Genomic DNA, 271,794 nt, shown 5'->3' on the forward strand with positions numbered 1-271,794 from the left:
AGGGTTCATCCTCTCTCCCAGAGCCTGATGAGGTTTGTGGGTCGCTGCAATCAATGCCAAATCTTGGGGTCATCCCACCAGCAACTTTATCTGGACAAAGAGTAATTAAGGGGTCTGGTATCTGGTGGGTTATCGACGGCCGCAGCAACTGCTTGAGCTGGCCGGGAGCTGCACCCCATCTGGGGGGCCATGCGGGAGCCCCCCCCCCCCCAGAACATGGTCCCGAGCTGCTTGCGGTCCGCTGGGCGAGGTGACCTGCTCGCTGTCCCACCGCAGCTCTGCCTGCCCCAAGTTCACCCCGTTCCAGCAGAACCACCACGAGACACGCTGTGCCAGGGTCGCCTTATTCCTGCCCCTCGCGGGGTCGCAGCCCCCCGTTTGCAATACGCTGTCCCTGTGCCGTCCCCTGCCCGGGGATGCTGGCTGGGGGGGGTCAGGGATGTACTTGGGGGGTGAAGGGGTGCTGCCAGGCTCTGTCTCGGGATGGGTGCAGGCAGCACCCCAGCCTGGCACGGGCCGCCTCCGGGAGCGGAGCTGGATCCCGCAGAGCCGTATATCCCCACGCACCCCCTGTAAATCCCGGCAGGCAGAACCCAGGGAGCCGCAACGGCGTCCCCCCATACTGCTGGGGACTGGGGCCCCCCCGATGCCATCCTGTCCCCCCGCTTGTCACCCCCACGGGCAGGCGGTGGGTTCTGGCGAGCGGTGCCGGAGGGTGAGCGTGCGGCCGCCCCGGCTGGGCTGGCTGGTACAATGAACCATTGCTGGGAGCGCGGGGAGGAAGGGGGGGCGAGGGGAGGGGAAGCTCTTGCTCAGCTGCGAGAGCTGCCGAAGAGACAGGGGAAACACACGCACAGGCATTCCCGCTCTCCCCCGCGGCATCCGCCTCACCCTGCCCTGCCCTGCCACCCGCCTCGACACCCCGGCCCCCAGCGCCGGGCGGTTTGGGGTGCTGCGGTGGCACCCCGGCCTGCGGTCCCGCTGGGAGCTGGGGGGGCAGCGTGCGAGCGAGGGTCCATGCGAACCGGAGCAGGAGGGCTGACGGTAGGAGGGATGCACGGGGCTGCGTGGGGCAGGGGGTACGGGGAGGGGGGCTCTGCCCCCTGCAATGGGGGGGGGGGGGTGTGTGTCTCAATCCCCTTGCTGTGTGCTGGGGGGTGCTGAGTGCTGCCCCCCCCATGTGTGGGGTGGCTCTGGGTCTGGGGTGGGACAGGGCACTGAGCCGTGGGGACAGAGGGCCCCGTGCCCCTGGTGGGGGCTGCCAGGGGGCTGCCCCCGGGCTCTGCCCTCACCGCTCCCCCTCGGGCAACACCAGCCTCTGCAATGAGCCTGGGGGGGGGGGAAGGCAGGAGCCCCCCATCCTCCCCATCCTGGGGGGCAGCAGGTCAGTGGGGGGGGGGGCAGCACGCCTGGGGCCGTGGTGCGGGGAGGGCTGGGGGCAGCCACCATCCCCAGCTCGCCCTCCCGGCACTAATCGGCGGTGACGCCGTGGCAGGGGGGCTGCGGAGCCAAATGGTGCCTTCGCCCACACCGGGCCTGAGCGCTGGGGAGGGGGCAGGTGAGGGCACCCTGGGGGACAGCGGGATGGGGGGGACACACACACACCTGCTCCCCCCGGCCCCACAGGTGCCCATGGCGTGCCAGCCCGGCCGGCGCTCACACGACGATGCTGGGGACTGAGCTCTCCCCAGCCGGGGCGAGGGGCCGGGGGCAGCTGTGGGGGGCTCAGGCCCTGGCCGGAGCGGGTGCTCCCCCCGCTCCCTGCAGCTCTGCCTCGTCCCCGGTCCTTGGTGTGTCCCAAGGAGGGACAGGAACTGGCGGCTTCCTGCCCTGCACAATTCCCTCCCCGCCCCGCTCCTCCCGGGACATTGTATTTGGAGCCCTGGCCGGCTCCCTCCCTCCGCCCCTGCAGCCCCTCGGATCCGGGAATTGCTCTTCTTCCAGCGGAAATCCTGCTTTCCCAGCCAGCGATGGGGCTGGGAGGCCGGGGGGGGGGGTGGTAGGGGGGTGGGGAGCTCCCTCCGCCGTGGGCATCTCCTCCCAGGGTGGGGGGCGAGGGGACACCCCCTGCCGTGGGCTTGGCCGCTGGCGGGTGGGCTTGTGGGGACAGATCGCTTTTGGGGGGGTGCGAGTCCTTCCTCTTCTGCCCCCCGGGGTATTGTTGGGGGGCAGCACCCTGCCACCTCGTGGGGCTGGCACAGGGACGATGCCGGCCAAGCGCTGGCCATGCCCAGCTAGAGCATGGCTGGTTTTGGGGGCCAGCAGCCCCCTCTGAACCCTGTCCTGCTCACGGGCAGGCAGGGGAAGGGGTGTCCCTGCAGGCATCACTGCTGGCGAGTGCCCGGGAATAGCACCATGCCAGCACCGTGTTCCCGACGGTGCTTCCAGCCCCCTGCGCGCCCCAACCAGGGTGGGACACCCCGCCGGGAAACCCACACTCCGGGGATCCTCTTGCGGCTGTCACCCCATCTGCGTGTTCCCGGTGGACCGTTGCATCCCGTCCCACCGCTGCTGTCCTCATGTCTTGCAGTGGTCCAGAGCGGTTTGCTCGTGGTGTGGGTCTCTCCGGCCGCAGCAGGACCCTCCCGTCCCTCCTTGCACCCCCTGTTTCTGTCGGGGAACCTGCTCCCTGGAGCCGAGCCGGGCCAGGGGATGCTGTGCTCCGCTGGGAGCTGTGGCACACTTGCCAGGCACTGGGTGAACTGGGAAGACTGGAGCAGGGACAGGGTTCTACCCCATGGCCCCAGCTCCAGGTGTCTGAGCTGGACGTGGGGCTGGGTGCGGCAGGAAAGGAGCAGGGACACCGTCTGCCACCGTGCTGGGCCGAGGAGTGGGTGGTGGAGGGGCAGGACATGTCCTCTCGTCCCCTCCCCAGGTCTGTGGGGGTCCTGGGCATGGGACAGGGACATGCCTCGGGATCATGTGTCCTAACAAGCCACCTAAATGAGGCACCTTCTCCTCCCACGCCGCAGCTGCTTTGTGCCTCAGTTTCCCCCCTGGGATCAGGGAGCTCTGGAGCTGCGGGGTAATGGAGGAGCCAGGCGGGCTCGGTGCTGCGCTGTGCAGCGGGCTCGGTGCTGAGCTGTGCAGCAGTCTCGGTTCCTCTTCCCCTGGGGAGGCTGCGGCAGGGCGGCAGGAGCCACTGGGGTGCAGGGCCACAAGGAAAGGACACGGGGCTGCAGGGCGAGGGCAGTGGGACACAGCGCGGGAAGGGCACAGGGTGCCCAAGGGACTGCAGCCGCTGCTCAGCCCCACTGTGGTCCCTGCCCGGCCCCCCCCCGGCCGCCCAAGGCCTCAGATCCCGCCAGCCCCTAGGTTCTCCTTGGCTGATGGAGAACCATCCTCTTCCTCCCCCACGCTGTGCTCCTACTGCTTCCTCCTCCCGCTGCATAGGTGCTGGCCGAGTTCCTCCAGCAGCTGCCCCTCTGCCGCCCGCGCTCTCCCCGGGGAGCCGTGGCACACCTGGGTGCCAGGGACCCGCTCTCAGCCTGGCAAATGCCACCCTGGCTCGTCCCCATGGCGCTGGGTGCGTGACATTTCCGGCACCCCCCATATCTCTCCGTGCGGCTGCATTCCCCTCCCCCAGGATCCTGACCCCTCCATCGCCGTTATTCCCCAGAGGGCAATGGAGGCAGGGGATGGGGGCGATCCCCATGGGGTGTCTTGGCACCGCGGGTGACACACAGGGTGACACCGGTGTGGACCGGGACATCGCCCTCCGGCTCAGAGCCGGGGATGGGGCTGAACTGCCCCCATGTCCCAGAGGGGGGGCCGGGGAGCAGATGGACGCGTGGCCAAGGACGCGGCTGCATCGTGCCCAGCCATGCCCGGCGGGGCGGGGGCAGCGGCGGGGGTGACGAGTTGGCTGGGTCTCAGCGCGGGGCGGGAGCTGGCAGCTCGGCCGGGGCCGGTGCCGGTGGAGCCAGTGCGGGAAGGGCTCGGTTGCCATCTGCTCCCAGGCTCCAAGCGGCTCCTTTTTGGGAGAGCCGGGGCCAGACGCCAGCGCACAGCCATCGGACACGGGGCCGGCTGCGTCCCCTCCCCAAGGACGATGCAAGGGGATGTTTTTTGTGTCACCCTGCCCGGTTGGGAGGTGGCAGGGACCAGCTCGGGAGTTTTGTGGGTGCCCAGAGAAGGGGAAGCGTGGGCGCAACGCTGCTGTGCAGCGGCTGGACACGGCGTGGGCAGCGGCTAAATCCCGTAGTGCTGCAATATTTTGGGCTTGTGCTTGCCTAGAAGATGCTCCTTGCCTGCCCGATCTCTGCCGGCAGCCGTGGCAGCGCCGCCGCCGCGCTCGGCACAGAAATTTAGCAAAATGGGAAGTTTCTGAGCGCGATGCCGGCGAGGAGGCGGGTGATTCCCACCAAGAGGGGACAGCGTTTATGAGAGCCGGGAATGTTCGTCAGCTAAAATAGCCACTTATTGTCAGCAAAAATAAAAGCCCCAACCAGGCAAACCCTCTTGGATTTGGCAACACTGCCCGGTCTGCAACGGCCGCGGCCTTGCCACACTGCCGATGTCGAAAGCAAAGGTGGAGGGGGGAGAGCCGGGCTCTGCCCACCCCCCGCCAAGAGAGAGGAAAGTGAATCAAAGACCATGACGGGGGAAACCCTCCCGAAACGTCTCCTCTGCCCCAAAACCTCCATCTCCTCCTGCTCTCTGGAGCTCAGGGGACAGGACACGGCTGCCAGGCGAAGCCCGGCTTCACGGCACCTTCCCTCCGTTCCTGGGCTGGAGACGGGGTGAGCTCTGCAACATCGCTGCAGAGCCCTCGACCGGAAAGCTCTGCCCGGTCCAAACTGGGCAGACTGGTGCAGGTGGGTGGCCAGCACCCAGGGGAGATGTCAGGGCTGGGGACAGAAATGTCTCCTTGCAGCCACTGCGGGAGAGGTCCGATTTCCTCCTCCTCCTCTGCAACACCTTTGCAGCCGAGCGCGGCCCCGGCCGGAAGAGTGTGGCTCCGACCGCAGCGAGGCGAGCAGGGCCCTTCCTGCCCCGAGAAACCAGTTTCCCTGCAGCATGGAGGGGACGAGAATGGGGACGGGGACGAGGACACTTTGAGGTTACCTTTCCACCCAGCCTGGCTCCCTCCAGCCTTGGGGCAGCCGGAAGACACCTCCGCCTTGGAGGGAGGTGATGGGTTTGTTGAGGAGAAAAACCCACTCAAGGATGTGGTTTCAGCCCGTGCAGGGGTGTTGCAGCCCATGCAGGGGTGTTGCAGCCCATGCAGGGGTGTTGCAGCCCACGTAGGAGTGTTGCAGCCTGTGCAGGGGTGTTGCAGCACATGCAGGGGTGTTGCAGCCCGTGCAGGAATGTTGCAGTGCATGCAGGGGTGTTGCAACTCATGCAGGAATGTTGCAGCGCATGCAGGGGTGTTGCAACTCATGCAGGAATGTTGCAGCACATGCAGGGGTGTTGCATCCCGTGCAGGAGTGTTGCATCCCGTGCAGGGGTGTTGCAGCCCATGCAGGGGTGTTGCAGCCCACGCAGGGGTGTTGCAGCGCATGCAGGGGTGTTGCATCCCGTGCAGGAGTGTTGCATCCCGTGCAGGGGTGTTGCAGCGCATGCAGGGGTGTTGCAGCCCACACAGGAGTGTTGCAGCGCATGCAGGGGTGTTGCAGCCCACACAGGAGTGTTGCAGCCCACACAGGAGTGTTGCAGCGCATGCAGGGGTGTTGCAGCACATGCAGGGGTGTTGCAGCGCATGCAGGGGTGTTGCATCCCGTGCAGGAGTGTTGCATCCCGTGCAGGGGTGTTGCAGCCCATGCAGGGGTGTTGCAGTGCATGCAGGAGTGTTGCAGTGCATGCAGGGGTGTTGCAGCACATGCAGGGGTGTTGCAGCCCACGCAGGAGTGTTGCAGCACATGCAGGGGTGTTGCAGTGCATGCAGGAGTGTTGCAGTGCATGCAGGGGTGTTGCATCCCGTGCAGGGGTGTTGCAGCCCACGCAGGGGTGTTGCAGCCCGTGCAGGGGTGTTGCAGCCCATGCAGGGGTGTTGCAGCACATGCAGGGGTGTTGCAGCCCACGCAGGAGTGTTGCAGCCTGTGCAGGGATGTTGCAGCCCATGCAGGGGTGTTACAGCGCATGCAGGAGTGTTGCAGTGCATGCAGGGGTGTTGCATCCCGTGCAGGGGTGTTGCATCCCGTGCAGGGGTGTTGCAGTGCATGCAGGGGTGTTGCAGCGCATGCAGGGGTGTTGCAGCCCACATAGGAGTGTTGCAGCCCGTGCAGGGGTGTTGCATCCCGTGCAGGGGTGTTGCAGCCCACGCAGGGGTGTTGCAGCGCATGCAGGAGTGTTGCAGCGCATGCAGGGGTGTTGCAGTGCATGCAGGGGTGTTGCATCCCGTGCAGGGGTGTTGCATCCCGTGCAGGGGTGTTGCAGTGCATGCAGGGGTGTTGCAGCGCATGCAGGGGTGTTGCAGCCCACATAGGAGTGTTGCAGCCCGTGCAGGGGTGTTGCATCCCGTGCAGGGGTGTTGCAGCCCACGCAGGGGTGTTGCATCCCGTGCAGGGGTGTTGCAGTGCATGCAGGGGTGTTGCAGCGCATGCAGGGGTGTTGCAGCCCACATAGGAGTGTTGCAGCCTGTGCAGGGGTGTTGCATCCCGTGCAGGGGTGTTGCATTGCATGCAGGGGTGTTGCAGCGCATGCAGGGGTGTTGCAGTCCATGCAGGGGTGTTGCAGCCCACATAGGAGTGTTGCATCCCGTGCAGGGGTGTTGCAGCGCATGCAGGGGTGTTGCAGCGCATGCAGGGGTGTTGCAGCCCACATAGGAGTGTTGCAGCCTGTGCAGGGGTGTTGCATCCCGTGCAGGGGTGTTGCAGCCCACGCAGGGGTGTTGCAGCGCATGCAGGAGTGTTGCAGTGCATGCAGGGGTGTTGCAGCACATGCAGGAGCGTTGCAGCCCGTGCGGGGCTCTTGCCCGCTGCCTGATGCCCTCCCTGGTGTCCACAGGTGCCTCTTCTCCTCCCCGAGGTGACATGGAGCAGCTGAAGTGACCCGAGGAGCCGTCGCAGTGAGTGGGGTCGCCGTGAACGGGAGCACTCACGGGTGCCAGGGGGGCACAGGGTGCCCCGGGCGGCACAGCCCTCCTCACGGGCTGGTCCCTGCCGGTGGCGGTGCCCGTGGGGACCCCGGTGTCCCCATGTCACAGCACAGACCCCCAGCCGGGGGGTGGCAGGACCCCACTCCTGCTGGGGCTGGGGTGGGGCGGGCAGGGGCTCACGCGTGCACCCCAGTGCCTCTAATGGGGACCGTGTGTGCACATCCATGTGCACATGCGTGTGCCCTGCCGGGGCGGCACGGGGGTCACGGTCCCTCTTGTCCCACAGGCTGTGCCCAGGATGGGCTGTGTGCACTGCAAAGAGAAGGGGTCCGGCAAAGGGCAGGTGGGGGGCGAGTTGGGTGCCTCCCCACCCCCCGCCTCCCAGTACGACCCCGACCCCACGCAGCCGGGCTCCGTCTTCACCCGCATCCCCGACTTCAACAACTTCCACGGCGCGGCGGTGCCCTCGGCTCCCTCCTTCACGGGGCCGGGGGGCTTCACCTCCAACACGCTGCAAATGCGGAGCGGGGGCATCACAGGTCAGTGGGGGGGCTGGGAGCCGGGGGGGGGGGGTGTTCAGCTGCACCCCTGCAGCACCCAGGGGCTCACCACGGTCCCCTCCACGTGCCGCAGGCGGGGGCGTGACGCTCTTCATCGCCCTGTATGACTACGAGGCCAGGACGGAGGATGACCTGAGCTTCCAGAAAGGGGAGAAATTCCACATCATCAACAACACGTGAGCCCCCGCCACCCCGGACCCCCTGCCACCCCCAGTCCCCCCATGCCACCCTGGGGAGGTGCCTCCATGCCGTGGGTACCCCCCGCAGGACCCAGGCTCTGCCTCGGCTCCATTGCCGGATACCAAGAGAACCAGGGCCACAACCAGGGCCACGTGTGTCATGAGTTGGGCATTCTCAGCAGCGACGCAGGCATGGGTGTCCCCTGTGGTGGGGAAGAGCAGGGTCTGGGGGTGCTGCATGCGGGGAGGGAAGGTGCAGGGTGGCCAGGTCCATCCGTCTGTCCCTCCTCCTCACTCTCGGTTCCTCTTTCCCCAGGGAGGGTGACTGGTGGGAGGCCAGGTCACTGAGCTCGGGCTCCACGGGCTACATCCCCAGCAACTACGTGGCCCCCGTGGACTCTATCCAGGCAGAAGAGTGAGTACGGGGCGGGGGGACAGGGATGGAGGGGGTCCCCGACTCCATCTGCCTCGAGCCCAGGTGTCTCGGCACCCATGGCGAGCTCTGGCAGCGCCGCGGTGCTGGCAGGGGGCCGTGGCGTGGGGGTCCCCGTGGGTGCCCCTCAGCGGTGCCCTCCCGGTGCTGAGCCCGGCCCCGCGGCAGGTGGTACTTCGGGAAGATCGGGCGCAAGGACGCGGAGCGGCAGCTCCTGTGCCACGGCAACTGCAGGGGCACCTTCCTCATCCGGGAGAGCGAGACGACGAAAGGTACGGGGACAGGGATGGGGACACCGGGGGCTGCGTGCCGTGTCCCGCCCTGACCCGTCCTGACCCGTGCCCCCATGTAGGTGCCTACTCCCTCTCCATCCGGGACTGGGACGAGGCCAAGGGAGACCACGTGAAGCACTATAAAATTCGGAAACTGGACAACGGGGGCTACTACATCACCACCCGCGCCCAGTTCGACACCATCCAGCAGCTGGTCCAGAACTATATAGGTAGGGTGGGCTGGGGGGCAGAGGGTGGGGTGATGGGGGGCGTAGGGAAAGCCCAGGAGACCCGTTTGGCGAGAGGCAGCTGGCTGGGCTAACTGGGTTTAACTGGAGGAGGAGGGGGCTGTTCTGGTGGTGGCATTTGGGGGCACCCCCAAGGGGTGCAGGGAACACCCGGCCTCTCCAGAGAAGGTAAATAGCCCCTGGGTCTGGGTGGGCACCAGCTGCTCCCCAGGCACAGCCGGGGGGGGGGGGATTGGGGGTCCGGTCCAGCCCGAGGGGGCGCGGGGCCATCCCTGGGGGAGGCGGCGAGGGGCGCACCCCATTTATGTGCGTGCATGTTGGGGGGGTGACCAGACCATGCAGGAGCCTGGGCAATGTCCCGGGGTAGCGGGTGGGGGCAAAGGGCCGGTGGGGGGTCCATGCCCCGGGCTGACGCCTGTCCCCACCGCCTGGCGCGGCAGAGCGGGCGGCCGGGCTGTGCTGCCGCCTGGCCGTGCCGTGCCACAAGGGAACGCCCAAGCTGGCCGACCTCTCGGTCAAAACCAAAGACGTGTGGGAGATCCCCCGCGAGTCCCTCCAGCTCCTCAAGAAGCTGGGCAACGGGCAGTTCGGGGAAGTGTGGATGGGTAGGGCCTGGCGGGCAAGCCGGGGCGAGTTGGGGCGGGGGGGACGGTGGGGGCACCCCCAGGCCTGGCAGCCCCCCAGGGAAGGGTTCCTGCCTGCCGGGACAGGCTGAGCTACACCAGTTTGCCGGCGTGGGGAAATATGCTGTGTCCCACTCTGGGGTCACACCGGGTACCCCGGGATGCCCCGTGAGGTCCCTGCGTGGGCAAGCAGCCCCCCCATTTCAGATGGGACCACAAACAGGAGACAAAACCAGGCCGGGGGGTCCCCTCCTCGTCATCCTCTTCCCCCAGCGCCCCGTGCTCCCTCCGCTCGGCGTGCATGCTGCATTCATCCCATCGCACCCCCTCCCTCCTCCCCTGCCTGCCCCCCCCACAGAGCATAACGACGGGTTGTGCCATCTGCTAACCCGCCCGTGCCCCACTATGAAGCCCCAGACCCTGGGATTAGCTAAGGACGCCTGGGAGATAGTGCGGGAATCCATCAGCCTCGACAAGAAACTCGGCATGGGATGTTTCGGAGACGTGTGGATGGGTAAGGCTGGCCCAGCCGGCCGGGGCGGGGGGCTTGGCGGGGGGCAGGAGCAGTCCGGTCCTGCCCTGGCAGGCAGCATCGCGGGGTGGTACCCACTGCTGCGGGGGAGATGGCAGCTTGGCACGGGCTCCCTCGTGGAGGGATGGGGAATGGGGTAAGGCTGGCATTAGGAGATGAGCTCACGGGTGCCTTGTCCCCACGCCACGGGGTGAGGGGGACTCCTTGTCCTGGGTGGGGTATGGTGGTATCGTGCCCCTTCCTTGCCCTGCCCTGATTACCTTGCTCCTCCCTGCATGCCTCCGTGCATGCCTCCATCCATCCATCCATCCATCCATCCATCCATCCATGCACCCCTCCATCCACGCACCCCTCCATCGCAGCCCTGCCAGGGCCAGACGTCCCCTGGTCTCGCGGTGACCCCGTGTCCCCGGCCCAGGCACGTGGAACGGCACCACGAAGGTGGCGGTGAAGACGCTGAAGCCGGGCACCATGTCACCCGAAGCCTTCCTGGAGGAGGCTCAGATCATGAAGCGGCTGCGGCACGACAAGCTGGTGCAGCTCTACGCCGTGGTGTCGGAGGAGCCCATCTACATCGTCACTGAGTTCATGAGCCAGGGTGAGCGGGGGGTGCTGCCCAGGGGACCCCCCAGCTCTTCTGCAAGTCTAACCCTGCCTGGGCACAGCTGGGGTGGGCAGGGAGCTGGTCCCAGGGCTGGGGGCTTGCAGGGGAGGGCACCCTTGGGTGGGCACGGCTGGCTCTCGGGTGCTTTGACTGGCACCCTCTGCCCGCAGGCAGCTTGCTGGATTTCCTCAAGGACGGGGACGGTCGCTACCTGAAGCTGCCCCAGCTGGTGGACATGGCTGCCCAGGTACCGGGGAGGCTGGCACGGGGCGGGGGTGCCCCCCAGGGAGCGCATCTGGGGGGTCCTCACTGCTTCCCCCCACCCAGATCGCGGCGGGCATGGCCTACATCGAGCGGATGAACTACATCCACCGGGACCTCCGCGCTGCCAACATCCTGGTGGGAGACAACCTGGTGTGCAAGATCGCTGACTTTGGCCTCGCTCGCCTCATCGAGGACAACGAGTACACGGCACGCCAGGGTGAGCCTGCTTGGTGTCCCGCTGCTGTGGGGACTGCTGCCCTGTCCCCTCCGTGCTACGTCCCACCCTGGTGGACCTGGAGCTGGTCACCCCCAGTGCTGGGTGTCCCGGGCAATGGGTGCCCCAGGTGATGGGTATCCTGGGGGGTGGATACCCCGGATGATGGGCACCCCAGGTGCAGGGTGCCTTGGGTGCTGGATCCTCCCAGTGCAGGATACCCTGGGTGCAGAATGCCCTCAGTACAGGGTGCTCCAGGTGCAGGGTGCCTCTAGTGCAAGGTGCCCCAGGCGCAGGGTACTCCCAGTGCTGGGTGCCCCTGGTGCTGGGTGCCCCGGGTGTGGGGTACCGCGTTGCTGGGTGCCCCGAGTGTGGGGTACCTCGGGTGCAGGTGCAGCAGGGTGCCCTGGCCATGCCTCACCTGCCTCCCCTTGCAGGTGCCAAGTTCCCCATCAAGTGGACGGCCCCGGAGGCCGCGCTGTTTGGGAGGTTCACCATCAAGTCAGACGTCTGGTCCTTCGGCATCCTCCTGACTGAGCTGGTGACCAAAGGCCGGGTGCCCTACCCAGGTACGGCCCCGCTCGGGCAGCGGGCACCCTTGGGGTGGGCTGGGTAGCGGGGTGCAGGCAGGGCAGGGGCTGACCCTCCCCAGCTGCCACCAGCAAGGCTTGTCCCGTGCCTCAGTTTCCCCATCAGAGAGACCAGCACAAAGCTGGGCTCCCTATCCAAACCACGGGGCAATGCCACCGCATCCCTCGGCGTGCCTCGGTTTCCCTATTGGCTTGTCCTATGGGGGTGCTGGTTGCTGAAGGGGTGTGTGTGTGTGTGTGTGTGTGTGTGTCTTTGTCACGCAGGGATGAACAACCGGGAGGTGCTGGAGCAGGTGGAGCGGGGCTACCGCATGCAGTGCCCGGGCAACTGCCCCCCCTCCCTGCACGATGTGATGGTGCAGTGCTGGAAGCGGGAGCCCGAGGAGCGCCCCACCTTTGAGTACCTCCAGTCCTTCCTCGAGGACTACTTCACCGCCACCGAGCCCCAGTACCAGCCGGGGGACAACCAGTAAACCCAGCGCCGGCATCCCCCAGCCAGGCTCTGGGGTGGCTTTTGGGCAAATCTCCTCCTTTCTGCAGGGCGGTTGTTGTTCCCTTTGCCTGTGCGCCCCCCCCGCCCCAAAAAAACGCCTGTTGAGGGGTGCTTGGGATGCCCCGGGGAGGACAGGGGGTTTTGCACAAGGATTTTGGACTCAGAGAGGGGGGAAAACTGTGCCCCCCCCACCCCAGCCCCCTTTCACCCCCCGGCCCCTCTCTCGTTGCCTTCACACCCAGCTTTGAACCTGAGAAGTGCTTTGGCTGGGGGGGAGGAAAGTGGGGTACCCCACTGTGCCCCCCCAGACACCCCTAGCTCTGTAGCAGCAGAGGTCTCACGGGAGGGGGGGGGGTATCTCCCCACCCCAATCTCCTCTCCCCTAGCTCAGCTCTGCGCACCTGGGGGGTTTCAGCCCCCCAAATCCTGGCACTGACCTGGGGAAGGTCACCTCAACGCCCCCCCCCCCCCATTTATATCGTCTTTAATTTATAAGATTTTATACCCCTCACCCTGGCAGCCATCTCACCCCCACAGATCGATGCATTTGGGGGATCCCCTTGACCCCCCCTTTTATCTCCTCTCCTTATGGTAGAGCCAAATCCTGAAAGCCATAAACCTCTGCTTGCACTGGGGGGGGGGACGACAAGGGGCCGAGGCCAGGAGGGGGCAGCTCTGCCCTGGGGGCTGTTTCCTGCTGCCTCGGGCAGGGCGGGAGGGGGGTACGGGATGGGGTCACCCCCGCGGCGCTGGGGGGGGTCCCGGCTGCAGCTTGGCTCAAACCCCTGTGGCAAGCATTAATGGGGGCTGGGGGGGGGACTCAGGGCACAATGTGAATGTGAACTGGGGGGGGGGGGGGATGCCACCCTGCTGGCTGGCTCCTGGGGGCCGGCTGCCCCCCTGGGCACCCCCTTTCCTTTGGGACGGGGGGGGTGTCTGTATTCCCAGGCTTGGCCCCAGCTCTGCTCCCCATGGCACCCGTGGGGCAGGGCCGTGGGTAGGCAGTGCCACTTTGGGGGGGGGGGGGGTGAGGAAGGGGAAGGGAAGGGTTTTGTTGTTCATTTTGGTTTTTTAAAATCCAATCTGTAAATAGAAATAAAACCTTTCTAACAAGCGGGGGTGCCTGGGTCCCTCTAACCCCCATCCCTCAGGGAGAGGGGCTGCCCCGGTTGGGGATAGGCACCGGTCAGGGAGGGGTGGGGGGGCTAGAGCTGGGGGAACAACCCTGGATTACAAGATTTGGGGTGCAGGCACCCATCCCCACACAGGGGGGGTTCCCAGGTTGAGCCAAGCCAGGACTGAGGGCCGTATCCTCACCCCCTCCAGCACGGACATACCCTGGGCTGGGGGGGGCCACGTCTGTAGGGGGGAGCAGAGAAGGGTCCCCCTGCCCCCCCCCCGGCCATGTGGGGGTGCAGCACCAGCTCCCCTCGCAAATAGAAACCTGGAAAAATGGGGTGGGGAAGCATTTGGGTTTGCAGAGCTGCTCCCACCCAGGGCACCCCACAGCTCCCCCCCTGCACCCAGCCCCCCCTGCACCCACATCCCCTCCTGCTACCTCCCAGGCATGTGCATTAACGAAGCAGCAGCCTGGGTTTAATTAGTGTGTGTGTGTGTGTGTGGGGGTCCCTGGACAGTGTCTGGCCCCCTCCTCTGTGGGAGGGCAGAGGTGCCCGTGGGGGGGTCCTGTGCTCGGAGCCTGGGAGGGAAGGGGTTAATTTTCCTTGCAGCTTGGCCTCCCCAGCAGGGCCCAGCTGTGGCCGGTAATGAATTCCCCAGCACTGGTGGGAAGGGGGGACTGGCCCCGGCCCCAGCCAGGGGGGGCTCAGGCTTGGGGGGGGAGGCCCCGGGCAGGTGGGGAGGGGGGCACAGGGCCAGTGCCAACGGGTCTGGGGACATGCCAGGGGGTCTGGGGACGTGCCACCGTCCCTGGGCACCGCCAGGCACCTCCCTGGCTCCTGCTTCACCCCGGTTCCTACAAGGGCCGCAAATCGCCGGGGCGCAGGGGTGTGCAGTGGAGCAGGGCTGGATGTGTCCCCCCCCATCGCCCCCGCTTCCCCATCCCAGGGAAAAATCCTTGCGGGAAGGGCCAGGCCCCCGGCCAGGCTTGGCTGGGCAGCGTGGCACGATGCCCGGTGCCGGGGGGGCCAGGCGAGGAGAGCAGATTGCGTGGCACCGCCAGCCGAGGCGAGGAGGCGGTTGGCACCGGCCCGCGGCGGGCAGAGCCCCGGTGCCAGATTGCAGCCACCGGCTCCGGCCGCCCCACGCCTGGGGCTGGGCACCCAGGGGCACCCCACAGGCACGGCAGCGTCTCTGTCACACACACACACACACCCCCCCCCCCCGCCCGGCTGCCCCCCACCTCGTATCACCCCCGTGATCAGCATGCACACCCGTGCACACCCGTGTGTTCAGTGCACATGCGTGCGCGCTGCCTGTCCTGGGTGTGCACACGCTTGCGCTCCCTTGGTGCAACCTTGCCCGCAGCTCCGTGCACGCGTGTGCACACACCCCCCCCAATATTCCGTGCACACAGGCTCTGACACACACCCAGCACCCCAAAATCACGCTCCTTGGTGTGAGGGGCACACACCTCACCCGTGCAATGTGTCCCTTGTCCCCAGGCCCGCGGGGACACACGTGCTGCCCGCTCCAGCCCCGTGTGGGGGACAGGGCTGGCTCGGGGGGCCATGGGGACCCCAGCCCCACACACCCCAGCTGTGGCCGGGGCGGGGGGTGGGGGGCAGGCAGCAGCCTCTGGCCAGGGCTGCTCGGTGCCGGCTCGGGGAGGAGATGGACGCGGCCGCGCGACCACGGTGGGCACCTGCGGAGAGAAGAGGGCTGGAGAGCGGAGGTGAGTGGGAGGAGGGAGCAGGTGGGCAGCGGTGGGGAGGAAGGCTCACCATCGCCTTCGCTGCGCCCACAGGCAGCCCCTCCGTCCCGGGCGCGATGGACTGACGGATGCTGACGGACGGACCCCGGTGTGCTGGGCCCCGGCTGTGCCAGCCCCCCAGCCCCAACTGGATCCCTCTTCCTGCCCGTTCCTGCCCGGTTCCTGCCCGTTCCTGCCTGCTCAGGCATTCAGAGGGGCTGACCCCACCGCGCTCCAGCTCCCCGGCACCAGGGCAGCAGCGAGCAGGATCAGCCCCTCGCTCTGCCGGGCTGCCAACGTGGCAATTCCCTCTAGCACAAAATTCACTTAAAAAGAAATAAAAATATAAATCTGGGGCTTGGCCTGGCGCGGAGGGGCAGGCTGGCGATGCAGGCTCCCTGCTGCCGCCCTCCTAATGCTCAGCTTTCGCCCCCCCCCACCCCACTGCAGCCTGGGCCAGATCCTGCCCTCCTGATGGGAAGCAATGCCACCCCTCATGTCCCCAGCCTAGGACCCCCGTCCCCAGCAGGTGGGCGCTCCCTGCTCCGCTCCAGGGCCAAGTCAGGGGGTTTGTGCTGGCCATGCCGTGCCCCGGGGACCCACGTGGATTTGGCCACGTGCTTTTAAACGCAGTTGTGACACAGCAGTCCCTGTGGGACCACGGTCACGTCACTGTGGTCTGTCCCGAGTTTTCCTCTTCGGTGTCATGAGCTCTTGGGGACAGTGAGTGCGGCCCAAGATTGCCGGGACCTGGGTGAAGGGGCTGAAGAGAGGGACCCCCGTCCTGACCTCCGTCCTTCTGTCCTTCCCTCCTCTCCCCCCATGGGTGCCCCAAGGCAAGAACGAAGGGGTTAAAGGGTTTCACCCTGGGGCGACCACAGGCTGGGCAGGGGAGGGGGCATCGATTTTATGTTAATGGTGGGCTGCATCAACCAGGGATGGAGGCACCAATGGCTGCTGCAGGGCATGGCCACCCACCTGCTCCCAGGGCCACCCTCTGCAGAGCCCCTGCGGCTCCCGGCTGCCCAGGTCAGGGTCCACCCTGGACCAGGGTCCAGCCAGAAGTGATGGGGAGGTGGGGAAGGAGGCTGGGACCCCCCAGAGGTGCTGCAGGGCTTATCTTCGCTGCAAAGCCTGGGTTGGGTGCTCAAGGGGAACACGGCTGTGAGTGCTCAGCACCCAGACCCAGGGGCTCAGGGTTGGCCCCGTCCCCCTCCAGCTGACCGGTCCCTGCAGCATTGCAGGCAGCGCTGCAGAGCTGAGCCCTGGCTGCAGCGTCTTCCAGAGAGGAAGCAAAAGCAGCTGAGCATCACCTCCCCTGCCCGCAGCCAAGGGCCGAATCCAGCATGGGGCTGTAGGATCAGGACCCCCCAGTGCTCCCCAGGATCCTCCATCCTTGTCAGACCCAGACCTATCTTCCCTGCTCCTGCCCGCAAACCCTGCCTGTGCCTGCCCAGCCCAAGCGGTCCCGCTCCGGCTGGCTGCTCTGCCTGCACCGTGCCAGCCTCGGTCCATGCGAGCGTGGCAGGAGTTTGCGGGCGGGGGGTTCTGGAGCGAGCATGCCCACCCGGTGCCAAGCGCGCGGTGGGCGCAGGTGTGAGACCGCTGCAGATGGCCGGCGCTGCAGACCCTGGCACAAGGGAGCCATGGCACTGCCACCCTACCCGGGGGGGGGTCCTCTTGCCCAAAGCTGCTGCTGGGAGCTGTGTCTCCCTTGTGAGCAGGAAAGAGCCATCCCCACCCAAAACAGGCCTGGCAACCGGATCTGTCCCTGTTCCCTTCAGCCCAAGCTCCCCAGGGACTGGCAGAGCCCGCAGAGCTCCTGGGTCATGGATCAGACCTGCATGCCCACGGCAGCAATGGCCAGACAACAGTGGAACATGGCCAAAAATATGGCTTTAGGCTTGACCAAGCTCAGGACTGCTGGTCCAGGCCTGCAGGGACACGGAGGTACTTATCCACAGTCACCCAGCAGCTCAGCACCAGTCACTGGGAGGGGACACTTTTTTCCATGGAAAAAAACAACTGATATTTGGGAAGAGCCATGCACTGGCTACAGCAGCAGCCGTGACAGCAACCAGGGAGCAGCAGGATTTGGGAATGGAGGTTTCTTGGGCAAAACGAGGCGTAGGGACGGTCGGGGCGCAGCGCAGATGTACGTGGATGGGGAGGAGGTGCAGCAGGAGCCTTGCTCTGCCCGGGGCGCGGTGCTGCTCGAGGCTGCTCAGAACTGGTTGTATTGGGGAGAAATCTGGGACGGTTTTGCTGCTCTGGGGCAGCACGGGGCTGGAATTCAGGGTTGAATGTGTCTCTTCTGCTGCAGTTACATTTATCGGGGTAAAATCTAGCTGGCTTCATCCTCTGCAGATGCCAGAGGGGCAGAAAACCCCCAACCCCAGTTGGGGTCTGTGACCCACGCTCTCCACAAAGGCAGCTCCTGCATCCCAGCAATGCATCAAACACCTTTTGCTGTCCCCTTTCCTCCCCGTGCCCGTGCACCCCAGCTCTCCTCCGCAGCACCCCGCTGCACCTCACTGCACCCCGCTGCCTCCAAACCCCTGCTCTCACCCCGGGGAGCTGGTGACTGCCACCACCACCCAGCCAAGCCAGTCCGAGCTCTCGGGGGACAAACCCAGGCGGGTCACCCGCCGGCCTGATCCTGGCGAGGGTGATGGCGAGCGGGACCTGTGCCCCCCGGCTTTGGGAAGGGGGGGGGGTTGGACTCCCGGGACAGCCACCCGCAGGGCGCAGGGACACGGGCTGAGAGCCGGGGACAGCGGTGGCCCCGGCTCGGTAAAGCAGCCACTAGATGGTAGCGTAAGTCCACGCCAACGCTGCTGACACAGCACTTGGCTGGGAGAGGGACAGAGTGCCCGGGTGACCCGGGTGGCCCTGGGGACCCGCCTCCGCCACCCCCCTCCTCCGGTAAAAAGAGATGCCGGCGAGGCTGAGCACCCGCGCAGTTGTGACACGGGTGGCGTGGGCACGGCTCCCACGCCCCAGTGCCGCCTGTCACAGCCGGGAGCTGCCCGTGCCTGCCGGCGGCTCTCTGAACCGGGGGCGAGGGGAGGACCCCGCTCCCAAACCCATGGCATCCACCTCCCAAACCCAAACCACCCCACGCAGCCGAGCTGGGGACAACCGCGGGGCACAAGCCTGACTTGAGGGGGGACAAACCCAGGCCTGGGGACAAGCAGGGTGACCCATTAGGCACCCTGCTCAGCATGGGGGTGCTGGGCACCCATGGGAGCCTGGCAGAGCCGGAACGTGGGTGGCCCTCCACTGGGACCCTGCCGGAAAGTGCCTTGCTTTGCTCCTCATCCCCGCTCCCAGCCCTGCTGAGGGCTCCATGCCAGACTGATATATATATTTTATGATAACTATAGAGATGCACTTCAAACCTGACAAAGGACTTTGACAGTTTTAAGCATCTCTTTGATTAATACATGACCTTTTAATGCTTCGGATTAAATTAATAAATCTTTTACATTCTAACCCATTCTGCTTGCAATGTAATGTTTTTTGCACGACCTCCTTCTCTCCCTGCCCGTGCAAGGCAGCTGACCCATCCCTCCCTCCCGCTCCCCCGGTGCGCACGCAGGTACAGCAATACACGGGCTTGCAATATTCATAGGGTGCAAAGCCCTGCAAGGCGAGAAGGGAGGGATCCTCCTCGTTTTTTGAACTGTCCCTAAAAATAGCAAGAAAATTCAAAGCTGACATTCAGGGCAAGGGGACGAGGAAGCCTGCAAAGTTGCTCACTCAGCCACCAGCGATTGCAGCGATCCTGTCTGCGTGTGCAGATTCCTTTGCTGACCGGGCTGGAGCCCAGGCCTCCTCTCCGCACCGCTTCCAGGAGCAATGCAGATGGGTCCCCATCCTTATCCGGGGTGTGCAGAGCCCAGCCGGTCCCCGATCCATCCCCGTCGATCCCACTAGAGTGCACAGAGCCTAGGGACAGAGCTGCCAGCTTTTCGGGTGCAATAGGTCCCTGCCGGAAGACAACTCTCAGCTTGACCCCGGCTCACCAGTTCATCCCAGTCAGGCAGCGAAGCTGGGGTGCCCAGCATGTATCCTGAGAGCAGATTCACTCCTCGCTGCCTGTTGATCCAGAAACACACATCAAACCCCAACCTGCACCACGCAGGCGAGGCGGAGGGCTGCTGTAAAGCCAGGTGCTGTGTCTCTCCCTGCACCCATGTGTTATTTCATCGATGACTCACGTGTTATTAGCAGCCAAGCAATATTCCCAATTCCCTGGAGTTAACCCTTCACTCGTCACTCACAAAAACACAATGTCATAACAAACATCAGTGGTATTATCTACTTTAATTATATTGTATCTACCTGGCTCCGGGAACATTAACATTGGCGGAGACTTGGAGGGAAGGAGCTGGAGAGATGCTCGACGGAGCCACAGGGAGGGAGGTCACGGCGTGCTCAGGGAGCTGGGGGGGCAGCACCCCGCTGTGCCACCACTGTCCCAGGGGATCTTGGTCACCATCTGCCCTCCTGGCATCCCCTCTGGGACCTGGCCAAGAGGGGACACAGCACCGTACCCCAAAGAACGTGGAGGAGCAGGGTGTTACCAAACAGCAGGGAAGTTTCCAGGCCCTAAACAGAGCTTCTGCTTTAAAAAAAATAATTAAAAGTGGGGGGGGGGGGGGGAAGAGGGGGGTGATTGTGCAGCTCTGTGGGCAGCACATGGGTGCTGAGACGGAAAGGGTGATGAAGTGCAGATGTGCACCCCGGATTGTGGCGGGGGGCTGCAGGGGCTATCCGTCCTCTCCTCTTTCAACCCTGTATCCTCGGGGAGGGGGTACGCAGTGCGGGTGCATCCCGGGAGAGGGCAGCAATGCCCCGCGCATCCCATTGGGACCTTCGGGGGGGGGGCACCCCGGGGGGGGGGGGGCAAACCACCGAAGGTGGTTTGCCCCCCCCCCCCCGGGGTGCCCCCCCTCCCTCAAGTATCCCCCTCCCTAAGCAGCGCGCAACGGAGGCGCGCCCGTTTGCGCCCCTCCCTGCGCGCTTCGCAGCGGCGGGGAGGAGAAAGAGGGGCGGAGGGGGGGGGGGGAGGAAAGGAAGGAGGGAAAAAAAAAGAAGGGGGGGGGAAAGGAAGGACTACAAGGCCCGGCATGCCCCGGCGGTGCTGCACGGCTCCCCGGGGTGCCGGATGCTGGCCGTGCCGCTGACAGCGGAGCGAAGCGGAGCCGCGGTCCCCGCCGCGCACGGAGAGGAGAGAGGGGCAGGGCGCGCCTCGCCACCGGCTCCGCTCCCCCCCTTTTATCCCAGCCCCCACAAAGCCGGGAGCGGCAGAAGGCAAGAGCGAGGGAGGAGGTGGAGGAGGAGGAGGAGGAGGAGGAGGAGGAGGAGGAGGAGGGAAGAGGAGGAGGAGGAGGAGGAGGAAGGGGGGAGGCAGCGGCAAGCCAGGGCTCTGCTGCGCTGTGTCTTTCTTTGCTTTCCGCAGGCGGCGAGCGGCGGAGGCGCAGAGGGGAGGTCGGTTCCCCTCCGCCTCCCGCTCCGCTGCCTTTTGTGTGTGTGAGAGGCGAAGGGGGGGGAAAAAGAGGAGAAAAAAAAATTAGAGAAAAAAAAAAAAAAAGCTAAGCGGCAGAGGGGAGAGAAAAGCCCGGAAAAAAATAAAATAGAGGGGTGGAGGGGGGGGAGAGGGAAGGAGGAAAGCGGCGAGGAAAGAGCAGGCAGGGGACGGAGGAGGGGGCGGGCTGGCAGGAGCGGAGTTGCCTGGGGAGAATGTGAGCAGGAGGCGCTGGAAATGCTCTCGTTGAAGGTGGCGAGCGGTGCCGAGGGCTCCGGGACTCCCGCGGCCGGTCAGGAGGCAGCCCCGCCGGACGGCAGGAGCCTCCCCAAGCGGGCGGGCTCCGAGGGGCTCGGAGCGCAGCAGCCGGCGGGTGAGTACCGGGGACCCCCCGCCTTTGTGTGGGGCTGGGAGGCTCGGGAGGGTGGGGGGGGGAAAGGAGGGAGGGCACACGGGACACCCCCTTCGGGCAGAGCGGGGGGGGGGGGGAAGGAGGCGGCGTGTCGTGTGTGTGTGTCCCCCCCCCCGCCGTCCCCTCCGCTGAAGTTGCGCGGCGAGTTGCTGCCAAATTGCAGGAGTTTAATGGCACTTGGGGCGGGGAGGGGCCTGCGGGGGGGGGGGGGCCCGGGGCGAGCCCCCATCGGGGGGGCTGCGATCTCCACGAGTTCGGCCGCCTCCCCCTGGCCGGCCCCCGTCCTCCCCCCCGCCGTTTCCCCCCCCCCTCCCCGGGCTGCGAGCGCTGAGTGACAGCTGTCAGAGCCGGCTCCGTCCGCTAGAAGGCAGGCCGCCGCCGGAGCCGAGCGTGTCAACAACGTTTGGGGTTAGCCGGGCTTCCCGGGGGACGTGGGGGGCCCCCCCGGGCAGAGCATCCCACCCCCCTTCCCCTGGCAGCCGGCCCCGGGGAGCGGCGGGCTGGCCCGCGGGAGGCAGCCCCAGGGGGTGGGGGGATGTCGGGGGGGGTGTAGATGGCGGGGGGGGGTCTCACCCCAGCCCCGCCGGTGAAGTTGCGTGGTCCGCGGCGCGGGGCTCGGCGAGCGGTTGTCGCTTCGGTGCCTGTCATCCCCCCTCTGATTTGTTTTTATTGATCAGCTGATTTAAATCCATCCCCCCCACCCCCTCCCCAGCGCGGCCCCTCGGTGCTTGCACGGCAACGGAGACCGTGGGGGGACCGGTGGCTTTGGCGGTGGCTGGTGTCGCCCCACGGGGTCACGCTAACGCCAGACCCTCTGCCCGCCCTGGGGACGTGTTTGGTGTCCCCAAGGCCGGGGCAGGTGGAGACACCTGGGTCCCTGCTTGTTTACGTGCTGGGGGAGGACGCGGTCTCGGCTGCGACCAGGTGGCCTCGTGCATCCAGCCCCTCGGCCCGTGGCTGCCAGAACCGCCACCGAAAGCCACGGGCTGAGCTCATTGTGTGCCGCCGTGAGCCCCGGCGCGCGGTGGAGTCGCTCCAGATTTATCCTGGCGTGACAGAGAGCAGAAGCAAACCCCCGGGGCGACGGGCACGGATCCTGCCCGCTTGCTTTCGACCCAGGCGCCGGCGGGCTCTGGGGGCGCATGGTCCGAATCGGCCCCCCCCTCCAGGCCTCCCCCACCCCCCCCCCCGCCTCTTCCTCACCCCCCCAGGTGTCCCCTTACACTGGCTTCTCCTGCTGGGCTGAGGAATTTGCAGGGGAGGGTGGTGGTGGTGGTGGGGAGGGGGGGAAGAGGAGGGCGGGGGGGGGGGGGGGGCTGGAGAAGGGATGGCGCGGCGCCAAATTCCGCTCTGCCATGTCTCTGTAACCTGAATAGGCCAACTCCATCCCCGGTGCGAGTCCCCCGGGGCTCCGCCGCGCTCCGATGCAGTCAGGCGGGAGGTGGCTTTCGTCCGGCTGCTGGCCTCCCCCCCGCCCCCCCCTCCAACACCCCGTCAAACCACAGTCCGGTTCCCTCCCTCCGCTGTCCGGCGAGCGGACGCCGGCCGGAGCCACCGCGCGCCCGCCAGAGCCACCGCGCACCCACCGGGAACCGATTTGGCAGGAGGTGGAGATGACCCAGGGTTTTGGGCGGGGGGGGGGGGGAAAGGCGAAGGGTTGGCACCGTGGCGGGGACGGGGTAGCCAAGGACACACACCGGGAGCAGGGCGGCCGGCGGAGGAGAAGCGATGGAAGCCCGTGGAAGGTTACGGGGAGCCTGGGGGGGCCGGCGCTGCCCTGGCCTCCTTAGAGGAGGCGGCAGAGACCCGGGGCAGGCTATTTCTGCTGAGATCCCGAGGAAAGCTCTGGGAGAATTGTGGGCTTCTATAAATAGTGTGTGTCAGCCGAGTGGAAACAGGGCCTTGAAATGCTCCTGCTATTCTCCCGAGTGCTTGGAACCAGCTCTTGGTAAACAGGGCAGCGGTGGGGAGGGCTGTTTCCTTCTTCCGGGCTCGTTAACGGGAGCATGGGGGGGGGGGAGCAGGAGGGACGGAGGCGGGGAGGGGGGATTTTTGCTTGGCGATAGGGCAGGGCTCCCCCCCCGGGGCTGGCTGGCTGGATGCTGGGCTGTGGCCAGGCTGCCCGGATGCGGGATGGCCCCTGAATGCGTCGCAGATGTCCTCCCCCCCCCCCCCGCCGCCGTCCCCTCCCCAGCCCCGCCACCCGCCGAACTTTGGAGCTGGGATGCACCGTGCAGTCCGGCCGCGGTCCTCAGGGAGCCGGCGATGCCGGGGGGTGGTTCTCGGGGTGTGAGGGCTCGGCTGGCCAGGAGATGCTCTGCAGGCCCCCCCCTCTCGCTGGCATGGGGGTCCATGTGGTCGCAGCCTGGTTCTCCTGCTCCCTGCCGCACGTCCGTCCGTCCGTCCAGGCTGGAGTTGTTCCTGCTCTGCCTCAGGGGCACACGCTGAGCGATGCCTTGGCCGGGTGCGCGTGCTGGAGGGCAGGTATTTGGTCTCGTGGGACCTTCCCCAGGCACACCCGGACACTGGGGACCCCTTCCCTCAGGGGTCTGTGCATGCAGAGGGGACATGGTGTCATGCGCTCAGGGTGTTTGCTTGGCTCCGGGTACATCCCGACGGTCCCACTGCCACGGGTGAGCGTTTCGGCTTCGCACGAGGACCCGGCATCACGTGTGGCGTCGCCTCCCCTTGCACCCGTGCCCTGATATTTATTTACCTTGTGCCGCAAACGGTGGCTTGAAAGCTGTGTTATTATTATTTTTCATTCAAAATAACACAGGGGAGACAAATGGGGTGCCGTTAAGGTGCCCGCTGTGAGTTTTTAGGGCGACGTACAGCAGGCTGCGCGGTGAGAGGGATCCGGCGCGCTCGCGGTGGGATTCAGTGTTGCAAAGTGAAGCAGCCGGGAATTCATTGGGGTGTCACGGGGCTGGGGAGCTCACCCTGGCCCCATGGGCTGGCTGACTCAGGTGAAGGCTGTGGTGCTTGGTGCCGGCACAGCGGAGCGTGCTGCTCTGCGTGGGTGGGAAGGGGCGAGCGCCAGTCCGTTTTGGTTTTTGGTTGGGGTTTTTTTTTTTTTCTCTCCATCCTTTTTTTTTTTTTTCCCCCCCTTTCTTTCCCTTTTTTTTTTTTTTTTTTTTTTCCCCTCCCTCTCTGTGGGTTGAGCGTTGGGGCGACAGACAGGGAAAGTCTGAGCAATGGTCTCCGCGCTGGTGCTGTCTTCAATCACCGCGTCCCAGAATCCCTCGCTCTGGGCCTTCTAGGCACAAGGGCTTACAGCGAAAATCGGCAGCTGCAGCTGCGAGTGAAAGCACAAGAGCCCGGCTGGGTCTTTGGCATCGGCAGGAGAGCAAAAAGCTGGGGGAGGCGAGGAGGGAAAGGAGGAGGGGGGAGAAATGTGCCCTGTGGTTTTTTTCCAGGCTTGCCACCGAGGGTTGTGTTTCAGAGCATCGGTTCCCGGGCGCGGGAAGAGGCGGGAGGGTGGTGGTGGTGGTTGGGGGGGAGGGGGGGGGTGCAGAGCGATGCCTCCGGGGAGCTCATTAAAATCCGTCGGCTCCCCCATTTCACCGGCCAAGGGAGGCTGGATACGGAGGGGAAGGAGGGAGGGACGGGGGACGTGCTGGGAAGGAACATGCCTGCAAACCGGCTGCCCGGTGGGGACAGTTCCCGGCCCAGGCAGGAACGCTGCCCCGGGGGCTCACCTGTTGGAGCACGTAGGAGGCCTGCGTGCCAGCGGGGCCGTGACAAGGGCGGGTGCACGCCGCCACACCAGGGACTCCTTCTGCGGCAGCCCCCCCCCGCCGCCCCTGGGGACGCCGAGCCTGGCTGCAAGGTGTGATGAGCTGCCGTGGCGCAAGGGGGGGGCTGCGGCGGGTGGGCCGCAGTGGGGTGCTTGGATTGGGGGTGTGGGGGGGAGTCAGCGGGGTGCAGGCAGGTAGGAGGGGGTGTTAGCGGGAGGCGTCGGCACGTGCGCGGGCAGGGTTTGGTGCGCGGGGATGGCGTGTGGAGCTGGGGGTGAAGGCGGGTCTGGGCAGGTGCTGGCGGGGGACACGCCACCGTGGCGAAAACGCCTCCTTGCCCTCCTCGGGGAAGGGGACAGGGACAGACAGCAGCGGGGACACCCCCTCCCCGTGCCGAAGCCCACCCTGCGCAGGCGTGCACGCGGGCGAGCACTGATGCAGCCTGGCCTGGCGCGATGCGGGGAGACGGGGGAGCGGCAAAATGTGGTATTGATCCTCTCGGAGGGAGAGTGAAGCAGTTCTGGCATCCGCCAGCTCCAACCTCTGCCCTTCCTGCTGCTAAACGAGCTCCAGGCGGAGGGAGCAGCATCCCATCCCATCCCATCACCGCGCCGCCGCCGCTGCCGCCGCCGCCCCCGGGGCCCCGAGCCCCGCGCACGCTCTTCGCCTCCTGCTGACTTCAGCGCATCGTCTTGGGCTCGGCGCCTGTACATTCCTCGCAAAACCTGGGCCTAAAATATCTGGAGGAGGACGGAGAGCCTTGGGCGAGGGAGATGAGCTCTTCAGCTGCGGGAAAGAAGGAAGCTGTTCAGCTGGAGGCAACAGGGCTGCCCCTCTCCCCGCCGGCTGCCGGCCCCGCTGACCCCCCGGGAATTTGCCGGGAATAAATCTCGCCCGGCGAACTCGGTGGCTTGGCTTGGGATGGATGCGCCCGTGCAGAAGCAGAGGCAGGAGGGGACCTGTGCGTCGTCGGATGAGTGGCATGGGGAGCAGGGTGGTATAGAGCAAGGTGGCATGGGGAGCAGGGTGACAGGGGAGCGGGGTGGCAGGGAGCGGGGAGCGGGGTGGCATGAGGAGCAGGGTGGCAGGGGAGCAGGGTGACAGGGGAGCAGGGTGGCAGGGGAGCAGGGTGGCAGGGTGGTATAGAGCAAGGTGGCATGGGGAGCGGGGTGGCAGGGGAGCGGGGTGGCAGGGGAGCGGGGTGGCAGGGAACAGGGTGGCAGAGGAGCAGGGTGGCAGGGAGCAGGGTGGCAGAGGAGCAGGGTGGCAGAGGAGCAGGGTGGCAGGGAACAGGGTGGCAGAGGAGCAGGGTGGCAGGGAGCGGGGTGGCAGGGAGCAGGGTGACACAGGAGCAGGGTGACACAGGAGCAGGGTGGCAGGGAGCGGGGTGGCAGGGAGCGGGGTGACAGGGAACAAGCTGGTGCTGGGTGTCTGAGGAGGGACAATAAATGCTGAGAGGGAGGCGCTAGGCGGGAGCTGTGTGAGAACCAGTTTGCGAGGTCCAGATTGGCAGCAGATCCTGAACCAGGAGGAGCTGAGCATCCATACGGCCCCTGCCGAGATCAGACGAGACGACAGCGACTCGGTTTGGGGGAAGAAATTGGAGGCGGGGGAAGCTTTTTTGCTGAAATGAAATTTGAACCCCAAAGTGGGAGGGAAGTGGAGGTGGGGGGCACGGCTCTCTCCACATGGTTATTACTGCTGTTTTCCACCCAGCTGAAAGGAGAATGTAGCTTAATATGGACCCGCGGGGAGGAGAAGCGATCGGGAACAGGGATTTGTCAGGAGGGAGCTGGGAGACAGCGAGAGAGACGTAGAGGTGAGAGTGGCCAGCGCATTGCCCAGGGAGGTGTTTGCAACCCGGCAGGAGAGGACGGAGCCGGGCTGGAACAAGGCGCTATTGTTCTTGGCGAGCGGGGGGCCGGCCCGCGGCCCCCCCAGACCCGCAGAGCTGGCGGAGCTGGCGCGGAAGTGGGGAACGTTTTTTGGGACTGGTTTTCCCGGCGGATTGCCTGCTGGGGAGTGGGAAGAGCTCACGGTGTTGGGGTGCGCCAAAGGGACCGGCCGAAACGCCGGGGGAGGCGAAGGGACGGCGTGCCGGGGCCTGGCGGGAGGATGGGGGGGCGATGGCAGGTGAGCCGGGGAGGGGACAGGGATGAGCTGGGGGAGTTTCGGATCAGCAAGCGGCAGGGTGGGGGTGGCGGAGCGGGGGCTCGGCGGCCGGGGACGGCGTGGGGATGGGGTGTGCGAGCGGTGGCGGGGCAAAGCCTGGTGTCCCTCAGCTGGCAGGTGCGTCGGCTCCTCCTCGACGCGTGCACGGGGCTGGGGACAGCGAACTGGAGGGGCTTCTCCCCGTGCTGGCCTGGGGACCCCTGTCACCCCGCGACGTGGGTCCCGCTGTGATCCCCTCTTGGCTGTTGGCATCTCTCCATCAGCCCCCAGCCCGTCGCCGCTATCCTGTGTGTCCCCTCTGTCCCTCGCCCCGGCACCTGCCATCGCCACCCTCGGCACACCACCGCTGCCATTGGCGTCTCGCTTTCTGCCTCCAGCATCGGGCACGGAGGCGTTGGCAAGAGCAGCGTCCCCGTCCCGCTGCCGACATCAGCCACCGCGTTGCTGCAGCTGCCAGTTGTCCCCTGGGCCACCGGTGCTCGGGGATACCCCAGGGTGCCGGAGAGCAGGAGTGCAGGGGACTGGTGAGGCGCATAGGAGATGGAGGAGGAGGAGGAGGAAGAAGAGGAAGAGGAGGGTGGCCCTGTGGGGTCTGGGGGCTGTGGCCGGGGAGGGGGTGGCGAGGCAGGGGCTGGCCTTTGCTTGTCCCTGGGCTCCCTGCACTGTGGCCCAGGGCGGGGGGCGAGCCTTGGCCCCCCCCAGCCTAGCTGGAGAGGAGAGAAATCCCCCCCAGAGTGCAGCCCTGGCATTTGCTCCCCCCCCCCCCCCGTTCCCACCTCTCTGATGCTTCGAACACAGCGATGCCCTAAAGGCAGCAGAAGCACCTTAGCAAGTGCACACTAAATATTTGAACACGCATGGGTGGCTTCGGGTTCACCGCTGCTCTTGCCCTTCCCCACCCCTTCCCTGGCATCTCCCTCTCTAGATCCCCCAAATTTAGGGGGTGCACATGGGATCTTCTCCTCTCCTCCAGGACAGGGGTGTAATATTTGCTCCGCAGCTCTCGCTCTGAATTATTTCCTCTGCTCCAACCGAGCCGGCGCGGTGCTTGGCATTGCCGTGCCACCTCGGGTGCGTGTCACTGTGTGCGTGCGTCTGTCCCCCCCCCGCCCCAACCCACCCGCTGCCAGCCCTGGCCGCACGTGGTGGTACTACGGCATCCGCGCGATGCCCGCCTCCCCATCCTTCATCTCCTCGCCCTCCCCTCCTCTTCCTCCCAGCCTCAACACCCTGTAGCCGAGCTGGGCGCCTGTCGGGGCAGAAGGAGGGGGGGGGAACAGCGTTCCCCTCCCCTCCCCGGCATTCCTCGGGAGTGAAACACAAGAGCTGGCAGGGCACTCCTGCTTTCTCTGGCCTCCGCTCCTCCGGTGCCTGAACAAAGCCCTCCTGCCTCTCCCGGGAACCTTGGGGTTTGAAACAGGAGAGGCGGCTGGTGCTGCGTGGCAAGGCGAAATGTCCTCCTCCGACCTATTTTTGGGTTTCTAAGGTGGGTGGGGGACAAGGGTGGGCACGGTCCCCGCGGTCCCGGCGAGGGGCAGCTCCGGCCAGGATCCTGGCCGGAGCTGCCCCTCGCCGGGACCGCGGGGACCGTGCCCACCCCGTGGCATCCTCCTTAGCTCGGGGGATGCCAGAGGGCTGGCTGCTGACCCTTGGCTGGGCTTTGCGTCCCCTCCATCTCACTGCCATCGTATTGCTATGGAAACTGAGCCCCGGAGAGGACCAGTTCAACCCCAGTTTGGTCCCAGTTTGATCCCACCTCTCATGTACAATCCATCTGTGGCAATTACAGGTCGGTGTATCCGGACCAGCTTCGTCCCTTCATCCCGCGATCCGGGATGATGCATCCCAGAGGGACCGCGCGCTCCTGCCCCCGGTCGCCTTCCCAAAGTCCGACACCCACCCCCCCACACCCTGCAGAACAAAGCCCCCCCCCCTCACCCCCTCCCCACTGCCCCCGGTGAAACAGGCCCCTGTCGGAGCGCAGTCCCCGACAGCGAAGGTTATTTTAATGGATGCATTACTTTAAACGAACCCTCCGCCATCTGTTCCACCCCCTAATTACGCATGCAAAAAAAGCCCATCTCACAGCCAGCGCAGGAGAAAGTAAAGATATAAGTGATTTAAATGCATGTATCCGCAGCTCCGCCGGCAGCTGGGCTGGGCTGCGCTCCTCGCCTTCCTCCCGGCTGCCAGGCGAACCGGGCAAGTTGCAGGCAAAGGCGGCAGAGGGATGGCTCTCCTGGGTCCGGCAGCTGCCGACACCTCTGGAGGGTGGTCGTGCTGCCCGGACGGTGGGTGCAGGCAGGGGTTGGAGTTTGGTGGTTGAATCCGCTCCCTGCCCCCCCCCCCCCCTCACCCCGTTGCCTCTCCCCGCCACCCCCCTGAAGGTTAGCTCTGCCCGCCGGCTGCCAGCCTCAGCGTGGTGGCGGCTGAGCCTTCAAAGCGCGGGGGACACGCCGCCGTCCTCGGGCTGCCGCGGTGCATGGCGGGGGTTTGGGGGGGAGCACCCCCGGCTTGGCCGGGCTCCTCGCCCTGCCGCTGTTTGGTGGTGGCTCGCGTGGGCAGGGGGTCCCGTGGTGCTGGCTCTGGGTGTGCGCAGCCCCCGGGTGACACTGGGGTCCTTGTCCCCTGGGAGAGGGGCCGGGGCTGGGGAGGGGTCTTTGCTCGCGGGCTGCGCTCGGGGGTGCGGGGCTGTTTCCCAAGCAGCAGCTGCGTTTCCATAATCCATCCCAAAATCCAGGGACCCTGGACCCTGAGTGTCCCCGGGCGATGTTCGAGTGTGGGGGTCTGTCCCTCAGGGCTGCCGAGGGGGAGGGCGGGGAGGGCAGTGGCTGAATAAGCTCCCCATGGGGAGACAGAGCCCGTAGGTGTTTGAAAACCCCCGGTTTTAAGTCAGCCTCCTGGTTTGAGGAGTCCCAGCTGTTGGGGGGGGGGGGGTGGCAGCGTGCCGGCGCTGCGGTGCGGGAGGCTGAATGCAGCCACCGTCCCCAGGGCTGCCCCAGTGTGACTCAGTTTCCCCCAGCCCCAGCCCAAACCCTCTCCCTATGCCACCACCCGTGGCGGGGGGGGTGGGGGCAAAAACGGGTGACCAGCGTGGCTTTGGGTGACCCCACGGTGACAACGCAGGACCGCGACCACCGTAGCAGGGCCACCGCCTGGCGCCGGAGCTGACGGCGGTCCTGGGTGCCGGCGTCCCCCCCTTCTCCCTCCGTCTCCCTCTCTCTGTGCCTGACTGCAGCAGATGCGCCAGCTCTGCAGGAAGAGGGAATTAAGTTGGGCTGGAGGAATTTTAAAGATTGCTGCAGGCCTGAGGGTCTTAGATCCCCCCGCGGAGATGGGCAGTCATGCAGAATTAATCCTATCGGCAGCCTGGCTCGGCTTCAGCCGGTGCAGAGCTCCAGGAGAGCGCGAGGGAGCGCGGGGGGCGATGCTGGGGGCGGCTGAGCGAGCCCCGGCGCCTCTCGGCGTCGATGGGAAATTAATAATGAAAAATTAAAAGCCCAAACTCAGCCTTCCTCCCCCCCCCCCCCCACCACCACCCCCAAGCCCGGAGGTGGAACTCGCAGTGGGGAGGAGGAGGGAAGATTCTGCAAAGCTTAAGGAAAACCTGTTTGCCGTAGCAAACGGAGCCCGGTGGTGCAAGGAAACATCGGGGCTACATCCTGCTCTTGGTGAACGGTGCAGTGGTACAGCTGGGGCTGTGCTGTGTGCCATGGCGGGGGCGGGGGGGGCGCTGGCTGGGTCTTGGGTGGGGGCACCCCTTTGCTGCCATCACCCAAACCCCTCTGCAATGGGCTCGTGCAGCGGCAGCTTGGGGTGCTGTGCTGGCGCGGGGGGCACGGGGACACACCGGACATCCCCACGTGCTGCAGCAGCCACGCGCCACGTCCCAGGGGACGCCGGGGTGGCATCTGGGTGCCCCGTGGCTCTGCCAGCCCCACGGCCAGCCTCGCCCCCATTGTCCCTCCTGGCTGCCGGGGCTGCGGTGCCACCGTGCCAGCGGGCTCGGTGGCTGCGTGACGCCGGGCAGGGTGGCCCGCGAGGACTCTGCAGCTGCTGCCGAGCCCCCTGCTCCTCCGGTTTATAAATAATGCAGCACCGAGGCGTGTTGGCAGTGCCGCGCACATGCCTGCAGCCCCGGCGCGGCGGCGGGCGGTTCGGGGGCGAGCAGCGGGTGCTGTCACCCCATCTGGGTGACACCGAGCCATGCCATCCCGGTGGGGAGGAGGCAAACCCCGGTGTCTCCGTGCGCCCTTGCTCCCCGTGCCGTCTCCCAGCCCCACGTGCCCCGAGTGGGTGGTGGCCGTGGTGGGTGCTCGCGGTGACCCCACGCGCAGGGACGTCCCCGTGCCTCGTGGCGGTGGCGCCGATGGCGGCGCGCAGCTTGCACGGTTGCCATGGCGATGTGCCGGCGCTAACGAACCCGAGTAAACATTAACGAGGGAGAGCCCCACGCGGGGTGGGTGGGAGGGAGGGTGGGGGGCCGCAGCGCTCGGGCCTGGGGACCCAGGCGTCCTGCGGGACTGGGTGCCAAGGTGGGGGTCATGGGATCGTCCGTGCGTCATAGGGTGCATGCGGGAGCATCGTCCCAGACACCTGGGTCCCCTCTAGGTGCTGCGTGAGGCCGTGCTTTAATGGCCAGACTGGGAGCTCTGGGTGCTGGGAAAGAGCGGGATGCCTGGGTCCCCTTCCCACCTCGGGGGCACCCACGGTGGGGAGGTCCTGACCCCGAGGACCCAGAGGTCCCGTCCCCGCTCCGCACAGGCACCGGTGCAGTGCACGGCACCGCTATCCAGCCCCGGCCACCGTCACGCTCTCTGTTCAGCACCCATGGGTGCAGGCGTGGGGAGGGGGATGCAGCCGCTGCCGGGTGCCCCCCGGGGCTGGCGGGAAGCTCGGGGCGTTCCTGGCAGGAGCTGCCTGGCCCTGCCACCGCCGCTGCCTGCAGTTGTCACCGTGACTCAACTCCTCGCACCCCTCCCTTTCCCCCGGCCACGCCGGCACAGGCACCCACACCATGGCTTGGGTGGGGGTCAGGGTGGGGGTCAGGGTGGGGGTCAGCCCTCCGCACCAGCAGCCCCGCCATGCCCGAGGTCCCTTCCAGCGTTTAATGGCACTGCAGCTCATTAAACGGAGGTGCAGGTGCCCCGGTACCTTCCTCCTCCCGGAGGGCTCTTAATGAGCGACCGCTAACGAGCGCCTGCGCTCCCTGCTCACCTCCCCAGCCCCGGTAAGAGGCTGATTGGTGAGCAGGCACCCGGGAGCGATGCACACGCTCTTTTCGGGGGGTTTAAGGGGTCGAGTGACCCCACGTTCGCTGCCGCAGATGTGGCCTTTGCGCCGTGCACGAGGGTCCCGCGTCACCATCACCGCGCCGGTGCCGCGGCCGGACGGTCCGCCAGCTTGGTGTGCCAGGGAGTGCCGATGGCTCTTGCAGCCCTCGTGGCCCCGATGTCTGTCGGTCTGCGAGTGGGGGCTGACGGCGCGGCAGCTCCCTGCCTGCAGCCTGCCTGCAGCCTGCCTGATTTTGCAGCAGAGCACCGTACCTGGGGAGAGGGCTGAGGGCTGTCACCGTCCTCCCAGGCGTGCGCGGACGTGGCAGCGCCGCGTCTCTCCCTGGCTCCTCGGCACAGGGCTGCTGTGGGATGTGCGTCACGGGCACCTGGTGCCCCGTGCCTCGGTTTCCCCTCCCAGGGACACAGGGCCCTGCGGGCAGGGGCTGGGTGGGCATATAGGGACATGGGTTGACGCTTGTGGTGATCCCCCCAGCCCCATTTTTGTCCCTGTAGTCACATCGTACAAAGCCACCCGACCCCTTCCTGGGTCTGTCTGCACGGGGGGCTCTGGGGGGGGTCAGTCAAGGCTCTGTGGCTCCTGTGCACCCCAAAAATAACCCGGTGGCACTGATGCAGTGCAGGGGTGCAGGTCTGTGGGTACCATGGAGAGGGTGGGCTGGGGGCTGCCTGGCTGCGGGGGGCCCTTAGGCTCGTCCCCCTCCTTCAGGGGCTGCAGAGGGGGGGCCAGCCGATTCCGCACAGAGCCATCGATCCACTCCGGGGCCGGGTCCCCCAGCTCCTCGCCGAAAGGAGCCCTAATCCTCCGTGACACGGTGCCCAGCTCCGTGGTGGCTAATTGCAGTGTCCCCAGCTGAGGATTACGGTTTAAAGCAGGGAAGGAGCAGCGGGAGCAGATGAGCTCCTGAGCAACAAAGCTCCTGTTTCCCTGCAAAACGACTTTTATTAGGGGTATAATTAAAAGCTGACAGGAGGGGAAAATCACGGGGACGGTCAGGGCGAGGGATGAAGCCACCCGAAGGTCCCTGTGTCCCCCCCAGGCATCTGACCCGCCAGCCCCCGGCTCCGACCGCAGCATTTCTGGCAGGGCAGGAGACAGCGAGGTGCTGGGCTGGCGAAGGAAATCCAAACTCAGCCCCTATGAAAGGGGCTTTGTGTGCCCGGGAAGGAGAAGCCCTCCTCCTTTTTCTCCTCCTCCTCCTCCTCCCCAGCTGCAGGGCCTCTTTCCCGCCTGGGGGTGGCCTTGCTGTGGGTGCTGGAGGGAAACTGAGGCACGGCGCAGCATGGCAGCCCCGTGGCCTCCTGTCCTGCTTGGGCTCCCACAAGGGCTTTTCTCCATCGCTTACACCGGTGGCGTGAGCAGGGGCCACGCGCCGCGGTTGAGCCGGTCCCTGGGGACATGGTGGTCTCTCAGCCCAGGCGGTGCTGTCCCTGCGGGGTCCCTGGGGTGGGTCCTCCCCGCCGGGGCTGGCCAAGGCTTGGGGAGTGGGGAAGGAACCGTGGGGACAGAGGGACATCACGGGGACGGAGGGACATTTTCCCCTGTCCTCTTCACGGCACCATGATTGCCCTTTCCCCAGCACTGCCGCGTGCCTCAGTTTCCCTTTCCTCCCTTGTGAGCACCACGGCTGCTGTCCGGCACGATGGGACCCCAGATTGCCCTGGGAGGGGTTCAACCCACATCGGCGACCCCAGCTGCCCCCCGTGGACGTGGCCGAGGACCCCTGGGCAGGGGACGCATTACAGCACCTGATATTTTGCACGTCCCTGGAAAGAAGCTCTCAGGAACGTCCCTCCTGTGCCGGTCGGGTCCCATTGCAAAGAGGAGGGTGGGTGCAGGCAGAGCCCCCCCAGCTGGGTGCTGGCCCACGGGCTACCTTGCCCCGGCCCCGGCCCCGGCGGGCGGTGGGGGGCTTGTTCTCCGCCTGGACAGGAAGACGAATGAATTCCATTACGGGATCGCGATTTTATTCCACGTGTCAGGGAGCCTGAGATTAACTTGCTCACCAGGCTGTGACAAACCCAGACACCCGCGTGCACGCGCTCGGGCGCGGGGGCTTCGCACACTCGCCGGGCATGGAGCCGCATGAGACCCCGCCGTGCCCGTCCCCACTGCCACCAGCTTGGGAGCCCTCTCGGCACCTGGGGAGGGTGGCACTGGCCAAGGTGGGGGCCTGGTGCTGTCCCCTGTCCTAGAGGTCCTTCGGCCACCCAGGGATGCAGGTCCTGCAGCCAGGCGAGGGGTGAAGCATCCTCCTGGTACAGCTGCCCTGTAGCCCGGCACTGCGTGCAGCAAAAATAATGGGCTGGGAGGAAGGTGAGAAGGGGGACACGGAGGTTTGGGGGATTCGGGGGATGTGTTGTGAGGGCTGGCGGTGCTGGGGACGTGACAAGGCCAGCGGACCATTCTCACCTCACCCCAGCTGAGCAGCTGCCCACCCCGGGAGAGCGTGACAGGGCCGAGCATCCACGCCAGGGCTGCGCATCCGCGTGCACGGAGCCGTGCCGTGCTGTGCCGTGCCGTGTAGCGGGGCCGGCTGCTCTCCCCTCGCCACCCCCCCTGCGCGGGCGCAGGCAGCTGGCTCTGTTTGCTGGAGGCTTTGCGCATTCCAGTTCGTGGGTCACTCGCCTTCGAAACCTCTCCGGGGACGGAGGCAGTTGGGAGCCGTAACAAACAACCCAAGGGCTCCGATGACGCCCGCGCCCGGCGCTGCCTGCCAGCGCTGGAGGGGAAGGCCTGGGAGACGCCGCCCCGCTCCCCTGGGGTGCTGGAGGGCAGCTTTGGGGTGGTGCTGGGAGGTCCCAGTAAAAATAACTGGGGAGGGAGGACACGCTGAGCGGGACTCCTCGCAGGATGTGGGAGCGATGACTTCTTGGGGAGCGATGGGTGTGCAGGAGGGATGCTCCGGTCCCCGCTGCTTTTGGAGCGCCAGGGTGCGGAGGGGGGGTGCCGGCAGCGGGGCATCATTGGGATCCGTATGGGGAGGTGGGGGGAGCCGGCGGGGCACGGTATGGGCAGGAGGGCAGCGCAGGCAGCGGGCAGCGAGCTTGGGGTGGCCCGGCTGGGGCTTGCTGAGGGTTGGTTAATGTGTCCTGGAATGCGCGTTGGAGCCGTCCCGGGGAGATCAAGGGTCCGGCGGAGCGGCGGGAGCGCGGCGTGGCTCGGGGGCTGCGGGGCCGCGCGCCGGGGAGGCTGGGCGGCGCGGGGAAGGTCAGCCTTGGCCAGATGCAGCCACTCCACCCTCCTCCAGTGCTTTGCACATTAATGCAAATGCACTGGCCTGAGTGGTTCATTAGCAGCATGTGGAATGGAATAATGCATCCGCATCCCATTAGCCTAATGAAAAAAAGGGAGCCGGCACCTGGAACAAAGCTGCCGACTCTTGGCTAGTGCTCTGGCTTGGCCATGCTTGGGCTGTGGGGCCCCCCCTTCCCTTCCCCTCCCCTCCCCTCCCTTCCCTCCGCCACCCCGGCCATCGCCTGCCGGGTCCTCCCAGCATCCTCGCACCCAGCGCCGCATGAGGGGACGCGGTCCCCAGGACATCCCCGCGGCGGGGTGCAGCCCCAAGGGGACCCCAGGGCGGGCAGAGCCAGTCCCAGTGTCACCCCGCTGCATCCTGGGGTGGGGTGGGGGGGACACCCCGAGCCAGCAGTGCCGCAGAGGCGCTGGCCGGGTGTCGGTGCCGGGCGGCGAGATGTCCCCGCGTCCCTGGGGCTGGGAGCTCGGAGCCTGAAGGATTAGAGGAAACATTGCCAAACAAACCAGGCTGTGCCGGAACCAATTAGCCTCCAGCAGGCAGAGTTTCAGATGCTGTTATTTCTGCCTCTTCTCTTTTCTCTCCCTCCTTCTGTCTCCCCCTTTCCCCCTCCCCGGCCCTCCCCAGCCCCTCCTGCCCGCCCCCAGCATCTCTGCTCTCGCCATTCCTCTCCGTGTCGGAGCTTGTTTTGGGCACTGGCTCTGGAGTGAGTCATGCCGCGCGTAGGGGATTTTAAAAGCTTTCTGCTGTCGCTGGGAAGCCGGTTTGGGCTGCTCCGACGCTGGGGGTGGAGCGTGATGCTTCGCAGACAACCCTCGTCTGGGGAACCCAAAAAAAATCCCCCGCCCCGGCGCCCTGAACCCCTGGGGTCCCACGAACGCCCCCCCACACCCCTTGCCAAGGCCGGCTCGGTCACCCCAGCCAGCGGTTGAGTCACAGCCGAAACTTTCGAGCCGTTGGAGCTTCCTCCGCCGGGGCCCCTCTCCGAGGAAGTGGTCTGCCGGGGTGTCGAGCCCAGCGGGGCGGTTGCCCCGGCCCCGACGGGTGCAGCACGCAGGCGCGGGCGGCCGGCGCTGGAGGTTGAAGCGTGGGAGATTTTTTTTTTTTTTCCCCCCCTCCCTCCCTCCTTCCCTCCACCGCCGCCTCCGCCAGCCCCGCTGCCAAGCCCGGGGTGGGGGGGGCCCTTCGGCGCGACCCTCTCGCCGGTCCGCAGCTGGCCTCGGTTTCTCCCCCTCCCTTCATCCTCCTCCTCCTCCTCGCCTTGAGCTGTGCTGCTGAGGGACTGCAGCTCCCGTGGATCAGGAGGAGATTTAGGTCAAGCGCTCGACTGAGTCGAAACAGCCATCTGTGTGCGGAGGAAACCGGCCACCCAGAGCCCCCGGCACGGCTGGCCCGGCATCGCTACCGGGTCCCGGCACCGCCAGCACCCTCCGAACCCTGCGGCCGGGCACACAGGCTGCCTTTGTCTTTGGCAAGGAAAAAAAACCCCACCCAAAGAATAAATAAATACATGGGGGGAAAAAAAATCCCCCTGCCCACCCCTTCCGTCACCCCCAGCTCTGCCGTGGGCATCGCCGCTGAGCACCGGGAAGTTTGGCACGGAGCGGCCGCGGCACCGCTCCAAGGTCGCCCTGACATGCCGCGGGAAGGTGCACGCCCGAGGAGGGAGGCCGGCGCAAGCCGGGCTGGGGATGTGGGTGCCGAGGGCTGGAGCCGGCCCCCAGCGCCCACGGTGCAGGCAGGGCGGGAGGCGCAGGCAGGAGGGAGGCGCTGGCTGCCTGCCCGGAGCCTGGACTCCTGGGTTCCTGCAGGAACAGGGTGGAGCGGGAGGAGGCCGGGGAGCTGGTGTCATCCTGGCCACGGCGGGGGGGAGCGTTTCCCTCCCCGGGAGGGTAGGGGGCTCCGCACGGACCATGGGGTGCGGAGCCGCTCCCCACCTGCCGTCGTGCCTCGGTTTCCCCAGGTGGGGAACCGCCTGCGGGGCAGCCCAGGGCTGACAGCGCAGCCAGACACCCCGGCAAGGTGGGGAGCCCCCGGATGCCCCTTCGCACCCCGTGCCAGGGCAGGGGCGGCCGCGGCCCCTCCTGCTCTCCACCTGCCAGCTTCTTGCTTTCTCCATTTCCTTCCGGAGCCATTTTTCGCTTGCCGGTGTCTTTGTCGCTGCGCCTGTGCACACACCCGTACGCGGGGAGAGGAAACGCCACCGGTGCCGTGGGAGGGCCGGCGCGCGCCGGACGGGACTTCCCGCCACGGTCGGTTTGGCTCACCCCAACCGTGCAACGAGTTGTGCTTGTTCTCGGGACAGAACCTGGCCGGGCGCAGGGATGCTCCCCGGCACCTCACCCTGTCCGCCGCCCGCCTGGTGCTCTGCCCGTGCCCCGCCGGGCCCCTCGGGAGCCCGTCGATCTGCCCGTCGTGCTTGGTAAGGAGCTTTGCCCGCAGCCTGTTTGCACGGTAATCCCGCTTGGTCGGGGGGATTACGCGTGGGGAGAGCCGTGGGGAGCCCGGAGCGCCCAGGGGCCGGCAGCTGGCTTTTGGAGGTCGGGGTTTCCCTCATTGCCGTGGGTTTTGGCTGGGAGAGTGACGGCGACGTCCTTGTGCCAGAGCGGGTCCCGCCGACCGGGGACCACTGGTATTCACCGCTGGCTTGCCCGCCCGGGGGGGCAAAGCGGGCAGGAGCCCCGCGTCCCTGCGGAGCCTCGCTGGGCAGGGGGCTGGCAGCTCTGCGGCGAGCCGTGCCGGGGCTGGGGCCGGTGCTTTCCTCCGGCGGGACCGCGGTGAGCGTGCCTGCATCCTTCGCCTGCATCCCTCCCTCCCTGCCCGCGGTGTGCTGGCGTGGCAGCGTGCAGGCACGTGCGGGCAGCGGTGAGGCGAGGCGGCTGCGAGGGGGGACACGCAGGCAGCGCATGGAGGAGATGTCCGGCATGGGGACGAGGGAGCTGGGCTCGGGGACGGGCTCTGATCGGGGGTCCCATCCTGGCTTCCCCACGGCCCTGGGTCCCCGGGGGGGCTTGGAGGGGGCTGGTGGATGCTGGGAGCTCGGCAGTTCTTTATGGTCTCAGAGGGCTCCATTAATTCTTTAAATATCCAGCCTTTCCAGGTGGGTTTTGTTGAAAATTAATTTCCGGAGCTATTTTAATTTTGCTGTATTTAATTTGCTGTTTATTTTAATTAATTAACATCGGGAAAATCTCTTCTCCCGAGCATCCTGCAGCCGTCTGGGGTGGCTGCACCCGGGAGGCGACAGCAAGGGGGTGTCACAGGCGCAAGGGGCACCGACGGGGAGGGTGCCCGGCCCCCACGGTGCCCACCCGGCTCTGCCGCACCTGCACCGACCTGCCCGGGTGAACAGGCTGTCGGCACCCACCCGCTCCCTGGGATGGGCACGGGGAGGCGGCGAGCTGGGTCTCTTCCCAGCTCCGTGGCTCATCCCGGGGTTTGCTGCCTGGGATGGTCGCTGCATCTCCTGGCTGGGAGATGGCTCGGGTCCGGCACCCGTAGGAATGCAGCATGCGGTGGTCCGGCCATGCCACGCCATGCCATGCCACACCGTGCCAAGCGGCAGAGCCCTGGTTTAAAAGCCCAGCATGGAGCTGTTTCGACCCACACCTGCTCAGAGGGACGCGGGGCTGAGCTCAGCCTCACGCTCCCATCCCCGCATCCCCCCTGGTGCTCAGTGCTCCAGCTCTGGGGCTGGCCGGACCCCTGCGAGGGGGTCCCTGGGGGGGAGGCGGGTAAGCAGGCGGGGGGAAAGGGACGGAGCCGCCTTCCTCCAGATCAAGGCCTCTGGTCTCTCGCATGTCTAGACGCTGCCACACACACCTAATGTGGTTCTTGGCAGGAGCCGCGGCTGCTCTCTCTCGAGGTTAATTGCTGCGCGCGGAGCTCTGCAGACAGATAGCCGGGCTCCGTGCTGCCCCCAGGACACCCGCCTCGCCCAGCCCCTGCCTTGGCTGCAGCCCCCCCGGCCGTGCTCGGTCCCCCCGGGGTGTGCTCGGTCCCCCCGGGGTGTGCTCGGTCCCCTCCAAGGATGCTCGGACTCCCCCCGGGACAGAGGAGTGGAAAGGGGGATACAGAGGGGGTGCTGCTGTGCCCAGCCAGGCAGTTTGGGGTGCAGCACTGAGCAATGACAGGGGATCCCCCGGTTTTGGGGAGCAGGTAGGGATGGAGGAGAGGTGATGATGGTGCTTTGCAAGGGGTGGTGGCAGCCCCGGGGGCTTTGGAGCCAGAGCCAGAGAAGAGTTAACGGCCTCTCCCTCACCGGCTCGGCGCTGCCGCCGTCCTCCTGCCTGCTCTTGGCAAGGCGGCCGGGCTAGATAAGGGGAAGCGCGGCGGGGGGAGCCGGACAAAGGCAGAGCCTTATTCAGCCTGCGTGGTCGGATCCAGCCTCCGGAACGGGAGCCGGAGAGAGACGCGGCGGGGACTGGGGTGGGAAGAGCCATTTCATCCTCTGGCCCCAACATCTGGTGGAAAGCAGGGCTGGGGAGGGGGGAACGCCGGGGATGCCACAGGGATGAGCCCTGGGGCTCGGCTGGATCCAGGCTCCAGGGACGGGCTGGATGAGCCCATTCCCAGTGGCTGCTCTTGCAGAGGAGCCCAGAGGTCTCCAGGACACACAGGGAGCTCAGGGCAGCCAGACACCGGCACCTTCCCGGGAGCACCGTGGGCGAACGCTGCCGTAACGCCACGCTCGGAGACGCCGGCAGCGCGAGCCCGGTCCACGTATGGCCCCGTGCGTAGGGAGCGGCTTCCCCGTGGGCGAACCAGCGCCTTGCCCGGTCAGCTGCTGGCTCCTGGGTGCCATTGTCGAGGCCGGGTGATGCAGAGCAGGGCTGGAAGTGGTGCGTCCCAGCATGGGAAACACGTTGGGTCACCAGAGGGAGATCCCCAAAGCACAACGTCCGCTCTCCTCGCATATGGCCGGTGCCAGCGTTGGGGTCCGGGCTCGGTCCTGTGTCCCAGGGCCATGTGAGGGTGAGCGTCAGCCCTGGGACCTGCCCTGCACAGGATCCCCGGGGAATTGGGTGAAGGTTTCGGTCTGAGCTGTGTTTTGGTTTGGGGTTTCGTCATGTTTTCATGGCAGGGAATTTCCGTTCCTAACCAAAGACAAGAGAAAAAAAAAAAAAAAAGAAAAAACCAAAAAAAAAAACCAACCCCTGCGTTGAATTTTTGCCAAAGAAATGGGATGTTTCCATTCTTGTTTTGGCTTTTGGCAGCCCCAAACTGCAGCCAATGGAAGAAAATATCTGTGTGGAAATGCTGCTGGCCTCCTCCGCGCGCTGCAATGGTTGTTTCAGACCAGCCGGGCTGGGAGCTCCTGCCCCCACGGCCGGGTGTCTTCAGGGGGGTTTTGGGTGCAGAGGGCGACTTTTGGCATAAGGAGAAACTCGCAGAGAGCGTGAGAAGGAGCACGGACCCTCCCAAGCGCGACACCGGCCACCGCTCCTCCGGTGCTCTCCTCCCCGCGCCGTGCTCTTTGCAGAGGACATTGCCATGAGAACGGGATCATTGTTTTGTGGGGAGCATCGACACGAAGCAGGCGAGCGGCTGCAAGGACACCGGTGGCACGCGGAGCTTGCGGTTCCCACTTGTCCTTGCAGCGGGTCGCTCTCTCCTCCCCAGCTGGCGGCAGAGCCACGTTTGGCTCCGGCGCATGCCGTGCATTGCCGTCCTCCTGCCGCGCATCGCCTCCCCTCCCGGCATCACCCAGCCTCCCCACCCCTCCCCGCCACCCTGCTTCGCCCCCCCCTCCCCGGTTTTTGGGGGACCCTCTGCGGGGCCGCGATGCTGCAGCGGGTGGGGTGAGGAGGAGCGGCCGCTGCAATGCTTAAATGAGGTTGGGGTTGGTTTTTTTCCACCGCCCCCCCCCTCCAGTCCATGCTAGGAAGAATTACAGTAGCCCAGGCATCTGTTCTGGCAGAGTCGAGCTAAAAACCTTGTCCTGGGCTTGGCAAACCAGCCGGCGCAGCCGACAGCTTTTCCAAGGGCAGCCTTGGCGGATGCGGAGCAGCAGGTTGACATTGCAGGGAAAGGAGCCCTGCGCCACGGGCACTGGCCCTGCGCCCCTCTGCTCCCACCCGGGCGATGGGTGAGTGGGCTGGGGGGGGGCGTCCCGCGGGGAGGATGAGTTGCAGGATGCTGCTAAACCCTGTCCCCAAAAAGCAGTGTTCTCCGACAGGTCTTTGTTCAGAGCGGGGAGGAGGGCGGCCGGTGCCAGCGCATCCCGGGCTCCTCATCCCCGGGCAGGGAGGACGGCTCGCGGGATGGAGGCAGGATCAGTCCCTCAGCAGCCCCTTGTGTGCCCATGGGAGCGGGTTGCAGAGCCCTGCAAGGGACCACCACCAAACACCCCCCCCACCCCGTTAGCTGCTTCTCATGTGTGCGACCCGGAGAGGTCCCTTGGGGTCCCCAGGCTGTGCAGCATCCCCCATCACTGCCACCCTGTCCCCGCTGGGCACCGCACACCTCGCAGCCACCCCACGGGTCCCGCTGTCACCCACCGTCCCTGGGAGCACCACGGGTGCATGCAGCGGTGGCACCAGGAGATGCCAGGAGCCTGGTGTGCCTGGCCGGGGGCTCAGCCGCCCCTCGTGCCTCCCCCCGCCCCGCCATGCCCTGATCCTGCCCAGGCCTGCGAGCACAACCGCGGTGCGGGTAATTAGCAGTAAATCTCTGCGTGCGTCTCATCAGCTCGCAGGAGCTGGGCTTGGCACGGCTGGCGTGGAGGATGCTGTTTGAAGGCACCTTTGCAGCCGCCCTCCCGCCCGGCGCCCGGCACATCGCCGTATCGGTGCCGCAGAGCGGCCGCCAGCACCGTGCACGGGCCGTACCCGTGCCCCAAGCCAGCAGCGGTCGAGGCAGGGGGAGGCAAATCAGCGCAGCTGGGCAGGGAGGTGGGGAGGGGGGGTCCTGCCGGAACGCCAGGCTCAGAGCTGGAGCGTGTCAGGCACAGATGGGATCATTAGCAGCGGTAAAAATTATCCAGCCCCTCTTAAAAACCCAGGCACAGCAACCCGACCCCACAGGCTCCCGTGGCGGCAATTCCCACCGGAGCGGTGTCCGTGTTCCCTTCCCCTGCCGTTAGAGTCCATCCCCAGGCCGGGAACGGGGCCGCGGCCACCCTTCACGTGCCACCACGTCCCTGCCGCCTGGTGCCCGGCGAGGTGACCCCCTCGCCTTCCCCTCTGCTGGGGTGTGGGCTCGCTCCTTCCCCCAGCCCCGGGGATGGGCACCCTGACCCCGCACCCATCCCGGCCCCGCTGCTGGGCGAACCCCATCCCCACAGGCATCCCCCCCCACCCTCCGATCTGATCCGATCCCATCCGATCTGCCCTGCACGATTTCCTATTTCTTTCTTAATGCGCCCGAGCCTCCTGTTTGCTTTTTTAACTGCAGTAACCACAAGAGGGAAGTTTCGGAGCGGTACGAGCCCCGCTCCGCTGGGAAGGGAGAGCCGCCACGACGCTGCCGCCCATCACCGCAGCACCGCAACCGGAGGCTTCGCTGGCACGGTCCGGGAGGTGGTGGCGGTTGTGCTCTCCATCCCCCTCTCCCTACCCCTCTACCCCAGCCCCTTTTCTCTTCAAAGTGGCAAATTTGGGGCTGTTTCGGTGTTGCCGAAGGGACTCGGTCGTCGTCGTCGTTCCCCCCCCCCAGCACCAATCGATTGCTCTGCTCGCTCCCGCTCGCTTTTTTTTCTGTTTGTTTGCAGCCGCTTGAGGGCTCTTGTGATGAATCCAGCCTGGACAGATTTCAAGAACAGCTGAAACGCAGCCCGGGGTGGGGGTGGGAGTGGGAGGGCAGCGGGGCCGGCCAGCACCAGAATGCAAAATGGTGCAGCGGGCAGAACCGGCACGGTGGGACAGGCTTGCGCCGGGTCCCGCTCAAGGACCGGAGAGGGATGGGGAGCGATGGCGGTGCCACCCCAAAGCTCTGGGCTCCGTGGCTCGGCAGTGCGGGGACCGTCTGGGTTCAGTGGGGCCGGGGATTTGGGGGGATGCGTGGGGAGCGGGCTCAGCCCCCACACCTGCCTGCTGCCTGCTGCCCGCGGCCGCCGCTGGGAGCTGGGCTGCGCTCCAAGCCAGCCCCTAATTGCGCCGGCGAAGGGCCGGTCCCGCTGGCCTGGTGCGGCCGGGCTGTGCCGGGGCTTGGGGTCGCACCTGCGAGGGGCCGGGGGGGGGCCGCGCCAGCTCTGCCGCCCACCCTGCCACGCCAGGTGCCGTCCATCCCCGAGCGGCCCCAGGGACCGGCCGCCCGGCCTTCCGTCGCTGTAAAATGGCGGCTTTTTAATAAAAAAGGAAACTCTTCCAAAAACCCCAGCGCAAGGAGGAGGGTGAGCATCTCCCCGCACCCCCAGCCCCGGGCCGCCAGCTTTGCCGGGGGGCGGGGGGGTGATGGCAGCAAAGGCGGGGTGCACGGCCATGCCGGGGAGGGGACAGAGACACAGGGGGCAGGAGGAGAACCAGACCCTCGGTGGAAATCACCCCGGCTGAGGCGGTGCCGATTGGCGAGGCGGCGGCTGCCGTGGTGCCGGGTGCCGGGGTCGGCTGCAATTTTGCAGCCGTGACTCTGGAAGAGAGCGGGACGCGTGTGTGCGCGCGTGTGCGTACGAGTGTGCGCGCAGGCGGGAGGGATAATTAGTTCCTACTATAGCACTTCTCACTCAAAGTGCTTTTTAAAAGCCTCCATTCATTAGTCTTCACGGCTCCCCCGAGGTGTCGTGTCCTGGTTCTCTCCCCCCTCCGACTTCCCACCTTCCCTGGAGCAAGCGGGGATCCTGAGCCGGGGACGGGGAGGGTGACGCTGCCAGCAGACGCCGAGTCCTTGTAAAACCTGAGGACGTGGCAGCGGGGCTTTTGGAGACCGTCCCGGCGTCCCCCGTCCCGGCGGGGCTGATGAGGCGTCGCGGGCACACGGGCATCGTTGGAAAGTTCCCGTCGAGGCTGGGCTGTGCCGGGTTCTGAGTGCCGGGGAGGAGAGCGGGATGGCGAGGATGGGCTGTGGGTCCGGTGGGTGCCACCGCCGGCTGCACCCGGAAGGAGCGGTGCCCCTCCCCAGGGTGCCACGGAGCAGCACGGCGCTGCTGGTTTCCAAATTACCCGGTGTGTGCCGGGCTCCCAGGGGTCACCGGGTGGAAGGACGGAGGGTGCCGGAGGGTGCCGGTGCTGCTCAGCCCCCGAACCCGAGCATCGCCGCTGGGCGAGGGAGCGGGGGGGGTGCCCGGGCGCGTGCCCCTGGCGGGGCGCCGGGGCCGGCGGGGTGCGGAGGCGGGCGGGCGCTGGCAGAGGGCCTTCTCTGCAAACCCTAACCTTATTTTCCCAGGTCCGACGCCAGTTTCCATGGAAACAGCCGGGAGCAGAAATGGGAACCAGAATCCAGAAATGCGAAGCCTCGAGCTGCCGTTCGCCTTCCTGGATTCCCGCTCCCCGTGGCCCCGGGATGCCGGCTGGGTGCTGGCCATGGGGCACCCACGCTGCTCCCAGCGTGCTGGGGTGCAGGGCTGGCCCGCTTGGGCACCCCACGGGGTTGGGGTGCTCCTATGTCCTTGCACGCTGCAGCACCCATGCACGGTGTGCAGCCTGTGGGGATGTGCACGGTCTGCACGGTAGTGTCGTGCAGTAGGCAGGGGGTACTGCAGGCAGGGGGTACCGCAGGCAGGGGGTACTGCGGGCAGGAGATATTGCAGGCAGCACCGTGCGCAGGCAAGTTCAGACGACATCTGCACACATCTGCACGTCTAGATGGTGCACGAGGGTGGGTGCGATGTACACGTGCGCTGTATAGGTGTAAGGGGGGCGTGGGCACGGCATGTATCAATAACGTATGGTCTGTGTGTTCAGTGTTACTGGTGTGCACTGGGAGGACCCCAGTCCCGTGGCGGTTCCCAGTCCTGTCCCTGCCCTGGTGTCCCCAGCTCCAGGACACAGAGGGGACAGGGGACCCCAGCAGCCTGGGGAGGGGCAACACCAGCCGGCCCCGTCACGGGGACCTGGGTGCTGGGTGCTGCACACAAACCCAGGGGTATGGCTGTGGGGGGAGGCCCTGCTCGCCCCCCCCCCGGGGCTCGGAGCCCCCCCAGACTGCTCCGGGCAGCCAAAGCAGAGCCACGTTTGCATCCCACAGAGCCGAGCCCCGAGCCCTGCGCTGTGCCGTGCCGTGTCCGTCCAGCCTGCGCCTTCCCCGCCGCTCACCGACCTCCTGCACGCGTGTGCTCGCCTCGCACAGGCGTGTGCAAGCTCAGCCCGCGGTCCCTCGGGTGTGCAGTGGCATGTTGCGTTCCCACATGAGCTCACAGGAGCCGGCATCCGTGGAGTGGGACATCGGTGTCCCCCGGCACATCCCGGCCGGTGATGGGGATCGCTCAGCGCCATCCCGGCACCGGCCGGTCCCATCCTCCCCGCAGCACCCCACCACTCCCCGCAAGCCGATTTCCCCACGGGCTGGGGCACGGCTGGAGCCGCTCACGGCTACCGGATCCCGGCACCCATCCCTCGCTTCCGTCCCCCATCCCCACGCCGCACCCCAGGGGCAACGACAGCACCGTTGCGACGCCTTCTCCCCCACGGCACGCGGAGCCGTGGGCGCGGGCATTGCCGCCATTGTGTGCGCGCACCGTAATACATCATTTACAGACGGACAGGTATTAAGATACATTATGGATAACTCACAGAGAGAGACGCTATTAATAATACAGACACATACAGAGGGAAGAAAGTGCACACTTGATTTCCATGTTGCTACCAGGAGTTGTGAGGCTGGCTCTGGCTGCCTCTTCCCACACGTGACTGCAACACAGTGGGTAGCTGACAGCCCAGAGAGCCTGGCTTGGGGCCAGGAAAAAGCAGAAAACACAATGTCTGTGCATATCCTCTCTCTTAAAATAACACTCCAACACCGTCTGAGACGAATTAAAATAAGATCAGGAGCGGTCTCGCGAAGAGAGGAAGACGAAGAGGGAAAGGCAGGCAGGGGAACGGCCGGGGCTGGGCGGCTTTAGACCCCGGCGGGGAAGGAGGGGGCTTGTTTTGCAGGGTTAGAGTTTAAAATAAAAAGGCTGAAGGAGAAAGAGAAGGCGAGCTGGGAGAAGCAAATCCCTGGCGGGGAGGGGAGCGATGCCGGCGGCGGTGCTGGCTGTCCAGCACATGGCTGTCCTTTGGAGGGGAGCCGCGGCAGGGCGGGGGATGCGAGCGCAGGCTGCATGATGGAGAGCATCAGGAATTTCCTGCAGCTGAGGAACACACCAAATACCAGAATGCAAGAGCGAGCGGAGGAGAGCAGGGTGCCGGGGAGGGAATGACGGGGAACGGACGGGGGGGGGGGGGGGGGGGGGGGATGCAAAGGGCTTGAAATAACCGGCGGGGAGAGCAGCGAGGGCAGGGGGCAGTGGGGTGGGGGGCACCGGGCGGGGGGAACCTGGTGCTTTGGGGCTTTTTTTCCATCTCTTCGCCTTTATTTTTTTGCTGCTTTTTTGAAGGAGGTGCCCCGCGGCGCTGCCTGCGCCTGCAGGCCCCTCTCCCTCCCGCCCGCTCCCTGCCCGAGCAGGGGTTTGGTGTGTTTTGGGGGTTTTACATCTTTCCTCCCCTCTTTCCCCCGGTTATCTGGTGCGGCGCCGGGGGACGTGGGGATCGGTGACGGCGGGGCGTGGGGTCCCGCAGATCCCTGCCTCTGCCATGGGGCCGGATCCGGGCTCAGGTCTCTGGGAGCAGGTACATCCCTGCGGGACGGTGTCACGGGAGAGCGGGGGCCCTTCGGGCGGGGGGACCCACCGTGCAGGCAGCGAGGGCAAACGCTGCCCGAGGAGCCATGGCAGCACCTCCCACACATGTAACGAGTTTGCCAGGCGCCCTTTGGCCGCGCTCCTGCTTCTCCCTGGGCCGGGCTGGGTTAAACACAACAACCCAAAATCCCCAGGCAGGCTGTGAGCCCCCGAGGCCGGAGCTGCATCCAGGTGCAGCCCGACCTCTCCCTCCTCCTCGGCCACCCCCGGCTCCCCCCTGCATCCAGCTCCTGGCTGCATCCAGCCCCGGGTCCCCCGGGGATGCTGGGGGGCCGGAGGGGAGGGGAGATCAGAGGGGGCATCTTGCAGTGCCGGATCCAGGTAGCCAGAAGGTCGCACTGAAAATCTGGAAGTGGAGTTTGGAGCTCAGCAGAGCGGTGAAATCCGTCTTGCTTTAGGGCAGAGAGGAGGAGGAGGAGGAGGGAGAAAGATGCAGTGAAGGGAGCGGGATGAGAGGGGCTGCGTCCCCCCCATCTCGGGGCGCTGGGTGTCCCCGGGTAGATGCCGTGCTACGGCCGGGGCTCTGCCGAGCATCACAGCAAAGCGAGTCGGGGGCGTTTTGGGGACGAAGAGGAGGGAGCAGCCCCTGAGCAAGCGCTGGAGCCCAACCAGGCGATGCCGAAGGCTTCGCAGCCCCCTCGCCAGGTGCCTCCCGTTTCCACCGATTCCAGGCCGCGGCGTCCCCGCCATCCCGGGGCGAGCGGTGACCCACACCTGCCAGGGCCCCGCCGGGGACCGGGATGCTGAGCAAGGGCTGAGCTCATTAGCAGGCTCCAGCCTCCCCAGCACCGGGGGTCAGAGAGCAGCAGCCCGGGGCGGGGGGCGTTGGGGCGGGGAAGGGGGGGGGAGCGCGGCTGGAGGCGCTTTGTGTGGGCTGGGAGCCCCGCCGGCCCCCACCAACCATCCCGGCTCCCGCGATGCTTGTCCCCAGGGCTGGGGGTGCAGCGTTACCGGATGGGGATCCAGCAAGCAAAGTGGAGGCAGTGTCGAAGCGGGGGTTCCCCAGGGGCTCCCCCCACCCAGTGCTGCACCCCACTGTGATTTTTCCTCCCTCTCCCCCCTGAAAGGCACCCAGGTTCCTTCATTGCAGATGGTGAGCTCTTGGTCTGGGTGCAAGGAGGGGGTACCTGTGTCCCCCCCCAGTGTTCCCAGGCGCCGTCGCTCCCTGTCCGGCATGGAGCAGGGTGTCTGCTGGCCCGATGCGTGCTCCTGGCCCTGCTCGGGGGGTCCAGCACCATGGGGGTGAGAGGGGCCCAGCTGGGGCGCAGAGAGACGGGGCTGTGGGGGGGGGACCCCAGAACCCCGTCTCTGGCTTACAGACCTGGGGGTGAGGGGCTGCCGTGCCCACCGTCACCCTGCCTGGGGGGGAGACGTGAAGCCTGTGCCCCCCCCAAGGTTGGGGTGTCTTTCGTTAGGTGTCAGCTGCTAATTGGCCCCTCTGCAAAATTGTGCAATAGTGTGGGGGGGTCCCTTCCTCCAGGTGCCTCCCCCAATCTGCCCCCTCCGGTTGTGCCTGCCTGGCATGGGGCAGGGTCCCCCATCAGTTTGGGTGGATGCCTGGCGTGGGCTGCCCACGGGGGACGTGGCACCTTCGCTTGCACCGTGGGGTCCAGTCGCGCTCCTCCACCGCCCCTTTGGCCGGAGCGTGCTGGGAGGGTACGGGCAGGGTGCCGGTACCTGCCCTTGGTTTGGGGACAGCGTGGGATTTCACCGTGCAAAACCATCACCAGCAGATCACAGGGTGCCCTGGTCTCCCCGGCCCCCCCGGCCCCCCCCCCCCCACCCCCACATGCCTTTGCTTGGGGCTGGCCAGCGGGGAGGCCGCCTGGCCGCAGGGGCCGGAGGCGGGCGATGGAGTTGGGGGGGGGGGAGGATACTGGCTGGAGCGAGTCTGAACCTGGCATCTGTCGAATGTCACCTTACCCAGACAGTCTGTGCTTCCCTGTCTCCATATCAACCGTTCTGCTCCAGCCACCTGCGGGGGGGTGGCAGGGAGCGCCTTTGGGGAGGAGGAGAGCTCGCTTGCCGCTGGCTCCTCGCTCTCGTGCAGCAGCCTCCCCTTCCCCTCCCTGCTCACCCCCGGGGTGCGAGGCCCCAGACTATAAATCGTGGCGCAGGCGCACACCGATGCTCCTCCAGCCACCTGGGATGCGCTTGGGAGACGGGGGGGGTGACCCCGGCACTGGCGACTCACGCAACCCCAAATTGCGTCGTCTGGCTCTGCCGTGCCTCAGTTTCCCCTCGCCGCAGTGGAGGAGCTGGGGTGCAGCGAGCCCCTACCTGGGCCGATGCCCCCGCACCCACTGGGCGCCTCCGCTCCCCGCCGAGCCCCGGCGCAGCTGTGGCGCAGGAGGGATGCCGGGGCTCGTTCCGCCCCAGCCTCAGCGGCAAGGGCCTCTTCCAACAGCTCTGCACGTTTCCCTGGACTGTCCCTCTTCCCTGCGACCAGATGTTCTCACCCTCCTCCCCCCGACGGGGTCCGGGCCAGAGCCAGCCCGCCGTGGCCGCGCCAGGACGGACACCGCCTGCCGGCATCCCTCCTCCTGCCCCGCATCTGGACGGCAGCCGGGAACGGGGGACTGGTGTCCTGCCCTTGGGGAAGGGATCACAGCACCAGGGCTTTGTATTTGGGGGGGGTGCTGGACTATTTGGGGAGATGCTGCACTATTTGGGGGATGCTGGAGCATTTGGGGGGCATGCTGGAGCATTAGGGGAGATGCTGGAGTATTTGGGGGGATGCTGGAGTGTTTGGGGTGAGGTGCTGGAGTATTTGGGGGGATGCTGGAGTGTTTGGGGGGATGATGGAGTATTTGGGGGGATGCTGGAGTGTTTGGGGTGGGGGTGCTGGAGCACTGGGGGGATGCTGGAGTGTTTGGGGGGATGCTGGAGTGTTTGGGGTGGGGGTGCTGGAGCATTAGGGGGATGCTGGAGAACTTGGGGAGATGCTGGAGCATCAGAGGGGTTGCTGGAGCATTTAGGGAGGTGCTGGAGCATTTGGGGTGGGGGTGCTTGGGCGTTGGGGGGATGCCGGAGCATTTGGGGGATGCACAGAGCTCCTTGCCGGTTTACACCTGCCCCAGTGCCGGGGCAGGCAGCAGAGCCGAATTCTTGCACCAGCGGTGCTGCGGGCAGACGGGTCGGGACGGGGCGTGCGTGTGCATGCGGGCCCCTCGCCGGGTGCGTGTGCAACGCGTGTGCCGAGCCACGTGGGGCGAGACGCTGGGCCGCGTGGATGCCGCTCTCGGGGCTGCGTGGATGCCGCTGGCGGTCCAGCCGGAACGCTTCCCGGCCGGGGCACCTCGGGAAGGCACGGGGAGCGCGGCAGGTGGGGACGGACGGACGGGCAGCCGGGGACGGACACGACCGCCCGCTCCATCCTCTCCCAACCATGCGCAGCGGCTCCTGCGAGTGTGTAATTTCACCACAGTGCCTAAACGAGGGACAGAAGTAAATTGACCTTTTAACCCGTTTTCCTACCAGGGGGATTATAGCCTGTTTCCTGTTAAATCTCTCCAAGAACTGGCTCCATCCTGCTCACGGAGCAGGGGGGGTGGGGGGGGGGACACCCACCCAAAGGGGACCTTTAATTCCCCTCCCCATCTTCCACCAACTCGCCTTTCCCACCCCATCCCACCTTCTCTCCCGTCTCCGCCGCATTCAAGTCTTTGGGGTGCGTTCACCAACCCCGGGAAAAACTGATGTGGAAAATTGCTGGGAGGAAGGAACCGAAGGCGGAGAGTGATAAATATTGAAAGGGTGGGATTTCGATGTAGGCTGCAACAGCTGTGCCGGTTACAGTGTCACACTATCTCTCCACAGGTTTACTGACCCATTTCCATTCACACGGCTGCCAGTATCTTAGCAACTGCAACAGTCCCCCAAGAACAGGCATATTGCCTGCTATTAGTGACTGCTGCAACTGTGTCAAGGTTAGCTCTCTCCCTCCAAGCCCTGCCGGGTTTGTTTTTCGCCCAAAGCCAGCTCAGGCTGTTTGGTGACATATCCCCCCAGCAACCGTCTTGGGTATTGGGTGTTCATCCCTTCCATGAAAAAATGCCGGCGGGGCTGGAGCGGTTGGTGGGGTGGGATGGATGGGGATGCGGGGTTGGGTGGTGGGATGGATGGGGATGCGGGGTTGGGTGCGCCAGGGGATGCTACGGGGTGTTGGGGATGGCGTGGGTGTGTGGTGCATCTCCAAAAATAGGAGTGCTGTCGCCCAGCTGGGTGTCACCGTCACCCCGTGCAGTGCCGAGCCCGGGGAAGTCACCCAGAGGTGGTTGAGGGCTGGCGCTGATCCCACCTGGGGTGTCGGTGGCTCAGCGCTGAGTGCTCCCATGGTTGGGCACGGGCAGGGGATGGCACCGGGGGCTTGGAGGGGGAGGCACGCGTCCATCGGTGCAGGCGAAGCCTGGCACCATCGTGCACCAGCTTGGGACAGAAGCGGCATCCGCTGTCAGCGCCTGTGGGCACGGGCTCAGCTTCGGCGAGGGTCCCCCCACACCACGTTTCCCCGTGCTCAGCCCCAGCACTGCTGCCTGAGAGCCGGGGCTGAGGGCTTGTCCTGTTGGGGCTGTGCCTTTGGGGGAAACTGAGGCACGCGGTGCCTGGGCAGAGTGCCGGCAGGGCGCTGTTCCCACTGCGTCCGAGCTCGGCAGGGCGCAGGGTGTGGAGCCAGGCCATAGCCACAGCAAGAGAAGGGACTTGTGCTCCCTCCGTGTCCCCCAAAACATGGCGATATTGGGGTGACCGAACCCACAGAGCGGGGAGAGACGCATCCCTAAAGCAGCCAATGCAGGGAGGGAAACTGAGGCACGGGCACCCATCAGGCAGGCAGAGCACCCCATCACCCAGCTCCCAGGTGGGTGCTCTGCTTGCTGGGGCCTCGCAGTTGCCCCTGGGCTGCACCCACTGGTGAGGAGCAGCGAGGTGGGTGCTGGGGCAGGCAGGGTGCGTCCGGGCTCCCCCACCCCGCACTGGCCGGTTCCCCCCCCCCCCGGCAGCGCTGCAGACAGCAGGCTCCACACCAGCACGGCCGCGGGGACGGCTGAGAGGGAAGCCACAAAAATGATTTAAGGGGCTGGCGGGATTGATTTATTAAGAACAATTAAAAGCGCTAAATACGCTTAGCTCAGCCAGACGCCGAGCAGGGAGCCTGGGGGGAAGAGACCTGTCTGCTGTATCCGGAGGGCGAGGCTGGCAGCGGGGGGGACCTGCGGCGCTTTTGCGGGGGGACGGGGTGGCACGGGGCTGGGATGGGGCAGCTGGGGAAGGAGAGGGGTGCTGGGCTGAAGGGTGATGGGATGGGCTGCAGCGCCCCGTGCGTGGGTTTGCACCCGGGGCTGGGTTTGCACCCAGGGGTGGGTTTGCATCCAGGGGTGGGTTTGCACCTGGGGCTGCGTTTGCACCCAGGGGTGGGTTTGCACCCGGGAGTGGGTTTGCACCCCAGCTGGAAGGCGCATGGTGGGATGCCGGGGGACAGGAGGTCCCCAAGCAGTGCTGAAACTGGGGGAACTGCTTAGGGCCAGTGCCAGCTGCAGCACGCCCAGTATGACCAGTAAGCGTTGCTGCCGCAGCCCTGTCTGGCAGTGCTACCCAGGGAGCTCTGCAAGGCCCCAGCAGCCGGTTTGGGGCTGGTGCTCGCCCAGCACCGACAGCATGCCGGGCCAGGCGTTCGGCAAAGGGAGGAGGCTCGGCCACCACGGGTGCGACCCACGGGACTCCTCACCGATGGGTGCCCATGAGGCCACCAGCTGCGTGTGTGGGTCCGAGGAGCTCGTGGAGCAGAAATCGTGGAGCATTGCGACATCTGCAAACCCGTGTCCTGCTCAGGAAATCCCAGCCAAAAGTCCTTGGAGGCTGGGAGAGTCCCCGGCCTTGTACAGACCTGCCCAGTCCCGGCTCCTCCCTGGGCACTGGTGACGGCTGCGGTGGGGGGGGGACAGGAGAGCTGCACCCACCACAGCTCTCCTGGGGTCCCCGGTGCTGTCACCCTGCGGGTGGGCTTTGCCAGGGGTGGCGGTTCGGTGTCCCCACCGTGCTGCTGGGGTGCTGGGATGCCAGGGGTGGGGGCTGTGGGCTGTGCTCTGCGTCCTCCCAGTCCTCGTGGCTGTCTGCAGTGGGAGCACTGGTTTTGTACCCATTCCTCAGCGCGGTGCAGGATCGGTCCCCACCCCTGGGCACGGCGGGCTGGCTGTGCGTAGGGGCAGCAGTTGGGGAGCCGGGTGATGCTGAGGGACATGGGGATGGGGAACTGTGCTGCCTTCCTCCCCCCCCTCCCCCCGCCACATCCCAGTGCTATCGGGGGGGTCGGGTTTTCGCGTTCGGGTTCAGCTCCCCCATGCAGAGCAGCTGCCACCTCCCCCTGGTCACCCCACCTCGGGGCAGGATGCGCCCACATCCCCATCACCGCCTGGATCTCCCATGCCGTGAGCCACGCTGGGCTCACCCAGGAGGCATCCGCTCACCGAAAACCATGCTACCGGGGAAGGGGGGGGTACACCCTGCCCTGGCCCCCCCAGAGAGGAGCCACGGGAGGTGACGGGAGCTCGGAAAGGTGCTGAATGGGAACAAAAGGTCTGCAGGGCGGCTGGCAGGGGTGAGCGGAGCCGGAGGCTTTCTGCTGACCCTGCTCCGGCTGCCCCGGCCCCGGCCTCCCCCCACCGCCCCCACCCGCTCCTGCCGACGTCAGCGCTTCCCGGCAGCACTCCCAGGTAGAGGAGCTGGCCAGGAGGTGGAAAAGCCATTTCTGCCTCTGCCCTGGTGCTCGTGCCTCTGCCAGCCACGGCAAAGCCTCCCGAGGCGGGCAGGGTGGGTGCTCGTGCCTTGTCCCCGTGTGTCACCGTGGGGCCGTGCATCCTTTTCCCGTGGGGACGGAGCTGTGGTGATGTGCGGAGCGCGGCACGCGTTGGGTGGTGGCCACGGTGTGGGTGCTGCATCCTCCTCCGCCTGCACCCGCACCCCGCTGCGCTCACCGGGTGTGCCCATGGGGCTGGTGGCCAGGGATAGAGGTGGCAGGGGATGGAAGTGGCCGGGGCTGGAGGTGGCTGGGGCTGGAGGTGGCCCTGCCCCGGTGGCCCTGGCACTGCCAGTGTTCGCCTCCGTGCTCCTGCTTGGTCAAACGCTGTCACAGCTGCAGGCAGCGGGGGCAAAGCTGGAGCCCATGGGACAAGGAGGGGGGCTTCCCCAGGTCACCCCACTGGCTGTGGTCACCAGCAGGGATGTACTGGGGTCCCAGTAGCCGCACTGGGGAAAGGTGGGCGTGGGGACTGCAAGGTGACTTACCCAGGGCTATGCAAGCGGGGCGGTGGCAGAGGTGGGACTGACCCAGAGGGTCCCTGAGTGTCCCCGGCCTCGGCAGCGCACCCGCTGCCGGCTGCCCAAGGGTTAACGAGAGTTTGCTGCTCCTGCAGACAATTAGTGACATCTTTGCTGACAACGCCACACTGAGCCGCTCGCCGCCTCCCCGGCAGCACCAGCCTGGCCGCCCCCGCACCCCGCGCGGCCCCCGCACCGCCGCCTGCCTTCACCGCCGTGGCCCCGCCGTCCGGCCCGCCACCTCGCCCCGCCACCTCGCCCCGGTGGCTTTTCGGCAGCGGCGGCACAATTGCAATCCCGAGCAGAGCAGCCGGCTCCCCTCGCTGCCCTCTGACCCGCTGTTGCTGTGGAAACTGCATCCCACGTAGGATTACGGAGCCTGAATCCGCAGGCTCCAAACTCCCCTCGAAATCCAGACGGTCACCGGGTTCCCCCCCCCCAGCCCTCCACGCCAGCCCCCCTGCCCGCGGTGCCCACGGGGGTGCTGCCCGCGGGGTGCCTGCCTGAGCCTGCCTGCGCCTGCCGTCCCCGCCGGGGTGGGGGCTGGGTGCCGGAGGAGGTGGCAGCAGCACTCCTGGGTCCCCCCGATTTGCACGCGCCGGCTGGTGACACTGCCGAAGGTGCCGCGGTGTGACCACGAGGCCGTCGGTGACCCCCGGCACCTCTGCTCCCCCGTGCCATCATCGCCTGAGCGTCGTCTGCGTCTCCCGGAGTGCCACCGTCCCTGTGTCCCGGCGGGGAGGGGAGAGGTGCGGGGTGCCAGCAGGACCCCCCCCACACGCAGCAGCCAAAAGCATCCTGGGGAGGTGGATCCACCCCAAGGACCCGTCCCCAAACCGCACGCACAGGCACCCAACACCTCTGGGGCAGGAGCCGGGCACCCACCAGAGCCCCCCGCGTCCCCAGGGACGGGCAGCGTGGGTCCCCCAGGCCCGGGTGGGTGCGGGGGAGAGCGGAGCCCGTTTGGGGAGCTCTGTGGGCTGGGTTTGTGTCTCAGCATCTCTCCCTGCCACCCGGGGAGGTAGGAGCTGAATTAATCGCGATCAATTAGTGCTGCTTGCAGTCCCCGGCTTCCTCCCTGCACCAGCTTTGTGCCGTCGCACCCGGCGAGGGGGGCCCCGGCGTCCCCAGCAGCACCCGGGCGCCGTTGGGGACCGCAGCCCCTCCGGACCCCCAGGATGGGGATGGGGGACAAGCAAGGTGTCCCCCAGCCTGTGTGGGCACCCGCAGCCATAGCAAAACATCCGTGCCATAAAATTTGACAGGGGCGATGGCGCGGGGACGGGGAGGGGACGCCTGAGCCCCTTGAAGCCCCTCTGCCAGGGCTGGAGCGGGATGATGGGGCGGCGGGGGGGGGGGTCCCGAGCGAGTGGCCGGATCCTGCAGTATACTGCAGCAAATGCCCTGCAATCTGCATCCGAATGAATCCCACCTTCCTTCCCCCGCAACGTGCTGCCCTGGGCTACAGCTAATCTATTGTGCGCTGGGCTGCAGCCAGCACAAGCTGCAATACAGTAAATCCTTCTGCAGTATCCTGCAAGGGGACCGAGCCCAGCCGCAGCCGCTCGCTGCCTGCCAGACAAAGCCGGGGGGCCCGCACGGGGACGGGGTGCAGGGGACGGGGACGTGGTAGGGTGGCAGGCACCCCTGGCTTCGTGTCGACGAAGCTGGGAGGATGTAGTCCCTGACCGGGATGGGAAGTTCCCCCGGGGAGTTTTGGTAGCGCCGTGCCCTGTGGATCCCCTTCGCCGCCCCCCCCCCCCCCCGCCAAATCCCCGCCACCGGCCAGGGAGATGCTCTGTCCTCTGCCCCCCTGAGCGTGGGGTTGTCCCTAAACGCTGTCACCACCATGGTCCCCCCCCCAGGGTCCCGGCACGACGCAGGGATTTGCATCCCCACTCTCCCGTGCATGGTGCAACCTCCCTTGTGCCTCAGTTTCCCCACCGGTGCAGGGCCCACCAAGCACCTCATCCCCCCTCCCACAAGCAGGCTCCGGCGCACGTGAGCCCCGCTGCCCTTTGCTGAGGGATTTTGCTCAGATACTGTTATTATCTTTATTATTACTATTATTATTATTATTATTGGGATGTTGGTGGGGCTCTGCGGCTCTGCCGGACCCGTCTTTGGAGAGCGAGGCATCCTTCAAAGGGAAGGCGCTCTGTCACCGCCCCACAGCAGCTGCGTTCTCCTCAATTAGAAGAGGTAATGAAGCAATTTATGGGCATCTACAAAGTGATGTGTGAGTGACAGGCTGTGTACGATCCGCGCCGGGGCTCTGCCGGCAAGTTGCGTTCTTCCAATTTTAATGGAAAGCTCCCTGGCGAGGCGGGGGGGGGGGAAATAGGCGTTATCTATAGGTGTGTGTGCGCTGAGGCTGGTACGTGGCTGGATCAGGGATGCCAGCGGGTTGTGGCTGGGTGCGGGGAGAGCTGGGTGCCCTGATCCCCCGGCCCCGGGGAGCTCGGCCCCCCAGGACGTGCTGTGCCATGGCCCGGCTGTAACCGGAGCCGGGAGGGCAGCTGGGTGGGAGCGGAGCGGAGCTGGGGGCTGGGGCAGCGGCGGGACGCCTGGATCCTCTGGGAGAGTTGGCTGCAGCTCCTTGTTTCCATCCCCACCCCGGGCACAGCACACCCTGCTCCCTGCCTCAGTTTCCCCACACGTATCTGTGCCCCCGCCACATATCGCTGCTGGACCCCGGGTGCTTTCCCTCCGCTCGCAGCTTTCTGTGGTGCAGGTGCTCTGACTTTTCGGGAACCACCTTTCAAAGGGAAAGGGTGAATTGTGTTTCGGGGTTACTCGCTCTGATGGGGGCAAAACCCAACGTACCCCCTCCAGCAGGAGGGGGGGGGGCTTCTGCCGCTACCAGGGTGTGGGATGGGGGTCTGCGGTGCCAGCCTGGCCATGCTGGGGGGCTAGGGGTTCCCTGCACTGCGGGAGCCCATGGGTGCTGCCTGGGTGCCGACGCTGCGTGGGGCACGGCATTGTACCCCTGCGTGGACGTGATTCTGCGTGTGCCATCCGTGTGCCGGCACACCCGCGTGCGCGCCCATCTGCGTACACGCCAGTGCCCGTGCCTGTTCCTATACCCGTGTGCGCACCTGCACCCACGTAGGTGTGTGCATACACCTGTACCCATGCTTCTCTGCGTGGGTGCACCCATGTGTGCACAACAACCCTCCCCTCGTGGGTGCACCCCTGGGTGCACAAGCCTCCCCCATGGGTGCACCCACGTGTGTGCATGTGTGTGCACAAACGCCTTGTGCACATGCAGCCCTGCCTGCACCCATACCTGTTGGTGGGTGCATCCCCTCCGTGCCCACCTATGGGGGGGTGCCAGGGTGCCGGCGTGCACTCCTGTGGGGGCTGCCCCCCTCCCCGCGCCCCTGCCCCGGCACGCCGGTGCTGGCATCGTCCCCAGTGGCTCCCACACCCCAGCTCGGCCCCAGCCGGCCCCGCACCGTGCCGCATCTCCCAGGAAACAGGATCCGCAGCCAGGAGTTTCCGCTCAACTCGTGTGTGCCTCCCACAAAAAAAAAAAAAAAAAAAAAGAAAAAAAAAAGAAAATTTAAAAAAAAAAACCAACCCACCCTGACACCAGCCCGGCCGTTAATCCTGCCCGGCCCATTCTGCTTTTCTTGTCTAGCCAGTTTCTAAAATTGGCCATGGGAGGCAACTGGCTGCTCCCCCCCCTGCCCAGACCCCCCTGGTCCCCACCTGGCCGCCCCGGCATGGGGCCGGCACCAAAGGGGTGAAGCGGCGATGCCACGGGCTCGGCGGGTGCACCTGGACCCTGCTGCCGCCATTCCCTGCGGTGGGGCTGCAAGTGACGGGTTGGGGGGGGACACGGCGGCGTTGCCTGCTGTGGGTGGGTGCTGGGTGGCCCAGGACCCCTGCGGGTACGTGGTCAGCATCCCCGCATCCCGGTGGGCGCCCCTTTGCTGCCCTGGGCAGCCCCCCAGCTCCAGCGCCGGGGGAGCGTGGCTGTGCCGAGCGAGCCTTCGGCACGGGCACGCGTCCATCTGGCGCCTTCCAAATGTTACTGGCCTCGCAGGATCCCGGCCCTGCCTGGCGTTAACCCGCAGCGCACCGCGGCCTCGCAGCCGGCTGGGGACGAGGGGGGGGAAGCCGAGCATCGCCTCTGTGCCCCCACCCCGGGGGTCCCCCAGCAGGGTGTCGGGGGGTAGGGGTGTGGAGCCACCCTGGGTGCCACAGGCTGCGGGCAGGGGGTGGCGTGGGCTGGGGATGGAGCCCCCCTCCGCGCCGGGGCGGCCGTGGGTGTTACATGACCCGGCGTGGCCGGCGCTGGGCAGGGACCGGCGCTGTGACTCATGCTGTGGCTATAACAGGGAGCCCGGAGAGGGGGGCCGCGGCCGTCTGCGCAGCCTCGGGCCTGCCGGCACACTGGGGGGGGGGGGGGGGCCCTGGGGCACGCTCACCATGCTGGGGCAAAGCACCCCGTGGCACCGCCGGGAACAACCATTGCACGAAGACGTGCGTGCAAAAATACCCGGCACCCCGAGGAGCCCCTGGCACCCAGACCTGGCACCCTGAGGGATGGGTGCCGGGGTGTCCATCCCCCCCTCCGCCCAGCGGGGAGAGGGCAGGGGAGGGGGCCAGGCCGGCTGCTCGCCTCCTGCGCCGGCTCGGCGGGGCGGGGGAACAAAGCTGGCACCGAGGAAGGCAGCTAAATTTAGCCCGTTTCCCTGCTAGCTCTGAACTGCGGCTCTGGGCTCCAGCCGGCCGAGGTGCCACCGTCTCTGCAGTCCATCTGTCGAGCGGTTTCGCCGCCCCACCTTCCCCCGGCCCCCCCCCCCCGCCGCTGCCTCCTGCTCCCCCACCCCAGGCAGGGAGGGCGGTCAGACCCCTCCGGGGCCAAAGGGGTCAGGGTGGGAGAGGGGGCTGCGTCCACGCCGGAGGATGCCGCTAGGGGCGGGGGCGCCTGGGCATGGAGGAGAGTATGCCCCCCACGTCCATGCCCACGGGCGGCTGCGGTCGCCCAAGTCTGTGGGGTAGGGGAAGAGGGTCCTTGCATGGGGAGATGGCTTCTTGCAGGGAGAGATGATTGCAGGGGAGATGGTCGTTGCGGGGGAGACGGTCGTTGCAGGGGAGGTGGTTCCTGCAGCAGGGGAAGAGGAGCCTGTCCAGGCATCCCCATCCCTGGCCACCTCGAGGGCACCGTGGCACGTTACAGGGTTGAACCCGTCAAGGGTCCCACCAGCTCCGGGACCACCAGGCCTGGAGGATGCCACCAGCCAGGCTGGGGACTGTGCCGCAGGAGTCCCCAGTGGCGGCAGCACACCTGAGGCCAGGAACGAGAAAAGGGCTGTGTCCCCCGACTTGGCGTCGTCCCCAGCAGCGTGGGGGCATCGGTGTCCCCAGGGTCCCCGCTTGCAGGGCCAGCCGGGATTTTGGAGTTATTTTGGCAACGAGTTTCCCGCCCTGCCTTGCTGCAGCGCTGGGTGGTTTGGGGGATGCTGAGACCTGCAGGCAACCCCTGCTCACAGCCCGGTGGTCCCCAAGCCCCCTCCCCAGTGCCAGGGCAGGTGCCTGAGCCCGTCCTGGGGACGTGGCACCCTGAGGTGCCGTGGGAGGGTGGCTCTCAGCCCCAGCTCTCCCTTGGGGCCACGTCTCCCAGGTGCGTTTGCCTCACGCCAGCCAAGCCCTTCCCGGCAGCACCATCCCCTGCAGCAGCACCGCATCCCGGCACCGTGGCGGGGAGGGGACATGTTCTCCCACCAGCTCCCTCCTTGGGCAGGGGGGACCCAAAAAAACCTCTGCTCTGGTGACCGATGGCCCCATGAAGGGAACCGGCAGCCGAGCAGCTCGGCTGGACCCGTTGCCTAAGATGAAGCCCAGGCGCCATCTGCTCCGTCTCCTCATTACCGGCGTGGCAGAGAGGGCAGGGCGGCGGGGGGACGTGGTGACAGCCGGGTTCAAACCGCGGTGGGAGCAGGGTGACAACTGAAGGAGGGGTCAAGGCTGCCTGCAAGCACCCTGTGCCCCAGCACCCATCCATGCCCACCCCTCTGGACCCCCGGCTCTTGTCCTGCTCCCAACCTGTGCGCCGGCAGCATCGTGGGGCGGTGGGTCCCTGAGGCGAGTGGGTACCCAGTTGTACCAGGGCAGGGGGTTTCTAGGTGGGATCCCAAATCACCCCTGGTGCCGATGGGTGCCCCCATTCCGGAGGAGAGCAGGGGGGTGGCAGGGGATGCCCGGTGCGCGGGGTGCAGGCAGGGTGACGAGGTGTGGGGAGGAAGAGGAGGGAGCAGGAGCCGTGTGCTTTGGGGTGGGGGCTGTGATGCTGAATTGAGGGAGGGGGACACAGAGGTCAGGGTGGTGGGGGCAAAGGCGAGGGGTCCTCCTGCCTGCCAGACCCCCCGTGTGGTGCAGGGAGGAGGTGGCCGGGGGGGGGGAGCTGGCTGGGGAACACGGAAACCCTCGGAAAGCGCCTGCCAGGAAGCTGTCACTGGAGGGGATTTTCCATTGGTGTCAGCAGGCGCAGGACGGGCTCCGGGGGGACTCACGGGGCGGGGGGGGGGCCGGGTGCGTGTCAGCGAGCAAGGGGGCTGCAAGGGACAGGACACAGAGGGGACAGCAGCAGATGAGGGGATTGTGCAAGGGAGGCACCTCCCTCGTGCCCCAAGTGTGTGTGTGTGTGTGTGTGCGCGCGCACGCATACAAGGGAGGAAAAACCTCCGCCATGCCCCGGCCATGTGCAACTGTGCGTGAGTGTGCAAGGGAGAGGCACCGCCGCAGTGTCCCCAGGCTTGTGCGAGGGCGGACGCAGGAGTGGGACACCCCGTGATGCCGCATCACGTGTGTGCGCAAAGAGGGGGCACCTCTGCAGCGCCCCAGATGCGTGTGTGCACACACGAGGGACAGCTGGGACAGCTGTGCATGCAGCACACGGGTGACGGGGGTGTCCAGAGACCCCACCACACCCACGTGGGGGTATTTAGGGCCACCCCGACTCCGGCGCCCAGGGACCCGGGAGGCAGCGGGGCGATGGGGAGGACCCCCGTCCCCGGCGCTGTCGCCGCGGGCAGCTCGGCACGGCGCCCCAGCGGGGTGGGAGGCGTGGGGCCGGCGTGTCCCCGTCTGTGTGGCGGCTGGGTCCCTGCCGCCTGCCTGTCTCCCGGTGGCATCTCCGGCCCCACCCTGACGTCTGGGTGGCCTCGGAGCCGGGCACCAAACCACGTCCGTGTCCTGCGGGGCCATCCCTCCGCCACAAGCTGCCGCCACGCCGGTGCCAAGCGAGCCCTTCCATGCCCCCCCCCTCCTCGCTCCCCGCCAGCGCTGGGGGTCGAGGACAGGCGCCAGCAGCCTTGAGGGACCCGGGGGGGGGGGGTCTGCAGCCCCCTGCACCCTCACGGTGCCACCTCTCCCACCCCACGGCATCCCTGCCACCCAAGCGGGAGCACACTGGGAGCTTGTCTGGGGGGCGGAGGGGGGGGGACATGCCACTTGCCGCCAACCTCCGTCAAGCCTGAAACCGTTAAACTAATTAAAGCTTTGCAGCAGCAGGATTAAGCCCGGGCAGGGGAGGTGGTGAGCCCAGGTAGTCGATTAGTTCACCAGGCGAGGATATTGGATTTCTGCGAGGCGAGTCAGCAGTCTTCGGGGGCTGTTATCTTTGCAGGGCTGCGGGGTCAGGAGGTGGGAAGCGGAGGTGACTGCAATCTCGCCCGCTTTCCCCCCCCTCCCGCCTCCCTTCAAGCCCCCCCCCCCACCCCCAGCCCCGCCGCAGCACCCGACCTCGCCGCCTCTCCCCCCCACATCTATCTCTCCTTCTCGTTTCGTTCCCTCCATCCCTCTTCGCTTGTGTGGTCTCGGCTGGTGTTTTGTAACCAGCGAGGAGAAAAAAAAATAATAAAAAAAAAATTAAAAAAAGAAAGGAGGAAAAAAAAAAAAAAAGAAGGAAAAAGGCCCTACCCCTGGCGAGCAAGCCAGGAATGGTCCGGAGAGCCTAATGCGAAACATGTGGCGGCTGCCTGGGGCTGAGCAGGGAGGTGAAAGTGAGCGCGGCGGCGCGGCGAGCATCCCGGCGCACCCGGCTCCCCCACCGCAGCCCCCTCCCCACCACCCCGGGGCCAGGCTCCCGTCCTGTGACCTGTGGCGTGGGTGGGTGGTGGTGGTGGTGGTGCGGGGATGGTGGGTGCTGCCCGTCCCCGTGGCGTGGCGTGGTGGGTGCTGAGTGGGGGGCGCAGGTGGTCCCTGCTGTGGGGGGTGGCCGGATGGCGGTGGTTTGGCCGGCACGAGGGAGGAGCACGGGCACGGCACGGGGAGCGTTCCCCGCCTTGGCACCGGACACGTGGCCCTGCCGGGGCCGGGAGGGGGTCCAAGGGCAGGAGCTGGCACCGGCCGGTGCGGGGTAGGCGTTGGCTGGACGGGCAGGGCAGGGTGGTGGGGACGTGCCCAGCGCCTCTGGCACCCATGGGTGCACGCCAGTGTGTGCCGTGCACCCCGCTGGGGAGCCCTTGGGCATCCCACGGGGTTTGCCAACGCATCCGCAGCTCCACGCGCCGCGGGCACACGGGGGGATGCCGGCACAGAGATGGGGGGAGCCGCGCCCCGTGCCCCGCGACGCCCCGGTCCTCCCCGTCGAGCCATGCGCAGCGTGTGCGGCGGGGACCGGCTCCCAGCGGCTGTTCTGGAAAACCTCCCGTTTGCTTCCTTCCTGCCTGCCTCCCCTCCAACAGCTCTCCGGGCACATTAGCAGCTTCATCAGAGACTAGACCGGTATTTCTAGCACATATTTTCCTGCTCCACATTGCCCTTGGTGTAACTCTACACCGTGCAGGCAACACGGCGGCGTTTGCCGGAGAGGTGCCCGCATCTCCTCCGTGCCAGCGCTGCGCCCAAAGGCTGGCGGGGAGACGAGGGGGGTGATGGGGGGGGGATGCGGATGGACTGACAGGTTTGAATTCTCTTTCCCTGCCTTGTTGATAAGTTGTCACGCTAATCCAGACACCGGGAAGAGCCTGGATCACGCCGAGCGGCTGCGTGTGTGTGTCTGCGGGTGTGTGCTGGGGGAGGGAGCCAACAGGCAGGGATTCACACGCGGCTCTGGGGGGGGGGGAAACAGGCGGACACGCTGGCACGGGGGGACCGTGTCGGGTTGTGGGGCTCCACCGTTCACCCCTGTGCTGGGTGGGCAGCTGCTGGGGGTGCCTGGACCCCCAGAACGCTGGCGTCATGCAGGGGAGCAGGGGCCAGAGCAGGCAGGGCCACACGCATGTGCAACACACACATCAGTGTGGACATGCACACGCGTAGGTGCGCAGACGTGCGCCCGCAGCCTGGCGGGGAGATGCCCTGCCTCGGATGGGCAGCCCCCCCGGCTCAAGGCACAGCCGTGGCGGGGAGGAAAGGGGTGTCCTGCCCCAAAATGCCACCCTGTGCCCAGGCACCCCTATCCTGCAGGGCAGAGGGGACAGCGTGGTGTCCCCGTGGGCTGTGGCTTCGAGTGGGAGGCGTGAGTGGGGCGGGGGGGGGCACACAGCTTGCCCAACCCTGCCGGCACCCACGCCAGCCCGGGGCAGGGGGTGCTCCCTGGGGAGGGGACTGCCAGGCTGACACATGGGGGTCTCTGTGCTTGCTCAAGCAGATGGGAGCTCAGTCGCCTGCCAGCCCGTCGCACTGGAGAACGGTGCCAGCCCGCCAGCCGAGTGGTTCCCGCGCACCCAGGGCTCCGGCCCCCGCCAGCCCGGCAGCGACGGCGACGGCAGGAGCTTCAAAGTGAACCTGCACTGCAAGCACCCGCGGCCCAGGTACCCCGGGGGGGCCCTCGCCCCGGGAACGGGGAGCGGGGGCTGCACCGGGAGGGGGGCTGGGGGGGGGGGGGGTTGGCAGCAAATCTCGCCGCCTCTGCTCTGCCCGTCCCTGCCTTGGCGGGAGTGGGGGGCTGCAAAGCATCCCTGGGGATGGGGGGGGGGGGCTCCGTGGCTTTGCAACGCCTTTGGCCGATGGCGGGGGGCAAAGACGGGTGCCTGCAGCCCCCCGTGGGGTGCAAGGTGGGCTGTGCAGTGGGTGCGTGGGCTCCATGCCTGGTGCCAGACACCCCTACCCACCCGTGGGGGCTTGTGCCACACGCCCCCACACAGGCCTCACTTGCGCCTCCATTGCCAGCGAGGGGAAACTGAGGCAGGAGTGATGCGGGTGGTTCCCAGAGGCTGCCGGCACCGGGCAGCGTCACCTCGGGTGGGGACAGCAGCTGTGCGTGGGGTGTCCACGGGTGGGTGGAAAAGAGGTGGGGCGGGGGGGGCTGGTGGGGGTGGGAATGGGGGGAGTGCCGGAACACGCCGAGCCACCTCTGCGGGCAAAGAGCTGTCCCGTGTCCCCCCCTCCCCTCCCCGGGTCTGCCCGTCGGCCGGGCCGGGGCGCTGGGCGGGGGGGGGGGGGCGGCGGGGGCCGGGCCGGGGCGGCGGGCGGGAGCGCGGCTCGCCGGGGACACCTAGCGGCAGCACGGCCGCAGGGCCCCCGCCTCGCCACCCCCCCGGCCCCCCCCCCCCCCGCCAAACCACCACCACCACCAGCACCCCGGCCCCCTCGGAGGGGTTGTTGGTGGGGGTGGTGGGGGTAAACCTGTCCCCTCTGTCCCCCAGATCGGAGGCAGCCTTGCCCCCCCCTTTCCCCATCCCCGCCCCGATCGCAGCCCCGACGCCAGGGTGATGGGCGGGCGCTGCCCTCTCGGCTGTGGGAGCTCGGGAGGATCGGCCCCTGGTATGTCCCTTGTAGGGACTGGCGCTGTGAAGAAGCCGTGGGAGTGGTGGGCACCCAGGTGTGTCCCCCCCGCTCGGGGCTAACCCTCCGCACCCCTTCCTTTACAGAGAGCTCAAGTGCAATATCAGGAGCAGCAGCAAAGCCGAGGGTAAGTCCCAGCCCCGTGATGCCCCTGGACCCCCCCGCTCTGCCCCAGCCCTGCCCCATGGGGGGATGGGGCAGCCCAGACCCCCACGGGCACCAGCCACCCCGCTTCCCCTTGGAGGTGGCTCTGCACCAGGGGCTGGCACGGGTGGTCCTGCCGTGGGGAGGGCGTCCAGCCCCCCCACCCCGAGCCGGGGAGGGGTCGGACCCCATTTCCCCACCGCTGCGGTGGGCAGGGGAGGAGGCTGGGGGCGGTGGGGGCAGGTTCCCGCAGTGCCAGCCGGGTCCGCGCTGATGACGGGGCAGGGATGAGCCGGGTGGCAAAGGCAGGGGGGCAGCAGGGATGGAGCAGGCACTGCCGGCTGCTTTCGGCCAGCGGTGCCCTCGGAGCCTCACTGTCCCCCTCTCTGCCCCACGCAGGTCCCGGTCTCACCTTCCCCGACCCCCATGTCAGCAACTGCTCAGCCAAGTGGCACGCGGGGGAGGAGGAGGTCAGGATGCGCGTGAAGCCCCCGGGCCCAGTGGTAACGACCAGCGTTGTGCGCGGCTCGCCCGACTACGTCCGAGAGCCCAAGTTCTACCCACCAGGGCACCCGGCGCAGCGGCCCCCGGCCTGCCCGGCGGAAAAGGCCTTATCCTGCAGTGTGCTGAGCTTCCCTGAGGGCTCGTGCCCCGCACTCGGCCGGGAGCACCAGGCAGGCTCGCTGCTGCACGGCGACCCGGCCGACCGGTGCCAGAGCGTGCACGGGGGCACCAAAGCGGCGGAGGACTTGCTGGGCTGTGCCGGCGAGCCCCGGATCCTGGGGGGCAGCGCGGAGGAGGCAGCCGCCCGCGATCGGGCGCCCAAAACCTTCCCCAACGCGACGCTGGCCTCGGGCCGCTGCAACGTCGACAGCATCCTCGCCTTGCTCCGGAGCAAGTGCGGCAACGGGCACATCAACCTCCACCCCGTGGTGCAGCTCATCGACATCATGAAGGACCTCAACCGCCTCTCCGAGGACCTCAAGAGCAGCGGGGTGCACCTGGACTGCGGCAGCCTCCGCAGCGGTGGCGGCGGTGGCCACGAGGACAGCCGCCTCCTGCCAGCCGACCGCGACCTCCAGTACAGCTTCTTCTCCTCGCCTTCCCTGGCCAACAGCATCCGCAGCCCCGAGGAACGGGGGGTGCTCTGCAAAACCGAGCCGCCACGGCATCCCCGGCCCACGACCCGCGATGGAGAAGCCGACGGCGGTGGGGGGAGCGCCCCACAGCCCCCCGGCCACAGCGGGGGCGTGGGGGGGGCCTCCAAAGTGCCGGCGGAGGAAGCCAGTTGCTCCCAGCCTGACGCCGGAGATTACTCGGACCTGGCCGAGGCGGACATCCTGAACGAACTGGCCTCCCTGGCGTGCCCGGGGACGCAGCTGCTGGAGTCACAGGCGATGGAACCGCAGCCCCAGTTGCTGCCAGCCCAAGAGCTGGACTCCCAGTCCCGGCTGCTGGATTCCCAGTCCCTTGAGTCGCAGCCCCAGCTGCTCGATTCGCAGAGCCTGGAGCCTCTGCCGGAGTCGCTGGAGCTGCAAAACCTGGAGCCGTTGGGGTTGCAGTCGCTGGAGCCCCTGTCCGAGTCGCTGGAGCTGCAGTCGCTGGAGCCCCTGTCCGAGTCACTGGAGCTGCAGTCGCTGGAGCCGCTGGCGGAGCCGTTGGGGCTGCAGACGCTGGAGTCGCTGCCTGGGGCCCTGGAGCCGCCGCTGCTGGACACACGGGCCCCGCTGCTGCCCGCCGAGCCCTCGCTGCTGGAGGCGCAGCCGCTGGGGCCCGTGTCGGAGCTGCTGGAGGCGCAGCCGGGCTCCAGGGACCCGCTGCGGCCCCACGGGCTGCAGCCCCGCCTGGGGGGGTGTCCCCTGGGCAACGTGGTGAAGCGGGGACCCTGCGGGGGCCGGGGGGCCGGGCGGTGCGGTGAGGACCACCGCAAGTACGCCCTGCGCCGGACAGACAAGCCAAAGATGCTGTGCCGCCGGAGGAGGGCAGGGCGAGGGCGCCGGGCGGACATCACCCCCGAGAGCCACGTCTTGTCCCCCCTCGCCCTGCCCGCCGAGGTGCCCCCCGGGCCCGAGGAGCCCAGCGCCCCGCTGCTGACCCCCCCGCCACCACCCCCTGCCCCCCTGGACCCCGACGAGGTGCCCAAGGCCCCCACAACGGGGAAAAAGACCAAGTGCCGAGGGGTGAGGAAGATGGTGGTGAAGATGGCCAAGATCCCCGTGTCCCTGGGGAGGAGGAACAAGACCACCTACAAAGTGTCATCGCTCAGCAGCAACCTGAACCTGGAGGGCAAGGAGCTGGCGGCCAGCAGCTCCATGGAGCCCACGCCGCTGCTCAAGATGAAGAACAACGGGCGCAACGTGGTGGTGGTCTTCCCCCCCGGCGAGATGCCCATCATTTTGAAGCGTAAGCGGGGCAGGCCTCCCAAGAACCTGCTGCTGGGCCAAGCCAAGCCCAAGGAGCCCGCCCCAGAGGTGAAGAAGAGGAGGAGGAGGAAGCAGAAGCTGGCCTCGCCCCAGCCTTCCTACATCGCCGACACCAACGACAGCAAGGCTGACTACTCGGACGTGCTGGCCAAGCTGGCCTTCCTCAACCGGCAGAGCCAGTGCTCAGGGCGCTGCTCGCCGCCCCGCTGCTGGACCCCCAGTGAGCCCGAGTCCATCCACCAAGCCCCCGACACCCAGAGCATCTCCCATTTCTTGCACCGCGTCCAGGGCTTCCGCCGGCGCGGTGGCAAAGCCGGGGGTTTCGGAGGGCGCGGAGGGGGCCACGCCGCCCGCGCTGCCCGTTGCTCCTTCAGCGATTTCTTCGAGGGCATCGGGAAGAAGAAGAAAGCCCCTGCCGCCCTCCACGCCGACACCGTGCACCCGCGCAAGCGGGGCCGGCCAGAGCCCGACCCCGTGGGCAAACCGAAGCGGAAGCGACGGGCCCGCAAGAACGGGGCGCTCTTCCCCGAGCCCAACCCCGGGCAGGGCTTTGGTGACGGCCCCACCGAGTGGGCCAGCGGTGAGAAGGGCAGCCCCTGGGCCCCCCACCACAGCCACCCCAGTGGCCAGGCTGGCCGCAATGGCGGCTACCAAGGGGCCGAGGCGAGGTCGTTCCATGCTGCCGGGCTGGAGTCAGGCTCCTCCGGCCGGGCTGGCTTCTACGCCGGGAGCGCAGCGTCCTCGCAGACGGAGGCCTGCCCGGAGAGGCACAGCCTCTTCACCGGCTACTTCCGCTCCTTGCTGGACTCCGACGACTCCTCCGACCTGCTGGACTTCGCCCTCTCGGCCTCCCGCTCCGAGTCCCGCAAGTCGGCGGCTGCCTACACGGCCCCCCCAGCCGCCCTGCCGGGCCAGCGGGGCCTGGCCACCTACCCGGCCCGGGGCGGCAAGGTGGCCACGGCAACCCCCGGCGCCGAGGCCGCCTTCCATGCGGCGATGCAGGGCCGGCCGGCCTTCCCACCCGGCCGTGCCGCCACCGCCGCCGCTGCTGCCGCCGGCTACGGGGTGGCCCAAGGGTCGTCAGAGTGCCGGGGGGCTGAAGCCTTCCCCAAGCTGGCGCCGCCCTCAGCCGTCTCCCGGTCGCCCACGGCTCACCCGGTGGCCAGCGGCACCCCCGGCTACTCCCCGTACGGCAGCTACGGCGCCGGGCAGAGCGTGGCACCCGCCAGCGTGTTTCCACCGGGGAAGCAGTACCCGTCGGCCCAGGACTGCCCCAACAGCAAGGACTGCAGCTTCGCCTACGGCAGCGGCAGCAGCCTCCCGTCCTCCCCCAGCAGCGCCCACAGTGCCGGTTACGCGCCGCAGACGGCCGGTCCCAGCCTGCCGCTGGGCAAAGCCGCCTTCTTCAACAGCGCCGAGCAAGGGGGGCAGTTCTCCAGCGCGGCGCACACCCCCTTGCGCTGCGACAGCCGGGCCAGCACCGTCTCGCCCGGCGGCTACATGGTGCCCAAGGGTTCGGCCTCCTTCCAGCCCTCGCCCGAAAATTGCCGGCAGTTCCCCAGCGCTGCGCCGTGGGCTTTCCGGCAAGGCTACGGTGGGTTGGACTGGAGCTCGGAGGCCTTCAGCCAGCTCTACAACCCGGGCTTCGAGTGCCACCTCAACGAGCCCAACGTCATCTTGGACATCTCCAACTACACCCCGCAGAAAGCCAAGCAGCAGACGGTCTCGGAGACCTTCTCCGAGTCCTCCTCTGACAGCACCCAGTTCAACCAGCCGGCCGGCTACCGGCGCGCCAACAGCGAGGCCTCCTCCAGCGAGGGCCAGTCCAGCCTCTCCAGCCTGGAGAAGCTGATGATGGACTGGAACGAGGCATCTTCTGCCCCGGGCTACAACTGGAACCAGAGCGTCCTCTTCCAGAGCAACTCCAAGCCCGGTCGGGGCCGACGGAAGAAGGTGGACATGTTCGACACCTCCCACCTGAACTTCTCCTCCTCTTCCTCCTCCTCCTCCGTCTACCCTTCCAAGAGGAGCACAGGACCCCGGCAGCCCCGGGGTTCCCGGGGGGCTTGTGCCTCCAAGAAGGAGAGGGGGACGGGCAAGGCCAAGTTCCCCACCAAGTCGCAGGCGGTCAACCCCCTCTTCCAGGAGAGCACGGACCTGGGTTTGGACTACTACAGCGGGGACAGCAGCATGTCCCCCCTGCCCTCCCAATCCCGGGGCTTCGGGGTGGGCGAGCGGGACCCCTGCGACTACGCCGGCCCCTACTCCATGAACCCCTCCACCCCCTCGGACGGGACCTTCGTCCAGGGTTTTCAAAGCGACTCCCCTGGTTTGGGGCAGCCGGATTTGGAGAGCAAGCACTTCCCTGCCCTCCCGCACCAGCTGGCAGCCCCCGGCCAGCAGACTGTCTTCGAGGCTGGCTTGCAGAAAGCCTTCTCGCCCAACTGCTCCCCAACCTTGGCCTTCAAGGAGGACCTACGGGCGGGCGACATCCGTAAGCTGCCCGCCTGCGACTCGCTCAAACACAGCATGCAGGGGGGGGCCCTGCCGCACGCCCCCCACCTGGCTTGCCGCGATCTCCCCATGCCTCAACCGCACTACGACTCCCCCAGTTGCAAAAACCCCCCGTACTGGTATTCCCCCAACGCCAGCACCCGTAGCCCCTCGTACGACGGCAAAGGGGGGGCCGGTATGCTGGTAGACTTCATGGGCAGGACGGACCCCCCGTGTCTCAACCCCCACTTGAGCAGCCCGAGCAGCACCCACCCCTCCAAGGGCGAGAAGGAGCCCTTGGAGATGTCCCGGGCTCACCACCGAGGACCCTACGCTTGTCCCTTGATCAATGACTTGAACATCTCCCCCGTACCGAGAGACTCAATGCTGCAGCTGCAGGACAACTACAGGTACCCCAGTTTTGCACCCCAAGGGCACCCCGTCATGGCCCCCACCCAGAAGAGCGGGTTTTTGGGACCCATGGTAGAGCAACAACACCCCGAGGACACTTTTACGGTCACCTCATTGTAGTGTCTGCTGACGTGCCAACCGGACAACGAGGTTTTGTTACAGGGTAGGTGGGGGAGCCCCTCGGGGCGAGGATGGGGGGGCAGCGAGGAGGGGGATGGGGCACACACCCCCCCCCCCGCCCCTTCTCACTGTGTGTGTCATGTTCCCCCCCCCCCCCCGCCCCTCCGTGTTGTGTTTCTCTTTCAGAGGTAATTTAGCCAGCACTTTTTTCTGGAACACTTTTCAAGTTCTGTATTTAACTGGGATTGGAACCGTTTGTTTGTTTTCTAAAAAAAAAAAAAAAACCAAAAAAAAAAGGAAAAAAAAGGAAAAAAGGAAAAAAAAGTTAAAAAATGAAAGGAAAAAAAAATAATAACGGACGAAGAGAGAAAAACCCCGTTTTTTCCCCCCTCCGCACTCAAACCCGCTCCGCCTGCCAACCGCCTGGCTCTGCTTTCCGGACTGCCGCCCCCACCTCCCGCCCCGCAGCAGGACAATCGGATGGACGGACGGATGGACAGACGGATGGCGCCGGCCCCCGCCGAGCCCAGGGCAGGGGCGCGGGCAGGGAGGGCAGGCGGGCTGGGCAGGAGGCAGCCGTGGGGCCTGGGGGTCAGCAGCTGGGTGCCCCCTGCCCGCAGCCCGGCCGGGGGACGAGGACAGCCCCCTTGGCCACCCCTGGGTGGGGGGGGTGCTGGTAGGGGGTTGGTTTTTTTTCTTTTCCCTCCCTGTCCGCTCGCTTGCCGGGGGTGTTTTTCTTGCCGGATGGATGCCGATGGGTGTTTGGGAGAGCTGACCCCCACCAGGCTCTGGCAGCGTCGCCAGCAGGGCTCGGAGATGCCACCGTCACCCGGTAAGTGCCACCCAAGCCCCCTCGCTGCCCGATGCCCATCCCCTGGGAGGGTGATGCGGGGCTGGGGGTCGGGAGCCTGGGGAGCAGCGAGGGTGCGCTGGGTGCTCCGTGCTTCCCGGTGGGGTTTCTAACCCAAATGCACGCAGGGAAGTTCACCCGCTGGGTGCCCCAACCCCTTTTGGGCTGCAAGCGCTTGCCCCGGGTGTTGCCCCACGGCCAAGCATCAAAGTGGGGACCCCGTCTGCCCCAGCGTCTGTGGGTGGCTGGAGCCCGGGGTGGTGGGGTGCTGGGCCCCAGGGTGGTGGGGTGCTGGTGCTGGACCCTGGGTGTGCCAGAGTTGGGGGTGTATGGGGGGGTGCCCCAGGCTCCTGGGTACGTGGGTGCCGGATGGGGGGGTGAGCAGGACCCCAGAGCCCTGGGTACGTGGGTGCTGGATGGGGGGTGAGCAGGACCCCACACTCCTGGGTACGTGGGTGCCAGATGGGGGGTGAGCAGGACCCCAGACACAGGGGTGCAGCTCCATCCCTCCACCACAGGCAGCCGGGGCGGGGAGGGCTCCCTGCCACCCAGTTGCCACAAGCCCTGCCGAATGGGTGCCCTGGCACAGCGCTGAGCCCCAGCCTCGCGCCCGGCACCCCCAGCCGGGACGAGGTGCCGCGATGGCGGGACACTCACCCCTCTCTCGCCTCTCCCCCCCCAGCCTGCCCGCCGGCCACAGCACCCTCGGCCCCGCGTCCCCCACCCGTCCCGGCCACCGGAGCAGAGAGGAGAGGAGGGGGCTGCCGCCGGCGGGGTACCCCAGCCCCGTCGCCCCCCGCTTCGCCCGCCGGCCCCCGCCTCGGCCGTGGCGCCGGCGCCGCGTTCTCTCTCCTCCCGGCCAGAAGCAGAGGGACTCTTTTATTTTTTATTTTATTAATTTTGATTTTCTGCACAAAACCAGCAATTGTAAATACTTTTGAAGAAAAGAAGTAAAAAAAAAAAAAAAGTTTAAGGAAAAAAAAATTTTAAAAGGATGAAAATTCACAAAAAAAAAAAAAGAGAGCGCCACGCACCGGAGGGAGAATCAAAAAAGTGACCGAGAACAGAGACCTAAAACAACTGAGAGGCGAATATGCAGGAGAGAAGAGCAAAAACCCACCAGTATGCACTGAGAAAAATTTATTTACAGATCGATCGGGGAAAAAAAAAAAAAAAAGAAAAGAAAAAAAAGTAACAATAACCTATTTATTGTATATAATGTTTTATTATAAATCGTGTCTTGTATATTGCATTCTGTACATCTGCTGTGGTTTTGTGGTGTGCAACTTCCGCATGGGTTCCTTGGGTTTCCGTTGCCTTTTTTTAATGACGATGACGACGATTTGAGTTTTATTTTTATTATTATTAAGAAGAACAAGGCGGGGTTTTTTTGGCAGTACACACCCAAAGATCCAAATTTGTATAAAAAAAAAAAAAAAAAAAAAGAGTTTAAAAAAATTAAAAAAAAAAAGAAAGAGAAATCAATCACACACCCTCTTGGTGGGGAGGGGGAGCCGGGGAGGGGGGGCCTGGGGTAAAGGGTTGGGGAAAAAGGGGGGCCACTGGCTTTCCTGTGGCCCCCGGTGCGGCGGCGGCGATGAGCTCAGGGTGTGGGTGCGTGCGTGGGTGCCAGGGGGGCTTTGGGCTCCTCTCCTTCCCCCCCCCCCCCAGTCCCCTCTGTGTGTGTGTGTGTGTGTGTCCCTGGGAATTTCTGTACAGCTTTGTGGATTGTGCAAAAAAAAAAAAAAACAAACCAACCCCCCCAAAAAACCCAAAAAAGAAAAAACCACCTTGAAATGGGAAAAAAAAAAAAAGCAAAATGCAAAAAAAAAAAAAAAAGGGAAAACCCCCCACCTGGTCAAAATAGCCCCCCCCTTCCCCACCCCTCCTGTGCTGCCCCTCCCCAGCTGACCTGCGCAGTGCTTGTGCTGCCCTGGCCGGAGCGGCCCCCCCTCCCCGGCGAGCCCCCCATGCCCGGCCCCCCCCGGCCCCCGCTCTTCCCCTCGACTGGTCTTTTTGTGTTATTTAGGAAGGAATTTTTAATAGGCACTTTTTTTATATTAAAAAACCCCTATATATTGAGCGCTGCCCACTGCTTTCTTGCTTCTCTTTGGGGGTGGCACGGCCTGGCTGTGCTGGGGGGGGGGGGGCTGGAGGGAGGCTGAACCCCCCCTTCCCCCTTGGATTTGGGGGGGATGCCAGGATCTGGCCTAAGTTGGGAATTGCAGCGAGAAAGCTGAATTTTGGTGCGAATCGGGGTGCGGTATGGCACGGGGGGGTCCTGCTGCTGCTCCCCCTGGAATGGGGTGCCAACGGGGGTCCCGGGGGACACTGCTGGGGTGGTCGGTGGCACCTGGATTACACTGGGGACCCGATCGCCTTGTGCTCGGGGCTGTGGGTGCACGAGGTATTGTTGGGGGGCGGGGGGGTTCCTTTGCTGGGCGGGATGGGTGCCCACCCCTCCCTGGCACCCATGGGGCACCCTGGGTGGGGACACAGAGCCACGGGCAGCTTCACGGTGATGGATGGGGAAAGCGCCAAGGCCGTAAAGAAGCAAAAGAGAGAAAAATAAGCCAAAAAAAAAAAAATTTTTCAAAATAAAAAAAAAAATCCACCAACTTCCAGGACCGGGAAGATGAAGGCTGCAGCATCCTCCGGGCGAGGAGGGGGGGGGGGTCGGGGGGGGGGGGGGGTCGGAACCAGCTACCTGTGGGTGGGAGAGGTTAGCGATCCCGGCGGGGTCAGGGCTGCTGCAGCGAAGTGCTTGTGCAGCGCTGGGGGGGCCGGGGGGGAGGCAGGAGGTTGCTATGGAGAAGAACACCCGGTGCATACTGATGGCCGGGGGGGCGGCGGGGGGGAGCGGGGCTGCCAGCGCCGCCGCAGCCTGGGAAGATGTCGGTGCTGTGCGGGGAGGGGGGGTGAGATGCTGGGGGACCCCCTTCTTGCTGGGTTGGGGGAACCAGCAAAACCCCCCCCCCCCCCCGCCCGGCGCTGGGACACGCAGTTGGGTGGTACCAAGGGAGCTGGGTTCAATGCAGCGCCCCCCCCCCCCAAAAAAAAAAAAACCCATTACAGCGTGCGAGGGGCACCCTGAGCCCCCAGTCGGGCACAGACACGGGCTCGTGGGACCCCCCCCCACGCCCTGGGGGTGCCGGGAGGGAGGAGGGGGGGTTGCCAGTCCCTGTGGCCCAGGTGACGGTGGGTGGGTGTTTGCAGGAGGCTGTATTTCCATCCCCCCCACCCCAGGGCCCCGCAAGTGTCCCCAGTGCCGCAGGGTGGGGGCTTGGGGGGGGGGGGGGGCTCTGGGTGCTGGTGGGTCACAGACCCTTCCCAACACTGGGGGTGTTTCGCAGCGTGGCCGTGTGTGTGTGGGGGGGTGTCCCTGCTGGGGACCAGATGGGTCCCTCAATGCAACCGCACCTCTGCAGAGGTTAAACTGGGGGGGCTGTTGCTCCTCTGTGCCCCCCCCCCGGGTGCCCCCCACATCGGGCAGGGCCCTCAGGGTAAGCTGGGGGAGATGCTGTGGGTGGAGGTGATGGTAAGGGCTGGGGGGCTCTGCCAGTGTGGGGGGGTCTGCAGAGGATGCTGCTTCTCTGCCCTGGGGTCTCTTGGGTGCCTGGGGACTGGCCACGCTTGCTGTGAGCACCCTGGTGCTGGGTGGTTTGGGGGGGCCACTTGCACCCCTAATGCCCCCCACTGGGGCTTCACCCAGTGAGCTCCATCTGCTCCCCGTGGGCTGGTCCCTGCTGGGCACCCAGTGGCCCCATCCAGGCTGGGCCGTCGCAGGAACCCCACAGCTGGTGCTGACCTTGGGGATACCGCTCACGCCTGGCACAGCCGGTGGGTCCCCCCCACCCTGGCACTCCCACCCTAGGGTGGCCGCAGCACTGGGAGGCTGCTGGTGGGGAGGGGATGGAGGTTGGAGCACCCCTTCCCGTGGTCCTCACACACGGTGCAGGCAGGGGTGAAAGGGGACCCCTCGGGGGGGGGTTACCCCGATGCTGGGCACCAAACACCCCCGATCGTGACATTGCTCAATGGGGAAACTGAGGCACAGGAGCAGGGCAGTATGGCCTCTCCTGCCGCTCTGCCCACACCATGGCTGTGCCCGCATCCTGCACCCACCCTGCAGGTGCTGGACCTCCCGGCCAGCTCCCACACAGCCACTCCTGGGGGGGGGGGTCTTTTGGGGGTGCATGACCATTCCCACCTTGACTCCAACACGATGCTTCCCGCGAGCATCAAATTTGCTCTTTTCCCCCCCCCCCCGTTTTTCCTCTCTTTCATTTCAGCTCGCAAAAAGCGGCATCAAAAGATGACGAAATCCGCTGTGGCCTGATCAACGCCTGGGTAAGGTGGGTGCAAACGAGCACGAGACCACCGACAGCGGGACAGAAATCCCCCCGGGGAGGTAAATGCCGCTGGGAGGCATCGCCTGGCACAGCCGCAGCCCCATGGGGCAGGGCCGGCTGCTTGGAGCACAGCTTGATTTTATTTATTTTATTTTTTTATATATATATATATATATTTATTTTTTTTAAGACTCAATTAAATCTATCAAGCAGCGTGTGCTGTTTCTGAGGCTGAAAAGCCTCGTGATTGGGCTGATTGCTGGGGGTTTATCAGCACAGCCCAGCATCGCCGCCGCGCCCAGCTCTCGCCTGGGTTTTGCTGCTTGGTGGGGGGGGGGGGGCGCAGAAAGGAGAAAAGACGTCAAATTTTGGTGGGGAAATGGTTGTTTTGCTACTTCTTTATTTGCGTGGCATGTGTTCATCGAAGGATTCTGGGAGCTGCTTGTGGGGACAGCTGGGGTGAGCCCGGCATGGCCGCGGTGCCGTGCGGTGCCCAGGGGATGTGGGATGAGCGGGAAAGCCTGGTCCCCCGAGCGCCTGGCTGTACCTGCTCGGCCACGCCGCCTCCTTGGGATGGAAATGATTATTTTAATTAAGCAGCTCTGCTGGGAGGAGGTTTCTGGCCTCTCATGGTGCCGGAGCAGGCGGTGGTGCTCGGAGCCTGGGGATGCTGCAGGACAGCGGGACGAGGGATGGTCCAGGGCTGACCCCGGAGCCGCTGTGCCGCGGTGAGCCGGAGCTTTGCCTGCATGTGCCGTGGGGAGCGTGGCTGTAACGAGGCTCACGGCGCTGCTGCCGAGATCTGGCATGCGCCGGCAGGAAGGCAGCTTTGCCGCCATTTCGACTTTTTTCCATCCCCTTGGAAACAAGGCAGGAATTTGCCCTCCTCCCCCAGCCCTCCCCTCCTGCCCAGCGCACAGGGACAGATTCAGGGGGACAAGGCTGGGGAAATGCCCCGTTCCCAGGGAGGTGAGGGGCGATGTGCCAGGGCAGAGGATGGTGTGCACAGATGCACACGTGTTGCACACCCAGTCCCGGCTGCACCATCACCCCGGCACGGGGAAGCACACAGAATGCCCGTGCTGAGCTCACCCCGGCACCCGGCTCAGGCGCTGCCCACCGGCACCGGGGTGAGGGCCACGTCGCCCACCCCAGCCCTGCGGTCAGGGCCGGTTAGGGGGGGCAGCAGAAGGACCCTGCCTTTGCCCCGCAGGGCCGGGGCCAGCAGAGCTGCCGGGAGCTGCCCGGGAGGTTTGGACACCCCTTTCTCCTTCAAATTAATGGCTGTGCCGTGAAGAAAATTGAAGCCATTATTCTTAGCTCGCATCTTTTATACCCACCAACTTCAACCACTTGACATGCTAATCACAAGCTAACGAGGAAGGGAGGCGATTTCCCACGTCAGACCTGCAATCCAGTGCATCTGGCAGCCGGGGTGGGGAGCATCTCGTGCCGGGGGCCACCGGCCACCCCTCCCCAACGCCGGCATCTCTGCGGCCGCACCAGCCCTTCCCGCCAGCAGCGCCCTGGCAAACAGCCCCTTTCGCCCTTTCGAAGCCCCCTGCGTCCCCAAAGGCTGCTGGCCCCCCAGGACAGCCAGGGAGGGGGCGCGGGGTGATGGCAATGCTCCCTGGGACCATCCCGCCGCAGGCAGCCAGCGCTGCGCCGTGTCCCCGCCGCGGGAACGGCCTCGTGCGGGGGCGGCACGGAGCCCAGCTGGAGGAGCAGACCACCCCTGCTTTTCCCAGAGGAAGGGCCAGGCCCTTGGAAGCTATTTCCACCCCACCGTGTCTCTGTGTGTGTGTGTGTGTGTGTGTGTGTGTGTCCCCAACCCTCCTTCTGCTCTGCCAGCAGCCGCTCGGGCTCCGCATGCACTCCCCACTCCAGCTGAGCCCCGGCGCGCTCGTTGCACCCACCGCAGGGGCTGCGTCTGCCTGTCCCCAGCCACCCCGGGCTGGATTCAGCCCAGCCACCGGCTGGGCAGAAAGCTCTGGAGTCCATTAACATTCCCCTGAGCGATCTAATCCCCCTCTCTGCCCTGGCTCTGGCTTTTACTTGGTTTTAATCAAGCCCAGCCTGGCGCCTTTTAAATAACCGGGGCGGATGGCACCCAGCTCCCTGCACGGCACATGGGTGCTGCCATCCCCGGTGCGGGTGCCGGTGTGGAGGGGGAGGCGGGGGCGGCCGGGGGCAGAGTATTTGCAGAGGTCTCCACTCTCCAGTAATTTTAAAAGGCGTTTTGGAGTCGGAGGAGCTGAGATCAGCAGAGCGGGGGCCAGGAAAGCGAGGGAATAAAAGCAAAGGGTATTGCAGGGGCTGTTATTAATATTTGCTGGCTGGTGATGGTGAGGGGGGAGCTGGCACCGGGGGGTGGGCTGCGTGCCCGCCCCATGGGGAGAGGGCAGGCTGGGGTCCCCATGAGGGGAGGGGGATTTGGCAGCCAGACACCTGGGTTCCTTCCTGGCACCCAGGGATGGTGGGGGGGGGGGGGCAGGATGCACGCCAGCACTCCTGGGTCCTGCGCAGCTGCCGGCGGGGCCCCGATTGGGGCGAGAGGCGATGCTCTCCACACCGACACTCCTAAAACAAAGCGTTGGGGCATAGCTGGGGCATGTCGGGGGCACCCCGGACCCCCCCTGGGGTGGGGGCAGCCAGGGGATCCCCCCTAACCCCTTGGGGACCAGAAGGGTGCGAGGGGAAGGCACCCACGGGGCTCAGTCTCCGGGGGCTTCACCATGTGCCCGCTGCAAAGGGAACAGGAGCCTGGGGGAGCAAAGTCCCTGGGGGGGGGGGTCCTGGATGGGACCCTGCTGTGGAGGGGACAGCTGGGCTGGGGGCTCTGCGGGTCGTGGCGGCCTTGCCCAGCCACGGGAAGGAGCTGGGAGCGATGCTGGTTCCCCCAGGCTGGCAGTGGGGCTGGCTGGGGGGTCTGGGGGTGCTGGCAGGGGGGAGCCAAGGGGCAGCACACGGGGTTTTGGGAGGCAAAGCATGAGCCGAAACGTTTGTTTTTCCGAGGGCCCCGGCGGTGCGAGTTATCAGCGGCGGCAGAAGCACGGTGCTTCCCGGCCGGGTGTGCACGCTGGCTCCTTGGGGAGGGATTAAGGGGATTATATTATTATTTGTTATCACTGAGGGGGGAGAAAAAAGAAGAAACCTCCATTGCTGGGAACTCTGCCTAATCGGAGCAGAGATTAGCTCCCTGCCTCTGCCCGGCCGGGCTGGGATGGTTCCTGCGGGCTCTGGGGCTGTGGCTACCCCTGCCCGGGATGGGGGTCCGGGGGGGCCGCCCTGCGCCCGTCCCGCTGGCAGAGGGAGCCCAGCGGGGTAACGTGGGGCCACCGGGTCCCTGGGGAGACACCTCGCCTGCCAGCCACATGTGGGACCAGATTTTGGAGGTGACGGTTAGTGCCCGAAGTGGTTGGCAGAGGAAATGGCAGCTTCTCTTCCAGACTCCCCCGGGACCGTGGGAACCAGCACCCTCAGCTGGGTGCAGTGGGACCCTGGCCCTGGGGGGGGACCGGCCCCATGGTTTGGCACAGGGCAAGCACAGTACCCATGTTCTGCCACGGGCATGGCGAGAGCCGCCTCGAAGGGCTGCTGGCAAGGGCGAGCTCATGGCCGTGGCTGTGGTTTTCCATCTCCCCTGGCCACGGCGGGGGGATCTTGGCAGGTTCGGGGGGAGCAGAAGCTCAGCTGGGCAGAACAGGCAGGGGGGGTTGTGCCTCCCTCGGCACCAGGCTGGCATCGGGACAAGGGCGAGTGCCCCCAGTGACACCCCAGCATCCCCGGAGGACAGGGACAAGCTTGGCTGTGGTCCCCCCCTCTTGCACCCCCCCACGTAACCGGCTCCCAGCCCTGAGCTGCAGGGTGAGAAATGGAGCTGCCGGGGGGAGCCAAGACCGGTGCCCGGGCAGCCCCGGGGCTCCCACCGGGTGAATCTCTCCCCGCCACGGCGCTGGGACATGTCGGCCGCCCTTCCTCCCCCTTGTCTGCCGCCTTCGCCCTCCTCCTGCAGCCGCTGCGTGGCGGGCGGTGAGTGATGCTGCTGCCAGCTCAGCCCTGCCTGGCTCCGACTCGGGGGGGGGCCACCCCAGCCAGGGCTGCTGGGGAGGATGGGCGGCTCAGTGGGGTGACATGTCATGGGGCGACGTGTCATGGGGCGACGTGTCATGGAGTGACGTGTCACGGGGCATCCCCGGGGGTGCAGGGGATGGAGACTGGGCTGAGCCGGGGTGCTTTGGGGCACGCTGGCACGCGAGGATACAGGGGAGACCCTGCAAATCAGGGTGGGCTCTGCCAGCCCCGCGCCTGCCCCCAGTGAGGGCTGGCAGGGGAACAGGAGGATGAGGAGGGTCCGCTTGAGTCAGGTACCCATGAACAGTTTTGGGGTTCCCCTCTTGCAGTGGGGTCACATGCCCCATCCTACCCCCTCATGTGCCCGTCAGGGCTGTGCTGCACGGGGCAGCCGGCTGGTACCCACGGGCACCGCGGGTCCTGCGCTGCTCCCTGCCCGTCCCGAGCCCTGCGGGGCTGTGAGCATCCCCTGCCCGGTGGGTCCGGTGCGCTGGGGATGGAGATGTCCCGAGACGTTCTGCTCCTCGCCGGCTCCACGGATGCCAGGGCAGAGTAGTCACGGGGCAGAGGAGGTGTGGGACCACACCGGGTGCTCTGGGAGCTGGTGCAGCCATCTCAGGGAAATCAGGCTATTTTTTTTTTTTTTTCCCCTTCCTTAAACCCCGGGCTCTGTCTGCTGGGCCCGGAGTCCCCCAAGGACAGCCTCACTCATTACACTGCAGCTCACAAGTGCACATCTTGAATTTTTCTTTCAAAACCCCCAGTTTCCAGCAAGCGGAGGCCGAGCCAGGTTCAAACGTGGGGTGCAGGCACGGGGCAGCCCCTCTCCAATTTTGCCTTGCCTGTAGTGAGGTTGAAGCCACCGCCGCCGCCACAGAAAGCCCGTCATTAGAGCTGCTTCCGCGCACCCTTTCCGCTGATGGACCGCGCTATTTTTCTCTAGTCTTTTATTTACACTTTATTGCTCTTGTTTTTGCACCGGCAAGCGCTGCTGGAGTGCACAGAAATCCTTCAGATCTCGGCTGGCAGCAGAGCTCTGCCTAATCATAGTCATTATCTGGAAGCAGGTAATGGGCATCTTTCCCATGTTAATTTGAAAACAGAATCGGCGAGAGCAGGACACCAGGGATGGAGCATGCTCCCAGCAGCTGCCGCTGCCTTCGGGTGATTTTTTGGGTGCCGGTGGCTTCGTCGGGTGCTGGGGCGGGTTTGGGATGGGGGTGCACACAACCCCGGGCACAATGGCTTGCGCCGAGCCTCGTGGCTCAATAAATCAGCCGGGAAGGGGCTGCTGGCTGGCATCCCGCATGGCCAGAGCCCATCCTTGCTGCCGCAGCAATAAAATCCCCTGGCCTTGTTTTTTTGGCGGCGAGGAGGATGGCGGCTCTCCCTCCCCGCGCTGCCGCCAGAACTTGCCCCCGGCTCGGCCCAGCGTGGCTGGGTCCTTCGTTAACAAGGACTCGTCCCTTTTATCCCCATCGGCAGGAGGGGACGGGGATGGAGGTGAGAGGCGAGGATTTCTCCCGGGGCCGGGAGGGGAAGGCTGGGTGGCGTTGGAGTTTCGTTTGCTGAGATACCATTAACGAGTGAGCAAAGGTTGCGGAGTCTCCATGGAGACAAGACAGCAAGCGAGACGGAGCGGGTGTGCAGCTGAGGTTAGAGCTGATTAGTAAATGTCAGCGACGCAGCAACTGCCCGCCGCCACGCTGGCTCGGGGACCCGGCGGGCAGCGGGCGCCCCGGGCACCCCATGTGCACCCTATCCATTCTGCGTGCCCCGCTGCGTCCCGGGTATCCTGTGCATCCCGTGCGACCTGGGCACCCCATGCGTCCTGCGCATCCCAGGCACCCTGTGCACCCCATCCATCCCGCGTGCCCCATTGCACCCCACGTGCCCCATGCGCCCCGAGTACCCCATGCATCCCATGCATCCCGGGTACCCTGTGCACCCCACATGCCCCACGCACCCCACACACTGTGGGCTCACCACGTGTCCTCTGCATCTCAGGCACCCTGTGCACCCTGTGCATCCCACGTGCCCCGTTGCATCCCGCGTGCACCACGCATCCCATGCACGCTGGGTACCCCACGTACTCTGGGCATCCCACGTGCCCTACACCTCCCTGGGACACATCCAGGTGCCCCGTGCGCCCTGTGCATCCCACGCACCCATGCGCCCAGGCAACCCAGCTCGTGGCTGTGGCCCAGACTGATGCCAGCGTGTCGTGGTCCATGGGAATCAGGGATGCGGGAGAAACCTGGAGCACACCGTTGGGCGCACGTTTCCAGAGCATCCTTGCAGCTCTGGTGCCGACAGCCCCAGCATTTTTCCCACAGAGAGGAGGGACGCAGCCGGAGCCGCTCTGCCCTCGTACCACGCTGCCGCACGCTGTGAGAGCTCCTCGACCATTTTGTGAGATGCCAGGGAGCAGGACAGCAGGGCCAGGACAGGGAAGGGGCACCCAAGACTCCCCGGCGGAGGGTGGGTGACTCCAGAGAGCTGCTTGGCTGCTGTCCCCGGGTGAGGACATGGCCACGGCCTTGTGCAAGGCTGGGGGGACACACACAGGGGTTCAACAACCTGCCATCTCCTCTCTCCTGTGGAGGATGTCCCCTCTCCCCATCCCCAGATCATGCAGAGAAAGGGTGAGGCTGGACACGCTGGATCCCACCTCATTTCTGATGGAAGCAAAGCCCAGGCTGAGGGAAGCCGGGTTGGGATGAAGCCGGAGGGGGCAGCGATTGGTGCCAGGGAGGGTTCGTCTGGCGTTATCAGGGGCTTGGAGCCCAGCCGGGAGGCAGGAGCAGCCCAGCTGCCCTTCCCTGTGCCCCAGAGCATCGTTTACCTCCAGCAAAACACAGGGAGGCACCTGGCAGGCGAGAGCATCCCTCTTGCAGAGAAAACAAGTGTCAGGGGGTACCGCGGGGAGGGGGGGGGAAGCTGGATCCTGCAATTTAGCAGGTATTATTCGGCAGCTATAAACAGAGCCTCTCACACAGCCGGGGAGAGATAAAGGTTGCAGTGCAGATACAGATTAGGTGGTTCCCTTGAGGCTGTGACACCTTGAGATAGAAGCAGATCTTCTTCAAGGGAACGGCTCGCTGGCAGCCTGGAAAACCTGGAGCTGAGCGGCCTCCAGCAGCACCTTGGCCCCTGCCTCGCACCCGCGGGGGGGGGACGGACAGGGGGGTGCTGGGCCAGTATGGGGGGCCAGTGGGTGCTGGGGGCACTGAGAGGTGCTGAGCATCGCACCCAAAGCGGCTGTGCGTGGGGGGAGCGATGCAAACCAGCAAGAAATGGCTGTTTGCAACACGTGCCCGTGGCTGCCTCGCCCAGGAGGAGCCAGAGGAGATGGCGGTGGTAGCAGAGAGACCCCGGGAGCTGGCAAAGGCCGTGCCATGGGGCAGGGCTGGCAGGAGTCACAGGAAAAATAGGCACGGCACACGCCGGAGCGATCCTGGCTCTGCCCATCGGCAATGCCCATGGCCGGGGTGCCCTCCCTGGCTGCCGCCACGGCTCCCGGCAGCGCTGACATGGATTTGTTTGCTTCCCGTCGGGAGCGCCGGTGATTTACTCCCTGCGGTTTCGTTTAAAGAACGAGGCTCTGAGCGCGCCAAAGAGATAGATGGCTGCGCCCAGTGCCCTTCGTCCTGCTCGCGCCCGCTCCCTCTTCCCCCTTCTGTAGGCATAAACGAACCCGGCGCTTAATGTCGGTAATCAGGCAGGGGAGGAAAGATTTAATATCCAGGTGCACAGGCAGAAATGCGGCGTGCCGCGTGCTGGTAATTTTTGATCAAGTCTTTGCTCCCGCAGGTTCTGAGGAAGACATTAACATCGCCCCGGCTCTGCCGAGGACCGGGCTGAGCCGCAGGATGCTGCCAAGGTCACCCGGGCTCGGGGCTGGGCAGGCAGCGGGGCTTTTCCGAGCCCCCACGTGTTCAGCCGTGCTGCCCGTCCCAGCGTGACCCCCAGCTGCCACAACCACGGGACGATGTCCTTGTGGGACCGGGACGTGCGGCGGTGTCCACTCGGCAGGACCCGTCCTGTGCCCCCCCCCCAGACACGCTGCCAGCCCCGCTCGTTAAACCAGGCTCGTTTATGCCGTGACTCCACTCCCGGCCTCGTCAGGCCGTGGGGAGAAACCCAGGCCGGAGCCACAATCAGCGTCATGCGGCGGCTTCCAGCGGCCATCGCCCCTGCACGGCCAGCGAGGAGGGCAGCTGGCCGTCCCCGTGCCCCCAGATCCGGGTACTGCTGTGCTGGGGACCCCCTGCCCTGTTTGGGGGCTGGGGGCGGATGGGGGGGCTGGGGACCCCCCGCGCTGTTTGGGGGCTGGGGGCGGATGGGGGGGCTGGGGACCCCCTGCGCTGTTTGGGGGCTGATGGGCAGCCCCTGGGTTTGCAGCAGGAGGACAGGCAGCTGCCAGGCTCTGGTCCCGCTCGCCCGTCCAGCACTGTCCCTGTCACCTGCAGCCCCCTGCCCCACTGCCAACCCCCTCCCCAAAGCCCCCCCATCCCTCCACCCCATTTACCCCCCAGCCCTGTCCGCCCCTGCCCTGTCCCCTGTCCCCTAACCCCCACCCCCCACTCCTGCCCCCCCAGCCCTGCCCCACAGCACCCCTCATAGCTCCCAGCCCTGACCCCCAGCTCTGTGCCCCCCCCCCCCCAGCCCTGCGTCCCCCCCCGCCCTGGAGTGACACCCCCGCTCCCCCAGGTGGAACTTTCCTCGCAGGGCGTGAGACCATAGAGGCGAAAGGTAACACCAAAGGGGAGTTCTCGGGGGGGGGGGCGGAAGAGAGAGAGACCCCTTTTCTCCCAACCCACCTCAAAGAATATCGAGCTCAGGCACTCAGGAACCCAGATCCGTATTTTGAAAATGTTGTGGCTGTGTGTGGTGTCGCGGTTCTTCCCTCTTCCCTGGGAATCTGTCTCAAAGCTGTGCGGCGATCCCCCCCATCTAATCTCCACGATGGTACGTTCCTCCCTGTTTACTCTCTTTGCGGGGCCGGCTTGGGTGGGGTTTTTCTGTTGCTCCAGTTTCGTACGTAAGTGGCGTAGGGTGGCTTTGATAGACATCTAGGTGCAGCCAGTAGAGTGGCGGTATTACTGACCGACCAGCCAATGGCGCAGCGGACCGGCGACCGGGGGGAGGCGGGACGAGGCTCAGTCAGGCCAGGGAGGGGGAGCTGTGGAATGGCGGACGGCCGGGCTGGCCCGCCCTGGTGGTAACGAGCCGAGGGGGCCGGAGGTGATAGCTGCGGGGATTGGTGAGTACGAGAGGGGCGAGCGGAGACTCCCCGGGCCTCCCAGGCCGCCTCTTCCTGGGGGAGAGAGGCGGAGGCGCTGGGGTGGGCCGCTAGGCCCTTGCCAAATAGTGAGCTCCTAGGCTGGGCCGAGCACTGTTTCCTGCCACATACTGACTCCCCGGCTTGTGTGGGCCCTGGTGCCCCCGGGCTGGGGGGGTTTGGGGCGGGCCTGGCCCGGCCCGGGGACGAAGAGGAGGAAATAGCTTCATCCCTGGTCTGACACTTGCCCGGCGCCTCCCAGGGGCCGTGGCTCGGTGCAGGGTGTGTGCCCTGGGCCGTGGCTGGGCCGGCCGGAGGGGCTGGGGTGTAGAGGGAGGGCTGGCCTGCCCGGAGAGGGGACAGGATCCTGTGTTTGCTTAAGGAAATGCCGGTCTGCTGGGCTCTCCCGAGGCCTTGCCGGTGTTTGCTGTCCTGGGGCCATTACAGAGGTCTGACCTAGCGGGGAATGGCTTGGGGGAGGTGGGGAGAGGAGGGGTGCTGCAGGGTCCTCTCTAAGGGAGAAGTAGTGGTGCTGTGCTGGGGGAGGGGGGTGCCTCCCTTTCCAGGCTGGTTGCAGCCTTTGCTGTCTGGGTTTGACATCAGTGCTTGTGCAAATGTGTGTGTGCCTGTCTACAAAGTCTAGGTGTGAGCTGGCTGCCCTTGTTGGTGCAAGTTCTGGTGATCTAGTGGACTTGGCAGTGCTAGGTTAACCGTTGGACTTGATGATCTTAAAGGTATTTTCCAACCTAAATGATTTTATGATTGTGCTTGTGGAGTGTTGCTGTGAAAGCCACTTCTCCCTCCCGGCTGTCTTCCTGCCCCACAAGTGAGTGTACCCTTCGGTATGTCTGGCTACAGTTTAAGGATGTGTGTAAGCCCCTGGGCTATTAACTAGCCATAAGGGCACACAAAATACAAAACTACTTGGGTTAAAACCGTGTGGGTGCTGTAGCATTGCTTCCCCCAATATTAAATACCTAGGTGCTCTCTGAAAAGAACCTTTGGAGGGTGTAATGGGATATGGTTGAGCAGTTTGGTCAAATGCGCTGACCTGCTGGTGACCTCGGACCATATTTCTTCCAGAGAAGAAATAAGTTGTTAGGGAATGTCCTTGGGGTTGTACCTCACCAGCACTTAGGTTTGTGTTGGGGTTACTCCTTTGGGATACAAATAGCATATGTCCTTTGGAGAAAGGTGAGAGATTGCAGCTCCTCCCTGTTAGTTATTGTTTGACCTCAAGGACCTTCCATGGTAGGATTTATTTTCTTTTTTCCTGCTAAAAGTGTCACATTTGGCATTACTGGTTTACTTTCATTAGTACCAACAGCAGAATTCGGCACCTCTACATAGATCAGGCCACTGGTGGGACTGCACGATATGTTAATGCCAGGAGTAGGCCTGTTTGATAAGACTAAAAGTCTTGAGTCTTTCAGCACTGCAGATTTTGGTGGACATGAAATCATATTAATAACAAAAAAACCTTCTATTACCTACACTGGCTGCAGACTGGGTCATAATTGATGAGCCCTCTGTAACCCTCACACTTGTGTGTCCTTCCCACAGACTTGTGAGATGGAAAAGTTGAAAGTAAGAGATGTGAGAAGCCAGCAGGGCATGTGTGCGTGTGCTTCCCTGTGACAAAGCTGATGCAAAATGTTACTTTAGGGGAAGTACTAAAGTCTGTATGCTTGGTCACATGAGGAAGGGGAATAGTTAGGTTTTCCACTCATTTTAAACATCTGCAGAATCAGTTGCTACTAAATGCTGTAGGAATTTAAAATGCTGCGTTGCGACACTTTTCATTCTGATTTGCCCCTTTTTGACCTTGAGTGGGTTTTTGTCACAGAAACAGATACAGAGTTTAATCCAAAACTTAGTTAAAAACAAACCAAAGCTAACATCAACCCACTGAAAACACAGACAGCATGTTGATAGAATGACTTTGAAAATCTACTTGCATTCACAGCCAAGGACAAGCTTTATCCAGGAAGTGGGGTGGAGCAGGCCAGGCATTCCAGTTCTGTGCTTTTTTTTTTTTTTTTTTGTTTAAGGATTGCACTTGAAAACATAAAGTTTGAATGAGAGAGCTTAACCCAAGCTTTAGAGGCTCACCTAACACTGATCTTTGGCCAAGCTACAGTTGTCAGTATTGTCCCTGGGTGGGTTGGTGATGGTGGGGATCAAACCCAGGACTTTTACCTTCCAAAGCATCGATTTCTGCTTGGTTAAAAGCGTCATTCTGTTTAGGGTGAGGAGCAGGTTTACCAGCTCTCTGCGTTGCCCAGTTGAAGCAGGGTGAAGCCTTGCTGTACTTAATAAGTATGGGTCGTAAGAGGATTAAAAAAAAAATCAACAGTGCAGCCACTGCCTGATCTCAGGCTGCGGGCTCACCCCATGTTTCTCTCTTTAGCTTCTGTCCGGTCTACATTCCTAACAAATCTTTTAAGCTCTGGTTTTACAAAAGCAGATGCAGGGTAATACTACGGGGGGGGGGGGGGGGGAAGGAAAAAAGAAATACCATGTATTTCTCTCTATTTTGTACAAGACTTATTTGAAATGTGGTGTCATGAAGTGAGGGTGTTACTGAAGAAGGGTAGAAGCTGGAGCTGCAACCCTTGTGTCTGTAGAGATATCACTGCTGTGGTTTGAAGTAATGAGTTTATAGTAAAGTTCTTTTAAGCAGAGTATAAACCTGGTTTCCTTATGAATAGTGTGACACACTGAACAGAAATGATGTATTTTTAAGTTACAGCTCAGAAGGTATTTGTGAGCTGTGATTCATTAAAAAGAATACAACCTTTATGATAACTACCAACCCAGTTTCTCAGCATGCTTTGAATATATCTCATTCTTCAGGGCTGGTCTAGGAAAAGTTGATTTCATTCACAAAGCTTAGATAATCGTGTAGTGTGGGTGGAGGGGTTAAAACTTCAGTGATTGCCTCATATGCGTATAGTTCCATCTCCTGGTTTTTTTATTTTATTATTTTTTATGGTGATAGAAGAACAAAGAAGGTTATTAGGATTATTGTTTCCACAAAATCAGGTTAGTTTTCTGTGACAGACTGTAATAAAGAAGATTTCAACAAGTGTAAGACTCGGCTTTAATCCTTCAAGACAGTTTCCCTCTGTGGGCTTTCTGGACTGAAATGTTGAATAACTTTTAAATGTAAGGTTTCTGTTTTGTCTCTGCTAGGTTTGATGAGAATACTTAGCCCTTGGTTATTCAGCTGAGCAAAATACATTGCTGCGTGTGCTGCACGAGTCAGTCGCAAACCGGGAAAAGGATTGAATAGCAATTGTGTTGGCATGTGTTGTGTATAAAGTTCCTGCTGTTCCCATACAGAATGGGACGCCAGCACCCGGCAAAAACATGCACCGCCAAAAGCTTCTTCTGAGGGTTAAAACAGCCACAACAGGCCAGTGTCTGATGGTGCAGCGCTGGGCTTGCTCCTTTATATAGTTTCTAAAGTGCAAAATGCACAGGAGGCAAACCAAAAGTGACACTTTCACTGTGCGGAAATCTAGGAGAGCAAAATGCAACTATTTTCCCAGCCTGTCTTATGGTGTTTTACTGTTTTCAGCAGCACTCTTGCTCCTAATGGGATCTGTAGTAAGAAATTGTGTATTTGAATATTTATTCTCACTGTGCAAGGATAAATATTTGTGAGATCCAGCCCCTAGTTACCACAGATTAACGTTTATTTAAATATTTTAGGTATTTATAAACACTGGATTTAAAAAAAGGCATGTGGAAATGGCTTCTGGGTAATAAGCAAATGACTGCTCAGAACAGAACCACCCCAGTGACATTTATTTCCTTTGCATTTTTGCAACTCTGTGTAGTAAAAAGACTGTGTGATTTCTTTTTCAAAGAGAGGAGGCTACTGGTGCTGCTGATTGGGCTTCGCTGCAAAGGGCGTGCTTGCTAACAGGAGTTTCTACAGAAGGTTATCAGATTCAGGCCTGATTCTGATTTATATAAGATTTGTTTTTCCATCTGTAAGTCTGCAGGATTTTTTTTTTTTTTCCCCTGCCTGGGAGGCAGTAGGGGGGAGGTCCCCTCCCAGAAGAACCGAAACGTTAACTTCCACATTATTTTGTTGAGCAAGCAGTGCAGCGGCAACGCGAAGTGTTAATCACATTCTCCATCCCGAGCTTGCCTTCGCTGCAGTAATGGGCCCGGGAAATAGTTCCTCAAGATCCTACCCTAATTCTTGAAATCGCAGCGAAGCTTTATGGTATTATGTTGCTACTGGAGAAGTGGTGGAGCACAGACATATCTCAAGTAGGCATCTGCCAGGGGCTTTGATGGGGAAAATTTAAAGGACCAGGAATCTCAATTGGTCTCCCACAAATGGGGTCAGTGGTGATCTGCTCTGTTCCTTCGACACCTTCTGTGTAGTCTCCTCTTATAGAACAGTATCCCAGACCTGTTTTGGGGAGAAGTGGTGATTTAAAGGATGCTGTGATGCCAAGAGAGGAAGAAGGGAGATGCCTGTGAAGTGGCAGCAGTTAGCATTTGTTCTTGAGGGCTTAAATTTCTGCATGGGAATCTGTCGCTGTGCCACTGCTTTAGAGGAGCCGCTCCAAGATCACTAGTGACCTGTTGTCTTGGAGGTTTTGATTCTCCTGTGTTACTGCCGGAACTGGTGCACAGTTGAGAATGGGACAGACAGCACGCAAAGAGCTGTCCACTAAAAATCATTTCTTCTTAGAGCTGCCATAAATCAAACCTAACCCAGGAGTTTATTGTTTTGGTTTCTGCTGAAAGGGCTCAATAAGAATTGAGAGCTTCTCTTGTGTTGTCTGATGCAGCCAGATAACCGTCTTCTCAGAAGGTGCTTGTTTAATATGAACGGTGATGCATTATTTGAACAACTCCTTTATGAACAAAGACACATGTGGATTTGAGATTAGAATCTCCTAATTGTAAAGTGAAGGGCATAAAAGGAAGTGTCTTCTCACCTAGTGTATGATAAATGTGGGACTTGCTGCCCCAGGACTTCATGGATGCCGACTGTTTAGATGAGCTCAGAAACTGATGAGACTAGTTTATGGACGTGAAATCCATAAAGGACAATTAAATGATGGTGTTTGTTTCTACGTGGCCTTAAGGTGTGGTGGGAAGCTGCAATGTGGAAAAGGACAGCAGGGAGAACAGTTGCTTGCTGCTTGCCTTGTTCTTGTGCTCTTTTCTTTATACATCTGATATCTGATCACCGATGGACAGAGGATGCTGGTTTCTCTGGAGGCTGGATGACCTAGCATGGCTATTCTGAAGTCATGTGGCTTAGGGTTTCTTGTCTTGTTTGTTCGCTGACGTTTCCGATGATGTTACAGAGCAACCTGCCTCTTCTGAGCCTCCATTTCTCCCCGCTCATAAAACTGGGCTAATGACTCTGACCTTTTGTTTGTAAAGCAAAAGGAAAAGGATCAACAAAATACTGGAGCTTATTTACTATCATTACTGAAATGATGAGCAATGCCACTTTGCGATACTTCAAAGAGGCTTCGCCTATAAGATGCTGGAAATCCCTAGAGAGAAAAAATGTTTCGGGTGGAAAAGGAGGAGGGGGGATATTCCTCCCATTCCCATCTCGTAAGTGTGCTTTCCTGCAAGGCATGGAAGTAATATCTCCAGCCATCTCCCTTCCCAGCTGGGCTATTTAAAATAGCCACTGACAATCTTTGCTTTTTTCCATAATAGCCAAAAGGGCTGGTGTCACTGATCACATAGAAGCGAGCTCTGCATAAATTGTTCACATGCTGTGGAGTTTTGCGAAGTACTCTGTTGACCTATTGTGTTACTGCTAATAAGATTGAATGTGGTTTTAATTTCTCATTTCCTCTTTCACTGGATGCCCTTTTCCTACTTCTTAGAGTCTTACTTCAACTCTCTGTATAGCAAAAGTCTTTTCTGTTGCTCAAAGAATGAATGATGCTTTGCTTTCAGGCAGCTCCGCACTGGAGGGCTTTAAGTGGCATTCAGAGAAGGCTATCAGCCACAATATCTGATGTATTGGTGTAGCTGTGGTTCATGCATGGAGTGCAAAAAATGGGATTTAATTGGGAGGGAGGGGGAATAGTGGCCCTGGCTGAATGGATGGGTGAAAGTTCCCCGACCACCCCTTAGCCCAGCAAATAGTTCGTTGAGTGCTTGCCAGAGCGGAAGCGAGTTCCCTTTCAGGCACCCTGCTTTTGTGCACCGTAAGAAAAAGCACGCACTCTTATGGTTTTGGCCTTGCAGCTGCAAAAAAAAAAAAAAAAAAAAAAAGCGAGAGAGAACCGTGCACACACCCAGATCCTGTTCTTTCAATACCGACAGCTGCTGAGCCGATCCTTTGCTGGAGGAAGGCATGTAGCTATAAACACAGCTTGTGTAAAACCTTTACCTTCTGTCTAGGGCAGCATGAAATAACTGGCCGCTTCCCTTTTGGAGGCTAAATTAAAAACGCGTGTAATTAACTTATACAAAATAGCCTTTTGGTTGCTATTGAGAATTCAATATTGCATCAAGGAGGTTACATCTAGGGTCTGGCTTCACATGAGAGGTTTCCATAAAGCAGCTTATTATAGACCTTGTGGTGAGCTTTGATAGAAAGACTTGCATCTTGAGCATCCCTAATACGGTCTAATCTCTCTTCTCCCCAAAAGATCAGTTCAGTAAAGTGCTGGTGTCAAACACTCTGAAATAGTTTTGGATGGTCCGGAGCCTGGAGTTTGCACTGTAGATTACGTAAGGTGAGATCACTGCTGGGCTCAGAACATGCAAAATGGAAACAACTACAGCTTAAAAAGAATATTTTTCTGACTGTCCCGAGGAGATTGCACAGGCATCTGTCACCACGTCCAAGCTGAAATTTGACCCTGCTCTGTCAGACCAGGGGGGCTGATTGAAACAGTGGGCCTTGCTGAAGTCTGCCTGGAAGGTTGTTCGGTCCTGCTGGCTGCATGGATGGAGAAAGTGAGTCCAAGGATTGTCATGCTGTTGAGCAAAACCAGAAGACTGCTACTCGCAGCTTCCTGCAGCTCTGCCTGCAAATCCCAAATGGCAGCCAAGGATCATGCGCCGTGCCCGTACGTTGCACAGATGGCTTGTGCATGTACAAAAACCAGATTCAGTGTTTCTGGGGGGGTCGCCTTGCTGGGTACCTCTATGGAAGATCTGGGTTATCCCAGACATGGGGCAGGCCCCTTCTCCCCCAGCCCTGGTTCCTCTTCCCACCGTTAGGCAGGACAAACCATAGGTGTAAGGAAGGAGAACCGCTTGAAAAACCCCAGATACATGGTGGCTTTTGGTGCTGGTGGAGTGGGGGCCTGCCAGTTCTCCTGAGTTCGAAGTAGTACCCGTCTCGCTTCACTCCTGAGATCCAAAAAGCATATTCAGGGTCTTAATGTGGCATCATGTGTAACTTTGGTTTTTTTTCTCCTCTGTGATAGACCCATGTGTTATTTTGACTTTATTAAGATGCTGTTCATAAACCATTTTAATTTAGATGCTCAAGGCTGTTCTCTTGGTTTTTTGTGACACAAATCCCAGCAGATATAACACTTCTGGAAAGTATCAGGGAGTCAGTGTCTTTCCCCCCCCGCCATGTCAAAGGTTAACTTAAAATATTAATGCTGCAAAGATTCATTTAAGATACTAAAACTGTTCAGGCAAGAATACATGTACATATTGTAATTACTTCCTTTTTCTTACAATTAAAGTAATTGGATTATATTTAATGAGCTATTTACATTTAATAATTAAGAAAAGACTTATCTTTCCAGTATTCCCCAAGTGCAGCAGAAGGGTGGGGGCACTCAGAGCTGTGATATAATTATCTAGGCGTGAGTTGAAACTGAAAGAGCAGTTGAGCTGTATAGAAAACACTTGGAACTGGTTTGTTCCTACTCTTTCATTAATCAAAATAGTTTAGTGTGTGTTAAAGGAGGGGAGGCTGAGCTTAGCTGCAAATGAGACAGAGTTTATCTGCTGGAAAGAAAGGTTAAAATATGTTCAGACTTCAGGAATAAGTCATTTAGTAAAAAAAAAAAAAACACCACACCCTCTCTTTCCGTATTAATTACCGAGTGCTGCCCTAGAATGAAAATGTGCTGATGTATTGTGAGAGTTGCGCTTTGCACCGAGCGCTTTGTTAGTGCTAACAGGCACAAGCCTTTCCTCTTGCTGGAGGAGGCTGGTGCGAAGGAAAGGAAGAAAACATGCTATCCTCATTAGCGGTAATTCAGCCTGGGAATGAGCGATTCAGCGGCGTTTGCTTTAGCAGCCGCGCACCATTTGCAGAAGTTGGCCTGCGGTTCTGCGCAGGCAGCCCTGCAGCAACAGCGTGAGGCTTGGGTACCCAGCTCGGGTACCTCCAGATGAAGCTGCTGGGAATGATGCTGCTTGTGTTACCTAAATTGCATCTCTTCTAGTCAAGAACTTTTGAAGTTAATTCAGTGCTGTTAAAGACTTTGTGGCTTGGAAAATGAAGTAGTCTGATTTTATCCAGAGCTCATTTTGCCTGGGTTGGGACAGAAACAAATGGATGATTCTGCCAAAGAAAGCTCCTCAACCTTGACCTTTAAGGACTGGCTTTTGGGGCAGCGTAGCAATCCTGGTTTAGTAGACATCTCTCTCTTGGGTTGCTGTGACTGCTAACCCTGGTCATTTTTACTGCTCAGGGGACTCATCTCTTGGGAGAGGCTGAGACCAACTTGTTGAATAGTCTCGTTGACTTTGGGCAGTGTTTTGGGCTCAGAGCAGATGTCATAGGAGACCTCCTGCCGATGGACTGAAACCTGCCCACTGACCAGGCCTCTCCCCACACTCTCCTAAAATATTTATAGACCCTATAGTGGGTTTTCTATACCTGAGGAGGCCAAAGCTACCTGTTGATTGAAGCTTGTATTACTACGCTGTATTGTCACTGACCTTGTATCCTTGCCAAAATTATTCATAGGTTTAACAGAAAGCATTCTGCTCCTTTTGCTGCTCCTGTTTCCTAGGAAGCAACAAAGCCAGAGCTTTTCTAGTGCTGAAGGAGCCCTGCCTCTCTCCTGATGTATATCCTCACGACAAAGACCTTGAAACCTTTCTGTTTTGGAGCTTTAATTCCTGTTTAATCAATAGTTCTGTATTCTGAGAATCAAATCCCTGTGACAGCTCTCTTTAATTGAGCTAAACTGCCTTTCTCTTGTCATATCTCTTCCAGAGTTTTATTTAAATGCATTTGTTCTGCCTGTATCCTAGTCAGGCATTGATAGGAACACCAGGTGACCCTCTTTGTTTAACTTGTTTTTCAGCTAAATGAATGGAAACATTAATTAGGGCAATGGTGTGGGTTTTAGGAATTTAAAAAAAAAAAAGTCTAGGTCAAACTGCTGGCTGTATTTGCACTCCAACAGAAGCTAGGAGGATCTGTATGTTCCCCGTTAGTGACACCCCCATCTTTCCACCCCCAGCTTGATTTCTGCCAGCGGCTTCGAGTGAGTCCCTCTCCAGGAGAGCAGGCTGGCATTTATTCCAGCAAGATCATCTTCAGTAAAGCTGATAACAAAAGTTTAAAAGGAAGAGCCAAATTTTCAGTCACACCTGTGCAATCCCCTTGAGGGCAGTAAATGATGACGATAATGCATGAGCCAGACAAAAAAACACAGAAAATGGCTTTCTGAGCCTCTTTTGCATTTTTCAGAGCCAGCAGACTGGGGGGGGGGGGGGGGGGGGGGGGGGGGCCGCGGGAAACAGGAGAAAAAAGAAGAGTATTTTTACTCTGGGAACTGAGCGGGCTGGATGTTTGTTGTCTCAAGGACTCCACAGTGCGCTGTACAATGCTTCGTTATTCTGCGAGATCAGGGCCGACGTTTCCTGGTGTCAGAACATCGCTGTGGAAATGTGCAGTGCTGCTCTTGCCCCACGCTATTGCCGAAACACCTCTTTCATAATGCCGGCAGATCGCATCTGCCAAGTTCTCAAGTTGGTGATTGAAGTGGATTATTAATATACAGAGGGGTTACGTACGTGGGGGTTTTTTTGTGATCGGCTAACTGTGTTCTCCTGAAGGCCCTGTGTTTTCGGTAGATCCTGCTTCAAGAAAGCTTTTGTGCGATGGTGGGTGAAAACACGACCTGCGCTTTCTGTCTTAGCGGCTGGTAAGAGATGGTGTGTTTTCCCCGGCACCCAGGGGGTTTTACCCATGCATCTTCCCCCATGGTTTTTGGGGAGACTAGACCCCTGTGAAGGGAAAGCAGCCCTGCAGCTGCCCTTCACTGCTGACTCCTGCTCAGCTGCTGGCAGGCTGGGCTGTTAATGACAGATGAGCCTGTGACGCGGTTTTGGGAATGAATACTTGTTACAGCTGGCGGGATGGAGTAGTTTGTGGCATCACATGGCAGTTTGCTCTATAATTTCACTCCCTATTGCTCGGATGCAGCACTGATTGCTAGGTCTCTCTCTGAGTGTGGAACTGTAGCATTTCTGATTGCTGCATCCCACTTCTCTGTGGCTGCATTGTGAGCTTGGATATAGCCCTGAGCACTCAGCAGAGCCTTCTGCTGAATTTTTTTTTTCTCAGTTCTCCGTGTGTGTGTGTGGCTGCTGCTTCCCTTTCTGCTAGTCTTTTGGGGTTACATAAAAGCCAGTCTCTTTCTGGCCATTACAGCTACATGGGGGAGTAGTTACTGCTGAGAGAAGCTTGAAATTTGAAGCAGAGTTGTCACAGACATTAGAAAGAACAGTCAGTCTGCGTTGGCAAGCTACTGAGTTAAGTCTCATTTCATACTGATGGGAATTTCAGATCTGATTATCTCCTTCCTCCCTCATTCCCAAACCTGCTGGTGTGTCTAATCCCCCGATGGGTACTCCTAAAGGCTGCTCTCCAAGGCGCTTAGCTGAAGGCTTGGTCTCCTTGGCTATGCTGCTTGTTTGTGTCCAGGCAGAGGATTTTATAAGCCCTGCTGAGGGCAGGGTGATTGGTCACCCTGATGTACTTGAAAATCAAGCCTAATTTCCCTCTCCTTCCCCAGAAATGCGCTCTGTCCTCCTTAGGTGCTTTGTGCTACACCAGACACTATGACAGATGATATCACTGCTGGGGTCCAGATTTATTTGCAGATGGTCCCTGATCTAAGAGGTTGTGTGTCACATTGAGTGGGGAATTACCCAGGTGACTCCCAGTAATGCTATGCTAGCTGGTCAAATACCAGTGAGAAGAACCTTGCCAGGTCTCTCCCTCCAACTCGCCTGTTATTTACAGCTCTTTGTGTGCATTGCATACACACGTCTCACCTTGTAGTCCTGCCTGCCTTCTCCTCTGCACCACTGTGTTGACTGTGCTATCTGCCTGCTGTACCAAAAAAAAAAAAAAAAAAAAAATAGTTCCTCTCTTGCTGTGCAGTGCTGTTTTCTGCTCTGCTCCAAACTGCTTGTTAAGGGGTACTTGCTCTGGGTTGCTGTTTTCAGTTGACAGAACTCACATTGGAAAGCAAATACTCAATCCTAAAATGTCCCTGTATTGCTTCTCAATACTTGTAGTCAAAGTCTGTCTCCTTTATTGTTCGCAACAATTGTCCAATTTTACTGTGCCAGCCCTATTTATTAGAAATAGTCAATAAGACTCAGCTTTGTGTGAGGGGTTTATAGACTGGCAGTTCTTGTTTGAAACAAACCAATTGTACTTGATTCTAATCCAGAACTGGGATTCCTGAGTGATCTGCTACAGCAGAACTCATGGGGAGAGCGGTCGATGACTTGCTGATAAGAAATCTTCCAGCAGCACGCTCATCTTGAATTTACCTTGTGCTTTGCTCAAAGTGCGGGATTCGGAAAGGCAAAAAACTGCAAGTTGCCTTTTCTTTTTTCCCCCTTTTTGGGCCTGTGTTGCACCACGCTTGTTCCCCAGTGCCCCAAGAGTGTTTACAGAAACAATTGCCAAAGTCAGAATCCTCTTGAAAACTGGTGAGAAGGCATTCAAGGTGAGAGCTTCTTGTGGAGGGAGCGGGATGTCACATCGGCAGCCACGTGAAGAAGCACTACGCACAGATCCTGCTCTCTTGGAGAAATACAAGGTATCCGAGACCACCATGTGTGCAAGCACAGGATAGGAAGGGTGATGCCGAGCAAAAGCCTGGTGAATCCGGGCGAAGAGGTGCCAGTTGTGGCTGGAAGATCGGTAGGAATGTAGGAGTGGTGAGCTCAGTTTCCAGGGCTTTTGTTGCGCTCAGCAAACTTTTTCTGGGCTGGCATGGGGCTGTGGAGCGGGCCAGGGCTCAGCAACGCGTGCGTAAGCATTTTGGGAGAGGGGAAATTATGAGGAATTCTGGCAATGCCCAGCTGGAGGTGGGGCAGCGTACAGCTGCGGGGAGGCAAGGGGAAAAGAGCTACGAGGCGAAGCTGGGCTTTTCGGATGGTTTGGTTTTTAGTCGCTGCCGTCATAACAAGGCTTGGAGCCTTCTTTGATTCAAGTCGTGACTTGGAGACTTCAGAGGAAATGCTTGCCGTGAGCAGGTAGGAAGGTTCTGATTCAAGTGGGAGAGAAAAATCATTTGTTACTGTAAGAAAAGCCCTTACTTCTTGTTTGTAAGAAGGTGTGAAGCACGGCAGTTGGGAGGATGAGTATTTTGAACCTCGATTGATGCAGTGTTTGTGGATTTGGCACACCAGCGGCTTCAGCGTCGGCCTGGCTCTCCCAACCAGCGGTGCTCTGCAACCAGCAAAGATCACTTTTCCCCTCACATAGCTAGCGCTGTGTTTCAATTTGATGCCTTTTTTTTTTTCCATATTCATTAGAAATCTGTTGCAGAGAGTTTTCTGTTTCTTAGAGGCAGCTTCCTTTTACTTTTAACATACTCCCTCTCTTCTCCCATTACAGTGGGATCAGGATAAGTCCTCTGTGCCCATGGCGTGCCAGTCTTGCAGCTTCTTAAAAACAGTATATGCACCCCAAACTCTACTACTGAAACAAATCTCATTTTCAACATTAATAAGCAAGTGGAAACGCTTATCTTTGCCCGGAAGATAAGGATTTTTGGCCTCGCAATTCATTTAACTTGCTTCCGAATGGTAGGATTTAGTTATAATATGTGGTCCGCAGTAGTTACGTGACAGTGACTAATGCCTGATGACCAGTCTGGCTAGCTGGGGTGGAAAACTGCTGTGCTGTCATGTCCTGACCACTGAAAGTAAAGCGGTTGTGGATGGCTCTTGCTCGGTAGCATACTGTCAATCGGCTTCTTAATGACTCTCTTAAAGAATAAAAGCAAGGGCCTCCTGGAAAGCTTTTTTTGGGTCTGTCCCTTCCTTGTTTCATTTACTGTGTCTCTTCCCAACCCCCAGCTGTATGCCTCGTGCTGTCTCCAGTGTTTTGCTGCTGCCGCCGCCTCCTCCCTCTGCTCTCATATCTTGTCCCTTCTCCACACTTTATTTTCTGCCCCACCTGACTGCTGCTTTCAAAATACACCACTTAGTTTCCAATCCAGACTATTCATCTTTGTCCCACCTAATCAGGAGGCATGAAGGTTTTACAGGAGCCCATTAGCTGTTATCTCTATACCTACCCTCCTAAGACTCATGGGGAAAAATGAAGTCTAATGGTGAAGTGCCTTCTTGTGGGGGCATCGATTGCTCTCTTGCTAATGCTGGCACCAAGCTCTGGTTGTACATCCCAGTTTTCCTATCTGCCTGCCTCCACCCTACAAAAAACATCTGAAACCTCGAAGCTCCTTGTCCTTCCGCTCAGAGGAGAAGAAATTTTGCTTTAAGATGCCTCTTATCCCAAATGCTGCTGGGAGAGCAGAAGGGTGCTTGTCCATAGCCCATCCTCTCCTCCCTGCCTTGCTCATGCTGCACGGGGTTAATCTCTTAGTTCGACTGCTGTTTGCTGGATCCTGACTGGTGTTAGGTGCAACAGCAGGGCAGCAGAGCTGTCCCTGTCGCCTTGGGAAGAGGCGATGCTGCCGTACTCTGCGAGGAGGGCTGTCGTAGCGATCACGAGGGCGAAACTCTTGATTCTGCAGTGGAGTGTGGCAGGCTGTGCTGGGAGGATGGGGGTGGCTGGCAGGATGAGCCAGGCTATAAAGGGAGTGTTTTTCTTAGCCCTTACCGCTGCTGTCTTGCACCAGTGCAAATTTGTACTGTGCGTGTGCTGTACCATTGTTACTTTTCTAAAAAGAAGTGACTTTAACCACTACTCCTTGCTTTTAGTTTCAAAACATACTTTCGGTGGGGCTGTATATAGACAACATATTCTGAGCCTTTGTTTATTGGTGGGTATTTGGGGCGCTACTCTGTTTTCTGCCCTGTTCTCCCCATACTTGTAGAGATTAGCGCTACCTGCGTCTATCTGACCTGTCCTCTTTGGGGCTGTTTTTGTCTCTTTGTATACATGCATGCTCACATCTCATCCCCCTTACAGCCTTATTTTTCTTCTTGCTATTTTCCTTCTGTCTGTCCTGCACCTTGGAAGGTTTCCAGCTGGGTTTGGCGGATGGGCTGTCCACTCTGGCTCTGCAGATCCCACTGTGTGTGCTCCCTGGCCGAGCCCTGGGGAAGCACAGGGGAGAAGCTCAATGCAGGCAGCCTGCAAATGCTGCCTTGTTTATGAGAGCTGCTTGTTGGTGCAGACTGCAGTCTGGGGGGAGCTGGAAAAGTTTGTCTGGCATAAAGCGCTAAAGCTGACAAAAGATTGTAGGGCTTGGGCTGTAATCAATAAAACACGGGGTATTTAGAAGCGAAGGTCAGAGTCTTTCCTTAGTTCACCCTGGTCTTTAAATATGCGAGCAGTTACTGATGGCTGCTGCAGTGCTTGGACACGATGAAGAACAACACGGACTTCAGTCCTCAGAGAGTCTCTGTTTTTATTTATTTGGATGCAGATCTCACTCCCTGCTTCTTTAAGGTGTACAGGCTTGGGGACCCGTTCCTTGTGCAGGGACAAGCACGCAAAATTCCTCACGGAGAGGCGTTGCAAAATGGCAACCTACATCTGCTTGTCCAGGAGATATCCGTGTGCCCGGTATGCTTCGGCTCTTGAACTCCTCTGCCTTAATGGGTCAAATTTAGCAATTCAAAATCTGGCTTGTGAGGTAATTAGGAGGGATAATGCCCACTTCTTCCTCTTAACACCCTGATAGAAAAGCATCCAGGAAGGACTCCTGGACCTCAAAGATAAGCTGCCAGCTGCCACAGAGACTATCAAAGGGTGGCTCAAAGTCAAGAGCAAACAGCTGATTTTTTATGGTTCTTGGGTTTTTGCTGTTGGTGACAGGAAGCCATGTTCCCCAAGCTGTTAGCTTCCTGTTTTATTTTTACACCCAGCCCGAGCAGATCAGCATGCCTATCACATGGGAGCTGGCTGCTTCTCTTGGGCTGTTCCTCAGCTGACCTAGAAAAGTGATTCTTTCCCCTTCTAAATTAATCAAGAAGTTGGGATGTATTTGCTTTCACTTAGTCTTAAAGATTTTGGGCACATATCATGCTCCTTGTTCTGAGCTCTGTTTACCCAAGTTTCCTCCTCTCTCTTGGAGGCGGACAATCTGAGAGGGAGCTGTTTGTTGCTTCAACGTTTCAGCCTGTTAGCAAAGGAGATTTTTTTAATTAATTCAAGGCACTGACCTGCACATAAAATAATTTTCTGTCTAAAGCATAACTTCCGGACACTTATGTTTTCTTCTTTTTTATTTTATTTTTTTTTTTTAAAAAGAAAGAACTGGAAGTCTGTCCTGACTGTTGTACAATCAATCTTGACTTCTTTCTGAGCAGACTCTAGTGCTGCATCCTGATTAAAGCTCCCTCAACTTTAAACTGCTATAGCAGGAAAACAATGGTCCAGTGTAAACCTCGGCCCCGGGGGATTTCCCAAGGGAAGAGGGGTGCAGCCTGCAGGATAAGGAACAGTCACCAGAAAGTTTCCTGGTCAGCTGCAAGCGCTTCCTGTTGTTTCAGCAGAGCCCTGTCTGTGCTGCTCCAGGAGAGAGGCACCACGCATGCTTTGGTGTGCTGGAAGAAGCTGAGATTTTTTTTTTTTAACGTCTCCTGTCTTCATCCTCTTGGTTTAAGGAAACCTATTGATTGCAGGTTTAAAATATTTCTGAAGAAGAGCTTGTAAGACTCGCCAAAGACGCCGTGCGTGAGCGTGGGAGGAAGGAGACTGCTCAGAGGCGGTGGATGGGTAGGAAGGGAACAACGGCTGCGGTAATGCCAGCAGCACCTTGCGTGTGGGCGAAGATGTGTAGTTTTCCATCTCTGCCTCTGTACCTGAGCTGGTGGGGCTTTGCTGTCACTGCAAGTCATAGAACAGCAGGATCTTTATTTCTGATGAACCGGTTTTATAAGAGTGGGGAGGGGGGAAAGAAGGCTTATAAATAAAGCCATTTGAGAGCAGGAAAAACGAACACCATGGCTCTGGTGTGCCTGGAATTTGCGGTTGAGTAATCCTTTCCTGTTTCTTTTTTGGGTTGTTTTTCATCTTTCAGAACAGTGCCTGAAGCAGGTCCACCATGCCGTTAGTAACGAGGAACATTGAGCCAAGGCACCTGTGCCGTCAGACGTTGCCTAGCGTTCAAAGCGAGCTGGAATGCATGACCAACATCACCCTGGCAAATGTCATTCGACAGCTGGGCAGCCTGAGTGAGTACCATGGCGAGCCTGCGCGTTGCCCTCAGGAGTCGCTAGTGCTCTTTATTTAGCTCCCTTTCTACTCTCATGTTCCTATTTCTCCCCCATCTGCCTTCCCTGGGTAATGCTAAAATGTTTTCCTAAAGAAATCTGATGCTAATTTCATATCCCTGGTCCCACTGCCTTCCCATCGAAGAGAAAATGGGGAGGGGGGTGGTGGTGTGTGTGTGTGCATGCGTGTGTGAGAGGCTGCAGCAAAACTGCAGATGGAAGGATGGAGCACAACTCAGGCTTGTAAAATGGGAGGCTCTCTGAGCAGCCAGGATCTTGTGTCAGAGAATGTGCCTGTAATTGCACGCGCTACTAAATGGAGCTTGACTCTGTTGAATCTACACTGTGTCAGTAGTCTTATTTTTAATGAAAGATAATTAAAGCGCGTGCGCAGAAGCCGCCTGTTTGCCCCTGCTGTTTGTTGCGTTGCAAGACCCAAAGTCCCCAGTCTGAGCCAAGCATTGCCTCTGGAGTATTGGGGGTTTGGGGCTGCTTGCTCAAATGGCAGCACGAGCCGTAGCGATGCCTAGTTCAGCTCTCCAGTGGGCTGACCATTGGCCTTGTAAAGGCTGGAGGGAAAATGCGGGCCTACGTGCCATAGGAGAAACGAAGAGTTAATTGTGGTCTCTCCGGGATGACTCCTTAGTCTGTTGGAATGCTCTGGATTCTGATTAGCCACCTCTGCCCTTGAAGCAAGACTTTGATAATCAAATTAATATATTGTGTAGCTTCTCTGTGGTGTCTGCAAGCACTTCTGCTTGCTCTGCAAAGCAAGCCCCTTGTCTTCCACCATAGCGTGAATGTGGCAGGGAAAGTTTGGGAGCAGTCTCTTTCCAGCAGAGAAAACCATGGCCGTCACTAAAATCTGGACCTGTGTTTGCTGCCAGTCGGTATCACATTCTGTTGGATTGTAGAAATGTCACTGCACAGGCAAGACCAGTCTCCCTGCTTGCATTCAACTGGCCCTTGTTGTTCATTCGTTAGGTCTTGTAGCCAAGATGGTTGTGGAGTGTGAGTAAAATCCATCTCGTGCATGTGAAATGATGAGGAAGGCAGTAAAGCTGTGCAAATCTCAGCTGTGGAGAGAGCTAATCCCAGTCCAAAGGCATGCACTGGGTTAGTGTGACAGAGCCGTGGTGAGATCCTTCAGGTTTAGACCTTCCTTGCGCAGCTCAGATATTCAAAGCTTCTCTGCTTCTACCTCGTCAGAGAGGGTGAAGCACTGGAAGCCAGATTGCATCCTGGTTTCTTTATCGGGAAGGTACCCGGGGAGCCTTGCTCGGCGATGCAGGGAAGGAGGTGCGTGCTGCTGGACCAGTCGCGGATACCTGGAGGAGAGCGCTGGAGGGAAAACTCAGGAGAGGTGGCTCTTGCTGACACTTGCGTGTTTGTCTGTGTGAGAGGGGAGCCAGGCAGGTGGGGAGGAAATGCTGAGCACCGTCTCTTATCTGCTTCCCTAGGGTCAGCAGTATTTTAAATGAAGCAATATTTAGACTAACTGCTACAGAACGCTCACACCCAAATGACCAAAGCCCTGCCGCGCCCCCCCGCCCCTTCTCTCTCTCTTACTTCTGAAAAATAAATCCGCTCCTTCCTCGTACATTGAATATTACGGGAACGTAAAGCAGGTTCAGTAGGCTGTGACAGCCCTGTCAAGTGAATAATCAGCCATGCCTAGTGCACCACAGTCTCTTTACAAAGATGCAAACATAAATCTTGTCAAACTTTCATATTCCAGTGAGTTTACCCTTCGTTACTATCACAGCTGGTAGCACTTTGTATAAGTCGACTGTGCGTTTCTATGTGATTTTATAGAATCCACAAGCTAAAGATGGAAAGACCTATTAAATCATGCCGTCTGTCTTCCTGCCAGTGCATGACAAAGATAATTCTGATTGTAAGCTGCACTTTTGCAGTCAAAGTAACTAAACCAAAAAATTAATCTCTGCCTTACCCCATCTAAAAGTATGCATGAAACACAGAACGGTATGTGAGACGTTGGATGATAACTCTGTACAGGTGCACTTACACAGGCAAGGAAGTACGGACCATCCCTTCTTCTCCCTCCGGGGTCAAGACCGGTATATACAATGCTGTTTATATATTATTTTATGCTTGAAGCATACTACTCAGCATTGCAAACCAAAGACTTTATATTTTCCCTAGTGCTTGTTGCAGTTCCTTGTGAAATTCATAAATTATTTTCAGTTCTCATTAGACTAGAAACCAAATTACAACTTTTTTTTTTTTTTTAACTGTTGCTAGGAGGTGTCCAGTTATCCCGTAGATAAACGTTCACCCTCTTCGGTCAAATAGGAGAGCTGGTGTTGAACATGGGAGAGTGCTTCATGAAACCTGGCTATAGCGAGAGCTACCTGGCCCTTAGGTCTCCAGAAATAAAATCCTTCTCATGAGTTTGGGGAAAGCTGCTTGGGCTTGTTAATGGAGCGTATGTGGAGTCTGTGTTGTCTAGGAGAGTGGAAGGAGAAATTCAGCTGAAGTTAACTTCCAGCATTTGCTTTCTACAACCACTTCAAGCTGGCATTGCCACCAAAAGGGGTGCAGGTGGTTGATTTTTAACCTGGCTGCTTCCCCATGCTTGGCAGTGTAAGGAGGACTGCATGGGAGTATGAACAAGTAGCTGATACGTCAGGTTAGATAGCTGAAAGGATTTGTGCAGCTGGGCTTTGGGGGATGCCCTTGCATTGCGTGGTGGAAGGGGTGCTTGTCTTTCTGATGTGACTCATTGCAGACAACCAGATTTTCCAAAATTGCTGTTAAAGTTAGGCTCCCAACTGGTTATCCTTTCCTGAATGTCGGAGAGGATCTTCAGGAGTAACAGATTCCAGAACAAACTGTTGACCATATGATGATTCGCTTCAAAACCAGACTGCTTATTGGGAGCAGCCTCGTACTCAACAGCCGTGGCTGGAAATGTTTCCCATCAGTGGGAGCTCCATGGGCCTGTGTCTGCTGTCAGTGCCAAGTCTGTTGTGATCAGTCTTGTCCTCAGCATGGTTAGGGCTCCGCATTCTTGGTTTATGCCTGAGAGCAGAACAAAAAGATGGTACTAGTTGTAAGTTCTTTGTTTTCTTCCAGTTCTCCTGTCTCTGTCTACCTGTGGTCATCTCTTGTTGTACGTGTAGATTTTAGACTCTTAAGGACAAGGGATATCTTTTTGTTAACGCCTGTAAGTGGTGCAGCGAGCTCCTGATCCAAGCCCCTAGGCATTCTTGCAGTCCAAACGATGGATGATGTTTGTCATAGCAGCCCACTGGGCAATCCAGGCTGTTACAGAGAGAGTATCCCTGTTTGAGAAGTTCCCCTTTGGTTTTGATTTAGAATAAACATGAATGCATCAATTTTTCAGACACTGCCACCTGAAGGAACAAAAGGGTCAGTGCTTTCGTCTGTGGTTATAGCTCAGGCTTTAGGATCAAGGACTGGGTCTGCTCTCTAGTTCCAGAGTACTTCAAGCTTGTAAATATGTGCCAGTTACCCTGGAGGCAGGCCTGCTGGAGACTGGGAGCCTTTGAGATTCTCCAGAGCAATAAAAATCTAACTGTATTTGCTTGTCTAACAAACAGAACAGCAGAGAATCTTAAAGGACCTACGGACCCGTCCAGATTCAGACCAGTATAGTGTTGTCAGCCCTCTTTATTTTGTTATTTTAATAATGACGTGAAAGTTTGTCTTGATTGCTTCTTTATTGCTCGAAGATCCCTTGGAAATGTCAGGTTTCGGTGGAACAGAGATTTTCTTCCTGGATGTTAAATTCAACCCTGACAAACGTGAAAAGAAGCATGGTTCATTCTTCCTTTCTTTGTTCTTTCTTCAAGAAGATAAGCTGGGAGACTGAATGTGGTCTGATGTGGCTCACAAGGGTAATATGGACACTTTAATATTCCAGGTAAATTTGCAGAAGACATATTTGGAGAGTTGTTTACTCAAGCCAACACCTTTGCCTCTCGGGTGAGCATTCTAGTCGAGAGAGTTGACCGCTTGCAAGTCAAAGTCACTCAGCTGGATCCCAAAGAGGAAGAAGGTAATGGAGTGGAGCACAGTCCTTGCAGACCAAGCGTGGTAAAGATTCTCGTTGAGTCAGCGTGGTTGGTTCACGGCCATAAAATGAGCATGATGCTGCAATGGGTGTTGGAATGTCTTAGTCCGCTAAGAGGGACCGTTCCTCCCCTCGTGAAAAAGCACCGTGCTGCTCATGCAGGTTGCCTTTCTGGCCCAGTCTAGATTTGCTCATTAGCAAGTCTCCATGTGGAAACTCACTTTGCAGCACTTTGATAGCGATGCACTTCTTGAGTCTTGGTCGCAGGAGTTCAAAACCACATTGGCAACTCTCGAGAGAGCTGTGTCTATACAGCAGCATATCTTGGCACAGCCTGATCTGAGATTTGCTGGGTTTCCCAAGAGATCTGTGGGAAAAGGAACCTGACCTTAAGGAGTGCTAAGCATGCCAAGAACTCCAACTGAAATCAGATGTTTGCTACTTGATCTTCAGTGTCATTGGCCTGGGTCAAGCTGTTCTTCACTTGCTCTCTCCTCTTTCTTACAGTTTCCCTGCAAGGCATTAACACCAGGAAGGCCTTCAAAAGCTCCACTACTCAGGACCAGAAACTCTTCGACAGAGATTCTCTCCCCGTGCCTGTCCTTGAAACCTATAGGACCTGCAATACTCCTCCACCTCTCAACATTCTCTCGCCTTACAGGTATGGCTGCAGTACCTCCTTGGCCCCTCGTTCCCTTGCAGAGGAGTGTCTCTTCCTCTCAAATGTGTCAAGGAGGTCATTTCCCATCCCATGCCGTATTGAAATAGCTGTTTCCAATGGGAAATTGAGATCCACCAGGAAATCTTCATCCTCTAGATTACATAAAACTTTGCTTTTGGGGCTGTACAAATGAGCGTAGCTAGAAAATTATATATTTGGTTACCTGCTGTCACTTTCGTGACTGCCTTGGGACAAGGCTTGGCTGGCACTGCATAAACATGCTAGGTGTTGTGCAGATGATGCATTTTTCTTGTGCTTCTCTGTAGCCCTGTGGCTCCTTTCCAAAAAGCTGCAGTGCAAACTGCAGAGCATACATCTGTAAATGGCTCTCACCCAGGTGGGTGCAGCAGACTCCTGTAGATCTGGAGATGCTTTCTGTGGCCTTCTGTGCCTGGTCTGAGACATCTGATGTGACCTACGCTGGCTGTGTAGGCAGTTCTCCTGAGCAGTCCTGTTCAGATTTCATCTTGTAGGTAGTAGAAGTAAAGGGGGTCAGAATACAGAGACTTAGCCCACATCCATAAATATCTTTTGAACAGGTAAAAAGTAATTACAGATAGCTGGAGGCAGCTGTCTTCTGCCAGACGCAGCTGCACTGCAAAGTAGGAGGAGAGAGAGAGAGAGAGAGAGAGAGTGTGTGTGTGTGTGTGTGCTCGCTCATGAGTTTCAAGGACGCTGCTGGTCTGATTTAGGGTTCCTGGGCTGGAGAAGTTTGGTTGTTTTTTTTTTTTTTTTCACACCAAAAATACAGCACAAACAAGTGGGAGTTGAAGTGAGAGACCTGCTGCTCTCTTAGTGATTGTTCAGAGCAGTTGAGCTCTTCAGGTGCTGAGTAATGGAGAGTTTGTGTGAGGGCAAAAGCAATGGCAAGTGGGAGAGCTGGGACAAGTGAGGCCATGGGTCCCGCTGCCTGGTCTGAAATGGGGGACAGAGGCGAGAGCAGTGTGTTTGACCTCCTCACTGTAGGAGGTCCTAAACCATCATCTGACGTTGTGCCTTGTGTTTTCTTTGGGCTTCAAACAAATGTATGACTTGGTCCTTGTTTGTGTGTTGTTTTTCCCCCGCCCCCGTTCTAGGGATGATGGCAAAGCGGCGCTTAAATTCTACACAGATCCTTCATATTTCTTTGACCTTTGGAAAGAGAAAATGCTTCAGGACACCAAGGATATTATGAAAGAGAAGCGGAAACACAGGGTGAGGAAATGGGAGATCTCTGCCAAAAGAGGCATGTCAGGGAAGAATAGGAGGTGGGAAGTGTTAATGAATCTTGGGCTCCAAAGTTGATATCCAAAATTCAGGTTTGCTCTCTTAAACTCTTTAGGGATTAATTCAGTGAAATTTTCATCTGGTTTACTCTCATCCTTGTTAATTAAAAAAAGAAAACAAAGATACCCTTAATCTGTTTTTCCAAATGCCACCGTCTTTGTATGGGTATAATGGCTTAATTTGTAGTCCTAAAACATAGCGCTGGTGCAGTTGGCAGGGGAGAAAGTTGTCAGAGTCTTTTCTGCGTGTCTGATGTTGCATGGGGGTCTGTTCAGTGTTGAAGCGGTGCAAATCCCACTGCCCCAGCACCACAGTGTGTTGAGTGGTGTAATAAATTCTACTGTGGGAGAATAAAGAAAGGAGAAAATGTCCCTTCAGGAGTGCAAAACCAGGCCCTAATGGTAAATTAGGGGCAAGCAGGAGGCTTAACAAAGCCATTTAAGCTGAAAATGCCAGGTAGAGTTCCTGGTTTGGTTGCCTGGGGATTTGGACTCATGTTTACCAACACTGGAACTTATACCATAAAAGATTCGGTTTGAGCATACTTTATTTAGCTTTTGAGCAACTGGAGTATTAAATATCAAAACAGATCATGATTTTTCTATCGAAATAACAAATGAGGGATTTAAGACATGCTAGAATACAGAGAGCGTGGCTAGCTAAAGCCCAGTTCTTGGCGGACAGCTGTCTGTATTGCACTCCAAAGCACTTGACACCAGCAAGGTGATGGTGAGGTTTGGCAGTCTTGACACAGAGGCCGAAAACTGAATTGATGTGGGAAACTGAGCTTTCACTCTGCCCTCGAGGTGGTTGTGCCAGGGAGTAACAATGGCATCGTGTCTGGGCTGCACTGGGGAAATCTGATGCTGTCGTTCTTTTTTTTTTTTTTTTTTTTTAATGCTATCTGTGTATCAGCTTCTTTATATGGGAGATCTTTGGAGCTTGCAGCAATCAGGCTGCAAATTAAAAATCCTGGCCCTCTTAAAACCGCTACAGGTCTGTCCTATCCTTCCCTATTCCCAGTGAGTTTAAAGCAAAATAAGGCTTCTGTTTGATACCTCCTCCCTTAGAAAGAGAAAAAGGAGAATCCAAACCGAGGAAATGTGAATCCACGGAAAATCAAAACCCGGAAAGAAGAGTGGGAGAAGCTGAAAATGGGACAAGAATTTGTTGAGTCAAAGGACAAACATGGTCCTGCTGGGTAAGCAAGTCTGGGGCTCTCTGTTCAGCTCCCCAGCGAGGGGGGAGCAGGCGGGCGTTGTTGATTGTAATGCAGTTCACCCTGCTCTGCAGCTTCTCCAGATCTGCTGCACAGTGCGGATCGATACTGCCACTAATCAGATTCTCCAAAGTAAATCCGTCTGCTGATTTAAAATTTGCTAAATAAATCAGGGAGCTACACGGTTTGAACAAGGTGGCAGGAACAGCTTCGGCAGTAAGTCTGCTCTCGGCTGCCTGTCTTGTGGGCACAGAAGTGTTGAGAGCTTTGGCTCCCTACCCGGTCGTGATGCCCTTCCTGCCACACCTAGCCTCTGGGCCTTACGCTGAGGAGCGGGGTGGCATCTCGGTGGTATTGTGTGATTGCTTTGTTACATTTCATAAATGGCTCTTCACACCCTAAAGTTGAAGCGGGGGCAGTTCCCATCCAAGTATTTCAAGCTACAGATCTCTCTTTAGCGCTTCTGGCTTGGGAATTCATTTAACTTTTGACACCAGCGAGGCTGGAAGCAGACCGAATTCCCCACAATGCACTTCTCGCTTGCTCGGTCCTTGCAGCTTCCTTTCATATAAGAAAAAAATCTCTCTTTAAATCACACTCTCCAGCTAAAAATAAAACTTGCTTTTAGTTTAATAGGAGAACAGGTTTGGTTTCTAGCAGAGGAATTGCGCAGCACAACAGCACCATTTTCTTGCTCCTGTCTTTTTCTCATGTAAGCATGTTCATGGATTTGATTTCACTTGAGGTCCAGAGCCCCCAAGAATGGGGTGGTTCTACCACCCCACAGTGAAATGAGCTCACGGAGAGTTGAGTGTGAGATTGGTCTTTTCTTTCAGTACTGTTTGAGCTTTGGATACGTGCTTTTAATGGCATTGCTGTTTCTTGGGTTCTTTTTGATAGTCTGCTCTCAAGGTTATTTTTGGCATCTTTAAGTACCTCTTCTTTTTTGCCACTGATGGTACCCAATGTAACTGGGAGTCCTTCAAGTCTGAGTTGGTCAAAGCACTCTTCTAAGTGTTTTTTCTACAATCAAATGTTAAGAAAAATATTTTCATTATTTCGGTGGTTTCTTGTTCATTAAAATATGTACTTGTGCTGTTCTGGTGTGTGGTAGCAATAAACAAACACGAGAGCATCTGGGCAAATTCTAGCCAAAGGATTATGCAGAACAAACTAATACAGCTGTACGTGGTTCTTCCTATATGAAGCTTTGAGAAATAGAGACCTTTTTTCTTTTTTTTTTTTTCTTTTTTCTTTTATGTTTCTTTAAGGTTTTGTTTGGTGTGTCCTGTTGTGGTGGTTGATAAGGTCCCACCTAAAGGCAGGTCCCACTGTGCTGGGAAAAGCCATTCCTGCTAGAAAACCTCATTTCTAAATCTTGCAGGCTGATCCATCCACTTGGTTAATATCACTGCTGCACAGTTGTTTGTTGTAACCCTTCCAGGAGGCAAAGCTCTTGTGAGTGAGGGGAAAAATGAGCTTTAGACATTGCCTTGAACTCTTTAAATAAATTGCTTGTCTCGCTTTCGCTCAGGTACCCCTCTAACATGGTGTATCAGAACGGCAGCATCGGTTCAAACGAAAGCATGGACGTGAACTGCTACCCGCCACCGCCGCAGACTGACTCTATTGTGCCACCACCTCCTTCATTCCCAGATGACAGCCTGCCTCCACCCCCGGTGGAATTTAGGTAAGCCTACGGGATCCCTTCTGTCACCAAGGAATAGTAGGTGGTGTAAAAGGATGACATGAGACAGGCTGAGATAGTTCAGCATAACTTCCTAACGGGCGTTGTATGGGAACCAGAATGCTCCTGTCTGGAGGGGAAGTGCAACTGCAGGCAGGGACAGAGGCACAGGCAGCACAGCTTGCCATAAATCCCAACCACTGTCGTTGTTCTCATACAAAATGGGAGAATGGGCTTGGGTGAGAACTAGAGCAGTTTTATTTCACTTTTTAGAAGAGTGCGGTCCCAATTAATGGTCTGGCTCCACTGCATCGGTTTTCCACTGCAGTTGTTCCAGGGTACGTAGATTTATGTTCCTGATAGAGCTGTGCAAAGAACGGCTGCTTTCGCCTCTGTTTTTCTTACCATTTGCCCTATGATCTTTGACAAATGCACGACGTGGGTGCTGAAGATGTAGATGTAGTTAAATTTAAAGGACTTGAGCATGCCAGCTGACTTCTCCTCAGAGACTTCAGTGCAAGTTCAGGGCAGCTGCTTTGTATCGGATGAAACGGTGACTTTCAGTCACCTCCAGAGATGAGAGCTATGGTCCAGCAGTGGCTCAAGACACAAAAGGTGAAACAACAGAGTAGGTTGGTTTTTGTTTGGGTTTTTTTTTTTTTTTAAAGGCAGTAAAACTGAGTCAGGAGTAACAGGAGGAAGTATACCTGATAGACAGGACTGCGTTAGCTTGTCTCCGTCTTATCCAAAGGCAGCAATGCCGCAGAAAAGGCTCTTCTGATGTGTCAGAGTCCAAGCACTCTGCTCTGTAGCATGTTCCTCTAGGGCAGAGCAGAAACGAGCTTTCAGATGAAGCTTACGCTGCCTTATGCAGTTGCTTAGATCTCTGCCTAGCCACAGAGATCTCCCCTCACTGGTTTTGTTTTGGTGGTTGTTTTTAAAGAACCCTGGGAGCTAGTTTTGATCTCCAGTAGTCTGTCTTGGATCAGCACTGTGAAAAATTGTGACGTTTTTGTGGTAAATGTGCCTTATTTTTCTGTCTTACCATGGAAGGACATGTCGGTTTAGGGCTTCTTTACATGTACGTAGGATATTACAGTATCTTATGGGCAGTGGTGTTTTCTGGTATAAACACAGCTTCCATAAATGGGAGATTCAGTCACTCATGAATCGGTGTTTTCCTTAAGAGCACGTTGGGTTTCCATGTCTTCCTCTTCGCTCCCCTCGGCAAGCTATGAGACATGGCTGCTGCACTCCGGCTCTGAGCCGTGGAATCCGGTGAAGAGATCTGTTCCTAGCAGGTGTTCGTAGCATATGCTTTCCTGGCACAACCACCAGTCCTTGTGTGATTTATCACGGTAGACATCCCTGCTTGGCGTGTCATAAGTCTGACCTCAGCGTGGAGGGGTAGTGGCTTGTGTTGCTGCAGGAGCTCTTAAGCCAGGAGGCTGCTCTGAGCTCAGACGTGACGCCTGGCCTCTGGCAGAGAGGTGAGATGGCTCATGTTCTTGTCAGCCTGGGAGATGGGATGGATGATAGCATTTCTGCCAGTCCCCAGAAGCTTTCCTTTGTTCTGGTGGTGTAGGCCAAAAGAAACACTGCAAGGGAACTAAAACCCAAGGAGTGAAGTCTCATGGAAACACCAGTTAAAGCTGGAACTTAGATTTTTGTCTGGACTGCAACAAGCACACGCGATTTGCATTAACATTGAGGTTGTACAGTCTAATCTGGCCTTGCAGCTAATGGCCTTATTTCTCTCTCTCCTTCTGCTGCAACAGCTATCCTGTAGACAACCAAAGAGGTTCTGGTTCTGGAGGGACCAAACGATCCAGCCTGGTTAGCCCAAGTCACCCGCCACCAGCTCCTCCGATCGGATCCCCCTCAGCAGCCAGGCCGGGCTTTGCTCCCCCTCCGGCGCCGCCACCGCCACCACCACCACCGATGGGAAGCGCCCCCCCTCCACCACCTCCTATGGGCTTCCCATCCCCAGGAACCCCACCGCCACCCTCGCCCCCTTCTTTCCCTCCTCACCCCGAGTTTGCTGCCCCGCCACCACCACCGCCACCTCCGGCAGTCGATTATGCCAGCGTGCTCCCACCTCCGCTGCCGCAGCCGGGCAGTGGCAGTGCACCGCCTCCCCCTCCACCGCCGCCGCCTCCTGGCCCACCGCCTCTGTCTTCCAGTGGCCTGGATGGTCCTCCACCCCCTCCTCCACCCTCGGACACCTCCGCCTCCAAGCCCAAGTCATCCTTGCCTGCGGTTAGCGATGCCAGGAGTGATCTGCTTTCAGCTATTCGTCAAGGTAAGGTTTTGTTTCAATACCAACTGGTTTTTTTTCCCCCTCTGGAAATCCCCGCAGTAGCCAAGTGAGAGCACTGGGGAGCCATCTCATGAGCAGTGCTGTGACTACCTTGCTGCTTGAGGGCCCGTCCCTTGTGGTCCCTCCTTGTCTGCCCACCCTGATGACAACCTCACAAGGTTTTATGCCTCCTCCTGCACCTTTGGAGAAGGCAGTGCTGGAATTGGTGTGCTCCAAGTTTGTAAGTGGATTGAACCCCTCAGAGGAGCACGGAAACGATCCAATTCCCATTTCACCTGCCCACCCAGCTTGTCTTGGCTGTCATTCACCATCAGAGTTATCCCTCAGCGTGTCCAATACTTGCTGGCAGAGGACAGGCTGCCTTGCTCAGAAGATTGTGTCAGAAGGGATGGCTGCTTTGGAGATTTCGGTGTGACCAAAGCCTTTGCATGATTCCCTCCATTGCCTTCTTCCCAACAGGCTTCCAGCTCCGCAAGGTGGAGGAGCAGCGGGAACAGGAGAAGCGGGACGTTGTGGGCAATGATGTGGCAACGATCCTGTCACGCCGCATCGCTGTGGAGTACAGCGACTCTGAGGATGACTCTTCGGAGTTCGATGAGGACGAATGGTCGGATTAACCGCAGTCCCCGTCCCCTTCTTCCCCTTCTCTCCTGGGTTAACATATTCTTAAAGAATCAGGTGGCCAAACCTTCCACCACTTCCTTTCTCATCCCGTAACCAAAGATGTGCCAAGGGTTTTCAGACAACCAGCAGCATATCTCCCCTCTTCCTCCCCCTCCGGCTTTGGCAGGACTCTGTGCTCTGCCTTTCCAAAAGCTCTCCTCACGGACACTGAGGATGCGGTGTTGGGATTTAGCTGGAGGAGGTGTAACGGTTGCTTATTTAAGAGAGCTAAACCTCCAGATTCTCGATGCCACCAGGCAGAGCACATATAAACCCTCCATCCTGAGGGATTTTGAAAGTAAAGATGGATGATCCTGTTGCGGCCGCGTGGCCTTTCAGATGAAGGACATTTTCAGCTAGTTTTCTCATTGCAACAGCAGACAGTTGATCTGACAGCTCTTCCTTTCCAGTGAATACTGGTAGTGCTGCAAGAAAATGGGCTTTAAATGTCTGTTCTCTGCTGCATCCCACTGTCAAATAATCAGGTTTTTGGCACTAGTGCACAATTCTTTCCCCTTTTGACCCCCCTAGTATTATTTCCAGACTACCCTGCGTGGGGTGCGCTTCCTGGCTCTCGGGCTGTGGAGTGCGTTGGGTGCAATGCAAGGAGGGACTTTTTTTCTTTCCCTCTTTGAAAAGCTGCCTTTACCTTCCTCAAATCGCCTGGACTTGCTTCGCCAAGTCTGCCAAAGGAGACTTGCACAAAGGGATGCGAAGCCAGGGCAGAACAGTTGCTTGGCTTCCTGCTTCTGGGAGAGCAGAGGCACTGTCCCACTGAGACACATCTGTGTGGTCAGCGCTGAGCGGTGGCGAAACTCCGCTTTGCTGATTTCTCCAATTCATGCTGAGAGTGTGTTTAAAAAAAAAAAAAAAAAGTGCCTAAAGCAGGGAGATGGTGTGGGGAGGGGTTCTCTGAACACCAGGCACTTTGATCTTTGGCCTGTTCAGGGCAATGCTGCAGTCAGTTTGAAGAGGTGCTTTTTCTAGCGGGGTGACCATACTTTTTGCACAGGGACTTGAGTAGCAGAAAATGCTGGTATTACCTTTGCTTCCTCCTCCCTTCCACCTAAGGAGGGGAGTTTGTGTGCCTAAAACCATCTAGTATGTGAACTGAGTTGCCCATCTGTTCCATCAGACCTAACCTAGTCTTTTCCCGTAATTTTGTTATGATAATTCATTAGTTAATTTTAAGAAAACATTTCTTCTCCTTACTAACCCTATGAATTTCCTGGGCTGCTCACTACAGATACAGTACTGGCAGGGGGAGAAAATGGTGAACTTGAACTACCTGACCTAGGTTTTATTGCTGTTTTATATTACCTTATGTAGATTATAAGCATATCTTGGAAATCTAGAAACAAATACCCTCCCTGTGCTACAGATGTGCATTTTAATTTGGACATGGCGCTCTCAGGGTCATGCAAGAAAGCAAGTCCAAAACCTTTAGGAGATGGTGGGTCCGGCTGTCGCGTGGTGGGACCAGATGCACGTCCCATTAAGACCGACTCTCCAGCTTCTTTGCCTTTCCTATTGTAAAGTATTTTGCCAGCCTGTGCCTGTTCTTTCTTCTCTGGCTCGCCTCGTTTAATGATGTAGCTGATACCTGGAACGCCAGGCCCAGCCCGAGGCTGCCAGGTTGCTGAAAATCCTTCTTGGGGTTTGATTGATGGCTTCAGTTTGTGCCATTGAGTTCTTACTGATGTCTTGCGTGTGTGTGCGTGTGCATTTTTAATCTTTGCCGGAGCAGCTGAGGGCCTGGAGGATGGGTTTTTCTGGGGTGCAGATCAAGCTGAGATCCAGCGTGACCCAGAGAGACTTATCGGACTGCTACACCATCGGATTTTTGTCCACAAATCGGCTGCTAGGCAGGATGCGAAGGGCATAGACAGTGAGGCATCCCAGTGGGCTGGGAACATCTGAGCAGTGCTAGTTCCAGGTTCTGGAAGAGGAAACAAACCCCTCAAGTGCCAGTGAGCCATCGTGCAGTGGAGGGCCTTGGAAATGCAAACTGATTATTGCTGCGAGCTGGGTAAGGGGGCTAGGGGAGAATCACTGCCTCTTGTTTATCTGCTCTTTCTGTAAGCATCTTCCTCTGGCTTCTCTCGCAGACAGGTTCCTGGGGAAAATGGACCTTTAAGCTAACCCAGGCTGACAGCGTTATCACACAGGGAAGTGAGGAGCTCGCAAATGCCAAACCTGGGTTAATTTTAAAATGCCTTAACTAGACTTGGCCCCTGTTGGGAAATGGGAGAGCGAGTATTCCTGTCGCGTGAAATACAGAAAAGTGCCATATTCTCTGTGACCCAGATGGATGGTCTGTCAGGCGGGGCCGTGCCTCGGGGCGTTGGGGACACGGTTGCCCCACGCGCTGCCTGTTGCACAAGGATGCTGTGTGGGCGATCTCGGCATGGCCGCGGGTGGAGTCTGCTCCTCTGCCTGCCTCGCCTTTCTGCAAGGCCCTCCTGGCAGCGGGAGGGACGCTGCTTTGTCCGTGCAAGCCTGCTGTAACCACCCTCTGCTTTCAAACTCACGTCCCGAGGTGAGAATCAAAACTGTTGGATCCTAAACAGAAGGGTTGTGGATAGGTAGGGAAGGTTTGGGTTTGTTTTTTTTAAATCTTTGATTGCAAAAAAAAGTGGTATGAGCCTAGAGTTTAGATCCCTGAGAAACAACTGGTGTAAAGCGACCAGCTTTGAGTATGGTTGCAAAATCGCAGAGCACTGGGCCACCAAGTAAGCTTTAATATTTCTTAAACCAGTAGGGGAAGAGGAGAGGTGCCAAAAACAACCTTTGCAAGACAGAGCAGCTGTGCTGTAACTGCAGGGCTGCTGCCCCACGTAGACCGAGGGCCTGTGCTGGACTCCCCTGCCATCTTTGTCATTTCGTGTTAACTTACTCCTTCCTCCCCTTTTTTCAGCGTAAGGCTGGGTTGAACGGCACGGCAGGCAAACCTCAAGCATTTCACAAAGCCAAAAGCGAGAGCTGGCAGCTGGGGTCCTCCCCGTCTTTCCATTTCAGCCCGACCCGTGTCCGTACGGAGACGCAGAGCCAGAGCAGCCATTTCACCCGTCCTGGGAGCCGTTTGCTCAGGGCGTGCAAGTTTGGGCAGGCCGCCGCTGCCTTCCCCTTCCCGGCGCCGCGTTCCTGGTTAAACATTCTCCCGGTGTCCTCGCCTGCAGTGCTTGGCTGCTGCTCCCGGCAGCCTCTCCCCCGCCGCCCCCCTTCCCGCGCTCGCAGGGAAAGCCTCGTCCCGGCTCCCCGGGCTCAGCCTGGAGCCTCATCCGCAGTCGGTGACCTTCACTGCTTTCTCCTCTCCTTATCAGACCCAAAGCACCAGACCAGATCGAGGGAAGGGGCTCCTGGAGGTCCCAGATGGCCAAGAAACTGTGCAGAGTCTCATTTCAGGGAAAGGATATATATATATATATATTTTTTTTTTTTCAGTCCGTGAACTTATTTAACGTGCCTCTTTTGAAAGTACCTGCCCTTGGCGGGCTCCGGAGGGGAGCTGGCTGGCAGGGCCTCGCGTGGGGCAGATGCAGCTGCCCCGGGTCAGGTTTCATTGCTGTTGGATTTCGGGGGGGGTGCTTTCTTCTCTTCTTTTTTTTAAACAAAGCCTTGAAGTGGGAAGTGGATCCGATGTTTTTATTACTGTATTAACGTTCATTTTAATTCATTTCAGAAACTAACCCATTTTTCTTCTTGATTAGAATGTCATAGAATTAGACGAGCTGTAACCCTCCTGAAGTGCCTTATTTTCTGACATGATATAAATATATTTATAAGAGTAATTATTCCACTTGTATCTTGGGGGTTTATTGCTGAGCAGAAGATATGGTGGGAGGAGAGATGGGAAGTGCCCTCGAAGGACTCAGCCAGCCTGGGGGTCAGAAGGGTGATGCTTGACGGATGCTCTCAGGGTGCAGGGGGTTACTCACTTCAGACCAAAGGAGTTTCAGCAGTGAAACTCTACTTAGAAAAAAGAAAAAGGAGAAAAAAAACCAAAAAACCCAAACAAAACCACAACCTCATGAGCAAAATACTGTAGACTTGTTTGGTTTTCTTACCCCTGCAAAATAAACACCGATGGCCAGATTCTGCCTCGTGTGCACGGATGCAGCGGGTGTAAAGCTGCTGCTGCTGGGGGAACGGAGCCTGGTCCGTGTCCGGACCCGTGCATCCCGGCGCAGACTCGCTGCCTTCTGTGTTCCTGTGTAATGTCTGTCCGTGCTTTTCCCTGTCATTGCTGTGTAAGCCAGGCTTTCCTACTACTTTTTTTTTTTTAATAATCAGCTCAATAACCCCTGGATGAAGATCCCAATTGCAAAAATTTTTTGTAATGTACGTGTAAAAAAAATTAATTTTTTTGATCCTTTTTTAAAAACTGTAAACTTGATAAAACCTTTCTATCCAGTCAGTGCCTGCGTGTGTTACTCCGGGCATGTGTGGGGAGCCGCAGTGTGGTCCTTACACATGGAAAGCGGTTGGTCCCGGGCAGAGGGGCTGCTGTGACTCCTCTGCGTGTGGCTTCTCCTGCCCAGGAGCACGGGGAGGTGCTGGGCCATGTCAGTGGCTCATGTCTGTACACCTGGAGTGTCCTGCAGCGCATCTCGCAGGGCTGCTGGCGTGTAATTTGGGGAGCCTGGCTGCATTTGGTGTTTTATCGAGGCCACCCGGACTGCATCCTGTCCGCAGGAGCCTGGGCAGAGGGATGGAGAAAGCCAGTGGGTCCCGAGCTGTCTTGCAGACGCCATCCAGTACCGAAACGCAGCCATGTCACGGTGGGCTGAGGATTATCGATGGTGGTAGCTAGTGCTGCCCGCGGTGGGTAACGGCGCCAGGGAAGCGCTATCCAGGAGGAGCTACCAGCCTCCCGTGTGTGCTCCCTGCCATACGAAATGAGCCCATGCTCCATCTTGCAAGAGCGGAGCTGCTGCAGCTGGGGTGGGAGGGGGCTGCTTCTGCTTTTTTCTTTTCTTTTTTTTTTTTTTTGGCCTCCATTTTAGCGGCTCAAGGTCCCTTCTGCAGTTAATCTGCCTGGCCCCAGCCACAGCAGTGATGGCTCGTGGCCCTTTTTTCAGGTGCCTTGTCTGGGTTTGGTACGTGAGCCTGGTGTGCGAGTGTATTTTCTTGCCGGTCGGTGGAGAGCAACAAAAGGATCTGTCCCTGCTGCTCCTCGTCCCTGCATTTACCGCGAGCTTTGCTCTGCCAAATTCCCTTGGCTTCTAGGAGACACCCGTGCGCTCGCTCTGCAGCGCTGTGCCTTTCTTGGCTGACAATAGTCCCTGGCTGCAAAACCTCATTAGATTAATTGGCCTTGCCAGCTTCTGAACAAGCAAGCCCTTTAGTCGTGCTGGGGCAGGAAGGGCAGGGGAAGGAGGGATCTCTTGGGCTTCCACACTCCCTGGTGCTGCGTGTCCCAGCTCCTGGCTCGAATCTGGGAGGAGCAGCCAGCACCCCAGTTCCCTTGTCTGGATGGGTGCAGCTTTTTTTGGGGGTACACACTAGCACATAGCCCTGTGCTTTTGGGGTACCAGCCCGTGGAAGTCATCTTTGGAGTGCTGGTTTATCCCACTAAAAGACAGGGAAATCTCAGTCCCAGATCTGCCTTCCCAGGTAGCCCCCCCCCCCCAGCGAGGCGATCACAGCACCCCATGCTTCGCCCTCCGCTTCTGCAAGCAACCCACGAGCCGGGGAGAGCTCCTGGCGACCGAGGAGCCTCCACCGCTGCTCCCCGGCTCGGGGCTTAGCTCGGTGCAGGGAGGAGAAGCCCCGCAGTGAGATGAATCGTGTGCCCTCGGAGCCCGAGCCCTCTTGGTGAGCAGTGGTTTCGGATGGAGCTGCTGCAGCCGGGGGGGTCTCTGGGGCTCTGCTGTGCCTTGGCGCTCTGGCCTTGGCCCCAGCCTTTGATGTGTTTGCCTGTCTGTCTCTTCCATGGGGCTCGGCACCGGATCACAGCTGGCCGGTCTCCGGCTTCACAGGAGCCCGCGTCTCCAAAGACCTATTTAATTTTCTCCTTCAAGGTGGTGTTAGCAACACCCAGAAGATGCTGCCGGCTGCCTTGGACGAGTGGGCTGCGTGTCCTTTCCACCACTGACGTCAGCTTCTCTCCCTTAATTCCCCCTCTGGGACCAAAGCGAGTGCAGGCGCTGCCAGCTCCGATCAGCGTTAACAGCCTGCTCTCCCAGTGTGTGGCAGCGCTCTGCCTTGCCAATGTCACCCCCGACTCGCGCTGCCTTCGTTAGCCAAGCAGCCATGGGTGGTGGGAGAGCATTACCCTCTTCCAACTCCCCGGGAAGGGCCCGCTGCCAGCAGAGAGTCCCCATTTCTTGCACGTAGGTGTGCTGAGATGGCAGCTCAGCCCCTGTAGAAATGGCTGACTCCTTCTCTCTCGCTCTCTTTCTGCCTTTTTTTTTTTTTTTTTTCCCTTCTTTCCTCCTCCCTGCCTTTGCTGTTGCCTACGCGGTTGTGTGGGGAAGGCAATCGGCTCCCGTGCTGCGGATGGCTTTATCTGTAACTCTTCCATCTGCTCACAGCAGCTCACAAATAACCACAGGGTGCCAGAGGAATTATGTATTTGGAGCTCAAGTTTCTGCAGTCTGGCAGGGCAGCAGCTCTGCGCTGGGCTCATCCGCTCCCGCAAAGGCCAGTGCCTGCGTGTGGAGGGCTTAAGGCAGCCGGTGCGGAGCTGGGGCTGCGGCCGGGGCCAAACGACACTCCCCATCGCGGTCTCCAGGCCGGGCTGAGTTAGACAAAGCCCCAGCCCTGAGCCAGCGTGGGAGCTCGCTCCCCTGCGAGCCGCTGCTGGGGAGCAGAGGGTGCTGCCGCCCCTGGGTGCCTGCACCCCGGGCCAGGCAGCCGAGGGCTCGGGGCATGAAGCTGCCTTCTGCAGCGGATGTTGCTGCAGGGATAAAATGGGAGGCTGCTGGGTGCTAGACACCGACCTCTTTCCCCCCTGCTGTTTGCTGTCTCCCACCCTGAGCAGTGCTTTCGGACCGGCTCTCCCCCCCGGGAAGTGCTGGCCCATGTCTCCCGGAGCCACGGCTCTGGTGGTGGCCGGGAACGATGCTCCGCAGGCTGAGCCGCACCGGGAAATGCCTCCCGCTGCCTTCGGCATTTGGTAAAACACTTAAGAGCAGGGCCGCGTTTTCTTCATTTCCTGCCTGCTCCTGCTTCCAAGGAAACAAAATCCCCCAAGCCAGGGCTGAGGTTTCTCATTGAAGTCTAACCCAGGCCAATAACCAGAGCGGCTCAGCCCTCCCCATGGCCCGCTGTTCCCAGCCCGGCCGCCTGCGGTGGTTGCAGGGGGGATGTCGGGGCTTGTGCTCCCTGCCGGCACGCGCCCATCGCAGCACCCCGGTAAATCACTGGGAGCAGAGACCCATCCCCAGGAGGCAGCGTGGGCAACAGGCAGCTCTCGGCTCTGCCCCAGGCAGGTCAGTCGGGGTTCAGGGTGCTGGCGGGAGGTTTTTAGGGTAGCAGCGACCTCCCTCTGTCCTCCCATCTGGCAAAGCCCCGGTGTTTTCGGCACCAGGGCGAGGGGAGGGAGGGCTCTCGCCTGGCTTTGCCGTGGTTACTGCCAGCGCTCTTGCCTGGCATCGCTGCTCTCGGCGAGGTGGCAAAGGGCAGGCGCTTGGAGCCGGAGCCGAGCTCCGTTGCTGCCAACGGGACGGGGGCTGCCCACAGCAGGGAAGGGGAGCAAACCCTGCCCCGAGCCCCATGCCCGCGCTGCGGCACAGGCAGGGTTTGAAGGCAAGAGGCTGCCTGTGGTTTACAGCATCTGCTGGGAGCCGTGGTGCTGGGCAGGGGGTGCCTGGGGAGGGCTGGGCCTGCCAGATGTGCGTGCACAGCTGGGGCCATGGTGTGACCACCCCTTTATCTTGCTCACAGCCTCTTGGCTTGTATTTTAACCCCAAAGCTGGGCCCTCGGTCCCCCCCAGCCTCTCCCGCACATTGGCGGCGTGGGGGTGGCTGCTCGGCACTCCGGCATCTTCTCAGATGGATTTGACTATTTTTTATACCTCCGCTTTCTGCATCTTTCTCCACCAAAAAAGGGAGCAGGCTGGGCCCTGCTGCGGGCTGTTTATCTCCCCTCTCTGTGCCGCCTGCTCTGTCCCCTGAAGGTCTGGAGCAGCCTGGAAGGACTCCGGACTCGCTGGCTGGTGTGCCAGGAGAGCAGCCAGCCCCGCGTTCCGCCTCGGCTTTCCTCATCCATCCCGGCAGGAGGGGATCGGACACAGGTAAGGAGCCAAAAGGCACCTTTCCCAGCCAGGACACGGCACGCAGGGCAGCCATGCGCTGATCACCAGCCACCATGGTGCCTGGTGGCAGCAGGGGAGGGGGCTGCGAGGGGGGTGACATTCTCAGGGGACCCATGGCGGTGGGTACGAGGGCTCCCCAAACTGTCAGCCGGGGTAGGGAGCTGGGGACAGGCAGCCCTCTGGCCTGACGTGGTGCAATGCGGCTGGGTCGCGGTGGGGTATGGTGCTGGGCTGTCGCTGTGGCCTTGCCCCCAGCTCCTGACCCCCGTGAATCCCCCCGAGGTGACCTTGGGAAGCCCATCAGCTCCGGCACAGCCCTGTGCCCACCCCGAGAGGGGTCCCAGCAGACCTGCGTGGTGCTGCCCTTATCCCACGTGCCCACCCTGCAGCAAACCCTGGGCTGTCACCCTGTCCCCAGGGAGGTGACAGGGACCCCATGGAGCAGGAGGGACCGGCAGGGCTTGCCCACCATGGAGAAGGAAAGCGGCTGCTCCCTCTGAAGCCATCAGCAGGGTAAGCACGAGGGAGAGAGAAGCTATTTAAGCTGCCGCACGATGTTGCCGTGAGAAGAACCAGGTTTAAAGCGCCTGGGAATAAAGCAGGGCTGGGGATTACAGGGTTTATCACTGCTGGGGGAGGTGGGCTCGGAGTGGAGGGTCTTCAGCTCACCCCAGGGCACGACGGGTGTCTCTAACCCCTGAGCTTTGCTCCTTTCTCCCGGCTTAACCTTAGAAGGGACAAGGGGAGCCCCAAATTCACTGAGCCCAGCCCCCAGAGAGCAGGAGATGTTGGTCTGCGGGTCCTTCAGCCTCCTCCCAGCTCCATCTCCCCTCGACGTTTGCTGCCGTAACTCCTTTCCAGCGCTCAGCTCGGCCGGGAAGCGGCAGGAAATCTTTATTTCCTTTGCAATAAACAGCACCAACCCTCTGGGCTGCCACCAGGTCCCCGAGCTCAAGGTGAAGCCAAGCCTCCGGGGCCGGCACGCATCCTGCACCGCCCGCGCCGCAGCACCCAGCCGGGCTCCGGCTGCTCTTCAGCCCTGGGCTCTGCCACATCCCGGCGCGTCTGCGGATGCACAAATGCCTGTAAGAAACCTGCTGCTCCCTGACCGGGGCTGGGCAGGGGCACGGGGGGCTCTTGGGGCACCAGAGCCCTGCTACCAGAGGGGATGAGCTGCCCTAATTAGCTTCGCCATCGTTAACCCTGCCTTCCCTGTGACGAGCGCTGCGTGCAAACAGCGTGGGCAGCAACAATGGGCATCCCTGATGCTATTTGAGCGGCACAGGCACCTTGGTGCGGGGGTCCTGAGCAGAGCCCCGAGCCCTCCTGTGCCAGGAGAGGGGCCAGGGTGCAGGCAGCTGCCTGGGATTTTGCTGTACTGGAGGCAGCAATAACAGCACAAGGCTGGATGCAGCCCCTCTGCCTGCGGGGCGCTGGACCGCTGTGAGGATGAGGATGGCCAGGGCCTTTGGTGCTGCTCCCCGGGGGCCGACTCCTGCTAACAGGATGTGATGGGTGGGGGCTGTGCTGTCGCTTGGGATTTCTTAACCGGGCACGGGGAAGGGGAGCGGGGAGAAGGCTCTGCCTGGACTCGGGGCAACGGCACGGGGACCCTGAACCTGCTCCCCACCACCACCACCGCGGGAGCCACCATCCCAACCCAGCCGCTCCCCAGCATCAAACAGCCGCACCTCGTATCACAAATTACTTTTATTCCCCTCCCCGTGGGTGTAAACAAGAAGCAGCCCCCCCCCCCCCCCAGCCCCACCAAGGGGTCCCCTTCCCAAGGGGCCTCTTCACATCCATCACACCCACCCCCCCAAAAATGTGCAAATCCAGTCCCAGTGCAAAGAAAGACTTTGGCGGGGGGGGGGGGGGCACACCCTGGGTGCAGCACCCAAGGGACCCCAAAGCCGCTCGGTTTGGGGGTGCAGAGCCTCCAGCAGCACCCTCTGCCTGAAGGCAGCGAGCACTAGAGGGCAGCAAGCCCCAGCGCTGCGCCGGTGGGAGGGAGGCATTAAAATCACATTAAATAATAATTAAAAAAATAATAAATAAATGGATGGACGGCTGGGAGAAGGGGGTGGGTTTGAGTCCCTCCTCCTCCAGCAAGCAAGTTCCCCCCCCCCTCCTTCCCCAAATGTACAAAATATATTTTAATTATCTGAGGTAAATAATGAGGCTGTAAAAAAAGCAAGAGGGGAGCAAACGTTCCCGGTATCACCCTCCCTTAAAAAAATAAAGCATCATAAATAGTTTTAAAGAAAATATGAGGATCTTCCCCCCCCCCCGCGCACACATAAATATAGATTATATTATGGTTAAAAAATATGTTTTTCTCTACTGTAAATTCAAAAAGTGGAAAAATAGAGGAAGAGAAGGGGTTGTGCCCAAAAGGACGGGGCTGGGAATAGCTGCTTGATTCTGAGACCTCCTGCGATGTGGCTTTGGGAATGAAAAAACGACCGGGGGGGGGGGGGGAAGCCAACCACAAAAAAAAAGGAAAATCCCCCAACCGCAATCAGTAAGTGAAAGGTGCAGAGAGGCTGGGGAGGGAGGACGCGTCAGACGTCACTGGGGGAGCGGGAGCGGAAAGGCATGGTGGGGGAAAAGCACCCGCAGCACACGGTCCACAGCACTTTCTGGATCTCCTGGTTCCTGAAGGCGTAAATGACGGGGTTGATCATGGAGTTGTAGGTGGCGGGAAGGAGGGTGATGTAGGTGTAGAGGGCCGGGTAGCTGTAATCCCCCAGGAGACAGTAAATGGCGAAGGGCAGCCAGCACGAAGCGAAGGTGCCCAGGATGACGGCCAAGGTGGCAATGCCTTTTCGGGTGGTGACGTAGTGGGAACTGGCCAGGAAATGTCTCTGGACGGCGATCTGGTGGGCGTGCCGGCAGACGATCTTACAGATCTGCACGTAGAGCTGGAGCATTACCGCAAAGACCATGAAGAAGGAGACGGAGAGGATGATGAGGTGGTTCTTCGTCAGGGGCTTGACGATGCTGCAGGCAGAGGGCTCCTTCAGGCAGTTCCAGCCCATGATGGGCAGGAGCCCGTAGCAGATGGATGCTCCCCAGGTGAGGATCAACATGATGTAAGTCCTGGTGACCGTCCTCTCCGAGTAGTAGGTCAGGGCATTGTAGAGGGACAAGTAGCGGTCGATGGTGATGGTCAGCAAGCTGCTGACGCTGGCCGTGAAGGAGGTGACCAGGAGCCCCACTGTCAGCAGGCTGACCGCCTCCGACGGGATGAAGTAGACAAAGGCAAAATGCAAAATCAACCCCAAACCAGCCAGGAGATCAGCTGTGGCCAAGCTGCCAATGAGGAGAAACATGGGAGCCCGGAAAGCTGGGGTGTAGAAGATGACCACCACTACAATGGCGTTCTCGCAGGAAATAATGGTCCCGGAGATGCAGAGGACAACGTCCCATGGGTTCAAGGCAAGGGGTTGCACCACAGACTTCAGGTCCAAGGAGCTGACGCTGCCGTTCCTGGCTGCGAACCAGCCTTGCTGGCCTTCACTGGAGTTGGGGGGCCCGTCCTCCATCATGCTGGTGGAGGCTGACCTGCCGGAGCCAAAAGCAAGAGCAGCCCCCTCAGCACCCGCTGCCCTCAGTGGGGACTCACTTGAGCTCTCCCCGTGCCCCCCAGCCAGGGATGGTCCTGCCTCCCCCTGAAAGTTGTTTCCGGGAGGGGGGCAGAGTGGCTGCTCGCTGTTTGCTCCGAGGGGATTTTTCTGGAGAAGGTGGTTTGGTTTTAATTCTTTTGCAAGCAAAGAAAAAGAAATATGTGAATAAAGGCGGCGGGGGGGGGAGGGGGGGGAACCCCCGCTCAGCTGGCTCCTGCCTGCCTTGGCTGCTGGCTGGGGTTTGTGCACTGCATGATTTTGGTGGAGAAATACAGGGGGGCAGGACCACCACACCCCCCCCCCCCAGGGCTTCGGGGCAACACTTAGGGAATCCCGGGGACCCTGTTCCCCCGGGACCGGCACCCTGGCGGGGAAGGGCGCCGACCCGGCCCCGCCATGCACCCCCCAACCGGGGGGATCCCCCCTTGCCTTGGGGAGGTGGGGTGTCAACCCCTCCCGGGGCCAGACAGCACAGCTGTCCCTCACCCCCTTCCCAGCAGAACCCTTCCACTTTGGCCCCCCGAAGCGGACTCACACCCCCCCCGCCCCTTCCCGGTGCCCCCCCCCCCCGGTGCCAGGCACTCACCTGCCGCGATGCTCGGCCGCGGCCCGGGCTGCGCTGGGCTCCCCGGCTGGGGGCCCGCTGCCATGGGCGCCGCCGAGTTATAGTGACCGAGCCCCGGCGGGGGGGGGGGGGGGGGAGGGGGGATGATGATGTGGGGGGGGGTGACTCACCACCATCACACCCCCCCCAGCCCCGTTCTCACCGCTGTGACGTCAATGGCGCGCCGGAGCCAATCAGCGCCCCGCGAGGCAGCGCGGGCGCGCGCGCGCCGCATAGTAATCGCGCTGGGGATGGAGCAGCCCATTCATAAAAAACAGCCGCCCCCCCCCCCGCCCCCCCGGCCCACGCCGCCCCCGGGACCCCCCGCCCCCCCCCGGCCCAGGACCCCCTCGGCACGTCCTTACAAAGCCCTTGCAGGGCCGTGCTGCAGAGGAGGGGAGCGCCGGCTCCCGCCCCCGTTGCAGAGATTTGGGGGCTCCGCTTTGCACGCTGGGCGTGGGGTGTGGAGGGGGGGGCCCAGGGGGAATGGGGGAGGCGACGCTGGGTTCTCCCCCGCACAGCCCGGGGTGCGTAGCCCCCCTCCGCCTCCCCAGCGGGTCCCCCCGGCCCGGCTTTCCCACGCGGGCCTGAATAATTCATCGCCGGGAGAACCGGGAAGGCCTGGCCCGGCCCGGCCTGGGGGTGGGGGGGGAGCTGCGGGAAGGGCGGCTGGCAGGGAGCCCTCCTCCCCGGGGGGGGGGGGGGGAGGAGGAGGAGGAGGAGGGAGAAAGCGTGCGCACCCCCGGGACCTGCCGGGACTCTCCCCCGCGCCGGTTCCCTCGAAGCCCGGTGCATTTCAGGCCTTTCCCGGTAACCTGTCCCCGCCGGGGGCGGGGGGGCGCGTTGGGCCAGTTCCGGCCCCGCTGCCAAAGCGTGGTGGGTCCCGGGGTGCCCGGGCCGGGCTGCGGCGCTGCGGGACTCCGCGGCGGGCGGGAGCCCCCGGTGCAGCTGCAGCCGCCGCCTCGGAGCACGGACAGGGGCCAGGAGGGCTCGACCCGGCTCGGCTCGGCTCGGCTCGCTTCGGCCCGGCCCGCTTCGGCTGGCTTCGGCTCGGCCCGGCCCGGCCCGGCGGGAGCTGTTCGCGGTGCTGAACGCCTCCTCGACGGCGCGGCCCCGGGTCCCGGGAGGGGCCGTGACGGGCGGAGGGACCCGCCGCAGCCCCGGGGAGGGTGACGGTGCCCCGGGCACGGGGCTGGGGGGTGGCGGGGGCTGGGGACGGAGCGGCTGTGCGGTGCGTGTGCAGCGCGGGGCGAGAGTGCGGTGCGTGTGCAGTGCACAGGCAGTGTGCGGTGAGTGCAGTGTGTGCAGTGTGCGGTGTACGCAGTGTACGCAGTGTGTGCAGTGTGTGCAGTGTATGCAGGGCGTGCAGTGCACAGGCAGTGCGCAGTGTGTGCAGTGTGTGCAGTGTGTGCAGTGTGTGCAGTGTATGCAGGGCGTGCAGTGCACAGGCAGTGTGCAGTGTGTGCAGTGTGTGCAGTGTGTGCAGTGTATGCAGGGCGTGCAGTGCACAGGCAGTGCGCAGTGTATGCAGTGTGTGCAGTGTGTGCAGTGTATGCAGGGCGTGCAGTGCACAGGCAGTGTGCAGTGTGTGCAGTGTGTGCAGTGTGTGCAGTGTGTGCAGTGTGTGCAGGGCGTGCAGTGCACAGGCAGTGTGCAGTGTATGCAGTGTGTGCAGTGTGTGCAGTGTATGCAGGGCGTGCAGTGCACAGGCAGTGCGCAGTGTGTGCAGTGTGTGCAGTGTGTGCAGTGTGTGCAGTGTGTGCAGGGCGTGCAGTGCACAGGCAGTGTGCAGTGTGTGCAGTGTGTGCAGTGTGTGCAGTGTATACAGAGCGTGCAGTGCACAGGCAGTGCGCAGTGTACGCAGCGGGTGCCGCGTGTGCAGTGGGCGCTGGGGGTGCAGCTCCCGGCCCTCCGGAGCCCCCCGAGACCGGGACAACCCCGCTTTTCCCACGGCCACGGCAGCGTGCAGGCGGCGAGGTGTGTGTGGGGTGATGCACCTGCGGAGCGGGGCCCCCCCATGGGCCGGACCCCCCGGGGCGGAGCTGGACGAGGCGGGGCCGCCCCTACCCGCCCCCCTGCCGCCTCCGGGGCCGCCTCCCGCGGGCGCGCATGTGCCCGCGGCTCCGCTCCGCTCTCCCGGGAGCTCCGCGGCGCCGCAGCCGACACCTCCCGCTGGGATCGGGCCGAGCCAAGCCGGGCTAAGCCGAGCTGAGCCGAGCCTGGCTAAACCGAGCATAACCGGCCCGGGCCATGGCCCCGCCGTGCGCCGGGGCGCTGCGCTGTGCGCTGCTCTGTGTGCTGCTGTGCGCGCAGGGGCCCGCACCCACCCGCGCAGGTACGGGGGAGCAAGGGAGGGGGGCGCCCGGGGTCGGGGCGGGGGGGGAGGCGAGGGGAGTTTGCAGCTTTGGGGCAGCTGAACTTTTTTGGGGGGGTTCTTTTGTCTCGGGGGTTCCCCTCGCACCCGGCCCCCACGGGACTTCCTCACCTGTGATGGGGTCGGGAGATCCCCGTTCCCTTGGCTGGCCCCGGTTTGGGAGGAGGCGGGGGGGACCCTGCTCCTGCTCCCAGCCCCGGGCTGGGACCCCCAGGGCCGGGAGGGGTGTCCTGGGCCGCTGTGGGACAGACGAGGTGCAGGGTCTAGCCTCCTCTCCGAAGAGCAGAGCGGGGGGATATCGTGGTTCGTGGCAGTTTCTGTGGTGGGGGAGCGGGTAGCGGAGCCGTCATCCTCCCGCCCGGGGTGCCTGCAACTCCGGGCATCAATTATGCAAACCCCAGACTTGCTCCTGCTCCCCTTCTCCCATCCCCCTGCTGCTCACGGGAGACATTTCCACCCTGACTTGTCCCACCAGGACCCACTCGTGTTCCCAGAGCTCCCATCGGGATGGGGCTGCCCTCAGCCCCCCCTTCATTTCCCTCTCCTTCCCCACACCTGACGGCAGGAGCGGGAGTTGACAATGTTGGGCTCAAACGTCTGTTCCTGTGCCTGCCGCGATAAAAATAACTTAAATTATAAACCTGCCTGAAACCCTTGCGAACAAAGTCCTACTTTCCCATTGGTTCCCGGCAGGTCTCTAAACGCTGGAAGGGGGGGCCCGGTGGCGTGCCCACCACGCCGTAGCCATGGCAATGGGGCCGCAGCATCCCACTTCACGCCTTACGCCACCAGTTGCCCCCTTTGCTTTTGCTGTGGGGGGAAGTGGGAGAAGGAAAGGGCCTCTTTTATCAGGTCGGCATAGCCCAGGTAGCTAGGTGGACCCTAAAAGCTGGGGGGGGGGGGGGTGCCAGCCCCCAGCACCCTCCTGCGAGCTCTGGGGGCGGTTGTTTGTCCCATGAGAGCCTGGAAACGTGTCCAGGGTGGGCAATGGTTCCCAGCTCTTTCCCGGGATGGTGCAAACACGGGCGTGGGACGCAGGGAGGTGCAGGCAGGGCCTGGCCGCGGCTCCCCCTTGCAGCCTCCCTTGCTGACAGTCATCGCTGTAAATTAATGATGAGCATGTGTGGGGGGGAAGAGCTCACGGCAGAGCAGCTCCGCGAACGCCCAAGTGACTCATCGCCATTGCTGGGACGATGGGGAGCGGGGGGTCCTGTAGGATGGTCTGGGGGGGCAGAGGGGTGATGCTGCTTAAATAACCCCGACCGGGCTGCTGGGAGCAGCTGCGCTGGTGCTGCTGCGTTGTCTCTTTTAAATCTCCACCAAGAGATCCAGGGCTGGGGAGGGGTTGCCCTGCGCTGTGGCCTGCTGTAGGTGATGGGGTGAGCCCTGCGTGTCCCGGGTGACCGTGGGTGCTGGGAGCTGTGGGGTGCAGGATGTCCCGTGGGTGCTGGGAGCTGTGGGGTGCGGGATGTCCCCTCTCTGGAGAGCTGGTGATGCTACAAACACACCTGTATCCTGCCGGGACGGGTCTGTTAGTGGGTTTGGTGCTGCACGAGGCGCCTTCATCCCTCCTGCTGCACCGTGAGAAATCCTCCTCCATGGAGCAAAGGGTCCAGCCCTGACCCCACTGCCGGGGGGACGGATGCTGACTCAGACCTCACCCCTTTCCCCTGGATTTGGCAGGAGACTGCAGCGAGCTGAGGTCCTGCGAGACATGCACGGCCAGCACCACCTTGCACAATGCCACCGGCTGCGTCTGGGTGGGCTGTGGGAACCCCGAGGAGCCAGGTGAGGGGGTCGGCAGGGCAGCACCAAACCTGGAGAGGAATCAGCCATGTAGGGGGAGAGTGAGGGGCTCCCACAGCCCCTGGTGCGCACAGCCAGGGGTTATCCCACACCTCTGACCTGCTGCAGGGCTGGGACCGTGCCGGGATGGTGCCAGAAGCTCAGCACCCTTGGGTGCTTGGTCCCAGCTGCTTTCCGTGGTCAAAGTCTGTCTCACCCGACCCATCCCGGGGGGAGGCAGGGGATCCGTGCCAGCCCAGTGGGCAAGGGTGTGGGATTTCGGTGTGTGCTGCTCCCAGCCACGTTGGGTTTGGGGTAACGCCAGGAACCCTCCACTTCCCCCTCCGTGGAGGTGCGGATGGAGCAGCACCAAGCGATGGAGGTGGCACAAAGCCGGCTCTTTATAAAGCCCTTGTTTGGGGCTCTTCTCTGTTGTGCTGCTATGCGAGCCCCAGCTTGCAGCCCCTCAGATTGATGCCCACCCCTGGGAACGAGTCCTCGCCATCCCAAACTCTCGGGTGCCCAGGGCAGCCCTGGGCCCAAATGCCATCGGATGTGTTGGGTGCCCCCACGGGCTGGTTTGCCAGGGGGTGCCTTGGGAAAACCCTGCTCCCTCTTCCTGCAGAGACAGGGAGCTGCGTGCAGAGAGGGGCGGCAGCGCGGGAGACCTGTGCACTCTACAACACCAGCACCCTGTGTCGAGGTAACCCTGTTCCCCCGTGACAGCAGGTCTCCCCCGGACCCCAACAGCCCCCCCAGACCTAGCAGCCTTTGGGATGGAGGTGCTGCCGTGGGTGCTGGGGCCGTGGGGATGAAATCCCGCCCCCGGGACAGGGACATGGGGTAGGGGGTGCATGGTGATGTCCCTTGACAACCCTTTTTCCCCCCTTGCCTCTGTCACTGCCTCCAGCAGCGCTGAAGTCCCCCACCGAAGAGCCTCCGCAGTCCCATAGCAAGGAGCCGGCGACGCATTCCCCAAGTGAGCGGGTCTGGGGGGGTGGGAGGTGGTGGGATGGGGTGGGGGGTCCGGGTGCCCCAGGGGCCAGTGGCCAGTGGGATGGGACAAGCCGCTTCCCTCCGTGTCTCGCATCCCCTTGGGAAGGACGAGCAGAGCCACCCTGCACCCATGGGTTGCATCCGTGGAGCTTCAACCCCAGCTGTGCCCAAGGAGGTGCCAGTGCCATCCCTGGGGTGACAGCTCGGTCCCTGTCATCCCCCCCACCGGCCCCGAGCAATGTTGCTGTGAGCTGCATACCACCCTGCAGCCCCCCTCAGAACCAGCCCTGCTGCCATCCGTGCTGGGAAGTGCCGTCTCCATCTGGGTTGGAGCAGGGGCTGGGAGCGGAGAAGGAGCCTCTTCCAGGAAGCGGGAACTGGAGAGCATCAGGCTAATTACGGCAGTAACCGGAGCCCAGAGCCCTCTGAATTATTGATCCCACTGGGATCCTTTCACCGCTGGCTCCTCTCCCGCGTGGTGCTGTCTGCTCTGGCATGGGAAGGGGTCGAGCCCATCCCTGCATCTGCCGTCAGTGGGGACATCCCAGCCCCGTGCAGATGCTGGGGTCTGCGTGGACCCCAAATCCCCTCTCCTTGACAGGAACATCAGTACCCCAGGGATGCCAACAGCACCCGTAACCCCCCCACCCTGTTTTCCCCTGCCATTAGGGACCACCACCACCAGCGCCCCGTTGACAGGCAGCCCCGAATTTCACCCGCCCGGCTTTGACACGGCCAGCTTCATTGGCGGCATCGTGCTGGTGCTGAGCGTCCAAGCCGTGGTCTTCTTCATCATCAAGTTCATCAAGTCGAAGGACAGCACCTACCAAACGCTGTAAGGCTCCTGCGCCCCCGGCCGGGATGGAGGGGGGGGAGCCCGTGCGAGCTCACGCCTGGGCCAAGTCCACCCTTGAAGCCAAAAATGGGGGTCAGCCCCGGTGCGTGGGGCTCCGCCCCGGTGCGTGGGGCTCCGTGGCCCGTCTGGCCGTGTCCTGTCTCGCAGCTGAGTGTTGTCTCCCGTGGCTGTTTGTGCCGTCCATCCTCGCCCAGCGCGGGGAGGATTTGGGAGATGGAGGGGCTCATCCCCCTGTGCCTGTCCCCTCGCCGGTGTCCGGCTGTCCTGCCGCCTCCTCTGTCTGTTGCTGCCTGGCCGGATCCTGGCTCTGAGCCCCATGGGGAGCACGGAGCCCCCAAATCCACTCCCCCCCCGAGCTGAGCCATGTGGGGGCCTGTTGTTGTTCTTCTCCCTCGCCTGGTGCCGTGGGGCTCGCCGTGTCTAACGTGGGGGGCCGTGCCTTGTCTCTCTTTCCTTGCACGCTGCCAGAGAGGACAACCAGTAGGTGCTGGGTGCCGGCGGAGATGGGGAGGGGGCTGCCCCTCTGCACCCCCCGAGCGTGACCCTTCTCTCGCCCCTCCCCGGGGGGGGATGGCGTGGTCCCTCTCTCCTGGTTTGCATGAAGGGGGTTTCCCGGCTGGTTTGCTGTTTTCCTGGGCGTCGTTAGTGGTGGAAGGGAAGGGGGTGTCCCCCCTCACCCCCCTTTCGTGCACGCAGCCCCTGGTGGGATGCAGCTGATGTGCAGCCCCAGCACCCCCCCAGCCCTGTGGCAGCAGGGTGCAGCCCCCCCCCCCCAGCACCCTCATCAGGACGAGAGCTGCAGGGCCCAGTTTGCCCCCAGTTAGAGAGCACTCAGCAGCCCCCCTCCCCACTCTGGGCACCCCCTGATCCCCCCACTGCACCCCCTACCCCATTGCCTCCCCACCGCCTTGGGGCTCACTGAGGGGGGGCCTTGGGATCCCCTCTTTCCCCGGCAGGCTCTCAGGTGCTTTTCCCTTCTGCATTTTGGCTGGAGCCCCCAGCCCCCTGCTCCGACCACCCCCAGCCACTGCCCCCCCCCCCCCCAGCCCCTCCGTGCCCACCGGAGGAGCAGAGCCAGGGCCTTACTGTGTGCTTTTGCTGTGCCTCTGTGTTGCTGTAGGGGTGTCAGGGGGGGGTCCCCAGCTTCCCCCCCCCCCCTTTCTGTGTGTTGTTTTGGGGAGGGGGATGCGTGCTGTGTGTTGTGGGGTGAGATTTGTAGCTCGGGCTGCCCCAATTAAACTCTGCGAGGTGGTGTCTGTCTTGTGTCCAGGGGGGTTCGTGTAGCCGGGGTGGGGGTTCGGGGCGGGTGGGGCATGGCTGCAGAAAGCCTGTGCCCCCCATCCCTCCCCTGTGATAGTTCCCACCCAATTCCCAGGTGCGGGGGCCAACCCTCCTCCATGGCATTGCCACCTGCAGTGCAGCGGGGTGGGCACTGGGCACCCCCCCCCCCATCCCCTGCTCCCTGGGGGTTGTGGGGGGCTGGACACCCCCCCCCCCAGGGCAAACCCACCCGGGCCCTATCTGCTACGCGCTCTTCTCTGTCTGCTGCACCAGGATCTGAGGCTGCTGCGTGCCCGGGGCTGGGGAGATGCTGCCCTCGTCCTCCCCGGGGAAGGCAGAGAAGAAGCCAGCGCTGCCGCGTCCCTGCCCGCTGCCAGACTGTCCCCACCCCGGCCACAGGGTCCCTGCCCACACCACAACTATGCAAAGGTGGCTCTGCTCTAGACTGCCCTCTCTATCGCGGGGGGGACCAGGGTGGGACACATCACCCAGGCCTGCCCCGTGTTCCCAGTGTGGCTGGGATGCTCCGGGGTGGGGGGGGGGTTGCACCCAGTGTGGCCACAGTTGCAACCTCTGGCTACTCCCTGGGGTGGTGAAGAGCAGGGTAGAGGAGGGCAGCAGGGCGTGGGGGTCCCACCAGCCCTGAATCCCAGCCTTGGGCTCTCCCCCCTCCGCCCCAAAATGCTTATCAGGAGCCTGGGGGACCCAGGGCATCAGCGGACACATGGCCACGGCTGGCAGCGGGGTGGCCAAGCCCCCAGCCCCACGCGGGGCAGAGCCTGACCCGGTGCAGGGGGGGACAGCGACCAAATAAAGGATTTTCCTCCTATTTCTGATGTCCGTGTCGTAGTCACCCATCACCCCCAGAGCCCGAGCGGTGGGTCCTGCCCTGGGAAATTTTGGTTGCAAACCCTGTACCTGCAGTTGGGGATGTGGCTGCGTCCTGCCCACAGGTTGGTGTTGGCGGGTGGTCTCGAGTGACCCCAGTCCTCCCAGTTACCAGGGGAGGGGAACCAGTATGGGGAGGGGTGATGCCATGCTGGAGCTTGAAGCGGCAGGACATTGTAGCCTCCTGTCCCAGGGATCTCACCCCGTGGTGTCCCTCTCCATGGGGCACATCCCCTTGCCTGGCCCCGGGGGCTGCAGCGGGCAGGGGGGGATGTGGGCTGAGGCCGGAGGAATTGGGGGATTCACTGGGCTGGGCACCCCGGCTGCGATGAGTGTAGGAACCTCTGCGGCCGCATCCAGCCCCGCTAACGCTGGGTGCCCCAGGGATGGCAATGGGGAGGAGGGACGCGTTCCTTCCCGCGGTGGCAGGCAGGAGAGCGGGCAGGGTGTGTGCCACAGCCCCGGCTCTGCCTTCCCCGAAATGGTGCTGGGGCCAAGCAGCAGGCCTGGGCAGGCAGGGCGCCGTGTCCCGCCGTCCCCAGGCACCCGGTGTCCCCGCTCCTCCTTCCTGCCCCGGGCTGGCCCAGCCCTGCCGTGGGAACAAGGCTGGGACGGCTTCTCTGCCTGTGCGGGGTTTGTCTGCCTGTGCGGGGCTTGTCTGCCTGTGCGGGGCTTGTCTGCCTGTGCGGGGCTTCTCTGCCTGTGCGGGGCTTGTCTGCCTGTGCGGGGCTTGTCTGCCTGTGCGGGGCTTCTCTGCCTGTGCGGGGCTTGTCTGCCTGTGCGGGGCTTCTCTGCCTGTGCGGGGCTTCTCTGCCTGTGCGGGGTTTGTCTGCCTGTGCGGGGCTTGTCTGCCTGCACAGTAGCTTGTCTGCCTGCACAGGGGCTTCTCTGCCTGTGCGGGGCTTCTCTGCCTGTGCGGGGCTTCTCTGCCTGCACAGTAGCTTGTCTGCCTGCACAGGGGCTTCTCTGCCTGTGCGGGGCTTCTCTGCCTGTGCGGGGCTTCTCTGCCTGCGCGGTGGCTCTCTGCCTTCACGGTAGCCCAGCCCAAGGTGCTGTGCCAGCCTGTCCCTTGCATCCCACCACGGACCAAGGTTTTCCCAGCCAGGAACGCTGCCCGCAGCTCTGCCCGCACAGCTGCCACCTCCCCAGCCAGGCCCACCAGCCATTGCCATCCCGTCTCCATTCCCCGGGGACCTTCCCTGGCCCCCTCGCCCCGGCCAGGGGGATGTGATGGGGATACGGGGGGGGGGACACACGACACGACTGCCCATCCCTTCGCCCCCCGGAGAACCGCAGCTTTGCTTCGCCGCCCTCCCGCCACCCAGGCAACTCCGGGGCCGTTATTTCGACTGCAACTCAGCTGGGGAGAGGAACCGGCCCCGGCCCCGGTCCCCCCCCCGTCCCCCATCCCCCCCCACTTCTCCTTCCCCTCGCTCCCATTTCGCAACCGGCCCTTTGCAACCGGTGCCCGTGGGGGAAAGGATCCGCCCGGGGGGGTCCGTCCCGTCCCGTCCCATCCCATCCCATCCCGGGGGGGGCGGGCGGGGCCGCCGTTGACTCACGGTCGGGACAGGCGGAAGCGGCGCCGGGTGCCCGGGGCGGAGCGGGGCGGAGCAGCCCGGGAAGGAGCCCGGTGAGCGGGGGGGACCCTCCCGGTACGAGCCGGCCCGGTAGGGAGTTCTCCCGGTAAGGACCGGGGCAGCCCGGTGCAGGAGAGCCCGGTATCGGCTCTCCCGGTGGGGAATTAGGGCAGCCCGGTGCAGACTATGGGCTCCCCCGGGAGGGAATAGGGCACCGTGGTGCGGGGCAGCCCGGTGCAGGGTGCGGGCTCTCCCGGTGCAGGGTGCGAGCTCTCCCCGGTGGGTCTGGCTGCCCTGGCCATGGAGGTGCCGGGGACGCCCCCGGTTGCCGGGAGTTGTTGGCAGGACCCGCTGGCAGTAGCGGGCACGACGGGCCGGCCGGTGTGCAGGACGCGGGGACGGGCGAGCGGGCGACGGGCGCTGAGCGTCGTCTGTGTGCTGGGCCGGGAGCCGGCCGCCTGCCCCGCGCTGCGCAGCCTGCGTGATGCGTGCCGTGACCTGCGGGCACGCCTGCACACCCTGCCCTTTGGCACCCTGGCGCTGGGCGACACCGCCACGCTGGACCGCTTCTACAACGCAGGTGAGGATGCGACACGCTCCGCCGGCGGCATCCCCGGTGTGGGGTTTCTATCACCCTCCTTTTCCTGTTATTCTGCCTGGTTATCCCAGCTCTCCGGAAATATCCGGGCCAAGGCTCCCCAGCCCCTGCGCAGCTCCCAGCGGAGCTCTGCCAGCTGCGCGCTCGGGTGGTTCGCTGTTTGGTTTCCTGCCGTCCTCCTGTTTGCTTTCCGGGGTGGTCGGACATTTGCCGGGATGTCTTCCTCCCCGGCGTTAAACACACGGGTGTGATTTTGGAAAGGGTGGGGGTTTGTGGAGGGTTTGCTCAGGGTTCGACCCTGTGCCGCCGTGCGAGCGGGTGCCCCTCGCTGTGGCCTCAGGTGCTGTGATGGCAGGGGCCATCCGCTGTCTTAGGGGATGCGGACACACACACCCCCACCCTCCCCCAAACCCAAGGGTGGCTGGTTCCCCTTCCCCATGAATTTGGGGTCTGGAATTGGACTCGTGAGCATCCCCACCGTCCTGCCCGCAGACGTGGCCGTGGTGGAGCTGAGCGACTCCGTCTGCCAGCCCTCCCTCTTCTACCACCTGGGCGTCCGCGAGAGCTTCAACATGTCCCACAATGTCCTGCTGTGCTGCCAGGCCGACCTGCCCCCCCTCCAGGCCCTGCAGGTCAGTGGGTACAGGGACACCCCGGCTCCCCGGGTGCTGCTTCTCCAGGGTGGGAAGAGCCCCAAGTGCCTGGAGCATCCGTGCAGGCAGGAGAGGGATCTCCATCCTGAGCCCGGCCGAGTTCCCATGGTCGCATCCTGCTCTGGCAGAGATTTCCCTGTGCCTGGATGGGATGAGGAGGGGGTGGCTGGGGACGCCGGTGAGCCCCGGAGCCGGGTGCAGGGTGCTGGGTGCTCCCTTGGCCCCAACTGGCTGGGAATTTGGGAACAGGCACTTTTCCCAGGGAAAAGCCGATTCCTGTAAACAAAACCTCCCTTGTGGAAGGGGCCAGCGGGAGGGATTCTCACCGCTCAGGGAGAAAAATGCAGACGGAGGCACGTCCAAATCATCCCCAAATGTCACCCTGACTCAGGGGAGCACCCATTCGGAGACCCCTTCCCTGTGCTGGGTTTGGAGGAGAAGCCAGCTGCGTTTGCAGCCCTGCCCGGGCTGGGGGGTGGGTCCACATGCGATGCTCGTGGCATGGGGGTGACCGGTCGCCCCTGTGGCTTGGCCCCGGTGTCCCCCGCTGTCCGCGGCTGTTTTCCAGGTAACTCCGATCCCTGAGCCTGAAATCAACTGATTTCTTTTGCTGGGGACTCCATTAAATCCCTCCTCCTTCCCTCTCCCCCCAGGAGGACATCTGCCAGAAGAACTCGGTGCGTCTCTTGTCCCCGTGCTCGATGCCGCGGTGCCGGGGGGTTTGAGCCCCTCTCTCCCCCTGAGCCACCTCTCCCCAGCCTCGGAGGGTGGGCATTGCAGACAGGGAGTGAGATCTCTCCCCGGATCCGAGTTGGGGGGGGGGGTGTCACTCGCTCAGAGCAAGCGCCAGGAACAGCAGCGTGGAGAGGGGTACCTGGTTTTGAAAAGAACCAGGAGCGTTCACTCTGGAGCGTAATGATGACAGTCAGAGATAAAGCTGTTTTGTCTTTTCCTGCTAATGACTTATGGAGGGTGGCTGCGTTAGCATGGCCTGTATGGTCCGGACAGTGTGGGGAGGCTTGGGGAGAGGGGGCTGGTCCATGACACGAGTAGATGGGTTCTCAGCTTGACTGGCACAGCCGCTCACCTCCTCTCCCCTCCCTCAGGGCCTCTGCAGCAGCTACACCTTCATCCCCTATGCGGTGACCCCCCAGAACAAGGTCGTCTGCTGCAGCACCGGGGCCATGAAGTGCCTGACGGAGCTTTTCCAGCCCAGCTTCGAGACGGACACCTTCTTCACCCCGCTGGCAGCCCGGCTCGTCCAGCTGCTGGAGGGGATCCCCACCGACTCCTGGTACTGGCGCCAACCCCTCTGGCTGCGGGCAAACCCTTGTGCCCGCGGGGGCTGGCAGGTCTTGGCGGAGAATTGCCACCACCCCAAAAGCCCCACGTCTCTGCCCTCCCATCCCCAGCGGGTATTTTCAGGAGACGATCCGGCGGGATATCCGGAGGGCACGGGAAACGTACCGAGGGGAGCAGCTGAGCCGGGAGCTGATCCGCATCCAGCAGCGCCTGGACAGAGTGGAGCTGCTCAGCCTGGACATCGTGGTGAACCTCCTCCTCTCCTACCGCGACGTGCAGGTTAAGGGCTGGGGGGGGGCTGGGGAGTTCCTGGGGACCATATCAGCATCCTGGGGAGGGGGCACCTCCACGGCCTCCCCTTGCTCGGAGGAGCCTGCGACCCCCAGGGTTTGGCCAGTCCAGGGAGAGCATCGCCCCACGGAGCCAGGGATGGGCAGCACGGGGGCCACCGGCTCAGCCCCGCCGCTGTCCCCACAGGATTACGATGCCATCATCTCGCTGGTGGAGACCCTCCAGGTGCTGCCGACCTGCGCCGTGGCTGAGCAGCACAACGTCCGCTTCCACTACGCCTTCGCCCTCAGCCGGTGAGCGGTGATGGGGGGGGTGACACGCACCCCGGGGCATCCCGACGGCACGCAGCCGGGGGGTCAGGGGACCGAGGGGCGATGCCAGCGGTGCTGTTCCCCGAGCGCCGGTCGCGTGTGTCCAGGCGTAACCGTGCCGGGGACCGGGAGAAGGCCCTGTCGGTGCTGCTGCCCGTGGTGGAGCGTGGGGAGAGGGCTGCGCCCGACCTCCTCTGCTTGTGCGGCCGCATCTACAAGGACATGTTCATCAGCTCCGGCCTCACCGACACCCAGACGAGGGACCAGGCTTTCTACTGGTGAGGCTGGGGACAGGGCTGGGAGCCACCTGCCTGCCCACGGCCCTGGCCGGGGGGTTCGCAGGGGCTCTGGGGGCTTGCTGGGCACGGTCAACCCCCCCACTCCCCAGCAGCAGCGCCAAGGCAGGTGATGCTAATTCCTGCTGGGCTTTTATATTTATTTATTTATTTTTACTTCTTTTGGGGTTTTTTTTCTGGTTTGGGAGCGCTCCCCCATCATAGGGGGCTCCTGAGGCAGCCGTGTTTTGGCTGGCGGGGTGTGGGGGGGGTGGCAGCGGCCGTGCCCCCCACCTGGCATTTCTGCCCAGGTACAGCAAAGCCTTCGAGATGGAGCCGAGCCTCCATGCGGGCATCAACGCTGCCGTGCTCCTCATGGCCGCCGGGCACCAGTTCGAAACCTCCGTGCAGCTGCAGCAAATCGGTGGGTGCCCACCCACAGGTTGAGGACAAGGACCCACAGGGGACGGGGACCAGGCGCTGGGGTCCGATGGCATCGGGGTACCCCCGGAGCGGCCGTGCCCGGGTTGTGGGGGTCACCAGCGGAGGGGTGACGGGCTCCTGCTCCCGTGTCCAGGGGTGAAGCTGAGCTGCCTGCAGGGTCGCAAGGGCAGCCCGGGGGAGCTGCGCTACTACTGGGACGTGGGCTTTTGCCTCGGAGCCGGCATCTTGGCCAACGACCTCAGCAAAGTCATCCAAGCCTCTGAGAAGCTCTACAAGCTCAACGCACCGGGCTGGTACGGCAACGGCACGGCATGTGCCCACCTGGGCAGGGCTGGGTCTCCAGTCCCGGGTGGCTGTGCCCCAGGAGGGGGTTTAGGGGGGGCTGGGGACATCTGTCTCCCCTCTCTCACCCCCCACGTCCCCGCAGGTACCTGGTCTCGGTCATGGAGACCTTCCTGCTCTACAAACACTTCCAGAGGAGCCCGCAGGTCCCCTCTGCTCAGCAGGAGCTGGCTGATTTTTGGCTGGGCTTCCTCCTCAAGGCGTGCCAGCCCTTCATCGCCACGCCACGCTGCCCGGTGAGGGGCCCCACGGAGCCGACCCCTCCTGCCCAGACCCCCGGACGTCCCTGGGGACCACCCGGTCGTCCAGGCTCACTGGGGATTTGGGGAGGCACCAAGCAGCCCACCGGTGCCAACCCCAGTGGGTGGGGGTGCAAGGGTGTGGGCTGGGGACCCAGCGGGTTGGGGGACTCATCCTGCAGCCCCCTCTGGTGCAGGTCCTGGTCCTGGAGCTCAACAAGGTCCTGCAGCCAGCTTGGTTGGCACTGCACGGTGGCACGGAGGAGCACGCCCTGAGTCTCGCCCTCGTCTGCCCCACAGAGGAGGTAGGGATGGGGCTGGAGGAGCTGGGGGGTCCCCACCGACCCCCTCCCCACCTGCCCCTTCCCCCGCAGAAGGCGGCATTGAGCTGGACCTTCGCCGCCGCGGCCGTCCGGGGCGTCAGGTGAGCATGTCCCCGGTCCCCTCGCCAGCAGGATCGCGGTTCCCCCCCATGTGCCTGCAGCCCCTCTGCCCACCCCGTGGGCACCCCCTCTGCCCCAGTGCTGACGGGGAGGGGGGGTCCTCACCCTCCAGCATCTGCAAGTGCGACGAACGGGGCTGCTTCCTCTACGTGATGCACGCGGAGGAGGATTTCCAGCTCTACTTCCCCTCCCAGCAGCACTGCCGGTGGTGAGTGGGGCAGGGGGGGCACAGGGGCACCCACATTTCTGGTGGGGGCACGGGGACCCCAAGTCAGCGCCCTGGTGAGCGGGGAGGGGCAGGAGCGTGCTATTTGTTCCCTACCTTAATTTGGGGGCGGGGGGGAAGAGTGTCCTGGGGACCCCCCCTGCAGCTGGGTCCCACAAAACAGGGTGGCACAGGCCCCCCCCCCACCTTGTGCCACTGGTGGGGGCCAGACTGGGAGAGGGAACAGGAGCCCCTCTGTGCTGGGGGGGGGTCAGTGTCCAGGTCCCCAGCATCCTCACTGGGGCTCAGGACCATCGTCCTCCCGCCAGCAGGTTCTGCGACCAGATCCAGTCCCTCATGGCCGAGCAGGCGGCGAGCGGCGAGGAGGTGCCCAGCCCCACGCAGCCCATCCTGGAGGTGAGGTGGGGGACATGGGGTGACACAGGGTGACGGGTGGCACACGCTGCCACACCACATCTCTGCCCGCAGTACAGCTACGAGTACTCGGAGACGGGCGAGCGGGTGGTCCTGGGCAGGGGGACGTACGGGGTCGTCTACGCCGGGCGCTGCCTCAGCAACCAAGTGCGCATCGCTATCAAGGAGATCCCGGAGCGAGACAGCCGGTAGGTACCGTGCCACGGGGTCCCGGGGGGTCCCGGGGGATTCCTGGGCAGCCCCTCACCCCAGCGTCCTGCCGCACAGGTACTCGCAGCCCTTGCACGAGGAGATCGCCTTGCACAAGCGCCTGCGGCACAGGAACATCGTGCAGTACCTGGGCTCCATCAGCCAGGGTGGCTTCATCAAGATCTTCATGGAGGAGGTGCCGGGAGGTGGGCAGCGCTGGGGACAGGATTTGGGGGTCAAAGGGGGGCACGTGGCCATATGTGTGGCCTAAACAGGGGTGTTGCCCCTCTCCATGCCCCCTCTCCAGGGAGCCTCTCGTCCCTGCTGCGCTCCAAGTGGGGACCCCTCAAGGACAACGAACCCACCATCATCTTCTACACCCGCCAGATCCTCAACGGGCTCAGCTACCTCCACGACAACCACATCGTGCACCGCGACATCAAGGTGAGGGGGTGGGCATCACCCATCCCGGGGGCACGAGGCCTGACCCCCCTATCTCCGGGGGCACCGGGGAGCCGGGAGCTGCCCCTCCATACCCAAAGCCCCTGGGGTGATGCCCAAAGGCCTTGCTTGAGCTCCAGGAGCTTTTTGTGGCTTGCTTTGATTTTTGGGGTGCCCTTCTCACAACAGGGAGACAACGTCCTCATCAACACATACAGCGGGGTGCTGAAGATCTCCGACTTTGGTACCTCCAAGCGGCTGGCGGGCATCAGCCCCAGCGCCGAGACCTTCACGGGTAAGGGCACCCTGGGGCTGGGGGCTGGGTTCCCCTGACTTGGGGGTGGTGGGATGCCGAGGACCAGGCGATGACGGGGTCTGCGTCCTTGTACCCAGCACGGGGAGAAGGACAACCCAGCCCTGGATACGGGCTCCTCTCACTCCTCCTCATCCTCTCCCCAGGCACCCTGCAGTACATGGCCCCAGAAATCATTGACCAGGGGCCGTGGGGCTATGGGAAGCCAGCGGATATCTGGTCCTTGGGCTGCACCATCATCGAGATGGCCACGGGCAAGCCCCCCTTCTACGAGCTGGGCAACCCCCAGGCTGCGATGTTCAAGGTACCCATGGGGTTGGGCAGGGGATGGGAGGGTTTCCCCAACCCTAAAATGTCCCCCCTGGGGTGGCCAGTCCCTTCGCAGCCCCACGAGTGCCTCCCCTCTAGGTGGGCATGTTCAAGATGCACCCGGAGGTGCCCGAGTCCATGTCGGACAAGGCCAAGACGTTCATCCTGCGCTGCTTCCAGGCCGACCCGGCCACACGGGCGACGGCCGCCGCGCTGCTGCGGGACCCCTTCCTCGCCAGCACCGGGAGGGCCCGGAGCCAGCCCCTGCCCTCGGCGGGGGGTGAGGCTGGGGGGGGGGGGGGGCAGGATAGGGGGGCCTGGCATGAGCTGCTAAATAACCATCTCCATCTCCATCATCTCCCTGGCAGGCGAGCCCCCCCACTTCGGGCAGCAGGATGAGGATGTGGAGGGCAGCGATGGGAGCAGGGGATGTTCCTCAGCCAGGCAGGACGCCCCGGTGAGGGGCACAGAGGGCAGCCCCCCGCTCCTGTGCCCCCCCAGCGAGGCAGCCTCCAGCCACGGCCACTTGGGGTAGGGCAGCCTGGGCATGGGGGACCCCGGGGGGCGGAGGGGGGGGGGTCGGCTTTCTGCCGCCCATGACACCCACCCACCCTGCCGTGTCCCAGCATTGCACCCCGCAATGTCCCCTTGTGCCAGGGCATCACATCCCTCCCTCTTACAGCCTGGGGGGGCTTGCAGGGGGTCCCCCATGCCCTCCACCAAGCCCAATGGCCGTGCCCACCCTGAGGCCACGCTCCTAAATGCCCAAGGCCGGGGTAGGGGGGGGGCAGTGCCAACCTTTCCCACCTCCCACCAGCGCTGCCCAGGACTCGGCCGGCTCCAACCGCAGCCTGTGCTCGTCCTCCCCGGAGGACAGCGGGGACGGGTTCCTCCTGCGGAAGGACAGCAAGCGCCGGGCCACGCTGCACCGCGTCCTCACCGCCGAGGCACCCGCCATCGTCGCTGCCTTGGAGGAGAGCCAGGTGGGTGCTGGGTGCCCGGGCGGAGGGTGGGCACCGTGGCAGCCCCTGAGCATCTCCCTTGCCCCCCCCCGCCTCCAGAGCACGACAGGCGTGAGGTTGGGCTCGGAGCATCTCGCTCAGCTGCTGAGCTGCCTGCGGAGCTACATCCAGTGCCCCAACCAGCACCGGCTGCGCCAGGACCTCCTGGCACTGCAGACCCAGCTGCGGGTGGAGGGGCTGAGCCTCCCCCACCTCCAGGCTCCCCTCTTCGGCTTCCAGGCAGCGGTCAGTGTGTAGGATGGGGTGGTAGGGTGCTGAACAGGCGATGTCCTGGTGCCGGTGGTGCCCTGGCACGGTGATGTCCCTGTGTGGGTGATGCCCTGGCGCTGGTGATGCCCTGGCACGGTGATGTCCCTGTGTGGGCGATGCCCTGGCACGGTGATGTCCCTGTGTGGGCGATGCCCTGGCACGGCGATGCCCTGGCACAGCTCTGCTCCTTCCAGGTGAGAGGGGTGCTGCGCCGGCATCGCATCAAACCCCACTGGATGTTTGCGCTGGATGACGCTGTGAGCCAGGCGGTGCAGGCGGCTTTCACCATACTGGTGAGAGGTGGGTGGCACTGGGAGATGACCAGGATGCGGGTCCAGGTCCCACCACCGTGGCTGGGTGATGGAGGAAGAGGGCGGCTGGCCCGGGCTGGGTGGGGGACTTTGGGGTGCTGGGAAAGGGATGTGAGGGGGAGCCCGCACTGGGGCAGCCTTGGCTGGGCCCGGCTGCCCGTTTTGTCCCCCGTGCTCTGGGGTCATTGGGCACCTCTCCGTGCCCACCACCGCCTCTGCCCCCCCAGACCTGGGACCGAAGGCCGGCTGCCTGGGGGGCAACGGCACCAAGGACACAAGTGACGAGGACACCCCTATGCCGCCAAGACCGTCCATCCCCAGGAGCCAACCCCAGCGGGACAGCACCAATTTGGGGTTCGGCACCAATTTGGGGCTCGGCACCGGCACCAGCACCCAGGCGGACCCTCTGCCCTCCCTGCAGGCATCCTCGGCGCTGGTGGCGCAGCTCTGTCACCTCCGCACAGAGACGAGCAGGTATGGCTTCACGGGTCCTCGTGCCTCCATCTCCCTGGCCGCCAGCCCCTGTTCTCCCCGCCGGGTGCCAGTCCGTGCCCCGCTCTCCCCCAGGCTGCTCCGGGAGCTGGCCCAGAAGGAGCAGGAGTGGCAGCAGCTGATGCAGCGGGTGCTTCGCTCCGGGGACGATGACACCGTGGTCCCCAGCCGGCTCCAGCGCAGCAGGGAGCACGGGGAGGTCCCCCCACGGTGCTTTGCCCCAGCGCAGGATCACTCGCCGCTGAGCCCCCAGCCCCCCCAGCGACAGGCTGACCCCCTCCTCCTCGAGTGGCTGCAGCGGCACGGCACGGACCCAGCCACCACGGCCACGGTGAGGCCCGCGGCCACTCGGCACACGGAGCTACATGGGGGCTGGGGGTCAGGCCCCCCCCAGCATTGCCCCCCAACACCCCTGCCACCTCCCGCAGCTCCTCTCCCACGATTTCACGCTGCGGGACCTGCTGGGCTGTGCCACCCGTGACGACCTCTTCTACGTGGGCATCAGGTACCCCCAGCCCACGTTGCCCCTCCTGGCCTGGCTGGGGGACAGAGGGCAGGGGGGCAGTGCTGGGGGGGGGACAAGGCTTGGTCCCCTCCCTCTCACAGCCCCCGTGTCCCAGCAGGCGTGGGCCAGCGTACCGTCTCTGGGCAGCCATCCTGGAGCATCGCCGGACCCTCACCCAGCGGGAAGGGGAGTGAGCCCCCACCCCAGGGCTGGGACGTGGCCCCCGGGGCACCCAGCCACCGGCGCCCTGGGGCTGCCACCACGGGGGCAGGATGGTGACGGAGGGGACAGCCCCATGCCAGGAGCAGGCGGATGCAGCGGCTCCAGCCCCGTGCCGGAGGGAGAAGTTGGGGTGCGGTGCCCAGAGCAATAAACAGCTGCCAGATGTGCCCTCCGGTGCCACTTCATTGCTGTTGAAAGGGTGGTGGGGGGGGGGGGCACAGACCCCAGCCCTGCACAGTGATACTCCGGGCTCAGCTCCAGCCCCCTCTGCGTCCCGCAGTCCCGCTGGCATCGGGGGGGGTGGTCCATGGGGGGGCCGTGGGCTATGCCCGGGGGACCAGGTTGGTCCGCAGGGGCAGCAGCGCTTCCACCCACTGCCCGGGCTGCTGGAGCAGGCGCCCCCACACCCCCCGCTCCTCCGCCGTCGAGTCCATCCAGCCCACCGGCAACCCGTAGCTGCTCCCTGCAGAGAGACCACCGCTGTCACCCCTCCGGCCACGCTGCCGCCACCACCGCTCACCCCCCCTCTTCTGCAAGCCAGGGAGAGCACCCTGGGGTGCCCAGGACCCCCCTGCTCACCTGTGCCCAGGCTGAGCCGGATGCCCCCCAGCTGGTGCTTGGAGAAGGCTTCGTGGTGCCAGAGGGTGAACTCGGCGCACGCCTCGGCCAGGTCCTTGGCCTGGAAGCCGTCGTACACCATGGTGTGGTTAAAGAGCGGGTTGAGGCTCCGCTTCACCACCCGCGTCTTCTGCCGGCTCGCCTTGCTGTCATCTGGCAGCACGTAGCTGGGGGTGACAGGGCGGTGAGGGGGGGGGCGGTGGGACACCAGCCCCTCCGGGTGCCCCCCAGGGTGCCATTCCCCAACCCCACTCTTACCACTGCACAAAGGCATCCACGGTGCCACTCTGCAGGGGGATGAGGCTCTGGGCGTCCTTCACCCAGATGTGCAGCTCCCCCGTGGGTGGCAGCCCCCCACCTGCAGACAAGAGGGGTCAGGGGCACCCTGCCATGCCAGAACCCCCCTCTCCCCCCGCTTCCCGCCCCCCCGGGTGCCCGTGGGCACCTCTCACCTTCCGAGCCGCCGGGGATGAACTTCAATGCCAGGTTGAGGTTGCCCCGGCTGGCGAGACCGTCCGAGGAGATGGGCATCTGGGGAGGATGGGGGGGTTATGGGGGGCTGTAGATGGGGCTGGGGTGGGCTGGGGGAGGCCGGGGACTCACCCGGGGCTGGAGGCTGAACCACTCGGGGCGTGTGTTGGCCCAGTCCCAGGCGCCCAGCGCGATCTCCACCTCCCCCAGGAAGAGGTTCCTGCCCAGGCTGTCGTGGTGCCACACCGAGAGGTTCAGGGTCCGTCCCTGCAGGTCCCTCTTCTCCAGCTTGTACTGGTGGGGAGGGGCCGCAGACAGGGTGAGGGCATGGCGAGGGGCCACCCCCACCCATAATCCCCCCCCCCGAACCAGGAGGACACCCCTCCCCCCCCCCAAACCACCCCAAAGCAGGGTTAGAAACCTTGAGGGTCTCATTGAAGATGGGATCCAAGCTCCTCTTCCGCACTGTGGTCTTGCGCTTGCTGCGGTTGGACTTATCTGGCAGCAGGTACGTCTTGATGTACCTGGAGCCAAAAAACCGAGGTGGATGCGATAGGTACCACCGCGGGCATTGCCCGGGCATCGCCGCTCGGGGCCGGGGCACTCACGGGTCTGACCGCTGCTTCTTGGCCTCGGCCAGCTCGCGGCACCGCAGCACGTGGACCTGCAGCTCCTTCTTGGCCGGGTCGTAGCGGAGGGAGAACTGGACGCAACCCCGCACGGCCACGCTGCCCAGCTCGCCCTCGCTGTACAGGCTCATCAGGCTGCCGCTCAGCTGCGGGGCAGCGGGATGGGGTCAGGGGGGGCTGGAGAGGTGACACCCCCCCCACATCCACCCCAACAGCCCCCCCAGCCCCGTACCGTGGAGGAGCTGAGGCTGGACACCGAGGAGCTGGTGGTCAGCAGGCTGCTCGGGGACGTGTGGCCGTTCCGTGGGGACACCCGGCCCGGGGACGCCTGATCTGTCGAGGGGGTCCCCGGTCCCTGGAAATGCAAAGCAAAGAGGGGTCAGCACCCCCTCCCCGGCTCCCCCATCCAAGTGCGGGCTCCTGAGGGCACCCAGCTCCCAGCAAGCGCCGGGTGCTTGGGCACAGACTGTGCCGTGCTGGCTTTGAACCCCCCGTACAGCCCCATACAGCCCCATACAGCCCCATATAGCCCTGTACAGCCCCATACAGCCCCATACAGCCCCATACAGCCCCATACAGCCCCATACAGCCCCATATAGCCCTGTACAGCCCCATACAGCCCCATACAGCCCCATACAGCCCCATACAGCCCCATACAGCCCTGTACAGCCCCATATAGCCCTGTACAGCCCCATACAGCCCCATACAGCCCCATACAGCCCTGTACAGCCCCATATAGCCCTGTACAGCCCCATACAGCCCTGTACAGCCCCATATAGCCCTGTACAGCCCCATACAGCCCCATACAGCCCCATACAGCCCCATATAGCCCTGTACAGCCCCATACAGCCCCATACAGCCCCATATAGCCCTGTACAGCCCCATACAGCCCCATACAGCCCCATACAGCCCTGTACAGCCCCATACAGCCCCATACAGCCCCATACAGCCTCATATAGCCCCATATAGCCCCATACAGCCCTGTACAGCCCCATATAGCCCTGTACAGCCCCATACAGCCCCATACAGCCTCATATAGCCCCATATAGCCCCATACAGCCCCATACAGCCCCATACAGCCCTGTACAGCCCCATACAGCCCCATACAGCCCCATACAGCCTCATATAGCCCCATATAGCCCCATACAGCCCTGTACAGCCCCATATAGCCCTGTACAGCCCCATACAGCCTCATATAGCCCCATATAGCCCCATACAGCCTCATATAGCCCCATATAGCCCTGTACAGCCCCATACAGCTCCATACAGCCCCATATAGCCCTGTACAGCCCCATACAGCCCCATACAGCCCCATACAGCCCTGTACAGCCCCATACAGCCCCATACAGCCTCATATAGCCCCATATAGCCCCATACAGCCCTGTACAGCCCCACACAGCCCTGTACAGCCCCGTATAGCCCCAGCCAGCCCCATACAGCCCCCCCAGCCCCATATAGCCCCATATAGCCCCAGACAGCCCCATATAGCCCCAGACAGCCCCACACAGCCCCAGACAGCCCCATATACCCCCCCCCCCCCCCCCCAGTCCCACCATCCCACCTGCCCAGCCTCGGGCCTGCTGTGTGCGGAGTCGGGCTCCTCCTCGTCTTCCTCCGCGCTGGACGTGTTGAAGGGGTTCCCACCTACCGCATCACCTGCGAGGGTGCGGTGTCAGCGGGGGGGGGGGGGTCCTAATGCAGCAGGGATGGATGGGGGGGGGGCTTTTTTTGGCAAGAGGAGCGAGCAGGCAAGCGAGGGATGGGGGGGCTGGGAGGAGGCTGGTAAGCAGTGCTGGGGGGCTCCAATCCCCCAAATCCTGACAGCACTGACCCCCCCACACACACACGGTTACCTGGCTGGGCTGGGACATCCTGCTCCCTCGCTGGGACGTCGCCCTGCTGCAGGGGCTGTGACGTGGGGGTCTCCTCCAGAGCCGGGGCTGTGGGGGTGGGCTGCGAGGTGGCACATAGGGGAACAGGTGAAATGGGCACCCCAGGCACCCTCCTCACCCCACCTGCTCCCCTCGGTCCATCCCCTCTGGGTCCTTGGGGACAGGGTGGGGGGACATCCCGTGGGACACCCCCCCATCGCTCCCCACACCCCCCCCAGGATCACGCTTTGCAAGACAACGCACAAGGCTGGTCCCAACGGCAGCACCCTCCTGGGGTGACGCTGCGGCTCCGGGGCCACGGCAGCCAGGGTGACCCAGCGCAGGGTGCTCTCCCACTGACCGAGCCCATCACCGGGGCGTCGGGTACCAGCCACAGGCTCTGCTGTGCCACCTCAACCCCCCCACCAGGCACCAACCTGGGGCTCTGAGGCCACCTGCGCATCTTCCAGAGGGGGGCTGCGAGAAGAGACGATAATTAGTTTCTCTCGACAAGGCATCAGGCTAACGAGCACTTTCTCCCCTCAGCATCCCTGCAGCTATTTATAGAGCCGGGTGCAGGAGGGCCACAGAAACCCCCGGGTGGTGGACAGACAGACGCTGGGACAGTGGACAGATGGACACCAGGACAGTGGACAGACAGACGCCAGGACAGTGGACGGACACCAGGACGGTGCAGCTTTGGCTGTGCCATTCCCTTCACCATGGGCTCTGCTCCGACTCGCCCACCTCCAGCTCCCCCCTGGGCGTCCCAGGGCCGTGCCACCTCCAGCTGGGTACCAATGAGAGATGCCACCAGCCCTGGGGCACCCATGGGGTGAGAGGCCCCCCCCCCCCCCTCACCTCTCCTCTGGCTCCACCACACCATCCTCATCCTCCTTCTCCTCTGCCAGTGGTTCGCCGATGGCCTCCAGCTCACCCAGGCTGGAGCCGCACTCCGGGTCCCCCGCTCCTGGGGACATCGGGGACCTCAGCGGGCTGAGCCCTGGCCCCCAGTGTCCCCCCCCCACGTCCCCATCCCTCGCCTACCCCGGGGCCGCCTCCTGCGGCGGATGGAGGCGCGGACGAGGTCAGAGCCCAGGTGGTGCCGGTGGCGCTGGGCGCGGGCGTCACAGAACCAGTCCCCGGTGAGGGTCCTCAGCTGCACCGGGTCCGACACCGACTTGCGGAGCTTTCTGGCGGCGGGAGGGCGGCGTTGGGTCCCCCCCACCCCGGGGCTGCCACCGTCCCCATCGCCCTTCCCAAGCGGCTGATGGAGCCACCGTGACCAGCCCTGGGGACACAACCCACCGTCTCCCAGGGGATTTGGGACCCCCAATGATGGTGTCACCCACCGTGGAGCCTCACCCTGGCCAGACCCAACGGGTGCCCCCCCCCAGCGGAAAGCGGACCCCCCCCCCAGCCTGGCTGCTCTGTCCTCAAGGTGATAGACCCCAAGCTGGTCGCTCTTGGGGGGGTTTAAGCTGTCCCCAAGGGTGACGCTGAGCAGGGGACCCCCACCTCACCTGATGCGCCCCTCCTCACACCGGCGGAGCTGCCAGTCGCGGCGCAGCACCTCGGCGATGGCGTGCCGCTCCTCCTCCGTCAAGAAGCTCAGGTCCAGCAGCGTCTCGGCCCCCAGCTCCAGCGCCATGGCGGGGTGGGGGGGTGCAGCAAGGGTACCCCAGGGTGCTGGCCTAGGCGGGTGCTGAGAAGCGGGGGGCTGCAGCTGGGGGGGCTCAGCGTGCCGGGCATGCACCAGCGACGCCAACATCTGGAGAGAGACCTTGGGGCCGCTTTGGGCTGGGAATCATCCTGACCCTCTGCAAAGAGATGGAGCGGAAGCTCAGCACACGCACCCCATCCCTGCCACACTGCACCCCAAAACACCCCCGGGATCCCCAACAGGGACAAACCGAGGGGTGGGCTAATGCCAAGGGTGCCCATGGGCAGGAGCACGGGCGATGCATCCCGCGGGCAGGCTGCAGGCAGGCTCAGGGAAGCCCTGCCGCTCCTCCTGCTGCCAGGCCCCGTGCCAGGGCCAGCCCTGCCCGCTGCCGGGATCCTGCCCGCAGCCCATGTTTGCAAAGGGTGTTTGCTCAGGGCCAGCTCTGCCCCTGCCTGCTTTCCCACGGGTTTCATCGGGTGCCACGGCACCGAGACAGGTGGCAAAAGGGGGCTCGGCTGCCCTCCATGATAGGCTTGCACCAAACCAGGCTGAGACCGTACTCAGCTCATCACAGGTCCCAGGGCAGAGGGTGCGGCAGGGGCTCTTGCCCCACTGCCTGGCGTTGCCTCACCACTGCCCTTCCTGGCCCTGGCGTTGGGAAAGCGCTGCCCGGCATGGGATGCCCAGGGCAGGAAATTGCAGCAGCGGTGGGGCAGGATCAGTCCTGCTGCCCCCCCCCCCCGGCCCCCCACTGCCCCCGGCACCCCGCCAGGAAGTGAGCACCGGCACAGCCATACCCTGGCACAGCTGTGGGGCTCCCACCTCCGCTGTGGGGCTCGGACACCAGTGGCCCCATCCCCGAAGGTGACTCTGTCCCTGCCCCACGGGTGCCCTTATCCCAGCCCTGCCCCACAGATGACCCCATCTCAGCCCCACGGGTGCCCCTGGCCCAGCTCCGGGGGGGGTCTCAGACATCCCCCAACACTGGGGACCCCAGCCCAGGACCCAGCCCAGACCGGCTGGGTGCCAACCCCACCACATACCCCCCCCCCCCGCCCCCCGCTCCAAGCCAGCATTGGGGAGCCCCCACATCACACACCAAGGACCCCCCACCACCACCACCTGGACACCCTCCTCCCCCCCCGGCACCCCACGCTGGGCAGGGGGACCCCACGACACCCACCAGCACCCTGCACCCAGCCAGGCTGCACCAGGGCTGGGTGGGGGGGGTCTCGGGGGACACGTACCAGCTGTCACCAGGTTTGGGACGATGCTGTCCCTGCCTCCCCACCGCAGCGTGCTCGTATCCTGTTTACTGGCGGCGTACGGGGGTGTCCCCCCCCACCCCGGAACACAGCCAGCACCCAAAAATGTCACCCAGGTCTGGGGACCCCAGCAGATTGGTGCAGCCCGGTGGTAAACAAGCACCCACGTCCTGCGCCTGCCGGTGTGCAGAGGGGTGCTGGGCACCTGGCCCCCCCCCCCCCCCCCCCCCCCCCCGCATGGAAGACCAGTCAAACCAGTTAAACCTCCCCAGTAAGCCACAATTGGGGGGGGGGTGCACATCCCCCTTTTTTTCATTGCAAGCAGCCCGTCACGATGGAGGGGGGCGATGGACAGTGTGCGAAATGCCCCCCCCCCCAGCAAATGCACCCAGGCTCAGCCCCCCCGGGACCCCCCCAGCCCCCTGGGGACTGACAGGCCCCAACTGCTCCACCGCAGCCCAGGGCTGCACCCCCAGCGCCCCCCCACCCTCCTCCCAGCACCAGGGGCCCTGCAGCCCATCACCCTGGCCTCGGATCCCGTCCAGCCCCACCGGCCGGGACAGGCACAGCGTGGGGACGATGAAAGCCACTGCAGAAATTCGGGTCCCAGAGCCCCCGTCCCATCCCTTCTCAGTGGGGAGCAGAGCCGGGGGTGGCGGGGTGGGGGGGGTGTTGCAGCCCCCTAAGCAGGGCGACAGGAGCCAGACCCCCCCCCCCCCAAACACCCCCCCACCCCCACCCCAGGTGCTGGTGCAGCCCCGCCATGGGGCAAGCAGTGGGGTCAGCCCCACGGCCGCCCTTACCTGCCCAGGACTGTGTGCGGGGGTCCCGGTGGCTCGTTCCCCGCCCCCCCCAGCACCCCACGGGGACCCTCGTGGCTGCGGGTGGCCCCCGGTCCCCACCCTGCGCAGGGTGCTGGCGGCCTGGAGCTGAGTCAACCGCAGGCGCCTCCTCGCCCCGGCGGCACGAAAGTAGGGACTGGAGCCAGCAGCACCCGCTGGACGGGACTGAACTGGGCTGAACTGGGCTGAACTGGGAGGCATCAGGCAGCCCAGGAAGGGGGGGCATGGAGGGGAAGCACCGCGGGGGTTCTGGGGAGCACACGGGGCAGGATGTGGCCTCGGGGTGCTTTATCCGGAGCAGCTCTAGGAGAGCTCCCAGGCTGCACTGGGTGGACTGGGCAGACTGGTCTCTGCTGGGCATGGGGGGAAGCAGAAAATCTGCCCTCCCTGCAGCCCCCCCCCCCCAAAAAATACCCAGCTGTGGGGCAGGGGGGGTCCCTGGGGCTTTGCAGGGCAGCCCCAGCCCCACGTCCCCCATCCCACGGTACCCCCAGCCCCACAGCTCCCATCCTGCCTGGCACAATCCCATCCTGCTCCGAAGGGCTGGGGCTCCCCACCACCCAGCACAAACCTGGGTGCTCAGCCCCACGCAGGATCGGGCCGGCAATGCCTGGCAGTGGTAAAACCCAGCACCCAGGGCAGGAGCGTCCTTCCCTGGCACAGCGGGGGTCTGTGCCTCAGTTTCCCTCGATCACAGGCTCCCCGCCAGGCTCCAGCCATCACCCCACCGGCTTTACGGGGAAGGAATTGCAGTGGGGTGCAGCAGCAGCAACCTGGCAGCACACGCTGAGCGCAGGACCGCAAGAAAAGGGGATTATTTTTAGCGTGGTTTCTAAGGAAATGAGACTTTAGCAACAGCTCTGTCTGTCTGTCCGTCGGCCGCCCTCCCCTTCCTCCCCTCGCAGAGCGCTCGCTGCTCGGCTGCGGTGGGGAGAGGCCCCAGACGGACGAGGTCCCTGCTGTGGATGCTCTGGAAATGCAGCGAGCGTGGCCAGGTCTCTGGAGGGGAGGGGGGGCAGGGATGGCTCGGGGGCTGTCATGTCAGCTCTGGGTCACCCGGGGTGGGCACCGAGCCCTTTCTGTGCGTCCCAGACCCTTTGTACCAGCAACGTCCAGAGCGAGAAAGGTTTATCGGCTGAGGATGGGGCAGGAAAGGATGTGGCAGGATCCGTCCCCTGCTCCTGGATCTCTGGAGATGGACGGATGGACGGATGGTACCCGACACCCTGGTGATGGGCTTACTCAGTGGGGCAGTGCCCCTCCTCCCGGCCACGAGCAGGCACCTCCAGGCAACCTTGAGCACGGCACAGACAGAGCCAAAACCCGTGGCCGGAGGCATGGGGAGCAGTGGGTCACATCCTGCAGTGTGTGTCCCCATCCCCGGTGACCCAGAGGGGTGGTGAGTTTGCTGGGTCTCAGCTGCAGCCGCAGCCGTACTGCAGTGCCCGTGGAGCAGAGCCCCCTCGGTGCCTCTCTCAGCCCCGGGGTGGCCAGGCCGGAGGCTGCGTCAGCCCAGTGACACCCGGGAGCACCCTGGCCACCAGCACAAGGCGAGCAAGGTGCTGGGTCAGCCCTTGGGGATGGTTTTCCTTGCAGAGACCCCGGAGCAAGCCAGAGCGCCATGACGGCCTGCAGCCCCGCTCCAGCCACATCCTGAAAGAGCATCCGATGGAGGAACCCCCCTTCTGCCCCTGGGTGCTGGGTGCTGGCAGCATCCCCATGGGTGCGCAGAACAGGTTCTGCCTCATTTCTGCGCTGGGCGTTTGGGCAGTGGGGAGGGAGCGGGGGTGAGGAGCAAGTCCTGTCCCGCTCCCCAGCCCTGCTCCCCCCCCAGGACTCGTTCTTCGGGTCCGTGAGGCGCAGGCAAGGCTGGCTGTCCCGGGGGGAAACTGAGGCAGGGAGCATGTGCCGGAGCATCGGCAGCATCTCGCCTGCCAGTGGGTTTGCAGGTGGGGGGGCGGGGGGCAGCACCCGCAGCACCATGGAGCCCAGGCGAGCAGCGGATGCAGGAGATGCCGAATCCCCCCACAGAACATCTCTGCAGACTGGGGAGGGGGGGGTTCACCCCCCAAAGATGCCCCACAGACCCCTGGCAGCCTCCCCCAGCCCCAAACCCCCCCTTCCCTTTCTGCCATCACTTTACACCACCACATCCCCCCAGCGACGGGGCAGCTCCCCATGCCCCCCGTCCTCCCGCAGCCTCGAGCGCTCCCCCGGCACGTGGGGACGGACCCCAGCTCCTGCGGGGATAGAGCCCCGCTCCCACGGGCTGGGGGGGCTGTTTGCGCACAGCCCCCTTTTAATTTTTCATTTTTAATCCCCACAATAGGGCAGGGACCTCGCAGCATTTCCACCTTTGGCTCTGGCTGGGGATGACGTGCAAGGCCTGCCTGGGAAGACACGGGCATTGAGACCCCCAGCGTTGGGTCTTGCACCCCCTTTCCCTCCCCTGCCTGGGAAACAACGTGGGTGATGGGGTGGCTGAGGATGAGGAGGGAGCTGCAGCCTCGGAGGCACCACGGCCACCGCCGGAGTCTTCAAAAGCTTCAACCATGCAAACGCTGAAGCGCAACGTGACGTTGCTCCCCAGGGAGCCCTTTCACGTGCCCCCCATCCCCTCCTGCTAAGGGGGTGAGAAATGGGGTCCCCTCCCCTCCAGCCAGCTGCAGCAAAGTGACCCCACTTCAGACGTGGCTCCATGCCAGCACCACAGCGGTGGCACAGCCAGCGATGAGGCATCGGCTCCCCTGTCCCCATGGGGAGGTCGGGGACCCCCAGCCCCGCTCCGAAGAAGCCCCCGCACCGCAGCTGCCGGGGTGGATGGGTCACGCTCGGCCATCGCGGTGAGGGCAGAGGGGTGGGAAGGCAGCGAGGTCCCTCTGAGGATTCGGTTCAGGCCGTTTGGCAGGTTGGGACGGATCCTGCCGCTCTGCTTTGCAGCCTCCGTCCCTCCCAGGGCCGGGCTGGCCACGCTGGGAGGCAGGAGAGAAAACCGAGAGGAGCGGGAATCGCACAGCCCAGCTGGAGAGCTGTGAGCGCCCTGAGCACCCAAATGTGACAACGTTGGCACATTCAGACCAACTTCTTCTGTACAATCCCCAAATACCGTGACCGGAACCGTGCGGCTCAGCTCCCACGCACCTCCGGCCAGATTCCCCGCAGCTCCCCGGGCAGCAGAAGCGGGTGAGAAAAACCCTGCCGCGCTTGGGAGGCGAGCAGGGACCCAACGGGACGGTTACAGCAGCACAGAGCCATGCACGCCAGGCAGAGCACGTTCCTGGGGGTTTTTGCACCCTCACCTCGTGCTCCAGCGACAGACGTGCGCAGGATAAACCCCTCGGAAGCCGCCTGCCATTCCCCCCCCCCCCGCTGCCATTTTGCAGCCTCAGAGCCAAAGCAGGGGCCGGAGTTAACGCAGCCGCAACGTGGTTTGGATGGAGGGGTTGGGGAAGGAGAGGATCCAGGTGGTGGTTTGTAAGATGGCTGCGCTGTTCCGTCCCCGAGCCTTGTACACAATCTAATTTTAAGGCTGATCCACTTCCCCCACCGCGCAGCTTTGGCCTCTGGATATCAGATGTAACGGAAAATCGGCTGCTGCATTAGCAATCGTTACAGCACGCGGAGGCCCAGCATCCCTCGCTCCCAGTTGAGGCAGCGCTATCCTGCTGGGAGAGGGGAAAAAACAAGGCCGGCTTTTGGCATCCCACTCTGCTCCCCGCTCCTTCCCGGCTCCCGGCAGCCCTGGCCCCAGCACACCCCCCACCCCCCCCGCCAACAGCTTTGCAGGGAAAAGAGCCAGGAGGCCAGTGCCCCCAAGAAAAAGAGAGGTGGGAGACTCTGGACTGCGGAAAGGAAAGCTTTTCACAGCTAAAGGGCATCGACCTGCAACAGGGGGCTCGGCTGCCCCCTGCCCAGGGCTCTGCTGAGCAGGCAGAGGTTTGGGGAGCAGCAAAGGGCAAGAGCAGGCAGAGCCCCTTCTCCTCCCAAACAAAACAAAGGCCAGCGGCAGGTCCCCGGCTTCGAGAGACTCGGCATCAAAGCCTGCAAACACTTCCCGCTGCGGCGGTTGGGTTCCTCCCACCCCCAAAACCCTCCTTCAGGTCTGAAACACGGGGCTGTGAGATTTCCCCTGGAACAGAGCAAAGGGCAAGTTTATAAAGTAAAGGACGTGGGAAGTTCGGGGTCTGGCTCCCGCGGGCAGCCAGACACGCTGCCTTAGGGCAGGAGAGGGGCTGGAGCTCAGAATCTCGACAATAAGAGATGCGGCACTTGGAGACATCCACAGAAATAAGTTTATTTCCCCTACCGTCAGGATTATGAAACCACAGAAGCAGAGTTTAAATATTTACAAAGTAATCCAGCGCCCCACAGAGATCAAGAGAACAAAGGATGAGGGTACAGAGGGCTCGCCCTCGCCGGAGAGCAACAGCAACGCCACGGAGCTCTGCAGCACAAGCACGTGCGAAGGGGAAAGGAGGGGAGCGTAAAACTGGCATCTGGAAGGTGAAGGACAGGGTGGACCTTTAATGTGGCTACTCCAGGGGGGCACTGGGAAGAAGCCAGTAGTGAGATGAAGGAAGCTGCGAGGAGAGGACATTCCTTACCCACCCACCCACCCCTTCTGCCACCTCCCACGCGAGAGGAAGCAGCCCACTCCCCACACAACCGCTGCTGGGAAGCCACGCCGAGCGCTGCCGGGGTTTCTCTGCGTTCCCGCGGTGCTGGGCTGACACTACCACAGCGTAGGAAGACCATAAATCCAACCGGTCCACCTGCCTCCCCCAGCATCCGACCTCTGCGGGCACCATCCTTCACTGTGCCAGTACAGACAGCTTTGCACGTCCAGCACGGATGCGCAGGCTTCGCGGTACCTCAGCTTTGGGCCTTGTTCTCCCGTTAGCCGTGTTTCCTTCCGATGCCCGGAGCCATCCTCCATCTCTGTCCATGGAAGCGGGTTGGCCGTTCAGCCAGGACTCAGGCAAAGCAGCCAGCGCTCCAACCGACTGCTCAGGATACGTCTCCATTTGAAACCCAGATCTGGTAAAAAGCGTTAGGAGCAAACGACAAGGAATTCCACGGTGGGGAATGGCACTCGACATGTTTTCAGAAGTCCCAGGAGCAGGGGACAGTGGCCAGCAGCCCCGCTCCCGGCCTCCCCCTGACAACTCGAAGTCTCAGCTTTGGCAACGCTTGTATAGCTTATCAATAAAACACTGAATCAACGTGTGAGACAGGCCTAAGAGTCTCTAGGTTATTGCTACTGCGTAAGACAGGTTGGCTTCAGCCCTGGGACCAGGGACTCCGCGTGCAGGTTGCTTTGAGAAGTCATACTTAAAGTAAAAACAGAGGCAAAGGATTAATCTCTCCTGTTCAACTGGCTTGTCCTAGGGCACGTTAGCCAGCAGGCTCGCTGGGTGGAGACCGCAGCGACACGGGGTAGCTCGGTAAGACATCATCCTTTCATCATAAGGTTCTCTTTGATCAAGATCTTGGCTTTCTAATCAGCCCCAGGCCCAGCACCCTCCAGCCCACTCTCCACACAGGCTTGAAATGACTGTACAGAGCAGACAGCGATGACTATTTCAGTTCCAGATAGACAGGGAAGGGTGCTGAGGTCTGCAAACCTCCTCCACCCACCCCAAAGGCCAGCACCAGATGAGAGAAAGACAACTGGGAGAGGTTTAAGGGGCTATTTAAAAATGACTGAGGAAAAGGAGGAAATGTAGAAATCGAGAAGCCCAAAAGGAGTCCCCAGCTCTCCCATATGGCTAGAGGAGTCGGGGAATGGAAGTGGATGAAAGGCGCACGGGGACAGGTCTGAGAGCAAGCAGGGTGACAGTGAATGAGCTTCCCAGCCAGAGGAAGCCACAGAGACGGCAGGCAGCAGAGAGGAGCTTTTTTGCCGGCCACGAGCCCTCCTTGAGGTTGAAATCCATCAGATAGTGGAGTACAGAGCTGGCCTTTCAAGGCGTGAGTGAAAAAGCTGCTCTCCTTCCTCTGCAGTCAGAGGGAATCTGCTCAACTGTGCATAATCCTTCAGCCACGTTTTTAAAAAAAGCCACCTGACTTAAGAGCCCCACGGAAAGCAGCATCTGCGGGCCAGAGCCAGACCTGGATGAAGCTCTGCGTCACGTCCAAATTAATTCCTGCCTAGCACCCGAGAACAACCCATCCCCCTAGTACCCGTCCTGCCCGATCCAGGGCTCAGAAGGGCCATCGGCCCCCCAACGCTGCCAGACCAGCACTTCTCACATCAAAGCCAGTCCTTTTACCCCAGGAATTAAACAGACCTTCTTGTTCACCATCCTGGAACCAGCCACAAGACAGCCAGTGCCCCAGTTTGCCGCTGCAAAGCCCAACCAGATCACGGGTATCTTCCAGTCCCTTCACCTCTTCTTTTAATCTCTGATGGCCCCACTAAGCTCAGGTTCTGCTCTCATGGATGCTTTCAAAACCCTACGCTAAGCTTTCTGCCCCAGAAACAGGTACCCACTGCAGCTGCCACCTCTGCAGGCCCAGGGATGCTGCCACATGCAAAGTACTAGGGATCAAAGGAAAGTAAGTGGCTCGTGAAAAGTGTTAACGACAATTTTAGATATTCAGAGCACAAGGAGAAGCAGGGAAGCTGTATTTTCTCTGGCACAAGCTAAAAGGGACTTAGCAGTAGACTCCCAACTCTGCAACAGGCAGAACTGAAAGTGTGCAGACTGCCACGAGCCATACCCAAGCCAGTCGATCGACTTTCCTGCCTTTCTGGGCTCACCAGCAGGACCAGATGAATTTGCCCTGCCACAGAGCGTTCCTCTGCGCGTCTCCTCAGAGGAGCGTCCCGCCGTCAACACCTTTCTGTTGCTACCGGGGAGACCGTCGGTGAGTGCTGTGGCACTCTACACCCTCAGGAGGAACCCCACAACCTCCACTTTGGAATGTGTGCTACAGGAGAGTCGTGCAAAGGGAAACAACAACTCCTTCTTGGAGACTTGGGAAATCTGAGGAAGCTTCTGATGAAGCCAAGAGGAAGAATCCCAGTGATCAGAGAGAACCTTACAAGGTGCATCTGCTTGTGCTCCTGAACCAGGAGGCAGGGTTTGCCTTGCGGCTTTACTTCGCACTGAAAGCAAAGGTGCCCACGCCTCTCCTTTCCCGATTGCTTTTCTACCTACCACATTGCAGAAAGGGAACGTATTCGGGGAGAGAGCAGGAGGCTTCAGGACCCCTGACAGTGGGAGACACCATCGACAGAAGAAAAACAGAAGGAAAAGAAGCCAGTTCCAGGAAACAAAGATGAGCTGTTACAATGGAGCGGAGTTGCCACCTTCCCTGGAAAACGCCTCCCAGAGTCCCATGCCTCCATCCCGCTGGATCAGTCACAGTTTCTTCCTTCGTGTGCCCACGGAACGGGGCGTTCACAGCTGCCATCACCGCAAATGAAGCGTCAGAACAATGGTCATGATCACCCCCAAGAAGAGGACAAAGGGAAGCCAGGTCTTCACAAATCCCCCTACGCTGCAAGATGGAAAAAAGGGGGATTAAACTCTTTAAACGTAAGAAATCAGCAGAGAAAGACAAAAGGTAGGGAAGGATGTGAGAATAACTGGAGAAGTCAGAGGGAGACAGATGCCCTTCTGACTTTCTTACCTGTTGCTGGCACTGCCACGCATCACATCCTGGAGATTCAGTCAGTGTTAAAAATTGAGACTAAATCAGGTCCACAAATAACTCTATCACTAACAATAGGGCTAGACTCTCCTTCCAGTTTAAATTCGGGTTGAAGACCAGCACGTTTCATACTTGCACCAACAGGAGACCACAAAAAAATGAAGCCCCGTTACCAGAGGCCTCGTTATTCAGACTGCTGGTGTGTTTAACCAAGACAGCAGGGACTATGCTTGCCTAAAAGCTGGTAGAGCTGCTCCTCCAGAACAGGGAAGACCCAACTGAAGTGGAGCAACTCAAAAGCTTTACGCAGGGCAGTCCTCGCAGAAATCTCCTCTTCAGGCACAAGGAGCTGAAATGGAGATTAAGTGCCCTTTCTAGTAAGGGAAGCTCGGGGTTTCCCTCTCCACTCAAATTGGAAGCTCCCTGCCAGTTGGAAATCTGACTAGTTTTTATGTAAACAAGATTGAAGAGAGGGAAGAGAAACCAGTAATCCTTGGAGACGAGCCATTCTGTGACCTTATGTTCTGACCTAACCCAGCCAACACACAACACAGAGTGAGATTGGCTTTAGCTAGCATTTCCCAAATTCCAGGCACCCTAGATTAGCTGCCAGATTCAGTATTTTGGGAGCAGCATCCAGTGCAACCCAGCAAGAACCCTTGATTCTTTTCCTAAGAAGAGGCAGCAGGCAGGGCTAGGAAGAGGAAAAGAAACAAAGCCCCTTGGCCTGCCAAATCTGAGCTGCTCCTCAGCTCACCTTACGTACTTCCCATACAGGAGTGAGAAGAAGCAGAGTTTCACCATGTTCCAGGAGGTGCTGTTGTCGTACCTCATCAAGTTTAAGGCCAGAGCCACATGAGAATGGCAGTTATCACAGCAAAGGTTGTGCTGGAACAGAAAAAGGGGCACAACATTAGAAATCTCGCCAGTTCTGCAGGCTGTGCTGGTGCAGACCCACAGGTCCCACTCCTGCAGCAAGCACCCAGACACTGGGGAGATATTCCTGCACACACGGACAGGACATCAGCGTCGGAGCCATACCATTCGGTGCTTGTACTCCTCCGAGGCATCGTGTACAGCTGTGTCCCAAGCATTGGGACTGGTGGAGTATACTTTGCTGGGATCCAGTTTCCAGTACCTAGAAGGAGGAGAACAGATCCCTTCGCGTTACTGCTGCACCTTTACAAGTTCTTGCTCTTCTCAGCCGGAAGCTGCTTAAAGGACTCAGAGAAACCCACTACCTCTGGAGTCCACAGAGCTGAGCTCTTCAAGACAAGTGTATGCTGCAGAGGGCAGCAGAAATTAATGCTCAGCACCCTCAACCCGACAGCACCCCAGAGGGAGAAACTGCGGACCTCGGGGCACAGGCAAAACTCTGAACTGCCTTCATGTCCCACGATATGAAACCTTCCAGCCATTCAAAACGTAAACCTGATCTGACAGATACACAAAACCCAGGCACCTCTCCTCCTCCCCACAGAAAATCATTAACAGGATGTGAGTGATGACAGTTCATTAGTACAGCACAGGCAATATTTACTTAGAGCACTTGTTGTTAACATTATCTTAAAATGTTTTAGCCTTTTCTTTTTTTTTAATACAGGCTCCACATAGCTCTAGTTATTAATACCACTACATTGCTGTGACGCTTCTAAAAAGATTTAATTTAACGCAGTTTCTTGAAAAGCAGAGACACAGTAGCCATCCACTTGAATTAGGGCATCTGAACAACAAGAAAAGCAATATTATAGCACGTCTGTCTCCATGAATTAAAGGACATCTGCAGGTCAGTTGGTTAGTTTAATAAAAACTAACAAGAGCACTTACTTCACTGGCTTCCCAAATGCCATGTTGTCTTCCTGCAAAAAAGGAAAAAATGTCTCAAGAGGATAACCCTGCACAATATTCATGACATGCCTCTTGCTGGAAGGCCTCACAGCCCGTGATTGCTTAGTGATAAAACTGTCACACTGCCTCAGCAGTCTCAAGACACCAATCGTATTTGTGTGTCTGGATTTAGATTTCAATTGTTTTCATACTCCTGAGCACGAGTACATTTATACTCTATATGTGGTGATATCATCTTGCTATATGGTACATGTACCTTGTTCCCTCCACCTTTTCTTTTTTAAACTGTTAATACCTTGTTAACTCAAAGTTGGAAATGTCCCGATCTATTAAGAGTATTAATTATCCCAACTGAAAACTCCCTTACTTTCAAAATCCAACAGGCCATAGAGCAGTTTAGAAGACTGGCACATACCTGACACTAAGCAGCAGGACAGGAAGAGGCATGCTGAGGAAGTTGGAAAGCAGCTTCTGCTACTCAGAATTAAGAGAATTTAGGTCCAAAATTCCCAACTGAGCATGGACTACAAGATTTCTTTCCCCTTCTGCTCACCAAACCAAAACAGCCACTATCTATCATATCCCCCAAACAACCTCCACTGGACGGCAGCCTACAGAGTAACAGAAAGATCCACGATCTTCAGAAACACCTAAAACCATTATTTCACAGAACTTTGAGCTGCAAAAGACAGGGGATGGCTCAAAACTCACCAACAAAGGCGAGAAGCAGGCCAAGCACAGATTCTGCTTAAGCACCTGGATCCATCGTCTACTTACCGAGACAAAGTATGGCCCCGCGAAGTCCCGAATGACTCCAGTCGACGTGCAGATACCCATGTGGCCAATGATCGGGAAGAGCCAGCTAACAAGGCAACAAGTGAACCGTCAGGCTGAGATATTTGCCCCCCTGATCACACCGACCACATGCAACATGCTGCCAGGAGACTGCCGGAGCGGCCGTACAACCAGCCGCATAGCACGGGACAGACGGGCACGGTTAACGTGTTATACGCAGCTGAGAGATGAAAGCATGTGAGCCAAAGCCAGGCAAAGATTGGTAAAGACGCAGAAGAGGTACAAGCTAAAGAAAAACACGCAGGGAATACCCAAAATGATGACGACAAGCAGGTCTAGAGTCAGCTTGTCTCTGGGGCAGTTGGGCTCCAGGGTTTTACCGTGAGTAGTGGCAGTTATGGAGAGCAAAAGACTCTGAAGGCCTGTGCCACACACGTCCCTGGGCAGGGACGGGCAAGCGTCGGTCTCCCAGAACAAACCCATTTGTGTACCCATGGAAAAAGGTTAGATCCAGGAAAAACTGCCTTGAGATAAAACTGGACTTTACACTTCCAACAACTGAAACTAAGGTCAACCTGTCCATCTTCCCATCCACACCGCAGCTTTTCATGGCAAATGAGATTTAAACACCCCAGACAGAAAGCAGGGCTCCTGGCTCCAGGAAAAGCATTCCTTCCCCTAAATGATCCCATAGTTTCGAAGACCTTCTCCTCCCCACTGGATATTTACAGCCCCAATGAGCAGCAGATCTATATCCCAACCCTCTTCTATCATCATCACTTCGAAGTAAATACTTCAGGCCAAGTTACAGCTCTCTCCCACATCCTCCAGCATTCTCAGGTTTGCTGACCTCTCTCTAATTTCTCACTCCTCTCTCCCCGAGGGACTGACTAATATTTCAGAAGAGATTACAGCAACAGATTCACAAGCCACAGCTCAATTAGAGAGATCCTAAAACTACCAAAATAAAAACGGACTGAGGTGGTTGGACGTTACAAGGAAAGACAAGCCATACAGGCCAATAAGCGCAGCTGAGGTTATAAATACCATATAGCTCCTGTCGATAGCCTAACCCTACGACGCAGAGAAAGGACTCCGCAAAGTTTGATGTTCCGAGCTTGCATCGCTTACCCTCTGCATGTTCCTATCTGGTGCGATGCAAAGCAGCCAGTCAGTTCGGATATCTGTGCAATGTTTTATCAGCCAGAAGGTATGGCTGAATATAACGCTGTCACAGCGTTGCCACCTTCAAAGGTCTAGATGCTTCTTCCTTTTTTTAATTCTCCTCTCAGCACTGACTAGCTTTCAAGCCTCCAAATCCAAGGGTGACAGGAAATGTCAGAGGGAGAAAACGGAGCTATTATGCAATCTAACGAGCGACTTCGCCAAATAACACCACTGACATTTCTGCTGCAAAACAAAATCAACAGGGAGATGCCACTGTTCATCAGGGAATGAACCCACAAGAAATACGGGTGCCCGGTGACTTTGGCAACGGGACAGATATCTTCTTCAGTCCCAGTGGGAGATAACAAGGTTAAAAGCTTTGGAAAATCCTCGGGTGGAAATTTTAAGCAATCAAACAAGAAGAGAGGTAAAAACAAAAGCTGGTTTGTAGCTGCATGCGAGACAGCAACAGGAAAGTTACAGCCTCTCCCTGCTGAGTTACGGTGCCATTCCCAATCCTGCCACGGACCACACCACGTCTTCTACCTGACTTTCAGCTCTGGCTCAGTAAACATTATCACCTGATTTGAACCGGAGAGGAAGGGGAAGGCATAAAAATAAGCCTTTGTGTTCCCAGACTACCCCCAAAGCCACATTTTACAGCTTTTCATTTTCCCACGACCAGAGAAAAGCTCAGAAGTTCTCCCTGGAGCCTGATGACTCTTGGCTGAAAAGACTGGGAAGGCAAATCGACTTCTAACTCATTAAAAGCGAAGCACCCGAGACTCTCCTCAAGGCATAAGGTGGTCTAAGATCCCTGCGGCCAAACCCTGGCTCCAAAACCATGAAAGACTTCCCACGTTCCACTGGATCCCCTCCACTCCTGCAGAGACAAGCCCGCTCATGGCAAAGCTTTCCCCACACACGCCCTTGCTGCGGGGAGAGAAGAGCCCTACCCCAAGGACACAATCCTACGCGGGCCCTGAAGCAGCCTGGCACCCAGTCACCCCCAAAGCAGGCCGAGCACCCCAGAGCGGGTCGGGCGCTCTGCCTGCCCTGGAGCAGGCCAGGCAGCCAGTTACCCCGGCCTGCGTGCCCCAAAGCGGGCCAGCACCCGGCTACTCCAGAGCAGGCCGGACTCCCTGCCAGCCCGGAGCAGGCCGAGCACCGGGGCACCCCGAAGCGGGCCGGGCAGCCGGCCCCGGGAGAGGCGGGGAGGGGGGTGCCCCGGCCCTACCCCGAGAGCGATGCGCGGGCCCAGGCCTCAGCCGGGCCGCCCGCCCCCGGGGCCGGCCCCGAGCGCAGGGCCCGCACTCACGTCAGGACGGGGATGGGGGTCCACACCACGCAGTACGGGAAGCGGCCGCGCTCGGCGTCCAGCCCAGCCCCACCGCTGCCATTGAACTGCTTCATCTTGGCCTCCGCTTCCGCCATCACCGGGGCCCGCCCCCACGCCCGGCGCGTTTGCGTCACTTCCTGGAGACCGCACCCGCTTCCGGGCACGGCCGGTAACCAGGAAGCGGGAGCGCGGCCTGGCCCCGGGGTGAGGCGGGGGCAGCTCCGCTCAGGGCCTGCCGGGCCCGGCGCCCCTTCCCTCGGTCCCTCCCCGTGTCGGGGACGGGGCTCCGGGCCGGAAGGGCCCCGGAGCTCACCCACCCGGCAGGCCAGCCCGGGGGGGGAAGCGCCCACAGCCCCGCGGCTGCCGCTTGATCAAGCGTTAGCTCGCTGCTCTGCCCCCGGGACTTCAGCGGCTTCGCGTGGCGCTGAAGGGCCGGGGGTTGTTTCACAGCGGGGCTTTCTGCTCTGGCGAAGCTCCTCCGGGCAGGTATCTTCACCCCTCGCACCTACCTTGTGCGGATCCGCCACAGGAACCTCAGCAGCGAACTTGTCCCTGTTGCCCTTCCAGAGATCAGAAGGTGGAAGAGCCAGCCCCAGCCCCCGGTAGAAGAGCCCCTCAGGAAAGTGCAAAAGCAGAAATAAGCATCACATCAAGCCTCTCAAGATACTGCGAGGGGTGGAACAGCATTTACAAATGGAGAATCAGATTAGAAAAATAACAGTTGCTTTATTAGGAAGTTTAATTCAAACTACACGAGAAAGCTGAAGAAGAAATATGTTTATTCCAGATTTCCGCCCACCACAAACACACTTGGCAAAATACAGAGTGACAACTTACTGAATGAGTGGGAAGAACAGGGAGGACGTGGCTTGCCCCAGCCCAGCAGACCCAGGACGGGGACGTTCTGCCCAGCGGGTGCAGGAAAAGCTGCCGAGCGTCCGGCTCCCGCTCTCCCCTCCACATCCTTCCATGCTTTCCTTGGAAGCCGCTCATTTCCTCCTCACACAGAGCCCTTGAGCTGCATTTCCCCCCCAGGGCCGTGGTTATCAGAGCTCTCCAGCACAGGTTGTGGTGTCACACCGCACGACGCCAAGGGGTTTTGCTAATAAAACAGTCTCAAACCCTTCCTGCACACAGTTGGGATTCTCCTGCCTCGTAGCTCCAGCACGCTGAGCGGAGGCGATGCAGAGCAAGCGCTCTGCTCACAGGAGGTGCTCGCTTTTGGTATTAGCAAACCCTGTTAATTGCCAAAGCCACATTCCCAACGGTCATCGCAAAGTTACAGCTTCCACATAATGGCCCCGCTTCTTCCCTGAAATTCCTCTCCATCCAAGACTTTTTCTCATCTCTACTTTATCCATTCTCCTTTCCGTTGCCTGACTTTGCTCAATAATTAAGCTGAGCCCAGCCTTCCACATTTATCAACATACTCTCTGTTCCGGGGACAGAACAGCACTTACATGCTCACTGCATTTTAGCGAAGCTTCCAGCTTGAAAGCCCAGGAGATTGGTAACCTCTACCCAGAGGCACGTCAGAGGGGACAGCAATTTGGAGTTGCCGATACGGCAGCAGAAAGCATTGGCTAACAGTCTAGTGTCAAGGCGGCCTACCCGCCCTCAATACACACTAACTCGTCATACAAGCGCTCAGGCTTCAACTCCACTAGCTTAGTAGCATGCTGCAGACTAAATTTCCTCACCTTCAAGAAGTTATCTAACATCCCACCTTATTTCCTAGTCTAGACAGTGTTTTAGGACAGCCCAAGAGGGATGGCTGCTTGAGAGGCATCTGGATGGAAGCAGAGCCGTCCATCGAGGCACTCACGTCAAGCTATAGCATGAGCATCATCTCAGCGTGACCTGTCACTGCGTCAGAGTTGATCAAGAGCCTGATCGGACTCCAATGGTGAGGGAATTCACAAAATAATCCGGTTCCAAAAGACAGAAAGCCAAGGAAATACAGACACCCTTGAGAGCAAAGCCATGCCTGGTGCTTTGCTTTCTAACTGACGCTTCCTAGTTTGGCACTTCGGATGGAAGATGTGCACAAAGGTTGTATGTGTTTCAGTGAACACTTTTTGTTTGATGAAGAAAAATACTTGCATTGATTTGCTCCAGGCTAACATAAATATCAGAGATTGTTAAAATCTATGAATAGGGGCCAATGTTCACATCAGCTAACGTGGCCCTGGCGCTTTTGTCGGATTAGGCAATGGATTTGCTCTTCCTGCTTGTGTCTCGGAGGCTGCTAAGCAGCGTATCACCAGGGACCAGCTCCCTTGGCAAAGCCACGCGGCACGGACTCTGCCGACAGCCCCAGCAGGACGCGTCTCCCTGCAATGCCGCCTCACGCCCTCCCCTCCTGCGTGGGCAGGGGGCATTTTAGACAGCCCAGTTTTATTCCCTCTTAAACCAAGTGCGGGAAAGGCAAACCAAGCTGCTGGAGCACTGTTTTCTCCAGGCTGGATTTAAAAAAAAAAAAGAAATAATAAAAAAAAAAAAAATCAATGCAGCTCTCCTGTACTGCACAGCTTTCTTTTGTGTTTGTCAGGCAAGCAGAAGGGCTCTCCATCCCCAGTACCGCACTGGCAGAAAACGGGTGAGCTGTAGCTGACAGCAGGGTCTTCCTAGTGACAACTGGAAAGCTGCTGCTGTTCTACTGCTATTGATCTAAGCAGAATACAAAACACCTGAAGTCAGCAGGGAAAAATAGCTGCAGTTGGAAAAGAAACTGCGGGGGGGGGAACAGGGAGGGGAGAGAGAGCAGGTAAGAAGTTCTCCATGCATAAAATTAAAGGCCAGGCTTTTTATTGCAGCTATCTTGCCTGACTACAATACTGGATCGATGTACGGAGCAGGAATACTGCCATCATTGTTTTTGCAATCTCTCATTTGACGAGAAACAAAAGGTTTCACTCCCGCTTCTGCCAACAACTTGTCACCGATGGCTCCTCTTTCCTGTTGTCAGCAAGGAAGCCGCTCTACCTCCTGTCAGCCCAAAAATGTCCTCAGGACAACAATCTTTGCCTGCTCACCGCAGGTGCCAGCGCATCACTCACACCCTGGAGACACGGAGCTCCTTCCAAGAGCCCTTCCCTGTCTGCTCTGGGAAGGGGCGGCCCAGACCACGCACCGGTTTGGGTTTGTCCAGGCACACACCGTCATGGCTATGGCTGGAGCTCAGCCCGGAAGGGATTCGGTTACCTCCCCTTTCTACCCTGGCTCATCGCTGAGCCTGAAAGAAGCAGGCATCCAGCCAGCTCTTGTTCAGTAAGCGGCTTCCTTGGGAACCTTCCCTGTTGTGACAGCTCAAACATTACAGGGACTGCCAGAACCAAACCACTCAAGGAAGAGATCCCCTCCCCCTTCTGACATTGACAACCGACGCGGCAGCAGGCAACACCGTGTGCAGGAGTCTATTTAAAATGTCACTGAGGCACAGGCTGATGGAGGACACCAAGGCGTCCTTCCCCCCCACCCTGGAGGTGATGCTGGGGTGGGTTGCTTTGCGTTTTCGTTGTTCCTTTCCTCTGGTCTGTGCCTGCTGCAATCTGACAGTCTCTAATCGCTCAGCGTGAACCAGAAACGTCATTCTCATCTGTATTGATGATGGTGCTACTCACAAGCGCAAGAACACACGCAGGCTCAGCCACCCACCCCGAAAGCAATGCCCCTAAGTCATCTCACCCCTCAGCTTTAACCTTCAGGTCTTTTCTGCTTCCCTGTTGCTTGAAAGCCATGTTTCCTTCTCTCTCCCTCTCCAATTGACACAGCCAATCCGCAGGGCAACTTTTATGTTTAAAGAGAAAGCCACCCGTTTCTTGGGGACAAGGGGCACAAGGCGGAAGAAGCTCAAAGAGCCAAGAGCAGGTCACAATGATTTCCCAGCTATGAAGTCCACAAAAAGGCTCACCTTCTCTCCTCGCCAGCCCTGGAGGGGATCCCGACCAGTCTCACCTCCCACAGCAGCAAGGGCTGAACAAGCTACAAGGAGCGTAACGGGCAGAGGGCTGAATTCCTCACTGCAACAGCAGGCAGTTTTCTGACATCCTGGCCCCCATTTTGCTCAGAGACGGGAGCCATCTCAAGCCCTTTGCAGACTCGTTCCTGGCACTGCGGACAGTTACATCAGAGAAAAGCGAACTCATCAGTAGGGCTGCGATTGTTCCTGTCCCCACATCCCAGAGCTTACTGCTCCTCTCCTTCCTCAACCCAATTCCCTCACCCAAATCACAAATAAAACTCATTTTCTGGGTCCTTCTAGCCATTTCCACCCACGATTCAACCACTTGCCTTCCCCTTCCTCTTCGTCCAACCATTCAGTCCAAAATCTGACCTAATTAGTTGATCGCCAATTCCAGCTGCAGATGCACGCTGTTTTGTTAGAGCAGAGCTGTCTTAAAGCAATAATTTCTATCAGACAGGATTTGAAATGAAGAGGCCTGAAAAGGCGTTCAGCTGAAAGGTGTCCAATGGGAATTTTTAAGAGAAGAGTTCAAATGGATTCTGAGAACAGCAGACTGGTTTTCTAACCCTTACTTAAGGCCTGGCGTTCTGCAGCTCGGAGGGCAGGAAAGTATTCGGGAGGTTTTGCAGCAGGAACCCAGAGGAGAAAGTGAGTTTGTGATTATCCTTTAGCAAGGGATCATCTCTGGGTCCAAACGTTGATGTCCTACACACCTTGCTGAGTGTGAGACACTTTAAGGCAATACGTGCGTTGTTTCTGACAGCGGAAACACCTCAGAAGATCAGTCAGTAATGTGGTGACTCAGGCAGGTGGCCTTGGCTCTGCCCCACAGCCTAAGCCACTAGGGCTCTGCTCCTCAGGGCAAGAGGCCATTTAAGAGCAGCTAAAAAGCAGGACAGGCTGGTTTCCCTACCCAGCTTTCTGCACCACCCCACCCCCCTCTGCTCACCTCTAACTCTTGGATTTGGCAGGGACTCAAAGAGGATTTTATAGATTTTACCCCTCGCCCCACCAAAACACGATTCAGAGACACTAACTGTGTTACAGCATCATTAATCTTGCTGGAAGATGCGTGCATCGCTTGTCTCTTCCCCAGCAAGCCCTAGGCAGCCGTTCGCATCTTTGCCCCAACGTTTATTTGCAGCTTTTAGCTCTAAACCCAGCCGGAGGTGGACTCTGCTGCCGAACACAGCCCTGGCCCTTGCTCCACCAACAGATCTGAGCACCCACACCTGGATAAATGAATGTCAGCACTAACTCAGCAGCCACCACAGCTTATAAACCATGTTTCGGGCTCCTCAGCCCCCTTCCCACTCAAGTTTAATTGGGGCCGCTATTCTCCATGAAGCAGCAGTGTGACTAGATAACATCCAGCCCAACCAGGCCACCCTCCACCCACCCGTGTCCACCTCCACAGAGGAGAAAGGTAGAACAAAGCCAGAACAATTCCCCCAAACAAAATGACACCAAGAAAGAACTAGAACAAAGAATTGTTTAATTGCTTAACCCTTTCTCTTCCAGGGACCAGAGAAACAAGTTTTCTGCTCCTTCTAACGAGGGCACTAAGGCTTGTGTGTTACCTCTACGACTGCAGGGGCAAAGTTTACGAGATGATCATCTTTAGTACTTGAAAAAGCGAGAAGCAATGGTCATTGCAACACTAAGAGAATCCTAGAGTCTCCTAACAGAGAGCCCATTGCTAGAATACAAAAATAAAGGAGGCATCCCTGCGTATCCCAGGCTAGAAAGAGTTAACCAGAAAGAGCAGGAAGAAGCTTTCCCAAAGAGGGGGTTGAAGTAAACAGCAGAGGTCAATAAAGCAACATCTCCCTACTTCCCCAGCATGTTTTTTTCCTTCACCAATAAATACAAATTCCTCATTAACAAGCAACAAAGCAGGTAATCTGCCTGTGACAAGGGGAAAAGGGGCTAGAGGCAGAAAGATTTTTCTCTCCCCTTCTCTCCCATTATTATTTATCTTTTTTTTAACCAAAGCAGCCATTAAAAAAAAGCAATCCACTGCAGAGGCAGGGAATCTTGGAGCTTTTGCACTGCAACCGGCAGGTAAAAAGAGCTGCACTGTCTCACAAGGGTAAAAAACAACAAAAAATAGCTGCCACAGCAAAAGGTGAATGGGGAGGGAGAGGTCTGTTCTCTTCAGAGCTTTCCATCTCAGTCTCTCAGTTTAAAAAAAAAAAAAAAAAAAATCAAAGTCTGCAGACATTGTCTACCAAAAGCTGGGAAAAAAAAAAACTTTGAGTGGGAGGAGAAGGGGGGGAGAAAAAGAGGATGCATCTAATAGGAAAGCCTTAAGCGAAAAAAAAAAAAAAAAAAAAGGCCAGACCATGTCAAAAAGCCACCCAAGTGAGAAGAATTTTCTGTTGCCTCTGGCTTTTGAAGAGCATTGAGTGCCGGGGTACACCCAGGGTGGGGGAGCTTGTACACAAACAGGTAAACTGAGCAAGCAGTCATATCCACCGCGCTGGCGCTGCACGAGAATGAGCAAATATGCCCTCAGCAGCCAAGTGACAGTCTGTCCCGGGAGAGCTCTGCTTCAGCAGGAGAAGACGGAGGGCCACTCTGCCATCCCAGCTCAGCAGAGCACAAGGGCAGCCAGTCGGTTCTGCGTGGCGTGGGGCACGCTCCCACAAGACTGGGGTTTGCTAAGGCTCGGTTTCACCCCCACGTGAGAGAGCGGATGGACATCTTTGAGGGGCAGAGATCGGGTCCCAGTTAGCTCCGCTGCGATCGCGAGGGATCTCTCTACGCAGGGAACAGTGTCCTTGGAGAGATGCTGCCAACTACGAGCCTCTGACCTCTCTCCCTCCTGCACAAGGCTCGCTCATCTCGTAAAGACTGTTCTGGAAGGGAGAGGAAGCCAGTTACCTTGATCAGCCAGCACTGCGCAGTCTCTCTCATCAACGCCTGGCAGCCAGAAGCTGCCAGAGAAGGAAAAGGGAGGCCTCTCATCTTTCCACAGCAGGAACAGGAAGACCAGGGATTGCACCACATGGAAGAACAGCCCTAATGCAGCATACACACGTGCGCACACGCTCCCAGACACACATCTCACACCCCTGGGACCAAGGCTAGCATGTTCAGACCTTCAGCAGTAAGAGATACGAGACAGCGCAGAGCAGTTAAGATCTCCAGGGGCTCTTTGGTCTTAGTTGATAGTCCTAGAAAAAAACAACCTCTTCAGATTCGGTTGTAGCACAGCTGTGTAAGAACTATTTGATATTTAGTGTTTGGCAACTACAAGAGGGGAAAAACAGGGCTGCATGTTACACAAGAGGGGGAGGAATGGAAGTACAGTGCTGCATTTCTGGGTGCGCTCCTGGCTGTGCAGCCGGAGTCAGTGTGTGGAGAACGGGAAGAGGAAGGAGGGTTCCTGAGAGGACCACTAGCCATCGGATGTTACACCAACAACAAGGCGGAGAAGGCCCACCTTGGCCAAGACAGAGCAGCTGACTGACTGCACAAAAACGCCGCTAAAAGCTCAAAACATTAGTTGCAACACGTACATGGTGGCAACGTTCTCAGCTCCAGCACGTGGAGAGAAGGTGAATACAGCTACACACATTTTGGGCAACAGAGAGGGAAGCTCTGGAAGAGTGCTGTTGCTAGCCCCCTGCCTCAGTAGCTTTAGCTACATGAGTCCTAGGCCTCTGATCAAACCTGCTCCATGGGTTCAGAGACCACAGAAGAAGGTATCAGAGCTGGGCAAGCATATCGTGCCCTGTTGAGCTGCACATACTCAGTGCCTTCACTGATTCATCAACTAAGACAGATGTCCAGGGACAAGACAGGCAATATCCAGTCCGTAATACAACACAGCTACGTCTGGTGACAACGTGTTAGAGATGGAAGCCAGAAGAAAGATATTATGAGACAAAACAGGTGTTTCATGGCCAACAACCCTAAACCAGGGGCCTCTAGACAGGCTGGTAGCACAAAAGCAGAGTCAAGCTTTCAAGACCAAGATCACTGCAGTAAATTCATTCCATAACCCCTGCCCTAGGTTTGTATTTTATTCAGGAATTTAACATCCCCTCTGCAAATGCATGAATGCAGGCCACATCCCCCTGTACCAGATCATACAGCAGCTCTGGAAAAAAACAAACCAAAACAAAATTGCCAGCTTACACTGCTTACAGACAACTCAAAGACCCCTGTTGGGACTAAATTCCACTAAAGGCAAACCCCAGACTGCACTGCCATGCTGCTCAGTAGCGTGACGGGAGAAGGAGGTGGTGGTGGCAATGGTTTAAAGAGACGGCCGCTCCTGCCCCTGCCAGCTTGTCCTACTCTGTGCATAGTGCGAAACAGTGCAGTCATTCATCAGAGAAAGTTCAGGACCAAGGAAACTAGGTTCCCTTTCAGCCAAACAATTAGAGGAAGGAGAGGCAGTTCTGTTTTAGCTGGGCCGGCACTGGACTTGCCCCTCTGAGCTGTCTTCATCATCTGAGCCTCCAGCCCCACCACTGGTCAGTCCTGTGATCCGGTACCCCATGTTCAGCAACATCACCTCCAGCGGGTCTGCATTCATCCGTCTCTGGTTAGCTTGGGAAGCACCTTCCATGTCTACTACCACGCGGCCATTAAGGGTTTCACTCTGCAAGACAAGGAGAGAAAGAACTCAGCAAGGCAGTGCCAGGACCATGGAGGGGCTCTTACTGCTGCTGCCACTCTCAAGAGATCCCGGTAGGACAGACAGGTACGTTACACATCTCATGACAACAAGACAGGCTTTTACCGCAGCTCCTACCTCTGGCCGAGGGTTCCACAGTCGTACAACTGGGTCAATGCCGCTTGTGGCCAGGAAGCAGTAACTGGGATGAGGCTGGAGACAATTCACGATCGACTCGTCTCCCTGCAGCACTCTAACGAGGTTGGTGGTTTCTTTCTCCCAGATGAAGAAGGAGCCGTCATCTGACCCACTGACTATGTACTGTGCATTGCTAGGGTGAGAGGAGCAAAGACTGGAGATCACAGCTCAGAGCCAAAGCTAGTCTCTAGCAGACACAAGAATCTCAGTTGGCTTCTATAATCAGCAGGCTGCCACCCCTCACGCTTACAGATCCAGATAAAGTTTCCTGTGCTGGTTCCCTCCATCCCCAGGAATCACGTTTTCAATCCCAAATGGCTTTTCGGAAACGCTAGCCCAACCAGGTCCTCTGTGGACCTGCTACTGAACCAGCTATTCATGCAGCCACACAAGGAGGAGGGTTTCTGCCATCTTTTTCAACCCTGCAAACCAGCATCAGTGTCATTTTATGAACAGTCACATGGGGTTACGCATGAGGCTTTATCCGATGGAAGAGAACATTCTGCTGCTGCTCACGCTCCTGTCCTGCATCCCTATTACACTCTGCCAACATACCTGCCAAAGAAATTGGCCTCTTTGATGTCTGTAGTAGTGTTACAGTGGCCACAATATCGGAATTTGTAGTCGTAGCTGCGCTCCCTCAGCACCATCTCATCCTCTGAGATGGAATCCTTGCGGCCTGTAGCTCGCAGCCGGATGGGGCCACCCCCTTTCTTGTCTTCAGCTGGAAGGACAACAGATTTCCCTCATCACAATTTGGGGAAGAACACGTTCTAAGCAAACAGCGCTCCAGGAAACCCCAACAGCTTTAGAGAAGAGTTAAGGACAATTCCAGCAGGGAGCAGGGCTTAGAGCACAAGCTTCCTTCCAGATTATCTCCTAGGTATATCAGACTCCTTTTATCATTCTCTCGCTCAAGAGCAAACCAGGACCAGGCACGAGGAAAGAACAGGCTCAGGCCAGTTTTTGTGCACAGTAACAATCAATCTCTCTCACAAGTTGCAGCTTTACTTCAGAGGGGCAGTTTAAGGAGAAAAAAAACTTGTCCGATCATTAGATTTTAGTATAACCTTGAAGAACCACACTGAACATTGGCACTCACCGTTGTCACTCTTGGAGAAGAGTGCTGCATTGATGTCTCTGTCTAGTGCATCGCAGGCACTGCTATGTGCTTGTTCTGGGAACTTCCCTTTAAAGTCATCCAGACACTCCAGTGCTTCTGCCACGTACTTGAGTTCAAAGAGACAGCGGGCAAGACGGAAATGGGCCTTCAGGTGGCATGGATTCAAGGATATGGCCTTCAAGCAGTCTCTTAAAGCATCATAATGGTCCCCATCCCTGAAGAAAAGGGAGGGGTGGATTAGATAGCCCAAGCAGAAACAGCATGCATTTTCCACTGTCCCTTCCTAGCCCTCATTTCACTCCAAAGCTCATTGTTTCCAGCTCTCGATGCAAGCAGACACCCCACAAGCTCACGTACTAACAGCATTTGCTGTTTCCCAGGGGCACCATCTGACCAAGCCCAGCTCCTTGAACGCCCCTCCACACGTACGCAGGCAGCCCTGTAACGTGACCATGCAGGGAAGCCCAGCATGCCTTGACCTGCCATTTTAAATCCGACAGAGCAGAGCTCACTGATAGAACACATTTAGGGAAGTCCTTTGAAGATGGAGGATGCACAAGCCCTCTGGCCAAGCAGACACAAGGCCTCTCCTGCAAGGCGAGCAGGGCCTCCTCAGAGCACGGCAGCTCACGCGTGCCCCTTTGTGGACGCACAGCGTGGCAGCATGTTTCCCTGCCCAGTCACAGCCACTTGTAGCCCTCAAGAAGGAGCTACAGAACCCCCACATAGCCCAGATGGACGCAGGTCTAAAGCAGCAGTCTTTTCTCACTTTTATAGCAAAAACCTTTAAGTTTTAGAAATAAGCATTACAGCAGACTGGTATCATAATGGATATTTATATCCTGTTTACAGTTACTGGACACTACGCTTGATTTCCCTAAGCTCCACGGCTGCGGAAATAAGAATGCCTCTGCTTGTGCTCTGGAAGCAGGAGAGACTTGATGAGCCTTGCACACTGGTATTCAGTTCAAACTGACCGAGGCTGAGAAGTCAGCCAGGGCTGATATACATGGTGTACCAGCATCGAGCCTAAACTGTTCAGAGGCACCACAATCTGTCTTAAGAGAGCGCTGAGTCTCCATACGATGGCTAATAATAACAACAATAATGTTTCGCGCCTGTAACCTACGTGCAATGCATCTACCAAAGTCAAGAACAGTCCCAAGGGGAAGGGGGTGAATATATTGGCCGCATGTTACAGCTTTCTAGTGCACACACAGGAGGTGGAGTGCCCTGTCCATGAGATCTGTGGCAGAGCAGGAGAAACATGGTTCTTGAGGGCTGTCTTTGCAGCCCTGGGTCTGTGTTAATCCAGGATGCTCAATGGACAGCATCAGGCTGCTTTTATTCAAAGAAAGAGGGAATGCAAGTTACCTGTTAGGATGACAGATGGGCGTCTCACATTTTCAGAGCTGACTGTGCTATTAGCTGCTTTGCCACCCTCAAAAATCCTTCAACCTCAACTACCAGTGTCAGACAGCCCAACAGACCGGTGTGAAAATGTACACGTTGAGATGTAAAGCAGGGACTGACTTCTCCCATTGTTACAGGCTTGACTCAGCTTCTGCAAAAATGCTCTAACTAGAAATCGGCTAAGTACCGTCAACACAGACTGCTAAAAGCAATCTGGAGAGTGATGCAATTGGCCTTTATGAGCAAATTTTGAAAGGACAGCCTTAGAAGTGCTGCAGAGTATGAGTAGCATCTGAAGGGAGATGAGCAAGGGGAGGTTAGGAAATTACAGACCTTCCTTTTTTCTAGATCCCTCTGTTACTCAGAGAACGAGGCCGAAGCAAGACCTGCAGTATTCCACAGGATGGCCTATAGCTGTTCCTGCTCCAAAGGTGAAGGACACCTTAGAGACACGCGGTGATTCAGCACGGGTCTCTGTCCAACTGCTTCACCCTCCTCTTCAGTGACATCCCAGCCGCCATCTGCCATACCCCTGGCTGTTCCTTGCAGAAAAGTGCCCTGTCTTTTCTGCACCTGAGAAGGTATCAGCTCTATACTATTTAAATTCCGATCATTGCATGCCACAGAAACCCATTGTGCATATATTTTCACATCGTCCTGCTACCGAAAACCATAGCAAAGCACTAGCTGACACACAGAAAGGTTCAGATCTGCCAACATCCTTCGGGAAAAACGATTCCTGTAAGAAAAATGTCATTCATGAGATCAGCACTCAGCTTCTGTCTTCCATTCCTTAATCCCAACCTATTGTTCTTCTCCCTCTGAACACTGAGGTCTTTTTGAGGCAGCTCCCAAATCTCTGCTATTGCAAAACAGCCAGTAGGCCAGTTACCAACAGTCACAACAACTGCTGGCTGCTCTTTATCTTGGCAAGAAGATGGGAGAATTCATACTGGGGATTTCAGCAGGGAGAGAAGGATATCCTCACAAAGCAAATGTAGATGAAGGACCACAGCTATTTTAAATATGTTAATGGCAAGTCATGCTCCTCAGTCTTACTCTGCTCAAGGGGACAGATACTAAAATAACTCAGCTGTATCTTGCAGATGCAGCTCTGGCTAGTGGTCAGAGAAGACATTACCTACTGCAGAGGCTAAAAGCATATTTTGCAACAATCAAGACAGAACCTCTCCCAGACTCTGAGGCACCAGCTGCCACCTCCCCAGATCCCTCAGAGAGGTTTGTTTCCAGTCAAGGGGAATGTGGGTTAGCTAGGGTAGCACGGGAACCACCAGGTCACTTCTAACTATCTGCAATACTAAATACTTGGGTAAAGCAGCAATCAAACCAACAAACAGGCAGTCCTACAACGATCTTATATCACAAGATATGAAGTTGTAAAGCATAGTAAGCATTACCTCATCTGTTGACAGCAGATTTAGAGACACACTCTAATGCAGATCTATCCAAAGAAACACAAACACCCTTGGAGACACTCCTAATGCTGTTACTCAGAAGTGGATTTTGGGTTTCTTTTTAAACGGGAAAGGAACAGAACATTACTAGGCATGCCAGTAGGCAAAACGATGAGCTACTACCAGCTGTGCTTGCCTGCGCAGTATCTGCGGCCATAGTTTCTCCAATGCAGGCTGCTGTGCAATCCCCTTGTTCCGTACCAAAGGTAACCCCGCTTATGGCTTGATCCAATAACCCCAACCCTGCTCCACACACAGGGAAGCCAGGTGCTTCGCAGCAGACAACAAGCTATTAGTGGTACTCACAAGTCAGGCACCAGCGGTGTGTGTGACACTAAACTCTCTGATACTCTCTGCTTCCTTACCACTTGCGCTTCATGTAGGCAGCAGCTCTGTTTCCATACAGCATGGCGTTGTTGGGGGCTTTCTGGACTGCTTTGCTGTATAGCTGGATGGCTTGAGTCCACAGCTGGCAAGCAAAGGCCTCGTTGGCTTGCTGCTTGATTCTCTCCAGGTAGGGAGGTAACTCCACTTGGGGACTGAGGGGAAAGGAGAAAGGAGCATAGGTAAGTCTGACATGCTAATGCTCTGTTAACTCCAGTTAAATGCCTGCAGTGTTTTGTTCTAGGTCAGCAAGTCCCAGCAAGCAGCAGTTAACACCAAAAGTTTCAGAAAAAGGCAGAAGAGACCACGTACCTGAATAATCTGAATTTAGGAGGAAGGTTTCTTTTTGACCACCATTTGACTGTTTCCATTTTTTCCTTATGTACAGCCATATACTCAAAATTGAACAGTGGGTATTTTAAGCATCTAATCCCTCAGACTTCACCAATACATCTTTACTTTGACTGAATAAACATTTCCAACCCTCTTTTAGCAACGTATAATAGAATGCAAATTCAGAAGGAAACCAAGCATCCGAGTTCACAGGGCTGCGCAAGGCCCATGCTCAGCAACCCAAAATTCCAGCCACATCTCTGCTGCCGTGGTGGAGGGGCCATCTAGAGGAAACAAGCTGAAAACACTCAACAAAGCAACTTTGGTGGAACCAAGACTACCCATATATGGTATTAAGCAACTGTGTCTTGACTTTTAACCACGTCTCATCAGCTGGAGGAAAAACAGTCAGCACGATGTGCTTCAAGTCTACTTCTGCTTCGCCCCAGTTGCATTTTGCTCTTAAAGAAAGCAAGCTGCAGGAACAATGGAAGAGGGCTCTCCATCTGTTCCTAGCTCACATGCAGACTGCAGGAGTAACGATTCCAGTGTCACGTCACAAAGCCATTTTGATCGCTTCGGTTCAGTTTGCAGCAGGCAGTACCCACAAAAATGGCAGAGGGAAGCAAGGCTCTCCCATTTACCATGTTCCTGCGGGTCAGGAAGTAACAACCACTCAGGACAACAAAGAACACCTTGTTGCCAGGCCTGAAAAGTCATTTCTTAGTTTTGTCTACAGTAATTCATCATAAGAGGGGAAAAATCCTCATGGACAACATTTCTCCCAGGACGTTCTTGCCCGATCTGACTCTTGTTCACAGCCCACGCACCAGAAGCGAACAGCTCCTGGGACAGAGGCCACTTGACAATCAAGTCAACACGCTAAGTGGATTTGCACTTCACACCTTGTTTAGCAGCACCTAACCCTGGCAAGAGGAAGAGGAGAAGAACAAAGCCGAAGGGCTTTCACGTAGGTAGATCTGTCCCCTTACCTCACATGTGCTCTTCCCTCAGACAAGCGGAAGCCATTGCTGTGGAGATGGATGCCATTTGACACTCCATTGGTAGACGTTTTGCCATTCTGCACTTCTGAAAGTTGGAAAAAAAAATAATAGCTATGCTAACTATCAATATAGATTATACAAACTAATATCTGAAGCTTCAGGGTTTTATTTTACAGCAGGCCCAAGCCAACATCGCAGCCCCATTCAGAGCTGAAATAAAACTTCCATGATTCCACACGCCTCCCACTCCTCCAGCCACCTGGATTTGTCTTCTTACATTTACTACAAAATCTCTGCAGTATCTTTCGAAATACTCTAGAACAAAAAACTAGATACACATAGAACGAAGGATACACACACGAAGAGGGGGCAGCTTGAATTGCACTGCCTTCAGACTGAGTCTAGGCCGTAATCGGAGTACCTGCCACCAGAAGCCTGACATTTAGAACTGCAGAAGCATTTAGTAATAGTAGTAACTTTGTATTTTAGATTCACTCAGATAAAGAATCATAGAGCTAAGTTGTTGGACATTTAATAGAACAATGAGGATGAGTAGAACCACTGGAGGAATCCAGTAAAGGAAATCCAGATGCTTTTTTCCTTTCTTTCTTTTCTTACCCTACTGCTCATGGAGCAGTTCAAGCTGAAGTAATCCTCTGAAGGTCATGCAGCCACATCGTCTGCCATTTCTATAGAAAATATTCAGCTTCGGGTTTTACAAACTGCATTTATGGTGCAGCTGGGAGTGCTCCTGCGGCCATTTCACAGGTTGGGAAACTGGGGACACTGTCCAACCAGTCTACTGAACTGCACACTGAGGTCTCTCAGCACAGACATGCATGCACATGAAGTTCAGCCTTTGTACCAATACCGCCTTTTTGCAGCCTCTGCCTGAACTTTCTGTGCCTAACAGGGTGGAGCGTTTGCTGCAACCGCACCACTGAGAGCCTGTTCAAATGCTGTCCTGCCACTTAAAGTGTGACCTCACCAGATACCGCACTACGGATCACCCACATGCATTCAAGACAGAAGAGAAAGGCAGGCAGGGCATGTATTTGCTACCAGGATGTGAGTGTTAGATTAAGGCCTAAGGTGAGCTGAGTACACAGATCAAACTCTGCCAGAGCGCTCTGAGCACCAGGAAGGGGCTGAGCAGGGAACACTCCCTGATAAGAGTCAGCCTCTGCCCGGGGAGTAACGCTGCAGCCATTCACTGCGTACTGCCTGCAATATCTGTGCACCAACAGGCCCCATAAGAAGCAGGGCCAGGAATAAAAAGGCTTTTGGATATACTTACTCATCAAATAAATGACTTTTTGATTAAACTATCTCACCACCAGGAGGGATATTAGTGCCAGGCCAGATTCTTAGGCTAGGGAAGAGATTGTTCTGTCTCCTTCCTAATGGGTGTGTAAGGGGATAACAGACATATGCTACATTTTACTAACAAGTTTAAAAAAATAAAAGCAATGTATCATCTCCATGCCTGTCCACACAATTTCTCCCCTTAGTTGAAGGCAGGATACCAAGACCTCAACCACCCTATGAAGTCTACTTTATCCTTTGTGCACAGCTTCAAACAATCTCCTTCGCTGACGCAGGCATACACCTCTCAACAGCTCACTCCTCCCCTCAAGACACGTGTTTGGTCACTCTAGAAGCCTTTTAGAACTCAGGGTATGAACTGCACTGCAGAAACAGCCCAGCGACAGCCATACCCTACCTCATTTTACTAGTCCCTGCCCAAATCGGGCTGCACCCTGAAAGAGAGTTGTGTAGTATGTGATTTCACTCTGCCTTCCACTCACTTTCATGACAGCATCATACTTACCCCCTGAAGTATGGCACTTCTTTGGGAGGAGAAAAGTGTACGGTCGCTGTTTGTATGTTAGATCAAACAAATAGACCTAAGGAATGAAGAAAGAGACAAAAAAAGTCAGTGAAATGTAGATGCTCAAATCACAGAAACAGAACAGAGCTGGATGGGTATGTGGTTCCACGTTTGTGTTTTGCTATTTCCAACTTAAAAGATGACCTGACTGCAAACCAACCTGCTCAAAAAGCTTCAACTCCAATAAGAGATTTTAACTATTTAATTAACACTGTGCTCATGAAGAAATCAAACATTTATGGACAGAAAAGAAGCAGTACACTAAACCAAGCAAAAGTCTCTCTAGGATGAAACAAGGATTTCCTGAGAAACTTTGAAAGCGGCCCTGCGAAGCTAACTTAAAACTGCACTGGTATAGGAACTGACGTCCCAGATCAGAGCTACAATTCATCCAACTCAGCACCTTCTCTTAAGGGGAACGCGTGCAAGTGTGAGAAAGATTTGTGGAGGACAACCACAGAGTAACCTGCCCACGAGTGAAGGTCCTGCCTAATCCATGCTGATTAACGCCGTCAGGAGGATTTTCTCATTGCACTGATAGGCTTTACAAAAGATCCATGAATATCACCCAGCGCTTAATATTAAAGCAATCAATATTCCAGGTGAAGGCCTTTGCTTCTCTAAGTTCCTTATTCACTAGATTCTATTACAGAAGCAGTTTGATGTTTCAAGAATGAGTTACAAAATGTTTTTGAGGTCAGCAAAGGTCAGTTCCAGAACTCTGGTTTTCTTCCTCTTCCAGAGAGCAGAATGTGAATTGGAAAACCAGAATGGAATGCGGTTCAAGTTTGATCAGTGGTAGCATAACAAATAAATCCCTAATACCAAGCATTTAGCCTGAATGAATCAGAAAGGAGTTTAAAATCAATCATATAACCCACAGAGAAATTGCTATATCCGTTTTGAAGAAGGCACAGTAACATACGGTGGCCCAAACAACACAATCCAACACGAAGCTTTCTGCCAAACCTTAGCTGCCTTCTTACCTGCTCCCCTCCCATGTTGACTAAGAGCTCAGTGCCATCAGGACTGAAGGTGACGTACGTGGCCACCAGAACTCTCAGCCGGTTGTTGTAGTCTGGAAGCTTCACTGGAAGGTGCCCTGTGGAGGGAAGAGGTCCATACGTATTTGCGTAACTAGTAATCGCGGTCTTTGTCGTACCCCAGCTGCTCCCTTTTACAAGAGGTTGTTAGGAAAGTGATGTCATGAAGTGCATGCACCTAAGTGATTTTCCATCTCCTACTGCTGTTTATTGAATCCTTCCATCAGCCACCAAAACACGCAGATGTGCATCGCTGCCTTTTCACAAGTTCTAGGTATTGGTTCTGCAAGGCCATCTCCATATGAAGAGAAGACTGGATTATGACCAGCTTGCTAACAATGAAGTTTGCAGAACCCAGCCAAACCTCAGTTTTAGGGATTCACTACAGATTTACCTTCTGTGATTTGTGGCCATCTGCAAACAAATACCTCCATCTTCAACCTTCTAATCAGGTTTCCTTAATAAAGCCCTTAGCACAACCAAACCGAGGCTCCTAAATATTCAGCTCACACACAGGTTCTTTTGCTTCAGACAGGAGATGTGTTGCATGACCAATTCAGGGGACCTAAGAAATCCTCTAGCTGGACTCATCAGAAATAAGACTGTCAAAACTGGTCTGCTGAACATGCTGGTCTAAGATACTTTAAGAAACCCAGACATTTTTGGGGGAAAAAAATAGTAAATAACGAGCACTGGAGAAGAATGTCATCTAGATTGCCCAGATACTGCATCGTTGATTCTTCATCTGCAGGATGAAGACAAGCCACTTCTGTGCCAAAAAGATTTTGAACAGCAGCCTTGCTGGGACCAGTTCCAGGAGAAAGCCTGTAGCGCCCAGGTTATCCAATCCTTGACTTTCCAATAAAAGTGACAAAAAGACATTTACGCTAGACAAGAAGAAGTAAGGCCAGCTCACCAACACACACCACTGCCAAATCAGGGAAAGTGGGCAGGTAACTTAAGCAAGAATTCACAGCACAGAAGTGATATAAACTGCAATTCCATGGAACATTCCTGTATCAGAGAAGAGCTCTTCCAAGCAGTGGTTTCTTGTGTGATGGGTAGAACTCCGTTTCTTCAGGCATTAACTTAAAGTCCCATCAGTCACCCCCAGCACAGGTCCCAATACCTGCCACGTAGTACTGTGCCGCACCGTCCGGGAGGGGTTTCTGTCGGTCGCAGAATGTGTGTACTCCAGCTGAAGGACTCTGCTTCATGCTTTTTCTAGCCAGAAAGAAGAATAGTCTTATAATCACAGCATTCAACTGCTAGAAGCCTGATCTACGCTGACACTTCTTGTTCACACACACAAGGGCAAGGCCTCATGCCTATACAGCTGCGCAGTCACGAGCTTGCCTCACACCACCCCAGTGTACTCACACAGATTGAAAAGCCTCTGTGGGTGACAGAAAAAACCTGGATAAAACCGCATGGCGAGACAGGCGAGCACCAGATCGTTACAAGTCCCCCTTCCCACCAGATTTCTGAACCGTTCACGACCACCTAGAAAAGCCAGTTGCCATTACCTGTGGTTGTGGATCATGCGTATGTCGTAGAGCCGCACAAAGGGTCCGCTTGCCCCTACTGCTAAGTAGTTGTTGTCCTGGGGGTTGACCGTCAGGCATTTGGCCTCCACCAGCTGCCCGCAGTACTCTGTCAGGTCTATCAGGACTTCTGAACGTTTGCTGTTCTCTCGCAGATCGTACTGTCTGCAAAGAGAGAGTCAGACAATCCGTGTCACTGGAGAGCAGAAGCAGCAATAAGAGAGAGGCGACCAAACTGGAGACCACTCAAAGCAGCACATATATACTCCTCAGTAGTGACCTACGCTTAATTATCTGGCTTGCACATGAAGAGATGACACTAACACCATTAAGAGTCACACGTGCCACAGGTTACTGGAAGCACCTCAGTTAAATACACACCAGGCCTGGGCATCAGGATAACCATTAAAACCAGCTCTATAACGTGCACAAAACTATTCAAGTTCTACATTAAACACCAAGTCATGACCTCACAAACAGGAGCTCATATGAAAAGTGGAACAAATCCTCATAGTAACATTGCTCATTCAAGAGTCTCAATGACTCTGGAGGGAAACATCGCTCAGTGTTCTATCTCCCTCCCATCTGACATGGCTGCTCCTTTCTTGGCCTCCCTTTTCAGTGGGGGAAAACAGAGGAGCTGGGGAGAGTATTTATCAGGGGAGTCTACATTTCAAGATGAATCCTTCCGATTTCAGGAAAGGGAGACATTAGCTTAAGCTCTTTAGTATAGAGACAGTCTCTCTCAAGATCTATGCATAGTACACACTGCGATGGATCCTAATCCAATTAATTTTGGGGCAGAATGATTAGAGTTCTGTACCTGATTAGCCCGTCTTCTGCTGCACTCCAGAAGGTGTTAGGCCACATGGGAGCCGTGGCAATCCGCTTAACTCTGTTGGTGTGATCTCCAAACATGTGGATGGTCTCCTTGACAGTCAAGTCATGGACGTGCACCTTGGAATCCGCAGCTCCCGTGATAAGGATCCGATCCCCTGAATGCGGCAAGAACTACGGGAGACAGATTTGACATTCAGATAGGAGAAGCACTGAGGCTGTTCACATAGACATCACTGAGCTGTCCTGGCGGGTCACAGACAGAGCAGCTTGCTTCAGGAACACAGGACGACCCATGTTATTACTGACATTACACACATGCCGGTGCGCACACTCAAGAGTCACCAACTGCAGTAGCACACAAAATGGTCTCCTCATCACACATCCCAATTTGCTACAACCATTTCCTCTGACTTTACACAGAGAATGAGATAAGCCTGGGAGGAGGTATTAGATTCAATGTCATTTTTTTTCTCAACATTAGAAATAGTAAATTATTTGGGGAGGGAAATTGCTTGCAGGAAAACCTTTCCCAGCAAGGATCTATTCTCTTGCTACTTAGGTTGCTGATTTTGTCAGCCGTTTATTCCTTCCGATCACATACCTTGACAGAAAAGATGTTTGCAGTATGTCCTGTGTGCATAGAAAGGAGTTTCTTGTGGTGCAGAGGATCCCAGACAATGGTATGCTGGTCATCAGAGCCAGAGGCCAACAAGCTAAAAGAAACAGAAAGAAGTATGCATCATGTATTCTTCTGTTCTAAGCTGTGACCAATTTCTCAGAGTGGTTTGACCACAGACAGCCATTAAGTTAATTCAGCCTGAAGAATCCCACTTCCTCTCTTTTCTCAGCTATGTGTTCTTGTTGCTCCCCATGCGCCAATCCATTCAGTCAGTTCAGGGAGCTAAACCAGCCAAATATCAGCTCTACAGAAAAAAAAAAAAAAAAAAAAAAAGCACTGAGTGTTTTTCGTTGGTTTAGCTCATTGAACCAGCTCACCACGGATTCAGATGGCACAGGGGAAAACAATAGGAGCATTTGGTCAACAACAAAATGCAGGGCCTCCATTTTCCTTATTAGCCTGGCTGCATTAACTGCTCCACATCAGCTCCTAACCCAAGCCAAGGCATTCATTCCTGGACTTCGGATGTGCCCAAGCAGTCCCAAGACTCATTTAGTGATTCACAGACTGCTTTTTTAAGCGTAGGGTGTGGCAGCGGTGTTGCAAAGCACTGTTTGCCTTGTACATCTACCTTCATTTGAAGCAAAAGAATTTGACGTCTGCAACCATCAGCTGTTTAAAACTTATTTCCTTGTAGCCAAATCTCCTTCAAGTACATTAAATTTTCACTGGTAAATAATTCTGAAGAGTATCAGACAGCAGACTTCGGATCTTGCAAGAGGCAGGTCAAGAAAGATACGCTCTTCCTTCCATCCAGTCATTTCTCACACAGATACTCTTTATTCTACTTGGTTAACAGAAATGCTCTTAGGTTTAGTTTCCCTCTAAAATTGCAGAGAGGGGTAAACATCATGCCTCCCTCCCGTATATTTGTCCCCCAGCAGAAGCTTTTAACAGCATGGTGAAGGGGGTGGGGAAATGTCACTACCAGCTGGACAAATCCTAAAGATCCATTATAATCCATAATACCACTTGAGAGAAGAGAAGCAGCCTTCAATCTCCACTTCATAGTCTGACCATTTCCCTTCTGAACTCACTAAAGGGGCATTTCTAATAATATCCAGATATATTTAACAAAATAAAGCTTCTTTTGAAGGGTGAGTTCTACTACAGTTCAAAACTTGGAGCTTAAGCTCCACTTTACGAGGAATGGGAAGCAGCTGCTTATGATAAGATGACCTACATCCTACTCTTGGGAGAACCTGGGGTTATCGGTTTGTTGATCCCCTGAATCAAGTCACATACTTACTCTCCTTTTTCATTCCATTCTAGACAGTTGACACACCCAGAGTGACCCTGAGCAAAAAAAAAAAAAAAAAAAAAAAAAAAAAAAAGGGAAGACGGTGTTACACGGTATTACACAAACTTGAGACTTATCAGAGCTGTTCTGAGACAAGGACACAGTGAGCTCCCCACACATAACAACTTGTTCCAATACAAGCAGGGTTTTTTTAAGTCTAACCCTGCAAAAAAAACCACCCACATGGCAGATAAGCACCTCCAGAAAAGACAGACATGCTATAGCAGTTGGGGTAGAAAAGGCAAAATGAAACAAATTAAAAAAAAAAAAATAAATGTAGCGTTGAATAAAATGGCAGTTTAGTCTCAGAGGCTACAGATGAAATCCTGCTGTACAGATGGAAAGGTGACTTTGCTTCAAAAGCCCTTGGCTAGGCTGACAAATTATATGTACAGGTTCTCTGGGAACGCAGGGAAAATGCACTTAGATAACTCTTGTAGAAGCACCTTGCTGCTGGGTGACTATATCATACATCTTCATCCAAATTAACTAACAACTGTAGCAGGAAAGACTAGGAGAGCATTGAGTAGCGTTTGATACGGGAGATGCGATTGAAAAGGGGGACAAAGGAATTCTTTCCTCCCTCAAAACCAAGACAGTCTTAAGATCTTTTGAAGCTGTGTCAGACTGAAATACAACAACCTATTCTTTAGGCAACACATTACATTCTTCAGCATTAGAGCTGAATATCTTAACAGTTGACAGTTGCCTCCTCCAGGCACCGCTGTTCGGATTAGCTGATACACACCCCTTACAGGCTGTCTTGTAGGTGCATTAGGTAATGCACGAGATCTCGCTGAGCTATTCCTGGCTCTGATGCAGTTTAGGGGACTAAGTAATCAGGATCTATCCTATGCAAGAGAGAGAATGCCGTACGCTCCTGCATGCTCTCTTTTCTGCAGGAAGTTGTACAAGTAGCTCAGTTCGCTCTTTAAACACTGCCTGCTTACCTGCAATTCTGCTTCCAGGCCCAGGCGGCGAATGAATGGATCGATGACATGATAGTGTCGTTCGAAGCCCAGCGCACCCCTCTCCTGCACGAAGCAAACAAGTGCCACATTGACTACAGCAAACAAAACGCTTCTTTTGCCCCATTAAGATTCCAGAACTGCAAAAATCAAACAGGGACCTTGCGAGGTACTGGGGTGTCCATAGCATCAGGTACCCGTCTTGTAGTAGGGAGACATCGTTCACATCATCTCCAGGTAGGCAGTTTGTAATCCTTGCCCCTGAACTGGTTTTAAATTATGTTTATCTAATTGCCAGGCTCTACCTGGGCAGCCAAGACAAGGTTTGGGGGGGCCCACACTAAAACAGAATACGTTGCCTACTTTGGGCCAGAAACGAAAGATACAAAAAAGCTTGGGAACGCCTGTCGCTATCCCTTGGCAAGGATTTCAGAAGGAACTCTGTATTGGGTTTGCGTGGCAAGGTTTTGGTAGCAGTGGGGGCCTGGAGGCCAGGTGCCCACTACAAACTCACTCCTGAGGACTGCTGTAGTAGACCACAGCTGCTCAGAAGTCTGCCATTACACAGAATCTGTCCTGAAGCACCAAAGATGACTTTGAAACCAGAGTCAAACATTTGCAATCTCACCAGCACAAAGGGGAAAAGTATTGGGGAACGTAACTGGACAGCATCCTTTAGAGACGGCTTATTTCATCAGAAATGGAGTAGGAGCATGTAGCTGCAGTACCACAGCACAGCCTGTTCTACAGGGAAGGGAACAGCTGCCACAGAACTGCGTCAGTACAAATGAAGGTGAAGAAAAGCAGGACAGTTGTTTCCCCTGTGATCTCACAGGGTTCACAGATGCATTAGCAGATGGCTTCAGTGAAAGAAGGCCAACTGCAGAGGCAGGCATGAAGAAAAGGGAACGCAAGTCGTATTTTGGATGGAACATCTAATGTCCAAGGAGATTCCTCCTAGGACCTGATCCAGCCTTGGTCCCATCCCATGCTACAGTCAGAAGAAGACAACTTAAGTCTTCACTATCACCATTTATAGATGGGAACACTAACGTAAAAATTACACTTATGGTACTAGGAACATGTTAGTAGCGACAGAGCAGACACAAAGAACCAGTGCACTACATTACAGCTCTGCAGACCGATGTTAAGTAATGAACTCCATGCAGCAAAAGCTATTTGAAACCAAAATGGAGACAGATGTAAGGGGATTGGAGAAAAAACAAAACAAAACAGGCTTTTTGTACTAATTTCAACTACAAACTTCAAACCTCTTGACATGTTTTTATGGATAGCATTCCCAAAACACTGCTAGGCCCAGTGCAAGGTGCTGCAGTTATAATTGCCTTGCAATTGCAACCTCAGTGGCTTTGTGAGCTCTGTGCAGTAGGATACTGCTTTTCCTACAAGAAACTGTCAGACATAGCAACCTTCCCAAGGTCACACATGAAAGTCTAACAGAGCAGACAGTGTGAAAAAGTCCCAGGCTAACGCTCTAACCACAGAACCATCCCTTCCTTGTTAGAGCAGCAAAATAAATCTTTGCACATGGATTAAATTACAAACTTGTAATACAAAGTTTGGTACCAAACTGCGAAGTGAAGTGGGGCATTCAAGCTCCTAGTTCCTTATTGTGGCCACTAACAGACCACTTTCGAGAATGCTGATTACCAGCAAAGCTGCAAATGATTTAAGGCCTCTGAGTCCAAGCAATAATTGCCTATTGTGTCTGCTGTAGCTAGTCCTTTCACGGTAAGAAATATTTCACAAATGCAGCCATTAGATGACTGATCCGACCACCGTAGAAGTTTTTCCCTACACAAAGGAAGCAACACACCACTCTTTAAAGAAAAAGAGACAGAAAGAGACTGAGACAGAGATCATTAGCTTCACTACAGTCAGAAAATACCTTTGATGGCAAGATGACACGAAGAGAACACATAACGAAGCAGACAGAAAGCTCATGAGGGAAGCTAGCTAAGGGTCCTTTATGGTGCCCAAACACAAGTAGCCAGATTTCTCTCTTCAATGTTTTACTCAAAAGGAACAGACCTGCTGATGTCAAACTAGCATGGTGCGCGCCTGCTAGGGAGAAGAACAGAATTCCTCTTATGCCATACTTCATCCCAGCTCTTCATTAAGGACAGCGATAGGTCCTATATGTTTGATCTCATAAGCTTCTTATAGAGCTTATCAATACATAAGTAGCAGAGATCTTTTCAGAAGGCAACAACAAGAGTATTTCCCAATCCAGCGCAAACACTGATTCTCTATCTGCTCTCCACCCAACACAAGCCAACGCTTGGCTAACACATACCTTGATTTGTCTGTGGATGATGTCTCTGGTAATGTTTGCTTTTGCCATCTTCTTGCAATGGGGCAGACAAAAAGAAGCTATCGGAAGAGCTGCTGTGCATCCAAGCATGCCAACAGAGCAAAGATCCACACTAAGGGCATTTAATTACCTGCAGGACAGAATGGAGGGGGAACAAAGGCAGGCATACAAACATATTAGGCCATTCATATACAATGTCAAATAGTTCATTTTCAAAAAATAGTGGTGGCTAAGAAGGGAAAAGTTTTGTATAAAGGCTCCTTGAAGAAACTCAAGGATGGGAAGGAACAACATAAGACTGGAGAACATCTGACTCAAGAGGCCATCCCCAGTTTGCAGAGAAATTCACGATGAGCAGAACTCCAGAACCACACCAGCCATGAAAGGCCATGTTTCTAGGCCAGCAAAGACCCTGCAAGTCCAGGGTAGCATCCTGTTTCACAGCTCGCCTTCCCACCATTACACATCCACTCATGACCAGTTTCACACTTCCCAAAGTCTACAACCAACAAGTCGTATTCTATTGTGAATAAACGAGGCATTGATATTTTTGGCCACCTCTTCTCTCTCATTTACTACATTTGATTATCAGCCAAAAAAAAAAAATAACCAGAAGAGTGTAAGTGTTCCTTAGAAATCACAACATCAGGTGACACCATCACCTGAACACCCAATTACATTACCAACAGAAAAGGGGCAATCATTTAAAGTTGTATTTCCAGGGGAAATCAGAGTTTTCCACACTCTTAATGGAGTTCCATATTTAATGCACTAACCTAAATAATTTAAACCCCATAAAATTAGCTACACCTGCTAGAAAAAAAAAATTCAAATTGCAGAGTGATTGTCACCACCCTGCCCCAGACAGGCTGCCTAGCAAAGGACCAGCCAGTCTCTGAGAAATGATGTAATTCATTTACATACCGCAGGCCCTGTGCTGTCCCGTTTTGATATTTCTACAGTTCTTTCTAATAAAAATGAAATAAAATTTTAAACACTCACTTTGTCCTATGTAACCCAATAGTTTTACATTCTCTTTAAAAGCATTCACGAGCAGAACAAGCCAAAATTTTCAAATGAGTCCTCTTTTGAATGAGGAAATGCTGATTCATTGAAACAAGAACATTTCACAGAAACACAGCAACAAACAACTCTGCTGAGGTCAGGCAGAAGTTTTGACAAACCCTGCCCGATTCTCTACCAGTTCATCTGTCAAGTTACTCCAAATCGAGGGTTTCCTTTAACAACTTCGGGGCCATGCAGGCACACTGCACAGCAAAGCCATGAGGCTCCTGCACCCCAGGATCCCCAAAACCCTGGGCTTCAGCTTCAATTTGCTTTCGAAAAACTGTTAGTGTCCAAACACAGGCATTTCCCCATGGGTAGGAAGTACCAAGAATTCATGTTTCCTCACAAAAACCAGTGTTCGTCCAAAGTGGAAGTTCGGCTCGCTTTCCTAACACAGCTGGCTCCTCTATGCAGCTCCGTGATGAAAACAGAAACATCATTAGACCTACAGATCGCAAGGAAAGCCACACAAACTGAAAATTGGATTTTCTTGCAGTGGGCTCCTAAGCAGGATTTTTAGGGGAGTCATAGGATCTCTCTCACACAACACAGAGAAAAGGCACAGCTGTTTGTAGGTCTCTGAAGACGAACATCCCTACTGCAGACGGCAGAAGACAAGCAGCCCTCACGGTTGTATTCCGGTCCTATTTTGTACGTATGATGAGAACAAAACTGACGACATTCCCACAGCGAGAGCGCAGGCCCTGAACACAAGGCAAATCAGCCGATGGGATGACCTTACACGCAAAGCCTGCTCCTAATCCATGCCCAGCGAGGGCTAACGATGCCGTACCGTCACCAGGACTGATTCGAAGCCCAGATGTAAAGATAACAGCCCAAACTCACCACCATCCGAGCCTAGTTTCTGCAGCAGATGTGTCCATTAAGCCAATGTCATCTGCCACACACCTCCAGTTGGCAGGAGCAGCTCAGCTTGCACCCCCAGATGTTGGAGCAATCAGCTGAGATTTTTTTTGGAACCCATCATCTCGTTTAGTGCATAAATTGGGGCTCCCCTAGAATCCACTGGCCAGCCTGAAACTGAGCCAACGTGTATGCATTTGTCCATCGTGTATGTATTTAACCCACATTCCTTTTACTCCAGAAGTAGCACCACGAAAGCTAGCACGCTTGCCCAGGAAGACACCTCACGTTTCAAGCATCTTTAACCTCACTCACTCATGTTAAGTAACAGTTGCTTCACTCCCAGGCTTAATGGCAAGAGGTAGCACCACGACTGCATTTGATCATTAATATTTCACACTAATTCTTGTAGTAGGATGATTAAGCTATCAGATTTTCATACGTATCCTCTGGCTTTCCACGAGCTTACCATAGGTATTGTTTTGCCTGTTTATGAAGACTGAGTCTACAAGGGGACGACAACAACTGCCCTTACGAACAGCTCACAAGCACGGGAAGGAGAGGAGGCAGGCACCTGCAGCAAAGCGCCTCGGCACAAGGGCCAGGTGAATCATGCTGACTCTACAGCTCAGAGGTAAACATGGGAAACCAGGACAGACGCATCACTACTTGTGTCCAAGGCCAGCTCTAAAAAAACTTGCCAACTGAGCTAAATAAGCTACATTGCTGGAGACATCCATGAGAACGCGGTTTCCAGACACACTTTTCTGCTAAGTTCTGCAAGAAGAGGACTGCCAACTCAAAAAGTCAAGTTTAGATAGACTAAAAGCGCAGGGATGAATGGTATCTGTGATCTCTCTCTCCTCCAGTTTCTCCAGACACCCCTTCCAGCTAACAAGCCTCCACCTGCCCTTCTCCTAGGCTGGATCCCCACAGACTGCTGGCCTCCTTAAACAAACCCTCCAGGATACACAAGTGTGTTCTCCATCCATCTGCAACAGTGCAGAGAGACCTTCCATGGCTCTGCAACACCTCAGCAGCTCACCCCTCAGGCAAGGGACTTGGTACTCACTGTACAAAACCCAAGATCTCACCTCTAAGATTATATCCCAAGGCTCCCTTCCTCCTCCTCCATGTAGCCCTATAAAACACACCAGCCACCCAACCTCACACAACAGTTTTCTGCAGAAACCTTTGACCACTGACTGATGACAGTTAGACAATTTTTTCCAGAGAAGTGAACGATCCATTAACCCAAAGTACATCGTAAAGAGACACGAGGGACAATATTCCAGTGGATGTCAGTGCTTCAGTCTCATCTGCAGCTTTCCGCTCCTCTCAGTACTTCCCCAGAACATTCCCAGACTCTGTCCCCCCTCTCCAAGCAGCATCCAGCTAACTCTTCTTCCCCTGCCAGGCAGGGACTGCTTGTCTTCCTCCTGAAGAGCAGTTTAGGCTTCTTTTGATCTTAGGACCCCGAAGAGGCCTATTACCATGCCAGAGCCAAGCAGGCAGTCACCTCCCAACCGACAACTGCCCCACTGCTCTTTTAAGACCCCTGGAAGTATTTTTGTCACATTTCCTGCCTCTAGTCATGGCTAATTTCTAAACAGCTCCTTTTTATTCAACTCCTATCTAAGCAAGAAATGGCACCAAACAACCTGAAGGATGCACATGGAGAAATGCATGTTCATGGACAGATACAGACCTCCCATACTCTACAGACAGAACTAACCAAGCCGCTTTACTGCTAAATAAGTTACTGCAAAACCACTAATACACTCTAAATCCACTCTTTGACTGTATGGCCAGGATGCTCAGAGGGAAAGAACATCCAAACCCCCCAAAACCCACCACTCCTAAAAAGAGACTCAAATTCCCTTGCTCTCCAACAAAGTCTCCTCTGCCACAGCATTTTACACCTTCTGGAACTCTGAAACACACACTGGCTGGGGGAGCACAGCAACTCACCGGAGTTTGCTATTTCTGCGAGTGTTTTTAGGATTACAGGTGTGTTGTGGAGCTTCCCAACTCTCTGGACAGGTCATTGTCAGCTGCAGTAACTCAGAGGTGTTCTCAACAGATCGTCGTTCAGTAGGTCTCAACAAAAGATCAACACATCTTGACTTTATTTAATAAAAGATACAGGTCAAGAAAATCATCCATTAAATCAGCCCTTTGGTTGACAAAGCAGAATAAGCCAGAGTTTAAAACAAAACACCTGATGCAAAACTGACTTTAAACATACTAATATCAGCATCCAAGGCTATGCTAGGAAATTGTTCAGTGTCTAGTATACCCAAGATGCTGATGAATGCTTTTTAGCATTGGACCATTAAGAAAAAGTGACAGGCTTGGAAAAAAAACCAGTCAAACGGCAATGCACGAGCCTAAGGTGTCTCTCTTGCCTAGACAGGGCTTGGTTTGGCAACTGAATGCTGTAAAATGCTTAAAGGTCTCCCAGAATATGTGTATATGCTTGGCCAAGAAGACTCTAAGAGCCTTTCTTGCTTTCACGGTGCTATTTTTTTTGTTGCTCAACAGGTATTCCACAGCCGCAAAGGCTTTGGCTACCTTAAATTATCATGGAATCACGGAATTAAGAAGTCTGAAATTCCCATTCCAGGTCAGTTGTGACAACTGGTCACAATCCCAGACCCACATTCACCATGAATACGATAATTACCTTGCTCTTGAGTTAATACGTGTAGAGCTCCTACTATGAAACAAGCATTAAGTGCTCTTAACGCTAAAGACTATATTGACCACACCATTGTACATATAGATCAACAGTTTCTAATTATGTTAAAAACTGATCCTGGCATAAAGCATAAAATCCCCTAAGCTTTGTAGGTCTCTTGGAAAAGAAAATAATATAAATAATCAGAGAAGAATAAACCGTGCCTCTGAGTTCTTAAGCTTCCTATCACGAAGCCCCTTCAAAGAGTCTGTCCTTTTGTTACCACTAAAGGCATGTCAATTGATATAGGATGTTCCTCTTTCAGCAAAACCACTGTACAAATTCTCTGTGTGTTTAGGTATATTGTCTCCTAAAACATTCATGCAGTTCTCTGGCTTTTAACTAAACCCGCACAACCAACTCATGATGAAATGAGAGGGTTAAGTCCCAGTGACAAGGTAACAATTTAAGATAAATCTGCACTGTTGCAACCAGTGATGACCCCACAAGCAGCTTCACTTTGGCTACACATAAGAGATAATCATGACCTTTCTTTGTCATTTATTAGACGACACTGGAGCACGTTTGTCCACGAACCTTCAAGAGCATTTCCACGTTCAATTTCAAGCAAGGACAACCTTCCCTCGTCCCTCACTATTCCAAATCTGCCTGGAATACCCCAGACAAGTCTATAAATCTGGGATCCAGTTAAAGCTGTCACCTGATCCACAGTAACAGCCTCTTCTCAAGCTACACCCCAAAGCGTAGAGAGGACCACCCCACCTGCAGTTAGCTGTGGTTTGCTTGTCGGACTCTTCTGCTCCTGCAATGCAAAGTTCCAGAGGCAGAAAAAGACCTTTCGCAACACTTGGCCTTTAAATCTGCAGTCAAAAATTAACAAGCCACAGATTTCTGCAGGCTGTGGGCTCAAAATCTGTATTTACACTGACAGTAACTTAAGAGCCTCTTAAGCTCCTGGAAAGGTATGCTTTGAAAGGGTGTTTGGGGTATGGGGAGGAAGGGGAGTAACAAAATTCTCTGGCTTTCCCCAGCTGAATTTTCCTGAAACAAAGCCTTGACATTGATAGCACAAACAATTCAGTCGCTTTACTATTGAACGGTCTCAATACAGTTAGGGTTTGGGGGGTTGCTTCTTTGATTAAATGTATTTTCCCCTTGCGGAAACACCTACACACAGACCCCTTCCTCACCTACACACAGAGCAACGCATTGACACAGAGAAGTGTCCTGCTTCAAAGTGGGCTTCAAAGTTCAAACCTGGTGACCACTGCCCTTCGGAAAAGCTCCATCAACACTAAGAAACTCCACAATGCAGCAGCACTCATTCTTAAATAAGGAATCCAATTCCTAACTGTTTGGATGCACCCAAGTTTCTCAGTCTCCAAACTCAAGGTCATTGAAACAAGCAGCACTCTGCACACTACAAGCCTTGCAGATACGCGACTCATCCCAAAGGAAGATTCCTATGACCCTTCCCTTAAGCATCTATAAATTACTTCACCCATCCAAATACCACCTGGGACCCAGTTCACCAGGCTTTGTTAGCCTCACAACTTGTTTTCCCCACCCTCTTTACCTTGACTTTCCAAGAGGTCACAGATCAAATAAAAAAATATACATATAGATAGGTAGATTTTTTTTTTTTTAACAAACCTAGAAAAACAAGAGGAAACAACCTGGTTAGCAGCAGACACCTCGTAAAAAGAAGGTTTTGCTACAGCTGAAGGAGTTGCCAGGAGCAGCAGTCGCTCCGCAGGACAGATGGCTCAGAACACAGAGCCAGCCAACAACAGAGAAAGGAGTTGCTTACAACAGAGGTGGACAGGAGGAGAGGTAGGATCCGAGACCAGACCCAGCACAAGAGGATGGTAGTGTCAGGGAAACTTTGACATGCCCAGAGACGCTGGCCCACACAGCAGTTATAGCTCAGGCAACAGCCCTCTAAGCTGGCATCCTACCTCTACCCTTCATCCTCCAGCTGACACAGCCATCCACAGGAAGAAAGGGAAGATGCAAGACACCACCTCAGCCCAGCACAAGTAACAGCCTGATGCCAAGACCCACATGGCCCAGTAGCTCCAGGAAGGAGTTCAGCCAGCAGATGCTGGCAGAGGAGGAAAGGTTCATCTCCTCTCCGAGGAAAGGGGCTGCAGGACGCCCAGCAGGGCAGGGAAAAGTTTCACGTGAAGGCTTTAGCGAGGGAAAGGTGAGCGGGGCAGAGTCAGCCCTTAGGAGAGGGGAGAAGAAAGTGAGGGCAGGGCAGTGCCAGCTGTGGCAGAGGGAAAGACAAGTCAAAAGGCAGGAACTGAACCTGGGGAACAGGGGGGGAGGTACCAGCCAGAGGATGCAGGTATTGAGGGGGCTGGGGGGGCAGGAGGGCAGGCAGAAGGGATGGGGAAAAAGGGGGATGAGGGGGCTGGAGAAAGGAGGGCTTCTTAGGAGGCATGGGGTCAGGCAAAGAGGTGTGGGGGGGAATGCCTGGCGGGGAGACAAGGGGAGGGGGCGCCTGACAGGGACTGGGGTGGGGGTAACTGGTAGGAAAAGGGGGACAGCAGGGGGGTGTGGGGGGAAACTGCCAGGAAAGGGAGGTAAGGGGTGGGGGGGGACAGCTGACAGGGAAGGGGGCACGGGGGGGATAGCTGACAGGGAGGAGGGGCTGTGGGGGCGGGCAGGGCCCGGCCGGCCCGCGGGACCGTTACCTGTCAAGGCCTCCCGGGTGCGGGCGCAGCGGGCACTGGAAGTTGCGAGGCTCCATCCATGCTGGGGGGGGGGGGGGGGGGGGGGAGCGGGGCCCGGCGGCGGGGGGGGCCCGAGGGGCCCCGCAGACACCGGGCGCCGTCCCCGGGGCGCGGGGAGGGCCCTCAGGCGCGGCCCGGCCTAGGCCCCGGCCGTGCCCCCCCGCCCCCTCCCCTGTTTACCCCCTCCAGCTGTCCGGGGCTCAGCAGCACCCCCCGCCGCCGCTCTCCCCGCACAGCTCTGCGCATGCGCCACGCCAACTGCGCCACCACCCCCTTCGCACTCGCAACAACCCCAAGCCTACGCAAACGGCGTAAATAGCTTTCGAGAATACTTCGCAGTCCTGCCCTCCCGGCCGCCGCCACCTTGTGATTGACAGCTTCCCGAGCCAACGGAGAGGGCGGAGAGATTCGTGCGAGTTCGACCAATCGGCGTGGAGGGGGCGGGAGTTCGGCGCCGCGAAGGGGCTGCTGGGAGTTGTAGTCGGCGGAGGGGGGATGGTCGCTTTTCTGCAGGCCTCTGCCCGCGGCGCTGGAGCCTCCGGGCCCGGCCGCATCCCCGTACCCCTCCCGCCAGGCCTTTCTGCGGCTCCCCTTCCTCCTTCACCGAGCCCGGAGGCTGCTTAAAGCCAGCCCTCGCTGGGCCTGGGATTCCCTCAGCTCGCAGGCCGCAGCGGGGCCTGAGCCCCAGCTGCCTCCCACACTGGCCCCAGAGGGTGCCCGGGCTGCGCCGTGCCAGCCCTCAAACACGGCCTCGATGGGGGGCTTGGGCTTCACGGGCCCCTTCCCGGGACCCTGCAGGCCTCGCTGCAGCCAGGAGCCATCCCGCACCCATCGTCCCGCAGCAGGGGAAGCTGCGCGGCGTGGACTCCCCACAGGCAGCGCGTTGTGACCGAGTCCTGGCGGAAAAACGAATCCCCGTGGGCCAACGTCTGGTATTTCCACCAGTAATTCCTGGAAGTGAAGTGCACAGCTCTCCCAGGCAGCACAAAGTTAGGGTTTTGGGGGGTTAAAAAAACCCCCTACACTTCTGTGGAAAGAGCCAGGGGGTGGCAGTGTTTGCAAAACCCTTCCCTTCGCCGCCTCCTTCCAGCCCGGCTCCCGGCCCTGCCGCCAGACCTTGGGGGGAAGGCAAGGCTGGGGTCTCCTGAAAAGGGGCGTGTGTGTGTAAAATAAATCAAAAGTTATGGATTCATCTCTCTATAATTTATTTCCACAATTAAACATTCTTAAGTCTATTAATAAACGGTAATGAATAGTTTAAATTTTCACTTAGAACTTCCATGGCTCCTAGATAATCCCAGCTGCACAACAGACGAAAATTGCTACTTGCCTATTCTGTGTTAGCAGAAGGAGCAAAAAGCCCCTTAAATCAGACATTACGTGGAAGCACGAGGACTCTCCCCTACACCTCCAGACTCATAAACAACAGACCAACCATTAGCTATAATGATTTGTCTTCATCTCATAACCCATTAACTTGTTCAGCCGCTGTCAAAGTTCTTTACAGAAGCTAATTGTTAATTGTTGACTCTGCATCTGTCCAGACGCTTTTAATTAAACAAATAATAATTGGGATCCATCACTATCATCCTTACAACAGGGTTTTATCTTCTTTTCTCAGATGCCGTCCTCATGGGGATGTAAAACTCTACGCAGAAAATCAGGCAGGCTTCAGATGCCCTTGACACGTAAGTTTTACTTGCTGATGGAGAAGAAATTGGGGCACAGGAGCTTGATTTTGTTTCTGAGCTGGTGACAGACCTAACAGTGGCTGAAGCCAAGGAGGACGGGGGGGAACTTGCTGGTTCTGACTGTCAGAGCTGAAATTTCCCGCTGCAGTCTCAAAGGGAACTGGAGGCACGTTGGGGAATGTAAACAAGGCGTTCTCCTCCCAGCGCCTGACCTCCTGCAGTATAAACACCACCTTGGAGAGGATCCTCGTGAAACTTGCACTGCGGGGTTTTTCAGTCCAAAGAAAGGTACAGGGAGCAAGGAATAAAACTGCCCGAGAGTTGGACTTGCCCGTCTTACAATGCTTGAGGGAAAGCAATTTAAGTAATGCAGAAGGCATTTTTTAATGCTTTCAGTAAATATCTGTCTCCTATTCTGTCCTCAATCTATGCTACACAGAGGGAAAAAAAAAAAAAAGAAAATTCAGTGTAAAAAGGCCACAACATGCACACAAAAGTTAAATTTTATACCCCATGCCATAGTTAGGAGGTCACAGCGCACATCTACAGAGCTTCATAGACATAGATCTTATTCTGTAAGAGAGACGCAACGTGGTTTGTCCTGCAGACACCTGGCCAGCAAGTGCTGGAGCTGGACTAGGATTTGTTTGCAGGTTGAAATGGTTAGGCTAGAGCAGTTGAAATAACATTTAAAGTCATGCAGCCTTTACTTTCCACCTCTCTGTGCTGTTTATTGGGGCAGACCAGAGAAAAAGAAAATCATTTGACTGAGAGGGAAGGCCCAACCTGCACCCACTTTGCTCAGGCAATTGTGAGTTGTGAGTGGGGATGGGGGAACAGGGGAAAAGTCTAAACGGAGAGAGATGTAGTGGTGCCACGTTCATCTTACCAAATCAATGCACAGAGGATGGGAAAGAAAGAGCTGGGTCTAACACAGAAATAGGCCATAAATGTATTGAAATATTCTTGGGCCGCAGCTGGTATGTATGGCAAGGTCTGCGCTCCTGGTTTCTTTGAGCAAATCTGCTGCCGATTGCTTGCACAACTTCAGAAAACGCTTCCCTTTTGGTGTCTGCCTGGGTTTACCTCCCTGTGCAAGGACGATGATGGAATAGCAAAGCTTTGTGGAGGATTTTCTCAATACGAGGGCTGAATTCTCCATGATTTACATGTAAACACAACTCCAGGCATTTGCTGGGTACTGTATCAGCCGTGTCTGGGTCAGAGGAGGTGCCTAGCTGCATGGCTGCTCAAAGGCAGGAGGCATGAAGTTACCTCCAGAGGCCAAGGACAGCAATTATGAACTTAGATATATACAGAGTGTCTGATTTTGCTCTCCAAGACACAACAGGATAAGCTCTGGTGTATTATGACTTGTGCAATTTGCTTGATAGGACATTTTTTAAAGCTCCCTCTGCCTGTTTGTGCAGTTGTATTTCTCTCCCTTTGCAGGTTAAGAACCTTAATCCTAATTACGCTCCCTCCCTGTGCGAAGGTGGTGCAAGTTCCAAGAATCACGGTGAGCATCTCGGCTGGGCCATGAAAAGCTGAAGGTGACTGGACTACTCTCCTAACACAAGAGACACAAATAACTGAAAAAAGCCCCAAGGCCCTGATGGAGATATTTGCCACTGTCAGAGCACTGCAGTGCTGATGGATTATCTCAGGAACACAGATTTAATTGGATGTCTCCAGATCTTCGCCTTCTGATTCAGAGGAAGCAGGAATATCTTTTAACTTTGTCACGAATTTGCACCAACTGAAATATTTTGTGGAGTTCAATAGGTTGAAAGGCCCTTGTCCAGCCAGTATCATTCAGCCAAGCAGGCTGGGAACGTACCAAAGTAGCAAGGAGTTAATTTGATGCTGCATCTCCCACTGGCAAATGTACAATAGCCAGGTACTAGACAGTTCAGAGCTTCCCACCACGGCTGCCCATTGATCCAGGCACAGGAAGGTGGAAAAATCTGACCTGGTTATTTCACGGGAACATTGTACCAGTTTTAGCTTCTAGGAACTGTTTCTGAAGGAAACCCAGCCCGTGTTTACTCCTGAACAAGTCTCTAGTTGTCTGCGTGCTGCCGGTGCACAGTCCTCCTTCAACCGAAACACGTACCAACGGCCATCGTCTAGGATCAGGCTTCTCACCCAGATATGACTAAGCCCTTTCAAAACGAGAAACGCTCGGGATTCCTTGCTTAATTGCTAAAACAGATTAATTTGACCATCCAGAACATAACCAAGCGGAAGAGAGGAATTGACACACCTAGCTGGTTCCTGCTCAGGCTAATGATTCACTTTAATTGATGGGTCACATTTGTGGATGATGATTTCCACCAAGTAGCTGCAGCAATGCTGCTGTGCTCCCCTCCTGTCTGCCAGGATGAAGGGCAGCGTTCCCTGCAGCCTTCCCCGACTGCATCCAACTGCCAGCACTTGGGAGCTGATGCCATCTTAAAACAAGACCATAACCGATGCAAAGCAGCAAGTGCAACCTTCAGAGCTCGAACTGTAGCCACCATGTGTCATGTCAAAGACCCATGCCTTCCCCACACCGAGTGCCCCCAAGGATCAGGGGCTGCATCGTTACCTAAAGGCTCATTTGCCCCCCAGGTTTAGCTAATAAATCAGTTTAAAACTCCCGTCGGTTTTGATAGCTCTGGTCACGTACATGTGATACCCAGGAAGTTGGTAGCAGAGCCAAGAAATCAGGGTGGCTGAGCCGTCGCACGGTATCTAGCAACCCCCCCCCCCCCCACTACTCCAGTGGTTTTGTTAGAGCCTTATCAGATTTCCTGGTGACTCAGGCAACACTGGTGACAAGGGCGCAGGGCACGGTGGTACCAACGAGCACCGATGGGGTTACAGCACCATGTTGGTCCAGAATAGCACCCATGCCCAGCAGGCCCGGCCCCCTGGAACTCATCACTCTGCAAATCCCATCGCCCCAGAGCTCTCCCCAGAGCAGTGCTCCCACGCTGAGGCCAAGCAGACCGTGGCTGTGCCTCTCCAAGCAGCAAACGCGGAGGAGGCAGGTGGCTGCTCCGCTCTCCCCCATGGCCTCGGGGTGCTCCGCCAGCCCCATGAACCCCCTGGCTGCCTCCTTGCCGGGTGCCTGGGCTGTGCACCCGCAGTCCCCCTGCCACCCCCACGCTGCTGGGCACGGTGTAGTGCTGCGTCACCCCACTGCACCCCTCCAGCAGTGAGCACCCGCCGGGCCAGGCTGCAGATCCCGTTTCCCTCCCTTTTTATTTGCACCCCCTGCCCTTGCATTAGGGCCCCTTTGACTCCTTGCACCCCCCTCGTCTCTGTGCACCCCTCCTTGCACTCCCCCTCCCCCCGTGCCTGTGTCCCACCTTGCATTAGCACCCTCTGCCTCCATGCACGTCCTCTTTGCGTTGCACCCCCTTGCCTCCTTGCACCCCGCCTCGCATCGCACCCCCCTCTGAGGCCTGCACCCGCGTCCATTGCTCGTCTCTCCTCTGCGCACCCCCTTTGCAGCTGGAGCCCACCGTAACGCCCTCCCGCTTCTCTGCTCCCCCCTTTGCGCTGGGACCCCCTCCCCTCCAGACACCCCCTTTGCAGTAGCACCTCCTTGCCTTGCTCCTTCCTCCCCTCTTTGCGCCTTTCCTTGCATCGCACCCCTCACCCCACGCACCCCCTTTTGCCCTGCACCCCCTCTTGCACCACCCCCCCCCCCCCATCTCCCGCTCTCCCCCCCTTCCCGCTCCGCAGCGGCCCCCGCCGTTACAGAGCACCCCGTCTTCCGCTCGCACCCCTCCGCTCCCGTTCCCCCTGCTTCGCACCGCACCCCCTCCTCCACGCACCCCCCCCCCCGCCCTGCACCCCTCTTGCACCAGCACACACACACACACCCCCACACACCCCCCCGCGCTCCGCAGGCCGCCCCATCCTCCCCGCCCCGCCGCCGCAGGCGCTGCCTCCGCCCCCTGCCTCCTCCTCCCCGCGGCCGCCCCGGCCGCTCGGTGGGATGTGCCCCGGCTCCGCTGCCGCCCCAGCTCCGCTCCGGCTGTCGGCGGGGCGGCTCCTGCCCCACGCCGCCGGCGGGCCCCGCCGCCCGCCCGAACCCCCCCCACCCCGCCGCCGCCGCCGCCGCCGCCGCCATGGGCACCGCGGCCCTGCGCGCCCTACCCTGGGCCCTGCTGCTCTTGGGGCCGCTGCTGCCCGGGCAGGGCTTGCAGGCCAACCCCATGCTGGCCTCCGAGCCCCCGCAGGGACAGCCGGCCCAGCTGCCCGGGGCAGAGATCGGGGGCTTCACCCCCGCGCCGCCCGCCTCCGCCCAGGAGATCCAGCCCTTGAACAAGCAACCGGCCAACGGGTCGGGTGAGGGGCATGCCAAGCCCCGCAAAGCCTTCCCCGTCCTGGGCATCGACTACAAGCACGTCCGCGTCCCCTTCGAGATCTCCCTCTGGATCCTGCTGGCCTGCCTCATGAAGCTGGGTAGGTCGGCAGCGTCGCGGCGGGGTCCCCGGGGGAAGGGCACCGGGGAGGGACCCCCCCCGGCTTCGTGGGGCAGGCACCCCGAGCATCCCAAGGAGGGACCGTCCGGAGCATCCCAAGGAAGGACGCGCTGAGCATCCCAGGGTGGGACCCCCCTCCCAGGCAAACCAGGGCAGATTCCGCTGCACATCCTGTGCAAACCCCCCGGGCAGCCCGGGGCAGGGGTGGGCACCGCTCTCCCCACGACCTTGGGTCTCTGCCGTAGGCCTGGCCGGCAGGGCAGCGGCACCCCAGCCCGGCTTGCTCACCTGGCTGTCCGGGAGCGGGGGGCTGACGATGTTCCCTGCCCCCTGACCATCCCCTCTTTGGACCAGGTTTGCTTTCCTCCCTTTGGCGCTCGGGCGGCAGCGGGGAGGAAGCGTCCGGTTTGTTTCATTGCTTCCATTCTCAACCGCAGATGCCTTTTGTAACCTTGGAGAAGTCACTTAAAAAAATTTCCTGAGTGTTTCCTCCCCCTCCGCAGCAAACCAGGGTGGGCAGCTGCCTCTTCTGCAAAGCGTCCGGAGGATCCCTGCGTTAAAGATAACGAGCATCGGGGGCCATAGGGGCTGGGAAAAGTCACCCGCTGCGATGACCCGCTCTGGGAAAGCATCAGTCTGCCGGGGCGGGGGTTGTTGACAAAGTGTTTTCCAAACTTCTGCAGCTGGATCAATACCAACCGAATTACCCCAAAGCTTGTGCCGTGATGTCACTGCTCTACGCCCGCCGGCACCGGTGTGCCGGACCTGGCCTCCGGCAGCGCAGAGGTCAGGCTGGCCGCGGTCCCGTCGGTAGGGATACAGCCAAGAGGGCAGGTGAAATGTTTCCCTGTTCCTGCCTTAGAGCGGGTGACGGGAGGGGAGGGAGCTCTGCGTTTCCTTCATTTTGCTCCTCAATTACCATCAGCGATTTAATAACGCTAACGGCAGCGCTCCTTACGGAGCACTCTGCCTTGCTGATTGAAATCTTCCTTTGGGAGCTTTTTTGAGCTGGTGCGTGCCGGAAACCGTGCCCTGTCCTGGCCCGGAGGGGTCCGGGAGACCCCCAGGCGCTCACATACTCCCTGCCCAGCTTTTTCTAAAAACACCTCATCCTCTTCCCAGCCTGCTGTGAGAGCGCGTAGGCAGGTAAAGCCCCGTTTTCACAATCCCTCCTGGGTGTTTTATTTACATATAGGTGCAGGAGCGCAAACGCTTCAGACCTGGAGGCTTCTTGCCTGTCTGGGAGACAAGCGGTTGGGGCAGAATGGAACCAGGCGGGATCCGTGGGATTTATCCCTTCCCGGCTTTGTCCAAAATGATTTAAGACACGTTTAGCTAGAAGGTGTCTCACCGTAGGCAATGCAGCCGCGAAATCTCCTTTTTCAGGGCTCACCCAGCGCATGTTAAGCGACCTCTGCTAGCTGTTTGAGGCTATTGCACTGCATTTTCAGTCCTCCTGCCTCGGAGAGCAGAGAGTGATGAAATCCAAAGTATCTGTGCGGAAGCTGCTGGAGAAAGGAGGGGCTAACAGCGCTGGCCTGCGTCCCTGCTCCGGCTGGGCTTTGAGAAACCGCCGCTGGAAAGCACCAGAACGGGCAGCGGAAAGCAGCTCCCCGGGGACGTACGTGGTGGGGGACGCGGGGGTCCCCCCTCTCCCGCGGGCACCCTCCGTCGTCAGCATTGGGTCGCTGCGTGAAGCCGTTTCTGCCGCCTTTGCCTGAAGTTAGAGCTCGTTTGTGCTGCAGGAAAAGTTATTTCTGGTGGTGAGCTGAGCCCCGCTGGTTCTTAACGTGTTAAAAGTATTATGCAAGACTGCGTGTCGAAGGGGTATATTTTAGGAGGAGCTGCCTTGCAAGTTTGGCAAGGGTCCTTTGGAGACGGCAGGTGCTCTGCAGAGCTCCAGGGATGCTGATTATGCCAAAATCCATACCTTAGGTTACCTACACCTCTAACAGGGGCTTCAACAGCAGAGCAGTCCTGGGGCATCCTTTTCCTCGGCCTCCTCTCCGGGGTTTTGAAGGGGATAGCGTTGCTTGTTCACGTTGTTGTCTTGGTATATCGTGCCCGAGTTGCCGGTACAGCTGAATATTCAGGCTCCCCCCGCTCGCAAAAGTGTCTCACTGCTCAATGTCTAAGTACCGGCCCCATCAATCCCTCCCTGGCTCACAGGAGGTTGTGCAGGAGCAGCAAAATAGGATTTTTTTTCACCCAGGGATAGCTCTTACACAACCGGGCGGTGCTGCACGCCTGTGCAGTACAGTCTCTGATGGCAGGATGAGGCACACACATCTCCGGGCTCCCTAAACCGGACAGGGTTTGGAGCGTCGGGAAGGGGGATGACGAGCAGAGCAGGAATTTCCAGCGCTTCCTCTCTCCCCCCCCCACCCCGTCCTGTTAGTGGGCACTTACTGATGCATCAGGGTAACCCTGAGGTGCAGGGGACAAACATCTTTTCTCTGAGAGGGGGAATTCGTGCAGCGTGGGCTGTGCATGACAGCTTGGCACCTCCTGACTTCCCTTCCCCAGCTTCTCCTCCAGCTCAGGATGCCCCTTCGCTGGGTTGGGGCTGGCAGTTGAGCCACATGTTGCTGCAAAACTGAGACTCTTCAACCCCGTGAATGGTTTCTGGGTGTCATCTGCTGGCGTAGCACGGGGTGACCACGTAAAGGAGCTCAAAGTGCTTACAGAGCTCTGCTCTGGGCCAGGAGATGCAACCTCATGATGCTTCAGCAGCTACTCAGGCTTAAACGTGTCCCAGGGTTGTCCCTTCCAGGTGATTTATCTTCTCTCCAGCAGCCCTAACTGTGAGTTTCTTTGGGGAATCAGAGGTTTGAGCTGAGCCCTTCCCCTCCTGATGCAGTCTTTGTGAAATGACTCAAAGGAGGTTGGTTCCTGGAGGATTCACCACCTGACGGGGGGGGGACTTTCTGGGACAGAGGGACTTGTCACCCCAGCGTGTCCTGCAGGCGTGGGCTGTTTCTGCTTTGCTAATCCCAGTAGAGAAGGGGAAGGCTAGCGCTGGCTGCTTTATTTAATAGTCACACGATATTTTAAGACCGTGTAGGAGAAGAGGGAGCGAGGGATAGCTACAACCATGCCTTTCCGGAGCCCCACCACCTACGTCCAGACCACATCTGGTGATGCCTTGACTTTGCCAGTAAAAGTGGAGAAGCCTTTGCTGCTGAGGGTTACAACCAGACTTTGTGTCAACCTGTTGCATTGCCGCAGAAGGTTTACCTTTGTAAAACACCCAAATCAGCAGCTCTGTGCCCGTCTCCAAGGTTTTGCAAAGATGTCATAAGGGTTTCCTTCGCACCGTGCCCAAGGACTGGTAGGGAAGGGCTGGGGGGTTTCTCGGTTTCCTGACTCCGAGGACTGACCTTTCGGCTCGCGTGGCTGCAGGAGACGTTCAGGGGAATTCAGGTTCGACTGTAAGTATTTTTGCATTTCAGGGGAAAGGGAAGGAGTGAGTCAGGAATGTAAATAACAGGTTGTGGTTAGCGGTCCCTTTGCTGGCTGTGCGGACACGGGCTGGGGCCCGGCGGTCAAAGCTTTATTGTAAGCCACCAGCTCTTCCCCACCTTGGAGAAGAGTTGGGGTTACCTGCGTCTCCAAAGCACATCTCAGGCCCTACCTCCTAAAGCAGAAAAGCACAGCAGTCATATTTCCATCCCGCATTAGGAGCCGCCTTCGATCGAGGCATGCCCTGCTGTCTGTCTGCGGGGCCGTCTGTCTGTGCTTCAGCATCCGAGAGCTTCCCGGCTTCCTTGGAGCATCCTGGCCATTCCACCTGGCAGCTCAAGCGCGTAGCGGAGACTCAGTTTCCTCCACGTCCGCGCTGCGGAGGGTCCCCGCGAGGCACTACTTCATGGCTGAGCTCTCTCACCCCATTTTTGCTCGCTGATGCACGCTAGACACGAGCTCGCTGCCTGACGCGATGCTCCGGTTGGGGTTGGAGCCTGTAGCAATCACTGAGTCATCACCCTCTCTCTTCTTCCCCCTTCACAGCGCTCGAGTTTTTCGTCTGTCTGACTCGGGGCTGTTGTCTGGGATGTTCCCCCTCCCTCCAGACCGTCTGACAGCAGCCAGCGCCAACCCCGTGCTTGTAGAAAAATCACCCCCGTGTGATTTTTGGGCTGGTGTAAAGCGAGACAGGGGAGAGAGCCCGTGCCAAGCGAGCAGAAAAGGAGCCCAGAGCTGTGGGCAGCGGTGCGTAATGTGAGGACACGCCGCCGCTTTGGGGGTTTTTTGGTGACGCATCTCAGCCCGGTTTACCGGGCATGGTGCATCCCGGCGTTCAGGCTTCGGCGTCCAGTGCCGCTCCTGCGGCAGCGGTTGCCTTTGGCCAGTGCCGACCATCCCTATCGCTGCTGGTATCTCGGGAGGAACAAGATTAAGGAAGTTCCCGGTGCCTGTGAGCTGGTGATAGGAGCCGGGAAAAGAAGAGCAGAACGTGACGGATGCGAGCGGGGTTGTGGAGGCTCTGGGCACGGCGGGGTGGCTCCTGTGCTCCGAGGAGCAGGGACAATTTCAGAACTGCCAGAGAAATGTTTTTAGAGGCTGGCGGGTGCTGGCTGGCAGCGAGATTTGGGTGCTAAAACACTTGGGTGCTTTTCAAATGCTTTTAGCAGCCTGCATCCCTCCCCGGAGGGGACCTGCGAGTCAGGGACTCAGGGATTTGTCTGGGCGAGGGGCGATAAGCGGGGTAGGAAACCTTTTGCGGCGGTGGCACAGGGTGCAGGAACTAGATCTTGAGACCAGACATGGCAGAAACCCCAGAGCAAAGCCACCGGCGCGGGGACACCAGCGCCACCTGCGAGGCCGGGAAAGGGGACGGCAAAGAAACATTTGAAGACGTGCGTCACCGCGTGGGAAATAACGTGTGTCTGACGTACGAGGTGAGCGTGCCGGAGGTTATCTCTGTTCCCCTTCTGCCACTTCAAGGTTGGCTTCTCTCGGGCGCCAGGCAGAGCCGCGCCGGGCAGGCTTCGCCGGGGACGGCCATCGGCAAAGCTTGGCTGGTGGGAAAGGCTGCCGGAGGTTTCGTCGGCTGTTTCATCTGGATCCGTGGGACTGGTTGATGTGGATTCCGTCGCTGAGCCGGAGGGAAATGTTTGTCTTCAAACCTGCCCGCTCGCAAGCGGCAGCCCTGGGTTATTTCATGCGTGGGCTGCGGGTACCAAGGTGGCGTGTGGTCTGAGATCACCCCAGATGTTTCCCCGCTCGTATCGTTGAGCTGGCAGCTGTTCTGCAGGGGAATTGAGGCTCGGTGAATAACTGTCAGGAAAGGGTTTTGAAAAAGTGATGCAGCTGATGCCACAAAAATGTAAATTGTCACGATAATGAATTTAAACAGCCTCTTCTAATGCAGACTTGTTGCGTTCCCGCTTCCTTATTGGGGAATGACCCAAACGCATGCTGCGGTTTCCCTTTCTCTTCTGCTGTGCCATCTCGGAAAGAACAGCCATGACATTTTTTTTCCCGCCCTGGTCTCCCCGTTGCTGATGTCTGAGCAAAAAAACCATCCAAACTGTTCTCTCCACGGATCTGAGAAAACCATTAGATTAATTAGGGCTGGAAGAGTGAAAGGTTCCCGCTGTGAAATACAGGATGGGGATGGAGTGGGAAAAGCTGAACCTGTCTGTAATCACAGCCCGTACCTCCCCAGTGAGCCCTAATGTCCATTAAAGCAGAATTACGCTCGGTTTGCAGCCATGGCTTTGCCCCCCGTGGGGACCCCGTCGCCCGCAGCGATGCCTGGTTCTGCTTTCCGGACCTCCGGGCCGCTCAGGAACCGAAGATGTTTCATCTCCTTTATTAACGAAGGCTTGGACACCTCATGCGGGGTGTCGGGGACGGGCTGGCTTCCCGCACAGTCTGCAGGTGGGATTTGGGATGTGGGTGTTGACTCGTAGAGTCCTGCAACGGCCACAGCCCAGATGGGTGCCGGGCAGCTTTTGGGGTGATGCCGTGAAGTTGTCCCTCCCCTGAGCTGGGGTGGTTTGTGGGGTAGAAGCCGAACGTGCCGATATTTGGTCTGTTTGGTTCATGTCCTCCATCCCAAATTGCCCAGGCACCCAACCGCAGCTTAGCCACGACACCCAGAGGTGCTGGAGTTCCCTTGGGGATTAGTGGGGTGGAGAACGAGCCTTTCGTCTGCGGTTAGTGTGGCTAAAGAGAGTCCTTTGGGGTTTGAGAATTACACCTGGGAAAACCGGGTGGGAAGGGGAGAGGGTCGTTCTTTGGGTTACAAACCTGGGGCACCAAGGGGCTGGAGCCCCTCTTCTGCAGGAGGGACACAGACGTCGCAATGGCACTTGTATAAACCAGAAGCTCGTCAGGCTTGCAAAAGAGTATGCCATTAACATAATCCTTTCCCTTTTCCCTCCTGCAAGTCCTGGGTTTTGGCTGTAGGCTGCGGAGATGGTGGGAGCTGTAGGGACTGTCCCGGGGTCGCACAGGAGTCGGTCCTGTCCTAGAGCATCGTTGGAGCTCTGGGTAGCGAGAGAGGAAACTTTAAAAGTAAGCAATAATGAGGATGAATTACTGCCTCGTAAACATTTGATTTCATTTTTTTTTTTTTTTCTCTTTTGGGTCCCCAAGGCTTAATTTGTTCAAATAAAAACTGAATTCCATCTGGAATACTCTGTGAAAACACAGCCTTGCCGAGCAGAGACGGAGCTGGGTTACACCTCTCCCCTACGCTGGCTTCGCTGGGCTGCCTGGGTCGCCAGCGGTTTCTTTTCGGCTGTCGGGGCTCAAAGCTGCTGGTGTAGGTTTGATAACAGCCTCGGTGTTTTGAAATCAGGGCTGGTCGGCTTCAAAGGGAACAGCAGAGGAGCAGGGAAGTTGTGACGATGGTTTGACTTGGACCAAGTATCGATGCTTGGTCCTCTCACTTCACGGTGCCGGCTGACGTACCGCCTTAGGCAAGCCGTATGATCGCCATCTATTCTACATGGCGTTTGATATCTTGCTTATCTCTCTAATTTTCCAACGCCTTCCAGTTGTGTGTTAATTGAGGGATGGCTATCTTGTCAGGTTTTGTTCTTCTGCTCTTTCCTCGGGCAGAAGAACGCCTGTGTGTTCGCTTGGGAGGGAAGAAATGAAGTGAAAAGCTCTGCAGATGGGCATGCACACACACGTTGCTGCGTGTTTGTCAGAAAAGGCGAGATCAGAGATTGAGCGTTGCTTGGAGTGGAGTGGTGAGAACAAATTTGGTGGTGTGTCACCTTGGGTGGTGTGTCACCCCGTGGCTTGGGGTTCCTTCCCAAGAGAGCTTGACCCACCTGGGTGATGGATTTATAGGGACGGGAGCGACCAAAGGCTCCTTTGAAGTTGGAGTGATGTTTTGAGATCCCTGAGCGGAAGGTTGAAGAATGCAAAGTCGTACTTTTTGTAATGGGAAGAGAACAAATGCGTTTCCTTGGGTTGCCCAGGAGTGACTCATAAATGTCATAGCATCAATGGTCTTTGTCTCCGGAAAGTCGCAATACAATCGACCTCGAGGGACAGCTCTTAAATTCTGCTTAATAGAGGGTGCTGGTAGAGAAATAATTCTCCTCTCTTTATCAAGCCTGCAGGACACATTTGCAGAAGCAGACTCCCTTTTGCAGATTTGCAATGGGGTTTTTTTTTCAGTGCCTGGAATTATTCTGCGTTTCGGCGTCACGATGTGCTAAATCTTAATGATGTATTTGGAGAGAAGGCAGCTTCCCACCCCGGTGCTGGAGATTTTAACGGCACAAATGCCACAGGCACAGACTTAAGCCCGCGCAGGCTTTTAAAGAGAAGAGCTGGTGTATCCAGCCCTGCTAGTGCCTCAGTTTCCCTTGGGAGGGCTTTTCCCACGGCAGCCTCGCTCCCTGGGGGGGGTGCGTTTTGCAACGTACGGGCTCCTCTCATGTAGAGGAGAGAGCATCTGCTCCCAGGAGCGCTGCTGTTAGCTTGGCTGCGTGTGAAATAGCATCGCCTGCATCCCGGCTTGGCGGGGAGGGATGCTGGAAGCCTGAAATGGCGTCTGACGGGGACGGCTCTCCAGCCCCCGGGTCTCACCAGCGCGGGCTCGGCCGGTGGGGTCTCGGCGTTGCCGGCGGCTCCTGCCAAAAGCTGGAGAAGAGACAAAGGCGACTGGGTGCTCGCGTTGGCTCTCGACGCGCTGCTGGCGTGTGCTACGAGTGGTGTTGCTTTGTCTGGGTTTGCAAAGCCTGGGAGTAATCAGTGATAATTGCAATTACCTCCTCCCTCCCGTCGGAGTGGAGCCCAACAGGTTATTTCCTGAAAAGCTTTTGTTTGGCTTTCCTGCCCGTGTTCCTGGTAGGAAATCTGCCCTTCCTGGGAAGGGTGACTGGCATTGCTCTGCCTGCGGGGTTTGTCCGTGGTCACCTTGGTCTGGCTCAGCTTTAACTCTTCCCGAGGCTTCGAGGGCCAGCGGGAACCGTGTTTTAAATGCCGCGCCATGCGGTTGAGGGCAAAGAGCTGGGAGAGCGACCGGAGCCTTATTTTGGATGACCAGGTGCTGTCTCTTCACATCACCTTGAGTACCTTCCGCTCCAGAGCAATTCCGTATCTGCAATAAACACCGTGAAGTTTAGCTCTGCACCGTGCAGAAATTAATTCCGATGGTTTTATTGTAGAAACCCCCCAGTTTGAGGCAGACGCTGAGCGCTGACCGCTCCTAGCCCAGCTATTTGTGGTATCCAGTGTGTCTTGCTGCAGCTGAAGCCGTCTGGGAAGAGCGTGGCTGGTGAGCGGGTATGTTTAGCTCCTGGCCCCTTTCCCTGGAGCATAAGCAGTTTTTCTAGACCTTCTTTTATTAGGCCTCCTCAAGATGCTCAAGTCCAGCTGCTGTCACCGTTGTGATGCTTTTGAAGGATGTAAACCTGCATGAGGATGTTGTTGCCCTATAGAAAACTCAGTTTTCCCGGATAAACGAGCCGTGCCGGGAAAATCCCAGCTTTGCAGGCTCGGCTGCATGATGCACCCGTCGAGAGATGGTGGAGAAGAGTCAAAATGAGTCTTGGAGCAACAACAGCAGAAATTTGCAGGACGGTTTGTCCCCGTGCGCCTCCGTACCTGCGTGCCCAGCTCCTGCTGGATGAATGCCGCACGCTGGTGAAGATCCATACAGTCCCGCCTTAGGAAACGCTGTGCGTGGAGCGCGCCTAAAGGCTTTAAACAGGTTTGCTAATCTCAGCCTGTGGTTTGGGAGCGGCCTTGAAACGTGCCCGTTAGAGGAATGTAGTCAGCGGGGATTGGGGTTACCGGAGTACCCGCGAGTCTCCGGAGATTTTTAATAGCCAGCTTGGCACGTAGCACCAAACCCTCAACCGGTTTCTCAAAGCTCCAGAGGAGAAGGTCGGGTTTGGCAGCATCTTGGGGCAGCTCTGGAGCTGGAGAGAGGTGGAGGAGAGCTGTTCTGCTCACAGCTGTGCACAGCTGGATCTGGAAGAGGTTTCTTCAAGAAGTGATGGGACCAAGCCTTGAAGCTTCCCAAGCCATCGCTGCTTGCTCCGGTTGGCTCCGTGTTTCCCTCGCTACTTGAAAAGCTGTAGCTGTTGGGTGACAGTCCAAGGGGCCGTGGGGTTCTCAGTCTTTAATAGCAATTAGGTCTTTCTTCATATCTGCTTGTCTTGCAGAGTGTCCTTGGCTTTTCTTCTGGTTTGAAGGAGAAGCATTATCTAAACATAGGACTGGAAATTGGGAGCTGCTGGGTTCTCACGCCAGCTCTCACGCCATTCTCTTGGGCACTTGGGCAAGTCCATTTAATGTCTTTCGTCTTTCATTTCCTTTTTACAGCTGGGAGAAAATTAATACCAGCTCTGTAAAAGACTCCCAATTGATCTGTTAATTTCTTGTGAGTGCTTCGGAGATAAAATGAGGGCACGTGCTTTTGCTGCATCGGTTCTCCCTGCTCTCAAAAAAAAAAAAAAATAATAATATTCGAGTGTTTCTGCTAAACGCCTCTGTCCGTGGATTGCCGTCACGGTGCGTTGTGGTCACGTATGGGCACCTTCTCCTCCCGGCCACGCGGGCGTCCTGGCGTGAAGTACGTGGCGGGGGGGGGGAAATGATCTTTTTAGGGCTTGCCTGCGAATCGCCAGCCGAATCGGGGGCGAGTGAGTCAGGGAGGCTGCGCCCTGGCACTTCCCTGCCTGTTTTAGGGAGGTTTTCCTGGCCGCGGGTCTCCCCTGGACGTGGCTCTTGCGGTGGGTGCCCCAGGTCAGGGCTAGCTCTGCAGGGAGGTGCTGGCTGGGCTGGAACCCTGGCCAGGCTGGTTCCTAAACCTAAGCCTAACCTAAACCTAAGCCTAAGGCAAGTGAAAGCTCAAGTTGGGGGCGGTGCAGACGGGGAGCAGGATGAGTTCCTTTCCCGCTGATGGACGCCAGTGCCACAATTAAGAGTTTGCTGCAATCTGCTCCACGCAGCACAGCAGAGCCAACTGTTTAGTTTGGGTTGATCTTAATTAATTAGTGTATCTTTTAGAGTTGGAGGGGGGGAGGATTAGGGCAGCATTCGGGCTGTCGTTGGCTCGCCTGGCTGATCAGACCTTCTGGGTCAGGGCAGCAAGGTTTAATTGGGAGGAATCGCTGCCGGCTTTTTGGCACTCGTACGTGAAGTTGCAGGCTCGGCGGCGCGAAGGTTTTGCTGTCTGGTTTGCAGAGCTGCGGGGAACGTCAGGTGTTGTTGGACCACGCGAAGGTCTCAGCGGGCTTCCCTGAGCTGTCCCATGCTGGGTGATTGGGGAGAGGGACACAGCCCCTTCGGATGGGGGGGGAATAGCTGAGCGGGCAAACTGCAAATCAAGGAGCAGCCCCTCGTCCCCAGCTTTGTGCTGGAAGGGCAAGGTCGTGCTGAGCCTGGATTGGACCCCAGGGAAGAGATCTCTCCTTGTTATCGTTGAAGTTCTCTTGGTCTGCGTAAACAGCTTGTTTGTAAGTGTATACAGCGGCTTTCTGCAAGGGGGGTCCGCCCATCCTGGCAGGCTGATATCCAGGGTGCCTGCAGATGATTCACGGCTCTCGTGCGCGCCTGGGATCGTCGCGTCCTCCTCCTGCTTTGCAGCACTGCAGCGTCGCCATCGAGGTCCCACGACAGCCGCGTTTCACTTGGCTGCAGCGCAGCAGCGTCCTCCTCCCCTGCGACCTTCTAGCAGGGCTCTGGGCGGAGAAAACGAGATTTCCCTGGCCGAGGGGAACCTTTTGCTTCTGGAGGGGGTGTCAGGGCCGATGGGGAGCTGGGCTCATCTGCATGCGGCTCGTGACTCCAGCTGCTGCAGGATGCACTTTGGTTGTGTTCCCCGGGCTGCTCATCTTTTTGGGACCTTTCTCCAGCTCCGAATCCAGCCCTACACTAAAGGAACAACCTTGTGGTTTCCTTGGTAGTGCCATCATCATCCGTGGATATTTCTCTGCTGATGTTGCCCGTGGCTGGGAGGGGGGGGTCGCATTGACGGAGCGTGAGGTTTGGCACCCCTGCATCCCTTCGGAGCCAAGCGATGCCTGCCACGGCTGGTACGGCCCTCGGCGGAGCTAGCAGCCCTGGGGGGGGGGTGAGCAGGCGCTCCCAGGGGAAGGCAAGGCCCTGGCACGACTGAGGATTAGAGGCACATTCCTGCACGACGTTGCTGCGGGCACCGAGTTACCAGAAGAGGCTTTGCCCTTGCCCTGCCCTGGCTATTGCTGCCTGCGCGGGTCTCGTGGGCGGCGTGGCTCAGCTCCTCGCCCTCTGCGCTCCCATCCCCACGGTGCCAGCGGCCGGTGCGGGGTGAGGAGGAGCGGTACCCGTTAATGGCTGGTTCGACAGCACGCCGGACCCATTCCCGTTATTGCCGGTCCCCACGGCCGTCGCTTATCCTAGCAGCTAAAATGCATGAAACGGCTCTAAATAACTGCTCTCTGAACGGCTCCAGGCGTGAAAGAGCACAGCCTCGCGCCCCAGCCCAGCTCTGAACCGTCCTCTCTTTGGCCGCTTGACTTTGCAGAGTGCCAGACCAGCGTCGCTCCTGCCGATGCCCTGGCATCCATCCATCCCCCGTGTGCACGGGGCGTGGGGAGGAAGGCTCTGCTTGCAGTTTATTCTCTGCTTATCCTATTCTGGGGCGTGGGCTTTGCTCCCCGAAGGTCCCCAGGGGACAACGAGATCTGGGAAAGGCAAGTGCGTGTCTGCTCCCTCCTGCTGCCTCGGGGGTGCAGGGTGTCTAGACTTGTCTCCCTTCTCATCGGAGGATTTATTCGGGGCCTGCCAGTGGGAACTGGCTACAAACTGCTGCTGCGGGAGGATGGTGCAGCTGGGAAACTGTCAGACATCACAGCTCTGCTGCAAACCCCCCCACCAGCCCCTCGCGGCGATAGAGACGAGGAGAAGCCATCTGCCCTCTGCCTGGGACGAAGGGCTCTTCCCTGATGCTGTGATGCCGCGCTAGCGGCACCGACCACTTTTGCTAACGCGGCTGTACTCGAAGGGCTTGACGAGCCAGTTTGCACCAGTCCTTGCAAGGTTTGCACCAGTCTGCAAGGGTCAGGCCGGCGCAAGTTCTCGGTCGCTGTGGCTGACTCGCTAAGCTGCAGCAAAGCTGTCGCGCGCTGGTACCTGACAATGTCTCCTTTTTGTTCTGTAGCTTTCAGGTTTTGACTCATTCGTGGGCTGGCCCGATGCTATCAACGCTGTTCTTATCTTCTGCAAAGTGGGCAGGGTCCAGGCGGGTCACCTTCTCCTGCACGCTTGCCTCGCCGTAGGCGTTAGGGCTGAATGCACAGGATTGAGCGAGCTGGAGGCTGTACCAGGTGGCTCTCGGTCTCCTATCGCAGGAAAATTTCCATTTGCCCCCGGTTTGTTTGCAATATGGGGGGAAGAGAGGGAAAACAAGGGGCAATTCAGTGGCTGCGAGGTGGGACCCGGCTGTTTGGGCAAGGTCTGTAGGTAAAGGGGACGGTAACGTCACGCCGAGAGAAAATAAAACCGTACTTTCGGCAGCTAGCAACGGGTTTTAATGGCTATTGACTTTGGTGACGTGACTTGTAGGGATGTTGCGTGCAATCCAGCTCAGAACCGAGGGCTGGGAGTTGGCCACGAGCGCAGCCGGGCTGGGCACCTTGTGTTGGGGTGGACAGAGCCTGCGGGGACCTGGCGGTGCCAGCACCGATGGCCTCGGTGGGTCTGAGCTGGCAGAGCTCTGCGGTGCAGCACGGGGCTGCATCTCCCTCCCCGCCTGCATCCCGTGCCCCACTTAAAGCGGACAAAACGGTTGTACTTGATCCCCACGGACCGAACATGTCTGGAGGCTGCAGCGCTGGCTGCTCATGGATTTTAACCCGGGTCCGGAGCATCGGGCTGGTCACCCCCGCGGTGGGGGGGCAGAAGAGGGACCCCCAAAATTAGGGCTGGATGGCTTGCTTTGCCCTTCTCTCCCTGTGCTCGCTTTGCACGCCAAGCCCGTGGTGAGGTTTGGGTGGGTGCCGGCTGTTGTGGCCCCTGTGTGGTATCTGCATTAACGGAGTCACAAAAGCAGTATAAATTAATGACCTTCCTGATTCTCGGCTTTTCTTTGTGGCAAGAAAATAATCAGGTTTGAATGAAACATTTGGGTTGATCTGGTGGACATTGTTTTGCTAAGGAGCTCTTTCTGTACCTGTATCTTAAAAAAAAAAAAAAAGTCAACTTCTAAACACGAAATGTTATTTTTGGGTGAAAAATCCAAGCTTTTCCATCCTGGATATTGAGGCTTCTTTTAAAGGTTGCCCCAAGTAACCCAAATGGCTGAAACCAGCCCGAAGAGAGCTGCAGGAGAGCACTCGGGAGACCCGGCCCTGCGTTAAAACCCTGCTCCGTGGTGAAGCAGAAAAGGGTTTGGCAAAGCCGAGGGGCTGTTTGTTTCCCACCGGTTTGCGGCCGGGCCCCACACGTGCCGTCCCGGCGGAGCGGCTGCTGGAGCGAGCCGCGTCGGCGCTCAGTAGGGCTGAAGGTTGAGGGCAGGTGGTGACGTTGGAGCTTGCGAGACGCAATGGATGTAATTTAAGTATCATGGCTTTACCTCCTCCCTTCGCAGGGTGACACGAGCCGTGGCTTCGCTCTATTTTTAGGTGTAAATCACCAGCTATTTAATTCCTTTCCAGCAAGTTAAATTTTCATCCCCTTCCCTCGAGACTTCCCCATTACATCTGGTAGCCGTGCCGGTGCCAGGCGCATGCAGCTCTCTCTCCGTGCCCTTCCCCTGGCTCCTCGCTCCCCATCTTTGCAGGCAGGTCGATGGATCCGGCTCCATTTTACAAGGGAAAGCTGCACAGCGGGGCTGAGACACACTCCCACGAGACGTCCCACGAGGCTTGTGCTGGAGGCCACCAGCAATCAGCAAAGCCTGGCTGAGCTTTGGGCAAAGCCTGGCTGAGCTTTGGGCAAAGCCTGGCTGAGCTTTGGGCAACTGCAGCAACGACCGATGGTCAGGAGGGGGAAGAGAGGAATCCAGCACCTTTTTTTGAGAGGAAAAGGGGATAAATGGAGAGAAGCTGCGGCTAAAATCTGGCAGCGTGAGATGGGTTTTCCCTCAGGAGCCGGTTGCAAAACGTTCTGTTGCTGCGTCGCCATCCTCGCAGTGCTTTAACCCTGCCTGGGCCACCCCAAAATACAGGATATGAAAGCCGGGTCAGGGTGGTCTCGGTGCCTTGCAGACCCTGGAGCCCAGCCCCAGCCCTCCTCCCTGCCCCAACCTTCCTTCTAAGCAGAGACAAAAGACGGGGATGGTGCTGGGTAGCGGCTTTGCAGATGACTCGTCCCCATGGCTGGTGACGCATTGGTGACTTTGTGGCTCATCCAGCAAAGCGTCCACGTCTCGGGGCTCTCCGTGGTCCCCGTGTCCCGCGGCAGCGTGGGAAGGTGTCCGCACCTTCCCGCATCCCTCGCCGCCGGGTCGCTGGGTTTGCTGATGACACAGGGCCGCTGCGTCTCTGCATGGCCCCCCCGGACCCTGCCAGCCTGGTGTCCTAAAGGGTTAAAGTGGCCTTTGGAGGGGCCCTGGTGCTGCTGAGCCACGTGTGTCCCCTCCAGCCCGTGCTCTCTGCAGTGTCCTTCAGAAGGGCAGCCCTTCTGAGCATGCCTGCTCCCCCTCGCCGCCTCCTCCCCAGCCCCGTGCCTTCTCCTGGGGCTCTTCCAGCACCGCAGCGCGCTCCGCACCCAAGCCGCGCCGTCGCTCCGTCCCACCCTGCAGCCCAAACGAGCACCCATGGGTCCCCGGGGCTGCAGCGAGCATCGCCCAGGGGGCTTCACCGCCCCCTCACCCAGACTAACCCCTCATCTACCTCCGTTCAGGAAAAAATCATCCAGAGGGTGGAAGAGCTGTCTAATCCCCAGCTAATAATTGTGTAATTTCCCTCTCGGGGTTGCTGCCTGCCTGCTGGAGCCTGCAGCCGCTCTAATAAACTTCTGAAGCCTGGGAGGATGGGGTGCTTTTGTAACCGTTCTCATTTCTTGTGCCTCCTCGTAGCTAACAGGCATCTTCCTGGAAGCAGCCTGGCTTTCCCGCAACGCTCCCAGTGCGTGGGCGCTTGGGAAGCCGGGGTGAAGCCGCAGGAGCATCCTGCTTAACCGTGAACGTGCCGAGCCCTCCCAGCCACGTCACGTTCTCCCTTCCCTCCTTCCTCCCCTGTCGTTCACCGGGTTTTCTTCCCTCCTCCCTCGTGGATTTGTTTTTTTTTTTTTCCTCCTGTGAAAGGAGGGGAGGTTAACCTGCAGCTCCAGGAGGATGTGATGGCTGGTGACAATCCCAGCTGCGGGGACTGGCTCGTGGGGACAAGTGCACGGCAGGTCTGGGGACCGGGGGGACTGATGCCTCCAGCATCGGCATTATATATCTATAATATATCTATATAAATATTTTTAAATTTTTATTTTATTTTTTATTTATGGCCTCTGAACATCAGTATTTCTTAGCACCATGGGGATTGCTCTTACGACTCCGACTCCAGCTGAATCCCCGCGGTGGGAGCCGAGGTGGGAGACGTAGGCGTCCCCCAGACCTGACCTGGAGCAGGGAAGCGCGTGAAGGCTTTGCCTCATTTCTTTCATCATAAGTGTTGTTTGAAGTGTTTAAAACGTTATTAAAATGTTCTTTCCGCACTGCATTGAGAGAGGTCTTTAAAATTAGGGCAGCGCTGCCAGAGCTCCGGACTAAGCCTGACCTGGGGTCCCACGCCATACGGAGCTGTATGGCAGCGCCCGAGGTGATGGGGAGGGAGAGAAGCCCTGCACGGGTGGGATGGGGCAACGCCGTCAGGCGGGGAGCGAGGGGACCTTGCAGATGCTGTAGGACATGGCGCCTGTGGTCCTCGGGTCGCTCTGCTGCGGGATCAGGCTGGGCTGAGCACAGGGGGATGCTCCCTGCTCCCTTCAGCGATAGGTTCCCAAACCCACCTTGAGAGCAGCCGGCAGTTTGAGAGCTGCAAATCAGCCTCTTCTGGCCTTGAAAAAAGGGTTTCCAAATTGCTGTGAGCAGCTCGGGGCATGGTGATCACCACAGCGGGAGAAACGTTGCCTCGGGCAAGTGCTGGCCTGGGACCTGGCTCGTTTTTCCAGCAGCGCTCCCCCGGGGCAGGGATGCTGGGTCTGGGTTGGGTGCCCAGCACCCTTCCCTCCGTGTCCCTTCCCTCCGTGTCCCTTCAGGCTCTTTCTGATGAGGCTGAGGATGGATGCGGATCAGATAGGGTGGGTTTTGAGTCATTAGGCGGCGAAGGAGCAGACGTTTCTGGATGGAGCTTATATAATGCACCATGCCCAGCATCCAGCCCATGCGCTGTAACCCAGTTACAGCCGAGGAAGGAAAAAAACCCACACGTAGGTCGGAGCCTCTCCCAAGCTGTTTGGTTGGGAGTAAATATTTACATGGCACCGCATCCGCCAGCAGCCGGGGCCTTGGGAAAAGCAGCCCGGGTCCCCCTTGGCAGGATGGGGATGAACCTTTAGCAGCTGAAACGGGAGCCTTCGTGTTTGCTGGGGCAAGGAGCGGCCCTTGCAAAGTCCGGAGACCGAAGGTGGCTTGCTGTGCTCAGACATCTTCGTTCAGCTTCCGCGGCCTCTGAAATACAAGCCTGCTTTATGCATCAAGGGAGAAAATAATCTGCCTTGCTGCAAAATCCACCAGACGTCGGGGGTTCTCGCTGCTGCCGCGGTTCGTGGAGGAAAATTCCTGCTGTTGCCCCCGGCTGCCTGCGCTTGGGTGGAGATGGCCCCGTGCAAATCAGCTGACACTGAAACGGAGACAACTGGTGTTCAGAAGCTGCAGAGCAAACTCTTTTGCAGCACAGACATCGCCTTGCAACAGCTTTCCTCGCCCAAAATCACTTTAATTTGAAGGACGGTGATTTCCTACTGTCCTTCAAGTGCTTAGGCTGGGCTTAGCTCTGCTGAAGTTGAGCCTGGAAAGGCAGTTCCCAGCTCCTTTCTGCCCTAACCCAAGCAAAAAATCACGACCCACGGTCCCCGCGTTCGCCTCGGCCGGCACACGCAAGCCGGGGGTGTGTGATGTGGACAAGAAACCATTTTAATAGGAACTATTAACTTCTGGATTTCCTTTTCCTTGTTTGCTCAGGCTCTCAGGGTCGATGTTTACTCAACTGTTCTTGCTTTTAATAGTTTCAGCGGTGTTTGATGCCGTTGATAGGGGAACTGCTCCCACGGCGTTTGTTTTCCAAAGGAAGAAACTCGGGTGACTGTGCGTGCCCCGTGCTGGGGATTTGGGGACCACGGGTTGCTCGCAGGGCAATGGGGTCTCGGGGGGACTCCGCTCCTGGTGGGCTTCAGGAAACCCAGCCGAAACCCAGCGGGTGCTTCTCTGTGGGAAAAGCTGCTCCGTGTGCTCACCTGCTCGCTCTCCCGTGCGTCCCTGCTCATCCTCCGGATGCGGATGTGCCGGAAACCGGGTGCCTCGTGTGTGTCCCCCCCCACTCCCGCATCACTTCTTGTTTCTTCAGGGTGTGCAGGCAGCGATGTGCCGGGAGTCTCGTACGCCTGGTGCAGGCACTGCCTCTCCGGTACTGCTCCTCGCTCCTTAGGGAGCCGCTTCCCGCGCAGCCGGTGCGAGTCACGCAGAGCCCTCCTCTCCGATGCCGGCTCCTGCCCTTCTGCTGCGGCAAAAAAGCAGAAGAAAATGCAGCTTAACGGAGGAAAAACGAAGGAACGCTGGGGGTCTTGCTGCCTCCCGGCTCATCCCAGGTTTCACTGGTGGCAGAGGAGGTGTTTGCTGCAGGGAGATGAATCCCAGTTTGCAGCGGAGCCACCACATTTGGGGACAGGCGGGTGGCAGCAGTAGGTACCCGGGCAGGCGAGCGGCACGGCTACCTGCTGTGCAAATTATCTTTTACCAACGCAGCCGGGAACAGGAGCCTGGGGGTTATTAAGACTTCTTATTATTACTATTAAGGCTCTTCTTATGACTTATTCCCCTTCCCGCTGCCCCTGGACGTGCCCATGGCTGAGCATCCTCGTCCCCCGACATCCTCGCTCCCCAGCATCCTGCCGCAGCCTCCCTCTTCCTCCGGGAGAGAAATTGAGGCGCAGAGCTGGGATGGGGCCGGTTCATCCCTGCCTGGCATCGCCCCCGCGACGAGAGCCTTTCTTCCCATTACTCACCCCAACGCGGGATGCCGGCCCGGCGCTTGGAGCAGGATCCCAGCAGGATCCCAGTAACAGATTGGTACCGATGAGCTTTCGAGCGCTCTAAAAATACTGAGCGGGGAAAGCGGGGAGCGAAAAACGGCTGAGATTCGGCGAAATCAAAGGCATAATTAACATGCAGCCCGCGTGAGTGTATTTTTAGGGCCCTACAAAAAGGCTCTAAAACATTGAATTCACATCAGCACGCGAATGTTCCAGTTTAATGGGATCCTGGGGCCTGTGGGGAAGAAGTGAGAGATGCTTAATTGTCAGTGTTTGTGTTTTATTCATGATCGAACGTACTTAGCAAGCAAAAACTGATTTGCTGCGGGCTTCTCGCTGCTTGTGTGGCTTTAAACCTTATTCCAGCCCGGGCTGGCGTATGCTGAGACGGACGATTGCCCCGTGTGCTGGAAGGGCGGGTTGTTCCCGGTGTTTGCGCGAGCTGCGCTAGGAAAAGGGATTATCGCCTCCGCTCCAACGGGGAGCTCCCTGCCAGGGCTGCCTTGGGGTGCTCAGCGCTCGTGTGAGCTCCGGGGAGGATCAGAGATAGAATAAAAAATCCCGTGGGGGTAAATCAGGAACCGCATCTAGCTCAGGAGGTCCCTGCGTGCAGGTGGCCGGATGTTGGGAGAGCACCGGGAGAAAGCTGGGATGCTTCCCGTCTCCTCCCGGCTTCCCCTCGTGCCCAAAGCCGAGGGCCGCGGGGCGGCGTGCTCAGAGATCGGTGCTGCTGCGGTAAAACCGAGGTAGAAACCAGACTCCTTCCCACGTCGTTCCGGCACCCGAGACACACCGGAGCGACCCGGGCTCTGCCGAAACGGCGCGGCCAGACCTGCGTGGAGCCTTGGGTGTGATGAATCCTCCGGCCTCTGCGGTGCCAGGCTCGCCCACGCCAGAGGCAGCGCCTGCAGCTCAGGTAGCAATTTGAGGTCTAATCCTGCCCTCGGAGTCCTGCGCGTGGCCGTGGCCGTGGTCAGTAGCTGACTCACTGCCTGTCCTTAGGGAGCGATTGTGGAAGCGGCTGCTTTTCCCATCGGAGACGGATTTGTGCAGCGCCCTCCCCGCTCGGCTGCGCAGGTGGAGGAGGGATGAGCCGGCACCGCGGCACAGATGTGGTCCCCGCAGGCTTGGCGGGGGGGGGGACGGGGGGGCTCACCGTGGCACAGCACGGCTCCGGATCGTCAGCGGGATGGTGGCTCGTTAGGGAGGAGGGTTTTTTTTTTAATCTGTTGTGAAATGATGTGCAGATGGCACAGTCGCCCGGCCAGAAGGAACTGAGGAACACGGGATGCCGAGGCAGGGTTCCTTATTTTAAACCACTTCCCTTGCCAGGGAACAAATGTGCCTCACTTCAAAATAATAATTATAAAGCCTGGGAGAGGATCCAGGGAACCCAAAATCCTTCTGTGGGTATCAGCGCGTTGGCTGAAGCGCTGCTTTGGTTGGCGGCGTGCTGCCTGCCCGACCCGACAGGCAGCTGCCCGCGTTGCCGAGGCTGGGGGGTGTTTGGTGGATGGACGCCATCCCAGCGGGTCACGGCTGGCTTGGAGACCTGTGTGGGGGGTCGTGCTGTGATTCAAAAAGGGGAAAACGAGTTCCCTCTTACCTTGCACCCCAAGGAATAGCCCTGCGCCGCGAGGATATGTCCTGTCCCTGCTCCATGCCGGCGAGCAGCTCTGCCTGCAACCTCCCAGCTCGCTCCTGAAGCTGCAGGAGGGGGAATAAGGACCCGCTCCAACTGCATCCCCGCTCCAACTGCATCCCCGCTCCAACTGCACCCTCAAACCCACCGAGCACCGGGTCCCCTGCCCGTCCCCTGCACCGGGGACACCCAGGGACAGGCACGGTGCTGGTGGCTCCTGCCAGAGCCTGGCGCGCCGGGTGTAACGGCACTCGGTGGGCAGGCTGCCGTCTGACGGGAGGTAAATGCCAGTGCCTACGTGCGCTCGGGATTAGTAGCTGCGATGGGAAGAGCTGGAGCCAGCGACAGCTTGTGTTGTGAGAACTGCCTGTGCCGCAGACGGCTGTCGCGGGGGTCTGGGGGTCCCCTCAGAGACCCCGGGGTGCCCAGAGGGCGGCTGCTGCCTCTTGAAGTGGGACTCGCTGTTATTTTCTGACCTGAGATCAAGCAATGCCAGGGTACGTGGGGCTGGTGAAGCTGCGCTTTCCACTTTACAGCGTGGGAGCGTGGGGAAGAAGGAGGTTAGAAGGGGAAACTGAGGCACACAAAGAGTAAAGGATCCTGAAGAGCGCAGGGAGGGCTGGGAACTGGTCCCTGACTCCCACAGGGGTGTCCTGCAGAGACCATCCTCCAGTCGCGTAGCCAACGTGTGTCTTGCTCTCTCCTCCTCCTCTCCAGGATTCCACGTCATCCCCTCGGTGTCCAACATCGTTCCCGAGAGCTGCCTGCTCATCGTGGTGGGCCTGCTGGTTGGGGGGCTCATCAAAGGGGTGGGTGAAAAGCCCCCCATCCTCAATTCGGATGTCTTCTTCCTCTTCCTCCTCCCACCCATCATCTTGGATGCTGGCTATTTCCTCCCTTTGCGCCAATTCACCGAGAACCTGGGCACCATCCTCATCTTCGCTGTGGTGGGGACGCTCTGGAACGCCTTCTTCTTGGGTGGCCTCATGTATGCCGTGTGCCAGGTCGGCGGCCCCGGCCTGAACCACATCGGCCTCCTGGCCAATCTGCTCTTCGGCAGCATCATCTCGGCCGTGGACCCGGTGGCCGTGCTGGCCGTCTTTGAGGAGATCCACATCAACGAGCTGCTCCACATCTTGGTCTTCGGGGAGTCCCTTCTGAACGATGCCGTCACGGTCGTAAGTGGATGAGGGGGATCGGCTAAGGGGACGGGGTTCGCTTTGGTGGAGCATTTCGGGGTGGTGGCACCAGGATTGGCAGCTATCGATGGAGCCCTGCGGGCAGAACCGTCGACTGGGCCGTCACAAGCTGCCGGGTGCCTCCTGCCAGCTGAGCTGCGGCAGCTCCGCTTGCTCCTAACCTTTTGCAGGTGCAAAGTTAAATATAGCGGCTTAAAATACTGCAGAGGTGGGTTAAGGTGAAGCGTTTTACTTGGCAGTTTGGGGAGGCCGAGAGCACGTGCCCAGCCAGCTGCCACCTCTCGGTGAAGAGCAGGACCGTGCCCGGCGCCTCAGTCTCCTGGGAATCTGCTCTCCTGGGTGAAATTGCTGCCTGCTGCCGCGTTCCTGCCTGTCCTGGCAGGGAAAGCGAGCAGGAGCACGGAGGGGCTGGCGCTGGGTCAGGCAGCACTGCCCTGTGGCTGCTGCTCCCTCCTGTCTCCTTCCTCGTGCGGTCTTCCTTGCTGCGGCACCGAGGAGGTTGTGAGGACAGGACGCGGCCAGCCGTGGCAAGGGGAGAGCCGTGGGGGCTGCGGCCAGGCTGGCATCGCACCCGGGTCACCCCTCAGCCCCAGTCTTTGAGCAGCACCTTTGCAGGGACCTTCGGGAGGTTCAGGGACCAGGCCACCCACTCTGGGGCCGTGCCGTGCCGTTTCCAGAGGACATCTGTGTCTGGTTGCTGGCTTGGCCATCAGCACATCATCCTCCTCTGCAGAGCCGACCTCTAAATTTATTTCTAACCCACTGCTTTTTTCCTGGCTCTTCTCCCATACCCCAGCTGTCCTCTTCGGAGCCGGCTGCTCGGTGCCCCGCTGACAAGGTTCCCGCTGACGAGGAACGTGCTGTCCCACCACGGGGCTTTTCCCAGGCGCTTCTCCTCCTTTTTAACCAGAGGGGCTGCCTGCAGGGTCTATGTCCCCGCTCCCGTCCCTGGGGAATGCTTCTGCCTTCTGCTGTCACGTCTGTCCCTGCCCGCGTCCCGGGACCTGGCCCTGGCAGACGGCAGCTGGCACCTCACCCTCTCTCTGCTCGCCAGCGCTGCCGTGCCTGCAGGATGCCCCGAAGCCCGTTGCCCATCCTGACACGCCTGCGTCAGCTTCTGCTTTAAAATCTCTCCAGGAAATGGTGTCCGGGGGTGGGAGAAGGCGATGCAGCCCGGGGTGGGCTCCTCCGGTGAGGTTGCCCTCTTGGCTACAAAGCTGTGTTGAGGGTTTGGGCTGTTCTCTGGGCTGAGCGGGGCAGATGTGGCTTTTCTCTCCGTGCGGCTGCTCTCCCGAGGAAGGTCCCCGTGCAGGTCTCCTCCGAGGTGAGGCTGTCTCCTGCCAGCGGGGCAGTTTGAACTCCCCCCTCTCCTTTCTCCCTCCCAGGTCCTCTACCACCTCTTTGAGGAGTTTGCCACCTTCGAGCAGGTGACCATCATCGATATCATCCTCGGCTTCCTCAGCTTCTTTGTGGTATCGCTGGGCGGTGTCTTCGTGGGTGTTATTTACGGGCTGATCGCTGCCTTCACGTCCCGCTTCACCTCCCACATCCGAGTCATCGAGCCCCTCTTCGTCTTCCTCTACAGCTACATGGCGTACCTCTCTGCTGAGCTCTTCCACCTCTCCGGCATCATGGCGTGAGTTGGGCACGGGTGGGATGAGATGCCCTCCTGTCCCCAGGACAGGACACTGTTTGGTCCCAGCATGGCCAGTACGTGCCCAGTGAGGCCAGAGGTGTGTTTGGGCCGGGGTATGCAAGAAGGCGGATGAGGGAAGCGACTCTCTTGAGTTGTCCCACGGATCCCAGGGCGCTGGCAGCCCATTGCTCATTCTCCTGGGCAAGACGACGTGGTGTGCTGCCTGGCTCCCATGCTCACTCCTGCCCTGCCAAGGGGAAGGAGAAACCTGGTGCTGCCTTCTCTGAAGGTCTTGAATAATTGCTGGTGTCTCACAAGCCCTGTCCTGCTTTGGGGTTTGGTATAAGAGCACAAAAAGCCGCTGCGGGACCAGGGGTTGGGGCTGTCCCCGTGTCCCCATGGCTGCTGAGTGCCCCAACCTTGCCCCTAGGCTCATTGCCTCCGGCGTGGTCATGCGGCCCTACGTGGAAGCCAACATCTCCCACAAGTCCCACACCACCATCAAGTATTTCCTTAAGATGTGGAGCAGCGTGAGCGAGACCCTCATCTTCATCTTCCTGGGCGTCTCCACCGTGGCTGGCCACCACTACTGGAACTGGACCTTCGTCATCAGCACTCTCCTCTTCTGCCTCATCGCGAGAGTTTTAGGTGAGGTGTCCATGTGGTGGCAAAGTCCTTGAGGACAGTCCTGAGTGATGGGCAACTCTCAGGACCACGAGGCCCAAGTTTGCCTTGCTGAGGAGACTGGAGTGGACTGGGTGGCACTGGTCCACTGCGGGCATCAGCCTTGCTGGTGGTTGGCTTTGTGGGTAGACGGGGTTGAGGCCAAGTTTGTGCAAGACTCAGGGTTGAAGCTGGTGAGGGGCGTTGGGATGAGCGAGCAGGACAGCACCCACCTGCACCCACGGCCCCGGGGGGGTGACACTGCGCTGGACTGCAGGCTGGGCTGCTGGGGTGGGGGGTCCTTCACCATCTGCTCACATGAGGCCCTGCCCCACTCCCCCAGGCGTCCTGGTCCTCACCTGGTTCATCAACAAGTTCCGAATTGTGAAGCTGACACCGAAGGACCAGTTCATCATCGCCTACGGGGGCCTGCGGGGAGCCATCGCCTTCTCCCTCTGTTACCTCCTGGACTACAGGCATTTCGGCATGAGGGACATGTTCCTCACAGCCATCATCACGGTCATCTTCTTCACAGTTTTCGTGCAGGTTGGTGGCACGCAGGTGGTCACGATGTGGTTTCAGAGGGACAGGGGATTATTCAGTGAGCCACGGGCGTGTGGAGAGTGAGGAGCACGTCCCCAGCCTCCATCCCTGACCCTGTCACTGTCCCCCTTCTCCAAAAGCTACGGAGAGCTGCCAAGTGACGCTGGCAGTGCAGAGCCCCACAGTTCGGCTGGGCTGAACCCGTCCCGCTCCCACCAGCGTGCCTCGGGGAGAGATCTAACCCACCCTCCCCATTCCCTAGGGCATGACCATCCGGCCCTTGGTGGACCTGCTGGCCGTGAAGAAGAAGCAAGAGACAAAGCGCTCCATCAACGAAGAGATCCACACGCAGGTAACCCGCCGCGCCCAGCCGGCCCTTCCCGTGCTTCTCTTCGCCGCCTTAGCCCTCTTCTCTCTCTGCTTCTGCCGCCTCCACCGCTGTAACCAGGCGGTTTCACGGAGCGGGAGCTGCCCCTAAATCGGTGCCCAAGGTAAGGGGGGACGGAGCGAGGGCTCTCCCCCGTCTGTGTCGTCCAGTGCCCGCTCCGACCCAGACCTCCCCTGTACCTGGTAGAGCAGCAGCCCAGTTGCGTAGGACCGTGCTGCCCTCCTGAGGCCCATCCTGGACCCACAGCCCTGATGTTGCACCCCCCGAGTGCCCTCACCCCTGTGTCAGCGTGGGTGTCGGGGTGGGGAGAGGGTGGGGAACAGCCCTATGAGCTGCCCACGCCTTGGACCTTCTCTTCCAGTTCTTGGATCACCTCCTGACGGGGATCGAGGATATCTGTGGTCACTACGGGCATCACCACTGGAAGGACAAGTGAGTGTGGAGGTTTGGTGACTCGGGGACCTGTGGGGGAGATGGGGAAGGGTTCGAATCACCACCCGGCTGGTTTTCCAGCCCGTTGCCAGGGTTTTTCCCTGGGCTGTACCAGCTACACACACACTCCCCTCGATGAGTTACGGCCCTGGGTTGGGTGCGAGTGGGGCCGCAGGGCTGCACCCCTTCACCACGCCACCTACAACGTGCCCATGGCAGCGTGGGAGCTGCCGGTGGCCGGTCCCTGCAGGAGCTCAGGACCATCCGTTGTGGGTACGAGCAGCTGCTGGGTGTTTTGGAGGCTTCCTGGCTTGGGAGGGAGTCGGGGAAGCCTGGTCTGACCTGCGCTGGTGGGAACTGAACCATCTTCTGCTGGGCTGGGCCAGGGATGGGGAGCAGGGAGTGGTGCTGGGGCAGGGGGAGGTCTGATGTGTCGCTGCTCCTCCTTTCCCCATGTTCTCGGGAAGGCTGAATCGCTTCAACAAGAAGTACGTGAAGAAGTGCCTGATTGCGGGGGAGCGGTCCAAGGAGCCCCAGCTCATCGCTTTCTATCACAAGATGGAGATGAAGCAGGCAATCGAGCTGGTGGAGAGCGGGGGCATAGGCAAGATCCCCTCTGCTGTCTCCACCGTCTCCATCCAGTGAGTTCCCCGGCCCTGGCCACCCTGTGCCTCTGATGGGCCGCTGGCGTAGGCTGAGCGCTCCCTGCTCGTGGCCGCAGGGCAAGCAGCCGTTCGGTCCTGCCGTGGCCATCGCAGCGTCACTCTGAATCCTGTCTGTCCGCGCAGGAACATCAACCCCAAGACCCTCCCCGTGGAGCGCATCCTTCCGGCCCTGTCCAAGGACAAGGAGGAGGAGATCCGGAAAATCCTTCGCAACAACCTGCAGAAAACCAGGCAGAGGGTAAGGTGTCCCCTGGCACCGTGCGTGTCCCCTTTGCTTCCCTGGGGGTGGCCAGGACCACTTCCAACCAGAAGCCCTCAGGGCCAGCTGGTCCCTTCGCCCCCGGCGTCCCTGCCCTGCCGCCCCTTGTGTTCCTGGGTTCCCTCCTGGGACGGCGCTGGGATAGCGCTGAGGGGGAGGCTGGCTTGGTCGGCGGCTGAGCTCAGCGTTTAAACCCTCGCTGGGCTGAGGTGGGTACAGATCAGACATCCCACGGTAGCACACGAGGACCGAGCCGGCGTCTCGCCTGGACGTACTCTGCCCACTGGTGACTGTTTCACCCATCTCCAGGGGAAGCGATGCCGTGACCTTCCTTTGCCTTTCGCTGTGGGGTTTTTTTAACCTCTCTCCTTTTCTTGGGGCTTTTTCCCAGTTGCGATCCTACAACCGGCACACGCTTGTGGCCGACCCCTACGAGGAAGCCTGGAACCAGATGCTCCTGCGGAGGCAGAAGGCCCGGCAGCTGGAACAGAAGGTGTCAAGGGGACGCTGGAGCAGGGGATGGGGAGGATGGGGGGGGGCCAGGGGGGCTTCCCAGCCTGGGAAGGACATCGGTGTCCTGCATGGGGAGGTGGCTGAGGTTCAGATGAATGTGGTTGACCCCACGCCTTGGGGGTCCCCCAATCGCCCCAGGGTCCAAGCAAGTCCTTGCAGCGCAGCTGGGAAGACGCACGCGTGTGTCCTCTGCATCCCGCTGCTGCTTCTCGCTCGTCCCGGTGGCCTGGGGTCAATTCCCCACCTCCCCTTCCCCCGTTATCCTGGCCACTCCGATGGAGACGCTCCCTGTGCTCCGATTCCAGATGAACAACTACCTGACGGTGCCGGCTCACAAGCTCGATTCTCCCACCATGTCCCGGGCTCGCATAGGCTCAGGTAGGTGGGACCGAGCTACGGGGGCAGCGCCGCTGCCGGCACCTCGCTGGGCATCGCCGGCACTTTGGTGCTGAGGCACTCGGAGGTTGCGTTGTCCTGCACCCACTCTGCTGCTCTGCAGCGCCGATCGGCCCCATCCTGCTCCCCCGTGTGCGACGCAGCCAAGCCCCGGAGGTTTGTTGTTCTAGGGCCTGAGCTCTGCTGCATGCAGCCCGGGACACGTGGTGGGCTCTGCCTGAGCAGAAGCTCAGCACCCTGCTCACTTCCCAGCATGGTTCCCACCAGGAAATCAGCTTGGCCGGGTCGGTAGATCAGTCCGGAGCTCAGCTCGCTCCATCCACGCAGCCACGTTTCTGGCCGTGTCTCTCCGTGCCCTCGGAGTGCTCAGCCCCAAGACCTGCCCCTGGACTCCTGGCTTCTCCAGCACACATTTGCACTGCCATCTCTGGTTCCTCCTGTGTCCTCTCCTGCTTTGGGGACGGTGTGACGGGGTGTGACGGGGTGTGATGGGGTGTGACGGGGCGTGACGCTGCTGCTGGCGCTTGCCGAGCCGGCGGTTAATCGGCAGAGGGCAGCTTCACCCCTTGCAAATGGCGCAGTCCTGGGAAGCAGGGCTGGGCTGTCTGGAGCAGATCCAGAGATCAAAAAAAAAAAAAAAAAGGAATTAAACAGCAGACTTGGAAATTAGAGAGTGAGCGAGCCCAGGCGTCCCAGCCCCACGCACTGGGATGCATTAGCTGGGGGTCCCTGGGACCCCCCTTCCCTTCCCCAGGTTATCCTGCCCCAGTTTGTTCGCGATACCGCGCGACCGGCCCTGCCTGACCCCTCTCTGCCTCCCCAGACCCGCTGGCCTACGAACCCAAGGCGGACTCGGAGAACCTGCCCATCATCACCATCGACCCAGCCTCTCCGCAGTCTCCGGAGTCTGTGGACCTGATGAACGAGGAGCCCAAGGGCTGCGGCGGCCTCCCGCCCTCGCCCGAGGAGGATGAGGAGGGGCTGGTGATGCGGGTGAAGGAGCCTTCCTCCCCGGGGACTGACGACGTCTTCACCCCGGGGACTGGCGACAGCCCCAGCAACCAGCGGATGCTGCGATGCCTGAGCGACCCGGGGCCCCGGCCGGAGCCGGAGGAGGGGGAACCCTTCATCCCCAAGGGGCAGTAGCAGCTGACGTGCGAAGCCTCACGCACCTCTATACGGTTTCTCTCTCTCTTCATTTGTTCTTCTTTCTTTGCTCTTTTTGGTTTCCTTCTGTCACTACACACCGGGTTCGGGAAGGGGAGACCATCCTGGATGGACTGGGATTGCCAGGACAGCTCTGCCCACCAAGCCCTGGGCTGGCCCCGAGGAGCGGGGAAGGAGCCCCCCGGGATGCACCGGGCTCCTCGGCCGCCGCGGCCCGGGGGTGACAGACGATTTACCGCCCGGCGCTGGGGTTTGCCGGTGCCTCGCAGCCCTGGCGGGGCTCTCCCGGAGGCTGCCCACCCACTCAGGACCTGCGAGCGGCTCCTCGGGGTGGCTGCGGCTGCCGCAGGGTCTACGCTGGCCGGGGAGCTGCGGGCGTCTGAGGAGGCTGCCCCGCGGCACGGCTTCGCCTCTCCCCTGGCTTGTGTTTTACCTGCCCCCTCGCCTCGCGGAGCAGAGAGATGGGAAGACGGGAGCCAGGCCGGTGCACCCACCGCCTCACCCAACACCCTCCCAGGGACCTGGGGCTTGTGCTGCTGCTCCCTGCCTTGGCCGCTTCCCCCGCAGGGCCGGCTGCCGCCCGGGACCCTCTCCTCCGGCCCCGCATTTCACGCCAGGTCTTGTTAAATAAATATCCTAGAGCCATGCCGGGGGGCGGCCGGGTTCCCCCTCGCTTTGAGCGGCCCCGCAAGCTCGGGCCTCTCTGTCCCTCCTGGAACCGCTACCTGTCACCCGTCCCCGCGGGGACACTCCGGCAGCCTCGGCCCCTCGCCCTGCGCCCGCCCGGCAGCGCGGCACCGGCCGCTCCTTAACCAAAGACGGCGTCCGGGCTCTGGGCACGGGGACGGGGCGTGCGAGGGGTTGCGTTTGCTACGGGGAGCGGGGGGGATTATTTTTCTCTCCCTGCAACCGAGAGGAGCTGGGGAAGAGCCTGGGGATGGTTCGCCTAGCGTGGGGACACGTGGTTGGCAGGAGGGGAACGGTCTCCCCCCCCCGAGGGGGACGGCTGGGGGTGTCGGGGGTCCTGAGCTTGGAAGGACCCGTCCTTCCCCCAAGGTTCGGCTGGGAGGGAGCGCTGGGTCTTTAGGTGACTTACAGCCCTCCCCGGGCTCGGGGTGTCCCGCTTCATGCTCGAGCGCGTCACCTCGTCCCCCACGTGCCACCCGGCACCCACCGCGTGCCGCCCTTCGCCACGGGTGCTGCCTCTCCCGTGCCGTGGGGTGCTCATCACCCCCTCCCCAGGGAGCCTGGGCCACTTCCCCCCCCCCTCCCCACGCCGTGCCTTGCCGCGCGTCGTCTCTGCCCCGCTGCTTCAGCGGGCGCCCGTTCCTGCACGCCCACCCACTCCGCATCCCAACTGGGACCCTGGGGGTCCGGCATCCGCACGGCTTCGTCACACCGGGGCGAGAGCCCACGTCGCTGCCTGTGCCTGCCTGCCTGCCCTGCTCTGTCTCCAGGAGGAAAAAAAAGCAATGAAAATTCTCTTGTATAAAAAGAAGAAAAAAAAACACATGTAAAGAGAATCTTGGTTTTTATCATGAATATTCTAATAAATTAATGTTAATTTTTAGTAGGGGTTTTTCCGGCTCTTTGGGTTCTTACCTCCGACCCAGGGTCCCGGCCGTCCCAGCTGAACGAGGTGGCTGTGAGACCTCGTCCCCGTCGCTGTCGGGATGGAGGCTTCGTCCCTCACCTCCCCACCGTGGCTCGGGGAGACGGGGAGCCCCGTCTGGGGAGGGGGGGGATGACATTTTAAGCCATTCCCAACTTTGGTGAAGACGCAGGGCCCGCAGAGCCGGGGCTCCCGCATCCCTCCCTGGGGCTGCGCCGGCGCGTTGGGAGGGGACGGGCTGTTTTTCTCACTGTGCAGGGGGAAGGTTTGGCAAACGGCAGGTCCTTTCCCAGCGGCACCCATCGCTCCGGCGTGGCCTCGAGGTGCCGACTGGGCGCCCCGGCAGCTCTGCCCACCCCGAGCCCAGCGCGTGGTCCCCGGGGAGGAACCTGCCTGTGCCGGGTCCCTGCCTGCACCGCGCCGGGGTTTTGGGGGACTGATTGCTCCATCCCCAGGGGAGGGGGCTTGGGGACGTTTGAGCCTTGTGATTTTTTATTTTTTTTTCCTGGCTTTCCCCAGGAGCCGGGGCTGAAACTGAGCCCTCGGAGAGGAGCCGCTTCCCACCAGCACCCCATGAGCGGAGAGAGGGAAGAGGCTCGAGGCAGCGCCTGGGTGAGGGGCTGCACCCCGACTCAAAAATCCCTCCGGAAAGACCTTCCCAGCCCCAGCAGCGCTTGCACCTTCTCCCCCCGACAGGACCCCCCTCCCAGGGCTGGGGGTGCCCCGGGGCAGCCGGAGCTCCTCACTTTTGGGCAATTGCAATGGGAGCGTGTTTCATTGCTGCAAATTAAAGCTCTGATTCAACGAGGCCGTGACTCACCTCCTCACCATCCGGCAGGCGCATAATGGCTGGCGTTGCTCATGTGCTTAAAATACCTGAAGCCCAGGGTCCCCCGTGGCCTCCGGCTGGGACTCGGCCCAGCTACCGCACCCCCGGGGTCCCTCCCTTACCGAGGGGTCCCTGGGCAGGACGAGGCGACCGGGGACATGGGGCAGGCGATGCCGTGGGGCCCGTGGCGGTGCCGGTTTGGTGGGTGCCATCCTTGAACCCCATGCAGGGTTCGGGGTGCAGGAGGGTTTGGCAGGAAGGGGCAAAGCTGGGTCTGGGAGGAGAGCGGTAGATTTGCCATCCCGTCCCAAAGGGTGGGAGCACCGAGAGAGGCTGGCCACAGCCCAGAAGCCAGGTGATGGTCGCCCATCCCAGCAACGGAGGGGAAAGCAGGAGTGCGCAGCAGCCCCGGGGCTGCCCGAGCATCTCACCCGCCCCACGTGCCAGCGAGCATCACGTGCGGCCGCCCTCTTGATTTCAGTCATACCTTTAATGCGAGAACTCACCAAACCGAGGCATTTCCAGGATATTCTTGTTTCTGTCTCAAAGGGTGAGTAATTTTTGTAATGAGGAAGGACTAATGATCCCTCCAGGGATGGGCTGTCACCGCTGAGCAACCGCCAAAGCACACGCAACGCCGAGGCCGGGGGGGTGGATGGGCCCCAGTTGCGTGCCCACGGCCCCACGGTCCCGCCAGCGATGCCTTTTCCCCGTGTGCACCCCCTCGTGTCCTGTACCCCCCTCCCTCTGCTCCCTCCCGAAGCACCTTGGGGCTGAGGTGGTGGCACCAAGGGCAGGGAGAACAGAGGGACCCTGAGCGGGACGACCCTGTCCCTGCACACGCGTGTGCCGAGGCGGTGATGGCCCTTTCTGTAACCCCCATCCGGGGGGATTAAAGAGCTGCTGTCTCTGCAGCTGCAGGAATCTGCCCTGGCCAGGATGGCTGGGCTGCCCCGTGCCTCAGTTTCCCTCTGCGTGGTCCGGCATGGCCCGAGCAGGGGGAGAGCAAACGGCCCCGCAGCCCCACACCACTGCACGAGCAGCGAGGACCAAGACCCCTCGGGAAGGGCTGTGGAGTCACCTCCGGCGTCACCGGCTCCGGGCTCAGCAGCCCCCCAAAGCGGAGCTCCCGGCTGGCTCCCCAGCTTTCCCAAGAGGAGCATTAGTGGGGCGGCCGGCGGGGCAGTGGGACGGGGTGTGCCAGAGCTGCCACCACCCACAGCCGTGCCCGGGCATCACCTGGGGCCCTAAAAACCAGAGCGAAGGGACCAGCTGTGTTTTCTACCAGGCTCAAATTAGCGGCATTAAGACAGGTCGTCCCCTGCCACGGCTTTAAGAGCACAAGTCACGCCAAGCAAAACAGCACGTGGTGTCACCGGGAAGCCACCGAGCCCAGGACGCGCAGGTCATGCCACGGAGGGACTGGGGGACGGGGACCTCCCCAGCTGGTGACGCCCCGAGCAGCTTCGAGGGGGCGGCTCAGTCCCTGCCCCGCTCTGGGGGCACGTCGGTGCCGCGTCCCCCTCCTCGTGCCCTGGCGGTGCCGTGTCCCCCCTCGCGCTCCCCAGGCAGCATTTTGCAGCAGCCGGGCGAGGTGACAGGTGCCATTCCCCAGCTGTGCGTCACCTGCAGTAATAACACCCTGCGGTCCCTTTCATCTCAGGGCCTCCAAGGTGGCCGTCTCCAGGGCGAGGGCATCCCGGCGTCATCACTTAGCACTAATTCCAGGAGGCAGCTGGGGATCTGGGGGGACCTGGGGGTCCTGACTCGTGACATGGGGACCCTGAGCAGAGAGCAGAGCCGTGACACCCCTCGTGCCAGGCAGTGAACGTGGGTGCTCCCCACACAGCCGTACTGCCTGCAATGCCAAATTTGGCCTTGCCGTGGCCGCCCCGGGCCATGGAGGCAGCCGGTGGCACAGCCCCAGGGACACGGGTGGCCCAGCAGTGAGGGTCTGGGGACAGCGAGCGGCCAGGAGCACGGTGGCACCTCCGAGACAGGCTGTGCGGGAGCAAGCGGGGCCGGACGGTGGATGCGAGCGACTGGGAGGTATCCAGGAACGCTGTTTGCCGAGGGAGGTTTTGGACACGGCCGAGGAGAAGGGCTCCACCTCCTAAACCCACACTGGGCACAGGGACGTGGGCATGTGCGTGGTGACGGCGGCATGCGTGCAAGGACGGTGTGCGCGGGGATGGCAGGCAAATGCGCGGGGACCGTTGGCATCTGCACGGAGGTGGCTGGCGTGTGTGCACGGGGTGTGCACAGAGATGGCCAGCGCGTGCACGGGACAGCGGGTGCATGCACAGGGACAGCCGCCATGGGCAGAGGGACAGCCTGGGACACGGCTGGCATGTGCACGGTGGCAATGCCGTGGGCGGCTGCCGTGGGAGCAGGGCAGGAGGAATGCCCCCGCCCCGACGGGGAGCGTTGCTGCTCCCCTGGGGCGACGCTGGGTGACGTTGGTGGCTCCTGGAGAAGGGCTTGGTCCCTCCTGCTTGCTCAGGGAGTTGGCGCACACCCTGCTTAATGGCGGGTGGGACGGAGCCGGTCCCACGCAGGTCAGGGAGTCCCCGAGGTTTCTCTTCACCTCCAGGTTGGGCTTTCACCCCCCCGTTCCGCTCCCCCAGCTCCTCCAGGCCTTTCCACCCACCTCTCCCACTGAGCAGCCCACAACGGATGCTCAGGGCTGGAAAAGGTCCTCAGCGCCCTGGGGGGCTCTGCTCAGATGGGGGAGCTGCACTGCCGCCCCCCCCCAGCCCCCAATCCTGGCAGCCCCTGCCCCTCTCCACCCCCCCCAGCAGTGGGGTGCCCTGTTCCTCCCCACGCACACGCCAGGGAGGAACACCCCAGCTCCTCCCCAGGTGATTTCCCAGCAGGGCAAAGCCGGCGTCCCCAGGCAGAACCGGGATGCTGCCAACCCCGGATCCATGGGGCGAGTGGGGTCATGGCATCCCCGAGCCCCCTGCCCCCCCCTCACACCCCCAAAGGGACTTTGCAACCCTTGTGCCATCACCCTGGAGGCAGGATCCACCCGAATTTCACCCCAAGAGGGTGATTATTCCATAATTGCCAACAAAACAAACGAATAAAGCCCGGGCTGGCCCTTGCTGAGCTGGAAGGAAATGGCCTTGGTGCCATTCCGAGTCCTGGGTTCGCTGCGGGCGGCTCTTTGGGATAATCGTTTGGTGATGGATGTTAACGAGCGGCTCAGCCAGTCCAGCCGGAGCACGTCAGCTCTTCTTAATGAGCTGATGTTTTCTCCAGAGCCGTCAGCATGCCGGTCCCTCTCAGCCTGGGCATCACCAGTGTGTGTCTCCTAGCTCATCACCAGGCCACCGGCTCGTCCCCCAAGGATCTGCAGCGCATCCTTCATCCCATCGGCTCCACAGCCACATCCTGCCCCATCGCCCAGGGGTGTCACGGCTGGCAGGGTCCCCCAAACAGCCCTGCCCGTGGGGTGCTCAGCACCCAGCCAGCCCAAATCCCCCCGGCCAGACCCCTGGGACAGATCCTGATCCCTAAAGCCATTTGGCCCCTCTCAGCCTCTTGGGAAACTCTTCCTGATCCAGCTCTTTTGCCGACATGATCAAAGGGGTTTTGCAATGGCAGGCAGCTGCCTGATTTTTTATCAAGTTCCTTGCAAAATCACTTTCTGGCAGGGCTCCCTCCTCCCATGCCCCGATTCAGAGCCTCGTGGGGCATAATCAAGAGCAGCGTTGAACCCCGACGGAGATGCCTGATGGAGCCATGCAACGACACCGGCAGGACCCAGAGAGCAAAACGCCGTGGCACAAGGAGTGTCCCCACACGGAGACCCCAGCGGAGGGGACTCCAGCCCCCTGTGGGGACCCCTCGGGCTATTGGTGCATCACAGGGTGGGGAGGACTTCAGGGGGAACCAGAGCTTGGGGACACCCTGTTACCTCCTCTCCCCTCCAACCCCAGCCGTGGGTGCTCCTAGAAACCCCATTTCTCCCCAAACTCAAATCCCCCCATCACTCAGTTACTTTTTCCACAGCCAGCTCCAGCTTCCAGCAGCGGACCCCTGGGATATGGGAGAGGACAACCTGCCGCCATCGAGCCTTGGCTTCGGAGACAGACTCTGCAGCTTGGAAGAGCTTTGCAACAGCTCCACAAAATGCCCCAGATTGGAGGTTTGGGGGTTTTCAGGGGTGTTTTTGCAATAAACCCCTGCAAGGGTATAAAAATAAACCAGTGCTGGCTCATTGCCCAACAGGGCTCGTGGCTTTTAAGGATGGATCCCAGCTCCAAGCAGGAACGGGAGAAATGGGAACGGTGGCTGCAGATGTGGAGCCTGGAGTTGTGCCTGTCTGTCCGTGGGACCGCAGGGCATCGGGCCCTGGCTCGGCGGGGAGGCGCCTCCTGGAAATGTCTGCAGGGTTAAATGCCGCGGAGAAATGAGCTCTTTAAAGTGATGGGAATTGTTGGGATGAAAGAAAATGGGCGGCCAGAGGCCAGGGACACAGCTGACCTGGGGAGGAGGCGGTGGCTCGGCCAGCAGTGGAGCCACACGGTAGGTTTTAGGGGTTGGGATTGATGCCGGGGCTAAGGGTGCCCAGCATCGGTGTCCTGAGCCGGTGGGCTCCATCACCCCAGGGTGTCACCCTGTGGTGTCACCCCATGTCTCCTGGGTGCCAGAGCTCCCTGCAGCCGGTGGGTGCGGTGGGTCTCTGGGGACACTGTTTGGCCAGGGAGAGAGGGCCCTGGGGTGGGGGTCAGGCTGGGGGGCATTGGACTGTGGGGTGCCAGACCATGGGGTATCACTGGGGTATCAGGTGTGGGGCATCAGTGGGGCATCAGATCACTGATTATCAGATCAAGGGTAGCAGACCTTGGGCCATCAGTGGGGCATCACTGGGGTGTGAGGCCATGGGGTATCAATGGGGTACCAGGGCACAGGGCATCAATGGGGCATCACTGGGGTGTGAGGCCATGGGGTATCAGGGGGGTATCAGTGGGGTATTGATGGGGTATCAGTGGGGTATCGATGGGGTAACGATGGGGTATCAATGGGGTACCGATGGGGTATCGATGGGGTACCAGGGCACGGGCCCTCAATGGGCCATCACTGGGGTGTGAGGCCATTGGGTATCAGGGGGGTATCAGTGGGGTACCGATGGGGTACCGATGGGGTATCGATGGGGTATCGATGGGGTATCGATGGGGTACCAGGGCACGGGCCCTCAATGGGCCATCACTTGGGTGTCCCTTTAACCCGCGCCCCGTCCCGACCAATCACCGCCGGGATTCCCGCACGCAGCGGGCCACGCCGGAGGGGCGGGGCTCCACCGATCTGTCCCGCCTCCTCCGCTCTTCGCTCCGCCTCTTTCCCTACCCGCTCCTCTGATTGGCGCTCGGCCCAGCCCCAACCTTCATCCTGAGCCTATGAGAGCGCCGAAAGGGCGGTGCGGCCGGGCAGGGATTGGCGGCGGGGCCGGGCCAATGGGGGCGCGGCCGGGGGCCTATATAAGGAGGCGGCAGGGCGCGGGGCAGCGCAGTGCTCAGCGTAGCCGGTGGCGGGCGGGGGGCGGCGCGGGCCGGTTTGTTGCAGCGTCCCCTCCGGGCACCGACCGCGCCTCCCCGCCTCCGCCCCGCGGGAGCATTCCTCTCAGCAACAGCTTTTTTTTGTTTGTTTGGTTTTTTTGGTTGGTCGGTTTTGTTGGGTTTTTCCCCCCCCCTCCTCCTTTTAAATTTTCCTCCCGTTTCCCCCCCCCATCTAACCCGGCACTTCCGGCTGGTTTCCGGGCCGTTTCCGGGTGACTCGAGCTCTTCTTCCGGTGGCGTTTCTCCTGGCGGGGAGGGCGATGCTGGCGGCGGTGGCGGGGCCCGCTCCGGGCTCCTCGGAGCAGCGCGGTGCCGGAGGCCGCTTCAGCGTCCTGACGTGGGAGCAGGTGCAGCGGCTGGACCAGATCCTGGGCGAGGCCGTGCCCATCCACGGCCGCGGCAACTTCCCCACGCTCTCGGTGCGGCCACGCACCATCGTGCAGGTGAGGCCCGGGGGGGGGGGGGGGGGAGGCCGCGGTGGGCCCCTGGGGTTGGGGTGTGGGGGGAATTGGGGGTGGGGTGTGCGGGTCCCGCTCCGCCGCCTCGTTGGACTCTGCCCCCGCTGCCGTGGGGGTCAGGGAGAAAATAAAACTGCTGAGGCGGCGGTAACCGGCCCGCCGGGCCCTGAGCCAGCCCGGCCCGGCACCCCCTGCCTCCCCCCGCGCTGTCCCGCAGGGCTCCCGGCTCGGGGGGGGGGAGCTGGGGATGCTCGGGGAGGGGGGATAAACCTGAGTGGGGGTGCAGTGGGGAGCCGGCCCCGTCGTGCCAGGGGGGGCTCGGTTGGTCCTGGGGGTCTCGGTGGGGCTGGCGCTGCTGCGTGCCTCGTCTGGTCTGGCAGCAGCAATGTGTCAACCTGGAAACAGCTTCTCTAGAAAAATCAGATGCATTTAAAATTCACATTCCTGATCCTTGGAGCTGCTGCAGCTTGTGCCATGGATCCTGCTTTGCTTCATCCCATCCCGTGTTCTTCCTCCTTTCGGGATGGTTTGGTGCCCTAAGAGCCATGAGGTGCGGGTGGCTGAGGCGGAGGGCCTTTTTGGAGCTCCATGCTGGTGGGCATGTCGGGCTTGTGCGTTGTTGAGAGTCGGTTGTTAATTTAAATGCTGGATCAAATGTCAGCGTGCTCTGATTCTCGTCATGCTGAGTGTATCCTCCAGAGTCTGCCTAAGACTTCATCTTGTTAAAGAGCTCCTGTTAGTTTAACCATAAAGTAACAACCGTGTTTAATATTAAACTAACAATGTAGTTCAAATAAGCTGATGCATATTCATGTTTGGGAGGCAACTTCATTCCTCAGTAATGACTCATCAAATGTAAAATCGGGCATGTTAGCTTCTAATTAAAAAGACTATTCACAAAGCTAAAACCAAACTGGCTTTCACAATAAACTAATCACTAGGATTTTTTTGAAGCCTCGGCTGCTTGAGAAATATTTCTGCTTCGGCTCAGAAAATGGAAAGGTTACATTTGAAAGACGCTCGGCTCTGTGTAAGCCTCAGCCGACTTCAGATTCCTCGAGTTCCTGCTGCATCTGTTGGGGGCAGAAGCGCTGAGTCTTGGCTGCTGAAGCTTTAAACTGAACGACAGCTGAGAGCTACCGTCAGGATGCTGCCCTTGGGTTGTGTGAGGCCAGCGAAGCTCGGCGCTGTTAAAAGCCCGCCGCAGCATCAAATGTTCCACCGGTTATTACTGTTTGGTTCCACAAAACTGAAGCCATTTGGTGTCGGAGCTGCTGAAAAGGATGTTGCCAGTAGCAACTTCAAACACTAAATAACTGAGGGCTGTAATTCTGACCGACCGCGCTGGCAGACCCTGTATTTAGGGCTGACTAATCTGAAACAAGTAACCTAAAAGGCAGTTATTTATTGCGTGCTCTTGTTGTGGGAGGTGGGAAGCGGCAGGTCAGGACGCAGGCAAGGTTTGCTCCCGCCTGGCTGTCAGAGTCAATTATCTGAACCGCATGTAATGTGAGGTGCTGTTTTGGGAAGCAGGTCAGCAGCTGCCTAACCCTCTAAATATCCAACCCTCTGGGGAAAAGGCATACCTGAACCTACTGGTGCGGCTGGGGAGATGTGCTTCAGGTTGAGACTGGTGGGCTGAAGCCCGCTGTCCTCGGGGAAACAGCGAGGCTTTCTGCAGGTTGGAGGTTTTTTGGGTGATTTAGGACAAGACTGACTTAAGCAGTTGGATTTTTTCTCCCTTTTCTGAATACATCTAGTGTGGGCAGACCTGCAAGCCTGAAGCTTGGGTCTGCAATGCTACAGGTCCTGAGCTGTGCCCAGAAAAGGGGTTAAGCAGGTGTTCTTTGGGGTTAGGAAATTAATCTGGAATGAGATCTGGTCCTAGCTCTGGATCTAACACTTTTGTGACCTATATCTTGTCTTGCTCTAAGCCTAATAGCACAAAACTCTTAACTCCACAAGTGGTGCTGGAGCCGTGCCGTGGGCGAGTGACTCCGGTGACTGCTCAGTTGGCAACAACTGCGTACCAGGAACTCCCTTGGATCGACTGCCTGATACTTGTTCTGTGTGGGGCAATAACCCTGTGCCTCTTCTCAGGAGTAAATTCAATTTTCAGATTGTCTCCCTTTGAGAACAACCATGTTTGTGGCTGGGTTGGATCTGCTGGTGGGGACTTGGGACTTCCGATGGTGAATAGCTCACTGGTTTAACTGTTGCCTGATGTGTGGTGGTCACCGCTCGGTTGGCGAGGAGCCCGGGCACGTTTCTAGCCTGAGCAGCGGTGGCTCATGTCAGGGAGTGACAGGGGAAACACAGGCAGAGAAGCTGCATCATGAGATTTAACAACCTCCAAGTTCAAAAATGTTCAGCGATTTGTACCGAGATACCTTCTGTTTGCAAGGGCACCTTGGAGCAGCGGAAGCTCGCTGGTGTGGTGTCTTGCCATGTCACAGACCACTTGGTGACCGAGCTGTGGATCATGTACTGCTGCCCTTCACCTTTACGTATTGTTTCTTCCAAACAAAACTCATGCAGGGGCAGTCTTAGAGCTGCTGAGACTCACTGGTGTCCCTAGAACTGTCTGCTCAGGGCTGTGTCAACCAAGCAGTGGGTTTGACCCCTCTGATAAGGTTTTGAATGTTAGTGGGGCCTCTCTTGAGCTAGGACAGCCTCGCAGGGCTGAGTAGCCTGGTCAGGCTTGCTCCTAGTGATAGAGCTTGTCCATTTGTATCCCAAGCTTTGGCTCTTTCAAGCTCCAGCCTTGCTTCAAGCACTGGGTGAGCAGGCTGGCTAGCTGGGACTCCCAGGACAGTGGTAATTGCTAGAGAAACATGAAAGCAGGATGAGGGATGGGAAGAGCTTCTGGTGGAAGGCATGAACTTAATCTTCCTGGGATCTTTGAGCTCAGTTAAACTCAAATTACAAGCTGGTGTCCAGATAGTTTATTTTATGGTCTTGGGGTTATTTCAGCCTCCTGCATGTTAAGTAATCAGGCAAGTGATTCAGCTTCGCTCTAAATGAACAAAGCTTTGGAGGTACTGGTGGGTGTGCCAGGACTGAGCAGGCAGCATTCAAATCACTGGAGTAACACCCGTAAGATGAAAGCTGCCTCTTGTGCTTGATAGCGTGCCAAGTTCAGCACGAAGCTCTGACACACTGGAAATTGTTAGGATACACTTACTAGTTAGGACATGAACTTGCATACGCCTGGCTGGGGCTTTTGAGCAGTTCTGGCATCGTGATTTGCCTTTAATGAATCTTGACAGGCAAAGGGGATGGCTAAAAGGAGTGAGCCACCCTGATTAAATCAACGGGGACTGCTGCAGACTGTGCTGCCGCCTTGTATTTAGTGTCCTTTTTGGATCGGCTGGTCTTGGTTTGATGGCTGGAAAGGCTGGCTGCAACCGTGGGGAGGCAAAGGGGGCAGAGGCCACCCCAAAAAATGGGTTCAGATAACCTCTCAGCTTTGGGGGGGGAAGGAAGGGAAGGGCAAACAGCTGTACTGGAAGCAGAAACAGCTGTTTGTGTGCAGTAAGAGCCCTCTAATGCAAGGGAGTAAGTAGAGGAGAGGCCCCCCCAGCTGCTGGCAAGACTCTGGATGCCTTCCAAAGTGACCTATTTCTAATGGATTAGCTTTTTATTTCACTGTCATGCACTGGAGTGACCCATATAAGTGCAGGGAGTGAATCCTGCTGCTGTAACCAGGCTGCTCCAAGAATGCTTTCTTGCTTCTCACTGACTCTCTTTGTATCTCAGGTTGTCCGTAGTCGCCTGGAGAAGAAAGGAATTGCAGTTCATAACGTAAGGTTGAATGGCTCAGCAGCTAGTCACGTTCTACATCAAGACAGTGGTTTGGGTTACAAAGACCTAGATCTCATCTTTGGTGTAGATCTGAAGACCGAAGATGTCTTCCAGCTTGTTAAAGATGTGGTCATGGACTGCCTTCTTGACTTCCTCCCAGAAGGTGTCAACAAAGACAAGATCACCCCCATGACTCTGAAGGAGGCGTACGTGCAGAAGCTTGTGAAGGTATGCAACGAGACCGACCGCTGGAGCCTCATATCACTCTCCAACAACAGCGGCAAGAACGTGGAGCTCAAATTCGTGGACTCTCTCAGACGGCAGTTCGAGTTCAGTGTGGACTCCTTCCAGATCATCCTGGATTCGCTTCTGCTGTTTGGGGAGTGTTCAGAGAACCCCATGGCTGAGAACTTCCACCCCACAGTCACTGGGGAGAGCATGTACGGGGACTTTGAGGAGGCAATGGACCATCTCCGGAACAGGGTCATCGCCACGAGGAACCCGGAGGAGATCAGAGGTGGGGGGCTTCTGAAGTACTGCAACCTCTTGGTGAGGGGGTTTAAGCCCAAATCGGAAGTGGATATGAAGGCACTACAGAGATACATGTGCTCCAGGTTTTTCATAGACTTCTCTGACATCGGCGAGCAGCAGAGGAAGCTGGAGTGCTACCTTCAGAGCCACTTTGTTGGGATGGAGAGCAAAAGATATGACTATTTGATGACCCTCCACAGGGTGGTCAATGAGAGCACAGTCTGCCTTATGGGACACGAAAGGAGGCAGACCCTGAACCTCATTGCCATGCTGGCTGTGAGAGTCCTGGCTGAGCAAAACATCATCCCCACGGTCACAAACGTTACCTGCTACTACCAGCCAGCTCCTTACGTCAGTGAAATCAACTTCAACTACTACGTCACCCACGTGCAGCCCTTCCTGCCTTGCAATCAGTCCTACCCAACGTGGCTTCCCTGTAACTGAGCCAGGACAAACTTCAGGGTCTGTCCTCCAAGGTATTTCCTTGCCTTGGGGAGCAGGGAGGGTGGGGGTGGGTGGGCAAAAAAAAAAAAGACCTTTCTAGAACTGCAACAAAAGGAAACTTCCTGGACTCTCGCTTGAGCGTCTTGTTCCTGGGGTTGTTGGAACGAGGCCTGTCTGCTGTACACTGTGATGGGAAGTGCAGTGTTACGGAAACTAGAGGATTGGGACGTTTACAGGAAGATTGGATGGCTTATTGAATTCTGGAGGCAATGGGGGAGGGTGGGGGTGTGTGAGGGGAGATTGTAGAATTACGCTAAGGTAGAGCTGCACTGCCCTGGAATGGATCTGAATTGTGTTTTAGTGCGGGAGGTGTTATGGGTGTGCAGACTTGTGGTTTCTGAAGATAGAAGCCAGAGTGGCTAATTCCTTTGAAGGACCAAAGAATCCTGTTTAAGTGCCTGTAACAATACAAACACAACTGTACTGTAAACCTTATTTTTTTGCAGGGGCTGACATCCCAAGAGCTTGAGTGGGGATGTCCGAAGAGGAAAATGTTTCTGTTTGGGGGGTGGGTGGGTCATAAGATCATTTCTAGTAACCTCGCCAAAGCAAGACTGGGATTGCAGGTTACATGTCGCTGAGGTTTTTGGCATGGCTTGCTGCCTGTGAAGGACGAGCTGTAGCAAATAGCTGTCTCAAAGTGGAGTTGCATAAACAGGGGTGGGCTTTGAATGACTCTGTAAATGCCTAAAACTGGGGGCACTGGGGTGGGGGGGGAGTGCATGGTGGAAAATGCTGTGCAGAGCTTTATGGAGAAGAGGCAGCAGGGACCTACATAGGAATTTACTCAAGCTCCCAAGTCTGCAGTGCCAAAATGTAAGTGTGTACATAAACGATGAGGCAGAAGATCTGTCCAGGAGCCTGCCCCAGGCTACCGTACCTAATTGTGTATTTTCTAGGGGAATTTGAAATGCTGCTTTTTTTTTTTTGGCATGCAGTGTGGTTTTAATGCACAAAGCCAGAGGCCAGCTGGATTATCTGGGAAGATGAGGCTTGTCCTTTGAAGCACAAACCAACTGGTTCACTAGTCAGTTATCTCCAGCTGTTGCTGTGATGGGGGCTGGAGCCCATGTCCTTCTAGGAGATAGGTAGACCTCTTCCAACCTCTAGCCTGCTATGGCTGGAGATCTTCCCTCGGGCAGGTTCTATCTTCAAAAGCAGCCTATTTCCAGCTACATAATTCCACATGTGAGCCACAGATAGCATTTGAAATTCATTCTCTAGCTAGAAATGGAGCTTGTGGGGAGGTGGGGTTGTGCAAAAGTCAGTTGGCCTTAGGAAAAAGTATGTCTTCTCTAAACAAACCCTCTCGTGTCTTGAGGGTATGGCTCTTAGTCAAAATGTGGCTTTGAAGTTGTTGGGTGTCGAGAGCACAAACAGTCTTTCACTGAGGTGCCTGGATTGCCGTGCCCGTTCTCGTGAAACATCATCTCACTTAACTATGCACGGATGGAGAGGTGGGCGAGCAAGCAGGCACTCCTAGAGATGCTGCTCTGGGAACACCGTGACTTCATGGTGCTCCCTCCGAGGCTGACATACTTGAGTATCTTTAACTTGTTTTTTTTTTTTGTTTTTGTGACAAAACTGTAATAGCTGGGCAGACTGAACACTCTAATAAAGACTAGATCCTTGGAATGTGTATAGCCAGATTGCTACCTTTTTTGGGGTAGGGGCGATGTGGAGTGGGCATAAGGGGTGGGGAGGGAGTGATTTGGGGGCTCTCGTACTTAACATCAACTAACCGATTTGAAACTGGTCCAGCTTCGCTTCCTCTCCAGTCAGAGCTGAAGAAGTGTCGCTAATGATGTAGTTATTACAGGTTTAACTGCCTTCCCGTAGAGCAGCTTTGCCTTCATGGACAAGGCTGGCGTGTAGACTCTGCCCCAGCCCTCCCTGCTGCCCAGAGCCTGATCCCCGTGGTGGGAGCTTGAGATTTTCCCAGCGCAAGGTAAAACTGGTTTAAGGGCTGCTTTTGAGATCCTAAGTATGCCGCCTTCATGGCTTCAAGGGAAGATCTTTTTTTTTTTCTTGCATTTTAAACTTCAGATGAACATAGATGACATGTAGCATGCTTTTTTTTTTTACAGGCTGCTTACCCTCTACCCACAAACACATAGACGCACTAAACTGAGATTCCCTCCTTCCCGTTTAAGATGTCAAAAAGATTCCCTACAGCCAACAGCTCGACAGGGCAACTTACATTGAGATTGCACTTTTGATTTATGGAGTGTGTGTGGTGGGACTCTTGTGAATGGGTTGAATCTGAATTTTTCTAGACCTTGCAGTGATACTGTGCTGCCTCCTGTGAGGGGGCAATTGGAAGATTCCAGTAGCTTGAATGGCACTTGATTTTGTTTTAAATGTGTTTTTTTTTCCTACACCTGTATCACTTGTCATGCGATGGGCTTGACATAGACTCACTAGATTCTTTAGAATCTGTTACAAATAAATACAGTGTATTCAAATTTGTTGGATTTCTTATTTGCTTATCCATCTGGGTAGTGTGGGGATGAGATGGCTGACCCTACTCCCACCAAAGGACCAGGCTCTGAACCTCCTGGTCACCTCGAGAGGAGGGAGCTGAGGTCCTGGGGCTGGACCTGGCCCAATGCTGCTCGTACGGTCCCTCAAACCGAAGCAGCTACGGAGCCTGGGAAGCGCGTAGCTGTTGGCAGGTCGCTTTGGTGGCTGACGGAGGTTTCTATTTATAATGTTGTTCTTTAGTGTTGTGCATCTTCCTTTTTCCTGGTGGCTCCTCAAGTTGCTGGTGGGGGAGGGTGGCTCGATGTGGCAGCCTGCTCGGTTTTGGTGGTGATCTGAGGTCCCTGGGCTCAGGAACAGCACCAGGAGACTCTAGCTGCTGCTGGCTTTCCACGACATCGTTCTTGTCTGCTGATGGTTGTGAACAGCAAAAGGTTGCTTGAGTAATTCACATTTGCTTATTTCGTGTAGCTGACCCACTGGCAAAGTGGTTCCTCTTGGAAAGGGGAGGGTGAGAGGCTCTGAAAAGTTATGTCCCAAAAAAAGCTTGGGCCTGCTGATGTTCAGGCCAGATGGCTGCGCGATGGCTGGAAGCTGGCTGCCTGTAGCTGGGTGCAGCTCCTCCAGCTCTGGCTGCCCTCCAACCTAAGATGAAGTTTCACTTCCCCTTGTCAAGCTACAGGCAGTTCTGGTTCCACTGCAACAATCGAGCTGATGACGTGCCAGTCCCTCCTTGGGACAAACTTGCTGGCTCTGCATCTCCAATTTTTTACAGTCCGGGGCCAAGCTTCCCTCTGACAACAGCTCTGGGTGGTTCTTGCTGGGCTGGCACCACGTAAGACCCGTGTCCCTGTTGCCTGCTCGAGTAGGATCCTGCTTTTGCAGGGCTGATTTCTCTCGCAACCCGTTGGCAGTGAGATGGGATGCTTGCCTCTCGCTGGCACGCAACCCAGCGCTGAGCTCCTGCCTTCCCTGAGCGTCTTTTGTACGGGAGCGGCTCTAAAATATCTGCTTAGTTTGTCAGCTGTCTTCTGGGTGCCAGCGGTGGGTCCTGCCGATGACTGTTGATGTTCTGAATAAGCTGCCTCTGGATTTGTGACCCTGAGCGGAGCAGCAAAAGCCCTGACAGAGTCGGCTTGTCATTGTTGGAGCGGATCAAACGGTACAAAAGGATGTTCGTGGAAAGTACTAGTTGTGATCAGAAAGGAGCTATCAATGTTTACAGCTGAGATTTGGATCCCTCTTTTGTTAATTGTCAAATAAAAAAAAACCCAACCAACCCGTATATTTTCTCACAGCCTGTAGTCTGTCATTATTTTTCTCTTTGAACAGCAGGTGATGGACAAGTCAGGATGTGCCTGAGTATCTGGTGGATGAGGTTTGGACTCGCGATGGGTGTGTTGGTGCGTGCTGGATGCCCGAGTGCTTCTCTCAACCTCAGCTCCACATCTTTGCTCCGAGGAAAGATGTGTGTTGGGGTGGCCGTTCCCTATTTTTAGACCGCCAGTGTTATGCCCACGGCTCTGGGTTACGCTGGCAGTGTCCAGCTCAAATGACTCTATGGTGGGAGCGGAGAAGCCCACGCCGCAGCCCAAGCACGGCAGTGCGCTACCTGCCCTGCAGCACCTCTGCCGAGGGCTGGTGGGTGATCGATGCCTTGAGATGCATCCAAAAAATATTCAGTGTTGTATCAGCTGGATCATTTCCAGGGCTTGCAATGCAGACCTGCCCACAGCAGCTTTTCTCCTGAAAGGACACCTGGCCAAGCCCCACAAATCACTGAAACAGGAGGAATTTGCCTTGAATCTCCAGAATGCAAGAAGCATCTTGCTCCAACCTTCCTGCTTTCAGCTGTCCTTAATCCCTCGGCTCAATGCCGAGGGTGGCACCGGCACGATGCAGGCGGGTAGCTAGACCCAGCGTGGCATTCAAATTGCATTTCTGTCTCTCTAATTAGCCTCTCTCTTGTAGTACGCCAGCGTTTCTACCCGGCTGCCCACCTCGTCGGTAGCCGCTCGGGCAGCGCGGGTGTTAACTCTGCTATTTGAGATCACGCAGAATGAGAGAACAGCCTGTCTGTGCGGCTCCTCTTTCCATTTATAGCTGTGTTTAGGCGATCCAGCACACGGACCCTTGTGCTCTGACGCCTGGTGCCAAGCACGAGACAAATGCTTCATTGATATGTACATACCGGGAGGGCAGTTTGCTCCCGGCGGGGCTGAGCTGCCGGAGGATGGCACAAACTCAGTCCCCTTTGCCGTGGTCCTGAGGCCGGGGAGTAGCTGAGCCTTCGCGGGGTGAAGTGAGAAACGTGCGACTTGTGCTCTGTCGTTGAACCCTCCTATCTTATCTCCTGGCCGCTGGCTGCCGGAGGTTCTGGTTCAGGCTTTGGGATTACAAATAGGATTTCAGCTTACGTTGGAGGTGGAGGAGCATTTAAAAGGCTTTTTTTTTGGGGGGGGGGGTCCTGTGCATGGAGCATTTGCACTGTTCAGCTCCAAATGCAATTTGCTGCGGACCTTTCGGCTGGTGGCAAGGAGCCGCAGTGGGAAGCTCCGTGAATCCCGTGTCAGCCACCTTCCCCCACCTCTGACTTCTCGCATCCAGCCTTGAACGCGAAGCTCGGGCGTTCCCTTCCCTCCGAGCCGTCGCAAGGAGAGATCAGCTTGTGCAGAGCCTCTCCCCTGCTCCACCTGGGACAGCAGTCCCCCAAAAAAACCCCACGTTTGCTTCTGCAAAAGCTAAGGCCGGGTGTCTGCTCTTCCCCACGCCTTCTCTTCCAGCAGCTCCTGCTTTGGTGGAGCGAGCCGCGGCGGCAGCCGTAGCTGGTGAGAGCCGCACGTGTGCCGAACACCCGGCGGCTGCTCCCTTGATCTGGGTGGATCCCTGTGCCCGGCCACCCCTTCCAGCTTGTAGAAACTTGATGGCTCTGACAAATTTGATTGAAATCATCTGCTGGCATCCCAAGTTATTAAGGAGAATGAGTGACAGCCATCACAAAGTCATGTTTTCTTAGCAAAGGAGGGCGGGTGGGGAAGTCACTCTGCAGCCTCGAGCGGTTGCAGAACTGAGCTGTGAGCTGGGCCGGGGATGGGGTGTCCCTGCACCCCCCCACCCCAAACCACTGCGTGCCCCTTCAGCGATGCCGAGGGGAAATAATGGCATTTCTAGGAGAGGAGTCGTAGGTGGGACCGTGGTTCTGGAGACAGGCGTTAGGCTGGAGCGGTGCCAGGGGAGGTGCAGGGCGGTAATGTGTTATCTGCCTCCCCGTGCAAGCGAGAACATGCATTTTCACTCCTAAGAGCTCGCATCGTTTTTCCAGGGTGTTGTAGCTGACTACGGACGGGCTGTTCCCACCTCTCCTTCCTAGCCGGGAGGTTTCTCTTTGGTGACGGATGGGGACATCCCTCTTCGGGGTCCCTCTGTTTGGGGCTGATCGTTGCCCTCTCCTGCCACCACGGCGTATTTACCCTGCTTATCTTGCCGCTATCAAACCCCAGTTTCAGCAAGAGCAGTGTCACCCTGCCTTCAAAGCAAAAGCCACCAAGCAGCGCCTTCCCCGGGGTGTTTGCGTGGCCTACATTTTTGCCTTGTAATCCAAGGAGGGGCTGGATGCACGACACCCCTCCAGCCCTCCTCCCTTTTCCCTGGTAGCCACCGGGCCGGCGTGGCTGGAACAACTGATTACTTTAAGCATCCCTCTACTAATACGCAATTAAAGGTCGTTTGGGCTTGAAATCCCAGTTAAATCCGCATGTCCGCAGCGTGACTCACCTAACTACTGCTCCCCTAATGAATCCTGGATGCATTCCTTAAAGACTGGACATAATGTTAACATGCCACTTACTAACCGCCCTTTTCAAATATCACCAGTGTAACGAGTTAAGCCAGTTTCTTCCCCAGCTCCTCCTCCCCTGCAGCCCTAGACGGTCCCTGCATACTCCGATTGTAAAGGCTGAGCATCCAGGGTGTAATCCCCCTTCGCAGAGGAGTTTTTTCGCCGCCGCAATGGGGCTCGGGAGGAATTGGTCCCTGAAAGGACGATCGGCTGCCTGGAGGTGTTTTAGTCAAGATCATGAGCAGCGCTGCTGTCCTGGGAAGGCTAAAAAAACCCCCAAACACCCCCTGATTGTGGCTGGGGGAAGGCAGGAGGGACGCAGCCCCTCCCTATGGTGACAACCACCAGCAAGGGACTGCGGAGCACGTGTGTCCTCCTCTGCAGCGTCGGGGCTGCTCCTACCCCAAAGCTCGGGGGGCGGGGGGGGGGGGGGGGGGGGTTGTAACGCGCCCTCCCGGAGGCAGCGGCGGCCTTTGAACCCAACCTGCTCATTTGGGGCTGGATGCTGCTATTCTGGCTCGTGCTCGGTGGGTGCTGCCGGGGCTGCCCGTGACGGCACAGAGCGACGTGAGTAAGCGCATCCTCACCGCCATCCCACGTCACGGGTGACCTACCCCTGGGAGGGGCCGGGTACCCTCCACCTCCCATTAATGCCCAGGGAATTGGAGAGGTTGGCATCGTTAATAGCCATAATTGCCCGGTAGTTATTTAGTTGATGATTTGTTTTATCCAGGCAGGCTGCCTTACGTCCAACCTCAACCCCTCCACCCCGAGGCCATCCCGGGCTGGCAGGTGAGCGAGGAGAGACCGCAGGGACAAGCTCTGCTTTCCAGCCGCCTCCCAGCTGGATGAACGTGGTTTATCCGCTGCCAAAACCGAGCCCCATCTCTCAGCCATCCCTCCAGTTTGTTATCTCCAAGCACCTCTTTCTTCGCTCTTGGTGATGGGGAGAATAAAAGAGACATTCAAGGTTTTTTGCAGGGGGATCGGGGGGGGGTCGCAATGGGGAAAAACAAGGTTTCGAATCCGGCTCCACGAGTGCCCCTCTCGCTGCCGCCCCGCTGTCCTGCCCCAGCGATAGGGACAGCGTCTTTTTGGCCGGAGCAAAGGAAATTCCTCCCTTGCAGGGCAGTGACCCCCTGAAAAACTGGGAAGCACCCAGCTCCCGGGGTTCGCTGCTCTTCCCCGCCGGCACAGCCGTCCCCTGGCAGCGCTGGCAGCTCCCCGCAGCCCCAGGTAAGTGTAAAACCCGCCGGCAGCCGGGACGAGCCGGCTCCTGCCTCCGGGAGACGTGATGGCAGATGCTGTCGGCTCAAGCGTGCTGGTGGCCAGGAGCCACCATGATGGGCTGGGCTGGGGGCTCCATGCCCCCCCCAGGGCGGTTGGTGGATTTTAGCTGACGCCAAGGCACCCCGTGGCAGGCGAGGGTGCTGCAGGGTGTTTGGGTGCCGGGGCTTGTGTTTGGAGGCAGGCGGGGAGCTGCTCCGCTCCCCGGTTCACGGCACAGCGAAGGTGCTGGGCTCCTTGGCCGTCGCGTGGGTGGGAGGAAGGCAGGCTCATCCCACAGCCTAAACCTTCGAAAGCCGGGATTACCGGCGTTATCCTATAATTGAGGAAATCCACCCTCTCATTAGCCTCATCGGTGGCTGCTGCCTCGTTCCCTTTCCTCCTTCCTTGTCAGGGGGTGCCCACCGCTCCCCCCATCCCCTAAACTTCAGTCAAGGCACCACAGAGCTTCCCCCAGCCACCGGCTCGTGCCGCCGAGGGCTGCAGGATCAAAGGTGTTGGGTTTTTTTTCTCTCTGCTCTAACTACAGGCCGGCAGCTGCCTACGTTTGCCTCCGGGTTGCTTTGGGGTAAAGCTTAATCGTCCGCACAAGGTTTTCTCCTTGGTGGAGCCATCAGCAGGAGCCTGCTCCTCCTTGCACCTCCTGAAAGGAGCGTGGTTGCCGCTGAGCCTGTCTCTTCGCATGCCGACTCCTGCCCCCTGTGCCGGGACATCCCTCGGCGAGCAGAGAGCGGGCTGTGCTCCGGCAGCGGCTGTCCCAGAGTCTGAGCGCGCCTGTAACGGGACTCGGATCTACGTCCCCTGCGCCGTGGGGACGTGCAAACCTGACCGCGCAGGGCTGCTCCCCGTGGGCCGGCTCCATCACCGCTCCTGTGGAAGAGGAGGATGCTGAAACACCCGAGGAGCATGAAAACCATGAAAACAGTGTGAAAACCCACCGGCAGCCCCCACACCGGCTGCTCGGGTTTGCAACCCGCAACGAACCTGGCAGGCGGGCGGGTGGGTACGGAGGAGAGCTGGGGTGTCTGGGTGCATCAACGGGGGGACGGGAGGGGGTGCAACATAGCCCTGCCGGTGCAGAGCCAGCACCCGGGCTGGGGAGAGCATCGGGCTGGGGGGGGAGCTGGAGAGGGGGTGCCCGAGGAGGGGGTGCACATGGAGGGGGTGTCCTTCCAGCGCAGAGCAGAGCCTGACCCCGCCTGATCTTGGCCAGGCGCCTGGGAGCCGGTCCAGCTCGATAAGCCGTGCGCGGCTGGGCTAGACCGGCTCTCGGGGCCATTTCCAGGCAGGACTTGGCTGCGGGATGAGGCGACACGGGAGACCAGCGCGACGGTTTGCCCCGGCACAACGGGATGCTCACCGGGATCCCCCCGCAACGCGACCGTGCCCGCAGCCAGACTTTCCTGGGGCTTCCGCGCAGGCGTGTCAATGCACCGGCCGGATCCGTTGGGAAGGATGAAAAGGTCTGTTTAGGCAGGAGCGGTTGTGTGAGCATCGGATAATTATTTCAAGCTGAAATACTGCTGGAAAGGGTATTTAGCAGGCGGGAGCACCCAGGGCTGTCCTGAGCCGTGGCTCTGGGTCACGCTGGAGCTCAGGGGGTGTCTGAAACATCGGGGCCAGTTCAGGTGGTTGCACTCCCTGGTGTAAAGGGGTGCCGGGAGGTGCTGTATGGCAGAGCCAAAACACCAGCACGAGATTTTGGGCTTCAGGAAGGGGACATGGAGCCTGGCTGAGCCCGACACACCCTCGGGGCTGTGCACCGACAGCACCCACCAGCACCCCAGGCTCCATCCGGACAGAAGTGCCGCCTGCACCTCGTCCTCCCGCACCCGGGGCTTGCGTTGTCCCGGTGGGAGTTGCCTTTTCAGCCACCCCGGCAGGGCCGGAGGGGCCGGGGGACGCGGCTGCCACCAGCCCACTGTCACAGCCAGGGCAGGACCAGGGCCACCCGTGCGAGCAGGACAGCCTGGAGCAGGGTGCCTGTGGTGGGTGGGGGTGTCGGGGGAACATCACCCTCCCAAACCAGACAGGGCAGCTCTGGGAGTCCCCACGCCGCGTGTTCCACCCAGGGAAGACCTTTTAATTGTCCTCTCGCAGGACATGGGCTGGAAAAAGGAGATGATGAGGCGCTCGGTGCTTTGTGATACCAATCTACCCGACTCCTCCTCTCCAGCCGACGCGGCTGGGGCCGGAGCTGCCGGAGCTGTGCACGGTCAGCGTGTGCCCGTCCCCGATGTGGCACGTGTACCCAGCCGTGATAAGGAGAGCCGAGATAAGGACCCGGCTGTCCCCGCGCCCTGTGCTGCGCTCCAGCCCCAGGCTGGGGGGGTCTAATCCAGCCTTTCACCTCCCAGGAAGGGAGGATGAGCTTTCCAGCTTCGCTGAGCACCCCCCCCGGGTGGACACACGTGTGCTGGGACATGCCAGGACACGCGTGTGGGCTGTGTCCTGCTCTGGGACCACACGAGCCCACCAGCTGCACGTGGTGCAGGGCACAGGGAGGAGATGTGGGTCCCCACCGTCCCCTCACCCCGTGTGTCCATCATGGGATGGCACATCAGCACGGCATGGCCCGGTGCCGGGGCTGCCCGGTGCGAGGCTCATGCTGGGTTACGCGTGATGGAGAGGTCGGATCCTGCCTCGCGCCGTCCCCCGTGGCGGTGACCCTGCTGCCAGCATCGGCTCCGTCCCACGAAGCACGGCGGGATGAGGTGAGCCCTGAAAATCCCTTTCCCATCTCTCTGAGCCCAAGCCCAGCAACGCAGCATCGTCTGCACCACCAGCACAGCACCGAAAAATCCCCAAACCTGGAAAGCCGCAGCGGGGCTGGGTTATTTGCTGTCGGTGGGACTATTTGAATTACTCCCCGGCGACTCTGCAGCTTGGGCAGCCCCAGCCAGAGCAGAATGAGACAGCAGGTAATAAATTCCCCTCGCCATGTCCTGTTCTTCAGGTATTTCAAGATTACAGCAACCTTTGTGTCCTGGCCGCTTTCTCCCAGCGCTGGCTCTGTGCGCAGTATGGGAGATTACAGCCATTTAGCGTTATTTATGTACATAACTTTGGGGTTATCAGAAGAGCCTAGGAGAGGGAGATAGCAACGTTAAAATAGCTTTGGGTTATAATGCAATTATACGGCTAAATTGATGGGTTCCTCAAGCGCGTAAGCCCCAGCGAGTGGGAATATTGTGCTCTTTGCTTCACTCGGGATGGGTCAACCATGCAACCATGCGAAGCCAAGTGAGCCTTTTACCTTTTCTATTGACTTTTGGGGGCATGTTACCACCTGCTTTAACAGGCCAGGGTGGTAGGAGGAAACCAACGTGGCTGTTTCCCCGCCCCGGGATCGGTCCCTGCGCGTCCCGGACTCAGCCAGAGCCATGGGTATGGCAGGCTGAGCGCTGCGGTGCCAGGATGGAGGTTTTCTCCCCAAAACCCTCAGCAGCTCTTCTCCGATGGAAATACAGCTTCATCTTGGCTGAAATTTTGGCAGCAAGGGGGGATTTGGGCTAAAATCCAGACAGAGTGGGTGATATGGGTTTGGAGGGTTGTGGCCCCAGGAGCTCCCGGTACAGCCTGGGTTTAAATTTGGGATGTTTCCAGGCTTTGAGCTGACAAGAAGGTCTGTGGTTCGGCAGCCATGCTTCAAACTTTGATTCTCAGATGTAGGAAGGACTCAAAAAGCTTTCAGAAAGAAGGGGAGCGGGGAAAATACAACCTACAACCGATTTCAGAGGGGTTCGAAAGGACAGGCAGGGCTTTTCGGGGTTCGCACCGCAGCAAGCGGCGTCCCAGCAGCTTTGCCGGCAGCTCTCCGACCAGAAGAAAATGGCAGGGACCCGATCCAAAACCCTCACCGGGAATTTTTCCATCTGCCACGCTGGGCTGTAGATCAAACCTCGGGTGACCTGCGGGGCTGACAAAGGGAGAATGGTTTCTTGGGGTTTGTTTAATGTCCCCGGGGCTGGGAAGGGACGTTCCAGGCCTCCGACCTCCCTTTGTTCCCCGGGTTGGGCATTGTAGCGCGGAGCCCCAGCTGCGGGTGTGCTGCCCCGGGCTTTCTGCTTCGTCCTTGGTCGGCCGGATTAAAGCCGTTGGGTCTTGGTGCTCACAAGGATTTGCGGCGGGTTTTAGCTGTTCTCCAGGGTTTTACAGAGGAACGGATGAGGATGCAATGCCAGCATCTCCCTGGCGTGGGGGGGAGCGGAGGGGAGAGGACCATCCCAAAAAAAAAAAGATGGAGCAGGACCCGGTCTCGGCTCTCACACAGCTTGATGTGTCCTACAGCCCCAGTCCAGCGTGGGCAGGACGTGCCGGCCAGGACAGGGGTTCATAGCACCCAAACGTCTCCATCAGGGCTCCCCCCATGCAGGGGAAGGGATGGGTGCAGGAAGAGGGTGCTGGTGCAACCCATCACTGGTGGGTTTCGGTTTCAAGTCTCCGTCCGTCTGTCCTCCCACTGGCACCAGCGAGAACTGAAAGAGGAATTGCCGCAGACAGGCTGGATGTGCTCCGCTGCGGCAAGTCAGTCTGCGGCCGAGCCCCCCCCCCAGCCTGGCAGACCGCAGCCTTCCGAAGCTCCCACACTTTCATTCCCAGCAAAGCCGGGTTACGATTTCACTGCAACCCCCACGGCTCAACCACAGCATCGTCTCCAGCCTTGCCGAGCCCCTGCCCTCTGCCCCTGCCCGCTGCCCCTGCCTGCAGCCCCTGCCCGCTGCCCCTGCCTGCAGCCAGTTGATAGCCGGCATGTGGGAGCTGGCAGAGGCCACAGCTTTTGCTCGAGGTTGTTGTTTTATTCCTCAGAAAGGATTTATCGGAGCAGCCACTGTTCTCCTCTCGGGGCAATAGCGGGGGAGCAGCACGAGGACGCGGCAGGTTCCTGGGGACAAAGGGACACCTGGGACGGGCCGATGGCTTTGCCTGTCGCGAGGTAAAGGGCAGAAAGCAGGCAGGGAAAAAAACCACGGCTCCACGTGGCTGCGGCCGTGGGAGCCCCGCTGGCATCAGCAAAACTTTCCATGGAAATCAGCAGCACTCGGCGATAACGTTTCACCTCTGGGAAACACCGGAGGTGACACATCTTGTCCCCGTGTCCTCCGGTTGCTGTTCGGTCACCCGAGGGACCACAAGCCACCCGTCGCATTGATGGGATGGGTTACTGGTGTTCCGTGCTGGGAATGGGCTTTTATGGGATGCCAAACAGGCACCACCCCGCAGCCGGGATGCGATGCTGGTCCCAGGGGAGCCACGGTCCCGCAGCCATCCCTGCCACCATGGTGCTGCCAGTCCCGGTCCCTGCGCGTCCCTCTGGTGCATATTTTTCTTGGCAGCCCCCAGGCAGGAATGTTTCCCCGCTGCTGAGCGAAAGTGGAGGCAGGAATTGCTGGAATAGCGACAGGCTGAGTAACAGCGCTAACTTTATTCTCCGAAACAAAGGCCAGTGTCCCAGACGCCGAGGGCTGGTCCGGCTCCCGGCGGCGCGGAGGCCAGGGCTGGGGAGCGCGGGCAGAGCCAGAAACACCGCCGCCGCAGGGGCCCCTGCCCCAAATTCCTGCCCTGAAGCCCCCAGCCGTGCCCCGCTCCCACCACAAGCCCGTCTCCTGCTGCCTGCCAGCCAAAAGTGCATTTCTAGGAGCAAAGGGGGGTTGAAAAATAGCACAAAAGGGCTGGGATTTCCCTCGGAGACATGCAAGTAGCTTCCCAGCCCTTCCCAAGGCTCTTCCCTCTGCAGGTGTGTTCCCAGCCCATCTCCTAGGATTTGGGGGGGGCTCTGAGCCCAGTGCGGACACAGGATGGCCCTGTGCACCCTGCATTGACTCTCCCACACTCCCTGCACCCCAAGGTGCTGCGGGACAGGGTGCTGACCTCCCATCCGTCCCTGCTGCCCCCTTCCCTGGGTGATTTCCCGGCTGTGGAGGTGGCTGAGCAGGGGCTGGAGGAGCAGGGTCCCCTCACCAGAACCCCCGAGCTCCATGGGCTGCGACAGCATCGCCCCACCCGGCTCCGAGGAAGGTCCCGAGTCCCCACAGAGCATCCCCAGAGCACGAGGCCAGCTCCGGGCCGGTTGTTTCCCTTCAATAAGAGCACGGCTTTGCATCGGAGCAGGATCCGTCCTCGGTGCCTGGTGCGAGCAGCCTTCCTGCCAGGGCCGGCTTTGGCTGCAGGGCTCGGGGCAAGGCAGCGCTTTCCAAAGCAAATATTTGCCCAGTGAAACAACACGTGGGAAAGAGCAGGGGCGTTTGCTTCCCCGGCTCCGGGCAGAGGTTCCCGGGGAGCCGGACTCAGTCTGGGGGGGGGGGTTCAGCCGTGCCCTGACCTGTCGCTGTGCTGAGCTGCCCAGGTTTTGAACCTCTTTATGCTCTGTGCATTTGCACAAAGAAGCTTTTAATTTGCAGCCCAGCAAAGGGCCGTCGCTCTCGGCTGGCCCCGTAAAACCCCGCTGGGCACCGGGGCAGGAGGGTTCAGGGAGGATCTGGGCTGTCCCAGTGCCTGGCTCCCCCGGGGCTCTGCCCACTGCCCGTGCCGAAGATGCTCAAAGCTCCTGCGGTGTCCAAGGACCCCAAATCTACCCCAAAAATCCTTCCGTAGTTGAGCAATGTTGCGCGGTGGCAGCACCGAGCTGTCACAGCGGGGCATTGCACGGCAGATGCTGTCTGCTCTTCCTCACCGGTGCCATCAGCCCCAAACCACCCCCGGCCCCTCGCCCCCGTGGTGACAACGCTGTGTTTGAGGGGTTCCCATCTACCATTTAGTTTCTCCAGGGTTCACATCCTGAGGCTTTTCCCTGTGGCTGCAGTACCTTAAAGCATCATTTTCTATCGCTTATATAGTGTGACCATCGTGCAGCCCTCAGACCGCAACTGAAGATGGAGAAATCCCTCCTGCCCCGACACCGCCGGGGCAGCAACACGGGCCCGACGCTGCTCCGTCACGGCAGCCATTTCCCAGGCTCGTACGCTGGGAGCGGCGCTCTCCCCATCCGCCCAGTTTTTCTTGGAAACGTGGGAATCGGGGAACGAGCCCGTGCAAAAGGCGAAGGCTGGTGCACCGGCCCCGACCCGCTGGGGCACCCGGCAGCAGCAGGCACCCTGCGACCACTCGCAGACGGTTCTTCTGCTCGCACCTTGGCAGAGAGTGGCTGACCCCCGAGCATCAAGGGTCAGCACTAATTGGATATTAGGAGCACAGAAAGCCCCAGGGTGAGGCCAGGTTAATGACCTGGCTGCTCCCAGCCAAGACACCAATGCCTGGTGTGAGCTCTTCCTCCTCCTCCTCCTCCTCCTCCTCCTTTCCAGCAGTAATGTAAAGGTGTCAGCCCTGCCCGTGGTCCCTCTGGTTTTTAAATCACTGTGTGCTTTATTGCAACGAGTCCCTTCGCCTGTGCGTGGGGAGCTCCCGGCGTGGCTGGCAGCTGCCTAAAACCTGGGGGGGGAAAACCCACCTCCCCGACACACTGCAGCCCCCCCGTCCCGCTGCAGCCGGGCAGCTTTGAGCCATGTCTTGGGACTGTCCCCATGGATTATGGTATGTCCCAAGAACGTTGACACCGTCGTGTCCTGCTGGGGTGGATGGAGGCTGCTGGGGCCCCACCGGGTGCCCGTGCGAGCCAGGGCTTCCCCAGGGTTTCTCCATAACGGGAGCTGCTCCCGGCCCCTCTTCCCTCCTGCTCCTCTCCATAAGAGGCGAGGCGACGGGGAGAGCCGAGAGGAGCCTGCGCTTGGCTTCCCTCCGTGGATTCCTTTCCTGCCTGTCACAGACTGATATAGTCCCCGGCGTCAGCCCGGCCGCGCGTCAGCAGTGTCGGGGCCAGCGGGCGGGCGTTGGGCTGATGCACCCCAGGGATGTCGCTGGGTCTCGGTGCCGCGTGGTGCCCGGGGGGTCCCGCGCTGGGCGGTGGGCTCGGTGCCCTGCTCGGGGGGTTATTTCCACCAGAAGAGGCTGGGTGTCCTGGTGTGAGCCATCCCACGGCACGGGGATGAGCTCACTGGCGCTGCGGGTCCGCCACACCTGCAGGTGTGGGAGAGGGAAGAGAAAGAAGGGGACATGGCAAAGCCACTCAGCTCCGCCATCGCACATTCACAGGGCTCCGGGAGCTCGGTCCTGCACAGGAGTTGGGCAGCAGGACCAGCACCGTGCGCCCCTGCGCTGGGATCTCTCGAGCCCTAAAACCCACCCCATTTCTAGCTCTGCTAAATGAGCTTGGCTGATTGAATGAATCCACCTTCAAACAACAGAGGGTTGGAAAAAAATCAGGTTTTTTTTCCTTAAATCCCCACCTCCCAAAGTCAGGGCAGCGTGCCAGCCCTGGCTCGGGGATGCTGAGGTCAGGGTGCTACCCGTTTCGCAGACATGCAGCAGCACGGGGGGAAGGTGCCACGCATGGGAACCGGGACGTAAAGCCATCTTGCAGGTGAAAATCCGGAGCTGCCTCTGCTCCCCCACCTCTGGAAAGGGAACCCCAAAACCTCAAACTCATTATTTTTGAGATTTGGGGGTTATGGCACTGAAATTTTAGGAGATCCTCAGGGACACCCTGGCGTGCAGAGCCCAGGGACCTCCGGGTCCTCCCGGGGGAGGCAGAAGGCGAGGTGAGGGGGGGGCTGCAAGCAATAACTGGTGCTTTTGGCAATTAATCTCTGTAAACCCCTTAATGAACCGTGATCAGGTTACAGGTCTCCCGTCACATCGGATTGCTGAGGATTAGCGCGGACAGCCGAGCAAAACATGCAGGGGAGGGCTTGTCTCCCTTAGTGTACGTCCCTGCTGCAGGGTGGGGTGTTGGGTTTTTTATGTGTGTATATATATATATATATAAAAAAAATAAAATATATTAAAAAACATATATGAAGGGTTGCAGGGGGGGATCTGTTTCCACCTCCCTCAGCCCTGCCGTGCACAACACGGGAGAGCGAGCAAGGCAAAACCGCGCGCATGCACCTTGCCCTTTGCTGTACACGTTACGTGCTATTTTGGGGTGCAGTCCTCTCTCCATCACCCTTCCCAGGGCTTGCTGCGGATTTGGCTGCCGTGGGCGTAGGGAAACCCCGGTGCTGTAGAGAAGGGGCTTGCGCAGGTCTCGGGGTGCTCGGGATCAGCTCCTGGGAGGAGTGGGAGGATAACACCTCTCCGTCGCAGACACAGCCCTTGGAGAAGATGCCGGATCCTGCCCAGAAGCGCCGAAGCCGGTAACATAAAGCACCTGTGGGCTTTGGGAAGGAGCCGGCTGCGGCGCAGACGGAGGCGTGTGATCGGATTAGGGCAGCCGGGCTGAAAATAGAGACGCCGTTCTGCGATGGGAGGCTCGCAGAGCGCTTCAGCCAAGCCCGGGACAGAGGGGAGATGCAGAGATATTTGAACCCTGGAAAATCACAGCTTGGACAGTTCAGGCTGTTGCCCAACAGCCTCCTCCAGCTCGGCCTTCCTGGAAGGAGAAAAGCCATGAGAAACCACAGCCCCAAGCCTGCATGTAGCAGGGTTTACCCCATTTTCCTTAAAAAAAGGGTTCAAATGCCTGGAGAAAACCTTTCTCAATACCCAGACATTTGGAAGGGGTGTGGGGAGGGGAATGGGGCTGAATAAGTCACTTTCTGCTGCTCTTCTCCACCCAGGAGCAGAAGGTCTGCGAAGGGGATGCCACAGGGCATCCGTGCCAAGGAGGAGGGGGGGGCACCACAGCTGAGCTTCATCCCAGATCTGCCAAGGAATGGGGTGCATGGGGCAGGACCCCAAAAGAGGGGTTATATCAGCCTCCTCCTGGGGGACCCACCAAGTTCAGATGGACCCCATGGCATGGCTTCGCACCCTGCTCCAAAGCTACCCAACTCTGCAGCACCCCCGACCCATCTCTGGCTGCATTTTGCTGCCAGGGCTGCTCCTGCCTGCGCTGAGCTGGGGACGCCGGGCACTGTCCTGCCCATGCCACACACTGCTGCTCGTCCCCTGGCGCTGAGACAGGGGATTCGCCCAGGACCCCAATCCATGTGGGGCTGCCATGGTCAAAATCACCCAGGACAAGAGCAGGGGAAGACATACGATGTGGCCGTGACCGTACCGGCGTGGGTACGGGGACTCCGCAAGCTGGGCATCGGGAGTAAGCCGGGCAGGAATTAGGCACATTAACTCTCAGGGCAAAACAAACCGATTGCTAAGGTTTAACCAGATCAGTGACTTAAAGAGCTTTAGCGGGGAAGAGAAAACTGGACCAAGACGCGCTTAGCATAGTAAAGTGAGCGCAGGGGCAGGGCAGCCCTGAGACTCCCGGCTCCGGAGACCTGGAAGCCCACCAGAGCCAGGGCAAGACCCTGGATGGGGACATGGGGTCAGGCTGCGCCGGGCTGGGGGTGCTGGGCTGGGGGGGATGGAGTGTGGGGACAAGGGTGCCCACCTTTGTCACCCAAATGGCCCTGGGCAGCATCCTCCACATCCACCAGTCTTCACCCAGGGGATGGGGTGGCTGCAAATCCCACGCTGACCCCCTGTCCCTCGGGCCTGGGGTGGGGGGGCGTGTTGCAGACTGTCAATGGGGGGGAGCGGGCAGGCATGGGGTGACCGAACGGAAAAGAGGGGATTTATCGGCATTTCTCAGCACGTCTGAACCGAGGGTTGAAGCACAAGAGTGCCTGTCCCGGGGGCTGATGGGGGGAAGATGAGAATACCCATGAGCTCAGAAGGAGCCAAAACCATGCCCAGATGTGTTTCCATCCCCGGTGCAGTGACCTCCAGCCCCCCCAAAAGCTGGGGGGGAGCCCAGGCTGGGCTCAGCTGCCCAAAGGGGCAAATCAGGGGCCAGAGGGGCAATTCCCACCCTCAGTGGCTACGGGGGTGAGGCCAGGCTCGACTGGGGGCCCCAGCGTGGGGACACACACACACACACCCCCCCCCGATGCCGGGGCTGGAGGGGGCTCCCCGGTTCCGTCTGCCCGGTGTCCCGCGGCACCGCGGAGCTGCGGCGCTGGGCTGCGGCAGGAGGCTCCTGCAGTGCCCTCTTGCGACGCCGTCCCGGAGAGGCTCCGGGCCTCCTCGGTGGCTTCCCAGTCCCTGGGACCTGGCCTGGGGACCTTCAGGGTGGTAGCCCTGTCCCCCCATCCCCATCGCTCTTGCCCCGTCCCTTTCCGACCCCCTCCATTACTCTCACCCTGTCCCTTTTCCCCTCCTCCATCACTCTCCCACGAGCCCTGTCCCCCCTCCATCACTCCCCCACGAGCCCTGTCCCCCCTCCATCACTCCCCCATCATCCCAGTCCCCCCTCCATCACTCCCCCATCATCCCAGTCCCCCCTCCATCACTCCCCCATCATCCCAGTCCCCCCTCCATCACTCCCCCATCATCCCAGTCCCCCCTCCATCACTCCCCCACCAGCCCTGTCCCCCCTCCATCACTCCCCCATCATCCCAGTCCCCCCTCCATCACTCCCCCACCAGCCCTGTCCCCCCTCCATCACTCCCCCATCATCCCAGTCCCCCCTCCATCACTCCCCCACCAGCCCTGTCCCCCCTCCATCACTCCCCCATCATCCCAGTCCCCCCTCCATCACTCCCCCACCAGCCCTGTCCCCCCCTCCATCACTACCCCACCAGCCCTGTCCCCCCCTCCATCACTCCCCACCAGCCCTGTCCCCCCCTCCATCACTCCCCACCAGCCCTGTCCCCCCTCCATCACTCCCCCATCATCCCTGTCCCCCCCTCCATCACTCTCACACCAGCCTCTCAGAGGCATTTCAGCTCTGGGGAGTTTCTGTCCCTGCCCATGGGTGCCTGTGCCCCTGCCACCCTCCCTGGCACTGGTCTCACGCCAACACACTTCATTGGGACTAGCCCGATGGAATTAACAGCAGAAAGGAGAGAAGCTGGGCTTAGGTATTAACATACCACATTAATTTTATTTTTCCCAGAAAGTCTGTAACAAAATAATCTCATAAAACCAACAAGTGTTGGCGTTATTTATGTAACATTACTGCTGGCAGGAGGGCAGGAAGGCGAGCGGGGTTATGTAAAGCCCTCTGCTCCCGGGGCAGGGGATGCTCCCGAAGGCAGGGGATGCTCCCGAAGGCAGGGGATGCTCCCGAAGGCAGGCAGCGAAGGATCAGGCTTCTGCCCCATGTTTTCCCTCTGACCCTGTGCTGGAGATGCTCTGGGTTTTCTCCCCCCAGACTTGCCCCAAATGGGCCCAGGACCCTCCAGCAGCATTTGGCTGCTGTCCCCATTGTGCTTGAGCAGCCCGGTGACAGTGTCAGCCAGAGCTTTCTGGGGGTGGGCTCCAGTGCTGTACGGGGCACAGGGGGTTCATGGGCCAGGTCACCCACAAAACCAAACCAGGATGGTCCCCAGATGGTGTTGTGGGAGGCTCCTGGCCGGTGGCCGGACCAGAGAGTGAACCTGGATGCACGGGTGCCAGCACAGCCACGTCCGTGGCGTAGGGATGGGACTTGCTGCACCCCGCAGCGCAGCTTCGGGAGGCCCCGGTGGGCTGGGGACCGGTAGTGTCTTGCAGGAGCTGCTGCAGAAGTCACTGGATGAGGATTTACCTGCAGAGATGTTGCCCAAACCCACAGTCCAGGGACTTGTGCGGATGCAGGAGGTGATGGCTGCTCGGGGCTGGAGGCTGCAGTGGCTGCTCCCACGCAGCAGAGGCAATCCCAAATGTCATCCTGGCCATGAGCAGTCACCGTGAAATGGGACTCTGGGGTTACTTTTTATTTTCTTTTTATTCTTTTTCCCAAAACAGGTACAGCGCCTCTCTCCAGCATCAGCCTGGGGAGCTGCAGCTACTCCTCCACTCCCAAAGCTCTCGGATGCGGCCGCAACCACCCTCCCCACCACCCCACGCAGTTTAACTGCACTCACTGCTCTTCCTGCCAAAGGAGGGGGGACATGACATCCACCCCCCTGCCCCCGGAGACAGAGGGGACCCCAACTGCCTTTCCCCATCCTTTGAAATCCCGAGTGTGGCGTTCCCTGGGCACCCGGAGCAGACAGGTATCCTTATTTCAGCTCAACGTGCACCCATTGCAGGGTGGAGCTGTGAGGACACCTGGGATCTCCTCCGTGCCCTTCCACCCAACCTCCCGTCCTCGCTAACTGCATCGGCCTCCCCGTCTGGTGGGAAAATGGGAATAAGCATTTGAATTGTAAGGGATGTCATGTTCCAGCTAAAGATGCTGCAGGAACACAAAGTGTGATGAGACCGTAACTCTACCAAGACCAAAAGGTGGGGAAGAACCGTCGCATCAAAAGATTTTGAATGATTTTTGGTCTTACTGGTTTAATGGAGTTGACTTTTTTTTTTTTTAATGGTCTTTCCCTGCAATTCCTTTAAGCAGGTTCTGCTCTAATCAGGTCAAAAGCTGATTTGCAAATAATCACCAGGGAGGGAAAAATACTGAGGGATTTAAACCCAAGCTGTGCATTTCATACTATTAATTGAAAGCCTGGGAGAGATAACATGTCCCTTCTCCTGGCTGAGACCTGTAAGCTGCTATTAGCAGCAAATTCCCTGCCCGGCTCAGGGAATCACCTCCTGGTTGGGATTACAGCTCTGCACGCATGGGAAAACCTCCAGCAGGCAGCGATTTAGTGAAAGGGCAGAAATTAGGGAGCATCGAGGAGATACGGGGTGTCAGAGAATCTGTGGGCACAGCACAGAGTAGCACAAAACCAAAAAGAATTGTCTGAAAACAGGGATTAATAGGAGAAAGACACATCCCCCTCAGCATATGACCGTGAAGTCACGCTGGCAGCTCAAATATTTCTCTGCCACCCATTTTCTGCACGCATTCATGTGCTTGTTGCACCCGATTTGTGACCTTATACCAATTTTTCAGGACAGACTATGTCCATACGTGTGTGTATATACATGTACATCTGCGGTGCCTGGCAAAGACCCCAGACACCCGCGTTGGCACTCTGCTCCAGGCAGCTCCTAACACATTTTCCACATCCCCGCACACCCAGAGGAGGGAAGAGGTCAATAATCAGAGAAATCCACTCTGGTATTAATTACACACCATTACCGGGGCTTATTTGCTAATCCCCATTCTAATCACCCTCTTGGTTATATTTCAGCCAGCACCTAAGGACACCGCATGTAACGAATAAAATATATCAAACTTTACTTCTGCTCGCGCCCCGCTGCGGAGCACAGGCAGCACGGTGCAGGCAGCACCGTACAGGCAGGAGTCCGGCAGCAGCAGCACCAGCCGGCACAGAGGCGAGAAGCGAGGATTACACAACAGACCTGCTGTCTCACACCAAGGTAATCGCGGCACATTCATGAGTCAGTGAAATCCCCCCCACCCCAGCCCAAATCAAGTGGAATTTTTTAATTAAAAATAAATATGTAAGGGGGTAAAGTGGTTTTTCAGCAGGAGGGAGGGATTCATGCAGCCTCCGGGGAAAGCCACTGCGAAAGCTTGGCGCAGCAAAGCGAGACCCCGTTTTGGTGGCTCGGGCACGGGATATCGTTAGCCCGGGGATGGCGAACGCTGCGGCTGCGCGCGGCGAAGGAGCGGGCTCGCGAAGGGCTTTGCCGGCTGAAGCACTGCAGCTCCCAGTGGGAAGGGCTGATGCTGTCGGGTTCGAGCCCTCCATCCTGAGGCCGGCTCAGGGCTGGTGGGGCAGAGATGGGGACAACGATGCCGGGGCCCCGTGCAAGCCTTCTGCCCGGAGAGGGATGCTTTGTCCTGAGCCCACCTCCGCCTCCATGTGCCTTTTTGCCCCTCCGGAGCCCACAGCGACAGGTTCTGCTGCAGGGTGACATTGAGGGTGCTCAAGGACTCTTGGCGGAAGCACAGGGAGGCTGCAAGTGTCACCTGCCTTGTCAGTCATCAAAGCAGTCCCAAAAATCCAGCTTGGTGGGAGGCAAACAGTGCCGGTGCCATCGCAAGGACCAGTCCTCTTCTGCTCTCTGCCCCCGCAGGGGTGCACAGTCCAGAGCCGAAATCACTGTCCAGGGATGGTGGAAGTGGGGCGACCCTGAGCCCACTTGATCCCCACTGAGGCTTGCACGGGGGCACGGGAAGGCTGCACCCAAGCCCCAGCGTGAGGCACGTTCCCACCAGTGTCCTGCCGGCCCAGGGTCTTGGGGACCCCGGGGGGGGCAGTGGGGCTCAGACAGGGAAGGGGCCCTGCCCCATAGTGGCTACCCTGAACCTGCTGCCTTTGGGGGGGGAGGTGACCCCAGACCAGGCTGGGGGTGCTGATAGCAGGTTCCTCTATAAACACCCCCAGACCTGGCAAGATCCTCCATGGACCCCAGACTCTGCAGGGTCTCCTAACCCCATGGGGGTTCCCAGACCCTGCTGGGCCCCCCAACCTCACTGCACACCCCTGGACCCCTGACCCTGCAGGGTCCCTCAAGCACCCCAAACCCCCAGTGTCCCCCAGGGACACCTCCACCCAGACTCCTCAGGGTACCCCAAGGTCCCCAGACCCTGCTGGGTCCCCTGGAGTGCCCCAATCCCACAGGGTCCCCTAGGGAACCCCAAACACCCCAGACCCCACAGGGTCTCCCCCACCAGACCCCTCAGGCCACCACTGAGGTCCCCAGACCCTGCTGGGTTCCCCTACCCCATAGGGTCCCCCAGACCCTGCAGGGTCTCAATCCATCAGACTCCTCAGTCAACCCCCAAGTTCCCCAGACCCCACTGGGTCCCCCAGACCCCCCCATGCCCTACAAGGATCCCCCTGGGACCCCCAAACCCTCCTGACTCGCTGGGTCCCAGCCCATCAGATTCCTCAGGCCACCTCCAAGGTCCCCAGACCCTGCTGGGTCCCCCCACCCCATAGGAGCCCCCAGACCCCCCCCCCACCCTGCAGAATCCTCCTGGAACCCCCAAACCCACCCGAGCCACTGGGTCCTGGCCCATCAGACTCCCCAGGGCCCCCTCAGGGTCCCCAGATCCTGCTGGGTCCCCCCACGCCATGGGGTCTCCAAGACCCCCCACACCCACCAAGGTCCCCCCAAAACTCCAAAACCCACAGGGCCCCCTGGGAACCCCCAAACCCTCCCTACTCATCGGGTCCCTACCCACCAAGCTCCCCAGGACCCCCTCCTGGACCCCAGACCCCGCTGAGTCCCCCCCATCCCATAGGGTCCCCCAAACCCTGCAGGTTCCCAACCCATCCGACTCCCCAGGATCCCCTCAAGGACCCCAGACCCCACCACCCCCACAGGCTCCCCAAACCCCCCCACCCCACCCCCTCCCATTCCTCAGGCGGGGCTGCGGGGTGCGGCGGGCAGGCGGCGGGCAGCAGCGGCCGGGGCAGCGGTGCCGCGGGGGCGGGCGGGGGCCCAGGGGACGCAGCTGCGGAGGGCGCGGGCGGCGGCCAGGAGAGCGGCGGGACGGGGACGGGGGCGGCGGCGGAGCCCCTTCTGTAACCGCTGGCTCTGCGCCGCCAGCGCCAGCTGGGCCTGGGCCACACCGGCTCCCAGGCGGCCCAGGGCCTCGGCGCGGGCGGCCAGGCGGAGCTCGGCGTGCCGCAGGGCGCAGTGAACCTGCCGGACACGGCCCTCCAGCTCCGCCGCCGCCCGACGGCGACCCTCCGCCGCTACTAGCCGCCGCCTCGCCGCCGCCAGCTCCACCGATCCGGGGCTGCTGCTGCTGCTGTTGTTGCTGCTGTTGTTGTTGCTGCCGGTGCCGCCGGTGGTGGTGGTGGTGGTGCCGGTGTTGGTACCGCCGCGATCGGGGCGCTGCTCGTCGCCCTCAGTCGGACCTGGATCCGCCGCTGCCGCCGCCGCCATGGGAACGGGAACGGGAGCGGGGTAGCGGCACGGCGAGGATATATAGCCCGGGGGCGGCGCCGGCTCTGTGCGGCTCGGCCCCGCCGGGGGCGGCTCCGGCACCGGCACCGGGCGGGGGGGGGACGGACGCGACCCCGGCCCGGTGCGGTACGGCACGGCACGGCACAGCACAGCCCTGGCGAGGGATGCTCGGTATTGTCCGGTACGGCACCGTCACGGATCCGGGCTCGATACTGGCCCCGGGGTCGGTACGGCTCGGTACAGCACCGTCCTCGGGCTCGGTATGGCTCGGTACGGCACGGCACCGGTATTGACACCGGCACGGCCCCGGGCTCGGTATGGCCCGGTATGACACCGGCCCGGTGGCGTTTGTGGTTCGTGGTGCTGGAAAACTGCCCTCCCTTGGGGGGGTGTCGCTGGGAAATGCGGACCTGGGGGGGCAGGTGTCACTGGAAAAGGCTGGGAGGGTTACTGGGGGGTCACTGGGAAGGGCTGGACTGGGAGGGGGTTACTGGGAAGGGCTATTGGAGAGGTTATTGGGAAAGGCTTAGGCTGGGGAGGGTTACTGGGAAAGGCTGGACTGGGGTAGTGGGGAGATTTACTGGTAAGTGTTAGGGGGAAAGGCTGGACTGGGACGGGTTACTGGAATGGCTGGTTTCGTAACTACAGCCCCTGGGAGAAGCAGCTCAAGAAGCTCCTGGTGCTGGTTGGGGGATGCTGGTGCCCCAGCCCACAGCCTGGGGCAGGGAAAGGGCAGGAGGCAGCCCCCATCCCCCCCCCCCGGCACTGTGGCTGGGGTGTCCCAGCCTTGGGGTGCAGGGTGTGTGGCACCAGGACAGCGTGTCCTTGGTTGCGTGACTGTCACGGCAACATCGCTCCAACGTAATTATCATTTAAGACGGTGTTAACAGAGCTGAGAGTGGGCTGAGACGGCACGGGGAGGGGGCTGGCGTGGGAGGGTGCCGCTGCCACCTTGCTCCCCCCAAGGAGCCTGCTTTTTGGGTTTCCTCCTGCCAGGATGCCACGCTCAGCAGCTGCATCTTCACATAGGGGCGTGGGATAAAGCCTGCTTGTGTTTCGCAGCAGAGCAGCAGAGAGGATAAAAGAGTTCACAGAAAACAGGTGCCAAGGTCTCATCTGACCCCCAGACAGGAGAAAAAGCCTAAGCTGGGGTGGTTTTTTTTTAGCTGAAATCTGTTTCAGGCAGAGCCGCGTCCAGGCCTGCGGTGGATGTCACCCCCACCCTACGTGGGCTGGTGGCAGCTTTGCTTTCCTTACCTTAGAGGGAAAAAAAAAACCAAAACCCCACCATCCCTTGTGCTTTGCGTCGCATTCCTGCTCTTGCCAGTGCTGCCACACGTCTGCCAGACACCGGAGCAGCGTCAGAGGCTGCTGCGTCAGTGCTC

General features: G+C 59.2%; 12 protein-coding genes across 37 annotated transcripts; 7 read left to right on the top strand and 5 right to left on the bottom strand.

Annotated features, from left to right (window-relative positions):
* Positions 1 to 808: 808 nt before the first annotated feature.
* On the top strand, positions 809 to 13,167 carry FGR (FGR proto-oncogene, Src family tyrosine kinase). 3 transcript variants are annotated; one of them, XM_054802622.1, is made up of 13 exons: positions 809 to 1,044; positions 6,952 to 7,012; positions 7,329 to 7,581; positions 7,676 to 7,778; positions 8,098 to 8,196; positions 8,383 to 8,486; positions 8,567 to 8,716; positions 9,175 to 9,339; positions 10,308 to 10,487; positions 10,664 to 10,740; positions 10,821 to 10,974; positions 11,409 to 11,540; positions 11,826 to 13,167. In XM_054802622.1, the coding sequence occupies exons 3-13, from the start codon at positions 7,341 to 7,343 to the stop codon at positions 12,032 to 12,034; spliced, it is 1,614 nt and encodes a 537-aa protein (XP_054658597.1). In that variant the 5' UTR covers positions 809 to 1,044; positions 6,952 to 7,012; positions 7,329 to 7,340; the 3' UTR covers positions 12,035 to 13,167. The 3 variants fall into 3 exon arrangements, with proteins under 3 accessions (XP_054658597.1, XP_054658598.1, XP_054658599.1); XM_054802623.1 differs by lacking the exon at positions 9,175 to 9,339 and adding an exon at positions 9,716 to 9,871 and having other exon boundaries at positions 11,826 to 12,078; XM_054802624.1 differs by lacking the exon at positions 9,175 to 9,339 and having other exon boundaries at positions 11,826 to 12,078.
* A 6,913-nt stretch (positions 13,168 to 20,080) lies between these two features.
* Positions 20,081 to 73,018, top strand: AHDC1 (AT-hook DNA binding motif containing 1). Of its 10 annotated transcripts, none has more exons than XM_054802652.1 (7): positions 20,081 to 20,245; positions 20,712 to 20,832; positions 64,029 to 64,194; positions 65,254 to 65,294; positions 65,711 to 70,801; positions 70,945 to 71,590; positions 72,291 to 73,018. In XM_054802652.1, exon 5 carries the CDS (start codon positions 65,788 to 65,790, stop codon positions 70,756 to 70,758), a length of 4,971 nt encoding a protein of 1,656 aa, XP_054658627.1. In that variant the 5' UTR covers positions 20,081 to 20,245; positions 20,712 to 20,832; positions 64,029 to 64,194; positions 65,254 to 65,294; positions 65,711 to 65,787; the 3' UTR covers positions 70,759 to 70,801; positions 70,945 to 71,590; positions 72,291 to 73,018. The 10 variants fall into 10 exon arrangements, with proteins under 10 accessions (XP_054658627.1, XP_054658628.1, XP_054658625.1 ...); XM_054802653.1 differs by having other exon boundaries at positions 64,032 to 64,194; XM_054802650.1 differs by lacking the exon at positions 20,081 to 20,245 and adding an exon at positions 20,335 to 20,422 and having other exon boundaries at positions 64,032 to 64,194.
* Positions 73,019 to 85,177: 12,159 nt separating this feature from the next.
* WASF2 (WASP family member 2) lies at positions 85,178 to 118,193 on the top strand. 2 transcript variants are annotated; one of them, XM_054802082.1, is made up of 9 exons: positions 85,178 to 85,300; positions 101,776 to 101,929; positions 105,879 to 106,013; positions 106,536 to 106,689; positions 107,826 to 107,943; positions 109,086 to 109,216; positions 110,769 to 110,924; positions 112,700 to 113,223; positions 113,701 to 118,193. In XM_054802082.1, the coding sequence occupies exons 2-9, from the start codon at positions 101,800 to 101,802 to the stop codon at positions 113,856 to 113,858; spliced, it is 1,506 nt and encodes a 501-aa protein (XP_054658057.1). In that variant the 5' UTR covers positions 85,178 to 85,300; positions 101,776 to 101,799; the 3' UTR covers positions 113,859 to 118,193. The 2 variants fall into 2 exon arrangements, with proteins under 2 accessions (XP_054658057.1, XP_054658058.1); XM_054802083.1 differs by lacking the exon at positions 85,178 to 85,300 and adding an exon at positions 101,376 to 101,471.
* A 6,536-nt stretch (positions 118,194 to 124,729) lies between these two features.
* Positions 124,730 to 126,451, bottom strand: GPR3 (G protein-coupled receptor 3). The gene is made up of 2 exons (XM_054802084.1): positions 126,381 to 126,451; positions 124,730 to 125,732 (listed from the first exon to the last, which is right to left on the bottom strand). Exon 2 carries the CDS (start codon positions 125,714 to 125,716, stop codon positions 124,730 to 124,732), a length of 987 nt encoding a protein of 328 aa, XP_054658059.1. The 5' UTR covers positions 125,717 to 125,732; positions 126,381 to 126,451.
* Positions 126,452 to 128,304: 1,853 nt separating this feature from the next.
* CD164L2 (CD164 molecule like 2) lies at positions 128,305 to 134,519 on the top strand. Of its 4 annotated transcripts, none has more exons than XM_054802086.1 (6): positions 128,305 to 128,733; positions 130,456 to 130,560; positions 131,183 to 131,260; positions 131,471 to 131,536; positions 132,223 to 132,388; positions 132,878 to 133,665. In XM_054802086.1, exons 1-6 carry the CDS (start codon positions 128,649 to 128,651, stop codon positions 132,891 to 132,893), a joined length of 516 nt encoding a protein of 171 aa, XP_054658061.1. In that variant the 5' UTR covers positions 128,305 to 128,648; the 3' UTR covers positions 132,894 to 133,665. The 4 variants fall into 4 exon arrangements, with proteins under 4 accessions (XP_054658061.1, XP_054658060.1, XP_054658064.1 ...); XM_054802085.1 differs by having other exon boundaries at positions 128,347 to 128,733; positions 131,468 to 131,536; positions 132,878 to 133,664; XM_054802089.1 differs by lacking the exon at positions 132,878 to 133,665 and adding an exon at positions 133,964 to 134,519 and having other exon boundaries at positions 128,453 to 128,733.
* Positions 134,520 to 136,082: 1,563 nt separating this feature from the next.
* MAP3K6 (mitogen-activated protein kinase kinase kinase 6) lies at positions 136,083 to 145,915 on the top strand. Of its 5 annotated transcripts, XM_054802077.1 has the most exons (29): positions 136,083 to 136,264; positions 136,609 to 136,738; positions 137,249 to 137,388; positions 138,063 to 138,086; positions 138,516 to 138,703; positions 138,822 to 138,990; positions 139,189 to 139,295; positions 139,421 to 139,591; positions 139,900 to 140,012; positions 140,166 to 140,325; positions 140,460 to 140,610; positions 140,811 to 140,918; positions 140,988 to 141,037; positions 141,169 to 141,264; positions 141,594 to 141,678; positions 141,751 to 141,884; positions 141,964 to 142,091; positions 142,193 to 142,329; positions 142,516 to 142,621; positions 142,786 to 142,943; positions 143,048 to 143,228; positions 143,317 to 143,479; positions 143,766 to 143,931; positions 144,010 to 144,195; positions 144,414 to 144,519; positions 144,758 to 145,004; positions 145,098 to 145,353; positions 145,451 to 145,527; positions 145,643 to 145,915. In XM_054802077.1, exons 3-29 carry the CDS (start codon positions 137,329 to 137,331, stop codon positions 145,719 to 145,721), a joined length of 3,606 nt encoding a protein of 1,201 aa, XP_054658052.1. In that variant the 5' UTR covers positions 136,083 to 136,264; positions 136,609 to 136,738; positions 137,249 to 137,328; the 3' UTR covers positions 145,722 to 145,915. The 5 variants fall into 5 exon arrangements, with proteins under 5 accessions (XP_054658052.1, XP_054658050.1, XP_054658051.1 ...); XM_054802075.1 differs by having other exon boundaries at positions 136,083 to 136,738; XM_054802076.1 differs by having other exon boundaries at positions 136,083 to 136,738; positions 145,646 to 145,915.
* Positions 145,916 to 145,917: 2 nt separating this feature from the next.
* On the bottom strand, positions 145,918 to 153,187 carry SYTL1 (synaptotagmin like 1). 2 transcript variants are annotated; one of them, XM_054802080.1, is made up of 16 exons: positions 153,073 to 153,183; positions 152,252 to 152,445; positions 150,862 to 151,158; positions 150,386 to 150,531; positions 150,200 to 150,308; positions 149,776 to 149,815; positions 149,321 to 149,420; positions 149,029 to 149,123; positions 147,700 to 147,822; positions 147,447 to 147,613; positions 147,260 to 147,362; positions 146,971 to 147,132; positions 146,820 to 146,898; positions 146,626 to 146,725; positions 146,329 to 146,534; positions 145,918 to 146,212 (listed from the first exon to the last, which is right to left on the bottom strand). In XM_054802080.1, the coding sequence occupies exons 3-16, from the start codon at positions 151,107 to 151,109 to the stop codon at positions 146,073 to 146,075; spliced, it is 1,818 nt and encodes a 605-aa protein (XP_054658055.1). In that variant the 5' UTR covers positions 151,110 to 151,158; positions 152,252 to 152,445; positions 153,073 to 153,183; the 3' UTR covers positions 145,918 to 146,072. The 2 variants fall into 2 exon arrangements, with proteins under 2 accessions (XP_054658055.1, XP_054658056.1); XM_054802081.1 differs by lacking the exon at positions 152,252 to 152,445 and having other exon boundaries at positions 153,073 to 153,187.
* A 4,551-nt stretch (positions 153,188 to 157,738) lies between these two features.
* On the bottom strand, positions 157,739 to 166,028 carry TMEM222 (transmembrane protein 222). 4 transcript variants are annotated; one of them, XM_054802619.1, is made up of 6 exons: positions 165,899 to 166,028; positions 163,396 to 163,480; positions 162,598 to 162,629; positions 161,812 to 161,908; positions 161,600 to 161,658; positions 157,739 to 160,612 (listed from the first exon to the last, which is right to left on the bottom strand). In XM_054802619.1, exons 1-6 carry the CDS (start codon positions 166,012 to 166,014, stop codon positions 160,267 to 160,269), a joined length of 735 nt encoding a protein of 244 aa, XP_054658594.1. In that variant the 5' UTR covers positions 166,015 to 166,028; the 3' UTR covers positions 157,739 to 160,266. The 4 variants fall into 4 exon arrangements, with proteins under 4 accessions (XP_054658594.1, XP_054658593.1, XP_054658595.1 ...); XM_054802618.1 differs by having other exon boundaries at positions 161,528 to 161,658; XM_054802620.1 differs by having other exon boundaries at positions 157,739 to 160,617; positions 161,528 to 161,658.
* Positions 166,029 to 166,628: 600 nt separating this feature from the next.
* Positions 166,629 to 198,662, bottom strand: WDTC1 (WD and tetratricopeptide repeats 1). Its single transcript, XM_054802273.1, has 16 exons — positions 198,379 to 198,662; positions 191,029 to 191,176; positions 188,694 to 188,777; positions 187,693 to 187,739; positions 186,366 to 186,477; positions 185,748 to 185,935; positions 184,907 to 185,089; positions 184,510 to 184,604; positions 183,324 to 183,439; positions 182,278 to 182,353; positions 180,435 to 180,531; positions 179,091 to 179,264; positions 175,817 to 176,052; positions 175,270 to 175,438; positions 174,655 to 174,847; positions 166,629 to 174,501 (listed from the first exon to the last, which is right to left on the bottom strand). Exons 2-16 carry the CDS (start codon positions 191,134 to 191,136, stop codon positions 174,304 to 174,306), a joined length of 2,076 nt encoding a protein of 691 aa, XP_054658248.1. The 5' UTR covers positions 191,137 to 191,176; positions 198,379 to 198,662; the 3' UTR covers positions 166,629 to 174,303.
* A 5,404-nt stretch (positions 198,663 to 204,066) lies between these two features.
* Positions 204,067 to 234,307, top strand: SLC9A1 (solute carrier family 9 member A1). The gene is made up of 12 exons (XM_054802466.1): positions 204,067 to 204,569; positions 225,594 to 226,054; positions 227,461 to 227,711; positions 228,142 to 228,359; positions 228,718 to 228,920; positions 229,180 to 229,269; positions 229,667 to 229,737; positions 230,205 to 230,378; positions 230,526 to 230,640; positions 231,053 to 231,154; positions 231,480 to 231,552; positions 232,394 to 234,307. Exons 1-12 carry the CDS (start codon positions 204,233 to 204,235, stop codon positions 232,714 to 232,716), a joined length of 2,418 nt encoding a protein of 805 aa, XP_054658441.1. The 5' UTR covers positions 204,067 to 204,232; the 3' UTR covers positions 232,717 to 234,307.
* Positions 234,308 to 240,565: 6,258 nt separating this feature from the next.
* TENT5B (terminal nucleotidyltransferase 5B) lies at positions 240,566 to 248,504 on the top strand. 3 transcript variants are annotated; one of them, XM_054802660.1, is made up of 3 exons: positions 240,566 to 241,185; positions 244,960 to 246,011; positions 246,486 to 248,504. In XM_054802660.1, the coding sequence occupies exons 1-2, from the start codon at positions 241,003 to 241,005 to the stop codon at positions 245,977 to 245,979; spliced, it is 1,203 nt and encodes a 400-aa protein (XP_054658635.1). In that variant the 5' UTR covers positions 240,566 to 241,002; the 3' UTR covers positions 245,980 to 246,011; positions 246,486 to 248,504. The 3 variants fall into 3 exon arrangements, with proteins under 3 accessions (XP_054658635.1, XP_054658636.1, XP_054658634.1); XM_054802661.1 differs by having other exon boundaries at positions 248,127 to 248,504; XM_054802659.1 differs by having other exon boundaries at positions 244,960 to 248,504.
* Positions 248,505 to 269,857: 21,353 nt separating this feature from the next.
* TRNP1 (TMF1 regulated nuclear protein 1) lies at positions 269,858 to 270,388 on the bottom strand. Its single transcript, XM_054802662.1, has one exon. The coding sequence runs from the start codon at positions 270,386 to 270,388 to the stop codon at positions 269,858 to 269,860; it is 531 nt and encodes a 176-aa protein (XP_054658637.1).
* Between the last annotated feature and the right edge of the window lie 1,406 nt (positions 270,389 to 271,794).

This window comes from Grus americana, chromosome 23 (genome assembly GCF_028858705.1).
Source record: "Grus americana isolate bGruAme1 chromosome 23, bGruAme1.mat, whole genome shotgun sequence".
Lineage (NCBI taxonomy): Eukaryota > Metazoa > Chordata > Aves > Gruiformes > Gruidae > Grus > Grus americana.

Coding starts and splice junctions, on each gene's coding strand:
- AHDC1 (XM_054802644.1), top strand. CDS start 26,241: ATGAAATTTGAACCCCAAAGTGGGAGGGAAGTGGAGGTGGGGGGCACG. Junction 64,195..65,253: donor TGCAAGCACCCGCGGCCCAG/GTACCCCGGGGG, acceptor CTTCCTTTACAG/AGAGCTCAAGTGCAATATCA. Junction 65,295..65,710: donor GAGCAGCAGCAAAGCCGAGG/GTAAGTCCCAGC, acceptor TGCCCCACGCAG/GTCCCGGTCTCACCTTCCCC.
- TRNP1 (XM_054802662.1), bottom strand. CDS start 270,388: ATGGCGGCGGCGGCAGCGGCGGATCCAGGTCCGACTGAGGGCGACGAG.
- CD164L2 (XM_054802085.1), top strand. CDS start 128,649: ATGGCCCCGCCGTGCGCCGGGGCGCTGCGCTGTGCGCTGCTCTGTGTG. Junction 128,734..130,455: donor GCCCGCACCCACCCGCGCAG/GTACGGGGGAGC, acceptor TGGATTTGGCAG/GAGACTGCAGCGAGCTGAGG. Junction 131,537..132,222: donor GCCGGCGACGCATTCCCCAA/GTGAGCGGGTCT, acceptor CCCTGCCATTAG/GGACCACCACCACCAGCGCC.
- FGR (XM_054802622.1), top strand. CDS start 7,341: ATGGGCTGTGTGCACTGCAAAGAGAAGGGGTCCGGCAAAGGGCAGGTG. Junction 10,488..10,663: donor CACTGAGTTCATGAGCCAGG/GTGAGCGGGGGG, acceptor CTCTGCCCGCAG/GCAGCTTGCTGGATTTCCTC. Junction 11,541..11,825: donor AGGCCGGGTGCCCTACCCAG/GTACGGCCCCGC, acceptor TTTGTCACGCAG/GGATGAACAACCGGGAGGTG.
- WDTC1 (XM_054802273.1), bottom strand. CDS start 191,136: ATGCTTGGATGCACAGCAGCTCTTCCGATAGCTTCTTTTTGTCTGCCC. Junction 184,605..184,906: donor CGCATGATCCACAACCACAG/GTAATGGCAACT, acceptor CTTTCTGGCTAG/AAAAAGCATGAAGCAGAGTC. Junction 174,848..175,269: donor GAGGCCAATTTCTTTGGCAG/GTATGTTGGCAG, acceptor CTCTCACCCTAG/CAATGCACAGTACATAGTCA.
- SLC9A1 (XM_054802466.1), top strand. CDS start 204,233: ATGGGCACCGCGGCCCTGCGCGCCCTACCCTGGGCCCTGCTGCTCTTG. Junction 204,570..225,593: donor GGCCTGCCTCATGAAGCTGG/GTAGGTCGGCAG, acceptor CCTCCTCTCCAG/GATTCCACGTCATCCCCTCG. Junction 230,379..230,525: donor GTCTCCACCGTCTCCATCCA/GTGAGTTCCCCG, acceptor CTGTCCGCGCAG/GAACATCAACCCCAAGACCC.
- SYTL1 (XM_054802081.1), bottom strand. CDS start 151,109: ATGTTGGCGTCGCTGGTGCATGCCCGGCACGCTGAGCCCCCCCAGCTG. Junction 146,899..146,970: donor GGTTCAGCCTCCAGCCCCGG/GTGAGTCCCCGG, acceptor CATCCTCCCCAG/ATGCCCATCTCCTCGGACGG. Junction 146,535..146,625: donor GTGGATGCCTTTGTGCAGTG/GTAAGAGTGGGG, acceptor TGTCACCCCCAG/CTACGTGCTGCCAGATGACA.
- MAP3K6 (XM_054802075.1), top strand. CDS start 136,459: ATGGAGGTGCCGGGGACGCCCCCGGTTGCCGGGAGTTGTTGGCAGGAC. Junction 138,704..138,821: donor GGGATCCCCACCGACTCCTG/GTACTGGCGCCA, acceptor TCCCATCCCCAG/CGGGTATTTTCAGGAGACGA. Junction 145,528..145,642: donor CTCTTCTACGTGGGCATCAG/GTACCCCCAGCC, acceptor CCCGTGTCCCAG/CAGGCGTGGGCCAGCGTACC.
- GPR3 (XM_054802084.1), bottom strand. CDS start 125,716: ATGATGGAGGACGGGCCCCCCAACTCCAGTGAAGGCCAGCAAGGCTGG.
- WASF2 (XM_054802082.1), top strand. CDS start 101,800: ATGCCGTTAGTAACGAGGAACATTGAGCCAAGGCACCTGTGCCGTCAG. Junction 107,944..109,085: donor AAGAGAAGCGGAAACACAGG/GTGAGGAAATGG, acceptor CTCCTCCCTTAG/AAAGAGAAAAAGGAGAATCC. Junction 110,925..112,699: donor CCACCCCCGGTGGAATTTAG/GTAAGCCTACGG, acceptor CTGCTGCAACAG/CTATCCTGTAGACAACCAAA.
- TENT5B (XM_054802659.1), top strand. CDS start 241,003: ATGCTGGCGGCGGTGGCGGGGCCCGCTCCGGGCTCCTCGGAGCAGCGC. Junction 241,186..244,959: donor GGCCACGCACCATCGTGCAG/GTGAGGCCCGGG, acceptor TTTGTATCTCAG/GTTGTCCGTAGTCGCCTGGA.
- TMEM222 (XM_054802618.1), bottom strand. CDS start 166,014: ATGGCGGAAGCGGAGGCCAAGATGAAGCAGTTCAATGGCAGCGGTGGG. Junction 163,481..165,898: donor ACCCCCATCCCCGTCCTGAC/GTGAGTGCGGGC, acceptor TTGCCTTGTTAG/CTGGCTCTTCCCGATCATTG. Junction 161,909..162,597: donor GCATTTGGGAAGCCAGTGAA/GTAAGTGCTCTT, acceptor TCCTCCTTCTAG/GTACTGGAAACTGGATCCCA.